The sequence below is a fragment of the Salvelinus namaycush genome, chromosome 3 (genome assembly GCF_016432855.1).
Source record: "Salvelinus namaycush isolate Seneca chromosome 3, SaNama_1.0, whole genome shotgun sequence".
Classification (NCBI taxonomy): Eukaryota; Metazoa; Chordata; class Actinopteri; order Salmoniformes; family Salmonidae; genus Salvelinus; species Salvelinus namaycush.
Genome location: NC_052309.1, coordinates 79,741,985 through 80,030,342, shown reverse-complemented (window position 1 = coordinate 80,030,342; position 288,358 = coordinate 79,741,985). Strand labels below are relative to the sequence as shown.

The following is a 288,358-nucleotide window of genomic DNA, read 5'->3' as shown; positions in this document are numbered from 1 at the left end:
CAAAGTAAACTTTCATGGTAAGCAAATCCGAAACTGGTGATGCAAGGGTTGAGTTAAACCCCTTGAGTATACAGTCGAGGCAGGTCTATTTACTGAGCAAGGAATGGGAGCGAGTTGGAGAGAGTGAAAAAGACTGTCCGAGACATAAACACAGAAACAGACACGTCAGAAGGATGCTACCCTATGCTGTTAACACTTGTTTGGTCAAGGATCAAGTTCCACAGGACTGGATTGTTTTCGGCTCAATGAACAGCAGTTTCTATGAAACAACAATGACAGAGTCTCAACACTGGAAGGGCCTTTTAGAGGCTTATCAACTGTCACCACACACACACACACACTAGGTTATCCAGCATTCCATATAAAATAGGCTAGATCTACTGCACAAGCTTCTTTCTGTCTACATAGATCAACATCTACAGATGTAGGATCTTAATTTGATCACCATGTTACAGGAGAACATTTTTAACTTGTGGTGTATTTGAGGTTTAAAGAGGCTTCTGAAGTTTGTAATTTCCACTTTGAAATGTCAGACTTGATTTTCCCTTTTGAAAAATGTATCAATCCCTACAAAAATGCCCATGAATTATAATCCACATAATAATTCCCATCTCCTGTTGCTGCAGGATTATTTTCCTACTGTAGCAAACTGGCTCAAATTAAGATCCTACACCAGTATAGACAGTGTGCCAATATGGATGATAATAAAAGAATAGGCCAGAGGAGTATTCTGCTTTTTACTGCCAAGAAGTTGTGGCTGCACTTTCCGTTTACATGACACTCTGCTATTTACCTGGTAATGACATGGTAATACCATCGCTAACTATTACTTGTTCCTGTTTGTTTGTTGCCTACTGCCTGCCAAAGCATCCCTGTCTTACCCGTAGATGCAGAGCAGTGATCTGTAAACGAGTGCACATATCCAGGAAGTGGGGCATACCACGAGCCTCCAGTATGATGTACACAGCCACCACTCGTCTCTGTGCTGCGTCCAATAGGTCCTGAAGGATCTGCAGGTCTGTAAGGTGGTCCATGACCACAGCTACTACCTGAGGATCACACATCGGAACGTTAGAGGAAGAACAGAGGGGGATGATATCTCTGAATCAAATCAAATTGTATTTGTCACATGCGCCGAATACAACAGGTGTAGACCTTACCGTGAAATGCTTACTTGCAAACCCTTAACCAACAATTCAGTTCAAGAAATAGAGATAAGAAAATATTTTCTAAATAAACTGAAGTGAGATTTTTTTTATAGTAATCTAAAAGTAACACAAAACAATTACAGAACAACAACAAAGCCATATACAGGGGGTGGATTTGAAGGACTCAAAGCAGGAGATTTGTGGTTCAATTGTTCGAGTAAGATTAGAATCTCACTAATTAACTGGAAAAACGAGTTGAGCCGAAATGTCAAGATTAATTTTCTTATGACAAATTTTCCACTTCAATCCAAACAGAAGTATGTCAAAATATTTGAGAGGCTTGAGAAGGTGACTGATAAATCTGCTTAATAATACCAGACTAGTTGATATTTACAAAGATCAAGCAAAAGTATAAATTCAATAAATAACCCCGACACCTCACACACACGTGCGCACACACGATCATATATACACACACACACACACAGACACACAACCACACACACACAGACACACAACCACACACACAGACACACAACCACACACACAGACACACAACCACACACACAGACACACAACCACGCAGTTATTGAAATGTAAATCCTATAATCCTTCAATGGCATTTGTTTAGGTAAAAACAGAGCTGGTTGTCTTTCAGGAGCACAGACTTTGCATGTGAAGAAATATGAGCACTGGTGCATTACTATGACCTAGTCCTGTACCACACTAGGATAGGGCAGTGTAATGCTCTCTGATGCTCTCTCTCATGCTGACAGTGGTAAAGGAGTGGTGATGACAAAGTATTGGACAGTGAAGGCCTTGTTATAGTAAGGCTAGAGTCACTTCCTGGCTCGTCCTTTATTTTCTTTTTTTTTGTATCTTTATTTTAACAGGCAGGTCAATTAAGAACAAATTCGTATTTACAATGACGGCCTGTCATGATTTCAGTTTGTTTAGTTCATTGACATACCTAGTCATATGCACACAGAACAGCTGGCCACGGGCTTGTCTTCCCTGTCAGTAGATCATTAACCTGTCTCAAGGAGTGAACAATGACCCCTCATTTGCATTGTTCTCAGTGAAATACCATCTTTTGGTATTTTTTCATTAGTCCACTGTTGAAACAGTCCCACAATATTGTGCATCATCATGATGATGTGGAAAATAACACTTTGCTTCTTGAAAGTTCAATATCTTCAAAACTTGACTGCTGACAAGCAAAACATTTTGGGACTGTGCCAACAGTGGACTAATGAAGAGCCAGACACCGGATATGGACAAGAATCAACTTTGCATGTACGAGGATAAAAAATATTAATATTGAGATTGCATGAATTGGAGATAAAATGTGAATGTAAAGTGATATGTATTATTCCATTGTTCCAGAGAAGTTAACTGTAACTTGGTCAAACACTCCAGTCTCTTATCTGGATTTGGGATACTTATACCCACAGTGTTTAAGCTCAAGTTTGCATGCTTATCTTCTTTCCCTATAGCCGTGTCCTCCCGTGCCAAGCTTAACCCCAGAGTTATGCGTGTTCTTCCTCCTGACATTTAGTCCCAGGCAGCATGACTGACAGGTTACCCAGCCATTTAGAGGGGGAGGGACTCTTGATTGAGTGAGTTGAATTACAGTGGATGTGGGAGGAGAAAGCCTCGTGTGGACGTGTTTTTAAACACTGACGTGAGGCTGGGGAAACGCTTTTGAATGACTTGTTACAGGTTCTGATGTGAAACTGTCTGACATTTAGAACTGTGAAATGTCTGGCCTTTCCAGCTCCTCCACATGTGGCTTCGCTTGTTACAACACCCCTATCTACTGCATGTGTTCCATCCAGTTAGAGATCTACTGTGAACATTCATTTCAAAACTTCTGTTAACTGTTGATAATTCCTTGTAGAACGTAATGACGTGATGAAGGGGAAAATGAAGATGATTGAGATTACCACATCAGTGTTCTATATCTATGATAATAACAGCATAACATAAATCAATAGTCAATAATCAACAATGGTCAATTATGTAATCGTTTCATTTCATAATAAAATCTAAATAGAAGTAGATGTTTTACATTGTTGCTAATCGCCTTGGTTCATTTTACAGTACGACTCCTCAAGTAAGACTCCTCAGATGAGCAAGGACCTGGCTGTCCTAAGCCTTAAGGACACACATCTCTTGTTGAATTCACATGACTGCCAAAGTCAAGGGGTGTGAATAATTTCTGAGGGCACTGTAGGTCAATGAAGAACAATTAGACACATTCCCCTTCTGTTTTACCTTTATTTAACTAGGCAAGTCAGTTAAGAACAAATTCTTATTTTCAATGACGGCCTAGGAACAGTGGGTTAACTGCCTTGTTCAGGGGCAGAACGACAGATTTTTACCTTGTGAGCTCGGGATTCGATCTAGCAACCTTTCGGTTACTGGTCCAATGCTCTAAGCACTAGGCAGGTAGCCAAGCAGGTAATAAAACCTCATGTCAAAAAAGGAGTTTGTTGTCACAAGGCCTATGTAGCGACTGTAGTAACTACACTGACACATTCAGATCTGATAAATAGGTCACTAGAACTGACACTAACTATTCTATGTAGTGTTGAGAAGTTTACATTAAATTAACAGTCAAGATGAAGAACACAAATGCATGATTCAGGGTCATGCTGACTCAGGATTCAAAGTAATTTGTAAACTGTTCTGAGCTACAAAGAATGAGGGAGAACAATGTGAGGGCCTCACTCAATAATTTAGGGCAAAGAAGAATTTATGTAAACTACGTTATTCACGTGTAATATGCCGTTATCAATTTATATTAGAACTGGAATTACCTTGTTAGATTCTTGAATGAGTCTCCTGACAACCTCTTTTATATGGGGCCCCTTGTTTTTGGGTGGGTGCGTGTGCACGGATACTCGCGTAACACCTTTATAAAAACTAGTGCTGCCTGGCCAGCCGATGTCAAGCGGCGGTACATCCGTGTCCGACATCTGAGGCCAGTATGTGGAGTGGACCCCCGAGTCTGCATTGGAGTCCTGAGCCTTTTCGTATTCGCCCTTCTCGGACTCACTATCCGAATCATATTCATCAAAAGTTTTTCGAATCCATTTAATCTCGCGGGCGGATAGAAAGTCTCTGACGTTGTCCTCTTTCAGTCGCATCTTGAACGCGCCATCACCGTTCTTCAATAGTTGCTCGAGCGCGGCTCGCTGCTCCTCGCAGTAGTAGAACTCTGCTTTGGATTCGGGTATCTTTTCGTTGACATGATCTTCGTCCATGCACAGAAGCTGAGACTCGGCCATAGCAGCGGTAACCGGAATTTTCCCAACCGTTAATTGTTCCTTCCCCCGCACTTCTCCGTAGCATACACCTTTACCTGTAGGTGTTGGGCGCGTACACAGGTGACGTTCAAGAGGTAGGGGGAGGAGTTCTAAACTGTTATAATCTAGTTCAAATGTCAAGTTTTATTGTCACGTGCACAAGAACAGTTAAATGTCTTTCTTGCAAACTCTTTCCCAACAATGCAGTAATCAATATAAGTAGTAGGCTTACTATAAAACAAGGAAAAATAATCACAAAATAGCAAAGACGGCAACCATACAGTACGGCGCCATCTTTGTGTGGTTGAGGTAATTCTTGCATGGAGAATGTGATTATTTTGAATTTTCATAAAGGCCAACCAAGAATTGAGTGGTGTCACGTAAAGCACATTGATACTGTAGTGTATAGGCTTGTAGGTTTAACATAGAACTCAATACAGATAAATTAGCCTACATGATGTTGTAATGTCTAGCCAACTAAAATGAAATGACTCAAAGCAAAAACTAAAACAGTTCAATTCCAAATGTATTTATCAGACCCTGTGCTTCGGATACTTTTATTGGATACTCTGGTTCTGTGACATACATTAAAAAAAAAACATTTGGTCACAGGTCAGCAGTGTTGGGGAAGCTACTCTGAAAATATACAGTACCAGTCAAAAGTTTGGACACACCTACTGTCACGTTCTGACCTTAGTTCCTGTGTTTTGTCTTTTGTTTTAGTTGGTCAGGGCGTGAGTTGGGTGGGTAATCTATGTTTTCTATTTCTGTGTTGGTTTTCTGTGTTTGGCCTGATATGGTTCTCAATCAGAGGCAGCTGTCAATCGTTGTCCCAGATTGGGAACCATATTTAGGTAGCCTGTTTTGTCTTTTGGTTTGTGGGCGTTTGTCTTCCGTGTCAGTGTTTGTCACCACACGGTACTGTTTCGTTTGTTCACATCGTTTATTGTGTTGTTAAGTGTTCTGAGTTTAAACCTGTTGAGGACAGAGGGCGCTGTTTTCACTTTGGGGGAAAATCGTGCCCAATTTAAACGGCCTCGTACTCAATTCTTGCTCGTACAATATGCATATTATTATTACTATTGGATAGAAAACACTCTCTAGTTTCTAAAACCGTTTGAATTATATCTGTGAGTTAAACAGAACTCCTTTTGCAGCAAACTTCCTGACAGGAAGTGGAAAATCTGAAATCGATGCACTGTTCTAGGGCCTGCCTATTAATGTCTTTGATATTTATTAGTATAGATGCACTTCATACGTCTTCCACTAGATGTCGACAGGCAGTGAGAGAAGAAATGGAGTGTGTAACTTGATCTGGGGTCGAATAATAGCTTTCGGCATGACGTGTCACCAGTTTCCTGTTTTCTGGAGAGCGCGTGAAGGGACCTGGATTTGCCTTCTGATAAGCTGTCGTTATGGACGACTAATATCTCCGGCTTTGATTTTATTTGATACATGTGACAATATCATCGTAAAGTATGTTTTTTCAATATAGTTTTATTAGATTATTGAAATTTATTCGGGACGTTAGGCGTGTTGCGTTGTGTGCCTTTGTTCAGGAAGGAGAGCTTAGCGCCACTTTGCTAGCTTTCCGTGCTAATTGACTGGAGAAGAGGACATTCTAAATCCAAACAACGATTGTTCCCGACAAAGGACCCCTTGTACAGCATTCTGATGAAAGATCATCAAAAGTAGGACCCATTTTATGATGCTATTTCATATATCTGTCGAACATGTTGTACTAGTCGTTTGCGCCCAGATTTTGGGTACTCTCTCGCTATACCTAAGTTGGATGTCGTAATGAAGTTATTTTTAGAATTCTAACACGGCGATTGCATTAAGAACTAGTGTATCTATCATTTCCTATACAACATGTATTTTCTAGTAACGTTTATGAATAGTTATTTGGTCAGAATAGTTGGAGTGTCATAAAAATATCCGCACATTCAGGGAAAAAGATCCTACGTTAGCACAATGTATAACCACTGATTTCAGCTCTAAATATGCACATTTTCGAACAAAACATAAGTGTATGTATAACCTGATGTTATAGGACTGTCATCTGATGAAGGTTTATGAAGGTTAGTGAAAATTAATATCTTTTGCTGGTTTATTCCCTATCGCTAACGTTCCTATTGCTATCGCTAACGTGCCTTGATGAATGAATGCGGTAGTGTGGTAGGCTATTGTAGTAAGCTAATATAATGCTATATTGTGTTTTCGCTGTAAAACACTTAAAAAATCGGAAATATTGGCTGGATTCACAAGATGTTTGTCTTTAATTTGCTGTACACCATGTATTTTTCAGAAATGTTTTATGATGAGTATTTAGGTATTTGACGTTGGTGTCTGTAATTACTCTGGCTGCTTCGGTTCTATTTCTGACGGTAGCTGTGATGGTAGCTGCAATGTGAAACTGATTTATACCTCAAATATGCACATTTTCACATTTTCACATTTCACATTTTCTGCATATTCACATTTCAGAGTGAATATGCACATTTTTCGAACAAAACATAGATTTATTGTATAACATGTTATAAGACCGTCATCTGATGAAGTTGTTTCTTGGTTAGTTTGGTTGGTTCTTGGTTAGTTAGGTTGGCTTTGTGCATGCTACCTGTGCTGTGAAAAATGTCTGTCCTTTTTTGTATTTGGTGGTGAGCTAACATAAATATATGTGGTGTTTTCGCTGTAAAACATTTTAAAAATCGGACATGTTGACTGGATTCACAAGATGTGTATCTTTCATTTGCTGTATTGGACTTGTTAATGTGTGAAAGTTAAATATTTCTAAAAAATATCTTTTGAATTTCGCGCTCTGCCTTTTCAGTGGAATGTGGGAGGAGTTCCGCTAGCGGAACGCCAGAGCCAGACAGGTTAATTAAAAACATCATCATGAACACTTACCACGCTGCGCTTTGGTCCTCCTGTCTTTCTCCCGAAGACGATCGTTACACCTACTCATTGCAGGGTTTTTATTTATTTTTACTAATTTCTACATTGTAGAATAAGAGTTAAGACATCAAAACTATGAAATAACACAAAGGGAATCATGTAGTAACCAAAAAAGTGTTAAACTAATAAAAATATATTTTATATTTGAGATTCTTCAAAGTAGCCACCCTTTGCCTTGATGACAGGTTTGCACACTTGGCATTCTCTCAACCAGCTTCATGAGGTAGTCACCTGTAATGCATTTCACTTAACAGGTGTCCCTTGTAAAAAGTTAATTTGTGGAATTTCTTTCCTTCTCAATGTGTTTGAGCCAATCAGTTTTGTTGTGACAAGGTAGGGGTGGTATACAGAAGATAGCCTTATTTGGTAAAAGACCAAGTCCATATTATGGCATGAACAGCTCAAATAAGCAAAGAGAAATGACAGTCCATCATTACTTTGACATGAAGGTCAGTCAATCCGGAAAATGTCAATAACTTTTAACATTTCAGAGTGAAGGAAAAGCAGCCAACAAGTGCTCAGTGTCACGACTTCCGCCGAAGTTGGTCCCTCTCCTTGTTCGGTCGGCGTTCGAAGTCACCGACCTTCTAGCCATCGCTGATCCTCTTTTCATTTTCCTTTGGTTTTGTCTTGTCTTCCATCACACCTGATTCCAATCCCATCATTACATGTTATGTATTTTACCCTCTGTTCCCCCTCATGTCCTTGTCGGTGATTGTTTATTGTAAGTGCTTGTGCACGTCTGTCCTGGTGTGCGTTGGGTTATGTACCCATTTATTTTATTATTCTGTTTTGTTAATAAACTGCGCTGTTGGAAACACAGTTATTTCTCTCCTGCGTCTGACTTCTCTGCCACCAGTTCGCACCCCTTACACTCAGCATATGTGGGAACTCCTTCAAGACTGTTGGAAAAGCATTCCAGGTGAAGCTGGTTGAGAGAATGCCAAGAGTGTGTAAAGCTGTCATCTAGGCAAAGGGTGGCTACTTTGAAGAATCTAAAATACTTTTGTTTGCATACTACGTGATTCCATATGTGTTATTTCATAGTTTTGATGTCTTCATTAATATTCTACATTCTATTCTTCATTCTATCATTCTAATATTCTTCATTCTATTCTATATTCTACGAAACTAGTAAAGATAAAGAAAAACCCTTGAATGAGTAGGTGTGTCCAAACTTTTGACTGGTACTGTAGGCTAGTTTACCAAGCCACCAATTACTTCACTCTGGAAGAAGTTAAGCTACACTAATGCTTCCCTTAAGGAAAATATAGTTTACTTAACTAAAGTTACTTTGAAACGTAGTTTACTACATCCAAACTTGTTTGTGAAAAATTATCATATGTAAATCTGAAATGTCATAGACTACAAATTGCAAGACTAAATTCAAATCTAGGTAGTCTTTTCAGTAGTTAATTCCTTTTTTTTGCAATGTAACGCTGTAGTAATTGGATTAGGCAAATCTGATGCTGAAAAAGAATGGAAACGATTGCCTACTTCACACATATTTTACTTTATTTGAAATAAAATTAGTGTGTATTTCCAGTAGCTACTACAACGTTAATGTCACGTTCTGACCATAGTTCTTGTGTGTTTTACTTGTTTTAGTGTTGGTCAGGACGTGAGCTGGGTGGGCATTCTATGTTGTGTGTCTAGTTTGTCTGTTTCTATGTTTGGCCTAATATGGTTCTCAATCAGAGGCAGGTGTTTTGTGTTGTCTCTGATTGGGAATCATATTTAGGTGGCTTGTTTTGTGTTGGGGTTTGTGGGTGGTTATTTCCTGTCTTTGTGTTCATTGCACCAGAGAGGACTGTTTCGGTTTGCCACGTTTGTTATTTTTGTATTTGTAAGTGTTCACTGTTTTCGTCTATTAAACATGTTGAGCACTGGCTACGCTGCGTGTTGGTCCGATCCCTGCTACACCTCCTCTTCACGAGAAGAGGAGGAAGGCTGCCATTACAGTTACATTGCAAAAAAAATTATAACTACTGAAAACACTACCTAGATTGAATTTAGTTCAACTACCACTGAGCTACTGCAAAATGTAGTTAAATTACTAGTTGAATTACATGTAGTTCACTATTACCCAACACTGCAGGTCAGGAATATAGTTCTCAGTGTCAGATCATTAGAGACATTTTTTGAAAATACTGTCCCAACTACATGTCATTTTGTCCTAAAAACATTTAAATTAAATACTGAAGAATTCCATGAATTCCTATGGAAGACTGCTTTTGAGGAGTGACAATATGGCTGACCGGTGGCTTCAAAGCATCTCATTGGCCAATACATAGCATCAGCAAGCCAGGGTTTATATACATCATTGTTTTAATTTAGACAGATGACAAGCATACCCAAACTGACATTGTAAATTTGGTAGTTCACTAACAAGACATAATTTGCTATGGAGACCTCACAATTAAAGGCAAGCACTACAAACAATACAAAAAGGTAGCAATACAAAAAGTGTAGTACCATACAGTAAATGTGTGGCAGCATAGCTCCCAGTTTTCAACCTCCAATGGATATCACACTGTAGTTGGGTTGTGGAAGTTCCCTTATAAACAGGGGCGGACTTTGTGATTTGGGTGGACAACATTTTGTTATGGGTTTTATAGTAAAGACATCATTTAACTGTAAAAAGAAATGACCTTTTAATGTGCCATTTTTGTTTAACCTGTAACCTTTATTTAACTAGGCAAGTCAGTTAAGAACAAATTCTTATTTACAATGACGGCCTACCAAAAGGCAAAAGGCCTCCTGTGGGGGCGGGGGCTGGGATTAAAATGAACACAACAAGTCATGATGTTTTCATCTGATTGTCAAACAATCACTTCTTAAAGTAGCATCCAAACAATTTCCTTCAATTTGCAAGTGACAAACTATCTCACTGGAGATTATCCGATTATCCACCGGACGTGCTACCTGTCCCAGACCTGCTGTTTTCAACTCTCTAGAGACCGCAGGAGCGATAGAGATACTCTTAATGATCGGCTATGAAAAGCCAACTGACATTTACTCCTGATTATTATTTGACCATGCTGGTCATTTATGAACATTTGAACATCTTGGCCATGTTCTGTTATAATCTCCACCCGGCACAGCCAGAAGAGGACTGGCCACCCCGCATAGCCTGGTTCCTCTCTAGGTTTCTTCCTAGGTTTTGGCCTTTCTAGGGAGTTTTTCCTAGTCGCCGTGCTTCTACACCTGCATTGCTTGCTGTTTGGGGTTTTAGGCTGGGTTTCTGTACAGCACTTCGAGATATTAGCTGATGTACGAAGGGCTATATAAAATAAACTTGATTTGATTTGATCCTAGTGATCCAAACAACGCCCCTCTGTCTTTCTATATGGTTCCAATGTATCTGATTCTGTCTGGCCAAACAGCGTATGACATGCCATACTCTGTTTGGCCAGATTGCATCAGATACATTGTCTACACATACATGTCTTTTGCCTCGATGACAATGTCAGTATTACAAGCAGCACTTGTCTTTTGACTAAAGAAATGCATTAACTTACAACATTTTTCTGTTAAATCTTCTTTCTTTCTTTTTATTTTCACTGGTTGCGTTAATTGCACATTTCTCTGCCCTGCTGTGCAAGCACCTCATTGATACAGCTTAATTACAATGGAAGTCAAATGTGAAGTCATATCGCGTGAAACAATGCATGGGAACTCTGTCAAGGTGGGATAGTCCATTATTATAAACCATTTGTGGGGTCTCATGCAGAGACATTATTGGGGGGAAAAAGAAGATTGCTAGTATTTTATTGTTATGCCCAGCTCACAAGGCACCTTGATGATGTCAGGCCTGAGGCAATTGCCTCTTCTGCCTAATGGTAAGTCCACCACTGCTTATAAATCAATGTCATTTAGGCATGTCAATTGTATCATGCTGAGCACCAGCTTTAAAATAAAAATAAATGTGTGAGCATATGTTATCAGAAATCATATGTGAACCAATTTCTTTTTAGTCCTACAGTTTGGGCTGCTGAAGTTTCTGTGTGTGACTCTTATCATCACAGTCCATATGATTGGAGAAGTCCAAAGAGCGACTTCTCTCTCTCTAAGCTTTCCTCATAATGGTGTGGTATAGTTGGCAGGGAACAGACCACTTTTACCCCGCAATCTTCCTTTCCACCACGATGGATCAGAGTGATCCAAAATGTCAATGACATCACCTGCACGGAAGCCTAGCTCGTCCCCTTCCTCCGCTGTGAAGTCGTACACTGCTTTCACCTGTATGACTGCCCTCTGGTACACACACACACACACACACACACACACACACACACACACACACACACACACACACACACACACACACACACACACACAAACCTGTGTTAGGTAATAGTTGGCCATAGGAACCAGTAATTTCAGAGGACATCAAGGATGAGCCCCCATTTACTGACTATAGTAGGCTTACTGTACCTGTGGATGAGGTATGGTTTCAGATGTCCATTGGGGGGCTGGGAGAGAGGTTAGGGGGGTGTTTCTACCAGGGGTGCCTATGGTGTGAGCCCTCTCCTCCATCCCAGGTCTCTTACTCTGGGGGAAGAGAGGAGAGAGGTTGAACTCAGGTCAGACTCTAACCTTTAAACCAACCTACAGTATGTTTCAGAATCACAGTAAAACATTACAAACCCAATGAAATCAAATAAAAGCAATGACATGGTTTTACATGACCATGGTACATAGCAGCTTCTGAAAAACCGACATGATTCAAAAGACTGCATTGTAGGTAGTGTAGGTTTGTACTTTGGGGTGAGTACTGTAGGGTGAGTGGTGTTTACCTGCTGACTGTGAGGAAGGTCTGAGGCCCTGCGGTGTGACGTGGCTGCAGTAGGGGCCCCATAGCTCCTCTCCTCAGGTAGACTCCCCCTCTTCAACTGACAACAGAAGGATGTGGACAGGAAAGGGTTAATAAAGGCCCAGTGCAGTCAACATGTCGTTTTTATATCATATTGTACAACAGCTGATGAAACTAACAAAAACATTTGATCAGTGTTATTTCCTGATAGTTGCTGGTTGAAAGTACAATCTACACAGGACCTTCTGTGTAGAGGTTTTATTTTCCATGGTGACATCACCATGCGGTACTTTGGTTAATAGACCAATACCATTGGTTAACTGACCATTCTGGTGCAATAGCACACTGATTTCAGTTCCTGTATCTGTGCTTGAGAGTATATAAGATACAGAAGAGTGGGAAGTCAAGAAAGGGAAGGAAGCCTTCACTAAAGAGTTGATTGAACTGAGATAATATACGGCTGAAATACCGGTTGGGGTGCGGATGGGCTCTGGTCATCCCGGCTACCGTCTCTGAGGTAGATGTCCCGTTGCTTGGAGATGGAGGTGTTCTTGTAGAAGTCCACCAGCTTGTTGAGGGAAGTGAACTTCTCTGACCAAAGGAAGTAGTGGCCTTTGCTGTCCTTCATCACTTTGAAATGCTGCACGTCAAACTCATGTCTGAGGGGAAAGTATGGTTTTATATATCAGTGAAGCATGTCACAACACAACATCTGGCCTCTTAGTCACATACAGTACAATGCAGGTTTAGGGTCAATTCCAATTCAATTCCAGTCAATTCAGGAATGTCAATGGTGTGCATACTGGGAGCGGAGTCAAGTGCAGGAGAGCAGAGAGTTGTGAACAGGCGGACACTTTATTGAGGCAGGAGAAACCAACAGACGGACGCCACTGCGTCGTCCAGCCAATGCAAAAATGCAAATGCGCAAACAGTCACAATAATATGGTATAAACACAATGACATACCTCGTGAAATAAAACACGGAATAAACGCATACCAGTAAAGTTCGTCAACATAGACACGTAACACAAAACAAACTCACACAAAGACATGAGGGTGAACAGAGAAATAAATACATGTAGTGTGATTGGGGAATGAAAACCAGGTGTGCAGGGAACAAGACAAAACAAATGGATAAATGAAAAATGGAGCGGCGATGGCTAGAAAGCCGGTGACGTCGACCGCCGAACGCCGCCCGAACAAGGAGAGGGCCGACTTCGGCTGAAGTCGTGACAAGGAAGTACACTGACATTCCAATTCCAATTATTTTCAATGAGGAAGATTTGGAATTTGAATTTGGTTTAGTGTCTGAATTAATTGGAATTGAAATGGAATTGACCCCAACCCTGGTTGACACTGCCTGGGACTATTTTTATATGAAATTTGTGTCGATTTGTGATAAGCATGCCCCTGTGAAGAAATTTAGAATCAGTGGAAGGGACCATCCCTGGTTTTCAGATAACTTGGCAGAATTCATTAGAAAGATAAATATTTATTGGGCTCAAGCTAGACATACAAGTGCTCCTGTTGACTGGGCCTCCTTCAGAGCGCTAAGAAACTAATACACAGGATTGATCAGGAAGTCCAAATCAGATTACTATTTAAATGCAGTCACAGAGAACCTAAACAACCCTACCAAGTTCTGGAAGCTAATCAAATCAGTGTCAGGTTCTAATGTATCCTCTGGCCTTCCTTTCCATTTAATGATGGATTCTAATGAAGTGAAGGATAAAGCCGATATTGTAGGGTTTTTTAACAAGCACTTCATATCTGCTGGTTCAGTTTTTGATAATGGTGGGGCCCAGGCCTCTAATGTAAGCTCTGTTACTGTCAACTATGATATAGGCCCTCATGTGAACCATTTGATCTTTGAGTCTGTTTCTTATACTGAGGTCTATAAAGCACTAAAGGCTATAGACACTAAAAAGTCTGCAGGTCCAGACAACCTGGACCCCTACCTCTTAAAGATAGCAGCTGGTATTATTACTGAACCTGTGGCTCACATTTTCAACTTGAGTCTCTTGACCAATTACATACCCAGCATTTGGAAATCAGCTCATGTCCTCCCGCTGCTAAAGGGAGGAGATCCCTCAGATGCTAAAAACTATCGTCCTATCTCTAAACTCCCTATCCTGGCCAAAGTCTATGAATCCCTAGTGAACTCACAGTTAAAAAAACGTGTTAATTGAAAGGAACATACTGAGCGGGGTTCAGTCTGGCTTTAGATCGGGGCACAGCACCACAACTGCAGCTATGGCAGTGGCAAACGACATCATTAATGGACTTGATAAAAAGCAACATTGTGCTGCTCTGTTTGTGGATTTATCAAAGGCCTTTGATTCAGTTGACCATGAATTGTTGCTAGCTAGATTCAGAAACATTGGTCTCAGTGAAGGGGCAGTAAATTGGTTTAGGAGCTATCTTTCTAACAGAACACAATGTGTATATACTGACAATCACAAGTCTAGCTTTCTTGAGATTAATAGAGGTGTGCCCCAGGGTTCCATTTTAGCTCCTGTGTTGTTCTCAATTGTTATTTATGATTTGGGAAATGGGATACAACCAGCAAAGTTACATCTATATGCAGATAATACAGTCATATATTCATGTGCTCCTTCTCTGGTTCAGGCTGTTGAAGAGCTCCAGACTGCTTTTCAGTCACTGCAGGCTTCCCTTTATGGTCTCAAACTGGTCTTGAATGTACAAAAAACTAAATTCATCACCTTTACCAGAGCTAGAACTCTGCCAGAGAATGTTAGCATTGTCACATCTGGTGGCTTATTCATTGAAAAAGTGTCATCCTACAAATACCTAGGTATTTGGTTGGATGACAAGTTGTCCTTTAAAGTTCATGAGGATAATCTTATGACAAAGCTTAAATTGAAATTGGGTTTTTATTTTCGTAATAAGGCTGGCTTCCCGCTTATAGCTAGAAAGAAGCTTGTTCAAGCCACTTTTCTCTCTGTCATTGATTATGGTGACTTGTTGTATATGCATGCAACCTCCTCCGTCTTACAGAGACTGGACTCTGTTTATCATGCATCCTTGCGCTTTATTACAAATGCCAAGTCACTCACCCACCATTGGTAGGTTGGACCTCACTTTATATGCGCAGAAAGATACATTTGTATGTGTTCATCTACAAAGCCCTTTTGGGTAAACTCCCTCTTTACCTCTGTAGTCTGGTCTCCTTCACCACCAGCAGTTACCATACCCGGTCTGCTAGGTGGTTGCTACTTAAAGTCCCGAGGACATTCACAGTATTAGGCAAGACTGCCTTCTCTTTTTGTGCACTAGATGCATGGAATAGTCTACAATCCATGTTTCATCTAGATATGTTAGTGTCACTGAATGAATTTAAAATCTTGATGGGAGACTTTTTTAGGCTGGATCATGTTGTTGTATTGTTGTATGTTTTAATTATGTAATGTATTGAATGTTGCTGCCTTCTTGGCCAGGTCTCCCTTGAAAAAGAGACTCTGGGTCTCAATGGGCTTATCCTGGTTAAATAAAGGTTAAATAAACAATGATAGGATGTGATGAGTTATGATTCAAACAATTTAATTGTGTTCTGTTCTATTCCATAAAACCAAAGTCAACTGTTTCTCTGGTGCAGTACTTTCATTGTCCCCTGCTGGCTTATGTTAGATATTGCAAGGAAAAGCTGTACCAGTATTATCAAGTATAGCCGACAGAAACGGAACTCTTCCCTGGCTCATAGACATTTCATGAGAAATGGAGGGAGATTGTGAAAATGTTCACAGATGAGTTTTGCAGGTTAACATGTTAGCACATTTGACAGAGTTCATGCTGTGTAAACTCTAACCCCCCTAGGTACTGTTTTGTGATCAGTGAGCTCCCTGTAATACCCTGGCCTGAGCCTACACCTACCCACCTGACAGAGATGGAGAATTCTCCAGGGGAGCTCTGACTGCCACGGATCAGGAATCCCCCCACCTCCCTAGACATCAGGAGCTCCTCAGCAGAGCTGCGGCTTGCCGTCTCCTTGAACCAGCTGGACAGAGAGAGATACAGTATACAGATGTGGCTATACTGTACTTACTGTAAGCATACAAACTCATGTTGTATGTGTGTGTTCAAATTCATTTTATGGATGAGAATGAGTAACTTTATTTCACCTTGGGGTTTGTCTCTCAATGTAGTTTTGGGGCACAAAGCCTTCCTGTCCATGCAGCTCTGCCTTAAACCACTCATCTTGACTACCTAGAATCTGATTAGGGAACAGAGATAAACAAAAACAACAGAGCTCACTGTTTAGGTTTAATATTACAGCAGAATACAACAGTAGAACTTTGTGTGTAGAATTTAGGAATTATATTAGTGGAATGTGTCTTTAAAGTCAAGTCCCACACTCAGTTGTACTACTGTCATTCTTTAGTCTTACTATGGCACGCTATTCTGAAATGTAATGTGTCTCCTCCCATTCTCTCTCAGGTCATACTCACTTTCAGGATGTCTCCCTTTCGGAAGCTCAGCTCATCCTCAGCCGTAGCATTAAACTCGTACTTTCCTCTGGCTTCCATGGCGAGAGGTGGAAGGGTCAAAGAGTTGGAATAGGGAGGCAGAAGGACTGCAGTCGGTCTATGGAATGAGATGAGTCAGGGAGAGTTGTGGGCTGGTAGTTTCAAAGTAAGCAAACTATACAGTGCAGTCAAAAATGTTATTTCCTGTGTTTTAGATATATTTCGACACTGAGGTTGGAATAATACTGTGAAATTGTGAAAATGATGCTAATGCCATTTTAGTGTACAGGCTGTTTAAAAAGACCACCTGAAATATCATCCTGTTTTGGTGGGATGGAGTTTTGGCAGTAAATTAGTTAATAGACCAATATGAAAGAGAGTTCCAAACTCCGTGCGGGACTGATTTCTTCATTCCGGCCGCACCCGCAGCTTTTGATACCGCACCCGCCCCCTCCCGCTGGCTCTCTGTCCGACTCCCACCCGCTACTGCAAGAACGTGTCCCGAACCCAACCGCAGTCCCGCAATGTTACTTCAGGAGTATGTGACGCAACTCACGTGACGCAACTCACTTGCCAGCCATGGTCCTAGCAATTGTGTGCCCTATATAGGCAATATCAAAATGAGCAAAAAATAACCTAAGATATCAGTTAAATTACCAGAGATTCTCACGTGGCCCATTATATTAGGCTATCGGTGTTACTGGGCTATATCAGCCAATAGGCTAGACGTTGTTTGAAGAGAGCAGAGTTGGAGAGAGAGCAGACACTTTCACTTTCTCTTGAGAAACGTTTTATAGCTTACCTTTTAGGACTGGGACAATTTTCAGACAGAGATAAAAAAAAAAAAAAAAGGTGATCAATATGTATTTCTAGGCAATGTAAACTATAGCCTAATCATATTTAGGAAGTTAATTTCATTGGAAAGATAACTGCCCCCTGCTTCTCCGCCCATGCGTAGTCTATAGTTTACTATTTTAATTGAGACTACACACACACCTGATCATAGCCACAGGAAGTATGGGTGCTGAGAGTGCTGCAGCACCCCCTAAAAAGAATAATTATAAAAAAATGCAAAAACAATGTTTTACTAGTCCTGTATGACAGACCGATATAGCTGTCTGTAGCATTTTCAAAAAAATATTCTCATCCCCAAAATTGTCTGTCTGATCGCCAGCTTCCACCTGCAGCATGAACAATTATAATCGCGCCTCAATGATCTCTGTCAGACCCGCAGCCTTCTACCTCTTTGCCAATAACAGCTATAGTTTTCAGTTTTCTCCTCCTTACTCAGACTACTCCCAGAGAGTCCTAGCTTACTTCTAGCTAAGAAGCTATTTTTGTTTCTTTTCTACCATTTTAATTTTAAAAAATCCCAGTAAGGTACTTCATTGTTAATCAGATATTATTTGATATTGAGATGAAAATGGCTGCATTAGACCTTTAAGTCCTTAGCTCCTATAAGCTCCTATAAGGAACATAGGCCTACAAATAACTGCACTGTTTAAACAGCTTACTGTATACTTGTATTTTAGGTCGACATTGCCAGTAACTTAACTCTGGTGGGGTAATTCTGCTGAGGTGGTGCAGTGGTGGTTTGCAAAATACAATTGTTACCAGCCTAGACTAGACTATGCTGTACATTCTGTAATCTGTGAATATTGCACCTGAGGCTGTAACAGCCATTGCATGGGGGAAATACATTCAGTGGGATAAAAAGTGGGGGAAAAAATTGAAATGGAGGAGATGACATAAGAGGAGTTGTGCAATAAGAACACAGATTTAGTTTCAAAACCCTTTGGTTCGGTTGTATCCTTCTGAACACAAGCCTAAGTATAACTTTAGATAAATATATCCCATTCCTAACTATGAAGTTTAGATATGGAAAATGAGAAATAAAGAAATGGGGAAACTGGAAAATAATTTTGAAATGGAAGCAAACCAGAGAAAAGTTGTCTGAGCCAGACACTTCCCCTTACCTTCTGTCACGAAGCTGAGGAGAGAACAATTCTTGTTTCGGTAGTTCGTAGCATTCACCATGTGTTAATGTTTACCTACGGGATACATAAACAGACATGAGCATGGAGGAACAGGCAGAAGAGCGAGGAGGAGGACAAACAACATCAGGAGCTGTCCATTTCCCCTTTCAATTAAGTAAAAAAAAAAACGTAATTTTTAGAGATTGAAATCTCATGATGGTAATTATCTTTGATGTTCAATTTGCTGCTCTCCCACGTGTGTGTGGTTGAAGGGGGGTCTGCAGTGCATGCTCCAAAATCACATACATTATCCATCCCCAGAACCATAGATACACATGATTACATACAATTTCATAAATCTATCCCAGCCCTACCTCTCTACCTATTCAGCCATCAGACACCGGAGGGAGCCAATAACAGCGCTGTAGTATCAGCTTCTATTGCTCACCACGGCTCCAATCCTGTACCCTGATTAAAACTCCTACTCTGCAGTAAAAGACCCCTTCTGTTCCCCCTCTCTGTCTTATTCAGAGCGGATATGAGTGAGGGTAGATAGATGATAATGAGAATCATTCACAGAGCTCTACTAAGCCGGATGGAAGGCCGCATAAACAACATGAGGACAACTGAAGATTCAATTCAATTACATGAAGAAAATCGTTTCAAACTATGTGCGTTTCGTCAGACCCAGATGTATCTCTTTCTCTCTTTTTCTTTACCAGACAGGAACTATTCATTAAACCAGAGGAGGAAACTCTCCTCTGTCTCTCTCTCTCTAAAGTCAACACAACATATTCACTTATTGACAGTAATAGCTCACATATCAGTTTAATAGAATTGTTTTATTTAAAGGTAACCTTTAACTAGGCAAGCCAGTTAAGAACAAATTCCTATTTACAATGACGGCCTACTCCGGACGACGCTGTGCCAATTTCACGCCGCCCTATGGGACTCCCAATCACTGTCAGATGTGATACAGCCTGGATTCAAACCAGGTACTATAGTGACACCTCTTGCACTGAGATGCAGTGCCTCAGACCGCTGTGCCACTCGGTAGCCCACATATGATAACAAGAGTCTTATTTCTTGGAGGTTTGGATGAACAAGGAGAAGGTCAAGGGATATCACCACACATTCCATTGACATAAACTCAACAAATAGTTTAATCTAAATGATTCCCACTTCAGTTGAACCATGTGTGTACACAGAAGTGCACTCAATCTGTGTTATCTAACTCCTTCGCTCCATAAAACCATGTGTGTACACAGAAGTGCACTCAATCTGTGTTATCTAACTCCTTCGCTCCATAAAACCATGTGTGTACACAGAAGTGCACTCAATCTGTGTTATCTAACTCCTTCGCTCCATAAAACCATGTGTGTACACAGAAGTGCACTCAATCTGTGTTATCTAACTCCTTCGCTCCATAAAACCATGTGCCGTAAACACAGTAAAACATGCATGCAGCCAAACAGGCACTTCAGTTTTAAATCACTTGCCTCACCGAATGGCTCTGTTTTACTAATGAATGGAACTAATGAAGTGAACCTCCTGTTTCCATTGCAGATTAGCCCTCATAAACATTATCAATATAACTCTTACTTTTGATTTTAGATAAAAACATATCCCAGCAGCTTGCTGAAAAGGCATGTACATAAACTGCATACATCCAACAAATCTCAAAATACTGTCAACTGCACTGACGAGAGAGATATAGTAAGGTAAGACACTACACTGACAAGAGAGATACAGTAAGGTAAGACACTACACTGACAAGAGAGATATAGTAAGGTAAGACACTACACTGACAAGAGAGATACAGTAAGGTAAGACACTACACTGACAAGAGAGATATAGTAAGGTAAGACACTACACTGACAAGAGAGATACAGTAAGGTAAAACACTACACTGACAAGAGAGATATAGTAAGGTAAGACACTACACTGACAAGAGAGATACAGTAAGGTAAAACACTACACTGACAAGAGAGATATAGTAAGGTAAGACACTACACTGACGAGAGAGATACAGTAAGATAAGACACTACGCTGACCACCACTAAACCCCTTACCCCACCCCACCCCAATGAGCATAAACCACTGATAAAATCTTTGTAAAAAACACTGGTCAAATACATCCCACAAACTACTTAATCATTCTGCTGTCAGGACAATTCTGCTATTAGACAGCCGTGAACACACACACACACACATACACACATACACACACACACACACACACACACACACACACACACACACACACACACACACACACACACACACACACACACACAGACAGAACCTCGTTGTCGTCACTCTAAAGCCCTCGAATGCAACTCTGGACCTCAAAGCCAGTTCCACTGCATTTGTTCATTGTTCCCCTCTAATTATGGACTGATTTAGACCTGGGACACCAGGTGTGTGTAATTAATTATCAGGAAGAACAGAAAACCAGCAGGCTACGGACCTCACAGGGTAAGAGTTGAGTGCTCTAGAGCAGGTATTTGTACGCGCAATGCCGTCGGGGGTACGCCAAATAAAAATGTGATACACATTTTTTTTAAATAATCATAATATTTGTTTTTCTTCACATTTTCAAACAGTCCATTTATATTTTCCAACGGGGCTATACATTTGGGTGAGTTTTTTTAATCACCTGAGTAGCCTTGTTTCACTGCCAAAAATAAAATGAAACCATCTAGTGTTCAGCGAAATAACAACACAATGTCAAATACAGGTAGCCTAGTCAAATAATGAACATCCAATCACATTAACTGTTACTCTCTCGCGGGAATTCCACTAACGGTCCGTATGTAGCCAAACGCAGCTGCTGCTCATGTTGGTATCTGTACTTATGGTGCAAAAGCCATGACAGGGAGACATAGTTGAGTGGTAACATGCATGCAAGCAGTTGCTCCAGATGCCACTTGGGTACACTGCAGCATCCACCGAGAGGCTCTTGCTGCCAAGGGAATGCCTGACAGCTTGAAAGACGTTTTGGACACTACAGTGAAAATGGTTAACTTTGTTAAAGCAAGGCCCCTGAACTCTTGTGTATTTTTTGCACTTAGCAATGATATGGGCAGCGACCATGTAACGCTTTTACAATATGCAGAAGTGCGCTGGTAATCAAGGGGCAAAGTATTGACACGTTTTTTTTAAATTGAGAGACGAGCTTAAAGTTTTCATTACTGACCATAATTTTCACTTGTCTGACCGCTTGCATGATGACGAGTTTCTCACATGACTGGCCTATCTGGGTGATGTTTTTTCTCGCCTGAATGATCTGAATCTAGGATTACAGGAACACTCTGCAACTATATTCAATGCGCGGGACAAAATTGAGGCTATGATTAAGAAGTTAGAGCTCTTCTCTGTCTGCATTAAGGACAACACAGGTCTTTCCATCATTGTAAGATTTTTTTGTGTGCAAATGAACTCAAGCTTACGGACAATGTCAAATGTGATATAGCGAAGCACCTGAGTGAGTTGGGTGCGCTATTGCAGGTACTGGATGACACAAACAACTGGATTCGTTATCCCTTTCATGCCCTGCCTCCAGTCCACTTACCGATATCTGAACAAGAGAGCCTCATCGAAATTGCAACAAGCGGTTCTGTGAAATTTTATTTAATCAGAAGCCACTGCCAGATTTCTGGATTGGGCTGCGCTCAGAGTATCCTGCCTTGGCAAATCACGCTGTTAAGACACTGATGCCCTTTGCAACCACGTACCTATGTGAGAGTGGATTCTCAGCCCTCACTAGCATGAAAACTAAATACAGGCACAGACTGTGTGTGGGAAATGATTTAACACTGAGACTCTCTCCAATACAACCCACCATTGCAGAGTTATGTGCATCCCAAGCACACCCTTCTCATTAACCTGTGGTGAGTTATTCACAATTTTCAATTAACAAATAAGGTTTTATAGGTAAGATGGTTAAATAAAGAGCAAAATTATTGATTATTATTATATTATGATTTGTTCCCAGGTCCTATAAGAGCTCTTTGTCACTTCCCACGAGCTGGATTGTGACAAAAACTCACACTCATTCTTATGTTTAATAAATGTATTGTATAGTGTGTGTGTGGCAGGCTTACAATGATGGCAAAAAAACAACATTGTAGAGTGCGCTGACCCTGGTGCTAGAGGGGGTACTGAAAGTTGAATGTTTGAAGGGGTACGGGACTATAAAAAGTTTGGGAATCACTGCTCTAGAGGATGGAAGTCTCAAACATGTAAAACTGTAACAAAACAGTAGCCAAGTCCCCTGGGAAGAGACAGTGCAGAGCAGAGGGGATCTACTCTAGTAACATGTCACCAGTGAGGTGAGCCAGGGGCATGTTGGCAGTGTGCCAACGTCCCTAGAGCTCCCCTGGTACAGTGACCTGGGTGAAGGGGATATTTGCAGTGGTTTCGACTCTCACTGCCCACATGAATTTTAGCTGGATTTTTTCTTAGCACTTTTGTGCCTCCTCAACAGCCCAGTAGGTTGTTATATAGTCTTGTGGGGCCAAATATTCCACCATTAGTCAAGGAAATAGGATTATGATGTCTTAAACAGATATCTTTATTAAATAACGGACATTGTAGAAGTGGTAAGATCTATTACGGAGTAGCGTGCATCATTTTCTTTGTTGGAAATGTTATAAATGGAAAGCTTTATAATTAAGGATTTACATTATGCAAAGCCTAACTAAGTGAAGGCACTAAACATTTCTCTACACTTCACAAATCAGAGATTAGTGAGGAATGTGCAGAATGTGTTTTTGAGAGTAACTATGACATCCAACTACCCAGCACTGAGGAGAACAGCACGAGACAATACTGTATATACATTTATAAATATCCATCCATTCTCAATTATGGGAAATCCAAATTCAACAAGTTCTATATATTTTAGTAAACAACAATTTACTGCCATGTAAAGCATTGAAAGATCCAGTGATACTGTACTGTTTGTAATCTATTTGACACACCATAGTAGCTCACACTATGTCAATTAGACTGACATGGCTAGCCTACTATGATTGAATCGAGGACCTTGTTTCAGCAAATAAACAACCCCCCAAAAATGTTAACTTATAAAGCTTGCTCAATAGTGCACCTGTCCTCTTCAGTGGCTTTCGATTTGAACTGAGTTTCATATCAAATGAAAACACATTATGAACATACTTCCTCATCACATAAATACAACTATTGTTGAACTTATCTCCTACTACTCATAAACTGCCACATCCCAGAGGAGAAGCTATTTGACCTTGTAGAGCACTGAGCACACAAACCAATGAGGAAAAAACGTTCACGCAAAAAGCTATTTCAAAATACCTTTCACATCACCATGGCATGGGCAGGGGGACTATATGTAAAGTTCGTTTTCAAATAATTTAACAATAATGAAAATGTTTCAACTGTTAGGTCAAAGATAATATCCTTGTTGTTATACATTTATAATAGCATTGCATAATATGCTAACAAGTTGTCTCATAGCCTACTTATGTGCTCCAGAACTATATTGCATATCCTTTTCACCAATGTCTGTGGACAACTGTTGGTTACTGGGGACAGTTATTGCTTGTATCAAACAGCTAGTTAAAGTACACTATGTGGCACTTCTTTCAATTGTCCGGTTAGTTGCCATAGATTCAGAATCTAAAAGATTTCCAACAACTTATAGGGAGAGAGAGACAGTTCTCTAACCACTAAAGAGCAACGATTCACAATTCAGATGAGAGGAAGCTGACTAATTATTATAATTAATTACATTACAGAAAAAGTGGAGTGGGTATGACTGTAACAGCTGTTCCTAAGATTAGAGAGAGAGACTTCGATGACTATAAACCAGTCGCTGAAGTTGAATGGATTGCTCTGCAAGCAGTGTCTTTCTTCAAGCCAGCATGACATTATAAGAGGTTTGGTCATTTTGGTGACATGATTTGGCTACCCATATAACGGTGGGTATATTACATTTACATTTACATTGATGGTTGCATCACGTATGTAAGAATAATCAAGCATTCTTCAAATGGGTAAACTATATATTGCAATATGATATTTACCTTTATCTCATGTAAAGAGCCACGCGTTGACAGTCACAAGAGGTCGGGAAATTTACGCAGCCAGCCAGGGCTTTGCCAACTAGATCATAATTTCAGTCAACATTTCGCAAGTTCGCATCAAAAGGAAAACGTCATATTCGTAAAATCATAAAGGTTAAATAAAACAAATCCGTTAAAGACTGTTTACTTCCGCGTCCTTTCATTGAAGTATAACAACGCTGAGACTTTCGAGTTCCCTCCCCAACACGCACAATAGCTGAATGTCCCACCGCGGAGATGAACCAGTTACTTGCACTTGGTCAGAGACCGCCTCTTTTCAAAAGGAACTTTTGGACTTTACCTCAAAAATGCTGATGAATAAAACAGATAATTTTCATAATGTGACAATAAATAATAAAGGCTTATGCACTTGGTTGGAGACCGCCCCTTTTCAAAAGGAACTTTTGGACTTTACCACAAACATTCTGAGGCAATGCATCTCAGTGCAAGAGGCGTCCCTACAGTCCCTGGTTCGAATCCAGGCTGTATCACACCCGGTCGTGATTGGGAAGTCCCATAGGGCGGCGCACAATTGGCCCAGCGTCGTCCTGGTTTGGCCGGGGTAGGCCGTCATTGTAAATAAGAATGTGTTCTTAACTGACTTGCCTAGTTAAATAAAGGTTAAATAAAATAAAAATACATTTAAATGAATAATGTGACAATATGTAATAAAGGCTTATTGCATGAGGTGAAACATTATGATAAACACACGCAAACACACACACAGAATATACTTTATTCCTGTGATCTTCCATGTGTCTTTCAGATAGGCAAATTAATGCTCCTTGGCATCATCTTGAACATGTCCAAATGTTTCACATTCTTTCGGATGGCATGCATGAAGATCTCATTGGAAATGGGCTTCCCACGATAAAACACTTGACACTCCTCAAACAAACTAAACTGAAGTTATCGAGCTCTATTTCAATAACCTACGATATTTCTATGACAGGTGTATAGGCTAATTCTTGTCTATATCAACACATATCAAAACATATCAATGTAGGCTTTCAAACCAATATAAGTTATATAATTCAGCTTGCATTATACAGTTAATGGAAACTGATGGCTTTGGAATTTAGTTATATAAAGTTATCTACAGTCCTCATATTTCTCTGTTTGGTGTGTTTTTTCTTGGCTATACATTCATAACACATGCTGCTGACCATCATTATAGAGAGCAAGCAGGGAGTTTACTCCATGCAAAGAGGCTGAGGGATATATAGTGTAGCTCTGCCACAGGTGGCAGGTGGTACCTTAATTGGGGAGGATGGGCTCTTAATAATGGCTGGAACGGAATAAATGGAATAGTATAAAACACATGCTTTCTGTCCTCCCCTTAGCAGCCTCTTGTGCAAGTCTTCACATGTTGCTAACTAAAGCTGCAGTCTGTGACAGGAAGTCAAACCCATAGAGATTACAGCGTGGTTTCGCTCTCTTTTTTTCTGGTTCAATATTATTTCTTGCTGACTCTAAAGCTTGGTCCACTTGATATTTTAGATGTAAATGACAAGTTATTTTTCACAGAGTAGAAATGACTATTCAAACTCCTCTTTTATTTTTTTCACACTAGTTGTAGTAAAGATGTAATAAAGATCACCAGATTACGTCAGCATCGTTGGCAATGAAATTCCACAAAACATTGTTCAGCTGTGACAGCAGCAGAGGAAGGAATGTGAATGGACAGCAGAGTAAACATGAAATTCAGTTGACATGGGGAAGTAATGTGTAAGCCCCCAGGGTTCAGTCTATAGCTGCACCTGCAGGCTCTCAGCTTAGCACGATTCAACCCTCAGAACCAGAGCAGCAACAGGGGAAAAGTTTTGGACTAAGTAGTATAGATGATCTTTCTCTTTCAAACATCTGGCTTGTACTGTAAGTTTATGATAAACTGCACAACCTCTTTTTATAGTGACTACGGTGTATTGCACTGGAAGTGTGAAAATCTATAGTGACAGCCTGCCATGTAACTGTAGTTTACAATTTACAGTTTGCAATGTTACAGTGCTTACGGCAGCACCTATTACAATGTCAACGCAACATAATGAAGTGTTAGAGAGAAAGAGGTGTGTCAGCATAATTTATTGCTAGGCAGGCAGGGTATAAAAGTCCTATTTTAATCGGACATATTTCTATTCACTTTTGCTAATGTTAAGAATATACCGGTAATCAAATGTGAAACAATACTCAACAACACAAATAGTTAATAAAAATAAACAACATAATCAAGGATTTAGTGTATATCAATGTCCTTCCAGGCCTACAGTAGATTTATGGAGAAGGGAATACTCTCCCATTTATTTACAGAGCTTTTGGTTTATATTTAAGCAATAAGGCCCGAGGGGGTGTTGTATATGGCCAATATACCACGGCTAAGGGCTGTTCTTAGGCACGACGCAATGCAGAGTGCCTGGATACAGTCCTTAGCTATGGTATATTGGCCATATACCACAAACCCCCGAGGTGCCTTATTGCTATTATAAACTGGTTACCAACGTAATTAGAGCAGTAAAAATAAATGTTTTGCCATACCCGTGATATACTACGGTTGTCAGCCAATCAGCATTCAGGGCTCGAACCACCCAGTTTATAATAAAAAAAATGTATCACTCTGCAGTAGCAACATAATTACACTCTGTTCCCTGCAGGTTCGTCCAAAGATTCTATGATGAGCAATATATCAATTATATGGGAAATGTAATTTTTTCTTCAAAAAACGTTTATTTTTGTACTGAAAATACATTTTCCTTCTTGAACAAAATCTACAGCCTTCTACGGAAATGCCAAACTCATTTTATGAAAAGGGAACAAAAAGGAACAAAAAAGGGAACAAAAAAATTATTTTAAATACGAGCATACTTTAAATGAATGCTTAGTTTGCTTTTACTATTTTAAAGCTTTTAAGGCCAAACAGTGTTGAGTCTATTGCAAAATTCCTATTAAAGCTGCCTCTTTGTAAGAACCTTCCATCATCACGCTCACATACTTTCAGTGGTGTGAAGTACTTAAGTAAAAATACTTTAATGTACTACTTAAGTGTTTTTTTTTTGTATCTTTACTTTTACTCAAGTATGCAATTGGGTACTCTTTCCATCACTGAATACTTTACATGAGTGGATATATCCTTTATGGATCATGACCCAAGAAAAGAGTAATTGAATATTTGACTGATTCATTATGAAAAAAGTTGCATATCAGTTATAAAGAAGAGGTGGTGGTTAGGGGGAGGTGAGCTCCCTGTCCAATGAGTCGGATTAATCATAATCAGTCAAATATTCAATAACGCTTTTCTTAGCTAGTGATCCATAAAGGATATATCCACCTACGTACAGTATGTGAGCGTGGAAGGTTGGAAGGTTCTTACAAGGAGGAAGATTTAATTGGGATTTTGCAATAGACTCAACACTGTTTGGCCTGAATCCCCAGCCTAACTATATCAGCAAACCAGCCAAACCTCCTCATCTACAGCTGCAGGTTCCACACTCACTCACATCCGTTTGTGACCAACCAGCGGCGTAGAGTGTGTGTTTGCACGCGTGCATGTGCATGTGTGATTGTGTGTGTGTGACACCAGTGTCAGACACTTTCTGGTCATGAAAATATTTTAGCCACTAGATGGAGCCCTTAGCATAGAGCAAGATTGCCAAGAAGAGCATCTGAGTTGATGCGGTACATGTACAGCAGAGGAGGCTGGTGGGCTGAGCTATAGGAGGACGGGCTCATTGTACTGGCTGGAATGGAATATTTGGAACAGGTCAAACATGTGGTTTACATATGTTTGATGTGTTTGATACTTTCCATATGGGTGCGCCCATCCAGAAAGATAGATGACTCCTCATGGATATAACCCATTTTAACATGGACATTGCCATTGAGGGCTTCCACCATTTTAAAGTAGTCAACTGGGTAGGAATTCCTATGAGTTGGGAGGAATCAGCCAATGAAGAAGAAGAAAATGTACTACTTTAAAATGGAGATAGCCTCAATTGAGCTGCCCATGCTGTCCCAGACGTTATAATGCCACAGATACAAAGATGTGTCCTATATCTAGCTCTATTCGTGCTCCTTTACTCAGTCCATCGCATTTTCAAATCCCTCCCCACAACTCTCCCATGCGCGAAATGAGCAATGACGTCAGGATAGTAACTCCAGCACAACTTTTCAAACAGGTTGCATTCTACCAGACAACCAGTAAGTGTTTTGTACTGAACTGTTGAGTGCGCCTAACGGGATAAGGAGAGATGGCTTGGAGCAGACAGGTCAAGATTCGCAAGGTGCTTCGAATAACAAATAGTCCAGTTAAGTATCTGAAATGGATCATTTATTAGAAGTAATTCACATTGGATGTATTTATTTATTTTTATAAGAGAAAAGCTTTTTAAAACTAGCGCTCGTATGGCTGTCCCGAACGTGGATACATTGTATCTGATTCTGACCAACTAACTTCTGTTCATGGAAACAATTCAGCAACAATTGTATCGAACGGATTACAGTCGATATTGTTGAGTTGGAAATTCGGAATATAACTGTAATTTGAAAGCGAGTGTATTTTGGAAGTTGCCTGATGTCTAATGCCATTGGACGAGAATAACTTTTCTCCACGTCGTGCTTCTTTACGAAAACCTGTCAGAAGTTAACAAACTGTCTGAACGGACAAATTCTTAGTTGGCTTCATCACCATGAGAAAGTGTGGATTCCAGTGTCAAATACCACGATGGACTGAGTATATTTGTCACAAATAGTTTATTTTGAGAATAGTGCCTTACCGTGCTTTATAGGGAGCACTTTGACATATAATATAGCCTACATCTGAACAAAGTCGTGATGATTTCGGAGGAACGAAGTAGTCATGTATCCAAGCAAGCCCTCAACTTTCCAGTGGGCCTATTGATCCGCTCCCCGAAGAAGAGCCTGGCAAAGCTGGGGAGGAAGCCAAGCAATGGATCCCTGCAGTAAGTTCTATTATTTATATCCAGTGTGTCTACTTTGTGGGGTATTTAAAATGGGGTACCCTTATTTTGCAGAATTGGATTTCAGTTTTGTTACATGCAGCTGCCTGGAATTTTGTATATTCAAATGGACTTATGGCCTTCAATAGAAATGTAATTTATTTGTAGAGAGGTGCCCGAAATACTGTCCTCTTATTAATTACCCATTCATTTGGTGTCCTCTCTTGAACTCTCACTTTCATTTACATCTTTGCCTTGCTCTCTCTGTTTCACTCTGTCACTATCTATGTCTCTGTCTCTTATTTCTCTCTCTCTCTCTCTCTCTCTCTCTCTCTCTCTCTCTCTCTCTCTCTCTCTCTCTCTCTCTCTCTCTCTCTCTCTCTCTGTCTCTCTCTGTCTCTCTCTCCATCTATCCATCCATTTCTCCCTCTCTCAGGTCCAACACCTCGGATGGCACCACCCATTCAGCAGAGAGTACAGGTGTGAGGCAGCCGGCCAAGAACAAAATCCGCCGCCACAACAACAAACTGTCGACGGTGTTCAACCGGAGCCCCCTCCTGCGGGGCGACAGTGGGCAGGGGCATGCCCCAGGTGGCAGGAGCATGGTGGGGGACCTGCAGGCTGCAGATGACCCTGCTGAGCTGTCCAGTCAGATGTCTGCCCCAGGTATCCTAAAGATCTTTGGCAGCGACATTTGCCAGGGAACCAACTACAAGAGCGTGCTGGCCACGACTCGCTCCAGTGCCAAGGAACTTGTCAAAGAGGCCCTGGAGAGGTGAGGGGTTAGGGATGCCCACTGGCATAATGTGATTTGTTAGCATTAGCTTCAGTGCAGACAGGCAAGCAGAAAGGGAACATTCCTCAAGGCTGAATGGCATAGACTGCAATACTGCTCATCCTAATATAGTGTGAACCATTGCAAATCACTTAAAGCTGGTGATATAGATATTTTACCCAAATGATCTCAAAGCCATTTTATTTCAGGAGGAATTAGATCTTATCATGGTATTCTGACTGAATCTCTTTTATCGTTGCTTAGATACTGTCTGGAGAAAGAGGATCCCAGTCGATATGTGCTGTGCGACGTGATTGGCCAGACAGGAGCAGACCACCAATGGAAGACAGAGTGCTTTCGGGTCGTGGGTGACCACGAGAAGCCCCTCATGCTGCAGTCGCATTGGAAACCCAAAGAAGGCTTCTCCAGACGCTTTGAGATCCAGAAGAGAGTGAGTGTAGAGGAACAGAGTGCTAAAGAGACCGACACCGTCACAGCAGGTATGTCAACCACACAGGTGCAGCTCAGTGACCCCCCTAACAACAACCTAAAGCCCAGGTAATCATTCTGTCTCTGTTGGGGTGGCATTGGATCTCCTATCTCTGTCACTAACTGTAGGGTAATAGAATCCATTGTCCAGCTTATCATGAGACAGAGCAGGGGAGATGGCAGGCAAGTGAGAGGTCAGAGAAAAACAAAAGCTGCAGTGAGGGGTAGACAAGGTCAGAGTGTCCCCTCTCTCTTATCTGGGATTGACAACAGGGTCCCAACAGCTCCCTCTGAAGCCCCCAGGGCAGGGGACTGGCTGTGGCTGGATAAGCTTTTTCCGCTGGGACCTGAATGTGTCCACCGCTCCACATGTTATTCTTTCCATCAGAGCTTGCCTCCTGCACACTGGACACTGTGTGGTCCTGTTGACTTTGGCGTGCATTTGTTGTGATTCTCAGTTTTTATCAAACCCCACATCTCCCTCCACTCTCTTTGCTCCACTCTGATTGGGGGAAGCTGGGGGAAGTTGCCCCCCCTGCAGGCCTGACCAGCCCCCCTGACACAGTGTGGCAGAACAATGTGGAAAAACGCCCACTTCCACAGCTGATAAGGCCTGGGAGCAGGAGCTGTTAGCTGGGTGTGAAGCTGAGCTCTCTGGACATTCCATGGTGCTTAATGGCTCCAAATGAGCTGAATAGTGTTTATGTTGCGGTACATCAGCCCAACAGCCAGGAACGCCTGTTGATATCAGATAGAGGACAACACCTCTCACTACCCCTCCAGATTTCCTCTCTCCTTCCCCTTCTATGTTTGCTTTGACTGAGAGCCAACTCAGTAAAACATTATGATATGGTGGTGTGTGATGGACTGGAATGATTTGATGGAAGAGCTCCACTAATAGTTTATTGAGTGTTTAGCATACTGTGAACTTTCCGTTTATGCATAGATGATGACGTTTATGTTACATTGACTATATCAGGACACAATCAATGATTTCGTAATAAACTATGAATACATGATTAATAATCACTTCTCTGCATCTAGTCTCATCCTCCCTCTCTCCCGTGCTCCTCTCTGCCCCAGGTATCAACGCCCAGGCTCGTAAGCTCCAGAAGGGCCGTTCGCGGGTCACCTCTCTGTTCATGGACGGCAGTAGTGAGGATGTGGAGGGCCTGGGGATGTGGAGGAGTCTCAGTGAGATGGACCTGTCTGCCATGAAGAAGGAGGCCGTGCAGGCCCAGCAGAAGGCCCAGCTCATCAGGGAGGACCCGGAGGCCGAGGCCGACAAGGAGGCCCTGCGTCTGGGCATGGAGAAGGAGGAGACGGAGAGCAGTGACGACAACACCACCCAGTACTCCATCCACCCGCCCTTTGACTTCCCCTACTTCCTGCTGCTGCAGGGATACAGCTACAGACAGGTAGGAAAACTGGAAAGTGAAGCTGTTGCCGCTGTTATACATTAAACCCAGATGCATTTGTTTGTCTATCGGATTATGGATTAATTTAAATGGTGAGTAACTTTAATGAAAGGATTGGCTTCAGTTTACACAGCTGAAGTCAATTTGTTAGATAAGAGTCAGTCTGTTCTTGAATAGTTAGGCTCAGAATAGGTTTGTATGGTTGGAGAATGCGTCCGGCTGCGACAGAGAGATGTCATGTTGAAAGCCTTCACAGAGGGCCTGGGCAGCCAGATAGCAGCAGCTGTATTTGGTTGAGCCTTTGTGGCTGGTCCATTGAAGACCTTTCAAGGTTCTCAAGTGTCTCTTGGCAGGGTGGCAGAAACACTGGGACGAAAGGCTTATCAGTGACACTGAGGCGTAAACAAGTATACTCCACTACACTATAGAGGCTCCCACTGAACCTCTTAGGTTAAGACCTGGGGTTAAAATCCCCAGAAACAGAGAGAGACAGTGAGAGAGAGGAGCAGAGAGCAGGGGGCTTTAGCTGCAGTGAGGATGCTATAACAGGGACAGCGAGAGACTGAGTCTTGCTGCTGGATTACTATGGGCTCAGAGTATTGGGCTCAGAGCCACGAGCTCAAGCAGAGTCGGAGTAAACCGGCATGTTGTGGACAGGTGATCCTCGTGTCCACACACTGAGTGGGCCAGCCTGGGTCATGTACTGGAGAGGCGGGACAAAGGAGCTGGCCCTGGCCCAGCAGTAGAGTTCCCACACTGGGATGTGTTGTCTCTCGTCAGGGCTCGTTGAATAGATAAGGAACACTGTGCTCACAATCACAGTTCAGCTCAGCCCTTCTGGCTCTGCAGTGGAGGTGGAGATAGGCCTGATTAAAGGTACATAGTATTAGAGAATAGAGCAGAAGGAACACTGTAATGTCTAAACAAACTCAGTGGATGGTCACATACACATGCCTAGCCTACACATTTGCACACAGGCTCGTGCATGCCAGAACAAACATGCACATTTAGGCACAAAAGCTGCACATTCAACAAAAAATTATAATATTCTTCTCAAAAATAAATTTCTGTGGGTGACAGATTTTTTTCTGCACTTTTATTCCTTTACAAAACATTCTGGATATTTCAATGCAAAACCAGAGTGAGAGTGGCAGGCTGTGGCCTAAGCAGAGAGCCAGAGGGCCAGAGGGCCAGAGGGCCAGAGAGCCAGAGGGCCAGAGAGCCAGAGGGCCAGAGAGCCAGAGGGCCAGAGAGCCAGAGGGCCAGAGGGCCAGAGAGCCAGAGGGCCAGAGAGCCAGAGGGCCAGAGAGCCAGAGGGCCAGAGAGCCAGAGGGCCAGAGAGCCAGAGAGCCAGAGGGCTAGAGGGCCAGAGAGCCAGGCCCATTCCTAGAAACAGGAAATGCTGCTGCTCTCTGTTGTTTGTTCCTCATTGTGGAGACTGCTGAGTGTGCAGAACACTGGGTGGGGTGTGCCAGATACTGGGGGAAGTACTGAGCCCGCCCCTGGTCTGGCCACTCGACAACAATAAGTCACTCATATATCAGTCCTATGGAATAGAAATGTTCCAGCTCCATAAATGAAATAGTTTTTTTCAGGCTTGACTAGTTATTTTCGAAAGTGTCTTTGTGTTTCCAGACCAGCTTTTCCTGAACTTAATCACCTGTGAACCATGAGAGCTGTAGTGGATTTGATTTCCTTGTAAGTGTTGTTGTTCAAGTGCAGGTCAGTGTAGTCACAATTCACATTGACTCACAGCTATTAACTCCCTTCCTAGACAGTTTGATCTATTCTGCCAGATATCATGTGCGGGGAAATAAATAAAGGTTGTTTTGAATATTGCTTTGAATAGTCCAGTTCAGTGCAGACTATCATATGGAGCCAGGGGCTCTAACCATTTAGTCAGTTAAGTGTATGTGCTCGCACGCACTGCTCAGTGGCTGATTGGCTTCCATGCTAGCTGGGATGATACAGTATCATGACCTGCCTGAAAGGCTCTGCATGGTCAATCCGATGTCTGAAGTGGCCGTACAGCATTTACTGCGATGCAGCCTCCGCAGACGTCAGGGCTTTCATACTTGATCTTAGCGGAGCAGAGCAGTGTTATAGTGAAGGAAGTTGTCAAGGAAGTGACTTTGTGTTTATACATGACGTACCGCCCCCACCTACCGTCAACAAATCATGTCAATGCGGAGCTATAAGGAGCCCTCCGCATTGTTACAGAATTTGAGAGGTGCGATGCGGTACGGAGCTTGATTTGGCTCTGCATGCCTCTGGAGGCTCCGCAATTGGAGCCTCCGACTACATTTTCAGATCAACCATAAATTGTCTTTAATAGTCTTGGAACGGATGACTGAGCGACGGGTGGTGTTAGAAGGTCATGACCTCCCCCACACTGATCCTCAACACAGGGTCCCCACAGAGGTGCTCAGCCCACTCCCGTACTCCCTGTTCACCCATGATTGCGTGGCCACACACTTCTCCAACTCAATCATCAAGTTTTCTGATGACACAACAGTGAAACCAGCAAACTGAAACCAGTACATTAATTAATGTAGCAGTCATTCTCATGGATTCTGCTAGTTGACCTTCCATTGCCCCTCCTCTACGCTGCAGGACTTTGTCATCTACCTGATGAGCGGCACCACCACCATCTTCGGCTGCTGCAGGGAGCACTGTAACGGAGAGGACGAGGAAAGGCTCAAGGTGGACATCCTCCTCTTTGCCCCGGACATTCTTCCCCAGCACTGCTGTGTCAGGCGCCTGGACTCTACCAACTCCTCCCCGGGTGACACCAAGCGGACTCTGACGCTGCTGAAGCCCCTCCACGGCGCCCCCGTCACCCAGAATGGTTTCCTCCTGAAGGAGGAGGTGGAGCTGACCCCTGGGGACCTGGTGGGTCTGGGCCAACACTACCTGTTCATGTTTAAGGACCCTACCGCCGCCCCAGGGGCCCCACAGACCCCTCTCTGGATGAAACAACTCTCTCCCGCCCATGACGGAGGAGTGGGAGTGTCATCCTCCTGTCAATCATGTGGCTCCGCCCTCCGCATGAAATGGCCTAGGGTCCAGAGGAAGTCGGCTCCTCCTCGGTGGAAGGACCCAGAGGGTGGAGAGGTATCGCTGAGCTATGAGTTGGAGCAGGAGGACAGGGTCCTGCAGGAGGTCCTGGTCATGGTGGACCCCAATGGGGACGAGGCCAAACTGACCCCTGCCTTCCTGCTGAGCCTGTCCATCCAACACTCAGCCACCACGTTCCAGCTGACACACTTCCGAAGGTTGCTGCTCCGCATAGCCAGTCAGATCCAGCTCACCATGTGGGTGAGTAAAACTATGCACCTCCACTATGCACAAAAACAATGCACTCTCTCCAGTCAAACGATTGACCTTTTATATCATCACGCCACAAATAAACCTTGAATCGTTATGAATTCAACATACTGTGTGTCTCAAGGGTACTGTAAAGAAAGAAATGTAATCAAAGGTGTCATCAGGATGGAATATCGTTTAGATAGGCTTGCTGCTGGTTTGAAATGAATGTTGTCTTTATCTCTGTCCTCTTGCAGGAGAAGACAAAGGAGCTTGCTGTGATCCAACCAGAAAGGTGAGTAGCAGCCTCTCCAACCTCAATCACTCAGCCTGCCCCAGAAATGCTAACAATGAACAGCAAAGATGACAACAGGGTGAAGAACAGTGGGAACCTGCTGCCTCTGACACTAACACCCCTTTCAACTTTAGTGTTTGCTATGAGTCATATACCGACTCTATGTAGAGCCAGGAGTCTTAGAATATGATGCTACTGCCTTCCACTACATTCCAACAACAATGCTACTTGAATTTCTGGGAGGGATGTGTAGTACACACATATAGCATTCTCTCATTGTCACATGTCCCAGTGACTTCTTTACAGAATAAGAAGCTGAGAAGGAGTCATGGTCTCTTGATGTTCATACTTCTCTATATGCCGCCCATTGAAGTGTATGAAGTCAAAATGATATCTCATGATGATTTAATGTTATGGGACATTATTGCAGGTCCACTGTATTCCAAACCTGTGCTTTGGCTGCCTGCTGAGAAAGGAGGAAGGATTTTTAAGAATGAATGTTTCATTTCATATTTCACTCAATTGCACATGGAAATCAAATGTAATGGTTTAAATTAGCATTCATTCCAAGGGATAGAGGCATGCTATAAAATATGAGTCACTCGCAAGCCACTTTTAGTGCCATTCACCCAGTATAGGGTATTTGTTGGCTGTTGGACTTAACTCAGACCTGTCTATATGTCTCCCCTTGCAGGAGCTTCAGTGATGTCCAGCAGGAGCCAGAGGATGTGCAGCTGCTGAGCATAGAGGAGCTGATCCCAGGCCTGCGGCCGCTGGTGCTGTGGATGGCCAACTCCATCGAGCTACTGCACTTCATCCAGCATGACGTTCCCCAGCTGCTGCCCTGGAGGCAGGAGGAAGAGGAGGAGGAGGGCTCAGAGCCGGAGTCAGAGATGTGGTCCACTAGGACTGCCAGTGAGGAGGCCATGACGGTCCTAGAGGAGGTCATCATGTTCACCTTCCAGCAGTCTGTCTATTACCTCACCAAGGTCAGTGCATAGTCACACATACTATAATCATACATTGTAGATGCCATTCCATTTGCTCCGTTCCAGCCATCATTAAGAGCCATCCTCCCCTCACCAGCCTCCACTGATACATTCACCAATAGATTACATGCATGCAACATGCACACACATAGACACGTGCCTCGCACACACAATTAGCACTCACACCGCACATGTACACAAATACAAACATGCTCCAGAAAACCTTGCACAGCCCAAATATAAAGCCATCTTTTGCCTGTGGACTACGAGAAGCAGAACTTGAGACCTTATGAACACCGTTCTCCGTTTGCAGGTAGCATGCCAGACAATAAGCCATGATAAGCCAGGGGAAACATGTACACGCTCTCTGGCTCTCTCAGTAAGGATAGGCGTGTCAGATAGTGTCGTCTTTTCCAGTGGAATAAAGGACTGCTTATCATCTTTTTAATATTCTGTAAATCCACTTCGAGGTTATTTCCAAAGTCTTTTGAAATGTTTATAGAGAGCAACAAAAGGTCTATCCTGTTCAACAGTGAGCCCCAGGAAGACACTCCCAGGCAGGGTTTACTGGAGTTTCCTATGTTTGGGCCCTATAACTAATTCCATGGCATTAACAGAGCACCATCACTGCCACAGTAACCCAGAGACCAGCAATAGACACCCAATAACACGGTCGACTGGAAACACCCATTACCATGGCGAAGGTGCCTGGCGATGACTGTTCCAGGATGGGAGGGAGCACCGGCATGGTTGGGAACAGGGAACAGGATTGTATGTGCTGCTGTTGTTTTGTATACTCCGAAACCACCTCTTCCTGTCCCTAGATTTCCGTTTCATGACAGAAACCATTGATAAAAGAAAGCTTACACATGCCTGTCAACTTTCCCTGATGACAGGTACATTTACATTTTTACATGGTGAGGGGAAGGGCATTTTTCCCCCCAATAGTTACAGGCTCTAGTTAGACAGCCACCGCTGGAGCTCAGGGGAAAGCAGGCTTTGTTTTGGTGGTGGTTGGATGTGCAGTAGTCAGGGAAGCAGTGTCTGTCTGTCTGTCTGTCTGTCTGTCTGTCTGTCTGTCTGTCTGTCTGTCTGTCTGTCTGTCTGTCTGTCTGTCTGTCTGTCTGTCTGTCTGTCTGTCTGTCTGTCTGTCTGTCTGTCTGTCTGTCTGTCTGTCTGTCTGTCTGTCCATGCAGGAAAAGGGGGGTATGGGTGCTCCCATCCAGAAAGATAGATGACTCCTCATAGATATAACCCATTTTAACATGGACATTGTCATTGAGGGCTTCCACCATTTTAAAGTAGTCAACTGGGTAGGGAGGAATCAGCCAATGAAGAAGAAGACAATGTGCTACTTTAAAATGGAGATAGCCTCAATCGAGCTGCCCATGCTGTCACCGACACTATAATGGCACAGATACAAAGATGAGTCCTATATCTAGGTCTATGGGTGCTCCTTTACTCAGTCCATCGCATTTTCAAATCCCTCCCGCCACCCGCCCATGCACGAAATGAGCAATGACGTCAGGGTAGTAACTCCAGCACAACTTTTCAAACACGTTGCATTCTACCAGACAACCACTAACTGTTGGGCACTGAACTGTTGTTGGGAAACAGGTTTTCCTGCTTGTTTTCCTGCTCTGCGAAAGCCTTCCTCTACCTTGACCAGTATGTGGGTCGTTCCACGAAGTGAGTGCCTTTTGCGTCCCTTTGCTATTTAAAGTGGAAATTGTACACAAATATTACATTAAATGAAGTTCCCTTTAATATTGAACACATGGAAAATCCAATAAATCTGATTTTTAATATGAATAAAGAATTCTGCATTTTGACATGTCCCTCTGTATATCCTCTGTGACTTCTAGGAAGATCTTAACCCACTTAACATCAACATTTATCAAAGTTTTCACCATCATTGTTGAACGCTTAGTTATATTTCCTGAAGAACATCAAATCAAATCAAATCAAATTGTATTGGTCACATACACATCTTTAGCAGATGTTATTGCGGGTGTAGCGAAATGCTTGTGTTTTTAGCTCCGACGGTGCAGTGATATCTAACAAGTAATATCTAACAATTTCACAACATATGCAACAATACACACAAATCTAACTAAAGGAATGGAATTAAGAATATATAAATATTTGGACGAGCAATGTCAGAGCAGCATAGACTAAAGATACAGTAGAATAGTATAGAATACAGTATATACTGTACATATGAGATGAGTAATGGAAGATATGTAAACATTATTAAAGTGACTAGTGTTCCAATTATTAGTGGCCAGTGATTTCAAGTCTATGTATATAGGCAGCAGCCTCTAGTGTGCTAGTGACTGCTATTTAACAGTCTGATGTCCTTGAGATAGAAGCTGTTTTTCAGTCTCTCGGTCCCAGCTTTGATGCACCTGTACTGACCTCGCCTTTTGGATGATAGCAGGGTGAACAGGCAGTGTCTCGGGTGGTTGTTGTCCTTGATGATCATTTTTTAAATGATCTTTTTGGCCTTCATGTGATTAGTGATTCATTTTAAGCATGCAAGTAGAAACCCCTCAGACTTCCAGTCATTACGCTAACGCTATTTAGCATTGGCTCGCGAAACTACCACAAACTTCCTTCGTTTTGGACACAGAGACATAAAAATGGTTTCCACAAGTTCATCTGACTCTAGGGGAGTAGATAAAGGGCCTCATTGCCAGTATCCTTTCAAGGTCAACCCTGTTACATGAACTGAACTCTCATTTAAAGATGGTGAAACTATTCCTTTTTCAAAGTGCAAATAAAAAGAAACTAACAGTCAAATCATAGTGTAAAAGCAGGTGAGCTGGTTGTAGTCTTTTTGGCAATTTGCTGGTGTTTTGTGGTGGAAAGCTGAGCAGGTCGAGCATAGACAGGCTAGATATGTCTTAAATATATATATATATTTAGTGAAGCTTGCATTCAATTGCCCCTCCCTGTTGCATGAAACAAGCTTCGATTCCCCATGTCACAAGGGGATTTATGGTCAACCCTGTTACGGTCAACCCTGTTACCTTATTTGGCACTTAATAGGCACTTACTATAGTCCATTTTTTATTTAACCTCTTGAGTTGGACTTTTTTTTTTAAAGAACATGTGCTGTTTATGACAGAATGCTAAAAGTAGGTGAAATATAAAAAAAATGTTTTTTTTCCAACAAGTTACACTACTCAAAAGACACCTAATTGGTGGAACAACCAACCATGAGACAAAACACTCCAGGAGAAGTTGTAGGAGAAGTTCATTCTCATGCCTATTACTCACTGGTATTACCATTCCATAGTAGTCAACAGCATGGGCTATTATCAGCTAGTTTATGATACTTGGCATTTATTTATTATGGGAATTATTTAGAGGCTGGAGCAGAGCGGGGTTGAGTCACTGGGAAACATTTGTGTTTCTGTCAGGAATGGCCAGTGGCACCAGTGTTATCAATGTGATTCCCAGGACTGTGTATGGTACACTGTTAAGAATGGTGAGTGTCAAGACTGGACAGTCTCAGGCCCCTGGCTATCAGGCACCTGGCTATCCCCCTTTGGAGGGGAAGTGTCTCTGTCCCTGTCTGGCTTTCTGTAACCCCTCCTCCTTGGGCTCTGACTGTTTTCTGATTGGCTCAGGGAGCTCAGGGTCAGTGGGCATAGCCCTGTTGACTAAGTCACTGATTCCACTGCAGTTTTACTGAATCTGTCAACAAATTTTTGCATGTTGATTAAGGTTGATTTTATAGAGAGTATGGCTGATCAGGTGAGAATCACTAACAAAACGCCCTTTTATAGAGCAATATATAATGTGAGTCCAGTATACTTTCTGTATTAGTGGTACTGGGTAAAGTAGCTGTGACTGTAAGGTTTTTTATCTCCCTCTCTCCTCAGAGAGGTGCTGTGCTAGACTATGGTACAGTGAGGTAAAGTCTTGTAGCTGTGACTAACACCTCTAGTATGCCTCTCTCTGTCCTCAGAGTATGTACTCGGCACTGCCAGGCCTGCTGGATGGGAACCCGTTCTCGGAGAGCGGGCAGCTGCGTGTGCCCAAGGGCGTGAGCGGCATCCTGGATGTCCTGAAGGAGGCACTGTCTCTGCTCAACGCCTTCCAGGTGCACTCTGACATCAGCTCGCAGCTCTGCGCCTACCTCTTCTTCTTCACCAACGCATCCCTCTTCAACGCACTCATGGAGAGAGGTGAGACCTCCAACATGCTCTGTTTCTCATCCATGGGGTTTTGTAGGATCAAGTCTTAATATCCTCAAAGTCCTATCACTAGTATCCTCATAAAATACATACGGTATGTTTTAATGGGATACTTTGGGATTTGGACTTTCCCCAGAGTAAGATTAACTTGTGGATACCATTTTCATGTTTCTGTGTCCACTATGAAGAAGGTTAGAGGTAGTTTCATGAGCCAATGCTAACTAGCGTTAGTGCAATAACTGGAAGTCTGTGGGTATCTGCTAGCATGCTGCATCTTATAGAAGTTTCATTCTACTCAATAGCTATGATCGAAATTACATGAGCATGTCTGAGTGGTGTTATGTTCTGCAGGCTCTGGAGGTGGGTTCTACCAGTGGTCTAGAGGGGTCCAGATCAGGGCCAACCTGGACCTGCTGATGGACTGGATACAGGGAATGGGCCTAGGGGACCTGGCTATGGACTTCTTCCAGAAGCTCTCTGCTGCTGTCAATCTGCTGGCAACGCCCAAGGAGAACCTACTACAGGTCAGAGGGCACTTCCTTTATTTTCACTTCCTGTTTTGGTTTGGTCTGCTGAGTCAGAGCACTAAATAACACTGTAGCCAAGATGTCCAAAGCAGTCTGAATATATAGTGTATCAAAATGGTATTTTACAGTGTATTAGGCTGTACATCACCAAGTGTCTCAGTTCATTATGGGTACACTAATCTCTGTTAACCCAAAAGTAAAATCATTATTCATTTGGTCAACTGTGTGATTTACTTCTGGGTCTATACGTGGTAGGAATTGTGAGTTCTGGCAGTTTGCAAAGTCTCCACCCTCGCAAAAAGAAGCTCTTATCCAAAGCCCCCTCCCCCTTCCTGATCTGTGTGGGCCACGCGTGAATCACTTGTACCCAAGCAGTTTAAGCTCCGCCTTCGTTCAACCCTGATACGTCCATATAACCAGTGACGAAAACCCAAAGACTGAAACTACTGCAGTTCGTTATCACAGGGATCCCATTCAGTCCCGGCAGATTCTTGGGTTTACATGCAGAATCTGGCCACGGGAGATTATTGGCATACCGAACATGCCTCGAGTGGGAAACCTTTGGGAAGTATTTAGGAAAATCTGGCAAAACATTGAAAACACTCATGAATCATCACTGAAACTCTGTTTCACTACATTTCATTGCTAACTAGGTTTGACTCTTAGAAATGCATGTTGTCTTTGATGGAGGTGATACTGTTGAAGTAGTTATAAGATAATAACATTGCGAGTATAGTTTGAATGGGCCATTGTGGGGTGAGAGATGTTGTTTGTTCACTGTCACACTAGTTGTGGGAAAAGGTGTGTGTACACAGGCTGTTGGTTTTATACCTCTATAGCACCTTACTAATCATTCCCCTGCCCTGGCCAGTTATCAGATCTGGAAAAATACTGCAGGCTTCAGGTACGGTAGTACGATACACACTTCTGATGTTATGAGAACAGTTAGACTCAGTATGGTCTTAACACTATCGGTGTGATGACAACATCCAGATGTAATGGTAAAGCAATGAAGCAATGGGGTGTTAATGACATTTTCGTCCACTATAGCAATTCTGAATGTATCCATTGTAGACCACAGGTGTTTTACAAGGTATGGAACAGATTGAAAATGTTAGAGCTGAAAGCTTATTTTCACTGACGGATGTCAGATGAGTGGAACTCACACGCACCACCACATGACATCATTAAAAAAGCCTGACAGAGCTGTGGGAGAGGGGAAAGAATGCTTGGAAACAATGGAATTTTTTTCCACCAAATTGTCCTCTACATCTCGTATTATGCAATGACTTCTCATCTATTGATGAAGAAAATACACATTTTGCCAAGATAGGCAGTCCTTGCACCAAGAACTTAGACAAATAGACATAATAATAATTCATAATTAGGTCGGTGCTTATATTATCCTGTTTCACACATGTACAAGTGTGTATTATATATGTGTGAATTGAAATGTGTTTTTTGCATATCCCAACACCCCCTGAGACATCCTCGGACAGTGGGGTCACGGCCAGGTTCACTGTATGTATGTTTAAATCCCACGTTGTTGATGCCTGTGGCTTTAAACTGTGTGCCACTGAGTAGTTAATCCTTCCTGAAGCATGCCATTCTCTCTGTAATCCATTGAAAGGAGGATCCTGTTTACTGGGGGGAAGTTGAGCCTTAACATATCTGGTGGTGGTTTAGTTAGTTAACACTGTGGGCTAGTTAGAGACATAAAGACAGAGACCACCATATAGAACAACCCAGCTAAGGGGCTTCCGTGTGGCGCAGCGGTCCAAGGCACTGCATCTCAGTGCAAGAGGCATCACTACAGTCCCTGGTTCGATTCCAGTCTGTATCACATCCGGCCGTGATTGGGAGTCCCATAGGGCGGCGCACAATTGGCCCAGCGTCATCCGGGTTTGGCCGGGGTAGGCCGTCAATGTAAATAAGAATTTGTTCTTAACTGTCTTGCCTAGTTAAATTACAAAATTTAACAAATAAGTGGAGAAACAAATGTTAAACACACACACATATCCTGTTTCTGGTCATGTTTATGACACCTATATGATAAGGGAGATAGGGAAAACCTGTTGCCAGTCTGTGTGTGACACAAGGCTGGCTTTAGCCCTGTCACCTTCAAAGAAAAGAGTGACCTCTGCCGTGACATGCCCACACAGGATGTCTCATCCTATGAATGTCCAGGGGCTGCAGGAAGGCTGTGGACACGTCAATGTTCTCCCGGGTTAGTACATGAGAGAATCACCTCCTACTCATCCCAATTACAGCACTGTTGTTGTTATGGATAGTTGTGGGTTTTATCTTAAAACCACAGTTTGCACAGCCCTAAAGCATCAAATTCAGTCTGAAAGTTGTATTTTCTCCTGCAGCTGCCCTCATATTTAATTTAGATCCAGAGTTTATAGTTTCTTGATCTGATTTTATTTTGATGGAACTCATTCACCAGGAATGGAGAAAGGAGCCTGCTGAGACTCAGTGCAACCAGACTGACAGTGTAGCATCACTCTTCAATCCACAGCCATAAGGGGCTAATACAGTATGAGATAACACCTGTTCTCAATATCTAACCAGAAGGCAGCCATGGTAACAGCCCCAAAACAGCTCCCCAGTAGTAGAACCAGTCTCCCCTCAGTCAAAGGCTGCCTCTCTCCTCTATTCGTGTGGACGGTTGCTAGGAGGCAGGTGGTTTTGTGTATGGATCACTCCCATGGCACGAGGTCAGATGTTGTGGTTGGTAAAACGGAGCACACACCCTTGTCATATTCTCAGTTTTCCATCTGGAGTTCTGGGCTCGAGGGAGTGAGGGACATAGTAAATGACCAGTTCTGGGCTCGAGGGATTGAGGGACATAGTAAATGACCAGTTCTGGGCTCGAGGGATTGAGGGACATGGTAAATGACCAGTTCTGGGCTCGAGGGATTGAGGGACATGGTAAATGACCAGTGATGTGGCATGGTTTTGTTATGGCTGAGCTCTCTCAGTCTCCAGTAATTACTGACGATACAAAGTTAGGAAGATTGTGTCATTGATGCCATAATGTTATGCCACTTATGACTGGGATACACCAAGTCAAATAGTAGATATAGAAAATATAGACTTAAAATAATGTAAAAAATAAGTCACTATTGCTTATAAACATTCCCTTAACTCCTCCTTCTGGCCAGCCTCTGTGCTGTCATGCGACAAAGAGGGTGTGCTCATTGGAGGAAATAAGGGATACAAGGCTGGGGTAAATATGGTCTGATATATTCCACACAATGCCTGTCAGCATACCAATAACACCTCTATGCCAATGATGTCATCTTGAAATAATTCACCTATTTCTTTCTGGTTAGTTACTGAGTCATTAAAACGCCTCAGCTCTCCAAGGTGTGTCTGAGTGAATGAGGAAATAGTTGAAGGTTAAGTCTCTTGTGTGTTTATTCCCACTAACCAGAGAGAGGTCAACTGAGAGGATAACAAACACCTGATTGTTCATAGTCATATAACATATACAGCAATCTAGACGCTGTAATTAGCACATCTTCTGATGACATCTGACGCTTGACGTTTATGACTCATCAATGTTTAGTCATATAGATGGAAAATGTGATATTCAGGAACATTGACTTCCACAATCAAGCATTTGAACATTTCTCCATTCTGTGTGTGTGTGTGTGTGTGTGTGTTGATTTTATTACTACAGACAGTGACAGAGGTTGGCATGACAAGTATTACTTACAGTCCTAGATTTATTTTCCTAATGAATTCATCACCACATAATCTGTCATTGGAATGACACAAATATACAATTACAGTACTTGGACAGATTTGTGGTTTGAAATATTTTTTACATGAATAGCTTTGTGTGGAAATAACCACACTGAGGAAATGCTACCCTGTCATTTTTAGTTTCACTAACAACAATGACATCAAACAGCTCTGCCAGCTCTTGCATTTAAATGATGCTATGTTTACTCTTTTGTGAAATATGCAATCATATTCCTTGTATCATGGTCCTTGTGCCTGTACATTGATATTCTTGTAACGTGTGAGTGTACATATGTGTGTGTGTATGTGTTTCAGGCATCATGGAGCTCTCTGAGGACTGAGTTCATGCCTCTGAACCCAGCCCAACTGCACCACATGCTGAGGGAGTATAACCCAGGCAGGGCCCGTCCTGCAGACTGGAACCCCTCGCCAGACGAGGCAGAGGCTGCCCTCAGGACCAGTGAGTAGAACACAGATACAGCAGAGTCACGGCGGGTAGCCAAACAGACACACAGACACGTTCACGTGTATAAACCATATTTTGAAACAAACACACGTGTTTCTTGGACACAAACAAATTCACATAGCCTATGTAGTCTGTACGCTTGTGTATACACACTCACTCTGCCAAGATTTAATCAGATCAGACTGTTGCCCATGCCCTGATAAGGTTACACGGAACCCAAACCGGCTGCGCGCGTGCACCATCGTGCATACATTTATTTTGTCCCCCTACACCAAACGTGATCATGACAGGTTACGGCAGGTTAAAATATCAACACAAACTCTGAACCAATTACATTAATTTGGGGACAGGTCGAAAATTAAACATTTATGGCAATTTAGCTAGTTAGCTTGCACTTGCTAGCTAATTTGTCCTATTTAGCTAGCTTGCTGTTGATAGCTAATTTGTCCTGGGATATAAACATTGAGTTGTTATTTTACCTGAAATGCACAAGGTCCTCTACTCCGACAATTAATCCACACATAAAATAGTCAACCGAATCGCTTCTAATCATCTCTCCTCCAAGGCTTTTTCATCTTTGAACTTATATGGTGATTGGCATCTAAACGTTCATAGTATTACCACGACGACCAGCAACACAGTTCGTCTTTCAATCACCGACGTGGGTATAACCAATGAGGAGATGGGATGTGGGTACCTGCTTCTACAAACCAATGAGGAGATGGGAGAGGCAGGACTTGCAGCATGATCTCCTTCAGAAATAGAAAGGACTATTTTAGCCCTTGGCAACGCAGACGCTCGTTGACGTGCGCGAGCAGTGTGGGTGCAATAATTGAATAACATAGATTTCTAAATTTATTTTGCAACACGACGCGAGCGGTGTAGTCAGGGTATTAGTAACTAGAGGCCTATTCCCTGTTGTGTCTGAGAGTGGCTGAGTGTGTTCCCCAGAGTAATCCTGTCTGCCTGTCCCAGTCTAACTCTAAATTGGAGCATGAGTACAGGGGGGAGGTTAGAGAGGAGAACCCTGTCCAGCCCAATCAGTCTCACCACAGAGTTAACTCTCAAATCCACCCCTCGCAATATAGGACCTGGCACCTGTCTCCCCTCTCTGTCCCCTGTCACCTCACCTCTTCTGTGTGAATGGCCCAACTCCCGCTGGCACCCCCTGGGGGGAACTTTATCTTGTCCTAGAGCCCATGACCGTCTTTCTTTAACTGGAGAATCTAAAGGATTAACCTACAAATCAGACGTAATTAAGTCAATGAAGTAAAAGGAAATAACAAGTATAAATAATGTAGTGTACACCGTGAGAAAGCTCTTCCAGAGCTTCTGTTGTAATCTTTTCTGAGTCACGTCTTCTGTCTTTAATGATGTCCTGTATTTCCCTCCTCCTCTAGCTGACATCCTGGAGAGTTTCGACAACCACCCTCCCCTTATCCTGCCTAGCAACACCTTCCACCTGGAGTTGGGTAAACCAATCACGGAGCCCGCTCTGTTTGAGAAGCTCGGCCATCTGCAGGACTTCATCCGTAGTCTCCCCACCAGTCAAACAACACAGCAGGTAACCACCTATCTGACCTTCTGACTCTGTGTACCCAGATTTTACAAATATACAATCTAATGAGAGGCCAGTGGTGCTCAGTAAATGAGACATTTTAACTTTGATGTTTTTCCATCTCTGTTTTATTGACTTCTCCCTCCCTTCAGGCACTCAGCGGAACAGCTACAGACGCCAAGTCTGCGACCTTGCGCTCCTCGCCCTCTGTCACAGTGGTGGTACCTGACCCAGTTCCCTGCCCCTCGCTCAGGGCAGAGGTGGACTTTTTGAGCCCTGCGGCGCCCCCTCAGGCCCGGGGGTCTCATAGTGACCTAAGCTGCTGCCTGGCAGAGGCAGTGCTGACCCACAAGCTGAAGAGTCTGGAGCTGCAGAACGCCCTACCTAGGAGTGACCAGGCTGACCTGGGATGCCACAAGAGCCTGGCTCTGGACCCCTCCTGCCTGCTGACGCCCCCCAACACCCCCCAGGGCATGGAGCTGTCTCAGTCTGAGCTGGAGGCAGACCTGCAGGAGGGAGCAGCACGGCAGCACAGGAAAGGTAACACAGAGGGCTATGGCATACAGTCGGGCTACATACAGAGCATCCAGTTACAATACAAACAACTCTGATTGATAGAAAAGAAGCATAAAAAGCCATGTGTCAGCTGAAGTGTGTTATTGACCAATCATAACAGAGGATTGATGATGCTGTAACAGTGGGGGGCACATACTGTACATAGTAATCCTAAAAGAAACTGATCCTGTCTAAATCACCTTGAATGAATTACGAAGACAAAGAATAACAGAGGATCCCTTCATGGCCTTTCCCTCCCTCTGCTGGTTTTGATTAAAGTGATGTAAAACTCCTGTCACAGCAAATACAGCCACCTCGGCTCACACTGTGGCTCATGTACCTAACCCCTGGAGTTAGGTCGCTAGTGCCTCCCTCGTAATATCAACCCACCAATGATTGGCAGGCTCCATTAAAGGAAGAATTAGTCTGCTTGACCCGGGAGACCCTGGTGCATATTTGTCCCCAGTGGCTCCAGGTTGACACAAGGTGCTTGATATGACAGGAGGAGGAGGAGGAAAGCCCTCATCCTCCCTTCATCTCTTCAACTCTATTGACTTTGGACAGAAACTACAGGTCATTGGAGGAATAAAGAGCTGTTCTGGCTGTGTAAAGGTCGTGTTCTCCCTGTAGGGTGGATTCCATGTTTAGAGGAAAGGCCATTTTCTCCTCAGGCCTATTGTTTTTTGAAGCTCTGCTCATGAGGTCATCTGTAGGAGTGGATGGGAAGGGAAAGTGACTGCTCTCTGGTTATGATTTATTCTGTGGTGGAGGAGTTGAGCTGAGAACGGGGAGGAAAGGACAAAACATCTTATTCCGTAACTGGGAGGGAAACTTCCAGGGTTAACTTCCAGGGATAACAATGGCGTCCCCCTCCCTAAAGCAGGTCAGCTTTCTCTAGCGATGTCTCAAACAATGTGTAAGATTCTAACACTTTTATATAAGTCCTATACCAGCCATACTCAACAGGCGGATCAAGTTCCTCTTGTTATGTCATTCACTGACAGACCTTAGAGAGCTTTTTATAACCTGTCAGAGATGTTCAGTGAATTACTACTAGCCCATGTTAGCTAGATGGGTAAATTAGACTAACCAGCTATCTAAATCTTGTAGTTATCATGGCTAGATTACGTGCCCAGGGGCCTCAACACCAGCGGCCCGCATTGATTTTGTTCAGTTACTCAGGTATCATATGAACACACAGAAATGTCCAAATGTGTAGAATATCAAGAAATTAGCTTTAAAACGTCAAAATGCGTAGAATTTCAGGAAATTAGGTTTAAACTGACAACATTTTCTCTCTGCCAGCAATATGGCTGTGTACAATTTAAACAGTTTGAGGTCGCATGGGTTGGGAGGTGGGAGTTTGTTACTATGCCGATTAATGACAATACCTATCCGGACCTTTGCCACCTAGGAAATGTGTGTGACCGCCGGACATTCTCAAATAGTAGTCTAGTGCGCCTGTCCTATTCAGTACATTGACCTTTTCTCAAGGGATACAATCGTTGAGTCAAACACCTAGCAAAGGAGAGTGAGTCTATAAATTTGATGCCACTTTATCTAAAACGTGAGAATCCTGAATGTTTCTGATTTCAGATACCACAGTCCCACATCATATCCAAACAACAGGTTAGATAATAAAAGCCCGTTAGTCCAGTAGAATCTAATAGCAGTCCATGGCCTTTCCTGTTGATTAACACCAGCTAGTTCCCTCATCTCTTAATCAGAGACAAACGCTCTGTGTAACATTTGATTGTGTGTAAGTGCTTACGGGATGCTTAAAGCTCCCTGACCCCCTGTGTGGTTGTGTGTAAATAGGGCTTTACTAAAGCTTCCATTTTGTTGATCATAATCAGAACTCATTACGATCAATGGCCCTTGTCTTTATACGGGCTCTATGGTTTAATAGTTTGTCATAAACCTAAGATATTGTTATGAAAATTATGTACTATTGAACATTACCCACTTTCACAAAAATATTCTCTAATCATGTCATATCCCTGGTTATGACATTGACTATAGCTTCCACCTTGTATTACTGTGCCCTCCCAGTCCCATAGAGTGCTCCTGCTCTCTGCTCAACCTCGGTGGTTTTGGGCGCTAACGGTAACTTACCGCTATTTTGGTAGCATTGCTAATCCTTTAATCTGTACCAAGAATTACAGAGAGGTGGTGATGTCAGGAGAGAAAAGATCCGTGGCTGACCCGTCATGGGAATTTACAGTTGGGTTGGTGCGTGGAATCCTAATCGGGACAGGCATTGTCCAGAGCAGGTCCTGCATGGGGGGCAGATGGGCTCGGGCTGGGGGAGACCAGGGGGAGACCAGGGGAGACCAGGGAAGAGCAGGGGAGAGCAGGGGAGACCAGGGGGAGAGCAGGGAAGAGCAGGGGGAGACCAGGGGAGAGCAGGGGTAGAGCAGGGAAGAGCAGGGGGAGACCAGGGGAGAGCAGGGGGAGACCAGGGGAGAGCAGGGGGAGGCCAGGGGAGACCAGGGGGAGACCAGGGGAGACTAGGGGAGAGCAGGGAAGAGCAGTGGGAGACCAGGGGGACACCAGGGGAGAGCAGGGGAAGAGCAGGGGAAGAGCAGGGGAGAGCAGGGGGAGACCAGGGGAGAGCAGGGGGAGACCAGGGGAGAGCAGGGGGAGAGCAGGGGAGACTAGGGGAGAGCAGGGAAGAGCAGTGGGAGACCAGGGGGAGACCAGGGGGACACCAGGGGAGAGCGGGGGGGGGTGAAAGTGTAGGGCATGCTGGTGGTACTGTTGCTGGTGGCTAGGTTGTTGTGACAGGATAAATACACCACAGACAGAGAGCACCGGACCAACCTGAGGAAGAGCTTTCCCAAGGCCCCAAAGCTTTAGAGCTTGTTCTCAGTGGGGTTCTGTATGGTTCTCATTACAATGTCTATGCATTTAGTGGACTCCCCACAGTTTTATAGCACTCAGACTTGACATGATTTTTATATGGAGTCCAAATGCAACATCTGTGTTCAATAACAGTGGTAGTTATATGTATGTTGAGGAGGTCAAACCAACTGCGTGTCCCTCTGGAGCAGCTCAGAGGAACCTCCAGTCTTTGATCCATATATATTCCTATTGGTAGAAATAATAATCCTTATAACACTAATGCCTCTGGACTTCAAAACAAGCCCAGTATTGTGAACTTCTCTTTCATATGACTAGACAGACAGACAGACAGACAGAGACCCCTAGAAGGTACTGTAGAGGGAAAACCAAAGGGGAACCAGACACTACTTTCATGTTTTCTCCTGAAGTCAACCCTGTCTCAAATTGCCACAGTGATATGATTTCTTTATCATTTCATTAAAAGGACCACAATAACAGGAAAAGTAGAACTTTAAACAGAGTTAAGGTGGGATTGGATACTGTGTCTAATGTGGGGTGTTCTTGTGTGTGTCTCCTCAGCAGGCAGCTGCCCAAGGGACTATTCTGAGAGAAGGAATGGGAATGTGGAGGAAGATAATGTGAAGGAAGAGGAGGAGAAAGAGAGGGATGAAGTGTTTACTGTGGAGCTACACAGAGGACCTCATGGTCTAGGCCTGGCACTGGTGGATGGAATGGTGGGTGAAATCCTTGTCTTTATTCCTCCACCTCCTTTGTTCATCTCCTTCACCCAAGTCTCATCTCCCTTTTTGTTTCTCTACCTCCCTTTCTTATTTTTCATCTCTCTGCATGGGGAAATCAATGAAACTTGAAAAAGCTCTATCATTCTGTCTGTGCCTGGTTGTACAAAGTGACAGCCTTGTCGATGCGAGGGGCGTGTGGCTCTTATTTGGTCATGTGATTTATGACATCCTAATATAAGCCCTTGCATGGCTGTTCAAACCTCATAGTCGCAGGTTAATTAGTTAAAGGTTACATATTTCCCATGGTTAACTGTGTTACATCATCATGCATCAAAATTAGGGAAATCTAGCTTTAAATGAATGATGAGTTGAACTGTGACGTAGATCTCAACTACAGATAGCAAGAAGAGTTATTGAGCCTATGTGGGACTTCGTGTGTGTGTGTGTGTGTGTGTGTGTGTGTGTGTGTGTGTGTGTGTGTGTGTGTGTGTGTGTGTGTGTGTGTGTGTGTGTGTGTGTGTGGTTATGGTATGTGGGTGAGAGCTTAAGCTTGGGTTTACTAACAGGTGTACAACATGTGGTAAATGTGTTGACCTCCTTTTGAAGTCAGCCATGAACCACATTGAGAACACTAAGGTAATTTATAAGAACCGGTAGACTCCTCTATTGCACAATAGGCAGCTGCAATGGTTATTATTACCCTCATTCCAATGTCTGCCTTTGGCTTCAAATTCTACTAAAGTGCTGTTTTCATCATTTAATTCATAACAGAAACGTGTCTGGTCTGTGAAACCCTCTACTTATGTATATATGCATGCAGGTGTACTGCTGTGGAGGATTCTATAACATGTGGTGCCCCCTGTAGGATAGAGATGAAACAGCGGAGATGTTCCTGTAATGATGCTATAGAGCAGGTACAGCATGTCCTCAGACCCAACCTCAACGCTTCCTGCATCCTCTTGTGTCCTGTGTAGAAAACACCTCTGAAGATGACTGGGATCTATATCAAGTCAGTGGTACCAGAGTCCCCAGCCGCCCAGTGCCAGAAGCTGAGGTTGGGAGATCGTATCCTGGCTGTGAACGGCATCAGTCTGGTGGGCATGGAATACCACATGTAAGTAGTGTAACATGGAGACTGGTCTTTACCACCCTGTGTTGATTAAGAAGTTGTAATACAGTACTGGATATTATTTAGGTAATAAGAGTTATAAAACACAACATAGAGTAGTGTCGTTCCCTCTGTAACACACCCTCTGATGTTCTCTCTCGTTCTCTCCGTCACAGTGGTAGAGAGCTCATTCAACACAACATAGAGTAGTGTCGTTCCCTCTGTAACACACCCTCTGATGTTCTCTCTCGTTCTCTCCGTCACAGTGGTAGAGAGCTCATTCGTTCATCTGGAGATGCCCTCAGATTGCTGGTGGCCAAAAACGAGTCCAAATCAATGGGGAAGAGCTCAGTGATCACGTGCTGAGTGGAAGGAAGGTTTCATTGGAGGCTTCCCCATGTGACCTTTGACCCTCAGAAGGGAGCTTAATCTTCTCTCTTTATCCAACTAAGGAGCTTAGTTGTCTGTCAGTACTTTACGAGACGTGTTCCTCAACCAAAGGATACAAGACACTTGACTGTTTATTTTGTTTTGGTGAATAATCACTCCTCACTGAGTATTTTAAATGAAGCTTTACTGTACATAGAATGAACAGGCGGACACTCAAAGGAGGATGAAACCACTAGACTGAATCCACTATTGCTCAAGTCTTCTCTGAAGCACCCTTTTTGAATGAATGCAAATTCAAACGCAAACACTACATGTGTATCAACAACATGGTCCAGACAGCTTTGCAGAAGTGTTTTCTGTTGCCCCCTTTTCTTGTCAGCATGTGAATAAATCTGCATGTTGAGCTGTCCTTCGTACCCAGAAAACACTGGGTTTGGGAGAGTAGAGAAGAACAGCGGTTAAGGCAGTTGTAGCGAGCAGGGTTGAGCTATTTGTGTCTTCAAGGCCACTATCTACTGACTACAAATGGATAGTGCACAGCATTCTGTCTGAAGATTGCTCAGCTTTACAAATGCCAAAACCCATAAGAACTTATGCAAATATCATTTTTTTATAGAACTGTAAATTATAATGTATTTTTGGAGTAAAAACAATTACTCATCCTTATGTTGTAGTGGCTGTATACTTTGGATATTTACTGAAGTGCTATTAGTGAAATACTTTCTGAAGCACTACAGTATAACGGAAGGTTGTCATGGACTCTATGGTTATCTATAAGGCATTTCAGTGGATCTCAGTGATAATCTAATATAGATTCCTGGAGGTATCAAAACCTCACTGCTAAACATCTCTGACTTTTCCCATGTGGTGACAGTGACACTCTAACTTATAACTGTTTATGAAATGTTTATAAACAAATTACTCTTTATGACAGTTTTAAGTCAACTATCTCTCTTAACAGTGTTAAGTCTTCAATTTTATTGATGACAAATAAGAGTATTCCATTTTTTTATACTTATATTGTCCAGTATTTTTGAACATATTAAATAAATGTTATTTAGATTTTAAAGCAAAATGAGAGCTCCAAAATTCCTGAGTTATTCCCCAATCCCTACATTGCCTTCTACCCATAGAGGTTGTTGCCTCACAGACGGTACAACCTGCATCCCCAGATGGTTGAACACTCTACGGCGTGGGACGTAACAAGGCCAAATAAAGCAACGGCACACTTTGGGGTGAATAAGGACTCCAGCTGTTGACCAAGTGCTTTTAAACAGGGGGAGATAGCAGGGAACCAAGGGTGTGTTTCACTCAGGGCAGACACGCTTTAGTGGGCCACCACAAGAGCCGCCATTTATAGTGCCCTTTGGTTTCCACTAGAGCAGCACTTTCCACTACACCACTCAATTTGATACACCCCAGGGTTCTCCACTGTGCCCCGAGGCCTATAGGAAAATTGTTGTTTGGCATTAAAAAGGCAATCTCACACTTTGCAGGTAAACACAAAACTATGTCAGAAGCTGCTAATTGTAAGGAGTGTTCTGCCCAAGTCATCCATTTTCTCCCCTGATATAACGCTGACATTAATGCACTTTTAATTATCAGATTTAATAATTAGCTAAACACAGCCAATTATCAACTGTAATTGCTTCATGGTGCTAGTCACACAAAAATAAATCTGTACATCAAAAAAGTGCTGATATTGTAAGTTACACAGCTGATACTATAAGATATACAGGTCACCTAGACAGGCCTTGATGCAAAGTAGTCCTCCCCAATCTGAGGTCGCTTAGAACCAAAGTAGTGGTCACAGTTGAGGATGGGGCAGTCAGTGAACTCCAGCCTGTAGTCATAGAACAGTGTTGCCTGTCTGGGTGAGTCCTCAGGGCCTCCAGTGAAGCCACACTGCCCCAGAGAGCTGTCTGGCGGTAGGAAGGACTCCTGGGAGGGAACTCTGGTTCTGAACACCTGCAGGCTGGTGGTCTGGATCTTAACCCGCTCCTCGATCACCCTGAACAGGCTGGACACCCTGGTGCTCCTGGGGAGCACCACCTCAAAGCTCCCTGGATGGGCTCCTCCATAGTCAAATGGTATAAGTCTGATACTCAGAAGAATGAACCTGGAACATGTTTGGAAATAGAATAGGTGGATGATAAATATACTGTCCCTTATGATCAGCTATGCTATTTTATACTCCTTACTGTGCAATACAAGGTCTTTATGAGATGTGTCCCAAAGTGATTTAACGCTGATCACAGAGTTACAAGGTCAGAAATAGCGTTGTCCTGAGAGGGTTGGTTGTCATGGTTAACCTCACAGACTGGCTGTTTTGGTATAGCAGCAATTTGTGGGCAGATCCTACATATTTACTGTTCATCAGTGCTGCTTGTTTGTTCCAATTGAACCACAAGAATTTGTGAAACAATTCATCTTGAGTACAAATTGTTGGCTTTTAGCTTTGCCTCATTTTACACAGGCGACTTTGAACCTCAGCGTAAACATAAATTGCTGACATGTATTTTCAATGGGAGTTAATTTTAAGTGGACCTGTCAGGGTGATGTACTGTAGCATGAGTATTTCTGTGTGTATAGATACTGTATGTCTGAGTGCTTGTTTGTGCAGTATGTACTGTATGTGAATGTCTTACCTGTTTGTCTCAGGAGGTGGTGAGCTCCACAATCCTAGCTGACAGTTAGGACTGGGCTGTAGCTTCTCTCTAGTGATCTCCAAACAGCAGGGAACAGCATTCTCTTCTCTCTCATCCTTACCCTCCACTCTTTCAAACAGAATGATAAAACATCAATAGAAACCAATAGAAACATGCTCAAACATCCACACTAGAATGTTTGAGAATGGCGTGTGTGTAGAATGGCGCCGGAGAGGATGGCTGACGATTTACGTGCTCCTAACCAACTGTTATTTTGTTAGATTCTTTGTGTTGTTTGTAACTTATTTTGTACATAATGTTGCTGCTACCGCCTCTTATGACCGAAAATAACTTCCGGACATCAGACCAGCGATTACTCACCACGAGCTGGTAGTAGCTTTTTCCTTTAACGAGTCCAACGTGAAGGACATACTGCTTTCCTGGGAACAGGCCCAAATCCCTGTCATTTGTGTGAAGAGAAGACGGAGAAAAAGGGGGCGGAGGTCGGGCTGCCTTCAGAGAATTCGTAGGTGAGCAAGTCAAACCCCACTGCCATCCGTTCTATTGGCAAACATGCAATCATTGGAAAATAAAATCGATGACCTACGAGCAAGATTAAACTACCAATGGGACATTAAAAACTGTAATATGTTATGTTTCACCGAGTCGTGCCTGAACGACGACATGAACATCATACAGCTGGCGGGTTTGACACTTTATCGGCAGAATAGAACAGCAGCCTCTGGTAAGAGAAGGGGTGGCGGTCCATGTATATTTGTAAACAACAGCTGGTGCACGATATCTAAGGAAGTCTCGAGGTTTTGTTTGCCTGAGGTAGAGTATCTCATGATAAGCTGTAGACCACACTATCTACCGAGAGAGTTTTCATCTGTATTTTTCATAGCTGTCTACATACCACCACAGACCGATACTGGCACTAAGACCACACGCAATGAGCTGTATACTGCCATAAGCAAACAGGAAAATGCTCATCCAGAGGCGGCGCTCCTAGTGGCCGGAGACTTTAATGCAGGGAAACTTAAATCCGTTTTACCAAATTTCCACCAGCATGTTAAATGTGCAACCAGAGGAAAAAAAAACTCTAGACCACCTGTACTCCACACACAGATGTGTACAAAGGTCTCCCTCGCCCTCCATTTGGCAAATCTGACCATAATTCTATCCTCCTGATTCCTGCTTACAAGCAAAAATTAAAGCAGGAAGCACCAATGACGCAGTCAATAAAAAAAGTGGTCAGATGAAGCAGATGCTAAGCTACAGGACTTGTTTGCTAGCACAGACTGGAATATGTTCCGGGATTCTTCCGATGACATTGAGGAGTACACCACATCAGTCACTGCCTTTATCAATAAGTGCATCGAGGACGTCGTCCCCACAGTGACTGTACGTACATACCCCAACCAGAAGCGATGGATTACAGGCAACATCCGCACTGAGCTAAAGGGTAGAGCTGCCACTTTCAAAGAGCGGGACTCTAACCCGGAAGCTTATGAGAAATCCCATTATGACCTCCAACGACACATCAAACAGGCAAAGTGTCAATACAGAACTAAGATCGAATCGTACAACACCGGCTCCGATGCTCGTCGGATGTGGCAGGGCTTGCAAACTATTACAGACTACAAAGAGAAGCAACAGCTGAGAGCTTCCCAGTAACACCAGCCTACCAGTCAAGCTAAATTACTTCTATGCTCGCTTCAAGGCAAGTAACAGTGAAACACGCATGAGAGCATCAGCTATACCGGATGACTGTGTGAGACCTTTAAGCAGGTCAACATTTACAAGGCCGCAGGGCCAGACATATTACCAGGACGTTTACTCCGAGCATGCGCTGACCAACTGGCAAGTGTCTTCACTGACATTTTCAACCTCTCCCTGTCTGAGTCTGTAACGTCAACATGTTTTAAGCAGACCCCCATAGTCCCTGTGCCAAAGAACACTAAGGTAACCTGCCTAAATGACTACCGACCCGTAGCACTCACGTCTGTAGCCATGAAGTGCTTTGAAAGGCTGGTCGTGGCTCACATCAACACCATTATCCCAGAAACTTTAGACCCACTCCAATTTGCATACCGCCCTAACAGATCCACAGACGATGCAATCTCTATTGCACTCCACACTGCCCATAGACAAAAGGAACACCTATGTGAGAATGCTATTCATTGACTACAGCTCAGAGTTCAACACCATAGTGCCCTCAAAGCTCATCACTAAGCTAAGGACCCTGGGACTAAACACCTCCCTCTGCAACTGGATCCTGGACTTCCTGACGGGCCGCCCCCAGGTGGTAAGGGTAGATAACAACACATCCTCCACTCTGATCCTCAACATGGGGACCCCTCAGGTGTGCGTGCTCAGTCCCCTCCTGTACTCCCGGTTCACTCATGACTGCACGGCCAGGCATGACTCCAACACCATCATTAAGTTTGCAGATGACACAACAGTGGTAGGCCTGATCACCAACAATGACGAGACAGCCTATAGGGAGGAGGTCAGAGACCTGGCCGTGTGGTGCCAGGACAACAACCTCTCCCTCAATGTGATCAAAACAAAGGAGATGATTGTGGACTACAGGAAAAGGAGGACTGGGCACGCCCCCATTCTCATCAACGGGGCTGTAATGGAGCAGGTTGAGAGCTTCAAGTTCCTTGGTGTCCACATCACCAACAAACTAACATGGTCCAAGCAGTCGTGAAGAGGGCACGACAAAACCTATTCCCCCTCAGGAGACTGAAAAGATTTGGCATGGGTCCTCAGATCCTCAAAAGGTTTTACAGATGCACCATCGAGAGCATCCTAATGGGTTGCATCACTGCCTGGTATGGCAACTGCTCAGACTCCGACCGCAAGGCACTACAGAGGGTAGTGTGTACGGTCCAGTACATCACTGAGGCCAAGCTTCCTGCCATCCAGGACCTCTGTACCAGGCGGTGTCAGAGGAAGGCCCTAAAAATTGTCAAAGACTCCAGCCACCCTAGTCATAGACTGTTCTCTCTGCTACCGCATGGCAGGCTGTACTGGACTGCCAAGTCTAGGTCCAAGAGGATTCTAAACAGCTTCTACCCCCAAGCCATAAGACTCCTGAACATCTAATCAAATGGCTACCCAGACTATTTGCATTGCCCTCCCCCCTTTTACACTGCTGCTACTCTCTGTTATTACGTATCTATGTATAGTCACTTTAATAACTCTACCTACATGTACATATTACCTCAATTACCCCGACTAACCGGTGCCCCCATACATTGACTATGTACCGGCACCCCTGTATATAGCCTCGCTATTGTTATTTTACTGCTGCTCTTTAATAATTTGTTACTTTTATTTAACTGCATTGTTGGTTAGGGCTTGTAAGTAAGCATTTCACTGTAATGACTATACCTGTTGTATTCGGCGCATGTGACAAATACAATTTGATTTGATTTGAATAGAATGCTGATTTTGCTGTACCTTACTCTCTGTAGTTAGTTGGTTGCTCATGTCCCTGTAATCAATCTGCCCATCGTTGCCTCTCCTCAGTAGCTGAGACAGCAGATCCAGCTGAAATTGCAGACATGGAATCCCAAAATCTGTCATACCTAAGGATGTGAGGGATTTTCAATTTGAACCATTTGCTTTTTATACCAGAGACAATCTACAGAAATTGTGGCTATTATACTGTATGTCCATTATAAAGTGCTAATCCCCTAGATAGTGATTCTTATACCAATGATGATGCTATCTCTCCAGTGAATCAGCCATTGAATGGCTCTATCCACAGAGGCATTAGCCAAGAGCTAAATAAAGGTTAAATAAATTTTTTATAAATAAATAAAAAAGAGGCCTGAATGTTGGATTTAAGGCTGACTGTGCTCCTTGGTTCTCCTTGGCTCCAACTTTCTGAAGGATTAATGTTTTCTTCTGAAGAAACTTACAGTAAACTCAATGTCTGGGGCCTGAAGGACAAAAGGAACATTGTTCTGTTTTTGTTTCCCAGGACGAGCTGTTATCTGTGGGGGGTGAGAGGGCCACTTACAAGCTCTCCAGGAAATGAACAAGTGGTTGCATTCTAAGCAGTCTGAATCAGAACACTGACCATAAGCACTTATATATCTTCAATAAAAGCCCACACAGTCAGTGGCATTCAGATAGGACTGACTCAGGAGTCTCATAAAACGGTTTGTAATCGCTTGCCACAGTGGTTTTCTTTATGTTACATTTAAAGGAGCTGAGAACATTTGACCTTACTTTTCAAGGGGTCTACAGTGGAAAGAATCATCGCAACATTTCCAAATGGAACTCACTGAAACATGCTAGAGTGAACTACTAGCATTGAAAAGAGTATTTGGACTTATTACGTTTGCAATCGCAACAAATAATCTGCTCAGACCCCAACCAAGGAGCATCAAAAGTCGTGCTATAAATTCTCAGACAACACAAAAATTCCTTGATGCCCTTCCAGACTCCTTCTGCCTACCCAAGGACGTCAGAGGACAAAAATCAGTTAACCACCTAACTGAGGAACTCAATTTAACCTTGCGCAATACCCTAGATGCAGTTGCACCCCTAAAAACTAAAAACATTTGTCATAAGAAACTAGCTCCCTGGTATACAGAAAATACCCGAGCTCTGAAGCAAGCTTCCAGAAAATTGGAATGGAAATGGCGCCACACCAAACTGGAAGTCTTCCGACTAGCTTGGAAAGACAGTACCGTGCAGTATCGAAGAGCCCTCACTGCTGCTCGATCATCCTATTTTTCCAACTTAATTGAGGAAAATAAGAACAATCCTAAATTTATTTTTGATACTGTCGCAAAGCTAACTAAAAAGCAGCATTCCCCAAGAGAGGATGGCTTTCACTTCAGCAGTGATAAATTCATGAACTTCTTTGAGGAAAAGATCATGATCATTAGAAAGCAAATTACGGACTCCTCTTTAAATCTGCGTATTCCTCCAAAGCTCAGCTGTCCTGAGTCTGCACAACTCTGCCAGGACCTAGGATCAAGAGAGACACTTAAGTGTTTTAGTACTATATCTCTTGACACAATGATGAAAATAATCATGGCATCTAAACCTTCAAGCTGCATACTGGACCCTATTCCAACTAAACTACTTAAAGAGTTGCTTCATATGCTTGGCCCTCCTATGTTGAACATAATAAACGTCTCTCTATCCACCGGATGTGTACCAAACTCACTAAAAGTGGCAGTAATAAAGCCTCTCTTGAAAAAGCCAAACCTTGACCCAGAAAAATATAAAAAAACTAAAAATCGGCCTATATCGAATCTTCCATTCCTCTCAAAAATTTTAGAAAAAGCTGTTGCGCAGCAACTCACTGCCTTCCTGAAGACAAACAATTTATACGAAATGCTTCAGTCTGGTTTTAGACCCCATCATAGCACAGACTGCACTTGTGAAGGTGGTAAATGACCTTTTAATGGCGTCAGACCGAGGCTCTGCATCTGTCCTCGTGCTACTAGACCTTAGTGCTGCCTTTGATACCATCGATCACCACATTCTTTTGGAGAGATTGGAAACCCAAATTGGTCTACACGGACAAGTTCTGGCCTGGTTTAGATCTTATCTGTCGGAAAGATATCAGTTTGTCTCTGTGAATGGTTTGTCCTCTGACAAATCAACTGTACATTTCGGTGTTCCTCAAGGTTCCGTTTTAGGACCACTATTGTTTTCACTATATATTTTACCTCTTGGGGATGTTATTCGAAAACATAATGTTAACTTTCACTGCTATGCGGATGACACACAGCTGTACATTTCAATGAAACATGGTGAAGCCCCAAAATTGCCCTCGCTAGAAGCCTGTGTTTCAGACATAAGGAAGTGGATGGCTGAAAACTTTCTACTTTTAAACTCGGACAAAACAGAGATGCTTGTTCTAGGTCCCAAGAAACAAAGATATCTTCTGTTAAATCTGACAATTAATCTTGATGGTTGTAAAGTCGTCTCAAATAAAACTGTGAAGGACCTCGGCGTTACTCTGGACCCTGATCTCTCTTTTGACGAACATATCAAGACTGTTTCAAGGACAGTTTTTTTCCATCTACGTAACATTGCAAAAATCTTAAATTTTCTGTCCAAAAATGATGCAGAAAAATTCATCCATGCTTTTGTTACTTCTAGGTTAGACTACTGCAATGCTCTACTTTCTGTCTACCCGGATAAAGCACTAAATAAACTTCAGTTAGTGCTAAATACGGCTGCTAGAATCCTGACTAGAACCAAAAAATTTGATCATATTACTCCAGTGCTAGCCTCCCTCCACTGGCTTCCTGTTAAGGCAAGGGCTGATTTCAAGGTTTTACTGTTAACCTACAAAGCGTTACATGGGCTTGCTCCTACCTATCTTTCCGAGTTGGTCCTGCCGTACATACCTACACGTACGCTACGGTCACAAGACGCAGGCCTCCTAATTGTCCCTAGAATTTCTAAGCAAACAGCTGGAGGCAGGGCTTTCTCCTATAGATCTCAATTTTCATGGAATGGTCTGCCTACCCATGTGAGAGACGCAGACTCGGTCTCAACCTTTAAGTCTTTATTGAAGACTCATCTCTTCAGTAGGCCCTATGATTGAGTGTAGTCTGGCCCAGGAGTGTGAAGGTGAACGGAAAGGCTCTGGAGCAACGAACCGCCCTTGCTCTCTGCCTGGCCGGTTCCCCTCTCTCCACTGGGATTCTCTGCCTCTAAACCTATTACAGGGGCTGAGTCACTGGCTTACTGGTGCTCTTTCATGCCGTCCCTAGGAGGGGTGCGTCACTTGAGTGGGTTGAGTCACTGACGTGATCTTCCTGTCTGGGTTGGCGCCCCCCCCTTGGGTTGTGCCGTAGCGGAGATCTTTGTGGGCTATACTCGGCCTTGTCTCAGGATGGTAAGTTGATGGTTGAAGATATCCCTCTAGTGGTGTGGGGCTGTGCCTTGGCAAAGTGGGTGGGGTTATATCCTTCCTGTTTGGCCCTGTCCGGGGGTATCATCGGATGGGGCCACAGTGTCTCCTGATCCCTCCTGTCTCAGCCTCCAGTATTTATGCTGCAGTAGTTTATGTGTCGGGGGGCTAGGGTCAGTTTGTTATATCTGGAGTACTTCTGTCTTATCCGGTGTCCTGTGTGAATTTAAGTATGATCTCTCTAATTTTCTCTTTCTCTCTTTCTTTCTCTCTCTCGGAGGACCTGAGCCCTAGGACCATGCCCCAGGACGACCTGACATGATGACTCCTTGCTGTCCCCAGTCCACCTGGCCGTGCTGCTGCTCCAGTTTCAACTGTTCTGCCTGCGGCTATGGAACCCTGACCTGTTCACCGGACGTGCTACCTGTCCCAGACCTGCTGTTTTCAACTCTCTAGAGACTGCAGGAGCGGTAGAGATACTCTTAATGATCGGCTATGAAAAGCCAACTGACATTTACTCCTGAGGTGCTGCACCCTCGACAACTACTGTGATTATTATTATTTGACCATGCTGGTCATTTATGAACATTTGAACATCTTGGCCATGTTCTGTTATAATCTCCACCCGGCACAGCCAGAAGAGGACTGGCCACCCCTCATAGCCTGGTTCCTCTCTAGGTTTCTTCCTAGGTTTTGGCCTTTCTAGGGAGTTTTTCCTAGCCACCGTGCTTCTACACCTGCATTGCTTGCTGTTTGGGGTTTTAGGCTGGGTTTCTGTACAGCACTTTGAGATATCAGCTGATGTACGAAGGGCTATATAAATACATTTGATTGTGAGGTAATCCTTTGACATACCTTAATTGCAGCCATGAGCCCCAGATGAAAGCTTTGAGATAGATTTTCCCGCCGATATTGTGTCATTTGGCTGGGAATGAGGGTGTAACAGACCAGAAGAGGGATGGATTACCCAGCTCAAAGTCCTCGGGGCCGATGGTACCAGTGCTGTCTGTATCACACAGGCTGAACAGCTCCACTGCCTGTTCCTGGTGCTCCTGGAGCCAGAGAGTCATGTGATCCAGAAACCGCTCATACTCCGTCTGGTCGGACCTAAAGGCCTGGCAGGTATTCTCTAAGGCGGCCTTACGGGATGAAACACAAAACCATTATCACAGTGCTATGTTGCACAACACTTTCAGGCTAGGTTCTCACAAGGTGCATTTGAGAGTCCTCACATTGCTACTATGTAATACGTATAAGGCTTCTGATGTACACTTTTGTTCAAAAGTTTTAGAACACCTACTCATTCAAGGGTTTTTCTTTATTTTTACTATTTTCTACATTGTAGAATAACAGTGAAGACATCAAAACTATGAAATAACACATAGGGAATCGTAATAACCAAAAAAGTGTTAAACAAATCAAAATATATTTTATATTTGATATTCTTCAAAGTAGCCACCCTTTTCCTTGATGACAGCTTTGCACACCCTTGGCATTCTCTCAACCAGCTTCATGAGGTAAAAGGGAAAGGGGGATACCTAGTCAGTTAGTCACCTGGAATGCATTTCAATTAACAGGTGTGCCTTCTTAAAAATTAACTTGTGGAATTTCTTTCCTTCTTAATGTGTTTGAGCCAATCAGTTGTTTTGTGACAAGGTAGGGGTGGTATACAGAAGATAGCCCTATTTGGTAAAAGACCAAGTCCATATTATGGCAAGAACAGCTCAAATAAGCAATGAGAAATGACAGTCCATCATTACTTTATGACATGAATATCAGTCAATATGGAACATTTCAAGAACTTTGAAAGTTTCTTCATGTGCTGTCATAAAAACCACCAAGCGCTATGATGAACCTGGCTCTCATGAGGACCGCCACAGGAATGGTAGACCCAGAGTTACCTCTGCTGCAGAGGATAAGTTCATTAGAGTTACCAGCCTCAGAAATTGCAGCCTAAATAAATGCTTCAGAGTTCAAGTAACAGACACATCTCAACATCAAAGAGACTTGCTTGGGGCAAGAAACACGAGCAATGGACATTAGACCGGTGGAAATTTGTCCTTTGGTCTGGAGTCCAAATTTGAGATTTTTGGTTCCAGCCGCCGTGTATTTCTTTATTTCCCATCCTAAAGCATGGAGGAGGAGGTGTTATGCTGTGGGGGTGCTTTGCTGGTGACATTGTCAGTGATTTATTTAGAATTCAAGGCACACTTAACCAGTATGGCTACCACAGATTTCTGCAGCGATACGCCATCCCATCTGGTTTGTGCTTAGTGGGCCTACCATTTGTTTTCAACAGGACAATGACCCAACACACCTCCAGGCTGTGTAAGGGCTATTTGACCAAGAAGGAGAGTGATGGAGTGCTGCATCAGATGACCTGGCCTCCACATTCCCCCGACCTCAACCAAATTGAGATGGTTTGGTTTGGGATGAGTCGGACCGCAGAGTAAAGGAAAGCAGCATATGTGCTCAGCATATGTGGAAACTTCTTCAAGACTGTTGGAAAAGCATCTCAGGTGAAGCTGGTTGAGAGAATGCCAAGAGTGTGCAACGCTGCTATTTTATATTTGAAGAATCTCAAATATAAAATATATTTGATTTGTTTAACACTTTTTTGGTTACTACATGATTCCATTAGTGTTATTTCATAGTTTTGATGTCTTCACTGTTATTCTACAATGTAGAAAATAGTACAAATAAAGAAAAACCCTTGAATGAGTAGGTGTTCTAAAACTTTTGACCGGTAGTGTATATTTTAGTATTATGTGTTGTACCATACCATGTTCTTCTTATCTTTGGTCAGTATAATAGCCCTCTTCTTTTTCTTCTCCTTCACTATGTCCTGGTTGATAGGTGTTCCAGGGTACGAGGCAGTACTGGGGTCTGTGTTTGGATCTGTGATGGCCTCAGTGCTGGTCTTCAGTGTCTCATTCTGGGCTCTGAAGACAAAGAGAAATGAGTTACGGTGGTTCCAAAATATGTTTATTTTTCCATTTCCTTTTAATAGTACAATGTTTGAGTCGTGATTTAACAAACCTTTTCATTTAGATACAGACTCGACATTGACCAAAATAGAATGGGAAATGAAGACTGATGTAATGGGAAATGAAGACTGACAAAGGGCAAACCAGGGTTTGCGATGTCTCATCCTTCCTCCCTATCTATAACAATGAGGGCAGGAAACAACATAGTGGTGACTAGTTAAACACCAAGCTCCAGAGTGTACTGGTTACTGCTCTCAGAGGTTTCCTTCCCTGAGAGAGAGAGCCCTTCCCTGAGAGAGCCCCCGCCCCAGACACAGGAAATTTCATCTGGAGACTGGGGAGCCCGGTGTAGAGCTCCTCAGGGGGGCATGTCAGCTCTGGGTCTGGGGTGCAGCTCACTGTAGACCTAACCCTCCCAGCAGATATCCAGATCAGGCCGGGGGCAGAGGGCACCTATGAGTCCCACAGACTGTGGCTGTGAGGGGGGTATGAGGGGTGCATGGGGTGGGGGTGGTGCTGGTGAGCAACAGAAGGTTGAAGATTAATAACTTTGAACTATATGAGTCAGCCCTGCAATGCAGTGTCCAGTCTGGAAACTGATCAAGAGTAAAGCACCAGCGGATGCCAACAGCAATACAGATGTTCATAGACTAAAAGATTGCCTGTTATACTGAATGGTCAGGCCCTAACATTTTTACCAGTCTTCCATTAAAACATTGCCTCATAACCTATAACCTATGAAACATTTTACAATCTGTAATATGTAATGCATAATGTCTAACATTATGTAATGATAAAAAGATAGTCTGAGATCATCAAAGTATCCAATTGTTTACATGTTTGCCCTTTCACAAACACCTGTCCTCTGAGAAAACTGAAACATATTCTTTGTGTTCGTTTCACAGGGGAGCCAAAGGATTACCCCTCCCTGGAGTTTCTCTCTGGATTGATGACTACCCCCCCCCCCCCCCTACATTTACTTAATCTGGTTAAGAGGAAGAAAAACATGACCTGTACTGATTACTGATAAAAGAGAAACATCAACACAAGAAAATCTACAAATGAAACAACTTAGGCCACCATGAAAAAGTCTTGTCTCAGTCATTCTGGTATGAAGGAAAAATGTCAGGGCACCAACACACAGCATCAGTAGTGAATTACATAACATATCTTCTTTTATTACCCAGACTGATATACCAGTATACCCTCAAATGTATCTGGTTTAAATATGATGGAAAAAATCTATAGAAACTCAAGCACACGATCATAGGAAAATTCTTCACATGCGTATCTGCCCTCTCATTGGCTAGAATGTTCCCACCTGATCTCACCTGCCTACCATCGTTGAGGACATGCATTTCCATTATTAGAGCGGCCCCTCGAATACCCCTTTTGCCCTAAGAACAGCCTCAATTTGTCGGGGCGTGGACTCTACAAGGTGTCGAAAACGTTCCACAGGGATGCTGGCCCATCTTGACTCCAATGCTTCACACAGTTGTGTCAAGTTGGCTGGATGTCCTTTGGGTGGTGGACCATTCTTGATACACACAGGAAACTGTTAAGTGCAAAAAACCCAGCAGCGTTGCAGTACTTGACACAAACTGATGCATCTGGCACCTACTACCATACCCGTTCAAAGACACTTAAATCTTTTGTCTTGCCTATTCACACTCTGAATGGCACACATACACAATCCATGTCTCAATTGTGTCAAGGCTTAAAAATTATTCTTTAACCTGTCTCCTCCCCTTCATCTACACTGATTGAAGTGAATTTAACAAGTGACATCAATAAGGGATCATAGCTTTCACCTGGTCAGTCCATGTCATGGAAAGATCAGCTGTTCTGTTTTGAATACTCAGTGTATAGCAACATATTGTGTTACAACGCCCCCTGTTGGAAGTAAAGTAGGACTACTGTGATTTTACTGTCGAAGTGTATTGTTACAATGTTGTCATGTGAAATTAAATGTGTCCATTGGTTTAGCATTGTTGACAATGCATAAAAACATATTTTTTTCTGAAGTGATGAACTTCGAATATTCCACCATATTTTCAATGCAGCTCCATTAATTATTTTAGGCTGGCGGTTGTGCCGTTGCCCGAGAAATATAACAGGTGTTTTCGAAGTTGTTCTTATAACAAAAGTCACAAGCTACTTACTTATTTTTACGTTTGGTGGCATCATGTTTTTTCGGCATAATTTCTTGCCTTATCCTACTTTTTGCTTGCTGGAAATCTTGCTAGGCACCATGTTGACACGTTGCCAAGGGAGGTGACAAGCATGACCATTTAAAGGTTATCTGCATAAAGCCAAAAAAGGAGTCGGAGTCTGTGTAAGTGATAGTAGGTGATAGTAGATTCACGAGTATATAGTTCATACATTTTTCATGGCTGCCTATAGTATACTTGTGCTATAATTTGTTGACTTGTTATGAACGTTAGTGAAACATATTTTATTTAAAGCCAGTGTTATTAACAATAGTCAAATAATAATGAACATTCGATCTTGTTCATATGGTTTATTCATCTCTTTACCACTAGATGCCAGCATTTTCATCAACTGCTAGTTACATTATAATGATCCTAAACTGTGATACCCTGTTCTTTATCCACAGGGCTGTTTTAAGAGACCATGTATTCTCTGTTTTATGTAATCACAGAATGACTGGCTCCTGCTAAGGCGTACAGCTGACATAAATAGGATCTTAGGGATTTTGTCATTCTTGGTGACAGGAGAAGTCCACAGATCCCTGCATGTTCATGAACATGAGACGAGACACATGGTCAGATTACTCCCTGGCGTCAACGCCCATTCTGAGCTAAGGTACTGTCAGCTGTAGCGGTGGAGGGCTCAAGCATAGCAGCAGCTCTGCCTCTGGTTCCATGTGAAGGGATTTAAGAAACAAGCTTCTCTATTCATGGCTGTATTCTTTTGTATGCAGGCTGCAGGACATTGTAGACACTGAAGGCAGGCTGCATCTGAGACACTGTGGCAGTGGGACTGAAGAAAAAACCATCTAAGGATTGAAGTGAGAGAAACATCCAATAGGGGCCAACAGATATGATACCATACATACATTGAGCTCCACAGGAAGTTGTTGAGGGGAGGACAACTCATAATAATGGCTGGAACGGAGCAAATGGAATGGCATCAAACACATGGAAACCATATTTGATACCATTCCACTAATTCCGCTCCAGCCATTACCACGAGTCCATCGTCCCAAATTAAGGTGCCACCAACCTGTGTTGAGCTCTCTTATCCACCTGACTTCAGCCTGAAACTCTTCAACCTCTAAAAGGTTATTTGGGAATAATCTATTTGGCAGAGGAGAGACACTGTGGAAACAGAACAGACCAAAGTACTAGACAGTGTTTGTTTTGTTAAGTGAAGTTCAATACTCGCCACCACTGTGGAACTAGTTGGTATTCCACCCCTACACTGTCTCTGTGTTCTGTTCTGCTGCTGTGTTCTGTTGGACTCCTCAGTGTAGCGTTACTTCCAGGCCAGCATGGGCTCAGTGGGTGTTCCTGTACACTGCGCTGCCCTGTGATGCCCTAGCACTGCCTACCGCTGCGTGGCTGGACTGAAGAGCAGGTTGGCGGGCAACTTCTCATTCCTCCACCTCCTCTTCCCAGCTGGTTGGCAGGCAACTTCTCATTCCTCCACCTCCTCATCCCAACTGGTTGGCAGGCAACTTCTCATTCCTCCACCTCCTCATCCCAACTGGCGGTGGGCACCTTATTACCAGACTCAGATGATGGAGCATCCACTTATCTCTGTCTGGGTTGCTCCTCACTGTTTCCAGGTCATCATCTTAGTCTAACTGTTAGTTCAGTTTTGGTTGTTTTGGTTAATTTATAATGACATTTATTGTCTGTAATAACCACTGAACCATAGCCGTCATTTTGATTTTGACACAAAGCCGTTTTGATTTGTGAGCAGCAGGGCAGTGCCAATTCACTTGCCAATAACACCCAGTGCCTCGCTGAGAACAGTGAACCTCAGCAGGTCATTGCTTTTGAACATCAGTCAAAAATAAAGTCAGCCAAAACTCTCTTGAACACAGCATGTCCAGGAGCCCTGACTATGCCACAAACCATAAATCAATTCATCATCAACTGTGGGGCCAACAGCAGTAGAAAACAAAGGGATATATCCGATGCCTATTTTCAGGGAGGCATCATTGAAGTTGATGTAACACAGCTTTAGAAAGAGAACATTACGCAGTGTCCTTGAGACTGGAGAATAAGCACAAGCAACCTCCCACAAGCCATTGCTATCCAGGATTATGACTAATCTTTCATTCCAAAATGTGCCTGACTAAAGACTATCTAGACTAACTCCCCTGCTAGACTATCCTTGGTCCATTATGTATTGTATGTAATTAATGCAAATATGATCCTCATGCAGTATAAATGTGCAATGTGTATCTGCAATATTGTTCAAGGGCATTGTTTTTGTATGTCAATTCTAGCCTGCAGTGCAGTACACAACAAACTCCAGACAAAAAGGGAAGTGCTTCTTTTGACAGTGAGACTAATTGCTGTATATCTTGTCCTGTGATGCATTATGACGCTGTGCTGTGTTTCTGAGTTCAGTCAGTCTCTTCTTAGTAAAGTTTCTCTGGCTGTCCTGATGGTGGCTGGTGACTGGCTGTGTCCTGATGGTGGCTGGTGACTGGCTGTGTCCTGGTGATGGCTGGTGACTGGCTGTGTCCTGGTGGTGGCTGGTGACTGGCTGTGTCCTGGTGGTGGCTGGTGACTGGCTGTGTCCTGGTGATGGCTGGTGACTGGCTGTGTCCTGGTGGTGGCTGGTGACTGGCTGTGTCCTGGTGATGGCTGGTGACTGGCTGTGTCCTGGTAATGGCTGGTGACTGGCTGTGTCCTGGTGATGCCTGGTGACAGGCTGTGTCCTGGTGGTGGCTGGTGACTGCCTGTGTCCTGGTGGTGGCTGGTGACTGGCTATGTCCTGGTGATCAAATCAAATCAAATGTATTTATATAGCCCTGTATAAATAAGTGCTGTACAGAAACCCAGCCTAAAACCCCAAACAGCAAGCAATGCAGGTGTAGAAGCACGGTGGCTAGGAAAAACTCCCAGTCTCACTGGCTGGTGACTGGCTGTGTCCTGGTGATGGCTGGTGACTGGCTGTGTCCTGGTGATGGCTGGTGACCTGCTGTGTCCTGGTGGTGGCTGGTGACTGGTTTGTTGTTGTACACTGAGTATATCAAACATTAAATACACCTTCCTTATATACCCACTTTTGCCCTCAGAACAGCCTCAGTTCATAAGGGCATAGCCTTTACCAGGAGGGATGCTGGCCCATGTTGACTCCATTGCTTCCCACAGTTGTGTCAAGTTGGCTGGATGCCGTTTGGGTGGTGGACCGTTCTTGATGCACACAGGAAACTGTTGAGGGTGAAAAATCCAGCAGCGTTGCAGTTCTTGACACAAACCGGCGTGCCTGGCACCTACTACCATACCCAGTTAAAAGGGACTGAAACCTTTGGTCTTTCCCATTCACCCTCTGAATGGCACACATACACAATCCATGTCTCAATTGTCTCAAGGCTTAAAAATCCTTCTTTAACCTGTCTCCCCCCTTCAGCTACACTGATTGAAGTGGATTCAACAAATTACATCAATAAGGGTTCATAGCTTTCACCTGGATTCACCTGGTCAGTCTATGTCATGAAAAGAGCAGGTGTTCTTAATGTTTTATATACTTCAACTACTGCAGCTTCACAGTGGGACTTGGCAGAGCAAAAAAGAAGATCAGAGAGAGGAGAGAGAGAGGAGGATTGGGAAGAGTGTGATGGACGGGTGGTGTGCTGCTCATGTCCTCTTCAGTTCAGTCACACACAGGCTGGCATGAAGATACACAATGCAAGTGGGTAGCACTCTCACATCCGAGGCCACCAGGGGCTATATCCCACTGAATCAAAAGGTGAGGATCTACTGTGGGGTTAAATAAATAAAATAAAAATAAAATAAAAATAACAGTCAGCTTTAATCCCTGTAGGGCCTATGAGACTGGTGGAAATCTATTTGTTCCTTTTCCAATCCTCAGATTACTACTGTGGTACTACCCAACAGCAAATATGCTGTCTGATCACTGAGAACAACTTGGCACTGTGTATTTTCAGTTATTTATAGACAAAGAAAAATGCCACATTTGCAAATACCAGTCCCATTATGATTACACAATACAAATATGGACCATGTACATAGATGTTTCATATGGATGACATCATCTGATCATTTAATGAGATTTTCAAAACTATAACTGCATTAAATCACAATCTTTTATCAATTTGATGCACTGTAGCTAACCCTTCAGCAGTGAATAGTCACAGAGAACAGCTCAGTCTAATGGACTCAGCGCTCATTCTCAGATTGATATAGGATCTAATCATGGGGCTATGGCATAACGAAGATCACTTTGAAAACCGCCCTCTGAAGTCAGTTCAAAGTGACATTTAATTTGCTGCATTCCCTCTGTGGATATAAATAAATAAGAGCTTGAAGAAAAAGGAGGAGCAGCTTTTAATCCTGTCGCTTTGATTCGGCAGGCAGCAGAGAGTGGAAGCAGGGTGGCATGGCGTGCTGGCCTGCAAGTGGAGGTGAGGACAGAGAGCATGGCTGAAAGCTAGGGAACACGAAGACCTCAGCCAGCTGCCCCGAGGGTGAGGACGGTCAGAGGGTTGGAGAGCCTCACTGCTAAAGGGATGAGACTGAACTACTTTGACTTTTACTGTGACTAGAGAGTGGCTCATCCCATCTGGTCTCCTGCATTAGGAGTAGTATTGTCTGTGTAGGGAGCTACTTGCAGACTGCTTCACCAATGCAGTGTGTGGTGTGGTTAGAACATACTGTATGAAGGACACTGTGCACAATGCAGTACATCACTTCAAATACACAAACCTCTACTTTGTTTAAATTGAGGCCATGTTTTGGATACCACACTATCCATGTATGTGCGTCATCATGTCAAAAAGCATTCAAATTCTGGTTTATATTTGGTTGCAGATGTGTCATAGTCAGTGCAATCCTTAGGTGAACCTGTCTATTATATATTCTGATTGGTTCATTGGTTCATTGAGGTGACTTTCTGACTCACTGACTTGTTCAGTTGCTCTGCTGGAGATGAGCTGAGAGCTCTTTATGTGTCATGTTTATTTGAAATCTTATTGGTTACATTTGGAGATGCAGGATTTCATGATATTTTGTACTCTGGCAGCAGCAGCCTGCAGACAGACTTGAATTTCACACTTGCTGAACATTTGCAACTGGTTATTTAGAGAGTACTTCAGCTGAGAAAATGTTACTGCCAAACTTCTATCTAGACAGCCAGTGTCATTTGCCTTGTGTCTTTGATGTGCATCATCGATGTACGTGTCGGCTGAAAGAGAACCATTCAGAATACATTCTGAATGGTTCTGGTCATTAAATCACTGTCACGTTTCTCCAAACAGCAAGAGTGAAAACCCAACGTTCAAGGCTGGTTTCCACTGAGATAATTAAAAACCTATTGTCTTTCTCCTCTCCCTGGCTCTGCAGCCACAGGAGGTCAGCCTGTGGCAGATACACATCAGCCTCTATTGAGTGGAATGAATTAGGAATAGCTGGACTGTGCAGTGGTGATACAGTCTCTCTCCCTCTTTAGTTCCTACCCCTGGCTGGCTCGAGCATCCATAATCCCCCTTTTCACAGGGAGGGGCGGTGGCTGGTGCTGCAGTTCCTTGATAATAAGACAATGTTAATATTCTGTGTGGTGAGCTATGCATCAGAGCGCCGGTCAGAGGATTGGAACGGCACGTCGTGGGAATACCCATGAGCGCAGCTGTGTCGGTTTGTCGGAGACATGCTGTATTTCTTAACACACACACGGGCACACGTCACACACACGTAACACACACATGCACTTGCAAAGATACATGCACATATACACAGCACAAAGACATGGCGTTGGATATAATAAATCCAAGGTGTTTTACAAATGCAATACTGTACAAACAAACTGAGTCATATTTTAATTCATAATATACCCTTGTTGTTGAGTCAGGAAGCTGTTGTGATTGGCTCCCATGATCCCAGAATACTACAATAACCTTAACTAATTAAAGGCATGTTTGCACGTCATGATCAGCTGCTGTTGTCGTCACAGTTCTATTCATAAAGACGAGACAGCAGCGGCCAGAGTGTCCAGGTCTACATCTTTCTCTCCTGGTGTGCACTTGCACGTGTCAGTGTAGTGTAGTGTCGGCTACACGTGAAGCTCTCCTCGGCCTCAGTGGGCAGCTAGCTGGCTGCTAACTCCACTGTTTCGAACACATATGCCACACGGCAGCTGTTCAACAACAGGAGAGCTCCAAAAAGCAGAAAGCTTTTTCACAACTGTGCTTTTATTCTACACACATTAGAGGTTTGGACAATAGAGCCCAGGTATGATCAATAGATTTGATTCTGCCTGAGAGGCTGACAGAAACCATTATAACAGGCCAGTTACATAATCCAGTGGATTTCCTGTGTTCCCATAACATACTGTACTGGGTGGGGTGCTTTAATCAAACATACCACAGCCCAGAACATTGTTGTTTTAGGCCCCGCTACAGTCACTGTTTGGTGGAAAAGAGCGGAAATGGGCGCCTCCAGAGGTTGGGGATTGTTACTGGTAATTTGTGACCCCATCAGATTTGGGGTGATCCCTGCGGTTCTATGGTTCAGTGGAAAAAGAGTGTTCTGATGTTGAACTCTATGATGGCAGGTTGCCAGTTAACCTCTCAACACTCTAATAATATTACACACGCACACAGACACACACACACACATACACACACACACACTACATACGCCCACACACACATAACATGCACATACATGCATACTGTCACGTTCCTGACCTGTTTTCTGTTGTTTGGTATGTGTTTATTGGTCAGGGCGTGAGTTTTGGGTGGGCAGTCTATGTTTTCTGTTTCTATGTTGGTTTTGGGTTGCCTGGTATGGCTCTCAATTAGAGGCAGGTGTTTGACGTTTCCTCTGATTGAGAGTCATATTAAGGTAGGTTGTTCTCACTGTTTGTTTGTGGGTGATTGTCTTCCGTGTCAGTACATGTTACCACACGGGACTGTTTCGGTTTGTCTGTTCCTGTTCGTGAGTTCTTCGTTTCATGTAAGTTCGTAAGTTTAGGTCTGTTTAGTTCGTTTTGTTATTTTGTATTTCTAAAGTGTTATTTCGTGTTTCGTCGTTTTGTCTAATAAATCATTATGTCAACATACCTCGCTGCGTGTTGGTCTGATCCATGCTCCTCCTCATCCGAGGAGGAGGAATATGACGACGATCGTTACACATACTGACACCACACACACATACACACACACACACACACACACATACACTTTCACACTCACCACATATGCTGATGCTACTGTCTATTATCTATCCTGTTGCCTAGTCACTTTACGCCTACCTGTATGTACATTACAAAGCTACCTCAATAACCTTTGTACCCCTGCACCTCGACTCTGTACTGGTACTCCCTGTATATAGCCATGTTATGTTCTACTCCCTGTATATAGCCGTGTTATGTTCTACTCCCTGTATATAGCCGCGTTGTGTTCTACTCCCTGTATATAGCCGCGTTGTGTTCTACTCCCTGTATATAGCCGCGTTGTGTTCTACTCCCTGTATATAGCCGCGTTGTGTTCTACTCCCTGTATATAGCCGCGTTGTGTTCTACTCCCTGTATATAGCCGCGTTGTGTTCTACTCCCTGTATATAGCCGCGTTGTGTTCTACTCCCTGTATATAGCCGCGTTGTGTTCTACTCCCTGTATATAGCCGCGTTGTGTTCTACTCCCTGTATATAGCCGCGTTGTGTTCTACTCCCTGTATATAGCCGCGTTGTGTTCTACTCCCTGTATATAGCCGCGTTGTGTTCTACTCCCTGTATATAGCCGCGTTGTGTTCTACTCCCTGTATATAGCCGCGTTGTGTTCTACTCCCTGTATATAGCCGCGTTGTGTTCTACTCCCTGTATATAGCCGCGTTGTGTTCTACTCCCTGTATATAGCCGCGTTGTGTTCTACTCCCTGTATATAGCCGCGTTGTGTTCTACTCCCTGTATATAGCCGCGTTTTTTTACTCATTATTTGTATTCGTTTTTCACTGTGTATTTATTCCTTGTGTCCCTATTTCAATTTTTTATAAAATGTTGTATCTTATCTTTAACTCTGCATTGTTATCAAAGGACCTGTAAGTAAACATTTTCCTGTTATTCTACACCTGTTGTCTACAAAGCATGTGACAAATAAAATGTGATTTGATTTTGACATAGTCGCATTTTGAAAACACTGCCAACACGCTGGCCCTGACTAATTCCCCTTGCCATGCAAACTCTCCATTTGAGAGGGCCTAATTACATAACCCCATCAATCTTCCTCTGCTCATTTCCAAAGCCCTGAAAGAGTAACACAGTGTTCAGAAAACACAACAACAGATTGGCATCAGCTCAGAGAAATGAGGCCTGGCTATCTCAGAGGAAATGGCTGTACAGAGCAGAGATGTAGGAGGAAGGGCAGTGTACACTAGGTCTGAGTGGTGTTGTTGTTTAGGAGGCAATGAGCGAGGGAGTGAGGGAGGTAGAGATTAGGACACTGGGCTGCAGCCCAGGGGGATGTCATGTCGGGTGTGGAGCACTCTGGGAGATTGCCACAGTAACCTTCAAAGAAGGGGCCCCAGCTGTTTGACGGCCTGGCTCTCTAATAAACCTAGTCAATGTCAGTCAGTCACACTGAATAACAACAGCCAGCGTCTGTCTGGCATGCAAATCAGTCCAAATGAAATGGAATGGATGAGAGGATATGGGATGCATCTCTATATCTAGGTTACATTTTCTCCCTGGTCCAAGTCTCATATCCTATGAGAATGTTTTTGTCTGTGAAGACAGCATTTGAGATCGCATGTGTGGATGAGTGTGAGCTGGTGTGAGATCGTGTGAGCTGGTGTGAGATCGTGTGAGCTGGTGTGAGATCGTGTGAGCTGGTGTGAGCTAGTGTGAGCTAGTGTGAGATCGTGTGAGCTAGTGTGAGCTAGTGTGAGATCGTGTGAGCTAGTGTGAGCTCGTGTGAGCTCGTGTGAGCTCGTGTGAGCTAGTGTGAGCTAGTGTGAGCTCGTGTGAGCTGGTGTGAGATGGTGTGAGATGGTGTGAGCTAGTGTGAGCTAGTGTGAGCTAGTGTGAGCTAGTGTGAGCTCGTGTGAGCTCGTGTGAGCTAGTGTGAGCTCGTGTGAGCTCGTGTGAGCTCGTGTGAGCTCGTGTGAGCTCGTGTGAGCTTGTGTGAGCTCGTGTGAGCTCGTGTGAGCAGGTGTGAGCTGGTGTGAGCAGGTGTGTGCTAGTGTGCCATTATGTGTTTGTGTGTGAGACATAGAAGGCTGGTGCTGGTGCCAAGGTTGTGCCACTGCTGCAGGTGTTCCTTTCTCTCTCTCTCTCTTTCTCTCTCTCTCTGTCTGTCTGTCTGTCTGTCTGTCTCTCTCTCTCGCCATTCAATTCAATTCGAAAGGCTTTGTTGGTATGGGAACATTTGTTTACATTGCAAAAGCAAGTGAAATAGATAATAAACAAAAGTGAAATAAACAATATAAAATGAACAGTATACATTACACTCACAAAAGTTCCAAAGGAATAGAGACATTTAAAATGTCGTATTATGGCTATAATATCTCTCTCTCTCTCTCTCTTTATCCCTCTCTGTCTCTCTCTCTTTATCCCTCTCTGTCTGTCTGTCTGTCTGTCTGTCTGTCTGTCTGTCTGTCTGTCTCTCTCTCTCTCTCTCTCTCGCCATTCAATTCAATTCGAAAGGCTTTGTTGGTATGGGAACATTTGTTTACATTGCAAAAGCAAGTGAAATAGATAATAAACAAAAGTGAAATAAACAATATAAAATGAACAGTATACATTACACTCACAAAAGTTCCAAAGGAATAGAGACATTTAAAATGTCGTATTATGGCTATAATATCTCTCTCTCTCTCTCTCAGTCTCTCTCGTTCCCTCTCTGTCTGTCTGTCTGTCTGTCTGTCTGTCTGTCTGTCTGTCTGTCTGTCTGTGTGCTCTGCTTTCTACAGCAGAACCCTGGGACCTCATTATTCCAGCTCCAGGGAAATTGATCAAACAATGCATTTAAACAGGGAGCCATGATAATCAGCCAACAGCCATCTAATTAACGGTGCTCAGGAAAACATGTATATTTCAGCAGCCGTCTGCCACAACATTGGAACATTTTCCACCAGAATTTTGAACCCAAGGCACATTTGTATGTTTTACAGCTCAATAAGTCAGTTGTTTGTGTTGCACAGAGGGACACAGAGAGGGTTTTAGTAAACTGTCATGATGAGGACCCGAGGAGAAAATGAGTCCTTTATACTAATCGATGGAGAGAACATTCAGACTGTCAACACAATCTGTTACTATTGTGTCATATAGTTTATTTCCATTCATCACATTTCATTTGCATGTTTATGTCATGAATGCTCTCTGATGTTCAGAGACCATTGTGCCACAATGGAAAGCAAATCCCCCTTCACCCACCCGACACACACACACACACACACACACACACACACACACACACACACACACACACACACACACACACACACACACACTCTCTCGCTCTCTCTCGTTCTCTCTCTCTATGTTATGACACAAATAATAATTCAAGCCCATGCCTCCAAATAAATCAATGTATGTTTTCTGTTGCTGACGTGTGCATGTCTAATGGGCCTGTTAACAACTGTCCCGCTATGCCAGACTGCCAGTTGGAGAAATCATCCCGTCTTTCACTTGAGGCAAACCCTGTTACCAGCAGAATACCAATCCACTGCTGTGACGCAGGTCTTGCGTCTGGACCCGCTCAGATGAGGATGAATCAGACCAAACCAAAATGTTCTGGAGGCAATCCGGTTAGAAGTGCAGCGGAAAGGGATTCTAATAAGCCACGTAGTGAGTAGCCTGTCCTCTGTGTCCATTTCTAAACGGATACTCATAGAAATATAACAAATTACTGCCGTTGCCTCTGGCACATGTTCTCCAGTACTCTGGTCACATTCACAGCCTGATTTAGTGCATTTGAAGAAAAAAATGTGAGTGGATGCAATTGCCTACCTGTCACAATAGTTTGAAATATGCATGCATTACTATCTACAAATGAACAGCACACCAATTCTCCACCCTCACATGCCAGCAATTTGCAATTTACTAATAATGGTAAATGCTGATTGTGAGAACGTGATTCAATGCAAAAACGGAAATTCTGAACTAGCCTATTCAGCAATGAAGTGGCCTACTCTCAGACTCTAGTCTCTGGCTCACTCCACATAGTCACAGCTTTACACTGGTTCAATGTAACGAATAACCACTGAGGATGGAAAGAGCTGCCAGGGCAGATCACGGTCAGCAGTACACTGTAATCTTTATGTGAGAATACTTTACTGCCTTGCCATGGTAGAATTCTGCTGTGACCGTGAATCAAACTCTCTGAGACATCTTCTCTGAGACCACCACTATAGGCTACTCTCACTCCACACTCATGATCACTTGCACGGTTGCCTCTGACATGGACCTGCTATGGGTCAACCTTGCTTGACCTGCCTGTCTGTGAATTTCAATTACATTTGTTATGTAAATAATATCCTTGACTCACTTTTTCATTCCTTGAGTAAGTTTGACAATCTAAATGCATGCCTTGTTCTGATTCAGAACTTGACAATGACAATTCAAATGCCATGCTTTGGCTACTCTTTGTCCCATGGGACATGGTGGTCTAGAATGTAATAGGCCTGCTTTCAGTACCATTTTGACTGCTGCACTAAAGCATCCATAATTGGCATAATTTCAAAAGCCTATGTCCAAACTCCTGACCTGTCAATCACTTGTTCACCTGTCCATATCCTGATGCAGAGTCACTTTTACCCTGCCTTCATGTACATATGTACCCACTCTCTGCACATTGATCTGGTACTGGTACTCCCTGTATGTAGCTCCATTCTCATGTATTTTAGTTAATTCCTCTTATGTTTCTATTTTCTATATTATTTTTTAACTCTGCATCGTTGGGAAGGGCTCATAAGCAAGCAATTCATGGTAAAGTCTACACCAGTTGAATTCAGCGCATGTGACAAATACAATTTGATTTGATTTTGACACCTGCCGATGCCAACACCTGTTCCACACACATTTATAGGCTATTTAAACGTCCTGGGTCAAATATTACTCAAATACATTACATTATATCTGCTCCACTCGTTTTTTACTTGTTGTTTATTCCCATTGCGCAAAGAGAGAGAATGTTGGGTATCTGTATGGAGACACAAGACCCCCTCCCATCCCTCCCTTATGTCGCTGCTCGTTCTGGTCTCGGATTGGACCGCCGCTGCGGAGGGCTGGCGTTAATGCAGCCTCGCTGCCTGGCGGTAGTTGTATCTAACAGCCGTAGGCCGACAGTGACAATAGGGCAAGTCAGGCTGACAGAGGTACTGACGAAGCAGACAGAAGCACCAGCAAGGTGATATTATTGTGCGCCGTTGTGCATATCGGCAACAAAGCGTTGAATCTGCACTATTCAGAGATACGATTTTGCACAGGAAATCAGACCAGTCCTGTGACGGTTTATCCTGCTATACAATTAAAGTTTCTGCTGAACGGAATGACAGCACCAGCTATTGCATGCAGCGCAATCTGAAAGGTAAGAGACATTGATAACAATGAATCATCATTGTTAGTTGTATCATAACAATTTCAATCAATTTATCAGTGCTTTTATTTGGATTGTATAGACCTGTTTATTGATTTTGCATAATGTTTCACACATTCGTTATTCCTGCTGGTCTGTTTTCATCCCGTAATGGCATGTTTACAAGCAAGTCGATGTGCTTTAAAATATGGTTTAGAATTAGCTAGGTGGTTTAAATTGTGTGCTTACATCTCTCAAAGGGTTATTTGTTGTGCATTATTGTCTTACTGTAACCTATTATTTAATACATCTACGGCATCGTAACATGTAGCCTGAGACCAGTATAGTAAACAGTAGGAGAAGGACAATGGGTATGATATTTGGCTTGATAGCATCATAGTGCAATAGCCTTCCAATGAATTGCAGTGATATTTATGTATAGTAATAAATATCTGTGTAGAAGGCCATTTGAAATATATATATGATGCACTCAAGTGCTACATATGTCATTGTAAACTGTTGTCTATTGGTATGGATGTTCCTATGCTCCTCTCCTCAGTGCCTTGTCTGTTCACACACACACACACACACACACACACACACACACTCACACTCACACTCACACTCACACACACACACACACACACACACACACACACACACACACACACACATTTACCTTTTACACAAATACTTTTTCTATTCTTTTAACACCTACAGTAAAGTTCCATATGAATCCTCCATGCTACTTGTAGACACAACATGTCATTGTTCTCATCAGACGCTGTCGATAATAGCGTCTATGCTTTGTCTGTGCTGGGACATGTGATCCAAAGACTTGTGTGTTTTGTGGTCACTTAGCCAGAGCATTCAGAGGATATATATTCTACCCTTTGCCTTTGTCAGCTTCATCTCACACTGGCCACACAGCAGTGTGAGATGGAGAAACAGCTATAGCATTCAGAGCATATGCAAACTATATTCTTTGTGAAGTGTCCCTCACTGACCATACTGTAGATGTAATGGGGATCATATTCAGATACTCAGCATTACCCAGAGCAGCAGGTTGGATGGCTTTCCTCTCAGACAGACAGTGACAGTGTTATGTAAGCAATGTGAGTGAAAACAGTTGACTTTGCTGTTGGTGGAGGTTGGAGAAACCCCTCTGGTGATTTTTAATGGTTTGTGAGAAACAACAGAAACCCATCCCTGTCTTACGATGCAAATTTCATTCTAGATGTACCGTTATATCATTCAAATTGTGAGCTTTGTGATTTGAGAGCTGCTGGTTTAGGGGCATTGTGGGTGTTGTCTTACTGGCACTCACCTGTTTGTATTTGACAATAATACACTAAGGGCATTAAGGTGCCAGTCTGTCTTACATTTCTCCTTGACTGTGAGAGGAAACAACAGTGGCACCCAGTTCACCTAGTCCTTGGGATATAGCCTATTTTACTAGTGGACAGACCCCAGGAGAAGGACTTCTGCACTGTTCTATCTTTTGGTCTAAATTGCTCACTGTTACAACACCAAATAAACCATGTTGACCCTTATTATTCATAAGTGTTATGAGTCATGACAACTAAAGCACCCTCCACACAGACTGACCTATTCTGCACATTAGTTTTGGTACTATACAAACACACAAAACTATATTCACATCCCCTAGCTGTTTGGAAATGTAGGACAATGTACTTTTTTGAGGATGGTAAAATGGGCTGTGTTAGATTTGTTCAAACATTTACAGCAAATAGAGGCGAATGACCCCCACTCCTCAGTTAAACAAAGAAAACAGTACATTGGCTGGATGTTCTGTTTGGGTTTAGGACATACTCCAACAGCCTGCCAACATGGTAAATGGCCCAGGTACTTGAACAATCTACCAGACAGCAGAACTCAAATTGCAATCTCACTGCATCAATGGCTTTCTGTCCAGTAAAGCTGTAGTAGGACTTCTCTAAGTAACTGTTATACCTTTGTTGGAATACCTACTACACTGAACAACAACACAGAGAACATGCTATGCACACACAATCAACTGTAGATGGATGCTGTGTTGCATCCATAGATGAATACATTTTACAACATCAAAGACCATGTCACAATTTCCATTTGAATCTAAATGGCTAAGTAAGACAAGGCAGTGAAAGTGTGTTACAGAGGACATGGGACACGTTTTATAAGAGTGCCAGACTCCTCATTTAATCATGGACTGGGCGGCAATCATCCACATCGTAACTGTGGGAGACAGGCAGTGCCATGAAGAATAAATCACAAAACTGTGATCCCATTTCAGTTCACAGCTCAGTCTCTTGATTTGTGTAGATTTGGACATGTTAATCAATCATTTACATTGTTGTTTTCCCTCTAGAAAATCGTACTTAATCACATCAAATCTTGCTAACAAAGCTTGAGATTCACAATTTACATTGCATATCTACAAATTAATCACTCCGGCTCATATTACAGTGATGGTAACATTTTGTAGGTGGATTATCTCTTTACTCCCAGATCTATTGATTAGACATTAGACATTATTATTAGGTGTAAATACTCAAGAATGGACCTTGGCAGGCAGCATTGATCAGCTGGCCAAGGCAGCTCTTGCTGTGCTGCTCTTTCTGTTGTGTGTGGGGTGTGTTTGTGTGTGGGGTGTGGTGGTGTGAGTGTAAATGTGTCTGCGTGCACGTGTGTGAGTGTGGAGAGCAGGAGACAGATGACCATTGCTCAGCACTTTGTGCGGGTTGTCACGTTTCCTACCTATAGTCACATAGCACCCAGACTGTAAGTCAATATTCCTGGCATCGCCAGCAATTAACTACAGCCTGCCTGCCTGCCCTCTATGAGCTGTGAGCTGCAGCAAGGCGACAAAAATGTCCTCAGTGTCCAGGCCTCTCACTGCACTGCCCAGCCCCTCCCCCATCTGCAGTACTACCCAGCCCCTCCCCCACCTGCAGTACTGCCCCTTGGGCCCTCCAGTCACCAATCCTCATCGACCACCTTTTCTCCAGTGTGTTATGCAAAGACCAGCGTCACATGGGGATCCAGAAGGAGGAGGGGTGGGGATGAGGGCTGTGACTCAAGGTACACCAGTCAAACTGTGCTCCGTCTGTGCTTTGAATACAGATGAGCTGAATCCCATTGAGGAGAGACATGGTACGGGGGTCACAGTGCTCTATCTGTGTGACAAACAGAGCTTGGTGCTCCCAGAGGTCCTCCTGGGAATAGCGGTGGCATGAATATTCCGGGGACGGGGACTGGGGGCAGGAAGCGGGGACGGGGAGCAGCGAGGGAGCGGGCCTGGTGGCTGCTGTGGGGCTGAGTCAGGGCTGCAGCAGAGGAGCAGAGCTTAATTACCACTGTTTGACTCTCCTTTCATCTCCAGGCTCTTTGATATGACACAAACCATGCAAAAGTGTGTGTGTGTGTGTGTGTGTGTGTGTGTGTGTGTGTGAGTGAGTGTCTGTGTGTTTGTGACGCTGGTTCATCTTCATATGTAGAAGAGAAACGGGACTGGGCTGCCTAGGCTGTTGTGTGTTTTAATAACCTTGTCAGTGGGATGCTGACTGGACTGCTGCTAGTAGTCATAGTACTGCTCTGATGGACAGCCAGCTGGCTCCCCTGTTGAAACAGCCCCCTCAGTGAATTGTCACACATGTACCATGCATAAACTCACAGAAAAATAAGTACACACACACACACACACACACACACACACACACACACACACACACACACACACACACACACACACACACACACACACACACACACACACACACACACTGTGGAGCCGTCCCTGAGGCATACACAGATGGACTATCCACAGGATGTCTCATTCAACACATTCTTATCTTCATTAATGAGAGATGGCACAATTCTGCTGTACCATCAGGGCCGTGAAGTTCATTCAGTCATTCAGATATTTGTCTGCCCTGGATGATGAAAGAAAGGATATTGCAAATGAGTGTTTCTTGGCTTGTCGTTACATGGTCTTGGATCAGACGGCCGACTGAAACAGATCTGCAATGAGCTGAGCTGACAAAATTTCACCGGCAGGCAAGATAATGAAAGTGCCTGTCAAGAATTAACCACTGTTGTCGCTGTGTCTCTCCTTTGCCATGCAAGTGAATGTTGAGTTGATGCTCTGAGTAATTTGAGGCTCAGACCTAGACTAAAGGTTTTATGGATCTCACAGAACTCTAACAGGAGACATTTTGAAACAAAGTTTTGGAGGGCACAGAAGAGTTACAGAAGAAGCATAGCCAAATGATCTGAATCCAGAGTGCGAGTGACTGATTAGTGAAGTGGAAAGGGAATTAGTTGTCTCTGTTCTTTCCTCTGCAGTGGTTGTGTGTTCCCCAGCACTGTTCTCTGGGTGGAAACAGAGGCCTGTGATCTCGGTCACTTGAAAGGGGCTTCACACAGCGGAAAGTAGATCTGTGTTTAACGCAGGATGCAATGGTTACATAAGAGCTTATTTGTCTCGGATACAAAACACTCAGTGTCTTTGATGTTGTCGATAAGCGAGGTGTGTGTCTCTCTGTGTGTAGAGAGAGGTGAGACACAAAAGCCATTGGGGTATCCACCATTTTCATTGTATAGGCTACGTGCCTATCTCTCTTTAACCTTGCATTCCTTCCTGCTCCTCCTGTTAACTTCTTTAGGAACAACAGCAGTCACCAGATCCCTGTGCTCCAGGCATCTCTCCCAGGCAGAATGAGCTCCTCTCCCCATGGGTCCCACGGGTCTGGGTCCCGCGCCTCCATCGACATCCTGGAGGAGCTGCAGCTCATTGCTGCCCAGAACCTGGAGAAGCTAGACATCAGCAAGTACTATGAGGTCATCAGAGAGCTGGGTAAGGGTACCTATGGGAAAGTGGACCTGGTCATCCACAAAATCAGAGGTGAGTTTGTCTCTGATGGAAGCTACCTGTGCCGTTAAGAATAACCAATGTGTTATATTCATGTCAGTTGGTCTATTCCAGACAGACCATCAACAGAGCGCAACAAAACAGAAACATTGCTTGCTGATGTGAAAACAACCAAATCATATTTTTTCAGGGGTTTTATATCAGTGTTTACAATCAGAACATTTAGATTCACTCCAGATTCCATCTAAAATGTATTTTTTTTTACATGTTTTCCACGGTCACAGTAATCTTACACATCTTTGAAGTATTTAGATCGCTCCACTCTTTAAAGAATTCATTTGTGGACCATAATTATAGTGAATGCGGCCTCCCTAGTTTCGGAATAGCAGTGAAGCACAAACCCCATCCAGATTGCTTATCAAAATGACCTATTTTAGCAAATCTTTTCAACCTTTGTGACATAAAATGCAAGACAAAATGTCAACCATTTGCTCAGTCCACTTTACAGTCTTGTTTAACCAACTCAAAAGTGTGTGGGGGGGAGCAAATGACCCTCCTACATCTAGGGGAATAATGACATACACAAGCCACCAAAGTGCACAGTTTGTCCTCAGCTCTTTTATAAAGCAGTGAAAGGACACACCATCTGGAACTATCCAAAACCACTATCACTGGGTTGTCATTAGACCTAAATCATGTACAAAAACACTTACATTACAACCGGCCGTGATTGGGAGTCCCACAGGCCGGCGCACAATTGGCCAAGTGTCGTCCGGGTGTGGCCGGGGTAGGCCGTCATTGTAAATAAGAATTTGTTCTTACCTGACTTGCCTAGTTAAATAAAGGTTAAAATAAAGTATTTACCCAGCTCTCGGATCCCACGCTGCCATCATATTACATTCTCCAATTCAAACATTTGACGCTATCAGCTCAGGACATAAATAATAAAAAGATTTCTTGCCGTCAGAGATGTGTTGAATAGTATTTATATGATGACTTCTAAATCATGTGTGTAATTGGGTTTTAGTGAGGCAGGCCAATTTGCTACCCTATCAAAGCTAAAGTGGAATTAGGGTGGCTGTAAATTTGGGTGTGAGTATAATCTCAGATTAGCATGATTACATTTACATTTAAGTCATTTAGCAGACGCTCTTATCCAGAGCGACTTACAAGTACATACATTCATATTTTTTTTTTTTTTTTTTGTACTGGCCCCCCGTGGGAATCGAACCCACAACCCTGGCGTTGCAAGCGCCATGCTCTACCAACTGAGCCACACGGGGCCCCATGATTCATAGGGGACACCAATCTTTATTTTACAGTTTGATGATAGCTTTGATAATGCTTACTCAATCCATCATACAGGTGGATATTAGCTTGAATGTAGAGCTGTAGTTCTGGAATAATTCATTGCATATCAGTCATCATGTGGGATTACCACAATTCAGCAAAAATGTATATTAGGAGATCAAATCATTTTGAAGCAAGCTATCAAAACAGTTCTTCACTTTCAAATCTGATTTAGTTAGAATTAATATTCACAATGTGTATGTGAGTGAATATCCATCTAAACCTCTTCAAAATGTACAGTATGTTCAATGAATATTTAGTGTTCACTTTTGTATACGACTATAGAGAGAAAATATTAGTTATCTTGTATTTGCAGTGCAAATATTTTCCCAATACAATTTTCTCTTGATTTTAGTAGTTCAACATTGCGTTTTTACCAACATTGCGTTTTTACCATATCAACGATCATATCATTTGGTGTAGTTTTAGTTAAATTTATTCACACAAAAAAAGACAAGTGAAAGACAAACAGTGACATTGAAAAAACAAGGTACAGTAAAGATGTGTGCAGGTGAGGTTAGAAACCCAAGAGGACTTTTATGAAAACCAAAAATATACAGTGCATTCGGAAAGTATACATGTTGTTATGTTACAGCCTTATTCTAAAATGGATTAAATAAATACAAATCCTCATCAATCTACACACAATACCCCATAATGACAATGAGAAAACAGTTTACATTTTTTGTGTGCAAATGTATTACAAATCAAAACAGAAATACCTTATTTCCATAAGTATTCAAGACTCTTTGCAATGAGACTTGAAATTGATCTCAGGTGCATCCTGTTACCATTGATCATCCTTGAGATGTTTCTACAACTTGATTGGAGTCCACCTACGGTAAAGTAAATGGATTGGAAATGATTTGGAAAGGCACACACCTGTCTATGTAAGGTCCCACAGTTGATAGTGCATGTCAGAGCAAAAACCAAGCCATGAGGTTGAAGGAATTGTATGTAGAGCTCCGAGACAGGATTGTGTCAAGGCACAGATCTGAGGAAGGGTACCAAAAAATGTCTGCATCATTGAAGGTCCCCAAGAACACAGGGGCCTCCATCATTCTTAAATGGAAGAAGTTTAGAAAGACCAAGACACTCCCTATAGCTGGCCACCCGGCCAAACTGAGAAATCGGGAGAGAAGGGCCTTGGTCAGGAAGGTGACCAAGAACCCAATGGTCACTCTGACAGAGCTCCAGTTCCTCTGTGGAGATGGGAGAACCTTCTAGAAGGACAACCATTTTCTGCAGCACTCCACCAATGGAAGCCACTAGATGGAAGCCACTCCTCAGTAAAAGGCACGTCAGCCTGCTTGGAGTTTGCCAAAAGGCACCCAAAGGACTCTCAGACCATGAGAAACAAGATTCTCTGGTCTGATGAAACCAAGATTGAACCCTTTGACCTGAATGCCAAGTGTCACGTCTGCATGCTCACTACTTTATGCTCTTACCAGAGCTGAGGTGGTGCTATTGGAGAAGCTTCTCTTTTCCCCTGAGCTCACAGAGCCACTGTGGCACCAGGGAGAGACAGACATTGATGCATTTCAATCTGGCAATTTTCTATCTCCTAGTCTTGACCTTGTCCCCTTCCCATATTTCCTCTGCTAATTTCTGTTTTCCTGTCATTCAGGGAAATAGGGTGTGGTCGGTAGAAGGTTCTGAGTAATTTCCTTCCAGATTGCTCTACGCTATTACTCCCAGACGACAGAATCCATGTCATGCGTCCTGTGTCTTTATGTTATACACTGCATATACCAAACATTAGGAACACCTTCCTAATATTGACTTGCCCCCCCCCCCCCCCCCCCCCCTCAGAACAGCCTCATTTCATTGGGGCATGGACTCTACAAGGTGTCGAAAGCGTTCCACAGAGATGCTGGCCCATGTTGACTCCAATGCTTCCCACAGTTGTGTCAAGTTGGCTGGATGTCCTTTGGGTGGTGGACCATTCTTGATACAGCCAGGAAACTGTTGATGGTGGAAAAACCCAGCAGCGTTGCAGTTCTTGACACAAACCGGTGCGTCTGGCACCTACTACCATACCCCATTCAAAGGCACTTAAATATTTTGTCTTGCCCATTCACCCTCTGAATGGCACACATACACAATCCATGTCTTCAATTGTCTCAAGACTTAAAAATCCTTCTTTAACCCGTCTCCTCCCCTTCATCTACACTGATTGAAGTGGATTTAACAAGTGACATCAGTAAGGGATCATAGCTTTCACCTGGTCAGTCTGACATGGAAAGGTGTTCTTAATGTTTTTATACTGAGTGTATATGAATCACAAGGATTTACAGACAGGCAAAGGAAAAGCAGCTCCCCCCTCCCAATCATTGGCTCTAATTTTATTAGTGTTGCACTTACTGGCTCTATTTCAGTACGTGTTTACTGCAACACTTTTGTATGTAATCACTTTCAATTTACTGCCAAATCCGCTGCATCAAAGCTGAAGTGCCCAGGCAGCCCCATTCCCTCTCTGTAGGTAAAGAGGATGGTGTCGTGACTAAACTATTCTGACAGAGGCTTTGGAATATTTATAAATCCCCCTCAGCGAAAAAAAGTGGTCTTGGATGAAATCCTGTAACCTCACTAAATTGAATTAATCCCAGACAGGTTTTGTAATTAATATCAGTTTAATTTATTTACAAGCCTAAATTTGGTGCAGCTAACTGTCTCATAGGACTCACAGAACATTTCTCATCCAGTACTGTACGTTATGTTCTAGGCACTAAGATGGCTCTGAAGTTCTTGAGGAAGAAAACAACCAAACTGAAGAGCTTCTTAAGGGAGTACAGCATCTCTCTCTACCTGTCTCCCTGCCCCTTTATCATCAACATGTTCGGCATTGCCTTTGAGACAGACGACTACTACGTCTTCGCTCAGGAGTATGCCCTGGCAGGAGACCTCTTCGACATCATTCCCCCTCAGGTGAGATGAACAGAGATGTATTCATCTGCTGTTACAATAGAAGGCGCTCAACATAATGTCTGAAATATGAATAACATAAAAGCTATTTTATTTCCAGCTGAAGGATAATGTATAGATTTGACATGATAAAGGTTCATGTGTAAAATGAATGTGAGATATTGGTGCTGTATATCTATTTTTAGAAAAAGCTCAGATAGCAACATAATCCAAGTCATTATCTAACCACCTGTCATCCATTGAAGACTATTTATAAAAATGTATTTTCTATAACTAATGTAATACCTGATAACCCCTAGTCAACATGCACAGTTGAGAGTTACATAAAATCCTTGGCTTATGGCCAAACACACATTCTCATGGACGGCTTAAATCTTTTACTTGCTGGTGGATTGTTTGACCTCAGTGTGTACTCGTCTCTGTTTAGGTGGGTCTTCCAGAGACGGTGGCTAAGCGTTGTGTCCACCAGGTGGCCATCGCCCTGGACTACCTGCACTGTAAGAAGCTAGTCCACCGGGACATCAAGCCTGAGAACATCCTTATCTTTGACAAAGAGTGCCGTAAGGTCAAGCTGTCAGACTTCGGTATGACGCGGCGTGCCGGCTCCCCAGTGAAGCGTGTCAGCGGAACCATCCCGTACACAGCACCGGAGTTGTGCGATGCCTCGCAGCACGAGGGCTTCTGCGTGGACTACAGCACTGACGTGTGGGCCTTCGGTGTCCTCCTCTTCTGCATGCTCACCGGCAACTTCCCCTGGGAGAAGGCCCTGCCGTCGGACGCCTTCTACCAGGAGTTTGTGCGCTGGCAGCGGCGCCGGACGGGCGCGGTGCCCTCTCAGTGGCGGCGCTTCACAGACGAGGGGCTGCGCATGTTCCGCAGGCTCCTGTCCATTGAGCAGGAGCGCCGCTGCTCCGTTAAGGAGGTTTTCAGCTACTTCAACCACCACTGGATGCTGGACAATGAGCCGGGTAGCAGCAGCGTTGCAGGAGGAGGGTCAGTGGGTAGTGGGCCCCAGGTGGAGCTCAGCTCGTCGTCATCTGAAGAGGATGTGCTGGTGGACAGGCTAAAGCAGCAGAGCCTGATAGAGCCCATGGGCGGACACTACTCCTCCACTGGCTCCCCCTCCTCCACCAGCAGCTACGAACGTGTCTCCCGTGACAACGGAGGGACCGGACGCATCTTGGTGGCCACGCCCATTGAAATCTGTGTGTAGAGATTGGCTATGGCACCCACATACACACACTGTATAAACACTAACATACGAAGGTCAAATAACAGAGAACGATCTTCCTGGTTAAAGGAAGAGGTGGGAGAACAGCCTGTTACTAGAAGTAACATAGTAAATGTACATCCTCGACACTGAAATTATTATGATATGTTACTTTTTGTATGGTTACATAAGACAGATGGTTACTTAAGGCAAAAACGAAAGTAGGGGGGTTGGTCGGGCATATAACTCGAATGTCTAGCAACCCAAAGGTTGCAAATTTGAATCTCATCATGGACAACTCTAGCAACTTTTCAACTACTTACTACTTTTTAGCTACTTACCATGTTAGCTAACCCTAACCCTAACCTTAACTCTTTTAGCTAACCCTGACCCCTAACCCTAATCCCCAGCATAGCTAACGTTAGCCAGCTAGCTAAAGTTAGCCACCTAGATAGAATTCGTAACATATAGTACGTTTAGCAAATTCGTAACATATTGTACGTTTAGAAAATTTGTAATATATCATACGAAATGGGTGATGGACATCCACAAATTATACATACCATACGAAACGAAACGTAGCATATCATGCTAAATGGAGTGTTACGGATTTATGTACAGAGTAATACGAAATGCTGTGAGACCAGGTTGGGGAGAAAGGAAGATGAGGAAAAATGATGGTTGGTGCTCGAAGGAGGTGGTTGTTTCACTATAGATTCTGACAAACATTCCTATTGACGATTATCTCTGAGGGAATGACAAAAGACAATCACAACCAGTACTGATTACTGAACATATTTGTGGGCATCTGCAGGCATTTATTGATGTATCGTACTGTAGCTATATTCAGACTAAAATGTACAACAAGATCGGACAGAGACAACAAACATGTGAAGGACAAAACAAGCTTTTACAGAATAGCAACATAATGTCCTAGTAAGTTGTATTGGAGCTCACCAGATCCTATCGTAAAGCAATATGTTCAAGCAACTTCTCTGCAAAAATGACTTCTCTGATAAATGGCTCATGGAATAATGGAAGAAATTAAACAATTTTGAATCTGCTGTAATTGCATCAGTAAAAGATAATTGGAGACTGTAAAGGTTGGCTGTCATTGTGACTTTTACCATAGTGCAATGTGAACCAATGGTACTATGGTGTGTTTGTATTGTATACCCTTATGTTCTGTGGGTATAAGAACTTTATGTAATGTAGTTTTTGTTAATATTATTTATTTGAGTCCTTGATTTCTGAACATATATTTTTGCTATTTATTTTATGAAGTAGCATTAGAGATTTGACTTTTTTGATAATTTACGTTTGCCAATGTTTTACTGCTAGTGCAATTTAAAAGCAGCCATTTTGAAAAGGGAAACTGCATTTGACCTTCCCCCATAGCAATGTCATATAATCCCATGGAACTGCTTTTCATCTCCTGTGAATGGATTATGTTGATGTTGGCCATTACTTCTTTAGCAGTAGCTATAGTGCATTATTATGTCAGTCAGAGTGTTTAGTTCACCTCCTCTTGTCTGCCTGCTAGGCCTGGTACACCATGACAGTAATGCAGTAATGGATAAGAACACCGATGCTGACTTTACGTGATAGCCTGCAGTATACATAACCATTAGAAGCTTAACGCTACTATGGTTTTACTTTAGTTTATTGACTGTTGTGTCATGGTGACATGAGGACGAAATGTCCATGTTTTATGTAAAGCATAAAGTGGTTTCATTTTGTTTTCTCAGGTATACTCTTTATAATGTATTATACCATATGGGTAAAAAAAAACTGTTATAAGACTATGATAGTATATGGCCAATACACACCATATACATCCTCTTTTGGGATTCATGTAAAAGCTCCAGCTGAACCTAAATGTTCTGTGGGCATGTCGTACCATAACTCATTTGTTATCTTTTAGCTTTTAACTGTAGGTGAAAGTGCAGAATCCTAAAAATGAATTTCCTTGACTGGTCTTTTATTTATATACATTAGTTTGGCAAATTTGTACATGCAGATGTCAGATGAAAGCATCAAAGGATGAATGGATGAATTTTTAAAAAATTGCATGGTTAATAAAGAAAACATTTGGGAAATCAGATCGTACAGTAATTGTGCAAGTGAAAAATATGTGCAAAAACCTTGTTGTATAGTGAAATTTTGCTGTGGCACAAATTTGCATAATTTGATATTGTTCTCAAAACAAAATCTAGGGCTGAAACAGCAAAAAAGAATTGTTCCATTGTATTTGACGTGCTATATTTGTATAGGCTTCCGTCACAAGATCACAGACGATGTAGTGGGACTATGGGGATACTACCTACATGTCCTCAAGTACGTTTGGGATGTGACTTGAATTATTTGTTTTATTTTATGTGACTTACCTTTAAAAGGGAAACATTTCAAAAGCTGGAAAACAGGATGGGATACTGGATATAATGTCCGCCATGGAACATCTGAAATACATGAGGCATTTGGGAGAAATGCACAATGGTTCATTTTAGAATAGACTCTACTCTCTCTGTGTGTTGTGTTTTTCAGAAATGTTTGCATGAATCAATATTGCTCTGGAGGAACGCTGTTGAAATAAATCTCTAGAGTGAAAAGTTGCAGTATTTATTTTTCTGCCACTGGAGAAAATACTTATTGTATGTAAACAGAGGCAAACACACTGGGCCCTATTTCCCCCTCTGCCGCACCCACCACCCCCTCAGAAACACACCAGACTGATCAGGAGAAAAATAAATTCAGCACTTTTTGTCTTTAAATAAACATCAATGCATTTTGAAAGCAGCAGTCCAGTTCTGTTGCCTCTCAGCTGCTGATATATTCTCTTGAGTAGATATTTCATAAATCTGTTATTTATGTGTTTTGTTATTAGTAATGTTATGGGATTTCCTTGTCTTTCTGTGCCGTGTAATTTTATCACGCTGCCGTGTTGTGGAGTTTGTCTGTAGAACATGCGCTGCTAGAACTCGTCTCTTATTCTGTCCATCCAATAGAACGCTGTCTTCCCTAAACTTTCCTCTCCTTTCATTCAAAATGAAATAAAGCAATCTGAAATTAAGCTTGAATCTGTTGTGTGGCTTTGAAGTGTGTGGTGCCTGTGAGGCTGCAGCATGGCTGGCTTGTGGCAACAGAAAGGAGATGTGCTACTAGACTAGATCACGGTGGAAATGACCACTCTGCATTTTGTTGAAAGTATAATTAATCTGGATGAATCATGGTTCTGGTGTTTATTTAAAAGGTATTTTAGAGAGCCCACTCAATGACGCCCCACTCAATTCTGAAACCACTGATGCATTGTTTCTGCTCAGTTGTGATGTACAGTAAAGTGATTCTATCCAAAACAGGGCTGGTCTGTATTATACAATCCCAGATGGGTTTTTGGCAAATGTGACCCAGGATTTCTAGTTAAACCACGTTAAACCCTCACTACTAACCAATAACTACTTGCCAAAGGCTTATGTAGTCTAATAATGTAGAGTGTAGTTCGGAGACTACTGGCCACAAAATGTTGATGAGCCAAGTAAAGCCCCCCCAGCCAAACCCTCCCCTAACCCACTTGTGCACCACCCTATGGGACTCCCGATCACGGCCGGTTGTGATACAGCCCGGGATCAAACCTGGGTCTGTAGTGACGCCTCTAGCACTGTGATGCAGTGCCTTAGACCGCTGCGGCACTCGGGAGGTCTGAAAAATATTTTATATTCTTTCTGGGGCCTACACTATGTATCACAATGATGAAGCGTGTGGAGATAATGAAAAGGGGTGAGTGAATAGGGTGAGCATCAGTGCTTGAGACAACCAGTACCAGGGCAGGCCTGTGGATCTGCTTGGATGCAGCACAGCAGGGGAACCAACAGCTCACCCTGGCCAAGGCAGTGCTGCTGCTGCTGCTGGAGTGGAAATCATCAGGACTGCATGTTCAGCATAGCAATTACCATAGAGCACTGCACTGCACACCTCACTGCCTCTCCACTCCACTGTCATGTTTACTGTCTCTACTGTAGCTGTGGCTAGCAGGGGGAGAGCGGCTGGGAGGATAACGGTTTGATACATCCTTAAATACTATCTGAATGTTACTTCTAATGAAAAGAATACAATGATGTTCAGTCTCCTTAGCTAATCATGCACACAGAGTGTAAGACCACAGAGATGACCTGTACAGATGTAGGATCTTAATTCAATCACCCTGTTGCAGGAAAACTTGTAGTGTATTCAAGGTTTAAAAAGGCTTCTGAAGTTTGTAATTTCCATTTTGAAATTTCAGACTTGATTTTGTGTATCAACACTGACAAAAATGTCCATTAGTTATAATCCACATAATAATTCCCATTTCCTGTTGCTGCAGGATTGTTTTCCTGCTGTAGCAAACTGGCTCAAATGAAGATTTGAGCGTGTGAACTCATTGCCAAGTAGAGAGAGGAATGGCTTACAGGTCTAGTGGAACTGTACATTTCATCTCCAAGTCCTGGAGGTTGGAAAACCTTGAGAGGTAAACATGCAGGAGGCTTTTCACATCCACAAGAGTATATTGTTGGGAGCAAGTCCTCTACATATAGACATCTCAAATCAAATCAAATCTAAAATCAAATCACAGTTTTGCAGATGTTATTGCAGATGCAGCAAAATACTTATGATTCTAGCTCCAACAGTGCAGCAATATCTGCCAATACCAATAGACACATAATCCAAAAATTAACAAAAAGAAAAAAGAGAACAAGAGAACAAGAAATTAAGACATATCACACAGAAAAATATGTTTGGCAAAAAATAGATAACTGGTGTGAAATGGACTCATATTATAAAAAATTATCAGACTCAAGCAATAAAATATAATCTCGCTCAAACTATAAAAAATAATCTCTATTAGGAAATGCTCCATGACAACATGAATAACTATTTTTCAAATAGTAGATTGAGTCATGGTTACACGACAATAACATATGAATGTCACGACTTCTTTCACTGAGGATACTAGGTCATTGAACCCAGGGGAGAGAAGAAGCCATCCCTCATGGTCCAACATGTATCACTCTGTGTCCAACACCGTCAACCTGATGCACTCCGTAATTATCCAGGTTATTTTTGGGCTTCAACAACACAAGCCAATCTGTAATAGTGTGGTGAAATATTGATTCTCTATTGCGTGCTGCCAAAATGACTTGACAAAGTACAGAGCTGTAACCTATGTCACGGTGATATACTGTGGGGGCACTTACATGATTTGCAAAAATGGTGTTTGATCTATACTGCCTGTCTGGTTGGTGGTGCATGTGTGCCTCAAATGTGTGACATCTGATTATGTAACAGAGCATTTGTGAGGGCAGATATTTTGGCAGAGATTAGAGTTATAATGATGTAATTTTGTGCTTTCACGTTTTGTGCATTAGGCATAGGGCATAGGCATGGGTGGACACAACCCCCCCCCCCCCCTCCCTGGAAAAAATCATTTTCGTTGTCTTTGTCGTTATGAATCCACTGCCCATCTTTAAATTCTCATCTATGCTTCAGAATCAAATAGTTGCTCGTCTTGATTGTTGACCAATGACCAATCAACGGTATCGGGTAGCGCATATCCAGGTAAGTGACCAGAATTTTTTTTTCTCATTTTGCCAGGCAAACATAGTAGGCCTACGTATATCATCCATATAAAATACAGTTTGCCAGAACAATAGGCTACCTGACGATTTGATTTATCATTTTCAATTTCTGACCCAAGTTTGGGTGGCTACTGTCTAAAGATAAGCAGCTCAACATGCCTTCAATATTATGGGATGAAGATGTAACATATTTTGGAAAACGTTATACAATATTTGTGAGGAAGAACAGGGCAACCCTGCTGCCAATGAGCACTCCGCAGGCAGGATGTACTCAAAAATGATGGCGCTGTGCGAATTTATTACGATATCTGTGAGGAAGAACAGGGGTACCCTGCTGCTAACGAGCACTCTGCAGGCAGGATGCACTCCAAAATGATGGCGCGGTGCAGACACAGCATGCTTTCCATCAGATCCTGCAACCTTCACTTATAGTATGCTACAAGCAGGCCGTATGATTGCTCTGGACTCCAGAGAAGTGACATGATATACCCCAAGTTGATATTGGCTGCTAACATGAATGCATTTCAGCTATAAATGCAGGTATAAAACGCAGTTCTGTAGTCTATATTGCGTTTTGAAAATGCTTCACTGTTTATGGCTGTAATGACAGGCTACATTTGTACAGCGACTGTGCGCACATGTTCGTGTGTACACACGTGCATGTGCTTGCATTGGGGTCGCAGGTTTTGTACCAGTCCTTAATCGGGGTCATGGGTCAAAAAGTTTGAAAACCACTGGGATACATGATAGTGACAACAAATGGAGTTGGGTTGGATATAGCCTAGTAATGGCAGGCTACAGTATTTCAAATGGAGTTGGGTTGGATATAGCCTAGTGATGGTAGGCTACAGTATTTCCTATCTTCTATGATGACTGGAATTGTGTTGGTCATTGTTAATAAGTGCAGCATTTATTCCAGTTCAAAATAGTTTAGCAAAATACTTTACTCATCAGATTGTGCTGCTTTCCTCTGTTCTTGTAATAATTGATGCGGGACATTTTTGGGGGGAGAGCCCCTTTTTTTCACTGACCCCAAATGGTCTGTGCATGGCCCTGTTGTGCATCCGTTATTTTGTGACCCTGGATGATGAGATTCTGAGTGACCTGCAATGGCATTGTGCTGCTGTGCTGCTGTGCTGAGCTGCTGAGATAGTGGGAGGGATTGATCGAATGAGCCTGTCAGAGTCCTGGGAGCTGAGATAACACTGCGCCCAGAGCTAAGGCTGCTGCATGCACGGCGAGAGAGAGAAAGAGTGAGTGAGAACGAGACGGAGAGAGCGGGAGAGAGAGGAGAGAGAAAGAGAGGGAGAGAGATGGAGAAAGAGAGTGAAAGAGTGAGAGAAGTGTGGGCCTTAGGCATAAACATTATAATGAGACAATTTAGCGTGACAGAGCTCTCCCTGTCTCTCTTAACTTAATCTCTAAGATAAACAAGCGATTATTTATCTTAGATACAGCTAAAACGCTCGTCCTAACAAAACACTTGCTACAGAGTTAAATGATAGCTCTCATAGGTCACTCCGTTCACTGAAATGGCCCAAAGTCAAACAAGGTTAGCAATTATGAGGCTGGCATTTTGCTGTGTTTACAATTTACACCTACGTTAAATACATTTTTCTTATACCCAGTTAACATTTGAAAAGGCTTTTATAGTGAGGTACTGTAGGAAAAATGTGAAATGTCATGGTATTTATGCAAGAAGCAATATTTCCACTGTCATAATGGCTGAAATACAACCCACATTATGTTGGATGATGCAAGTGTTTCATAATTGTCCAATGAGGCATAATACATGTTGGTATTTTCCACCAAACTCTTCAGCATCTGTCATCTTCAGACAGGCATCCAGCATCATCAGTCGCCTACAGGTGTAGGATCTTAATTTGATCTATATTGTCACAGGAAAATAATCTTGCCAAAAGTATGCTACATGAAAAGTGCTGCTGTTAATATACGTTAATACCTTCGGAAAAGTATTCAAACCTCTTGACTTTTTTCACATTTTGTTGCGTTACAGCTTTATTCTAAAATGTATAAAATTGTTTTTTCCCCTCAAAATCTACACACAATAGCCCATAATGACGAAGCAAAAAAATTGTATTGACATTTTTGCAAACGTATTAAAAGTGAAAATACTGAAATATCAAATTGACATAAGTATTCAGACCCTTTACTCAGTACTTTGTTGAAGAACCTTTGCCAGCGATTACAGCATTGAGTCTTTTTGGGTATGATGCTACAAGCTTGGCACACCCATATTTGGGGAGTTTCTCCCTTTTTTCTCTGCAGATCATCTCAAGCTCTGTCAGGTTGGATGGGGAGCTTTACTGCACAGCTATTTTCAGGTCTCCCCAGAGATGTTCGATTGGGTTCAAGTCCGGGCTCTGGCTTGGCCACTCAAGGACATTCAGAGAATTGTCCCCGAAGCCACCCCTGCATTGTCTTGGCTGTGTACTTAGGGTCATTGTCCTGTTGGAAGGTGAACCTTCGCCCCAGTCTGAGGTCCTGAGTGCTCTGGAGCAGGTTTTCATCAAGGATCTTTCTATACTTTGCTCCGTTCATCTTTCCCTCAATCCTGACTAGTCTCCCAGTCCCTGCCGCTGAAAAACATCCCCACACCGTTATGCTGCCACCACCATGCTTCACTGTAGGGATGGTGCCAGGTTTCCTCCAGACGTGACACTTGGCATTCAGGCCAAAGAGTTCAATCTTGGTTTCATCAGACCAGAGAATCTTGTTTCTCATGGTCTGAGAGACTTTAGGTGACTTTTGGCAAAATCCAAAAGCTCCAGGCTGTCATGTGCCTTTTACTGAGGAGTGGCTTCCATCTGGTGGCTTCCATTGGTGGAGTGCTACAGAAATGGTTGTCCTTCTGGAAGGTTCTCCCATCTCCACAGAGGAACTCTGGAGCTGACCAAGGCCCTTCTCCCCCGATTGCTCAGTTTGGCCGGGCGGCAGCTCTAGGACGAGTCTTGGTGGTTCCAAACTTCTTCCATTTAAGAATGATGGAGGCCACTGTGTTCTTGGGGAACATCAATGCTGCAGAAATGTTTTGGTACCCTTCCCCAGATCTGTGCCTCGACAGAATCCTGTCTAGGACCTCTATGGACAATTCCTTCGACCTCATGGCTTGGTTTTTGCTGACATGCACTGTCAACTGTGGGACCTTATATAGACAGGTGTGTACCTTTCCAAATCATGTCCAATCAATTGAATTTACCACAGGTGGACTCCAATCAAGTTGTAGCAACATCTCAATGATGATCAATGGAAACAGGATGCACCTGAGCCACATTTTGAGTCTTATAGCAAAGGGTCTGACTACTTATGTAAATAAGGTATTTCTGTTTTAATTTTTTTTAAATACATTTGCAAACATTTCTAAATAACAGTTTTTGCTTTGTCACTATGTGGTATTGTGTGTAGATTGCTGAGGATTTTTTCCAAATCCATTTAGAATAAGGCTGTAACAAAATGTGTAAAAAGTCAAGAGGTCTGAATACTTTCTGAAGGCACTGTGGGTTTTCAGTGAATTTATGTCAATCACAAAGTTCATCGGTACTTCCTGCAGTGCAGGAGCATTCTCAGCAACAAAAGTGCTAAAATTAAGATCCTACATCTGTATGCTAAAAGATCAAACTGTTAGCATATAGCATATAAAAGATCAAACTGTTAGCTTCTACACCTGCATTACTAGCTGTTTGGGGTTTTAGGCTGGGTTTCTGTACAGCACTTCGAGATATTAGCTGATGTACGAAGGGCTATATAAAATAAACTTGATTGATTGATTGATATGGAGCTGCCATTCCAAATGGCTGTCCATGTGTAAACCCTTGTAATGAAAGGCAGCTAAATATAGTCTCATCTTCCATGGGGAGGAAACACAACAGCTGTTTGAATATTCTCTGTGAAATTGGCTGCTTAAAATGCAGAGATTTGCTCAGTTAAACCCTCTTCCTGGAGACAAAGCCACAGCTCTCTCACATAGGAATGGGATGCCAGTCTATTTTAGCAGGTGGGAACACGGTTACATTGTGAGTTCAACAAGGTGAGATGTGCTCCGTGAGCACCACCCACCAGGTCAGGATGACACCCAGTTAAAAGTGAGGCAGACACGTGCAGTAAAACATTGAGAGCAGATTATTCCTGATAACAGAGGTAGAGGAATAGAAGAATAGGTCACAGAAGGCGTCTGAAGTTTGCAGAATAATTATTCATACAAGGAGAGGGTGAATGGTTCAACATGACCGTAGCAGTCTAGAATAGGGCAGTTATCTACAATTACTGTACTTACATAAAGAGAACATAAACAGCACGGATACATCCAGACTTCCCTTTGTTGTATGCAACACAAGTTCAACATATGTTCGAGCATTTTTATACAGAATATCTTAACCTAACCTGTCCCACTGAATCACGGCTACTAAATCATGGATACATCTAATAAAAGAGATGAATTATGATAAAAATGATCACATCTTAAAACAAGTGATGTACACAGGAATGTCAGCTTTTATTCAAACAGGTGACAAAAAGGCAACAGTTGCAAGCTGTTAGACAATTAATTCCATGTGTTAGCCATCTCTTCCTCACACATATGTAAGACTGGAACACCCATACATTTCCTTAATGACTGCATTAACAGAACCCAGTATAAAATCATAATCTCTGGAGCCAATGATATCAGGTCAAATTCAAAATCATTTCACACTGGGCACAGACGTCAATGCAACGTCTATTCCACAGTGGTTCAACGTAATTTTATTGAAATGACGTGGAAACAACGTTGATTCAACCAGTGTGTGCCCAGTGGGTTGAATGTACCAACCTTTGCAAACTTTGTGCAAAACAGACATTGTACCTTTTCCTCATTGAGCAGCACTACCACCATGTCAGCTGAACATTACATAAATAAATATGCACAACATGATTAAATCATAAATAGAAAATAAATATGTCTTTATGACTGAATTTAGATAGGCAGCCCAATTCTGATATTTTTATTTACTAAAATGGTCTTTTGACCAATCAGATCTGAAGCGAAAAGATCTGAAGTGATTGGTCAAAAGACCAATTAGTGGAAAAAATATCCGAATTGGGCTGCCTGTGTAAGCGCAGCCATAGAAGCCTTTCTGGAGATCCATCACTTCCTCTGTTGCCATTTAGTTCCGAATGATTACCAAAGCATTCCACCAGGATAATCTGAGATGCAAAAATCCTTATAGTAACATACAGAAATCTGAATTTCAAAGTAGCAACCTTGCAAAACAAGTCATATTATCAGGGGAGTGACTGGTTGGCCATTCAATCACTGTTAATTAGGATGAATACTGAACTCAACTATTGTCTTCTCAAGGTTCCTATTAAATAAAGGTTCCTATCAAATAAGGAAACAATAGCAAGTCTGTCACACATTGTGAACACAAAAACATGTCAATCGTCATTTCAGTATTAAAAGGTAAAAAGACCAAACATAGATATAAAACTTCAACAAAATAAAACAGAGGACCAAACAGTGATATTTTGGTCTTTCAACAAAGCAAACAGCACAACAAACCTGGCAACATAACTCTCAAGCTTCCACAGTGGAGACGGGCCAAAAAGACTACGGCCATCTGCAGGCAGACACACAATAAGAGCATTTGGCTTCATTGGTACAATCAATTCAGAATCATTAATAATACTAAAGTAACATGGACTCAATGTAAACATTCAAGAGATAAAAGAAAACATGAATAGAATGTTGCAGTTCTTCCACAGCCTCTTCTCTGGGGTGAAGGAGAGTATCTATCTGGTGGCTGCTGCCAATGAGGTTTAGCTGTCAGGGAAACACAAGGGAACAGTGACACTGTTATAGAATTGGACAAAAATAATCAGTTACTCAAGTGTACAGTACAGCTATAGAGTAGCTAGGGTCACACACTGAAATAGACATGGGTGTGAAAGTACATATTTTCTGCACCACATTCACTCATTTATCTCTTGCGAAGCCCGAGATTTTTTTTTTTTTACAACTGCAGAGCAAATCAAATCAGTTTTAACATGGTAGGCTATGCATGTTAACCCAGAAGCCCTTGCAGCAGATTGAGGATATTCTTTTAGCACAGTTGGCAAATCAGTGTCATTGCTTTTTCACACCTTGTTCTGCCAGGGTCCCAATCACTAGGTAGGTTCTCATGTTCCACACAGCTCATCTCACTGAGGGAAGGTCTACCTACACTCATCAACAGCAGAGTGACTGGCTGTACCTCTAAACCTTCCTGTTAGGATTCTTAAATGGAATTCAAACCTCTTTAAACTTCAAAGTAATTATCATGGCGTTTCTGCCATTTCTGTGCACATTCCCTGTCAAACTGACACTGTAGATTGTGTGTGTGTTCCTTAATCAACTAATAATCCAACTTGAATTTGGAATCCTCTAGAGCAGGGGTGGCAGGTTTGAATCCCCGAGCCAACTAGGTGAAAAATCTTTCGATGTTTTCCCCTTGAGCAAGGCACTTAACCTTAATTGCTCCTGTAAATCGCTATGGATAAGAACGTCTGCTAAATGACTAAAATGTAAATGTTTCCAAACTTTTTAGCTTTGCGATCCACCTTAAGTGTTTGAGCTGTGAAAAAACATACACAGACAGAACAAGTAAAAAATACAGTATAAAAATAAGTAAAAAATACAATCTTGGCAGTGGAGAGAAACATTTTATGCTTTGAAGCTAATTTCCAGCAATTCTACATATTTTGCCGTGAAGTTGAAATAAAATGTTGCTTTTCAAAGCAAATTTTCTTCTGCAATTGTATACATGTTGCAATGGAGCTGGGAGAAAATGTGGCAGATCTTAAGCACATTTCCTGCAATTCTACACATTTTGACAGATTAGTGCTGTATTCCTATGCTCAAACATTATAACAAAATCAATGGGGCCTGGTTGTCTAGCTCAAAGATTATTTGCTATTATTTACAAATATATAGGTCCATTATATTTTCTACATATTTTCTATTTGGTTTTAATAATTTAAATTCACACGAAGCATTTTTCTATCCCAAAAATGTATCATCAAAAAAAGTATGTTTTTTGGTAAAAATGCAATGGACAAAAAATGTAATCCCACGACCCACCTGGACCCCTGCCACAACCCACAAGTGGGTCCCGACCCAGTTTGGGAACAACGTGCTCCAGAGGATCATTAGCACGAACTTGTTTGAGTTTGATGTCACTTTGAACAATAGTGAAATCTTACCCTAAGTCCTGTTTTAAACATACTGTGGGTAAAGATGCTCAACTTATTTGTGGAGAAAACAATCAAATCAGCAGTCTTAGGGAAGCCTAGCTGTTCCAAACACTAAAACAAGCTCTAACACCATGCACAATCACAGATCTCTCACAGTCTGACTGATGAGCATCAATGACTAAATACCGTCCTATTTACAAATAAACCCGGAGCCCTTCCAAAGGACACACATCTATAGTTAGTACATTTTAAACCGTCTGGTCTCACATGATGAATGTAACATAGGGCATAGAAAAGGGCATAGAAAATCACATACCTTCCATGGTGTCCAATTCCTTCTCTCCTGTCATCTGTTGTCTGGCATGTTCACACCTCTGAATGATTTATTCTGGAAAGGACAAAAGTGAAATATTTCAGAAACACTGCGCTAATAGCCTAGATCTCAGATCAAAAAGTAATGATCTTTAGGCAACCCTATATTTTAAGGGTCCATAATAAACCATTTATAAGGCATTTACAAACTGTTTGCTCACCATTTATTAATCATTACACCTACATTTGTAAATGTTAGTAAGATAGCTATTCACAAATGTACATATATTTCCTTAAACATCCTGTGTTTTGTTATTTTACCAGGTACTGCTGGAATGACAATTGTTACATCTACCTTGTGCTTTGGACATCTCATGGAGAAGTTTTCCTCGTTAAGCACACAGCCTGCAAAGATAGATAGAAAATAAAACATTTAGTCAACACAATGTTTCTTCATTGACATAATTGTACATAGGCAGAGCAGGACAGCTTCCCACCTGACTGAGCTGCACAGCTGTAGTGGTACTTATTGGGGCACCCTTTCTGGAAGCAGCCCATGGTTGCACCTGCTGTGTGGCATGTTGAACACACCTGGAAAAGAAAGGAAATGTAAAAAAGCATGTTTGCATAAAGCTGTATTTGAGAGGCCAAGGACACAGTGAAGGAGTAAGGCATTGTGTTACCTAGTCACAAGCATAATGGTCCTCTGTCTATCTGAGCTGCTTCAGTTTGACCTTGTTTACATATTTTGATACAGTGAGGCAGACCGAACCTACATTTCAGGAATGTTAGGAAGACACCAATGCAATTTGATTTAGCATACACAGCAATATGATCCTATTTTCCGTTATGTTCTCATCTATGTCGCACTCGAGATACGCAAGCACAAATGCACATTATCTCAAACAAAGAGGTATCGTTGAATTTGACTCACTGTTTCTTGGGCGAACCTAACAGCCTCCTCCAAGCCGTAGAGCTTTCCTTTAACCAAGAAAACACCTGTGGACCATATGCCACAGTCCTCGTGGATCCAGCATTCATTGGTGTTGTGGGGCACCACAGGCAGACTCTGGCCGTCCATCACGGAGCCATTTGTTCGGAGCTTTTTGGCTGAAGGCAATGTGGAGCTTTCACTATCACTGACTGTGATGCAGCAGTCATCAACTACAGCCTCTACTCTAGGCACATTGCTCAGTTCATGTAACCCATTCTCCCCTACCTGACCACATAGGCCTATCTTACAATCTACAGACAGTTCACTGTACTTGTATTCTTCCCTCTGTGCCTGCTGTTTGCCTTGTTCCTCCAAAGCAGGTCCAGTTGGATAGTAAGGTCCGTGTAGGTCCCCTAGGCCCACAGCATTAGCAGACCCACCACACAGGCAGCACACCATTAGGGGCTGACACTTACTCTTTGAGCTGAGGCGACCCAGACGATAACAAGACGTCTTAGGAACGACACCAGATAAAGACACAGACCCAGTTGGTTGTTGTTGCTGTCCTTTGTTCCGCCTCACATCCTTCTCCTCCTGCTGATCGTTGATCACTGTACAAGCAGAGTACTCCCTCTGCTCCATGTGCACAAAAGGGCAAAAGTCCTCTGATTTACTGGCCCTTTTGTCCTGTTTGTAGTTTGCATATTTCAGCTTGATTTCTGCCTCTTCATGGGAAAACATGGAGGATGAGCCGGCTTGTTTGTGTTTCTCCCTCCTCCGTTTTGTTTTACTTGCTGCTGCTTTTCTACTACTTGAGGCCTGATTGGCTGGGCTTCTCTGGTGGGTTTTCTGCTTGGTTCCTGACCTTTTGCTCCTGGGTGAAGAGGGCTTTGTCCACTCCTGTTGGATGTCTTCCACATGTGTGGCCTTGGTCCTTGACTCTGTAGCAGGTGATGATCCTCTCTGTGGCCTTCTAGAGGAACGTAGGCTCTCAGAGGGGTCCTGTCGAACTGTCCGACGGTCCACATCAGAGTCATCAGATTCTACTACACACCTGTACAGGTAGACAGTTGGCTGTAACCAAGACTCATCCTCTGAACTAGATGACTTCTCTTTTGAGTCCATTGTGTCGCCAGAATGTTCCTTGGGTAATATTCTACTTGAGTTTTTGGTATGTATTTTTGAATGATGGCGAGTGACATTGTTGGTGAGTTTCTGAGCGCTGACCCCAGGCTGTATTGTTCTAGGATGTGGAGAAAGGCTTTTTTTTACAAAATTACTAGCTTCACCTGTCAGCCTTTTCTCATTTTGAACATCAACAGGTAAACTGTGAATCTTTTTCTTTTCATTGGTGATGGGAACTTCAATGACATCACTATCATCACTTGAGATATCCACAGGAGACCTGACATATTTCCCATACACAGCAGCTAATTCCGACAGGTTAAGAACAGGTTTTGCATTCACCGACATCTCCTCTGTGCTTTCAGATGAATCCTCTGAATATGTATTGTCAGGACTGGGGGAACTCCGTGTCTGGGGCAGTAGAAAACAACCTTTAGCTTCACCCAAAGAGACAGCGCCAGGGGACGGAGAATCCACTAAGGGACTAACAGATCCCCTGTCTAAATAGTCCTGAGGTGAGGGTGCTTCCTTAGAACTGGAAACAAGCAAAATGACATCAGAGTCACTCTGACTCTCGTCTCCCTCAATACTTTCAGAAATGGGGCTCTCTGCATTTAGGCTCTCTATAGGGTGTTGCTCGTACAACCCTGAGTCCCGTAAGCTTCTGTCCATACCATTATGTAAAAGGGGGGAGCGAACACAAGTCCTAGTCCCGTAGGAAAGTCTGACACCTGTGTCTGTTAGTGTTTTCTCAGAGAGGAGCTGCATGCAGGGCATGGACACATGGTCGTCAGTGATGCTGTGCCAGCTGGGCTTCTTCATCAGGTCCAGAACCTCTGTGGTCCTGGGATTCAGATGACTCTTCCCACATCTCTTTGAGAGATCCAAAGCCATAGGATGAGGGTCTTGAGACGACAGCTCCATAACCTTAAGACAAATACAGTCACAAAGACGGTTAAGCCCATAGGTTATTCAGTAGGCAAACTTCAAACCTAGCCTATATAGGCAGAATTTCAAAAGCAGCTTTTCTACATAATAGCTACAGATGTAGGATTTTAATTTGAGGCAGTTTGCTACAGCAGGAACATAATCATGAAGCAACAGGAAATGTGAATTATTAGCTATATGGATTATAATTAATGAACATGTTTTGTAGGGATTGATACATTTTTGATTAGGGCTAAATTACAAACTTTAGAAGCCTTTTAAAACCTTGAATACAATATTAAGTTTGTATTTCCTGCCGTGCAGGAAAATTCTCAGCAACAAAAGAGTGATCAAGTTAAGATCCTACATCTGTACTATTAATGCATCACTATAACAGCAATTTATCGTTAAACCAAGCATTAATATTATTATTGATGATTATTAATTTGCAACTCGTGACAGCAAATTCAGTCTACAAAATGTAAGGTCGCATTGCGTGATACAATTTCGAGATAGAATCAATTTCAGAAATATTATCTCTTTCTAACGTCGTTACTAGAGAAAAATGGGAGCTGCCCGTTCAACGTAGTACCGGTTACCTACCCTTCGTCGTTCCTTGCTGCAGGTGAGTGCACTGCTGACGGTAGCTGGCTAGTGGCTAGCTAGCTACTTGCATCCAGGCCTTTGTAAACAGTGTGTAAACAAAGCCGCAATATAACCACAGCTAACGTTAGCCAGCGACTGTGTTGACAACCCGACTTTAGCTAGCTAGCTGGAGTTAGCTCGCTATTCATCCATAATAACATGCGTTATAACAAACATGTTGCCGAGGACCCATTATATTGGAAAATAGTTGTAAATAAACTAACTATTTTACCTACCTTTTTGAAATTAATAAAGTAAGCTGAAGGGGTGCTACCTTTCCAAAAAGAGCATCTCGTAGTTTACTTGCATTGGTAAAGAATTCAGCTGGCAGCTGGTGGTAAACGGGCAATGCATTATGGGAGATGAGAGTTTTGTCAGTTTCATTTGATGTGGACATAAACAAATATTTTATTAATAATGATAAATGTATGAATTTCTATTCATGATAAAGATGTTATTTTTTTCGTTGTAAAATAAAATATAATACATTCATAGAATATGTTGTATATTTCCCTGTCCTCTGATGATTTGATTATGTGATGATTATTCAGTAGCAGACTGATAAAAGGTCACACAATTATTTAAAATAAATCCATTTAATTTATCATTAGATTACTTGACATGAATAAAGAACATCAAAATGTGTACTAGCAGGACCAAGATAAACGCCTCCAAATAAAACCACCCACTCACAAACAAATAATACTTTTACATTATAGACTCAGACGGTACATACATAATTTTTCATGTATTTCACAGGTAAGAAAAGCAAGCTTAATCTGAGTTCTCTTTAGAAATATCCCCGTTCAATAACTGGATTGGACATAGCAGTGTAATAATTCTACACATTTTACAAACGTCTTGAGATAAATGATAATCGTCAGGAAAACGTCTACAAAATGTCTAGCCTATCTACAAACGTAGACAGGCTAAATAGTAGTGTGCGTTTAGATACAATGATGTAAAAATACAGAATCCTCAAATAATGCGCTTTTAAAATTCTGTAATACAGAAACGGTAGATAGGACATAAAATGTTTGACAATATAACTTTGGATCTCTAAGTGCTAAATGGTGTAAACATGGATAGAACGATGAACAATCCATGTTGTGCGTTGTGTCTCTTTCTTCAGCTGCAGTTATCTTCCTTGACACTCTACGGAGAAAGAAACAGATCCAGCATCATGACTATTGTTTCAAAAGTGATTACTGTCAGGCCACATAAAGAATCACCAACAGCTTTTCTAATACTGGCATGGCATAGTATTTTTTTCGCTGACATTCCTACATTTCGCAGACATGCAGAAAATATAAGAACATTACACCATTCACTGAATTTGTAGAAGATTATTCACAAGGTGCAGCCATGCCCAAAATGTTGGCTACATTACCAGGACAGTCTGTTCTATTATTCAGTCTAACAGAACTAGGGAGTATATGATGGATGAAAGAAGGATTAAAACCATTAGTTGCCTCCAGTATAAGGATTAAAACCATTAGTTGCCTCCAGTATAAGGATTAAAACCATTAGTTGCCTCCAATATAAGGATTAAAACCATTAGTTGCCTCCAGTATAAGGATTAAAACCAACTAGTTGGCTCCAGTATTGAGAGGTCAAACCGCATGTATGAGGAAGAATAACGGACAACCACACCCCTAAGAGACACTGTAAAGGCCCATGAAAGGGCAAAACAGATGTTTCAGATATTTATTATATATGTGTACCCAAAGGATATCTCTATAGGGTTATGCTGCACCACTGTACAATATGACTTCTAATAAGAGTCTCTTTCTTTAACTTATGTAAGAAATGGACAGAACGTCAAGGGTTATTCAAAATCTAAAGGACTAACTGACATGCTACAGCAAACTGCACAGATGACAGTCAGAGGATTCAGATACATCCAATATTTTTAAGATACATAACAGAATGAGGTTATTCACAAATTGTCTGTATTACGCAATGAATGACATCTATACGATACCGACTAGTGATGCTGCCAAAATCAGAGGTGGGTGGGGAAACATCCAGCGAGACTTGGCTGTAATGCAGGTTTTGCCCTCAGAGTGGCAGCACACAACACCTTGTCGTTTTCACATCAGTGGTTCATCTCTGAATCCCTGAAGCTCGGGCCACCAGCATAATGTCATGTTTACCATTTTTATCTGTGTTCACTGCAGGTGAGAGCTCTCCTAGTGCTTTGTGGGCCAACCGCAGGTTCTCCCTGAGATGTCCCAGGTCTCTCTCTGCCTTGGCCCTCATGATGCTTAGCTCTGTGTAGATGTCCTTGTACGTCTCTGTTGCATACCTCTTATCCTGGGGGGAACAGGGATTAGGCTATAAACAGGCACTATTACCAGGTTAAATAGAGTATGACCCATGCTAATAAATGTACAGTAATACATGGTAATAGCAGGACAATAGTGTTGTGCATCTTATGTCTACTCGTCATACATTTATACAGACAAAGGCTATTGTTATTCTGCCAGTGTGTGCTGTGATCTCACCCTGTGGGCTGTCTGGAGTTCATCCTTGAGCGAGGTGATCTTCTGCTTGAGGCCCTGCACCTCTGACTCCTTCACACGCAGGGAGATCTAACAGTCAGACAGAATCACAGTTGATGCCTCAGACACAGGTACAACACCAGAGGACCAAGGTGCCATAGATCAGCACAGAATGTACAGCACATGAGTATGTCATATGTTTTAGAGGCTGTAAGTTGGTCATGTTGCTAAGGGTGATATCTAGTGGTGTTACCAGTCAAAGGCAGATACAGTTTACCTTTACATCAAACTTTACTTGACTGGACTAGATAAAGATTATATCCAACAAAATGTTGTTATACTTAAGCAACATAGCTATTGTGAATACTTACCTCCAGCTCATACACATCTCTCTCCTGACTAAGAGATAAGGCGTCCTGCTTGGCCAGAGAGCAAAGTCTGGTGATCTCTGCAGCTAGATGGCCACTCAGCTCCTGGAAAGACAACCACAGTCATCATTACTAACACCGCTACTTTGTATTTGATGACAAAGAAAGAATTGGGAAATACTAAGGGAAATGTAAGGGACCCTCAAGGTTTTGTTGCAGTGTTGTAACAGTCTGATATGAAGTTTATAAAAATATGCGTTATGCATTCTACTATGTGTGTTAAGACAGAGGACCCGGCAGCAGATTTAGTTGGCTTGGAGCAGAAACACTTGTGATGGTACATGGTCATAATGTGACTGACCTGGTTGCGAGTTCTGAGGTCCTGGTTCTCCTGCTGACACTGACACAGAGCCTGTCTCTCTGCCTCCAGGGCCTGGCCCAGGTCGGAGCTCTCCAGACACTTTAGAGAGTACTGCTGGGACAACACCTCCAGCTCCCTGTGACAGGAGGCCAGCCCCTCACTACACGCACACACACACACACACACACACACACACACACACACACACACACACACACACACACACACACACACACACACACACACACACACACACACACACACACACACACACACACACACACACACACACATACGCACAAAAAAAACACGATCCTGAGAGCTGAAAACCACGGCCAAGACTAGACACAAGGTGCACTGTGTGTTATACAGACAGACAGATACAGAGCCAAGGACAGGGAGTATGCAGATGTTTGTCAGCCAATCCAGTGTACTATCTGGCCATGTGCTTTCCTTGACGATTTACAACCACATAGATCAACAGGTAGTACATTTACCTGTGTTGCCTGCATATTTCTCCAAGATTCACGTCTCCTGCATTGTTGTTTTCATGGCATGCCCTCTCTATCTCTCTCTTGAGTTCGGCACGGTGAGCGTTCTTCATTGCTTCAATTGCTAATGCCACAATAAAAGGGGATATGTTCACTCCATTAGAGTGGCATGGGAATGTGAGCTTATCAATATTCTGAGAAACTCTGCCTTCACACATACTGTAAATATCCTAAAAACGTTTAACCTTTAAACATACACACACAACACACACACACACTGTCCCCCCTCACCTGTGATAGTAGCAGCCGTCTCCTCCTCCAGCAGTCTGTCTGTGTCTAACTGCAGGCGCTGCAGGTCCTGCTGGTGTCTGTGCTGCAGTTCCCCCACGATCCTCTGCTGGGACTCCTCCATGGTGACAAAGCCATGCTCATATGTGGCCTGCAGGGGCAAACACAGACGCAGTGGACTGTTAGGTGATTCATCCACAGATCCATTGTTATAATGGTCACTACTCTCTGGGGTTGGTTCATTACATCTTAATTCTAGTGAATTCAGGAACTACCAAAAATCCCATTGATGATTATCGACAATTGTTATTATGGGAGTTGTCCTACCTTTAGCTTTTCTATGTCCTCCTTATGTTTCAGCTGGAGAGATGCCATTCTCCCATCATGCTCTGCTTTCATGTTGGCCATGACAGACAGCTGCTCCTCCAAATCCTTCACACGACCTCTCAGTGATGATAACACAATCTCCAGCTCCTCCTCCCCCAGCGTGTTTGCTTCTTCATGGGGTTCAGTAGTGCTTCTCTCCTCTACATCCTTATCAGAATCAACTTCCTTGATTCCTTTCTCTACCTCATCTACCCTACTCTCTACCTCATCTACCCTACTCTCTACCTTTATCATTGGACTATCAATGCTGTTGGTCAGGAAGTCACCCTCCACCACTTCTGCACACCTTCTAACCCAGCACACTTCCTCTACTGCAGTCACTCCCTGGTTTGGGCTTTCCACCTCCATTTTACCTGCAGCATTCATTGCAGGCGTCTCTGTCTTCTGCTCACTTGCAGTGTCTAGTAGCTGTGTGGCTGTTTGCTGTGAGTCTATGTGTTCTCCCTGCCTCAGGGTGGTCAACCCTAATCCCACTGAGGAACTCCCCTGTCTCTCCAGGTCTGACCGTCTGGCCCTAAGCTGATGGTTTTCACTCAGCAGCCCAGCACATCTGCTGCACATCAAAGGAGAAGAAGCAATGAGCAGTCCCTGTTGAGTCTCTTGAAATTGGCTCTTGTGTAGAGTGTTAAGCCTACTGAGACGATAGGATGAGAAGGCTTCCATGGCGGTGCAGTGTATGGAAGCTAACCGGGGCTCATTTACATTGTGGAAATGACAAAGTCTTTGTGCCAGGGACTGGAGCTCGTCATTGGCCGAGGCTCTGACTGAGGAGGCGATTTGGTTGAGCAGGAAAATTCTCTCCTGTGTGATCTCTGTGAAATGTCGGCTTATGAAGTCATCGGTGTCATTATGCTGGTTGTACACATTCCATATCCTCTCATCATCATCTTCCTCTTTCATTTCTGAAACTGTTTCACCTGCTATGTTTCCAATGATGTCCAGGTCTCTCAAAGACCTGCATCCATTCATCCTGTCCAGGCCTCCAGTGTTTATGTTTAAATCTTTCTTATCATGAGAAAAAAGACTATGAGCTAGGAGGAGCGTTTGCTTTTCCACTACCATGTGTTCTAAAATCTGACTTAGAATCACATCTGTGAGTTTATCCTCATTGGACTGGGATGGGTTGACCTTCAAACTGTTCAACAGCCTTCCCCAAAACTCCTCCTCTAACTGAAGCTGCCTGACCACTGTCTTGTTCACCTCCACACACTTTCTATCTAATGGCATCTTTACCACATCCATATCTGACCTGTCAATCACCTGCACTACTCTCCCTAAGGTTCTGGACATCAACCTTATCCCTTCCACCACTTGCTGAACCCTTTCTTCACCTGAATCCAATATTACCTCCTCCTGCCATTTGGCTTCACTGCTACACCTTAATCCACTTTCTTTCTCCACCGTCCTTTCCTTCTCTACTTCCTCATTAAACCTTACGATGTCAGCCTCTGCCTCCATGGCTCTCTGGCTGTACAACCGCTCAGCCTCTCTGAGTTGTGTGTTGTGGGCCTGCAGCTCCCTGCAGGTCTGTTCTGTGTGCTGGAGCTGTCTCTCTAGTTCTAATTGCTTGGCCTCCATGGCCTGCAGACACTGTTGAAGGTGTTCCCGCTCCTTCTCTCCAAGGTGGTGTGTGTTGACATTCTCTTCCCCAGCTTCCTCCTCTTCATCATCATCCTCTTCTGCTGGGAAGCCCAGGTCTTTGAAAGTGTCCTCCCTGAGCTGCAGCTGTACCTCTGTCTCCGTTAGACGCTGGTCCATTGAGGCTAGTAGGGACTGAGCCTCCTGGAGCTGCTCATCTCTCCTGCGCAGCTCCTTCTCCAGGCCTTCCACTTTGGTCTGGCTGTGCTGCTCTGCCTCAGGGAGGAACTGAGGCCCACTGTACTGAGTGATAAGCTCTGCTTTCAGTCTCTCTATCTCTCTGTCTGCCTCTGTCAGCTGGTTGAGCATCTCCTGGTTGCGCTGGCTGAGGGCCTCGTTCTGGCTGCTGAGCAGCTCTACCTCCTGGGATAGTCTCCTCATCACGATGGCCTGGTCTGGGTCTACGTACTCCTCCTCCGTGGGCCTGGGTGTCTCACAGCATAGTATGTTGTCTATTCTCACGCTGTTGGCTCTTTCCTGAGTTTCCCCCATGCTCAGTGAATCTGGGCTCCATGCACAACTTTTTGTGTGCGATTCTGGAATCGATGTCTGTTGATGGCTTCCATTTTCAAACTGTGTCTGAGAGCTAGTTTCACTGCCCAAGTTAGGCCCTCTGTTCTCACTTCCATTCTGAGGCACAGAGTAAGATGAGAGTTCTGTGTCTGAGGTTGGTGACATGACAGGTGTGTTTACTGATATAGGGCAGTCAGGGAACAGATCCTCCAGCTCCTGGAGGTTTCCCTCGGTGTCATGCAGCCAGATGCTGGGTGGTGGTGATGGGTGAGTTCCAGGGGAGCTGTGCTTCTCCAGAGGGGCCGATGACAGGGACAGGCCAAGCTGCTCCTGGAGCTGCTCCTGTATGTCCTGTCTCTTCAGCTCCTGTTGCTGGAGGAGCTCTCTGGTCTCCCTGTACATGTCAGTCAGGCTTTTCAAAGAGGGAAGATCAGCTTCTGGGCAGATTGGGGCCTCAAGCTTACAGGAGGAGGCAAGACAATTGTCTATAATTAGGTAGTTATCATTGTTGCAAAGTGGAAGTATTATAGATGGAAATACAGAGCATATCCATACTATGTATAGGCCGATATTTATTTTGCCTTACCGGCAGGGAGGCATGATGCTGGCGTCCTAATGCAGTGCTCAACTGAGCCTCCAGCTCAAGCCTGCGATGGTCTGACTCTGCCAACTGGCCCTTCAACTCCTCTACCTTTAATCACAAGACACAGAGATAAAGTAAGTCCACCGGTAAGCCAACCAGCAGCAGAGAAAGCACCTCATAACGTTAACATTGTTCCTGTTAGGAATCATTTTGAGATACACAGACTCACCCTCCTGTGGTAGGTCTCCAGTAGAATCCCCATATCCTCTTTATCCTTGCCCTGGGACTCAGTGTACAATGGAACAGTCTTCTCCTGTCTAAAGGCAGTCCTTTCCACCTGCTGCCAGCACTGTTCAATCTCCCTCTGCACCCTCTGGTGAGTCCTGGGTGACCTGGGACTGATACCTCCTCTGTCACAGTCCATCTCCCAGCCCACAAGGGAGCCTAGCATGCTGTCATACCTCCTCCTCCTCTCCTCTCGCCTCCTCTTCCTCTCCAGGTCCCCTACCTCCATCCGAAGAGGCTCCTTTGTCTCCTTCTGCACCTCCTGCTCAGAGGCTAGCAGGGCCATAGGGCTGAACTCAGCCCAGTCAAAGGTCTTGGAGCGCCCTTCGCGTCTCCTCTCACGGATGCAGCTCTGTTTGGGCCCCTGGACTCTCTCTGTAGGGACCTCAGAGGAGGGGGAGGAGTCCTGGGTCACATCTGGCTTAGGGAGGGGCAGTGACTCTGATGGGCTGCAAGGGATGCGATGGACTGGCAAGCTGCTTTACAATCACAACAGAATAACACAAATACTTACTGATGGAGGAAACTAGGCATTCTGCCTAAACAAAGGCAGAGACCTTCCCATCACTACTATAGAATGGTGGTAGTCTACTAATGTATTACTATGTAGTAGTGAGACTGGTATTACAGACGCCATTTACCTGGCTACATCAGGAGCGTTAGATGGATGGACATTCTTCATGAGGGCCTGGATCCAGTTTCTCCGTATCCCTGCAGTCATGGCTGACAAAGTAAAGACACACTTCTGGGTCTGAGGGAAGACATTAGGAATATTACTTTGATTGAGTATAGGAGACTTACTGTATATATAAAATGGATCAACATTCATCTGTTGATTTACATTTTTGTAGGTATAGATTTAGTCTTACATGGATCTGAAAGCCGTAGTTCCTCTGGACCTGGTACTCTGAGACATTATGACACTTGGTCAAGTCAATCTCCCCCTCCAGATCTGAGTTCTAACAAGAGAAGATGACAAACATCAATTCATGACTCGGGATGAAAAAATAAAACCATGTTTCCCTGTCCTCACAAAATCACATATCTGTGTGTACTTCATTCAGTAAAAATGAAAATGCACATGAACTTGCCTCCTCTGCGAAGGAATCCTTGTAGTACCTCAGACTGTCAGCTGATAGCACAAACCAGTATTTCCTCCACTAGAGGGGAGCAGACAGACATTATAAGGGATAGTAGATGCAGAAACCTACATAACACATTTGAACTGTCAGGCTTCACCTTCATATCAAGGACCCACAGCACCTTAAACATCACTAAATGTACACGCACACATTCAGGATCCATGTGCCTTTGGGGTAGAAATGTGGGAAGGTGTTCAGTGACGAAAGTAAAAGACATTCTTGATCTGTCCATTCCTATACCTGATCCTCCTTATCCAGTTTCATCATCCACCCTTTCTTGAAGTTCAGCAAATCAGGCTGTAAGGAAGATAAGACAGTAAGTTAGTCAGGAGTTCAAAGAGGCACGGTCATACAGTTGTTTTCAGACACTTCAACATAAAAGTAAACTGCCGTCAATCCACTTGGGGCTTTCATTTATACTTGTTTAAATTATGAGAGCATCCCTGGGCTTCTCTTGTTAGAACTCAGATCTGGAGGGGGAGATTGACTTGACCAAGTGTCATAATGTCTCATAACTGTGACAGTTTTCTGACATGTTTTACAACTTGACCCCATGCTTTCAGTGCACAGAAATTCCAAAAGTAATAAGCACTCACAGTCATGACCGATTCCGAGGTCCTGCGGTCCAGTGACTTAGCTCTTCTCTGAGGAGGAGGGACGGTGAGTTGACCTGGGCTTAGATCTCCACACGACTGCAGTTTCTGGGTGCAACAACAGGACACTATCAGTTACTGAAGTAACAATGTAGAAGGTGTAAGATGGATTAGCGAATGTGATCATGTCCTGTATTACTGTAAGCTTGTTGCAAATAAAAAACAAGATTATGTTGTTTCCCTTCACTCTATCATGACTGAGACAGCTTGGACGTGTGCATTGTATCAAGCAGAGAACTCACAAGTCATGGCAGGTCTCTGGCAGGCAGTGTCGTGAGATGGAAGGCTTATTGTGGGACACAGCAGGAGAGAGGAAGTGCTCTCTATACAGGGGCTATTAAACCTTACTCACATTAAGAATGAGTTCCACTCTGGTGGCTGGGCTTGGCTGGGGAGTGTATGAAAAGACTTTGGAGGCTGTATTATCCCTGATGGCCCCTGGCATCCAGTCTCACAAGCCCAGGGATGTTAAAAGTCCCAAATCTCTGTCTTGACAAGATTCCCACATCCCTGAGTGTTACCTACCAAAGCTACCTCATATTGGGTTTCATCCTGGCTAACCAAATAGCTCTAAAAAACACATCAGAGAGTCCCTTTAAATCTAGATTAGCCACTAGAGACTAGAGACAGCGGCACCATATGAAACAAGATTATTTTGTCATTTACTTGAGCCCTCAAAAGCCTCATTCTTTTTACTCTTACGTAATAAAAAAAAAAGGAAAAACGACCACTTCAGTAAATCCAGAACATTCTTCGTCTGTGCCCAGCTATTTGCATAGAAAACTATCCAAGGACACATAACAGTAACATGAGGGAGAGAACACTCTGCTCCCGCCAGCAGTGTGAACTAGCCTCCTGCCTTCTCCAACAACACTGACCATTCTGGACAGTTGCTGTCTTCCAATGAAGTCCCTTTTCCCTAGGATAGGATATCTGGGGAATCTGAGCCTGGGGGACAGAGTGAACTGTGAACAGGCATTTGACCTCTCACTCTAATACCCCCCCCCCCCCCCCAAAAAAAAACTGCTGGAACTGGAGGAACATAAATGATCACATGGGATAATATGTTCCGTCGGGCAGGAACTTAAGAGAAAAATCCTACAGAGGGATTTAATCAGAGATTAACGTTAAACCTTTGACCCCATGGGATGGCCATACTGTGTATGATGTGTCTAGCTAAATCATATTACTGGGTTCAACAGTTCATACAGTATCTCATAATATAAACAGAAAGATATACAGTACACCAGCCGTAGTCTGTGAAAAATCAACTACAAGCGGCCAGTTGCACCTTAATTGAGGAGGACAGGCTCATAGTAATGCCTGGAACGGAATCGGTGGAATGGTATCGAACACATCAAACACATGTTTCCATGTGTTCAATACCATTCCATTTACTCCATTCCAGACATTATTATGAGACGTCCTCCCCTCAGCAGCCTCCTGTGACATCAACAGTATGTTTTCTAAATCTAGTACAATGTGCATACTGTGTACCAGTATGGACTGTACATGTGTTCTATACTGTAGTGTTAATCCTAAATGCTGGTCATGTATTTGTTGTTGTCAGGAGTAGACAGACTGATACTTATGCTTTAGTCACTACCTTAATCACAGGAGCCAGTCTGAGAACATGGTGACTGTCATTTCACAAACAGATGTGCACTTGACTCAGGAGATACTATACAGTGATAGTGCCTCCCAGCCTCAAACACATGACCAACAGCAGCTCCCTACAGATACAACAGGTCCCTCCAGATACAACAAGTCCCTACAGATACAACAGGTCCCTCCAGATACAACAGCTCCCTACAGATACAACAGGTCCCTACAGATACAACAGGTCCCTACAGATACAACAGGTTCCTACAGATACAACAGCTCCCTACAGATACAACAGGTCCCTACAGATACAACAGCTACTTACAGATATAACAGCTACTTACAGATATAACAGCTCCCTACAGATACAACAGGTCCCTACAGATACAACAGCTACTTACAGATATAACAGCTACTTACAGATATAACAGCTCCCTACAGATACAACAGCTACTTACAGATACAACAGCTACTTACAGATATAACAGCTACTTACAGATACAACAGCTCCCTACAGATACAACATCTACTTACAGATACAACAGCTCCCTACAGATACAACAGCTACTTACAGATACAACAGGTCCCTACAGATACAACAGCTACTTACAGATACAACAGCTCCCTACAGATACAACAGCTACTTACAGATACAACAGCTCCCTACAGATACAACAGCTCCCTACAGATACAACAGCTCCCTACAGATACAACAGCTACTTACAGATATAACAGCTACTTACAGATACAACAGCTACTTACAGATATAACAGCTACTTACAGATACAACAGCTCCCTACAGATACAACATCTACTTACAGATACAACAGCTCCCTACAGATACAACAGCTACTTACAGATATAACAGCTCCCTACAGATACAACAGCTATTTACAGATATAACAGCTACTTACAGATACAACAGCTACTTACAGATATAACAGCTACTTACAGATACAACAGCTCCCTACAGGTACAACATCTACTTACAGATACAACAGCTACTTACAGATACAACAGCTACTTACAGATACAACAGCTCCCTACAGATACAACAGCTACTTACAGATACAACAGCTCCATACAGATACAACAGGTCCCTACAGATACAACAGCTACTTACAGATACAACAGCTCCAAACAGATACAACAGGTCCCTACAGATACAACAGCTACTTACAGATACAACAGCTCCCTACAGATACAACAGCACCCTACAGATACAACAGGTCCCTACAGAAACAACAGCTCCCTACAGATACAACAGCACCCTACAGATACAACAGGTCCCTACAGATACAACAGGTCCCTACAGATACAACAGGTCCCTACAGATACAACAGGTCCCTACAGATACAACAGCTCCCTACAGATACAACAGCTCCCTACAGATACAACAGCTCCAAACAGATACAACAGGTCCCTACAGATACAACAGGTCCCTACAGAAACAACAGCTCCCTACAGATACAACAGCACCCTACAGATACAACAGCTCCAAACAGATACAACAGGTCCCTACAGATACAACAGCTCCCTACAGATACAACAGCACCCTACAGATACAACAGGTCCCTACAGATACAACAGCACCCTACAGATACAACAGCTCCCTACAGATACAACAGGTCCCTACAGATACAACAGCTCCCTACAGATACAACAGCACCCTACAGATACAACAGGTCTCTACAGATACAAGAGCACCCTGCAGATACAACAGGTCCCTACAGATACAACAGCACCCTACAGATACAACAGGTCCCTACAGATACAACAGCACCCTACAGATACAACAGCACCCTACAGATACAACAGGTCCCTACAGATACAACAGCTCCCTACAGATACAACAGCACCCTACAGATACAACAGGTCCCTACAGATACAACAGCTCCCTGCAGATACAACAGGTCCCTACAGATACAACAGGTCCCTACAGATACAACAGCACCCTACAGATACAACAGCTCCCTACAGATACAACAGGTCCCTACAGATACAACAGGTCCCTACAGATACAACAGCACCCTACAGATACAACAGCTCCCTACAGATACAACAGGTCCCTACAGATACAACAGCTCCCTACAGATACAACAGCACCCTACAGATACAACAGGTCTCTACAGATACAAGAGCACCCTGCAGATACAACAGGTCCCTACAGATACAACAGGTCCCTACAGATACAACAGGTCCCTACAGATACAACAGCACCCTACAGATACAACAGCACCCTACAGATACAACAGGTCCCTACAGATACAACAGCTCCCTACAGATACAACAGCACCCTACAGATACAACAGGTCCCTACAGATACAACAGCTCCCTGCAGATACAACAGGTCCCTACAGATACAACAGGTCCCTACAGATACAACAGCACCCTACAGATACAACAGCTCCCTACAGATACAACAGGTCCCTACAGATACAACGGCTCCCTACAGATACAACAGCTCCCTACAGATACAACAGGTCCCTACAGATACAACAGCTCCCTACAGATACAACAGCTCCCTACAGATACAACAGCACCCTACAGATACAACAGGTCCCTACAGATACAACAGGTCCCTACAGATACAACAGCTCCCTACAGATACAACAGGTCCCTACAGATACAACAGGTCCCTACAGATACAACAGCTCCCTACAGATACAACAGGTCCCTACAGATACAACAGCTCCCTACAGATACAACAGCTGGGTCATTGTACTGTAAGATACCATCACCGTTATGAGTTAGCAGAGGTTTGTCTGGGTCTTACAGGCAGATCCCTAATTACATAGTATCCATGTTTGGGTAAATGGAAAATGTGTCTAAGAGGAATGCCATTCTGAGATTACAACACACAGCATGAAGTGCAGACGGAGCCCCGTCAGAGCATTAAAACCAGTTTAGTTAGAGAACACAACACAGTCCTGAATTATTCACCTTCTTCTCCCTGTCTTACTCACACACACTAACACATGCCTCAACACGGCTGATGGGAGGATTGACTTAGCCATGCCAAACTCCTGCATTTCGGTATGGAACTAAACACACATATATTGACACACGTGGCACACACACACACCTGACAGTGTGGACACACGTGGCACACACACACACACACCTGACAGTATGGACACACGTGGCACACACACACACCTGACAGTGTGGACACACGTGGCACACACACACACCTGACAGTGTGGACACACGTGGCACACACACACACACCTGACAGTGTGGACACACGTGGCACACACACACACACCTGACAGTGTGGACACACGTGGCACACACACACACACACACCTGACAGTGTGGACACACGTGGCACACACACACCTGACAGTGTGGACACACGTGGCACACACACACACACACCTGACAGTGTGGAATGTAAGAGTAGCGCTTCATCCTTGTCCATGAGCCTTACACACCATGCAATCAGGCCAGAGCCGAAACGTTTGAGGTGACGTCTTTGCCTCTCCAACACCTGGTTTTATGAGTCATGTCCAAACAAGTCCAATGGAGAACTAGCGGGAACAGCTGTGCGGTGTACACGTACGTGTACATTACCTTAACAATGACAGACTCCATCAATGGTGTGTAAAATACCAATCTATATGTGTAGATGTGGAAACACTATTCACTGGACACTGTCCTAAAGGGGTGCTTGTCTTGGGCCTTCCTGGTGGGTAAAAAGTGTTGCTATTCTTAAAAGCTATGGTTACTCTTTGGATTATGAGGTGTGGTTCAAGTGATGGTGTTATAGTGGAGGAATGTGACAAGCCTTACCGGGAGTGGGAGGACTGACTGCAATGTGAAAACACTGTGACGGTGTGACTGATACCTCTCTCTGGTTGCTGCGAGCTTCACTCCTCCCCTTCCTGGATCCAGCCTGACCCAGGTCCTCTCCCACAGCACTCCTCCCAGCCTTCCCTGGCTCATTGTAGCAGCTGAAAAGCAGGAAAATCAAGCCTGTCATTCAACAAACAGCCATGGTGTCCTCCATGGCCCCTCACAGGTGGGCTGTGACATCACTTCCTGCAGGAAGAACTTCAGGATGACAGCTGAATAATGTCACCGCCACTTATTCTGTACCCCCAAGCTGGGCCTAGACTGAGGACACCCATGTCACCTACATCCATCTAGTGCTACTGTTGAATTTGAATTTCAAGTGACATCCTCACCTCCAGTGTCATGTTTTGTTTAGAAAGATAGCAGATATTACATAGATGGAATTCCCTAGAAGAATCAGATAGAGAGTTTGTATATACAGTATAACCACAAAAGCGAATACTATCTTTAATAAACTGTGGGTGTAGCATCTGTCCTGTTATAACAGGGATGGTAAATTCTTGTTGAGGCATGTATGTATCTGTATGAGTTGGCACAAACATAATACTGTGCCCTCAGTCAGTGTAATGTCTTGCCTTGACATTTCTCCTACTTTCGGATGACTGGCAGTTAGTGAGGAACTCAGAAGAATAATTCCTTCAAAATATCTAAATACACAATCCTTTAGGAATTTCGAGGCCTTATTCAGGGCAAGGATTCTGTCTGTCCTTAGAAGGCAATGAATGAAACACACAGACCAAGGAGGTATTCCCGTCACGTAGCCCAAATACTGTATATGCTGTTAGTTAGGGAACAAACTGGGAGCGCTTCTATAAGCTACATTTAAAAAACGTTACCTCCCTAATGGAAGAATATGGATATTTGATGTGCTGTTGAGCTGTGTGTAATGTGTGTACCATTTTATACAGAGAGAAACAGGGAGGCATCTGCTGTCCTTTAGTGCTAATTGCTAGCACATTTGGTCCTAGCTCATGCCAAACCCGTTTTATGCCTGTTAGCATTTTCATGACAACACACAACAAATACAAAACCAAGTAAATAAAATTGTAACTAATGTCCAAGAACATTGCGTTCATTATAGATCTCCCAATATCAGACACAACTGATAACATTTCTTCTCCATGATTCTCACCTTCTCTCTGCCCTGTTGTTCTTGTTGGCAGGTGGGTGGTCTCTGTATGGCGTAGACTCTGTGGGCTGGCTGTCGCTGCTGGTGTCAGTCCCCTCGCTAGCCACAGAGTCCAGGGAACTCACAGAGCTACTGATACAGGAGCCGTTGGAGAGCCGCAGACTACCGTCAAAGGTCAGGGGGTCACTGGAGGCTGAAGGGAGGTAGTGGGGATCATGACCTGAGGAGAGTTATTCAATAAACAGGGTTGTTTTCAGACTGTGACTGCACAGGTTAGGTCTATGTTTTGCATGATACTTTAGGTCATTGCTTTTGGACCGAAACACAAATAGCAGGACAGTGGCAAGAGTTTTATGAGAATCCTGTTCTGAAAAATCGAACTTCTAAGACTTGTTATATGAGGAATCTGGTCAGATAGTTAGTATAATGTCTCCCATCTAAGGAAGTGTCACGTTTGACCATAGTAGACATTCGAGGGACACCCCTACATAGTGTCACTACAAAGTTGCACCTAACAGACCACAGCTCATTAAAGAGATGCCTCCAGTTTGTTTTCCTTTTCATCTGCTCCCAGGCCATGGAAAAGCAGCTGTAAAATCTGTAATCTACAACAGCCTAATGAAGTCTCCTACAGGCACAGTCTGCACTACAGGAGTTGATCCTGCTCTCCGTTATAACCTAGGCCCAGACACACCAATGGCTGTGAATGTCTGACAGACTTGAAAGCCTGTCTGAGTGTGTGTGTAAATGTGTTGGCTGGTTTCTTTCCTCCACACCTGCAGGGGTCTCGTCCAGGCCCAGGGGATCAGAATCTGTCACAGTCCAGACAGGGGCCACATCTGGATCCCCACTGGGCTGCTCTCCCTGCCACGGGCTGGAGCGAGGGTCACCACTTTTCATGACTGAGAAACTGGGCTCAGTGGCAGCCATCTTTGCTGGGCTGGGCTCCTGATGAACACAATATGTTTTCATTATCATAATGTGTAAAGGCATAACACATCATTGACATATACAGTAGTTGACATATTTTTCTGCAATATTTTCAAACATGTATTTAGGCCACCGGTGACCAGGCATCTTGGTTACAATGTTATGAAAAGAAGAAGTTGTCACCTGGGAAGTAGTGGGTTCTACTTTACGTTTCTTCTTCTGATTCTGCTTATATGTCCGTGGGTAAACGACTAGTTGTTCACTCCAGCTGGTAAAAAGAAAACGACACGGACATGACAGGGATTGAAAATATTGTCCATCAAAGACAAGAATTTACAGAAAAGATAAATCAGGAGTGATATCATATCATACTGTAATATCAGAGAAGTTAAGTCAGGAGTGATATCATATCATAATGTAATATCAGAGAAGTTAAGTCAGGAGTGATATCATATCATACTGATATATCAGAGACGTTAAGTCAGGAGTGATATCATATCATACTGATATATCAAAGAAGTTAAGTCAGGAGTGATATCCTATCATAATGTAATATCAGAGAAGTTAAGTCAGGAGTGATATCATATCATAATGTAATATCAGAGAAGTTAAGTCAGGAGTGATATCCTATCATAATGTAATATCAGAGAAGTTAAGTCAGGAGTGATATCATATCATACTGATATATCAGAGAAGTTAAGTCAGGAGTGATATCATATCATACTGATATATCAGAGAAGTTAAGTCAGGAGTGATATCATATCATACTGTAATATCAGAGAAGTTAAGTCAGGAGTGATATCATATCATACTGATATATCAGAGAAGTTAAGTCAGGAGTGATATCATATCATACTGTAATATCAGAGAAGTTAAGTCAGGAGTGATATCATATCATACTGTAATATCAGAGAAGTTAAGTCAGGAGTGATATCATATCATACTGATATATCAGAGACGTTAAGTCAGGAGTGATATCATATCATACTGATATATCAAAGAAGTTAAGTCAGGAGTGATATCCTATCATAATGTAATATCAGAGAAGTTAAGTCAGGAGTGATATCATATCATACTGTAATATCAGAGAAGTTAAGTCAGGAGTGATATCATATCATAATGTAATATCAGAGAAGTTAAGTCAGGAGTGATATCATATCATACTGATATATCAGAGAAGTTAAGTCAGGAGTGATATCATATCATACTGTAATATCAGAGAAGTTAAGTCAGGAGTGATATCATATCATACTGATATATCAAAGAAGCATTACTGACCCATTGATGATCTCCTTGTTCTCCCCCCGGATAAAGAACTCCTGTTCAGGTGTGATGATGCACAAAGCGTTCCTCTGGCCTGTCTTAGGCTCTGCGTCAATCACCGCTGTACACAGATTCATGTTCACTGTTCCTTGTGGCAGAGTGCTTGTCTAAAGGAATGATACACAATGTCAATAATTTTGTCTGACTGGAAATTCTGGCAGAGATTATGATGCTAATCATGGTATATTTTGCACACCATCTAGAAAAAAAATATATATAAAGATATTTTGGAGTGTTAAAGGCCATCACGAACAAGACATTACCCGTTGCAACTCAGTTTTAATACAGGCTATATAGAGCGACATGAAAGAGGGCAGAGGAGGAGATTTCAGAAGGTCAGTGGGAGAGGGGGATGTGGCATTAGAGGACAGATTAATCCCAAATCATCTGCTCTGGTACTACACACGACATCTGGCTAAAAGATGCATAGTGAATCCTCTCATAAAACATTAAAACATACATCAGGACAATATACTGTAGTTAACCTCTACTAATGTTGGATGATCTGGTTTGCTTAGCTTTTTGGTGTGTGTGTGTGTGTGTGTGTGTGTGTGTGTGTGTGTGTGTGTGTGTGTGTGTGTGTGTGTTTGTGTGTGTGTGTGTGTGTGTGTGTGTGTGTGTGTGTGTGTGTGTGTGTGTGTGTGTGTTCAAATACAGAATCTCTTACCAACTCGTCCAGTGCAAAGCTCATGCTGCCATGTTCATACAGGATGAAGAATCGTCGCTGCCATTTCTGCCATTTAGAGATAGAGTTGTTATGGATAATGTTGCAATAATGCCTCAAATATTGAATAACTTGCAGGTCTATCAGAATATAAGCTAGTACTACTGATACATTTCTGTACAAGCATAGTCCAAGACTAGATAGTTATTTGTCATTCTCTTACCCTTGACCTCTGAATTGGATTGTCAAAGTCTGTCCCCTCAGCAGCCAAGCAGAGCCAGCCTCCATAGATGGGTTTGGCCTGTCAAGCATGGGAACACAAGGAGAAATGAGTTGGGTCTTGACCTGTGAAGGTTCTATCTAATGAAATCGTTTTCTATGCCATCCTATGGGTCTTGGCTTTTTCTGGCAGGGAGCATCAATACTCGTTGATTCATGTTTTGAATGTCAAAGGAATAACAATCCTATCTTTTTTAGGGAATGTCCTTTGTAGGATTAGCCAATGACCGTTCATGATTCAGTGTTCTTATAGTGATATGCTGCATTTACAAAATGTGTGAACAGATGAAGTGTGTCCGTGCAATAGGCCGTAAATAAGAGGCAGGGATAATCTTGTTGACATGGAAAAGAGAAGATAAACTGCTCTTTGTGCTCTTTTTGAGATGTCCCCAAAGACTGGAATGTTCTGACTCTCTGCCAGTTACTCAACTTGCTCAACTCTTTGTCAGAGAGTTTTGTTTCTTGTGTTATGAGTGCTTCTCAACATGAGATAATTCTTTCCTCAAAAATTCCAACAGACTTGGATATTTTATACTTAACCTTCACACCTGAGTCATATGCTTTAAAACAGGAGCTTACTTAGCTGAGGTTCATTGACCAATGGCTCTAAATTTACAAGGCACACAGAGACGAGCACAAAAGAATCAGATAGCAATGGTGTATATGTTTTCTAAAATATAATAACCTGTTGTGACCTATGGCATGCTGAGTGCTGATAGTTGGGCTGTCAACGGTCTCTTTACAACAGTGTGGGAAGTGTGTGGTGACAAATATTTGACTCGTGCATTGGGGCCATTCAGTTAAATTGCTTCATTTTCTACAACAGATAAATTAGGCTATTGCGTTATGTTCATTCAATTTCACAAATGAACGTGATACCTGACACAATATGAAGGAATATCTCTGTCTGATACAACATTGAGTGCATGCCCATCTGTCATCGGTGTCATCTACATTCAGAAGAGTAATAGCCAAAGTATTAAAACTAATAAAACATAAATATGTTTGTTCACTTACCTGGTCCTTGCCATGATCAGTTGGAAGATGCAGCTCCCGAGACTTGAAGCAGTTCTGACATTTACTTTTATAAAAAATGTTCGCTTGGAATTTATTACACGGATTCGCACTCTTATGTCCTGACATTTTGTCGCATATAGGCTACCACTATGTAAATCTGAAATGCTCCCCAATTCTCTCTTTGCGGTGCAGTTTATCCGATTCGAACATCTGTCAAATCCTGTGCGCTTTGAGCTCTCCCCGACCGGTCTAAATCTGGGATGTCCTAGGCAGCTGAGGAGTTGGCTATATAAATCCAACCTGGACTCATGGGTTGACGTAATATACCAAAGGAAAATCCGTGATGCTAAAATCAGTATGATACGTTACATTTGGTATGTATTCATTTGTGGATGTCCATCATCCATTTCGTATTATATGTTATGAATTACAGTTCGTATGATCTGTTACAATTCGTATGTTATCTTACAAATTCTAATCCGTACTATACGTTACGAATTGTTGTGGCTAACGTTAGCTAGGTGGCTAATGTTAGCTAGGCTATGTGTTAGGATTAGAGGTTACAGATGGGCAGTAGCTATGTTACAAGTATTTGAAATATGTATTTTAATTACTTCTGAGTATTTTGTCATTTGTATTACACTGGGTTGAACTACACTCCAATGTATTTTGTAATAAGATACTTTTGAGAGCTGTAAATTGTATTTTCAAAATACAAAATACTTTTCTATATAATGTTTTATAGTGGTTTACAATTTTGTTGCCCCCTTTCACCCTGCATTGGTATCGTAAGTCTCACGGCACTATGGTGTGATAAGAGCGTCTGCTAAATGAACTAAATATAAATGTATATGTAAAAATGGACAATTGAAAAGCATGCTAAGTATTATTCCAATGAGCTCCACCCCAAAACAAGGTACCTTATTATTACAAGGTAATAATACCCAGTGTGCTTTGCAGTTCATTTTGGTGTGTTCATTTTTACATGTTGGTCCTTTAGCAGACACTCTTATCCAGAGAGACTTCCAGTCATGGCATTCATCTAAGGAAGATAAACAACAACATTTCACAGTTATAGCATGTAAGAAGTTTCTTTAATGTTATTGCTATTCTGGGCCGGCTAATTGCAAATATATTTCTGTATTTTAAAATACAAAATACATGTATTTTAATTAAATACATTTCAAAATAGAAGTATTGTGTGGTTTAATTTGATACAATATTTATGGTATTTTGTGTAATTATATTTTGTAATTGTATTTTGTACATTTTGCCCATCCCTGGTTAAGATTAGGGTTAAGAGTTAGGTTAAAGGGTTAAGGTCAGGGTTAGGGAAAGGGTTTGTTAACATGCTAAGCAGTTGCAAAGGAGCTCAAAAGAAAAATTAGCTCAAATGCTTGTCCGTGATGAGATTCAAACATGCAACCTTTGGGTTGATACACATTTGTGTTATATATACTCTCCTTTCGTTTTTGCCTTAAGTAACCTTTTATCTTATGTCTTATTAATATATTATAATTTGAGTGTCCTGGATTTTCGTTTACTATGTTATGTCTAGTCTATGAGACCAGCCTGATAAAGCTCAATTTTGCTGCCTTCTACTGACAGATAGCTGAACTGATTATCAGTCTGGTGTGAGTTCACAGTATATTCACATTTCCTCACCTGATCTGATCTCACAAGATGCCCCTGTCCTGAAATTGACATCAGCCTTATTTCATAGCAACAATAATGCTATTATAGACTGACAGAGGATGCAGGCATTTATTCAAGGCATGGCAGTGGCAGGTTAGATGTGTACATTAAAATGCTTTCAGTTTTGGCACATTTAAAACCACATTTACAAAATAGTATTTATAATTCTTTTGAATCAATGAACTGCATTTATTTAGTTGAAAGCTGATTTCCAATGTACCCATAATGAAGCATACTGTTTTTGTTGTAATCGTATGTGATATACAGTACATAATAAAACACTCAAAGGTAGTCTAACTGTAATGATGAATGATATGAATTACTGTCATACAACGACAATGTTGGATCAACTCACGTCTGCAATTTTCATGATGCTTAAAAAACCTTTGGGTAAAAATAAATTAACCAATTTTCTTCCATACAATTGCGAAAGCATCAGATAACAAAAACACAGGATATACATTAGCTACATACATTATTTACAGAAATTAAAAGCACATCTTCTAAAATCTCCTCGTCCTTTCCTGTAGGATGACCAAATATTTCTTATTCAAAACACTATGCATAATGTCCATTTCTATTGCCAGTATGGTATTTTTGTGACCTTGTAATTTTTTGCTACAATCTAAATGACACAAATTCTTAATCCAGAGCACGAACACAAAACAATCTGCAAATTTCAAGGTTATGGGACTTTGTTGAAACAATTGTTTTGTTCACTCTTTGTAATTATTAGTGTTGAGAATGTTTTTATAACACAAGTTTTAGGTGTTTGAGTTTTAAACTTCAGTGTTCTACTTCCCTAGAGTGACATGAACCTGTGGAAAACATTTTTATGTCTCTACGTGCAGTTTGAAGGAAGTTGCTAACTAGCGTTAGCGCAATGACTAGAAGTCTATGGTACTTGGCTCATGAAACTACCTCTAACTTCCTTCATACTGGATGCAGAGATATAAACATGGTATTCACAAGTTCCTTCTGACTCTGGGGGGGTATACAATAACACTTCACTGTAAGTTACTTTTCAGAATCACACAGTGAAAGTATGATAGCTATCAAATATTGGTACATCTCGACTTAACAATTCTTTAAGTTAAGAGACAAAATAAGAAAACAGCTTGTGCTCAGAACAGAAATCTAAACATTTCACTTTTGTATCATCTCATTGACTCCAGAGTTAAGAAAGACAGCAACACTGGCTATGTTACAGTAGTCTGGTTTTAGATCTAAGTACACATGACATTCATACTACTTCTGCAAAGGGAATCCTACACAAATAGCATGGTTTTATTTATTTGTATACATTTCAGACTAAATTCATTCACTGCACACAGATATGTTTTGTTGGTGTAATATATCAGTTAGAGTATCTAAAAGACGCATGTAAAAATCTAGTATTTTTTCCCAAAAATCTGTACTACTGTAGTAAATGAGGATAGGGTTACAACGTACTAGCTGTGAATACTGGAGAGAGAACACACGATACTGAAGAGCTGAAACCAGGTTTGAGGAAGCAGGAAAGAGGAGGTCCCAGTTAATTCCATGTATTGCCTCCTGTTTCCCCTCTACCCTGAGAACTCCTGTCTGTGATACATGTCTGGATCATAGTATTTGGTGACCACCACTCTGTTGGCAAACTTGCGGCCAGTGAGGGCCTGCATGGCTTTCTGACAGTCTACAGCAGAAACGTACTCCACAAAGATCTGAAACAAAAAGAACCATCAACCTCATCAGAATCCAAATAGCAAATACATACATGTTACTTCAACAACAATTCATACTTCATGTGGTGTATTACACTTTTTTATTTTGTTCAGACCAATTACTTATGTTTAACAACAGGGAAGAGCAGTCTCATTCTGTATTGAATAACCTCAGTTCAACCTTTTACCTTGCCACAGCCAGGGACCTCCACTCCATGGACAGGCCGGGGAATCTCCATGGAGCGCACGCTGCCGTACTTGCAGCACTCCTCACTGATGTCCTCCAGGATCTCCTCGAAGTCCTCGTCATCCACCAGCTCCTCAGGCATCACCATGTTGAGCAGGCACAGCACCTCCGTGGGCAGCCCAGAGTTCTGAAGTCCCTGCAGCCCAGGCACCTGCAGCGTCACCGGGGTCTCGATGATGGCAGACTAGGTGGGAGGAAGGAAAACAGGCCAGACAGACTGCTGGTACTCACATTTGTTTCTTGCAATTCAAAATGCACAAGGAAACTGCGCTCACCGGATTGGCGTTTTTGGCCCCCACACTTGCTCTCTGGACGATGAGCTTTTTGTCACCCAGTTGCATGCCATTGAGCCCAGCCACCGCCTGACAAACATACACAGAAACTTTTCAAATATGGAATAGAACCTTAAAAACAAGATTGATTTGACACCAAAAAATGATAAACCATAACCATGAGAAAGCATAGCTTTTGCTCATCCGTACCTGATCAGTCGCACTGATGTCAACATATTCACAAAAGGCATAACCTTTGGATAGTGACGTGGCACTGTCCTTGACAAGGTTGAAAGCTTTGAGTGGTCCGAATGATGTCAAGAGCTCCTTCACCTGCATCAGAGATAAAGACAAGCAGAGGCATAAGCAGGGTAATATGAATCCATCACATATTCTACTGAATGAATTCTAAGCCTCCATTTAATAGTCATGAGGAGAGAAATCATACCAAGGTGAATGGCCTGGAGAAGTGCAATAAATGACATGGTCAAAGAAAACAAAATATTTGTATCTTGTATTAAAAAAATAAGAATAATTGTAGAACGTTTATCAGTTTCAGTGTGATGAGATTAAGATTGCTTAATTACGAAGCAAATCAATTGTTTGTTAATAATTTGTTAATAATTTGTATATGCATACAACGGCTGATGTTTTACAGACGAACTCTATTTAAGTATGACATATACTAAATCCACAATAATCCAGGGAAACTATATGAGATTTTTGAAAGAGCCCTGAATGACTGATTTTCTGTATGACAAAACATTAACAGGTACAGATAGACAGAACAGGATTAACAAACTTTGTGAAATGTATTTCATTTTATTCATATTTTACCAGAAATGCATTTACTTAACAATAATATAAAGTTATTAAACAGTAATAACACAAGTTGTGCTGAAAATTGAGCACTGACTATAAAATCCAACACTTATATTTGTTTACTACTTCACCTGAGCTATGAAAATTATGAACCCATCATCAAAGTAAACTGATTGGCTATCACTTCATCTACAAAATGCACTTGTTTCATGACAGTACATCATGTTAACAGTCTTCACTTTATTTTTAAGCCTGAGAACCACCCCAAAACCTAGCATTAATCGGGTATCTGTTTATTTTATCCCACCCCTAACTAATTTAGTCCTTAACGCGTTTCAAAAGAGTGATGGGAGAGAGAGAAAGAGTAGCCAGGAAGGGAACCTGCTGGCTAGGAGTGTATCCGTGGGAGGAACGGAATGTCTTACTTGCCTTGTGTTACATGTTGGCATGGCAGCAGTAGATCAGTACTACTGAACAAATTATGAGCGCAGACTTAACGATCTTACAGGCCCCTAGCTGGGAACAAAGTGGGGGAACAAAAATGAAAGAGCTGTGAGTATCAAAGCAGTAGCAGTGACTGCAAGAGTAAAAAAGAATAAGAAAATAAACACCAGGGTACAATCAGGGTACTGTTTAGAAAGAAATCAGGAGGAATGGAAAGTTAGAATCCAATTCATTTAGTGCACAACAACATTGCAGAACTATGCCGTTTCCCAATCTCTCTGGAACTTGGAGTGAAGATGTAGCACAGTCAGGGCTTCATATGTTTGGTGTGAGGAATCATGGAATACGGTTGTTGGCAACCATTTGACTTAACCAGGAATTTTACTCAAGCCTGCATATTGTGATATCTAGGACATGTTACCTCGCTGCATCTTATGAACTGGACTTTGCTTACCTTTGTCAAATAAGCATGGTTAAAATGAGAAATTAGCATACAGCTGAACAGTTACACTTTTCACTCACTGGAGTAGTGATAATCAAGCCTATTAACCCACCCATTCATATACTTATAGCTCCTGCTAGCAGGTGGTCACGCATTTATCCCATTCAAAAGTATGTTTTCATGGGACCATTAGTGACTATAAACTACTTATCTGATAGAGATACTATTGTTATCTCTGAAATCAAGTGAACAAGATTGAAACTGGGTTGATGATTATGCATAAATAATATGTGTAAATATTAATTCACAATTTAGTTCAGTCATGAAATCACTAGCTGAGTTTTTATTCAAACACATTAGAGCGATTCATGGAGTGAAAAATAATGTGTTCACATTAACTAATGCTAATGAATAATGCTAATGAAATGTAATCTCATGATTGCTAACAGAAGTGTAACAACAAACTGCATAAAAGGAGGAGTTACTGGCATCTTCACAAATATCAGACATAAATACTACATTCATATTTTGATTTCCATACAACACTGGCCAAATTGTAGACACAATGAAAACAGAACCTGAAAAAATATGAATTTTAAGAAAATTGTAATTCAATTGAAGGTCAATTATTCAATGTTTTTCAAACAGCAACTTCTCCTTTGGGTAAGGTGTACATTGTGCTTTGCACAAAAGCACTCTCACACCTGCAGGGTGTGACTGAAGCAAATGCTGTCAGTGCTGAATGGGTTAGTTCTTATAAGCATCTCTACACTACTAAACGCCTGCCATGGACTTAGGGTCAGGGAAAGAGCGTCAGCTACAGTTAAGTTCATACTGTCTACTTTAGGCCAAATGTTATTCCCATTGTTACTCCCTAGTATGTTTTATTCACGTGTGCCTATAAGCTTTATTTATCTCACTGTATCTCAACCAGTGGCGGCTGCTGAGGGGAGGACAGCTCATAATAATGGCCGGAAAGGAGCAAATGGAATGGCATCAAACACCTGGATACCATTCCACTGATTCCGCTCCAGTCATTACCACAAGCCCGTTCTCTCCAATTACGGTGCCACCAACCTCCTGTGGCCTCAGCATGGTTGTAAGTGTAAAGGACAAAGGTCACTTCTCCCCCACCCAACCAGAACAGAATACTGTAAGTCTGTCACTTCAGTGACCAGTTCAAGAAAGTAATACAAATGAGAAGGGTAAGGTATGCTTGTGTTGTCAATGTGAAATGACTGTTTGAGTGAAGTACCTGATCATCATTGAGATAGTTGGGTAGGCCTCCAATAAACAGTTTATGTGGGGAGTCTGGTACCACTGTGGACACGACGCCTACAGAGACAAAAACAACAATAAACACGTTCAACTGCAATATACCTGTACTGTAGCTGACATCTACTGGTGCTATGAATGTGAACTACATAACTAAGAAAGCATGTGGCCACTGTACAAACCTGGGACATGAAAAGCAGGTTGCTCTGAAATGCCAGGTAGGGGCCGGTAGTCATGTGGTCGTCTTATCTTCAACGACTGACCTTGGAAAATTATTCCATCGAAAGCCATGGCCTGTGTGGTCTCATCGACAGACCGGAACTGGAGAGGAAGATGCCAAACAGGGAGTTAGACAGTTTAAGTAAGTTATGCAAGGCAACTAATGTTACACACCAACATATACAGAAGAGAGAGGGCACAAGGCAACCTACCTCTAGGAATGCAAAGTTTTTATCCTGATTTATCTGCACAGCAAGCACAGGGATGCTAGAGGCTTGCGATAGGCCTGCAAGCCTCATTTGGGCATTGAAGAACTCTGTCATGGACTCCTAAAAACAGAAATAAATAAAGGAAAAAATAACAGCTGAAACCCATACAGTAACTGCAAAAATACCTTGAAATACGATGTTGTCACTTCAATGTGCAAGACAACGTAAGTCCTCTGGGAAGTTTACCTCTGTCACACCAAAGGGAATATTGCCAACATAGAGACGTCGAGCCTGCCTAGTCATCTGACTGCCAACTATGGGTACTTGGGTGGGTGTTACTGCCAACCCACTCGTGGCAGATGATGCCAGCAGGGCTATTGTGGGTATCTGCCCAGTCGCTGAAGGGAAAAGTAGAGAGTAAGAGAAACTTCACACAACCTTAGTAACTGGCACTGTTCTTGACAATGAATTCTTACATGTATGAATTTAACAGGAAATAAATAAAACAGGGGAACATTACAGTGGGATTTAGCCACTTAACAGGCAAAGAGAAGCTAACAGATACCTTGCATAGCTTTGTACTGCAATGGTGTGATGTGTTCAAAGCCAGGGGGAGGCACATCCCAGTATCTGCATGTCCTTTTCGTCCTTGTTCTTCGTGGAGAATAGCTGAGTAAACAGAATACATGTTGGCTCATTGTTGGCAAAGGTAACACTGAAAAGGCAATACCTTAGTATACCTGACATGCTGCTTTCTGTCATTGAGTGGCTCCAAGTACTGTACCAGGGGCTAAATACTCACCTGTGCTTCTTGTGATCCCGCGAGGTGCTCCTCTGCTCCCGGCTCTTCCTGTCTCTACTGCGGCTTCGCTTCTCTCGGCTCCGGTTGCCCCGGTCTTTGCTCCAGCTGCGATGTTTCTCACTGCGGCTCTGAAACCCACTGCCGCTCCTCTTCTTGCGTCTCTCCTTCTCTCTCTCTATGTAGGTGGGAAGAAAAAGGATGGAACATAAGCCAAGCTTTTGGTAGCTATATACAATCATGTTTCAGCATCATTCAGCACAATGGGTCACTATAATACACCTGACATACCTAACATGCAGAGAGGGGTTGTAATAAGCTAGTATGAACTCTTGAATAAACTTAATTTGATCGGAGTAAAATACACAGAAGCTGCTTCCAGCTATGTGAATAGATTTGACAGAAATGAGTTCATAACATTCCAGTGGGATGCTTATTATGGACCAAGATATAGCTAACCTACCTGCAAGCTGACCAAGCAAACGAAATTGATCAGTCAGTCTGGGATAGCTAGCTTGATTATCTTGGTAACTAGCTAGCTAACTATAGCTGGCTAGTGCAATAGATCAGTGAGTGCATCTAGATATCTGGTGCAGCTATAGTTAGCTAGTTAACTAACTATCAATTTAGCTAGGTAACGTTAGAAAAGCTAATTCACTCGAAATATAGCCATGCCATGTTTGCTAATCAATAAATTAAGTGGCTAATGGTTAAATTAGCTAGCTAGTCAAATAAGCTACATCTGCATACAGCAGGACTAGCTCTTCTAGCAAAGCTATCTAGCTAACTTGACAACTAGCCACATAACCACAGCATGCTAGTTAGCTAGCTAATGTTAGTTAGCTATCTAAAAGCTTCTAGATAGCTAGAACCATTGCAACACATCCAAAATTGAAGGCTGAAATAAAATGGGAAATCACCCTGTCGGTTCTCGCTCAGCTGTTTTTCGAATTCCTCAAAATCAGCCATGATTAATGCAATATTTTAAACCGATGATATTCTGTATCTGCCTTGACGGATCAGACTTGGCTGTCCAGAGTCCAGCTAGCTGTAATTGCACAGTACTGTAGTAGACGGCTCCATGGATTTTTCCACTCGTCCAGGCAAACTGCTTGCGCTACCCATTCCACAGAATGATAGAACATAGCTACACAGTAGCAACCCAGATGAGAGAGTAGTCAAACATTCCAAGAGTGTGCAGATCAGGGAATATCATAGAAACGACGCGCAAGGGGAGCGTTCAAGAGCAATCACACTTTGTACGTAGAGCAATCACACTTTGTAGAGTTTTAGTCAATCCTGTAATCGTAATCAATATGAGAAACTGAATGCCACGTGAGGATTAATTAGTAAAAAGATGAGAAGATAGCAACATGTTTTCTCTACAACACTTATAATAAAGTTTATTTGATACAGGTTGGAGATGGAGACATTGGGTCAACATTTGGCATGGAATAAGACAGCTCAAAGAAGCTGTGAAGCTGACAGAACAGTGCATGTGTGTGTATGCAGGGCTGGACTGCACATCTGGGGCCGATGTGCCATGAGACTTAGAGAAAATCTTGCAGTTTTAAAGCATTTTTTTTTTTACTATTCTATATATTTTGCCATGGCTAATGACATGTTAATTTGCTATCTGGGGGGCCCTCAACCGATGTGTTCATAATATGCTATCTGGGGGGCCCGACCTCCAGGTTGCTCTCAACGCCCCAAAATAAAACAATAATATTAACTTTTATTTTGGGGGGAGGGGAGGGTTGGAGTCCCCTGGAGGCCGGGGCCCCATGGCACGTGCCCTGCGTACCCGTTCGGTAACCTGGCCCTTTGTGTGTATGTGTCTGTCTTTCTGTCTGTCAGTCAGCCAATGACACCCGGCCAGGACAGTATTTGCACATTTTGTGTTGAGACACAGGGAAACTTGTTACTGTATAGTTCCATGTTCTGATTTCATTGTAGTTGTGTAGGGATGGCAGGATAACATCTATGATTACGGTCTTTTTTTTTTTTTCACATTGTGTCTTTATCGCATATGTTTCATTCATGTTATTCTTGGATCTATTAAGTTTATCTTGGAATTGTGCTGATGTTACCGTAAAGCTTTTGAAAATAATGTTGCTATAGTATTTTTTAGATCAGGGTATATTTGGAGCCTCCCTTTGGACAGACACACACTACAGTACATGGTAAACTGTGGCTTAAGTGCTATTACAACACCCAGTAGAACAAATACTGTGGACCAATCACACTTAAACTGTAATAGGACAAACTGGGATTGTCGTAGGTGGTTATTGCAAAGATATAGTAATCTGAGGAGAGAAAGTTACTGTAAAGTGACTGTATCTTATACTGCATGAATGAACTATGAAATGTTGAGTCACCTTGACTGTCTGACATATTCGGTATGCTTCACATTGACACTGTCCTAACTGAAGATGGGTTTCACTTTGTCCTTTGTGATAATTTGAGGTCATGTATCAAGGAGTATGTTTAGCTCCTTCTGATGAAACAACCAGACAGCATTTATTAGAGTGATAATAAGCTATATCTTTTAACTTGCTATGTCACTACAGTACATGGTCAATATCTGTCTCTTCTGTTTCTATTTCAGAGTTATAAGAGTAACTAAAGGCTTAAAGGCCCAGTGCATTCAAAAATGTGATTTTTCTGTGTTTTATATATATTTCCACACTATGAGGTTTGAATAATACTGTGAAATTGTGAACATGATGATAACGCCCTTTAAGTGTAAGAGCTGTTTGAAAAGACCACCTGAAAAATCAGCCTGTTTTGGTGGCATGGAGTTGTGGCCTGCCTGGTGACATCACCAGTTGGTAAATTAGTTAATAGACCAATAAGAAAGAGAGCTCCAACACTCTCAGCCAATAACAGCTAGTTTTAAAATTTCTCCTCCAAATCTGATCACTCCCAGACAGTCCTAGCTAAATTCTTATTTGATAAATTGCCCTTTTCTAAAAGCATTTTTTCTCTTATTTTTGACCATGTTAATTGAAAACAATCACAGTAACGTACTAATTGTTGCCCGGAAATTATTTGATATTGAGATCGAAACATCTGCATTGGAACTTTAACGGTTGTCTTTAACAGGGTCTTTTGGATACCAAAATCATGGACCTGGAATATCTGTTGGTATGAAATACATTTTTGAGAATGTTCAATATTCTCACTTTGATTATATAATCACCCATAGAATTTGAATTGAATTTTTATTCTATGTATCACTTCTCATCCATTAGTCAATCCATTGATTATTGATTCATTTCATCATATCATATAATGGACTGTAGACCAACGTGTATTTCTATAAGAATGCACTGCATACTTCTGAACAATACATTTACTGCCTGTATTTTTAATTCAAAACTATCCAGTTTTCTCACTAAACACTAAAACATGGCACTATATGCTACTCAAAATTATATTCCCATTGGTCTTTTCCAGAGTATGGACCCAGCTGCAATTCTGCTGGTGCCTGTTGTGGTGGTGGTAACAGCAGTGGTTATTTTCCTGCACAAGTCTGGTGCTCAAGTTCTTGTCCACAGCAACGGTACGCAACAAGGTGGTCGTGATAACAGACAGTCCTTAACAGGACTGGGAAAGGGTAAATCCTTTGTTTTGATTTTGAAAAACAAAGCTCAGATATGAATGAAGTGCACGTAGAAAACTGTTATTACATTGTTACTAAAACAGTATTCTATCTGTAAATGTATTAATCCAAACCTTTGCAGAATGTGAAAAGTTGTTTCACGAGGGAGGAGCTAGAGTCACCCTTTGCGGAAAAACTTGGGAAAAACTTGAAGGTTTTGCTGATAACCTGACTAGCGCTGCAGACCCTAAATTAGTAAGTATGTCATAACTCTTAAACCCAACAGAGCAATTATATGGTCTTTATATGCCTGATACAAAGTTTAGTTTTATTAGCATTTATATGAATATGCATAAATTGTAAAGTGATCATGAATATCCTAAAGATTAATAACCATATATTACGATAATTTGGTCCTGCATCATTGTGAAATCCTCTTTCCCTTTCCTAGACCTTCCCTCCTAAACTTGTGCTGGTGGATTTCGGTGACATGAACAGCATGCCAGATATGATCGCAGAGACGCTGGAGTGTTATGGCTGTGTGGATGTGCTCATTCTCAAAAGCAGCCTTAAAGTCAAGGCCCCAGTACAGAGCACATCACTGAAGATGGACAAGCTAGTTATGGACAATAACTACTTTGGCCCTATCACAGTGGCTAAGGGTACTATATCACAACAGAGCATAATTGAACTCAGTTAAAAGGAATTTGAGTTTGAGAGTTGTGTTACATTGGTCCCTTCTGCAGGTTTTCTGCCATCCATGATGTCGAGGAGGACTGGCCATGTGATTCTGGTCAACAGCATCCAGGGCAAGCTGGCTATGCCTTTCCATGCCACTTGTGAGTTCAGTCATTTTCATACCGACAGTAGGCCTACTTCTGAATGTAGTTTGACGAAGTTTGAATTAACAGGTATTCAGATGTACAGTATGACTTCCCTCAATAATGAAAACATTGTATGAGCGGGAGATCAGGGTCTGAATTTGAATTTCAGATGCTGCCTCTAAGCATGCGGTCCAAGCCTTCTTTGACTGTCTGCGCCTGAGGTCCAGGAGTATGGCATCTCTGTCAGCACTGTCAACCACACCTTCATCATCTCCCCTCCACCTGGGGAAAAGACCAAGAAGTCCATCTGGTCAAGTAAGCTGCTGTCTCAGTTGATGATCTTAAAACTGTGTGTTGTGTTGGTCTGACTACTCTAGCCAACCTTATTCCCCCCCCCCCCACAGTCTTCTCCAAACAGAAGGTTATGGGCATCACACCAGCAGAGGCTGCCAATGAGATCCTGAAGATTTTGAACAGCAAGAAGAGAGAGGTGGTCATGGCTCACTCCCTCCCCAAGATGGCCATCTATGCCAGATCCCTTTCCCCAAATGTATTTTTCGCTGTAATGGCTGCAGGACTGAATAATGCTGCAGGAGTGAATAATATTGCAGCTTTAGCAGACTCAGAGGAGCTGTAGTCAACATAGCATTGGATTGGCACTGGATTCTGGATACACACCACATAGAACTGGGGATAAGAGGATGTGTTGTGCCAACACTTATTACTGTCAAATATGGAGGACCAGCTGAGACCGGAATGAAAAGAGAAGAAGACAAAACGATTATTGAAATGTTAGAATGTTTTCAATGCTGAATGGACACAGGTGACTGAAAAATACGTTGGAAAAATGTTTACTTGGAAACTAAAATAACTTGGGTATCTCATAAGGTACACAACTTGCGTCAGAAGAACTGTCATATAGCAGAAATGAGGGAAACTGTTGTTTGTGTTATTGGGAACCGTATATTTGGCCTACTGAACCTAGAAATAAACCTTGTTTTGACCTCTGTCTCCTTGTCTTTACCTTTCATAATATATGTAACATTGGTAAAGAGACCACTTTGTAGCCTACAGATGGAATTGAAGACTCATATTTGTATTTTGTGACAGAAGTGGATGGTAATATAATTACAATCTCAACTCATTATAGTCATGAAGTAACTATTTTACGTTGGCTAGTGGGCATCAATGGAATTGCATTGGGAAAGACGGCGCACAGCCACGAGCGAGAACTGACTCTTGAACAAGAAAATCGATATGGCTTTACGAAAAAAAAAAATCGCGTCTATGCATTGAACAGCACACCTCATTCTGTAAAGGTTTTGAATACTCATATTGCCTTTAGTGTATTGAGTCCTAACACCGACTTGAGAGTAAAACATGACTGACACAACCTCTGCTTTTCTATCAACCTGGACGGCGAAGGTGAGCGTGAAACAGAGCAGGGATTGCCATTTACAACCAGGGGGTTATAGTAACTCGAGGCCGGTGTTCATGCATGGCCCACTTGGGAATGTTCAAAGTTAGGAACGCATGACTGTGGGGAATATAATATGTTACACGTATAAATAACATGTTACTCTCTTGGCACATCAGGATAGCGCGGTGCTGCGCTACAAATTTACGAGCAAGAAGGAGGTAGATCTACTGTCAACTTATGTACCCGAGTCTTTCAGGGGCAAAGGTGTTGCAGCTCTTCTGTCAAAGGTAAACTGTCATGACTATGGAATCCCATTTCCGCCACCCCCCAAAAATGTAAAGGCCCAGTGAAGTCAAAAACGTGTTTTACTGTGTTTAATATACACTGCTCAAAAAAATAAAGGGAACACTAAAATAACACATCCTAGATCTGAATGAATGAAATATTCTTATTAAATACTTTTTTCTTTACATAGTTGAATGTTCTGACAACAAAATCACACAAAAATTATCAATGGAAATCAAATTTATCAACCCATGGAGGTCTGGATTTGGAGTCACACTCAAAATTAAAGTGGAAAACCACACTACAGGCTGATCCAACTTTGATGTAATGTCCTTAAAACAAGTCAAAATGAGGCTCAGTAGTGTGTGTGGCCTCCACGTGCCTGTATGACCTCCCTACAACGCCTGGGCATGCTCCTGATGAGGTGGCGGATGGTCTCCTGAGGGATCTCCTCCCAGACCTGGACTAAAGCATCCGCCAACTCCTGGACAGTCTGTGGTGCAACGTGGCGTTGGTGGATGGAGCGAGACATGATGTCCCAGATGTGCTCAATTGGATTCAGGTCTGGGGAACGGGCGGGCCAGTCCATAGCATCAATGCCTTCCTCTTGCAGGAACTGCTGACACACTCCAGCCACATGAGGTCTAGCATTGTCTTGCATTAGGAGGAACCCAGGGCCAACCGCACCAGCATATGGTCTCACAAGGGGTCTGAGGATCTCATCTCGGTACCTAATGGCAGTCAGGCTACCTCTGGCGAGCACATGGAGGGCTGTGCGGCCCCCCAAAGAAATGCCACCCCACACCATGACTGACCCACCGCCAAACCGGTCATGCTGGAGGATGTTGCAGGCAGCAGAACGTTCTCCACGGCGTCTCCAGACTCTGTCACGTCTGTCACATGTGCTCAGTGTGAACCTGCTTTCATCTGTGAAGAGCACAGGGCGCCAGTGGCGAATTTGCCAATCTTGGTGTTCTCTGGCAAATGCCAAACGTCCTGCACGGTGTTGGGCTGTAAGCACAACCCCCACCTGTGGACGTCGGGCCCTCATACCACCCTCATGGAGTCTGTTTCTGACCATTTGAGCAGACACATGCACATTTGTGGCCTGCTGGAGGTCATTTTGCAGGGCTCTGGCAGTGCTCCTCCTGCTCCTCCTTTCACAAAGGCGGAGGTAGCGGTCCTGCTGCTGGGTTGTTGCCCTCCAACGGCCTCCTCCACGTCTCCTGATGTACTGGCCTGTCTCCTGGTAGCGCCTCCATGCTCTGGACACTACGCTGACAGCCACAGCAAACCTTCTTGCCACAGCTCGCATTGATGTGCACTCCTGGATGAGCTGCACTACCTGAGCCACTTGTGTGGGTTGTAGACTCCGTCTCATGCTACCACTAGAGTGAAAGCACCGCCAGCATTCAAAAGTGACCAAAACATCAGCCAGGAAGCATAGGAACTGAGAAGTGGTCTGTGGTCACCACCTGCAGAACCACTCCTTTATTGGGGGTGTCTTGCTAATTGCCTATAATTTCCACCTGTTGTCTATTCCATTTGCACAACAGCATGTGAAATTTATTGTCAATCAGTGTTGCTTCCTAAGTGGACAGTTTGATTTTACAGAAGTGTGATTGACTTGGAGTTACATTGTGTTGTTTAAGTGTTCCCTTTATTTTTTTGAGCAGTGTATATTTCCACACAGGTTTGAATAATACTGTGAAATTGTGAAAATTATGATAATGCCCTTGTAGTGTAAGAACAGTTTGAAATGTCATTCTGTTTTGGTGGGATGGAGTTTTGGCCTGCCTGGTGACATCAACAGGCGGTAAATTAGTTAATAGTCCAATTAAATATTGTTCCAAACTACTCTGCCAATAACAACTCATTTTCATGTTTTTCCGTCCCTACTCAGACCACTCCCAGACAGTCTGTTGTTCTGCCCCTGAACAAGGCAGTTAACCCAGTGTTCCTAGGCCGTCATTGTAAATAAGAATTTGTTCTTAACTGACTTGCCTAGTTAAATAAAGGTTAAATGTAAAATATATATATTTATATATATATACAGTGGGGAGAACAAGTATTTGATACACTGCAGGTTTTCCTACTTACAAAGCATGTAGAGGTCTGTAATTTTTATCATAGGTACACTTCAACTGTGAGAGACGGAATCTAAAACAAAAATCCAGAAAATCACATTGTATGATTTTTAAGTAATTAATTAGCATTTTATTGCATGACATAAGTATTTGATACATCAGAAAATGTATAAAATATTTGGTACAGAAACCTTTGTTTGCAATTACAGAGATCATACGTTTCCTGTAGTTCTTGACCAGGTTTGCACACACTGCAGCAGGGATTTTGGCCCACTCCTCCATACAGACCTTCTCCAGATCCTTCAGGTTTCGGGGTTGTTGCTGGGCAATACGGACTTTCAGCTCCCTCCAAAGATTTTCTATTGGGTTCAGGTCTGGAGACTGGCTAGGCCACTCCAGGACCTTGAGATGCTTCTTACGGAGCCACTCCTTAGTTGCCCTGGCTGTGTGTTTCGGGTCGTTGTCATGCTGGAAGACCCAGCCACGACCCATCTTCAATGCTCTTACTGAGGGAAGGAGGTTGTTGGCCAAGATCTCGCGATACATGGCCCCATCCATCCTCCCCTCAATACGGTGCAGTCGTCCTGCCCCCTTTGCAGAAAAGCATCCCCAAAGAATGATGTTTCCACCTCCATGCTTCACGGTTGGGATGGTGTTCTTGGGGTTGTACTCATCCTTCTTCTTCCTCCAAACACGGCGAGTGGAGTTTAGACCAAAAAGCTCTATTTTTGTCTCATCAGACCACATGACCTTCTCCCATTCCTCCTCTGGATCATCCAGATGGTCATTGGCAAACTTCAGACGGGCCTGGACATGCGCTGGCTTGAGCAGGGGGACCTTGCGTGCGCTGCAGGATTTTAATCCATGGCGGCGTAGTGTGTTACTAATGTTTTTCTTTGAGACTGTGATCCCAGCTCTCTTCAGGTCATTGACCAGGTCCTGCCATGTAGTTCTGGGCTGATCCCTCACCTTCCTCATGGTCATTGATGCCCCACGAGGTGAGATCTTGCATGGAGCCTCAGACCGAGGGTGATTGACCGTCATCTTCAACTTCTTCCATTTTCGAATAATTGCGCAAACAGTTGTTGCCTTCTCACCAAGCTGCTTGCCTATTGTCCTGTAGCCCATCCCAGCCTTGTGCAGGTCTACAATTTTATCCCTGATGTCCTTACACAGCTCTCTGGTCTTGGCCATTGTGGAGAGGTTGGAGTCTGTTTGATTGAGTGTGTGGACAGGTGTCTTTTATACAGGTAACGAGTTCAAACAGGTGCAGTTAATACAGGTAATGAGTGGAGAACAGGAGGGCTTCTTAAAGAAAAACTAACAGGTCTGTGAGAGCCGGAATTCTTACTGGTTGGTAGGCGATCAAATACTTATGTCATGCAATAAAATGCAAATTAATTACTTAAAAATCATACAATGTGATTTTCTGGATTTTTGTTTTAGATTCCGTCTCTCACAGTTGAAGTGTACCTATGATAAAAATGACAGACCTCTACATGCTTTGTAAGTAGGAAAACCTGCAAAATCGGCAGTGTATCAAATACTTGTTCTTCCCACTGTATACTCTATGCATGATTTACCATCTCTACATTTTAGATAGTATTGACTTTTTTATGTGATGGGAATTGGCTTCCATACATGACTCATGATGTCTGTGGTAACAATAAAATAGTTGCATGTTTGGTCCTATTTTTTAATTGCAATATTATTATTATTATTATTTGTTAATACATTTTAACCATTCTCTCCTCTATTCAGGCTGCCATGAATTTTCTGGTGGAAGAAAACCTCAAGGCCCATATATCTTGTTGGTATATTAAGAAATATGTTGAGGAAACCCCACTTCTTGGTTATAAGGATCTAATTATATTCTGAATAAGCTGCATCCTTGATGAATAGTGGTTGGAAAGAATGGTAATTATAAAAATACAAAATACTTAAAAATAATGTATTCAGTATATACAGTACTATTTAAAAGTTTGGACACAGCAACTCATTCAAGGGTTTTTCTTTATTTTTACTTATTCTCCATGGTAGAATAATAGTGAAGAGAATCAAAACTATGAAATAACACATATGGAATCATGTAGTAACCAAAAAAGTGTTAAACAAATCAAAATATATTTTAGATTCTTCAAGGTAGCCTTGATGACAGCTGACAGAAACTGACAGATGACAGAAACGGTAGTCCACCATTACTTTAAGACATAAAGGTCAGTCAATCCGGAAAATGACAAGAACTTTGAAAGTTGTACAGTCGCAAAAACCATCAAGCGCTATGATGAAACTGGCTCTCATGAGGACTGCCTCAGGAAAGGAAGACCCAGAGTTACCTCTGCTGCAGAAGATGAGTTCATTAGTTACCAGCCTCAGAAATTGCAGCCCAAAGAAATGCTTCAAGTAAAAGACACATCTCAACATCAACTGTTCAGAGGAGACTGCATGAATTAGGCCTTCATGGTCAAATTGCTGCAAAGAAACCACTACTAAAGGACACCAATAATAAGAAGAGACTTGCTTGGGCCTAGAAATACGAGCAATGGACATTAGACCGGTGGAAATCTGTCCTTTGGTCTGATGAGTCCAAATGTGAGATTTTTTGTTCCAACCGCCGTGTCTTTTTGCGACGCAGAGTACGGATGATCTCTGCATGTGTGGTTCCAACTGTGAAGCATGGAGGAGGAGGTGTGATGGTGTGGGGGTGCTTTGCTGGTGACACTGTCAGTAATTTATTTAGAATTCAAGGCACACATAGCCAGCATGGCTACCACAGCATTCTGCATCGATACGCCATCCCATCTGGTTTGCGCTTAGTGGGATTATCATTTGTTTTTAAACAGGACAATGATCCAACACACCTCCAGCCTGTGTAAGGGCTATTTGACCAAGAAGGAGAGTGATGGAGTGCTGCATCAGATGACCTGGCCTCCACAATCACCCGATCTCAAACAAATTGAAATGGTTTGGGATGAGTTGGACTGCAGAGTGAAGGAAAAGCTACCAACAAGTGCTGAGCATATGTGGGAACTCCTTCAAACGGTTGGAAATGCATTCCAGGTGAAGCTGGTTGAGAGAATGCCAAGAGTGTGCAAAGCTGTCATCAAGGCTACCTTGAAGAATCTAAAATCTAAAATATATTTTGATTTGTTTAACACTTTTTTGGTTACTACATGATTCCATATGTTTTATTTCATAGTTTTGATATCTTCACTAATAATCTACAATGTAAAAATACAAATAAAGAAAACCCTTGAATGAGTAGGTATGTCCAAACTTTTGACTGGTACTGTATGTATATATATATATATATATATATATATATATATATATATATATATATATATATATATATATATATATATATATATATATATCTTTTTTAATAATAAATTATAATAATACATATGGATTATCAGCCTGCTTTCAGTCTACCTTATTTTGCATTCTCTGACCATGCCTTTGAGAAATATTTATTCAGGAGTACGTTCAATGAGAGGCCAAAATAAGCAACCATGTTTGAGTCACTTCAAATGTAGCTTACTATTTCCATCAGAAAGGAAAAAGTATATTGATAGAAAGAATTCTTCTTTATAAAGTTGTCTGTTGTATTACTTGCTTGTTTAAATTATTTGTGAATAATCTCTTATGTTTGTTTGTACATTTTTCATTGATTGAACAATTGTCATTTCTATAATAGATTACATTGATATCAAACACCCTCTCCTTGTCATGCCTTCAGTAGAGAGCTACCCAGTCTAGTCCGGGTCTTCATAATTTAGTTTTTTGTTCTCAAGAAATATAACACCTGCAGAATAGAGGATAGACTTTATTGATTGAATCATCACAATTCAGGATTTGTACAGAATAAAAATAGGATAAAGAAACACGATGTTTTTTGCAAATCAGATGACAGTTTTTAATCTAGTCATAGATAGGGATCCTGTATTCATCTCTGAATACTCAAGAAGTAAAGAGTAATCTCCTTTAAAATATTATTATCTGGAAGTGACAGTGGGTTTAAGGGCTTTAGTTCTAATCAAGAGGATATTGCCTTTCAGGACAGCAGTATAGTGCTCAGACCTTATTACTCTACAATTACTACTGTACTAGGGGGATTTGGAAAGTAACCTTAACCTTTGGACCGGTTTAGGAGAGACAAAATACGGTTATTGTAATGGTACCGCACTGATGATACAAGAACGATGTTTGTTGAAAGAGCTGCTATTACTACAGTACGTTACAGACACTTTTTTAGTTCCAATTAATGTAAAATTTTGTATTAAATATTCATTGGACATGTTGAGGGCAGTTATATTGTGTGATAATAAGGAAAGATTATTGTGGGCCAGTGGTGACTAATTCATTTTCTGGGGGCGTTTTAAGCTTACATGATTGGGTATAGACCAAAGATCCTTGAAGAGCAATACACCTTTTGAAAATAACATGACATAACAATCTCTTAGTACTCAGCTCAGAGGTCAAGAGTCTTATCTGTGATTGCAGGATGGGGAGGCATACAAGGTAAACATTTCACATGTGGGGCCACATTAGCATACTATTGTGAACATGCCTCTGCATACATTTAAGAAGATCTCTATAGGTAATCTGCTGGATTCAGAGAATTGGATTGACATTCAGCACGTTGGAAGAGAAGAGGAGCGGGTTCTATAGAAACAGTTACCAATTACTATTATAGTAATTTCTCACAGTATACCTATTTATTTAAGAACATGTTTAGGAAAGTTTACCTTTACAAAGCACTAAGAACTAAAACAGAACCACAAGCCATGAAATAAATATTTGGAAGAAGTATTACAGCACAATGTTGATTTAACCTCACAACAGACCATTATGACTTGCCTTGGAGCAGCTGTGAGAAAGACCTGTCATTTCAGTTGCAGAAAAATATCTTCCTGTTAACTACAGAGAAGCAGCTCTGCTTCGTTATGAAGTAAGACATAGCACAAATATATTGATCACACTTACATGTCCCTTCAGAGTTTGAGTGAGTTACCATCTTTATTTCCTGAGACTAACAATTCAGCAGATGACACTTACCACTTAGCAGCAAACCTACAGTGGACAAATATCTCTATCACCCATCTAACTTGATTTGAGTGTCACAATAGTATTGCAGTGGTACAGTATAACATAAACTCAGCAAAAAAAGAAACGTCCTCTCACTGTCAACTGCGTTTATTTTCAACAAACTTAACATGTGTAAATATTTGTATGAAAATGACAAGATTCAACAACTGAGACATAAACTTAACAGGTTCCACAGACATGTAACTAACAGAAATTGAATAATGTGTCCCTGAACAAAAGGGTGGGTCAAAATCAAAAGTAACAGTCAGTATCTGGTGTGGCCATCAGCTGCATTAAGTACTGCAGTGCATCTCCTCCTCATGGACTGCACCAGATTTGCCAGTTCTTGCTGTGAGATGTTACCCCACTCTTCCACCAAGGCACCTGCAAGTTCCCGGACATTTCTGGGGGAATGGCCCTAGCCCTCACCCTCTGATCCAACAGGTCCCAGACGTGCTCAATGGGATTGAGATACGGGCTCTTCGCTGGCCATGGCAGAACACTGACATTCCTGTCTTGCAGGAAATCACGCACAGAGAAATATGGCTGGTGGCATTGTCATGCTGGAGGGTCATGTCAGGATGAGCCTGCAGGAAGGGTACCACATGAGGGAGGAGGATGTCTTCCCTGTAACGCACAGCGTTAAGATTGCCTGCAATGACAACAAGCTCAGTCCGATGGTGATGTGACACACTGCCCCAGACCATGATGGACTCTCCACCTCCAAATCGATCCCGCTCCAGAGTATAGGCCTCGGTGTAACACTCATTCCTTCGACGATAAACGTGAATCCTGTCTGGTCCAGCGACGGTGGGTTTGTGCCCATAGGCGACGTTGTTGCCGGTGATGTCTGGTGAGGACCTACCTTACGACAGGCCTACAAGCCCTCAGTCCAGCCTCTCTCAGCCTATTGCGGACAGTCTGAGCACTGATGGAGGGATTGTGCGTTCCTGGTGTAACTCGGACAGTTGTTGTTGACATCCTGTACCTGTCCCGCAGATGTGATGTTCGGATGTACCGATCCTGTGCAGGTGTTGTTACACGTGGTCTGCCACCGCGAAGATGATCAGCTGTCCGTCCTGTCTCCCTTAGGCGTCTCACAGTACGGACATTGCAATTTATTGCCCTGGCCAGCCACATCTGCAGTCCTCATGCCTCCTTGCAGCTTGCCTGAGGCACGTTCACGCAGATGAGCAGGGACCCTGGGCATCTTTTTTGGGGTGTTTTTCAGAGTCAGTAGAAAGACCTCTTTAGGCTCATGACTGGCTGGCAGCTCATGACTGGAGGGCGGCTCATGACTGGAGGGCGGCTCATGACTGGAGGGCGGCTCATGACTGGAGGGCGGCTCATGACTGGAGGGCGGCTCATGACTGGAGGGCGGCTCATGACTGGCGGGCGGCTCATGACTGGCGGGCGGCTCATGACTGTAGGGCGGCTCATGACTGGCGGGCGGCTCATGACTGGCGGGCGGCTCATGACTGGCGCGCGGCTCATGACTGGCGGGCGGCTCATGACTGGCGGGCGGCTCTGGCAGCTCCTGACTGGCAGGCGGCTCTTGCAGCTCCTGAATGGCTGGCGGCTCTGGCAGCTCCTGACTGGCTGGCGGCTCTGGCAGCTCCTGAATGGCTGGCGGCTCTGGCGGCTCCTGAATGGCTGGCGGCTCTGGCGGCTCCTGACTGGCTGGCGGCTCTGGCGGCTCCTGACTGGCTGGCGGCTCTGGCGGCTCCTGACTGACGGACGGCTCTAGCGGCTCCTGACTGACGGACGGCTCTAGCGGCTCCTGACTGACGGACGGCTCTAGCGGCTCCTGACTGACGGACGGCTCTAGCGGCTCCTGACTGACGGACGGCTCTAACGGCTCCTGACTGACGGACGGCTCTAACGCCTCGGGACAGACGGGCGGCTCTAATGGCTCGGGACAGACGGGCGGCTCTAACGGCTCGGGACAGACGGGCGGCTCTAACGGCTCGGGACAGACGGGCAGCTCAGATGGCACTGGGCAGACGGATGGCTCAGACGGCACTGGGCAGACGGATGGCTCAGATGGCGCTGGGCAGACGGATGGCTCAGACGGCGCTGGGCAGGCAGGCAGTGCAGACGGCGCTGGGCAGAGGAGCAGTGCAGACGGCGTTGGACAGACGGCCGACTCTGACCTGCTGAGGCGCACAGTAGGCCTGGTGCGTGGTACCGGCACCGGAGGTACTGGGTTGGAGACACGCACCATAGGAAGAGTGCGTGGAGGAGGAACAGAATTCTGGAGACGCACAGGAAGTCTGGTGCGTGGTGTAGGCACTGGTGGTACTGGACTGGGGCGGGAAGGTGGCGCCGGATATACCGGACCGTGAAGGCGTACAGGAGCTCTTAAGCACCGAGCCTGCCCAACCTTACCTGGTTTAATGCTCCCCGTAGCCAGGCCAGTGCGGCGAGGTGGAATAGCCCGCACTGGGCTGTGCTGGCGAACCGGGGACACCATACGTAAGGCTGGTGCCATGTATGCCGGCCCGAGGAGACGTACTGGAGGCCAGATACGTTGAGCCGGCTTCATGGCACCTGGCTCGATGCCCACTCTAGCCCGGCCGATACGTGGAGCTGGAATGTACCGCACCGGGCTAAGCACACGTACAGGAGACTCCGTGCGCTCTTCCGCACAACACAGTGTCTGCCCGTACTCTCGCTCTCCACGGTAAGCCCGGGAAGTTGGCGCAGGTCTCCTACCTGACTTCACCACACTCCCCTTTAGCCCCCCCCCTCCCCCCCCTCCCCCAAGACATTTTTGGGTGAGCCTCTCAGGCTTCCGTGCTAGCCGCGTACCTTCATAACGCCGGTTCCTCTCTCCGGTTGCCTCTGCTCTCCTAACTGCCTCCAGCTGTTCCCATGGGAGGCGATCCTTTCCAGCCAGGATCTCCTCCCATGTGTAGCAACCCTTGGCGTCCAAAACGTCCTCCCATGTCCATTTCTCCTTTCTCTGCTCCTGCTGCCGCTGCTTGTTACCCCGCTGCTTGGTCCTTGGTTGGTGGGTGGTTCCGCAACGGTTTTCCTCCTGGGATGAAGGAGAGGACCAAAACGCAGCGCGGCTAGTGTTCAACATGATTTAATAAAGAATATATTAGAACACTACAAACAACAAAACAAGAAATGTGAAAACCGAAACAGTCCTATCTGGTGCAGAACACAAAGACAGAAGACAACCACCCACAATCCCCAACACAAAACAAGCCACCTATATATGATTCTCAATCAGGGACAACGATTGACAGCTGCCTCTGATTGAGAACCATATTAGTGTAACGGTCGTCATAGTCGTTCTCCTCCTCAGACAAAAGAAAACAGGTCAGGAACGTGACAATTAGGCTGAACACAGAAACAGACAAACTAGACACACAACATAGAATGCCCACCCAGCTCACGTCCTGACCAACACTAAAACAAGCAAAACACATAAGCACTATGGTCAGGACGTGACAGACACAATAGTTTAAACAAAATATTTATTGTTACATTTGAAGCAAGGATCATGTGAGATAGGACAAGTTATTTTATTGTGTTGTTACAGTTTTCATAACTGTGAACTTAATTGCCTACCGTCTGTAAGCTGTTAGTGTCTTAACGACCGTTCCACAGGTGCATGTTCATTAATTGTTTATGGTTCATTGAACAAGCATGGGAAACTGTGTTAAAACCCTTTACAATAAAGATCTGTGAAGTTATTTGGATTTTTCTTTTTTTGCTGAGTTTATGACTGTTCACTGACAGAACTAACCATGTACACACACACACACACACACACACACACACACACACACACACACACACACACACACACACACACACACACACACACACACACACACACACACACACACACACACACACACACACACACACACACACACACACACATACGATCAGAGATGCTTGGGGCATGTGAGGCTGTGGAATGTAAGCCGTAGAAAGGTGAATTCAGTAGAGGGTAGCAGCAGCATCCTCACATCTTCACCCATCATTTCTCCACCCTATAATCCAATGTGGTCATTTTCCAGAACAAACAGGGATTTATCTTAGATAACAGACGCTTAGACATGTCTCTGCTTTCTAAAGTGATCTTTAATCCCTACGTATTTACAATGCACCGGGTCTTATTAAACAATAATCCCAGATGTGATGCAGAAACCAGGTCACCCTGCACTGCACAGCAGGTATCCCGCATGACCGTAACGCCTCGATCACACCGACAGCGTTATTGCATTTTGGTACACCAGAAGTACATTCATTTCCAGTGGAACGCTGCGTTTGCCTTGCAGCATTGCGTTGCAGAGGCATTGCAGTGCATTCTGTGTAGTGCATACGTTGGATTTATCGAATGTGTGCATCATACTGTGTGCGTAAACGGCTTGACAGAAATGGTAGCAGAAGGTGAATGTTGAACACACATATCCAGCTGATGCTGTGTATTTTAGGAAACCAGTGATGGACACAGTCTAATTTAGATGTTGATGAAAGCCTCTATTATTTTGCCAACCTTCAGATGTGAGTCTGGAAGAGAAAGACAGGGTCCCCGTATTGAAGCCACATCATTGGTGGCAATACCTTGTGCTTTCACAACAAACTGTTTGAATTCTCTCTTCAAATCAAATCAAATGTTATTTGTCACATGCGCCAAATGCAACAGGTGTAGACCTTACTGTGAAATACTTACTTACAAGCCCTTAACCAACAATTCAGTTTAAAAAATATATAATTAAGAAAATATTTACTAAATAAACTAAAGTAAAAAATTAATTTAAAAAATAACACAATAAAATAACTTGTCCTATCTCACATGATCCTTGCTTCAAATGTAACAATAAATGTTTTGTTTAAACTATTGTGTCTGTCACGTCCTGACCATAGTGCTTATGTGTTTTGCTTGTTTTAGTGTTGGTCAGGACGTGAGCTGGGTGGGCATTCTATGTTGTGTGTCTAGTTTGTCTGTTTCTGTGTTCAGCCTAATTGTCACGTTCCTGACCTGTTTTCTTTTGTCTTGTATTTATTTAGTTGGTCAGGGCGTGAGTTGGGTGGGTTTGTCTATGTGTGATTTTCTATGTTGGGATGTTTGTGTTCGGCCGGGTATGATTCTCAATCAGAGGCAGCTGTCAATCGTTGTCCCTGATTGAGAATCATACTTAGGCAGCCTGGGTTTCACGTGTGTGTTGTGGGTGTTTGTTTCCGTGTTTGTATTCGTGCCACACGGGACTGTTGTCGGTTGTATTCATTTTGTTATTTTGTTTCATGTTAGTGTTCAGTTTCGATTTAATAAATTATCATGAGCACTACCCACTCTGCGTGTTGGTCCGATCCATGCTCCTCCTCGTCTGAGGAGGAGAACGACTATGACGACCGTTACACTAATATGGTTCTCAATCAGAGGCAGCTGTCAATCGTTGTCCCTGATTGAGAATCATATATAGGTGGCTTGTTTTGTGTTGGGGATTGTGGGTGGTTGTCTTCTGTCTTTGTGTTCTGCACCAGATAGGACTGTTTCGGTTTTCACATTTCTTGTTTTGTTGTTTGTAGTGTTCTAATATATTCTTTATTAAATCATGTTGAACACTAGCCGCGCTGCGTTTTGGTCCTCTCCTTCATCCCAGGAGGAAAACCGTTAGTGTCACCACTGGGCAAAAACTGGTTGAATCAATGTTGTTTCCACATCATTTAAAAAAAATCTTTGTTTAAATGTGATGATGTTGAATAAATGTGGAAAACTGATTGGATTTGAAAAAAGACATCAACGTAAGGGAATGTAGTCACTTTTAACCTAAATCTAAAGACATGGTGACATTTTTTGTTGATTTCATGTTGAATTCACGTTAGTTGACAACTCTACCAAATTTAAATCAAAACTAGACGTTGAACTGAAGTCTGTGTACAGTGGGTTATTTTCACTGATATTTCCACAGCATATTATTTGATCCAATATGAATCTCTTGGTGCCTTCATTTATGCAAAGCTTGTTAAGGCTTCTCTCCACCTGAAGGCTTCTCTCCACGTGAAGGTTTCTCTCCACGTGAAGGCTTGTGAAGGCTTCTCTCCACCTGAAGGCTTCTCTCCACCTGAAGGCTTCTCTCCACGTGAAGGCTTCTCTCCACGTGAAGGCTTCTCTCCACGTGAAGGCTTCTCTCCACGTGAAGGCTTCTCTCCACGTGAAGGCTTCTCTCCACGTGAAGGCTTCTCTTCAGCCTCTTGTGTTTATTGTTTGTCATAGCTTTTCACTTATAAGGATGTGCATTGGATTTCTAGTAAACTACATCTGAGTTTGAATCAGAAATGGCATTATTTGATTATAATACCATGGATTGCTCTTTAAAGGTTCCACCAGAGTACACAGATCATATTAAATTGAGGGACATAAGTGGAGTTGGCTCCAATGTCAGATTGTACGGTGACCATTTCCTGGTAAACCGTGTAAGCTTACAATACACAGTTTCCTGTTCAGATGAGATTTCACAGTATCAGAAGTGACCCATATGACCCATAATGCAGTCGTTATTGGGCTGTCCTTCCATAAAAAAAGATGTTCACTATGATGCTGCTAAAAAAAGCAGAATCAGACAACAACAAAAACTCCCTGTATGACTTAATACCTCTGCCTGGAGATTATCCTGGTTGTATTACCAACGCTTCCTATTATGTAATGATGCCTATGTACAGGGCTTTCTGTCTGTGGATGCAAAGAACAATATTCAATCATTGCAATAATGTGTGTTAAGTCATGCAAGGAACCCCCCAAAAAATCTGCATGGTCAGCTGTTCCCATATATGCCTCAAAAAACTGTAATATGAATTACAAAAAAAAATCACTTTAACAAGTATCCTACTTTATTCACGCATAAATCAATATTTATTGACGAAATTGTCACCTGAAAATTATGTTAAAGCTGAAATGAGTTGGCTTGTGGGGTTATTTCCCTCCTGACCAACATAATACCATAGCCTGAGGAAGGAAAGCAAATTGCCTGCCTAATGCAAACATTGAGAAAGAAAGTTATCCTAAAGCTGATGTTACAGGATCATGGCTCAACAGTTTAAGTTTGAGCAGTGAAACCCGCCTTCTCTACCATCCCTCCAATCAAGGTAGAGTAGCACTGAAAGATGCGCACAGCATCTCTAGATGATGGTTAATATAGCAGTGTCAGATGAGCAAGAACATACTATACTAACTGTGTGTGGAAACATTACACCGTCGTTTATGTCCAACAAAATATTGTTATTATAGAAAGAAGGAACAATTTATTGCGATGAACAGTTTAGAGATCAACAACGTGTCAGTATGGGATGACAAGCGTATTTGGCACTTCGCTTGGAACAGCCGGTGCACCATGTTTTTGGGCATGGAATTATGATTATGTGCTTTTGCTTACAAGAATACCAGATGTACCGAAAGAAGAGATGTGTTGTTCATAGAATGGCCTCAATTTGTTTGTGGAAGAAGGTATGGCTGGTTCTCATCACATTCAACAAGACGTTCCGCGACTCCTGCATAAACTTCTCTTCGTGTTCTCCCTTGCTGTGGTTTGCGCGTCGCTGTTCTTCATTCTCTCCGGCTGCTGTGATTTTATTTTAGTGGATACTGCGAAACATTTGAAGCAAACCTCTCAACTTTTACCTTTGACTGAGCTGTTCCAAAGGAAGAATGCCTCATTTGAGAAGAGGGCTACAGATGTCGGTGTGCGCTCAGCATCCCCCGTCGGCAGCGCAGGTGCGACAGGTGCAGTTGCCGCGCAATCAGCCAATGTTGGTAAGGACTGGACCGCAGCAAGGAGACTACCCCAAGCAATCATCATAGGGGTGAAAAAGGGCGGAACACGAGCTCTTTTGGAATTCCTAAGACTTCATCCTGACATTCGAGCACTTGGCTCTGAACCCCACTTTTTCGACAGACATTACTCACGTGGTTTGAATTGGTACAGGTATGTACCTACCTACCTATCGATGATGATGATGATGAAGATTAGAATGATTATGAAGATTAGAATGATTAGAATGATAATGCTGAAACACACATTTGTGTTTGGTTGATATTTGTTTAATTATATTTGATTGACAGGAGGGTTTCATTGTTTGCGTTCTGATTATGTTAACAACTTGCAAAAAGTGTAGAATGATGCACATGCCTCCTTGGAATTGCTACTTGCTCATGGTCAGCCGTGTGTATTGCAAGTTAAAGGGGTTATTTAACGGCTGGGAGAATTTCTCTATGGGCTGTCCTACATTTACTTATTTTTATAAATTTATTTAACCTTTATTTAACTAGGCAAGTCAGTTAAGAACAAATTATTATTTACAATGACGGCCTAGCCCCATCAAACCCTAACCCGGATGACACTGGGCCAATTGTGCACCGCCCTATGGGACTCCCAATCACAGCCGGTTGTGATACAGCCTGGAATCGGACCAGAGTCTGTAGTGACACCTCTAGCACTGAGATGCAGTGCGTTAGACCGCTGCACCACTCGGGAGCCCTACATGGCCCATACATACACTCTGAAGAACAACTGTAAAATCAGTAACACAAATATTATGGAAAATGTTCTCTATGCCATTATTATTTTATCATTTTGACTGTTCTCCCAAAACAAATAAACGTACCAAACATTCCCCCAACTCCTGAACCTAACATCTGCTACATGATCACTCAATCAATCAAACTTTATTTATATAGCACATTTCTTACAACAAATGCATTTCTAGGTGCTTGAGCCAACAGTGCCCCACAATATGGACCTTGTTCTCTCCCTTGTTTGATGTCGTGTGGTGAGCGGTTATTTTTAGTTTTTTAAACAACTAATTGACTTGGTTCAATTATTTTAATTCCATTTTGTTCAGTTTTCTTCTGTGCGCTCAATGCGCTCATTGTATAGTTTCTCTAGAGGTACATCAGATCCAGCCTCAGCTGTGCGATGTTGTAAGGAGTTGTAGTTTCCAACAGGCCATTATTCTATTGTTTAGTGCGTAAAACTTGAGAATTAACTACAATGACCACCATCCCTTGCGCATCTACTTGTCCGGTCTTTGTTTCTTTTACGCCTGCTATGGAAGAGACAGAAGAATGTGCGTTCATGAGGTGCTATAGAGCAGCTGTTGCTTCACGAGGGTTTATCTCTGCCTGAAAATACTGTACATGATCTAAGTGATTGATATTTGACATTCAGCAGTCATAAAAGTATGCCTTATTTACTTTGAAGGACTACAAAATTGTGATTTTGTCAGACTACATAGACAGCAGCTCAATAGAGATGAGATGATGACTTAGAATTAAATAATAAAGGTATTAAATAAAACAAATGTAATATACACAACTACTGAAATATTTTATTAAAGTAATGTGAATAAATGATGGTTAATAAGGGATAAGCAGTAATGGACAGTCACTACCATCATGTGACTTTTATTGATTGTTTTATTCTGTCTTGTTACAGCATTCAGGCCACACAATGCATAGTGCATTTAATGTTTAAAAAAATTATTGAAACTTGAAATTGAAAACCGTGATTATTTTTTTATAATCGGACCGAACTGACCTCAAAAAGCACTAATCGTCAAAAAGCATTAATCGCTCAGCACGGTTGATGTCTAAAGTATCATACTGTCTTGTTCCCAAAATGGAAATATTCATCAAGCTGCTTGATCAAAGTATAGCACCACATTGTCTAATGAGAATATGCACTGGAGTATGCATTGTTTCTGCTGAGGGGGAAATAATCAAGGCTCTTTATTTAAACACTACCCATGGAATTGAACTCGATCTTGATAATGGTTAGATAACAGCTCCAAGGGAGAAAAGCTGAGTGCAAATGCCAAGCGAGTCAATGCAACACAAAAGCTACATATTCTGCCAGTGCCAAAATCTGTCTCCAGGGAAAATCAAAAGTGGGCTCACTAATGGACTTTGCTTGTATTTGTGTGCTCCCTCCCTCCTCCTTTCTCCCAGTCTCTCTTTCTTCCTTCCTTCCTTTCTTTCTCTCTTGTCCTTCATCTGGATTTCTATTCAGGCAGACAGCCGAGTGTGTCCTCTCTCTCTCCCTGGTAGCACATGCTCTTAAAAGGGGTGTGTACGAGTTTCAGTTCCCCTCAGCCCTCGTTTAGTTGAATGGGAGTGTATTAACATCCGGCAGGGAGGAAGAGCTGAGTGAGGCTGGAGAGCACACTGGGGAAAACTATATAACACCATGTCAATTATTAAGAACCAGCAGGCCTGTTGGCTTCATTGGCACAGGATGACATAGAGATCTGTGGGGAGTGAGCATGACCAGATAGGTCATGGTGTTAAGGGATGATTCAGTCCCTTTATTTGGCTGTAGGCCTCAATCAATAGTACCTTGGATTGGTTGATGGTTATTCAAAGAATTAACCCTCTCTTCGATCTAAAACAAATGGATTTGGTTATATTCTAATTTGGCTGTATTTTGTGTATTTGATATAAGATTGAACAGCCTCATTGTCCCTCTCAGGAACCTGATGCCCAAAGCTCTGGAGGGCCAGGTGGTCCTGGAGAAGACACCCAGGTACTTTGTGACGGCGGATAGCCCCGGCCGGATCCACGCCATGTCCCAGGAGGTCAAACTGATCGTGGTGGTGCGTGACCCTGTGACCCGCGCCATCTCTGACTACACCCAGATCATATCAAAGACTCTGGGCGTTCCCAGCTTCGAGACCCTGACGTTCCATAACGGGACGGAGGCGTTGAAGGTGGACTCCCTGTGGAGCCCCATCTGGATTGGCCTGTATGCTCTGCACCTGGAGAGGTGGCTGGCCCACTTCCCCTTGGAGCAGATCCACTTTGTCCATGGGGAGAGGCTGGTGAGCGACCCTGCAGGGGAGCTGGGCAGAGTCCAAGACTTTCTGGGCCTTCAGAGGATCATCACAGACAAACACTTCTACTTCAACAAGACAAAGGGTTTCCCCTGCCTGAAGAAGCCAGAGGGCAGCAGCAAGCCCCACTGCCTGGGCAGAACCAAGGGCAGGCCACATGCTGACATCCACCCTCAGGTCATCCTCAGGTTACGTCAGTTCTACCAGCCACACAACCTGCGCTTCTACCAGATGACAGGGCAGGACTTTGGCTGGTAGGATGGGAGCCTACAATGAGGTGGAAAAAAGATGGTATCATTGTTACCGTTCAAAACACAGGCTGCACGAAGAGGATACAGGACAAAGCTTGAATTGGTGTATTTTGTGACGGTCCTGATGTCATCTGGAGTAACTCAAGTCCTCATGCAACCTGTATCGGCAAACAAATCAAAACAGTCACACTTTATTTTGTGACAGTTAAACCGCAAGAAGTAACGTGAGTAATGCCATAGGCCTACTGTGTAACACCATGGACATACAGAGGAAAGTGACAGCGACATCCACGGTCGGAAAGCAAGTCCTCAGAACTCTAGTGTGAACTTACCCTTTACTCCACTAGATGGCAGTCCTTCACCAACAGAGGCTTAGACGGTATTGTCGAAGTACTGTAAACTACTTGGAAAAATGTGAATTTGTGGTCATGATCGTCATACACATTTTTTTCTGTAGTCAGATTGAGCAAGTATTACCATAAGAAATGACATGGCATCCCTTAATTTAAATCCAAGACAATTCAAGGCAGCTGCATGGGCAAATACTTGAAATATTTAGTAGAGTCCTGCATTGATCCATTCAGTCTGTAGTTGTTTGCAGTTGGTTTTCATTTAAATATTCCCTAGTTATGAGGGGCATTTAAACCCATTTCCTCAATATTACCACGAATCATAGACAGATTCACAGTCCGTATTGTCCTTAATTTCTGACAAAGTTTGTGTTCAATACATTTCCTGTGTATGTTTATGGGTGCTGCCTTTTTCTTCATTACATTCTGAAGCAAATATTAAGATCCAACTTTCTCTCAAACACAAACTTACATACAGCACATATAAACATAAGCACCATGTTGTAACCTACTGTACGTGTTGGAAATAGCCGTCTGTACACTAAGCATCATATGGCAACTAGACTTGGCTGATATTTGCAGCCCCATGCCGAATGTGGCAACAAAACTACTAACATAGCTTGTAAAAACAGCTTCACCATCTGCTCCAGAATAACAGTAATGATAAGAATAGTCATGGCCTTGGCTCTGGAAACATACAAGAGGAGGTTGAGGACAAGTGTTGTTTATTCAGTCAGCTCCATGTTCCTTTAGCCATAATATTAGTAATGATCTTCTCAATGGGATCCATTATGCCCTATATAGTCCAGTGAGTTTGGGATCCTGTATATGAGAGCCAATTTATGGTCATTTTAATGAAGAGGTCACCAAGCCTGGTCCTGTAAAGCCTTATAAATCTCGTAGGCCCTGTTCTGATACTGTGAAAATGTATCCTTTCTTCCTCCCCTTTGTGTTTTGAATTGGAACCTATCCAATCATGTTGGAGCAGTCATAACCTCAATGAAGGGAGGATGGAAGGTACATCCTAACAGGATTGGAATGGGGCCCTGCAGGCCCAGGGTTGGTGACCACTGTCTTAGCAGTAGGCCTCTCCCTGTGGTTCTGTCATGCTGTCCAGGCCCATTACATAGGCTGCTCCAGTGGAGGGTTTGTGCCCATTGACAGGGAGGTCCAGAGGCCCAGCATTTCCTTCTCCCCTTGCAGGCACAGCCGTCAGGTACATGTCCCACATCTGCTCTGGCAGGTCCATCTCCAGCAGCTTCTGCTTGATCCTCAGGTTCTTCTCAATGTTCCGCCGCTTGTACTTGAACTCTACGATGGTCTTGGTGTACCTGTTCAGTGCTGTCACCGCAGAAGCCATGCAGGTGGCGAAGGAGCCCCATGCTAAGCTGGGGAGGGGAAGAAGAAGTACAGAGGGTGTGATTAACCTCAGCATGCATGCTCTCTCCATCATGACCGTGCTACTATACATGGCCTCAGAATGCTAGCGTCGCTTAGAATTGCATTAGAGTATTAGAGTTTAATCAGAGACAACTCCTATTGTACAGCACCTAGTGTAACGGTAAGTGACCTAGTCAGTACATACATGTAGGACCAGCTGTAGTCCCAGGTCTTGGGCCTCCAGTCCTCCGGACCCATAGCCACAGCCAGCTGAAAGGCCGTGGTGAACATCATGTGGGCAACCATCCCCAAAAGGCCTGGATCCCGAGGGACACAACACAATACAAAACGCAAATAAAGTTGGTGAATGAAAACCTGAGATAATATATGAGACTATATTTTTTTTGTATAATGGTTGTACCTTTCAAAAGCACTGGTATAAGTACAGCAAAAAATTGTATCTGCAATTGATATTAGTAGCCACACGTGGCAGTATTGTACACGTTATGAATTGAGGGCTATCAGTTTGGATACCTTTCACTTATTTTAAAAACCTTGCATGAGGACAGGTATTAGTGTGAACAACATTGAGATCAGTCCATTAATTTTCACCATGATCATGCTTCCTTATTCACTGGATATTCAGTTTATAGTATTACTGGGGAAGCTGATAGGTTACATTAATACAGTTGCAGCCATTCCCCTTCATAACAATGACAGAAGAGAGAATGATGAAGAATCAAAGCCCACCACAGCACAGTGTTCCCTCTACTCTCTCTTTCTCTGCTGCCTCTTGGCCATCTCTCTGCCAACATTCTGCTCGTCTACAGCTGCTTTACTTGGGATTAACGCCCTAACAACAAGAGGAGGGGTCAGGGGAATGTGGGAGGGGAGGGGTGGGGGTACTCCTCTGGGTAGGCCTTGTCTTGGCCCAAAACCACTGCCCCATCTCCAATCCGATTAGTCCAGAAACCAGCAAATCCCCAGAGGCATTGGACACACAGACCATAGACCACTGCTCTACGTGCTATGTTAGCACTTAGCTAGGCTAGCTTCCCTACAACTCTACCTCCCTGAGCAAGGCTCCCATCCCACCCTGCTACTATTATTGCTCTGCTTTTCTGCTAACAAAATCATATTCATATTCACATTCATATTTGTTCCACAGACCCAAGGAGAGTTAACTGTAGGGATTCCACAAATTCTATAGTGCATAAACCACATTTTAAACGTGTATATTCCCTCCTACTTACCCCCACAATACAGTTTGACAGATGGATAGCAACACAATAACTATTATTGACAATACAGTGAGTGAATCTACATTAAAATGACTCCTGATTGACATACATTTTCTCAACATCATCTTCATTCCCCTCCTATCAGCTTTGGAAATGGTCTTTGAAAGGATGAAAACTTAGAGTAGATTCAGCAGTGTACTGAATATCGTATCTGTAAAATTGAAATAATCCATTTAGGATATGGACTAACCACGGTCACTCTGGCCGGCCTCTGCCTGCCTGGGATGGTTAGTGGGTTGCATGCATGGTATTAGATGATGTAATCCCCTTGGTGGGTAGTGTTACACACAGACACGCTGGCCTCTGCTCTACTGTGGAGCTGGGACTCCCAAAGCCTGTCTACTGTAGGCTCTCTATCCAATTTGACCAGCCCAGTGCCAGCCTTAGTGTGATAGCGTGGCATGGAGGTTGACATGGCCTTTGGTCATTGAGAAACAGAGCCAGGGGATGTCCACTCACTAGTGTGCCCCCTCTGTGAAGCTGACTTCATAGTTAAGGATGCAGGAAGATAATCAACTCCTCAATGGCTGGTGATCAGCTTTGAGTGACTGTATGAAAGTATTCTTTGATGACTTGTTCACTTGACAAATGGTGAACGTCACCTTTTTTAAAAATAAATATGACTGTGAACATCATTCCCAGGCACAGATGTGTTACCTGACAGGGCGGTGAACATGGCAGCAAAGGCGTTGAGCTTCAGCTTGTTCATGACGCTGAGGCAAGGACACAGCTCTAACCACATGAGTACACCACCCGTGAACAGCAGGATGAGGTAGAGACACTCAGCTGTGATGCACAGCCACAGGACCCCTGGGAATAGAAGGAAGAGAGGAGTCAGTCAGAGTGAGTACGACTGTCACCTATAGAATCCACTTCCCTCTACTAAATAATCCCACCTATAGGAAGGGAGACATCAACTCCACAGACCCAGACAGGAAGAGACCCCTGAGCTCTCTGTAGGCCTGCTCTGGTGGGACTTGGATAGAGACGACAGGTGCCACTGATAATAAGATGAAAGCTGCTTCTAATGTAAAACTACTACAACAGCTTAACTTTTGTTTTTAGACTGTTGTTTTGGATTTCCTATGGAAGCCGCGATTGCAGTCACAGTAGATTATGTTCCAGTAAAAGGCAAGAGTTGACGGACATTCCAAAAAAAGTTGCAGAGGAATAGTACACTTATTAAAAAAATGAAATAAAGTCTATACATACTACCAATAACTGAATGGGTAGTGGGGTAGTGTTGCGTTTACCCATTCAATTATTGGGAGCAGATATGACTGTCTTTATTTATTTTCACAGTAGATTATGAAAAATTGTTGATGCTTCATATAGATTTTGTTAAGAGATTGAAAAGGGGAAAACCTGCAAATGGCATCATCCTATAAAATCCCTGTCTTGATATATTTTTGATGACTGGACTTATATAAAGTTGTGGTCAAGAGGACAATATAGATTTATCAGGGCTTTACACTACTAGACTGAAAGATAATAGTTTTATAAATGGGTTTTACCTACCTTTTTCATGGTCAGGTGCAATGTCTTTAAAGTCTCTGCAGTTAAAACCTGGAAGCAGAGAAACATTCATTTAGTTCATGTTGCCTAGTCTTGTTCTTTTTCTTATCTTCTTACGTAAATTGTAGTTGTAGAAATACGTAATGCAATCCAAAAAATTTTTAAGCTTCTTTGTTATTTTCTATAGATTAAATATAAATGTGTTAGTATGCACAGAAGCATCAGCTAAATGGTTATGATCAGGATTTTCACCATCATGTTGTTTGACCGATTACTCCCCAAGATAAATCGCTTACCACTTTTAAAATCAGACCCTATCCATTATCTGATAGTGGTGTCTCCAGTCCTCATGTCTCCAGTCCTTTTTCTATCCCACTAAGCTGTTTGTTCTGTCACACCTCAGGACTGGCTACTGCTGACTCTCACAGCTGTTTGTTCTGTCACACCTCAGGACTGGCTACTGCTGACTCTCACAGCTGTTTGTTCCGTCACACCTCAGGACTGGCTACTGCTGACTCTCACAGCTGTTTGTTCTGTCACACCTCAGGACTGGCTACTGCTGACTCTCACAGCTGTTTGTTCTGTCACACCTCAGGACTGGCTACTGCTGACTCTCACAGCAATCATAGCAAATCAATGTTGGGTCACAGAGTTTCTGCAAGCATTCCAATTCTTGCACTCTTCTTGCACTCCATACTGTAAAACTCCTACTAAAACTGATGCATCGTTATAACGTCAGTCCATTTCAGTCAAGTCAACACAAGTAACCTGATACCAAATAGAACATTACTTTTTGCTTATTTTATCAAATCTCAAAGACTAAAAAAAGACCAAACAACATGATGATGTAATTATGTAAGTAAATAGTAGACTGTCAAATCATTTGCATCTTGATCTTATTTTAGTCTCTCCCAATGTACTTCCTCCTTCACTTCCTGTTGTAATGTACCCAAACCACATCAGGTTTAGAGAGCATGGTCACACAGGACCAGCTGCTGAGTGGCCAACATAGTCGCATGTTCTATTTCAACATTTCTGCAAGTTGTACATGAACGTTATTTACCATTCATGTCAGCAGCCTGCTCACAGGAGAAGAAGATGCCGGTGTGGAACTTCCTCATCAGGAACTTCTCTTCTCCCGACTCCCAGATGTACTGCACCAGCCGGCTGTCATTGATGTTACTGCTGTTGAAGCGAATGCAGTACGACTGCCTGGTCGTCACCGGCCCCGTGCAGAAAGGCTTGACCACCTTCCTGGTCCCCTCGCACCAGAAGCTAGTGGTCACTGCTGACAGGGCACACGTAAATGCTACAATGTTGAGGGTGAGCGCCAGGGACCCCCGCCGACTGCACTCTGTCCCCATGCTGGAGGCTGGGCAAAATGAAATGAAAAGGCAACTAATCCAGGCTTTCGATATGTCGCCGCCGTGTTTCGCCTCTCAAATATATCTCAAATCTTCATAATCTTGTGGCATTTGAGGTTCCTTGAGTGATGCTGTATGTACATCTCTCCTGTGGCTCTAAGGATGTGCTGCCTGCTACCTTTATTGAAGGATTCGTTCCCTTGCTTGCGCTCCCTTATACTCCAATCACTCCTTTTGTCTCTCCCTTGTTTATTTGAACTCTCTCTCTCTTTTCTCTTCTGCTTGCTGTGGTCTCTTTTTCTCCCATCTTTCTCCACCCACTCACCAATGCGTAATTTATTACACAGGACAAATTATATTCTAGACCTCCATTTTATTTTCGTATCTAAACCTAGGCGGTTTCTTTGAGCATAGTAATAAAAAAGATTAATTTGGGCTTACTCTTTAATCTGGAACAAGGCTCTCGCCAATGCCAACGTTGGACTGGACATGTTCTGGCATAGTTGGGCATTACTGATGCATGTTTTCACAAACTACAGTGAGTGTACAAAACATTAAGGACACCTGCTCTTTCCATGACATAGACTGACTAGGTGAATCCAGGAGAAAGCTATGATTCCTGATTGATGTCACTGGTTAAATCCACTTCAATCAGTGTAGATGAGGAGGAGGAGACAGGTTAAATAAGGATTGTAAATCCTTGAGACAATTGAGACATGGATTGTGCATGTGTGCCATTCAGAGGGTCAACGGGCAAGACAACATATTTAAGTGCCTTTGAAAGAGGTATGGTAGTAGATGCCAGGCGCACCGGTTTGACGGTGTCAAGAACTGCAACGTTGCTGTTTTTTTTAACGCTCAACAGTTTCTTGTTTGTATCAAGAATGGTCCACCGCCCAAAGGACATCCAGTCAACTTGACACAACTGTGGGATGCATTGGAGTCAACATGGGCCAGAATCCCTGTGGAACGCTTTCGACACCTTGTGGAGTCCATGCACCGACAAATTGATGCTGTTCTGAAGGCAAAAGGGGGTACAACTCAATATTAGTTTTGTACACTCAGTGTATAATTTCATCATACTGTACCTGCTATCATAAAGGTCAGATCAACTCAAAGTGTGACAGTGACTTTAGGTTGTGAAACACACATTATTGCATGAGGCTGCAGATCAAGCATCAACATGTGTGCATGCAAAGTCAATCTGTTCCTATTTGATAGCCTGGTGATTGGCTTATGCAGGATGTTACATGCAAATGTAGGCAAACTGCTTTGGGAAATAGGCTTAAGAGATGACAGATGTTGGGAGAAAGGACCCTGCATTTTCTTCAACTGATTTGTCTTGTCCATAACTACTCTCCACTAGGCCAATGAATACCAAGAGGGCAGCAAGTGCCACTTCCTTCACTGATCAGCAGTTGTGGCCTACCTATTGGAGTTCAGTGCATGGAGCTGACTTGAGTGACACAGAATGGACACCCGGTCACAGGTATCTAAAAATCTCCACTGTGTTGGTGAGGTGCAGTAATTCTTGACATGGAGCTAACATCCAACATCACTGAATGATTGTTTCTATTCAGAGAATTTGATACTGACATTTGTACTCAGCTTTCTGAGAGACCAAACGTTTCTGCACAGACAGTAAAAACAAAGGACCCAGAAGGATTGTTAGATCAGGGAATGAGGAATTAATTCCTCATGGCAGAAGTTATACAGTACACTGTGGAACTACCATGATAATGCTTAGTAATGATATTACATCTTATGTAATACCAAGCCTTAAATGTACTCTCTTGTGACTTAATGGGGCAGTGTCACTTAATAGATTCAACAGAAAACAGAGATGACAGAGATGACTCTGCAGAGTCAAGTGGTGGGGAAAACAGGGCAATAAACGGATGTGTAATCAATCAATATTTGACATAATACTGGACACCTCCCATTGGAAAGTAAGGCTAACCCAGTGAGCTGAGAGTATACGATTGCAGCACAACGATGTTTTGTCAGAAACTGTAAACATAATCCATATGTTGGTATATTGCCTTCCATGTGCTATTCGCCTTAAAAAGGCACAAATACCAAAACATTACTTTCAAGTGAGTGGAACCAGACCGAGGGTTTGAGACATTTTTCCTTGTATTCTTGTGGTCATCTTTCAATTCTGTAGTATGTTGAGGGTTGGGTAATATTTTCCCTTGGAAATACAGTCTACCCTTGATTATGGGGCCATTTTAGTTGATTTACAATATTATGTGCAACGATATGCTTATGACCCAATTACTTTGAGTCCATACTGTTTGAGGGGATTTTGATATATAATTTTGGACTGTACACTTGCCAAATGCCCAAAGTCCAGCTTCAGAGTAGTGCTGAAAAACATTCACCAACAACTGTCTACTTCCAATTCCTCCTATTCTTATATAACAACCAATAAAAAATGAACATGATTTCCCCTCTCAACTATACCTGTATTGTTTTTGTTTTTGGCCAGAATCCACAATTTACAGAATCAAAAATGACCAGCAGTAGATGAAACATGCAACCTTAAAACTCAAAGCTTACAAAGGTATTCCAGCAAAAATCAGGATTATCCTCAATCTGAATCCTTTCATGTTTGCCAGGCAAACTGAGCACCATTGATGGATGAGGACACTGACTTTGTTCAATCCCATGTAGATACACACTGCTCTGAACATGTCAGCACGCTCAGCTGTTGTCCAGGCTCCTGGATGTCATGAGAAACATGCATACACTGGGCTGTACATAAGCAAGCATACATAAAATAAGAATATATTTGGACCTGATATACTTGTGAGAGTTTAGATGCCAATGTAAGAAATGTTGATTTTGGCATCCTGATGGTACTGCAGGCTGCTATGTCCTGAGGCTCTACAGGCAACACCACTCAGTGTGTTGTTATGGATTTAGAGGTCCACTTCCTTCTTTTCCTGTAAATAGCCAGGAAGTTATTATAACTTCAACTCAACTTACACTATTATATCCTGAACATTATAAAGAGATGAACATTAGTAATGACTAAATCATCAATCTAATTTCCCACCAACACATTTTTTACAGTAGTATTTCTTAATGCTGCTTACATTTATTTGAGATACTGTGATTGGGTTAACTTGCCATCTGATTATGCAAGAGAAATTCCAGATTGAAGGCATAGGAGTGCTTTGACTGCTTAATCCATTCAAATGTTCAGTACATAAATATGAGTTAGGAATCCATCTGGCTCAGCAGTTATGATTTGCACAACTATGTTCGTGTCCCCTGTCTCACACTGCCATCACGTCAGACATAAGCTGGTTACACTAGCTTCATTCCCTCTATGACGTCAGTTGGTTTTTACTAGGTAACACATTAGATCAAGACCTAAGCTGATATGAGCTCTGCTGGGGCTGCCAAAACTAAAATTAGATGCAGTTAAATAGATAATAACACATTCACACACACCATCCCACCAAAATACCCTGAAAACCCTGAAAGTTATTTCGGTACGGTATAAAGTTATAAAGATATACGGTATAAAATTATAAAGATGCTGACATTAACATCAATACCATTTCCCCCATCGTGTCATAGATGATCAGACGTACAGTACTGCAAACGGGTTGCTTAGACTTCACTCTCTTGTAACAAGAGGGCAACGCAAATACCTTGAGCTGAGCTCAGCACACTGACATCTTAGCCTGGTACCTACACAACATACCACTAACACCATAACACACATAATGCTAATTGTCTCACTATCATTTACAGTTTTTATGCTGTTAATACCCTTGCCAGTCATAACAATTTACTTGAAGATGGTATTATAGGCATCCATATTATTGATCATTCAAATAATAATTCTGAATTTCAAATCAATTACTCCAGAGAACACGCTTCCACTGCTCCAGAGTCCAATGACGGCGAGCTTTACACCACTCCAGCCGACGCTTGGCACTGCGCATGGTGATCTTAGGCTTGTGTGCAACTGCTCGGCCATGGAAACCCATTTCATGAAGGTCCCGAAGAACAGTTCTTGTGTTGATGTTGCTTCCAGAGGCAGTTTGGAACTCGGTAGTGAGTGTTGCAACTGAGGACAGACGATTTATACGTTCTACGCGCTCCAGCACTCGGCGGTCCCATTCTGTGAGCCGTTGTTGCTCCTAGACGTTTCCACTTCACAATAACAGCACTTACAGTTGACCGGGGCAGCTCCTGCAGGGCAGACATTTGACAAACTGACTTGTTGGAAAGGTGGCATTCTATGACGGTGCCACAATGAAAGTCACAGAGCTCTTCAGTAAGGCCATTCTACTACCAATGTTTGTCTATGGAGATTGCATGGCGCTGTGCTCGACTTTATACACCTGTCAGCAATGGATGTGGCTGAAATAGCCCAATCAACAAATTTGAAAGGGTGTCCACATACTTTTGAGGATGTAGTGCATAGCAAAGTCTCCTTGTTTAAATCACTACCTTCTGTAACCAGTACTGAAATAAAAATGAAGACTTGCTTTACAACACTACGTAAAAAACTTGACATCTGTCAATGACATGGCAATGTTGACATGGTCTGAGCAGGGCCATCTAATATGGGTGTCAATATTGGCAAAGACTCTGTGGAAACATTAATCATTTTCAGGAATTTAATCTAAATTAGCCAACTTTTCTAATTATGCTGAGCATTAGCCAGTTCTAGTAGAGGAGTGTATGATGCTGTGACAGAGCTGTCAGAGTAAAGCCATCACTCTCACAGCACAGCACTAACTCAGCTCAATTCCTGAATTCATTCAGGTCCAATTACTAAAACAGCAGATGGCCCAGTAATCTGCCATAAGACTGTTACAATGGAGAGACAATTCATCTCATCTCCCTATGCTAGCTACAGGGACAGCCCCGAGCTGCTTCACAGACACGAATACCCTGCTCTACAGGTGGGCTGAAACTTGCACACCTTTCACCCTGCTCATTCACATATCTTGTTGACCACAAGCCAGGTAGCCGGCAGGTAGCCTAGTGGTTAGAGCGTTGGACTAGTAACCAAAAGGTTGCAAGATTGAATCCCCGAGCTGACAAGGTAAAAATCTGTCGTTCTGCCCCTGAACAAGGCAGTTAACCCACTGTTCCTAGGCCGTCATTGAAAATAAGAATTTGTTCTTAACTGACTTGCCTAGTTAAATAAAGGTAAAATAAAAATTAAGTCAGTGAACATCACTGTAGTGTCAACTACAATAGGTGAAATAGGATGGTAGTATCAGTATTTTTCAATGGAAATCATGTAACATCGTTATTTTGGCAACAATGGACATATTACATCCAGAAAGCTCAATCTAATCCTTGGCTAATCTTAAACTGTATCAACCTGTATTATGCAAAGCTTGATGTCATTGTGCCTGTATGATGCACACACTACTACCTCATTGGACCCTAGAAAATATGTCAACCTCGTATGACGTAGTTATCCTCTTTATCTTCAAGACAGCTTGTCTGGTATTTAAGTAGCGATGACCATAATCCTGTTCAGCACATTGTGAAGTGGTCAGGGTGAGAAGGAGAGTCAGACCAAGTCAGGAAGAAGCCAACAGGAGGTTTCCTCCAAGTCAGGTGAGAGACGTAGTACACGCAAAACAAGAAAAATAACAATATTATCCATTCACCATAGTGTTTCTTTGCAGCATGGGGAATTCTAAGAGTGGGGCACTGTCCAAGGAACTTCTGGAGGACCTGAAGTCCAATACTAAGTACAACGAGGCCGAGCTGTGTGTCTGGTACCAGTCCTTCCTCAAGGAATGCCCCACAGGCAGGATCACCAAGGAGCAATTTAGGGGCATCTATGCCAGCTTCTTCCCTAATGCAGACCCTACTGAGTACGCAAGGCATGTCTTTAGGAGCTTTGATACCAACGCAGATGGTCAACTGGACTTTAAGGAGTACATTGTGGCCCTGCACCTTACCTCCGGAGGCAAGACCCTGCAGAAGCTAGAGTGGGCCTTCGCCCTCTACGACGTGGATGGAAACGGAACCATCAGCAAAAATGAGATCCAAGAGATTGTTAAGGTACAAAAACAAACTATTTCTCTGCCTCTAGTGTGAAGAGACAGTGGTGGTGGTGGTAATTACTGAACCACTCAGTACACAGAATGGACATAAACAAAGATCTTAGTTACAACCAAAAAGTGCAACAAGATGAATCAAATTAAAAGCAGAACATATATTATTTCATACATTTGTGAAATGATTAGGTGAATTGTTTAATATTCTATGTATTCAGTCATCCCGTAAAAATATGATGGGAGAACAATCTTTATGTAGTCTGCATTTCATGAACTGTGCTATTATAGTACATGTGCTGAATTCAGTATTTAATCTACTTTTGAAAGTTACATGTTTTTCCTTATTGTTTGATTGCTTTACAGTCAATATTTAACATGATCCCTGAGGAAGACCAAAATGACCTGCCTGAAGATGAGAACACACCTGATAAGAGAGCAGACAAAGTCTGGGACTTTTTTGGAAAGAAAGAAGATGGTAATTTTGATTGTGAAGAATTTTCTAAATGTGATACGATGAGAACTTCTGGCATGAGTGACTTATGAGTTTTGCACAATTAGACACATTAAATAAACAACCATAATAATGTTGATTCAGTAATGACATTTTCTATGTTTCCTTTCCAGACAAGATTGCAGAGAGGGAATTCATTCAAGGAGTGATGGACAACAAGGACATCCTACGGTTGATTCAGTATGATGAGCCCCAGAAAATCAAGGACAAACTGAAGGAGAAGAAACAATAGCTTTCCGACAAAATCATTCTTTTGAATTCTATAAGACTGTTCAAAGCTTTACTGTTTACAAACCCAACTCTCCTGCCAGACCTGGGCTCTTTGTGCGCTAGACAACATTGGCATACACATTGAAGTACTGCACATTGTGGTGGATGACCTGTTTGTCTATGAGCCACCTGGACTTTTCTTCACACTCAAATAACTGTTCCGCGCTCTAGAATTATGGGTGTTCTTTTCTATTTCCTAATGAAATAATGGTTTCCAAGATTCTGTTGCCTGCTGCTGTGTTCACCTGCATTCATTAGTTTAATAAAGAGAAAGCCACCAGGAAAGGACCCACTGGGCACACACTGGTTGAATCAATGTTGTTTCCATGATATTTCAATGAAATTACGTCGAACCAACATAGAATTGACATCTGTGCCCAGTGGGGAGCTCCTTATGACGGGAATTAGGCTGAAGTTAACACTCCCTGTCTTACTATCAATCCTATTAGTATGTGAAGGTCAGTTTAGAAACATCCTGACAGAGGTTTCTTATTAAGGTAATCATGTCTATAGAATGTGTCTGATAATGTGCTTAGCAGGACTGAAACCTCATACAATGTACAGTATTCAACTGGTAGAACAAAGGAAAAGGAGTCTTTTTCTTGAATATTGTTGACATTTTGTTGATGCTGTCAGAGACTGCTGGAAACGATATCATAAAAAACGCTGTGAAAAATGACATTATAAAGGGGTTCTAAAAAACGTTTTAAAACATAAATATATATATACTGCTTTGAGTGAACATGCAGATTGGTCACTTCAGGTAGCTATGCTTTCAAAGGGATTTAAGTAGAGAAAATTAGTAAATGTGATATGTAATATTCAATTTTTGTTGAAAGATTCAATGCATTCTAAAAAGAGTAATAGAGATGTGCTTTCACAAATTGTCTGCCTGGTCCTGAGGGAATGAGACTTCTTTCTTGTTTGCATTTTTATTTCCCTTCAATAAGCGTGTATCTAAGTATTGTTGTCCATTAGTTTACTCCAATTAGGGGAGGGGTGGTAGGGTTAGGGGAAAATAATAAAGAAGAAAAATATATATATTGGATATGATGCAAACAATTACATTGATAGAAAACCACAATCTATCTGCAATATTAAAGATGATCTAGACTGAGGAGCAGCCCGCTCCATACATTACACACGTCAAATAATGAATTACAGAACATGTGCTTTAACTCCAATCATATGTCATCTTGGCACTGAACTTGTCCAAGCTGTAAGGTCAGAAACACAGGGCTTGACTCGTTCTCTCTCTAAAGCCTGATTTGGCTCCCAGTAATGCATGGTCGGGTTTCATGTCAATATTCCCCCACCTGGCCTATCTCCCTGGATCTCCCTGGCCAATCCACAGACAGTCAGAGGGGAGGGGATTGACTGTAAAAGCCGGAGGCAAAAGGCTGAATTTCATCTGCTTATTGGGATGAATCCAATTCATTTATACATGTCCCAGAACTTGAAGTAAGCCAAACTGTATGTAAGCCAGTATATGATAATGAAACAAAACCCTTTTAAGTCTTGTCAAATCGTATTTCAAAGGAAACAATTTATTGTAGACACAGCATTCTACAGTATATTGTCTGGACAAAGGTCACCAATGATTTGACATTTCTTTAAAGATTGGAAACATTTGAATTGATGTACATGAGAAATGGAAATCAGTTAACAAAAGGCAATTAAATCAACATTAACATTACTACAAAATGACTGGTGAAGTTAAGTACATTAACTTCTAATGTAAGAACTTTACCATAACACATATAACATTGACACATACTGTAGCAGGATAACTTATACAATAAGTACAACATTTCAATCTGTATTCGTTTGGGATAGAATAATGCAAATCATTTCAGTGGTATTTTCATATTTTCTCACCTAGAAACAATGTGGATAAGGCATGTATATAGTGAATAGATGTTTTCTCTGTATGCATGTCTTGGCATAGTGAATGTATTATCCACATTAGAATATGAAAGGAATGATAGTTTGAGGAGATGGTCCATAAACACAATAAATCCCTGCTTTGTTACACTTCCAGAATAACTAACAGACGGCAAAATACAGACTGAGACAGACTGACAGACAGACACACAAACATGCAGTATTTTATATTATGTACACTTGTTTAGGTGGATATGTTGGCTAAAGGCTATGCTAGTATCTGTTAATAGCATACTGTATGAAATGTATGGACGAGTACAGGTTCCAGTGCAAGTAACACTGACCACTTTTTCTGATGATCTTTGCGAGTCATTAAAATGTGACTTGGAGAGTCCAACTGGGCACTCCTTTTGAATATACAAAGTCTATTTAGGATAAATGCAACATAGCAATTCCCAACTCTAAGCAATGGTTGACTCACAAAGTACCCGTGCAAAATAAATGAATGATTTTAGAATCTGTTGACTATTATCCTGTTATAATTCATTGACAAACAACAAGGTACAAACATTTAGTTGACCGAAAGTGCAAGGCCACTTAAACAGTTAACAGCAAAATACATCTAGCTTGTATCTACAAATATACACCGATGCAGAATAGAATATATCAAGAACATTCCAGGTACTGTTTATAACCTTGAGGCACTAAAAGGTGTTCATTGTAACATGGATCGTCGTCATCGTCTCACCACTGATCCAAAATAGACTCAGGCCTATGTTCCAATCTGCCACACGAGGTGACTTGTGACCAACATGCTGTTTCACAATCCATCTTACCCTATTCAACTTTGAGAGAGGTTGTTGTACATAAATTCATGTTCATAACAAACCTTAATAAGTTGATTCACCCCTGTTCATTGAGTGCAGTAACTTGGAGTATATACTTTCTGTAAACACATCCCATATACATTGTACTACAGTGCCAAGACAGCCATCATATTTCACATATTTCACAAATATGCACTTAACCATATACAGTAAATGTAAGATATTTTCCCAAAACATGCATATCTTGACAGGTAAAATGAATGGGCGTAAATATGAAAATATATCATATTTAATCTAGGATATCACATAATGTTTCATATTCCAGTATCTAAAATAAAGTGAAATGTTAATAATTAGTTGTTCAGTTTATATGCCAAAATTCTAAGGTTTTACAATGCATCCAATCTATTCCTCAAATACATAAAAATGTATCCTTCTTAATAGTGTAAACTTCTAATTTTACAACAGATAAAAAACAAAATGATTGTTTAAGCTTGTTTAGTGGCATTCATTATACAGAGTAAAACCATCAAACATTGTATTACTGTAACATGCTGGTATCTGGACTATTGATCTGTCTCTTGTTTTTCCATTGTCGGTTCAAAAGCACTGCATTGGGAATGCTACCTTTTCTCCAGTTATCACTGTGATAACATTGTGCTATTCTGATGTCATCATAGACAGAATGTACAGGCCTCACCTTATCCTGAACATACATGCACCTGCACCTGTAGCTGTAGTTGGAATGTTCTGTGAGAGGCCTGGGATTCTGACAGTATGGAGGTGGAGGTGTTGCCTCTGGCTGCTTGAGGTACGTCAGTGTAATTGACTATATGTCCATGTCCACAGGGCGGAGCTCCCCGGTCTTGTGCTCCTGCACCCACAGCTCTCGGTCTTTGGCTGGGTCCACACTCTGAAGCAGCTGATCCACTGGCTCCACCGTCTGCCAACCCACACACACACACACACACACACACACACACACACACACACACACACACACACACACACACACACACACACACACACACACACACACACACACACACACACACACACACACACACACACACACGGGGGCTCATATGGACCTTCATCACACATGAAGCCAACACTGACACATCTCATAGACAATGTAAATGCTTAGAGAACTCATAGATGCTCATTTAGAACACAGTACAATGAGGGGAGAGACAGACACTTCTATCCATAGTGGACAGGGTTAAGCGTACTGTTTCTGGAGACACATCAAGCTGCCTTTTGCTAATACAACTGGAGGCAAAGAAGTGTGCCAGCAGGTATCAGCTGAGCTTGTTATAGTGGCCCTCTAAAGGACAACCTCCTTATTAGGCTGATCAGTAGTGTGTGCCACCTGTAATTGGCCTTCACCGTCACCCAAAGTGGCACTACCCTTGGTACAGGACCCTAAACGTCTCGTTAGATCTGCAGGTGTTAGAACCTCCTAAATGAGGAGAGCATCTGGGTTCATTCTCCCTGTTCAAGTATGGCCCAGTGAAGCAGCCAGCAGGGGGTGATAACAGCTGGTGAAGGGGTGACAGAGGTATGGTGATCGAGTTTGGAGGCAGTGAAATCCTTTTAACTGTTTGGCCAGCATTTTCACAACAAACATGCTTGCCAAAACGTTGATCTGAGTACATTGCACAAATCCTTTGTATTGGGATACTTGATCTAGAATTGTTTACTAAAAGGATCTGCTTTAAAAAATCAACATACACCACACTCCAAATGCCCTATTTCACTGATGACCATTCTGTTTTACTGTAGCCCTATGCTCTCCAGAAGGTAATCATCACACAAAGTGCAACCTATGTTGTATATTTCATTCTTTAACATAACAGTTCAAACTGCTCATCAATTAACTAGGCTGACCATGGCCAGTCTGGTCTTACAGACTAGACGTAGCATAGTAAATGTAAATACGGGACACTCAAATCAGTATGATATGTTACGTTTGGCATGGTTACATAAGACAGGGGTTACGGGTATAACGCGAACGTCTAGCATTCCAAAGTGTGCGTACTCGATTCTCATCACAGACAACATTAGCATTTTAGCTCATTAGCAACTACTTACTACTTTTTAGATAGTTTGAAACGACTTAGCACAGGGGTCTCCAGCAGATCGATCTCACAGCCCACCTATGAGTAGCTCGCCAACAATTCTGAAAGTACATGCATTTTTCACGTTCCACCGCAAACTGACATATCTCACAAGTATCAGAGACCGCAAGCTCCCAGCTACAATCTAATCAACGCAACATTGACATTATCCCACCATTGGTTAGCCACTATTCGCATAAAAAGCCAAACCTAACACGATATCTGCCAATTAATTTCTTACCTGGCAGAAGTACTGTATATCATGAGTAAGTATATCATTTGTGTCTATTATTTGCAAACTTTACCATTAAATAAGCATCAGTAGTACAGAACCATTGCTAGACCGGCACATTAGATGGCACATTGCTCACTCTCTAGATGCACAATTAAAGGGCCAGATGCACAATAAAGGGGAATTATACTCAAAAATCTAAATGTGTTAGTTTTCTTCCAGACCAAAAAAAATAAGGTATTGTGTTGTGATTTAAGCATTGGCATGGACTCAGAACATCCAATGTCGTTGTTTCTCTATGAACAAGTGTCATTTTGAAAGTGGGAAAATATAAAACAATTTGGGTTTTATAGAGCCCCCCCCTAGATTTGTTTATTGACCATTTTTTTAAACAGGTATATTGACAGAAAATATAATGCACTACTTTCTCCTGTACACTAAGATCCCAGGGAAGAGTTGGAGGGGAGAGGAGAAGAGAAGAATGTGACTATTTTAAAGCTAGAAAAAAATGAGTAGCTCGTGACAAGTTTCATTTTTAAGAAGTAGCTCTCATGTCAGAAAAGGTTGGAGACCCCTGACGTAGCATGTAAGCTAAACCTTCCCCTAACCCTAATCTAACCCTTAAACTAACTCCTAAAACTAACCTTAACCCAACTTTAACCCCTAACGCCTAGCCACCTAGCTAACATTATAATTTATCATTCTTAACATATCATACGTTTGGCAAATTTGTAACATATTGTACAAATTGCAATTCATCACATATTATACAAATTGTAATTCGTAACATATCATACGAAATGAATGATGGACATCTACAAATTAACACATACCATAGGAAATGTAACATATCATGCTAATTGGGGTGTCCCAGATGTACTTTTACTATGTTACGTCTAGGTCTGTTACGGTGACCATATTCTACGCTTGAGTCCAGGTTGTTATGACTGACAGATTGGTTGTCTGACTCCAGCAAACAGCCACATGTTCTGTCAGGCTGACTCAAGGGAACCGCCACTTGTACTGTAAGTGAAATGGACACATGGCTCACACTTTGGTTGAACATGTCAGTTTCATGTCGCAGCGTTGTGTACTGGCGTAAATTTTGTCGTATCATCTCCACCCTCTCAACCTCAAGTCTCTCCAGCTCCTGAAGAACAGAGGGAAATACATAGACAAGGAATCAACCTCACTGTCAAAACAAAGATAACGATGAACATGATCAGCTTTTATTGTTTGTTATCAACAATGAGACTATGAAGAGTTAGTTCAATTGTATTACCAGGCTTGTGGTGACCATCTCCTCAAACCACTTGGACTGGGCCCGGTTGTACAGGTCCACATTGTGCATGAGGTCATCACCTGTAGAGAACAGATTCAGTGGTCATTCAACACAGTGTATTTGACAAGGAGGTAATACTCAACAAATCATCATTAATTTGCTGGTATACCTGTGCAGTTAAATAGAGGTAGTTAAAGATGAAGGACTACCGGCTTGAAGTATTTACTACATTAAATGTAGGCCCTAAATTAACTTATGCATGAGGAAAGGTGTGCATGAACTCAGTCCCTATGTCTCCAGCAAAGGGCACTCAGTAACCATGCCTGTTGCAGTGTGGGACATCTCTATCGATGCAACGCAATGCAGAGGCTAACCTCCGATGCTAACCTCCGATGCTAAGTCTATAAAAGCTTGGTTCAATAGGGTTGAAGAAAAGTGCAAAGCAAATGTGACCTAGAAACGTTCTTCTACATTTCAGTTCAATCTATTAGACATATATTACAAAAACCTATTGTAGAAAGGGTGTAATAAACAACCTAAAACAAAACTACAGAGGAAGTTATTTTACAATCCGACCTCTCCAGTAATAGCACATCTCAATCTATATGGAAATGAGGCCAGGGTTTGTAATGACATTTGCCAATGTAAAAAGTGAAAGACACAAGGCAGACGTCATCTAAAGCGTGCCTAACGGGATCTATTGATTAGAGCTGTGAACTGAGACTAATGATCTGAGTGGGAGAGAGAATGAACAAGATGCCGGCTTTTATTTATGTATTTTTTCATGCTGGCTTTTTCCTCTAAAGTGTGTGCATAGATATGTACGGAAAAAGCAATCACGATCTTGGCACCAGAACTATTTGTTCCATCATACTATCTGGAATACAGAGTAATGGGAGCTCCAGGCATTGTACCTCATGTTATCTGAATTACGCATATTCACTATGATTCCACATTCAAATATAAATGCAAAGCAAGACGTGTTTGTCTCCTAAGCACATGATAATGCAATGTTTTTGAGATCCACAGTACAACACAAAACACTGGAAAATATACTTGCAATAACAGATGGTTTTAAGTATAAATGAAGAGACATTGCTCAATATTTTAACTACGCTAATTGCTTGGTATCATTACATTACTATAGGCTGCTGTTGGCAGTGAGCTTAAGTGTTGTCGGCCTCCTGTCTGAGCTAACAAACCCCATCCATGTCTGACTGAACGCCCCCACATTCCCTATCTGACTGCAGCACAGCCTCACCTCACCCCCTCTGCCTCCTGCTGGGGAAAACATAGTCTTCTCAGGCAACACAGTCTGGGAATCCACCCCAAGTCTGAACCCTGAGCGTGTGAAACATATCTGCACTGTCCGCACCCCTGTCTCTGCTCCATTTACACAACAGGCCCGGCCATGTGATCCATGTTGCCAGATCTGACTGTTTGGGATGCCTGGCTGGCCCGGATGGGACAAGTCCTCCATTGATACCCTTGTTCACTGCGACCAAAAGATTAGCCCTGGGGATCGTGGGTAATGGTCCTCTCCCAGCCGACTTATTATCCCACCACAAAAATAGATCATTTAACTTATTTCCATGTTGAAATACTACTGGCTCTCTTTTGCAATGTTTTCTGGTGTTGTGCCAGGGGGTGCTTCCCTCAACAGAGTTCTCACTCTGTCGGCTACGCCTCTTGCTGCTGATGAAAACACCACCACAACTTTACACAATGGCAGCACAACATCACAAGGGTAGGCAATTTGCGTGCAATGCAAGAGTGGCCTCAAAAGGGGCTTACGCAACATAAAAGCCGCTGCTCAGCGATACAGGGCTGATTTATCAAGAAACACAGCTGTGGGTGAATTGAACGGCTCAGATTTGAAAGGAGAGAGGCAATTTGTCGCCTTTAGAAGTACACTGTGGTAAGTTAATAAAAAGCACACCTGAGAATGCAGCATGCTTTGGGTGCATGTTCTCTCCTCTTTGCGGGTAGAATCGGCACCGCTATGGTGGTGTTTCATGGAACTGTGACGTGCGTCTGCTCTACATATGATGCAATGTGTGTTTAACCCCTGACCTGCTTGTGTGGATTTCCGCCGGGCCTTCTTGATGTCTTCCTCGTGTTTGTTCATGTGCTTGATGTCCAGCTGCTGGGTCTTCACCTCCAGATCTTTCTGCCGGTCTGCCAGGGCTTTACGGGCCTACCGCACCCCAAGCAGCAGTGTGAATACAGAAACAATATGAGTAATTTCATGCTAATCCTCAGATCTACTGAACCTACAGCTATTACCACAGTCATTGCAGCCCTTTCATGTCGGCAACCTATTTCCCCACTCAAATCCCGGCCTCATCCCATAATCTATTCTTATTTCACATCACAGGATCTTCCTTCATCTCGTCTGTTGAGGAAATTCTCCAATGTCATGATGTAACACTGTTGGAAATGTAAACACAGCACTTGGCAGGCACGAACCGTAAACCCACAAAATCTCCTGTGTTTAATGGATGCCAACTAAAATAAAACGAACAGGACGTTATGATTGTATGAAGTCAATCGATTGATTAATCTAGTCTATATGATTACCATGGGGAGAAAGATAGGGAACAAAAAGCAACAGGTTTTTCCTGAGCAAAAAAACAGTTCATCTTATAATACGTTGAATGGTTTCAATAGTCCAACAGAATAATTGTCACGTTCCTGACCTGTTTTCTGTTGTTTTGTATGTGTTTAGTTGGTCAGGGCGTGAGTTGGGGTGGGTATTCTATGTTGTGTGTCTAGTTCGTCTGTTTCTATGTTCAGCCTGATATGGTTCTCAATCAGAGACAGCTGTCAATCGTTGTCCCTGATTGAGAATCATATATAGGTGGCTTGTTTTGTGTTGGGGATTGTGGGTGGTTGTTTCCTGTCTCTGTGTTTATGTTCTGCACCAGATAGGACTGTCTCGGCTTTCACGTTTGTTGTTTTGTAATGTTTGTTAATGTTCATCGTTTATTGTTTAATTAAACATGTTGAACACTAACTGCGCTGCATTTTGGTCCTCTCCTTCATCCCAGGAAGAAAGCCGTTACAGAACCACCCACCAACAAAGGACCAAGCAGCGTGGCTACGGGCAGCGACAGCAGCGACAGCAGGAGCAGAGAAAGGAGAAATGGACATGGGAAGACGTTTTGGACGGCAAGGGTTGCTACACATGGGAGGAGATCCTGGCTGGAAGGGATCGCCTCCCATGGGAACAGCTGGAGGCAGTTAGGAGAGCAGAGGCATCCGGAGAGAGGAACCGGAGTTATGAAGGTACGCGGCTAGCACGGAAACCCGAGAGGAAATCTCCAAAATGTCTTGGGGGGGGGGGGGGCTAAAGGGTAGTGTGGCGAAGGCAGGTAGGAAACCTGCGCCCACTTCCCATGCTTACCGTGGAGAGCGGGAGTACGGGCAGACACCGTGTTATGCGGAAGAGCGCACGGTGTCTCCTGTACGTGTGCATAGCCCGGTGCGGGTTATTCCACCTCCCCGTACTGGGCGGGCTAGATTGAGCATTGAGCCAAGTGCCATGAAGCCGGCTCTACATATCTGGCCTCCAGTACGTCTCCTTGGGCCGGTGTACATGGCACCAGCCTTACGCATGGTGTCCCCGGTTCGCCTACACAGCCCAGTGCGGGTTATTCCACCTCCCCGCATTGGGCGGGCTACGGGGAGCATACAACCAGGTAAGGTTGGGCAGGCTCAGTGCTCAAGGGATCCAGTACGCCTGCACGGTCCGGTATATCCGGCGCCACCTTCCCGCCCCAGCCCAGTACCATCAGTGCCTACACCACACACCAGGCTTCCTGTGCGTCTCCAGAGCCCTGTTCCTCCTCCACGCACTCTCCCTGTGGTGCGTGTCTCCAGCCCAGTACCTCCAGTTCCGGCACCACGCACCAAGCCTCCTGTGCGTCTCCAGAGCCCTGTACGCACTGTGCCTTCTCCCCGCACTTGCCCTGAGGTGCGTGCCCTCAGCCCGGTACCACCAGTGCCGGTACCACGCACCAGGCCTATAGTGCGCATCGAGAGTCCAGTGTGCCCTGTTCCTGCTCCCCGCACTAGCCTTGAGGGGCGTGTCTCCAGTCCGGTACCATCAGTTCCGGCACCACGCACCAGGCCTACTGTGCGCCTCAGCAGGTCAGAGTCGGCCGTCTGCCCAACGCCGCATGCACTGCTCGTCTGTCCAGCGCCGTCTGAGCTGCCTGCCTGCCCAGCGCCGTCTGAACTGCCTGCCTGCCCAGCGCCGTCTGAACTGCCTGCACTGCTCGTCTGCTCAACGCCGCCTGCACTGCTCGTCTGTCCAGCGCCGTCTGAGCTGCCTGCCTGCCCAGCGCCGTCTGAACTGCCTGCACTGCTCGTCTGCTCAACGCCGCCTGCACTGCTCGTCTGCCCAGCGCCGTCTGAGCTGCCTGCACTGCCTGCCTGCCCAGCACCATCTGAGCCACCCGTCTGCCCAGCGCCGTCTGAGCCATCCGTCTGCCCAGCGCCGTCTGAGCCATCCGTCTGCCCAGCGCCATCTGAGCCATCCGTCTGCCCAGCGCCGTCTGAGCCATCTGTCTGCCTAGCGCCATCTGAGCCATCCGTCTGCCACGAGCCATTAGAGCCGCCCGTCTGTCCCGAGCCATTAGAGCCGTCCGTCAGTCAGGAGCCGCTAGAGCCGTCCGTCAGTCAGGAGCTGCCAGAGCCGCCAGCCAGTCAGGAGCTGCCAGAGCCGCCAGCCAGTCAGGAGCTACCAGAGCCGCCAACCAGTCAGGAGCTGCCAGAGACGCCAGCCAGTCAGGAGCTGCCAGAGACGCCAGCCAGTCAGGAGCTGCCAGAGACGCCAGCCAGTCAGGAGCTGCCAGAGACGCCAGCCAGTCAGGAGCTGCCAGAGACGCCAGCCAGTCAGGAGCTGCCAGAGCCGCCAGACAGTCAGGAGCTGCCAGAGCCGCCAGACAGTCAGGAGCTGCCAGAGCCGCCAGACAGTCATGAGCTGCCCTACAGTCATGAGCTGCCCTCCAGTCATGAGCTGCCCTCCAGTCATGAGCTGCCCTCCAGTCATGAGCTGCCCTCCAGTCATGAGCTGCCACTCAGTCCGGAGCTGCCACCCAGTCCGGAGCTGCCACCCAGTCCGGAGCTGCCACCCAGTCCGGAGCTGCCACTCAGTCCGGAGCTGCCACTCAGTCCGGAGCTGCCACTCAGTCCGGAGCTGCCACTCAGTCCGGAGCTGCCATTAGTCCAGAGTTGTCCCTCTGTCCTAAGCTACCTCTCTGTCCGGAGCGATTTCTCTGTCCTGAGCTACCTCTCTGTCCTGAGCTACCTCTCTGTCCTGAGCTACCTCTCTGTCCTGAGCTACCTCTCGGTCCTGAGCTACCTCTCGGTCCTGAGTTGTCTCCTCTATTTAGGAGGGGCCTTGGTGAAGGTTCCTGGACCATGGTCGGGGGCGAGGGTCGCCACTCAAAGGACGCTAAGGAGGGGGACAAAGACAGTGGTGGAGTGGTGTCCTCGTCCACCGCCGGAGCCGCCACCGCGGACAGATGCCCACCCAGACCCTCCCCTTGAGTTTTAGGGGTGCGCCCGGAGTTCGCACCTTGAGGGGGGGGGTTCTGTCACGTTCCTGACCTGTTTTCTGTTGTTTTGTATGTGTTTAGTTGGTCAGGGCGTGAGTTGGGGTGGGTATTCTATGTTGTGTGTCTAGTTCGTCTGTTTCTATGTTCAGCCTGATATGGTTCTCAATCAGAGACAGCTGTCAATCGTTGTCCCTGATTGAGAATCATATATAGGTGGCTTGTTTTGTGTTGGGGATTGTGGGTGGTTGTTTCCTGTCTCTGTGTTTATGTTCTGCACCAGATAGGACTGTCTCGGCTTTCACGTTTGTTGTTTTGTAATGTTTGTTAACTTTTTATGGCTGCAGGGGCAGTATTGAGTAGCTCTGATTAAAGGTGCCCATTTCAAACGGCCTCGTACTCAATTCTTGCTCGTACAATATGCATATTATTATTATTATTGGATAGAAAACACTCTCTAGTTTCTATAACCGTTGGAATTATGTCTCTGAGTGAAACAGAACTCATTCTACAGCACTTTTCCTGACAGGGAGTGAGATTTCAGAAATCTTGGCCCCTGGTCCCAGGTCAGTTTTAAGGTCCCTGTAAATGCTATGAGGATACAAACACTGCCTACGCCTTCCTCTAGATGTCAGTAAGAGGTGACAATTTGAATGGAGTCGATTGCGCAATCAGGGCCTGTATAAAAGAGCACAAGGCGGAAGTAGCTTTCTTTTTTTCCTGCGCCTGACGCACGATGGACGTCGGACTGGCTCTCTTTCCAAGCTTTGGTTTAGCCACTTCTAAATCGCCGGTCATGTTTTTACTCGTTATAGGTGTTAAAAACATCATAAGGTAGTTAATTTAAACCGTTTTATAGCAATTTATATCCGTTTAGTGCGATTGAGGCATTTCTTTGTGATGCACTTTGAACGGCTGGGCACGTTTCCAGTACATGCCGAACGTTAGTGGCCATTTCGACAGGGCAAGAGGACATCTTTCGACCAAAAGACGATTAGACCGGAGAAAGGATACATTGCCCAAGATTCTGATGGAAGATCAGCGCATAGTAAGAAATATTTAAGATGATAAATCGTTGTTCTGTAGAAAAATGTTAAACGCATATTCCGCCATTTTTTTTGGTATAGCTTCGCTTGGCGAACCCTGTATTGCACAGTAAGGATAATTTTAGAAATGTAATTCAGCGATTGCATTAAGAACTAATTTGTCTTTCGATAGCTGTCCAACTTATATTTTTTTAGTCAAGTTTATGAATAGTTATTCATTAGACAAGATCACTGTCAAAGATGGCGCCCGACATTTTCAGGCCAGTTTTGCTACTATTCTCATTGTATAACCACGGTTTTTTGTGGCTAAATATGCACATTTTCGAACAAACTCTATATGTATGTTGTAATATGATGTTACAGGAGTGTCATCGGAAGAATTCTGAGAAGGTTAGTGAAAAAATTAATATATTTTGGCGATGATAACGTTATCGCTCTCTTTGGCTTGACTCAATGCTCGGGTAACGTTTGCACATGTGGTATGCTAATATAACGATTTATTGTGTTTTCGCTGTAAAACACTTAGAAAATCTGAAATGTTGTCTGAATTCACAAGATCTGTGTCTTTCCATTGCTATGCGCTGTGTATTTTTAAGAAATGTTTTATGATGAGTAAATTGGTAATACACGTTGCTCTCTGTAGTAATTCTAGTCGCTTTGGTGAGATTTGTGATGGTGGCTGCAATGGCAAACTATGATTTATACCTGAAATATGCACATTTTTCTAACAAAACCTATGCTATACAATAAATATGTTATCAGACTGGCATCTGATGAAGTTTTTTCTTGGTTAGTGGCTATTTATATCTTTATTTGGTCGAATTTGTGATAGCACCTGATGGAGTAAGAAACTGATGGAGTTAGAAAAGTGGTGTCTTTTGCTAACGTGGTTAGCTAATAGATTTACATATTTTGTCTTCCCTGTAAAACATTTTAAAAATCGGACATGTTGGCTTGATTCACAAGATGTGTACCTTTCATATGCTGTATTAGACTTGTTAATGTGTGAAAGTTAAATATTTAAAAAAAATATTTTTTTGAATTTCGCGCCCTGCACTTTGAGCTGGATGTTGTCATAGGTGTACCGACCTCGGGCTTGCAGCCATAAGAAGTTAATGTTCATCGTTTATTGTTTAATTAAACATGTTGAACACTAACTGCGCTGCATTTTGGTCCTCTCCTTCATCCCAGGAAGAAAGCCGTTACAATAATGCTGTGGTGTAGTCAGATCATCCCTAAACCACTTTTTCTGACATAAATTTTGGATCATTTAAAGCTTCTCTGGGAAAACCTGAATTGTAGGACAAGGGTTATAGGATGCTTTGGTTTAGAATGGTCCATACCTTCTCCACGCCTGCATAGCGGCTGGCCAGCTGCTTCCTGAGGTCTATGATGTGGTGATCGTACTTCTTCAACTCCTTCTTGAAGTTGTCTCTGAAGGTCAGCAGGGGCTTCTCCACCTCACACTGGAGCTGAAGAGGTACATTTATTACAGTTATATTTGATATGTAATAATGTGTAACTACACTGTGACTACATTGTACCTGTCTATCTAACTACTATATAAATACACTGATTTAGAGTCCTGGTAGGCCTATACAGGATATATGTGACCTAGCTGCATAAAGCATGGATACAAATAGTCATGAAAAGTGCACTTAGGCCACTATAGGATTTCTCACTCTTCCACACGTTACCTAACCCCATCCCATCAGCCGTGGTGTCTCCGAGCTCAGAGGAGAGGGGATCATGGCGTGCTGCATGTCCGCAGCCTGGGGCTCATCAGAAGACACCACTAATTAGTCAGACAATGGAGGCTATGTAAAGCTTCAAGGCGACTTCTGCTTTATTTGAAGCATTCTTAAGACCCAGTAGAGTTTTTTCTTCACTGGTAATTGTTGCTGTAAGCCCCTCCCCCTCTTTTTTCTTTGCCCATGTCAGACCAGAGTGAGGTAAACAAACACCCCAGGATGTGGTCATAGAGACCTTGGATTGACCAAAGGAACACATAAAGAAACTGACTGCCAACTAAGCCTTCTCTAAGGGCTCCATAGCTCATAGAAAATACATCTTATAATGTTATTGAAGGTATGAGTGAAGCATGGATGTTGTCCACTTCCGTCAGTTCACATGGAGATTTTAAAGTTTTCTTGGTCTTGTTACAGTACATGCAATCTATAACATCCACAGTATCTTCTAGCAAGACAGTAGGCTACCTTGTTGGAGAACTTGAGGTGGACTTCAGCCTCGTCATGACAACTCCTCTTCAGCTGGGCCCAAGCTTCCCCAAGGGTTCTGGAATGGGATCAAACAAGAGACATCAACCAAACTGGATAGAATGGATGGGAAAACACCCAAGCAGCAAACAGGTATATGGTGAAGAATATAGAACGAATAGAAATCTATTCTGTTAACTCACTCACCCTTCCTCCTGAGCAGCCAAGGGGCTCTGGGAGAGCTTGGAGAGGTTCTTAGAGTATTCATCTTCAATCTTTATCCTGCAACAGACAAAGACAGCCATGGGGCTCTAAAGTATGGGACTCCAGGGAAGACCAATAGAGGATATATATTTTTTAAAGCTGACAGGGTTTTAGAGGAGCATTGGGGCATGGAGACACTGTCCTCCAGTATATCACCGACACCCAAAGACATACAGCACTGTGGCCACTATGATGTTCAAAGGCAGAAGCCTATTATTCTGTGCTGAGAAGATATCAAACAATATCTTGTAACAACAGCCTGGATATGAGTTAATGCACTTTCCTGTGGAAAGGCCAGAGATGGGAATGATGTGAGGCTATTTACTCATGGCCACCCTGAGGGCGACTCAGAAAGGCCAGCCATATTTCTGTGACATTCAATTATCCCACAAATACCCATTACCCATCCACATCTGAGTAAACCTGTCCTCTACGGGAGGTCACGAAGGCCATTCCAAAGAAATGGATATGGCCAGAATCTGACATCAGGTCAGCTGTCTCACTGAACCAATGAAGAAAGGTTAGCCCTGAATTGGAATGTTGGAGAATGGGGCCTTTAAATGAATTGTGTCAATACAGTCAGGGGAAAAAGTGAAAGTCCACTTAATTCTCGTCTATTGAGTCAATGGGAACTTTTGTTGTGGGCGCAAAATGGGGCCTCTTGCTATGCTGAAGCCTATGAAAGCATATGTTTAGGATGTCCACTTTATGTATGTCTACAACTTAACGTTATAAACCTAGTACGGTACAACACATTTATCTGAATTCAAATGTGCATGGGGATGATATACCTGGGGCGGCAGCTAACCTGGCGGTCAAGAGTGTTGGGCCAGTCCCTAAGTCGATGTAGTGGGTGCGTGTTGGTGGCAGGGAAGTCAGGCGCAGGAGAATCGAACTTGGTATAAACGGAGTCGTTTAATCAGTGCTTCACAAAACTCCAAAACCAAAATGACAAAATAATAAAAAGTGGGTACCACACCCGTCGCGCACCAACACATAATTACACAAACATACAATCAAACAATCTCCGACAAGGACCAGAGGGAAAACAGAGGGTTAAATACACAACATGTAATTGATGGGATTGAAACCAGGTGTGAAGGAAGACAAGACAAAACCAATGGAAAATGAAAAATGGATCAGTGATGGCTAGAAGGTCGGTGACGTCGACCGCCGAACACCACACAAACAAGGAGAGGGACCGACTTCGGCGGAAGTCGTGACAGTCGACTAGGTGAAAAATCTGTCGATGTGCCCTTGAGCACCTGCAAGTCGCTCTGGAGAAGAGCGTCTGCTAAATAAATACAATGTAAATTTATGAATAGATACTATAGAGTGGAGCCAGGTTGTCAAGGACAAAATAACCCATGCTCTACAAAACATAATGATAATGACAAGAGAACCCTGTTTCACCCTGATAAGACACGACAAACAGTCCAAATTAGATTACGATAAAAAAAGATACGATGAAGAGAATCAATAACATTTCCCAACACACAAAATACACAGTACCACTGACCCCTTCCAAGCTGACTATGTTGTGTTACCTCTCCCGGACAAACTCAGCCATCTCTTTCTGCATCTGTTTGCCCTTGAGCTGTTTCTGCAGCAGAACCTCAAAGCCGCCCACAGAGGGGGTCCCCTGGGGGTCCTTCTTGTCAGTCTGAGGGAGAGGATCAATCACACACACAGACCAATACAGCCACAGACTTCATTTCATGGAGAAAATGACATTGTTTACGTTGAGTGTGTGTGAGTGGTGAGGGGTGGTTGGGGAGTGTGTGTGTGTGTGTGGATGAGTGTGGATGAGTGTATGAGTCAGAGAACTACAAATGTATGTGTCAAGTAGTGTATGCACATGTGGGTGTGTTCGTCATTTGCGTGTGAGTTATGAGTGTGTGTGTGTGTCTAAGGGTTGAACAAGGAGCAGCACATCCCACTATGTGTAACAGGATGTGGATACGACAGGGAGTGATGTGGTAGCCCCACGTGAACCAGAGATGACAGATTCCTTTCACACAATGGGCTTGAGCTTTGGCTGAGTGGAGCACATTATGCCACAGAAATACAGACAGCCACTGAGAACATGACTCAGTGGAACAAGAACAACCATCCAAATCACAGTTCAGTGAAAAGAGGCTTCTGTTACAATTATGTTTGTAGACACATGAGTTGGCGTTAATATGACAGACAAAATCTACCCTATTGGATTCAAAGTCATATGTAACAGGGCTGAGATTCCTATAAACATAGGAAGTAGGGATCTTATTCTATGAGCTGGATAGTGGTTTAGAGATGTCAGGCGCTATCTTACCCAGAAGTAGTCACAGTAGCTCCACTCATTGGGCTTCAGTAGCTGCTGCTCTGGCTGATCTGGCGTCACACTGGGCAGCGGGAAGGTGACACAGTTGATCTGAATTCAAAAAAATTATGAGACGATTTCAAGAGAGTGAGAGACAAGTGAGAGAGGTTTCTGTGAGACATCAGAGGGAGAGGAAGAAGGAAAGGAGGAGGAGGAGGATAAGAGACTAATTGCCTTCAACTCTCAGGAATGAATGTGGGAGAAACGCTATGGTTAGAGCAGACATCAAAGGTGTCATTTGTGGGAGATGTGCATAGAAGCTTCTCATTTGGAGACGGGGCATGGAGGCTCGGTTTGTGTCTGTCATGAGGACGGGAGTAAAGGTCAGGAATGAGTAAATACTCTCAGGGGGTGTTGGTCATCGAGATGGTGACCCAGAGAACCCTCGGAGGTGGAGAGGGAGGGGAGAAATGGAGGGGGACAGATGGAGGGGAGAGGGACAGAGAAAGAGGGAGAGAAAAGAGAGGGGGGAGAAAGAGAGAGCACAAACCGTCCAGTCCTGGCCTTACGATCCTTACACTTATTTGTGATAAACTAAAACAACATCATAACGTAGAGAAAGACCTACAATCAGTGATACAGAGGAAACAACCAACAACAACCCAAACCACTGTAGAGCGGAGTCACAACTAAACACACCCAGCACTCAGACTGAATACACACTCTGGTCCACAGCGTCTTCAATTATGTAATGTTCACCATCTGTAACCTCTCCCTGCTGGCACAACAACATGTCCTCTATCTATGCCATACTGCCAATGACATCCCAGCAGACTACATGGACATCCAGACATGCTGAATCTCAGATGCACAAATATGTATTACATGTTCACTGCTTGTCTAAAGCACACGACAAGGAAAAAACACACTGTGCACATTTCTACTAGCTGATTACCATATTTGCTTATGTAACTATGACATTGTTTGAAACTTTGTGTTGCAAATCATTGAGCCTATTGGGAGTTGAAACTATTTAGAATTAGGGAGAGATTTAGAGAAGTTCCTGAGAAACAACAGTCAAACAATGGAAGCAAGCCCTAAAAGCTATTCTGTAATAAATATTAACATGAGCTCCATTCTTTCCTGAAGGCAACCAGCCGTCTGCAGAGATCTTCAACTCCTGCTTGAAAGCAGTTCTATCAATGACCCCTGAACATCCAATATGTACACACTAACACCCACATACGGACAGGCAAGAGAAAGGAGGTGCATCAATCAGACACGCACGCACGCACGCACGCACGCACGTACGCACGCACGCACGCACGCACGCACGCACGCACGCACGCACGCACGCACGCACGCACGCACGCACGCACGCACGCACGTCTGCCCAACGCCGTCTGAACTGCCCGTCTGCCCAACGCCGTCTGAACTGCATTAAAGAAGATGTATTTTTCACGCGCTGCGCCTTGGTCCTCTCTTTCTCAAGAAGACGATCGTGACAAAATAACCCATGTTTAAATACATAAAACACAGAATATAACCCATGCTTAAAGACATAAAACACAGAAAATAACCCATGCTTAAAGACATAAAACACAGAATATAACCCATGCTTAAAGACATAAAACACAGAAAATAACCCATGCTTAAAGACATAAAACACAGAATATAACCCATGCTTAAAGACATAAAACACAGAATATAACCCATGCTTAAAGACATAAAACACAGAAAATAACCCATGCTTAAAGACATAAAGCACAGAAAATAACCCATGTTTAAATACATAAAACACAGAAAATAACCCATGCTTAAAGGCATAAAACACAGAATATAACCCATGCTTAAAGACATAAAACACAGAAAATAACCCATGCTTAAAGACATAAACACAGAAAATAACCCATGCTTAAAGACATAAAACACAGAAAATAACCCATGCTTAAAGACATAAAACAAAGAATATAACACATGCTTAAAGACATAAAACACAGAAAATAACCCATGCTTAAAGACATAAACACAGAATATAACCCATGCTTAAAGACATAAAACACAGAAAATAACCCATGCTTAAAGACAGAAAACACAGAAAATAACCCATGCTTAAAGACATAAAGCACAGAAAATAACCCATGTTTAAATACATAAAGCACAGAAAATAACCCATGCTTAAAGACATAAAACACAGAATATAACCCATGCTTAAAGACATAAAACACAGAAAATAACCCATGCTTAAAGACATAAAACACAGAAAATAACCCATGCTTAAAGACATAAACACAGAAAATAACCCATGCTTAAAGACATAAAACACAGAATATAACCCATGCTTAAAGACATAAAACACAGAATATAACCCATGCTTAAAGACATAAAACACTGAAAATAACCCATGCTTAAAGACATAAAACACAGAAAATAACCCATGCTTAAAGACATAAAACACAGAAAATAACCCATGCTTAAAGACATAAAACACAGAATATAACCCATGTTTAAATACATAAAACACAGAAAATAACCCATGCTTAAAGACATAAAACACAGAAAATAACCCATGCTTAAAGACATAAACACAGAAAATAACCCATGCCTAAAGACATAAAACACAGAATATAACCCATGCTTAAAGACATAAAACACAGAATATAACCCATGCTTAAAGACATAAAACACTGAAAATAACCCATGCTTAAAGACATAAAACACAGAATATAACCCATGCTTAAAGAAATAAAACACAGAAAATAACCCATGCTTAAAGACATAAAACACAGAATATAACCGATGCTTAAAGACATAAAACACAGAAAATTACCCATGCTTAAAGACATAAAACACAGAATATAACCGATGCTTAAAGACATAAAACACAGAATATAACCCATGCTTAAAGACATAAAACACAGAATATAACCCATGCTTAAAGACATAAAACACAGAAAATAACCCATGCTTAAAGACATAAAACACAGAAAATAACCCATGCTTAAAGATAAAAACACAGAATATAACCCATGCTTAAAGACATAAAACACAGAAAATAACCCATGCTTAAAGACATAAAACACAGAATATAACCGATGCTTAAAGACATAAAACACAGAATATAACACATGCTTAAAGATAAAAACACAGAAAATAACCCATGCTTAAAGACATAAAACACAGAATATAACCCATGCTTAAAGACATAAAACACAGAATATAACCGATGCTTAAAGACATAAAACACAGAAAATTACCCATGCTTAAAGACATAAAACACAGAATATAACCGATGCTTAAAGACATAAAACACAGAAAATAACCCATGCTTAAAGACATAAAACACAGAATATAACCCATGCTTAAAGACATAAAACACAGAATATAACCCATGCTTAAAGACATAAAACACAGAATATAACCGATGCTTAAAGACATAAAACACAGAAAATTACCCATGCTTAAAGACATAAAACACAGAATATAACCGATGCTTAAAGACATAAAACACAGAATATAACCCATGCTTAAAGACATAAAACACAGAATATAACCCATGCTTAAAGACATCCAACACAGAAAATAACCTATGCTTAAAGATATACACAGGGTGTCAACGCATAAATCTCTTGCCACCTTACCTAACACTATCAGAAAATAACTCTTCCCCCGGCATGTACGCGCGCACGCACATTAAAGACATACAACACAGAAAATAACCTATGCTTAAAGACATAAACACAGAAAATAACCCATGCTTAAAGACATAAAACACAGAATATAACCCATGCTTAAAGACATAAAACACAGAATATAACCCATGCTTAAAGACATAAAACACTGAAAATAACCCATGCTTAAAGACATAAAACACAGAAAATAACCCATGCTTAAAGACATAAAACACAGAAAATAACCCATGCTTAAAGACATAAAACACAGAATATAACCCATGTTTAAATACATAAAACACAGAAAATAACCCATGCTTAAAGACATAAAACACAGAAAATAACCCATGCTTAAAGACATAAACACAGAAAATAACCCATGCCTAAAGACATAAAACACAGAATATAACCCATGCTTAAAGACATAAAACACAGAATATAACCCATGCTTAAAGACATAAAACACTGAAAATAACCCATGCTTAAAGACATAAAACACAGAATATAACCCATGCTTAAAGAAATAAAACACAGAAAATAACCCATGCTTAAAGACATAAAACACAGAATATAACCGATGCTTAAAGACATAAAACACAGAAAATTACCCATGCTTAAAGACATAAAACACAGAATATAACCGATGCTTAAAGACATAAAACACAGAATATAACCCATGCTTAAAGACATAAAACACAGAATATAACCCATGCTTAAAGACATAAAACACAGAAAATAACCCATGCTTAAAGACATAAAACACAGAAAATAACCCATGCTTAAAGATAAAAACACAGAATATAACCCATGCTTAAAGACATAAAACACAGAAAATAACCCATGCTTAAAGACATAAAACACAGAAAATTACCCATGCTTAAAGACATAAAACACAGAATATAACCGATGCTTAAAGACATAAAACACAGAAAATAACCCATGCTTAAAGACATAAAACACAGAATATAACCCATGCTTAAAGACATAAAACACAGAATATAACCCATGCTTAAAGACATAAAACACAGAATATAACCGATGCTTAAAGACATAAAACACAGAAAATTACCCATGCTTAAAGACATAAAACACAGAATATAACCGATGCTTAAAGACATAAAACACAGAATATAACCCATGCTTAAAGACATAAAACACAGAATATAACCCATGCTTAAAGACATCCAACACAGAAAATAACCTATGCTTAAAGATATACACAGGGTGTCAACGCATAAATCTCTTGCCACCTTACCTAACACTATCAGAAAATAACTCTTCCCCCGGCATGTACGCGCGCACGCACATTAAAGACATACAACACAGAAAATAACCTATGCTTAAAGATATACACAGGGTGTCAACACATAAATCTCTTGCCACCTTACCTAACACTATCAGAAAATAACTCTTCGCCCGGCATGTACGCGCGCACACACACACACACACACACACACACACACACACACACACACACACACACACACACACACACACACACACACACACACACACACACACACACACACACACACACACACACACACAGACTGTAGGGTACTCAGCCACTGTTGCTAAGCGACAAATTACTTTTGCTGTAAAGGCACAATCTCCCATAATAACAAAAGATTCCAAGACCTCCTCCACTATTTTCAGAATGGTGTGGCTTCCTCCAACTCTGTGTTCACTCATTAATTTAATGAGTGATTATTGTGCGACCGCTTTGGTAAAAACATTTTCTAATAATAATAATCAAAATAACCCATCTGACTCTTCCAAACGACACAAGATGACACCCTTACAAGCTGTTACTCTTTCTTCTTAACAACAAGTCAAACAACACCTGAGTATGTTTAATGAGATGGAAAACATGGCTGGCTATTCAGATGATTCAGCCCTGTGCATCTTTCTTCCATCACACTCAGGACCAGCCTTATAATACGTAGGAGACAAGGTAACAACAAGGTTACGGGTCTACTGGTCTCAAATCAGTGGAGGCTGGTGTCACTTTAAATGGGAGGATCGGCTCATTAAAATGGATTAAAACACATTAAACACACTGTTCCATTCACTCCATTCCAGTCATTAGTATGAGCCATCCTCCCTTCACCAGCCTCCACTGTCTCTAATGGAGGGGCCATGGTCCATCCCATATGGGATCTGAGACATGCTCCAGTGGTGGACATTAAAGTCGTTCATCTGTCCATGACAGCTGGAATACAGGTCGTGTGACGCAACATGCATCATGGGACAACAGTAAAACACCCTCCTGGACTGACATCATGATGAACGCCATACTCAGCATCCACGACTACAACCTCCCATTATTCCATCATTACACGACACCACTTCTTCTACGCAATGAATGAGTCCCTGAACAAAGCAATGAATATCAATTATCACAGACCAATTACCCATTCATGCGATTTCTCTTTACACCGCAAAGTATAAAACTGCATCATAATGGAATGAATGTAGCCGAATCTAGTGGTCTCCTTTTCTGAGATATTCAGTGCTTGATCATTCATATTTCTACAGAAGACACGACATCATGGTTAAATGTTGATGTGTACAGACCATCATGGCTTATGTAGGATTGGATAGTACACTGAGAATTGGGGTGCACAACAGCACCTCAATCCTTTGTCAACAATGCCATCAATCAAGCCCTGTCAAAACAAAGCTCACCTGTAGAAAAAGATCTACATTAAAAAAAAAAAATGTTTTCTATTTTTCCACAATATCAATTCAATTCGTTTTCTGAATGGCTCCAGTGTTTCCCATGGCAGTGTTTTCCATTTCAGCACCATTAATCAGCGTGCTATTGCTTTTGTAACCATGGAAACTGTCCTTGCTGCATCTCTCTGTGCAGGTTGGTGGGGCTTCACAATAGGCAGACTGACAGCTCCCGTGGCTGGAGCAGGTCAGCGAGCCCACCGAGCAGAACCAACACTGGGCACACACAGAACTGTCTGTCAGCCCAGCACTCACCATCTCCTCCTACATTCCTCATTATAGGTTACATAACCACGAGGTCCAGTGTCAGAACAACTTGAACACTCTGAGGGATGTTTTACATAAATCTGGTTACATGTGGTCCACACAAATCCCTAATTTGCTAGAAATGAGTTTATATATTTCTGAGTATAATGAGTTTAATGAATGCTAGTTATGGATACGTGGGAGTAGGAATTCAAGCTGCTTGTGTGATGTAAATGTTTTCATTAGCTGTTGTTGATGGAGAGTAGAACATAATTGTAATCATGGCTGTAATGTGGAAGTGTTGATGTTGTGTTTTGGTGAATGCAGTCCTGGGTGAACTGCATTGTCCTGCAGCTATGTGGGGTACATTGGGGTTGGGAGGGATGCAGCATTACACTCATAGAATATATTTCTATGTCTTCTAGAGAAGAAGACTCAGAGGGCTCGTCAGACTAAATATAGCCAGAGATGTCAACTGTCAGCTGCAAAGGTCTTGTGCTTTTCAAGAAAATCAAAGCCCATCATACATTTAAAGAGTATGATAAAAACATGACTTTGCTGCATGGGATACCTATTCTTACTCAAAGTCTGCGGCAGCTTCTGTGAACTGAGAGAAATCTGAAACTCTTCATTGCTTGAGGACGCATCTCCTGTGTGTAAATGCAGCTTGTGCAAGCCTCAGTCCCAAATCCACAAGACTGATAGAAGGGAGTAGACACAGTACAGTCCATGAGAAAAAGATTAGCAGTTGACCTGTGGAAACCCCACTAATTAAGACTGATGTTCTATCCAATAGGCTGTTTGGTGTGGTGGCAGTGTTCCTGCACTGTGGGTTCCCCCATTACTCCAGAGATCTGCAGCCAAACACAGAGACTACACTGCTACACGGACACACTGTAGCATAGTGGGTAGATGCAGTACATTTTAACGTTGGCAGATGGTCGAATGAAATACACAAAAATCTAGCCTATTGTCAGGTAAAACATTGTTATCTTCTTTCTTCTGTTCAATTATCTCAAAAGAGAATAATCCTAGCTAAAAATAAACATTCTGTCACATCTGCTGTTTCTCCCTGGTGTAATGGTGCATAGGGTCTGTATCCTAAACACAGTCTGATGCTGCTGCTGCTCTGAGAGAGAAAGGAAACAACAGAGATAGACAGAGAGAGAGAGAGAAAAAGAGAGAGATAGAGAGAGAGAACAACACAGAGAGAAAGAGAGAGTGAGGGAGACACAGAGAGAGATGGGTAGTGAGATGGAGAGGTTCTGGGTTTGGAGCTCCAGGGTACTCACTGTTATCTTGGTCTCCTTGATCTCCTTGTTCTGCCTCTTGGCTGGTGAATTGTTCCCCGGGTTCTGTTGGGAGAGACAGGAGGCATCGTCAACGTCAAAGCTCTCCTCGGTGTCAAAGCTGGCCGCCTCCATCATCACACAACACCTCTTCTCCTCCTGCTCCTCTCTCTGCTCCTCACGGGGAAACCTTGCTCCTGCAACTGAGGCTGCCTCTCACAGCCTGCTGCCTGCCTGACGTGGTGAGTCGAGTGGAGACGCGTCACGGGGGTGGGGGGGTGAGTAGGGGGCTGGGGAGAATGGAGGGGGAGGTGTGGAGTGGAGGGAGGGGGTGGAGGCGGTTGGTTGTAGTCCTAGCAGCGTGACGAGGCTAGCCTCCGGTTAAACTGCTGTCACCCGAGTCTGGAGGTTGACGGCAGGGGGAGGATGCAGCGAGGAGCCCTGTCTCCCTACTGTCTATACTGAAAACTAGTGAGACAATACATGGATGGAGCCAGCGGAAGAGAGCGAGAGAGTGCTTTAGCAATGTAAACATATGTTCCCCATGCCAATAAAGCCCCCTTGAATTCAGTTGAGAGATGAAAGACTGAAGGAGAGGTGGGGATTTATTTGCACATTCGATCACCATGCCTCCCTCTTCCCTCTTCAGAGAGATAGAAAGAAAGAGACAGAGAGAGAGAGGGAGTGTGTGTGTGTGAGAGAGAGAGAGAGAGGGTTTTGAATGAGGGAGGAGAGGATAAAGAGAGAGGAGAGGGGGCAGGGTCTGAGGGAAATGGCTTAGTAATGATAACTAGAAGGCTAATTATTATTAAGAGGCAAGTTGGAGGAAAAGAGGAGGAGGAAGAAAAACACAACCAATGAACAGCCTCTCTGGCCCCACATGTGTGTTTATGAGCTTCAGAGCTTGTGTGTGTGTGTGTGTGTGTGTGTGTGTGTGTGTGTGTGTGTGTGTGTGTGTGTGTGTGTGTGTGTGTGTGTGTGTGTGTGTGTGTGTGTGTGTGTGTGTGTGTGTGTGTGTGTGTGTGTGTGTGTGTGAGTCTCGCACGCACGCACGCACTCACACACACACACACACACACACACACACACACACTGTCAGACAGTATTGTATGCACATACACATCTCCCTAAACCACATAGTCTCGCACGTACGCACGATGTGGTTCAGGGAGATGTGTATGTGCATACAATACTGTCTGACAGTGTGGGTGTATGTTAGCGTAATGACAATTCAGAGCGGTGTGGGTACAGGATGTCTGATAATAGTGTGTGGGTACAGGATGTCTGATAATAGTGTGTGGGTACAGGATTTCTGATAATAGTGTGTGGGTACAGGATGTCTGATGATAGTGTGTGGGTACAGGATGTCTGATGATAGTGTGTGGGTACAGGATTTCTGATAATAGTGTGTGGGTACAGGATGTCTGATGATAGTGTGTGGGTACAGGATGTCTGATAATAGTGTGTGGGTACAGGATGTCTGATAATAGTGTGTGGGTACAGGATGTCTGATAATAGTGTGTGGGTACAGGATTTCTGATAATAGTGTGTGGGTACAGGATGTCTGATGATAGTGTGTGGGTACAGGATGTCTGATGATAGTGTGTGGGTACAGGATGTCTGATGATAGTGTGTGGGTACAGGATTTCTGATAATAGTGTGTGGGTACAGGATGTCTGATGATAGTGTGTGGGTACAGGATGTCTGATAATAGTGTGTGGGTACAGGATGTCTGATAATAGTGTGTGGGTACAGGATGTCTGATAATAGTGTGTGGGTACAGGATTTCTGATAATAGTGTGTGGGTACAGGATGTCTGATGATAGTGTGTGGGTACAGGATGTCTGATAATAGTGTGTGGGTACAGGATGTCTGATAATAGTGTGTGGGTACAGGATGTCTGATAATAGTGTGTGGGTACAGGATTTCTGATAATAGTGTGTGGGTACAGGATGTCTGATGATAGTGTGTGGGTACAGGATGTCTGATGATAGTGTGTGGGTACAGGATGTCTGATGATAGTGTGTGGGTACAGGATTTCTGATAATAGTGTGTGGGTACAGGATGTCTGATGATAGTGTGTGGGTACAGGATGTCTGATAATAGTGTGTGGGTACAGGATGTCTGATAATAGTGTGTGGGTACAGGATGTCTGATAATAGTGTGTGGGTACAGGATTTCTGATAATAGTGTGTGGGTACAGGATGTCTGATAATAGTGTGTGGGTACAGGATGTCTGATAATAGTGTGTGGGTACAGGATGTCTGATAATAGTGTGTGGGTACAGGATGTCTGATAATAGTGTGTGGGTACAGGATGTCTGATAATAGTGTGTGGGTACAGGATGTCTGATGATAGTGTGTGGGTACAGGATGTCTGATGATAGTGTGTGGGTACAGGATGTCTGATGATAGTGTGTGGGTACAGGATGTCTGATAATAGTGTGTGGGTACAGGATGTCTGATAATAGTGTGTGGGTACAGGATGTCTGATAATAGTGTGTGGGTACAGGATGTCTGATAATAGTGTGTGGGTACAGGATGTCTGATGATAGTGTGTGGGTACAGGATGTCTGATGATAGTGTGTGGGTACAGGATGTCTGATAATAGTGTGTGGGTACAGGATGTCTGATAATAGTGTGTGAGTACAGGATGTCTAATAATAGTGTGTGGGTACAGGATGTCTGATAATAGTGTGTGGGTACAGGATGTCTGATAATAGTGTGTGGGTACAGGATGTCTGATAATAGTGTGTGGGTACAGGATGTCTGATAATAGTGTGTGGGTACAGGATGTCTGATGATAGTGTGTGGGTACAGGATGTCTGATTATAGTGTGTGGGTACAGGATGTCTGATAATAGTGTGTGGGTACAGGATGTCTGATAATAGTGTGTGGGTACAGGATGTCTGATGATAGTGTGTGGGTACAGGATGTCTGATGATAGTGTGTGGGTACAGGATGTCTGATGATAGTGTGTGGGTACAGGATGTCTGATTATAGTGTGTGGGTACAGGATGTCTGATAATAGTGTGTGGGTACAGGATGTCTGATAATAGTGTGTGGGTACAGGATGTCTGATAATAGTGTGTGGGTACAGGATGTCTGGTAATAGTGTGTGGGTACAGGATGTCTGATAATAGTGTGTGGGTACAGGATGTCTGATAATAGTGTGTGGGTACAGGATGTCGGATAATAGTGTGTGGGCACAGGATGTCTGATAATAGTGTGTGGGTACAGGATGTCTGATAATAGTGTGTGGGTACAGGATGTCTGATTATAGTGTGTGGGTACAGGATGTCTGATAATAGTGTGTGGGTACAGGATGTCTGATGATAGTGTGTGAGTACAGGATGTCTGATAATAGTGTGTGGGTACAGGATGTCTGATGATAGTGTGTGGGTGTTTGTGGAAGTGTGTTTGGCAGGTGTGTTTGTGGAGGGCTGATGCATCTTTGGATGTTTTTCAGGGGTGGGGGTTCAGAGGTTGGATGAGAGGAAGAATTGATGTACACATGTGTGAGTGCATTGTATGTGAGTGCGGAGGGAGCCGAAGGGTGTGTGTGTGTGTGTTTACCAACGCGCGTGTGTTGGTGTTATCTGTGTGGGCAGGGCTGCAGCCACACTTATCCTCTCTTTCTCTCTCTCTCTCTCTCTCTCTCTCTCGCTCTCCTTCTCTCCCTCTCCCGTTCTACTATCTCCCTCTCTCTCGCTCTTTCTCTAATGATGGCGTTCCACCAGAGGTTTGCAGCGAAAAGCAGAGCTGCCACCGTACGTACACGTGATCGCCCCAAGGACACCACCCCACTGTGCCCTTCTCTCCACCCCTGCTTATTACAACACCCCCCTGCAGAGGCCCACACAACAACACAGTCAGCTATAGTAACCCAGTGAAAGCCTCATGCTTCGCATCGACGCACTCTCACCTTCCTCCTCCGAAACATGGCGCCGTTGACCAGCACCTACCAATGTGTCCGGGCTGCTCGGAGCGCGGCGATCCAGCCAGCGGACTTTCCCAGAAACCCAGGACGCCCAGTTCTCCCAGTGTGAGCTATAAAGATTATTTTGCTGGTGTCCTTTCAAAAGCTGACAACAAACCCTGCGGCGTGGTCCAAATCTCAGCTGCCCATATGGCCCAAATCTGTCCATCTATTCTCCCGTTAGCTGATGACGGGGTACTCACTAACGGTGAGTAATTAGTCACGTGGGTTGACGTGTAACACTTCTTGGCCCACGTTTATAGCTGCTCAAAGCAGGACTGGGGAGGAACATAGAGGACCATTTTTGTCCAGAAGAATGTTTGATGCGTGCGATGGATTTCAAGCATACCATATCAAGAATAAACAGTGAATTATTGCATTAAAATAGTAAAAATGTTAATTAGTTTGCCTGCAACATGTTATAGGTGTTACAGGAACCATTATTGAGTTTGAGCTGCTTAATGTTGATGTGAAATCAATATCAGACAACTATTTCACTCTGATCAATACATTGAGCTGATTGCAATGTTCCAACCGTAATAGACTTAACGGGTTGGACAAAATATAGGTTTATCAGGTGAAGACCCTTTTAAAAAGGGTATTGCAGACTGCAGTGCTGAGTTGAAAGTCTCACCTGTTTGTCCATAGTGGCTCTCCGTAAGGGCACGCCAGGGGGGTCCGTGGGATGCATAGCACTTCCTGTGGTGTAACGTGTTCCATTGACTACAGGGGAAAATATCAGAAATGTCATTGAGATGATTGACAGATTAAACCTGCTCATTACTGAATCAGTTCAGAACGATAAACAGATGGGGGAATATACAACTCCTTCATGTGAAGGACTGGGTATCAATCCATTATAGTGAAAAGGTCAGGTTGTGCTTATGTCTTAAAGTGACATCTTAATGTTATGGAGTCGTTTGCATCCTAACAGTAGGGAATAATACATCCCCATTCATCATCCAGACAGGAAGCAGTTTGCACTCCCTTATATCCCTTCATCCCAGCTCCAGTCCATCTCACTGGGCTACAGCTCAGTACACAGCATATCTCATAGGTGTTTTTATCTTCTTCTCCCTCTGGCCCATAAGAAAACAATGGCCTTCAAATAATGCCAACAGCCTAAAGGAGATGTTCCTGTGTGTCTGTATGTGTGTGTGTGTGTCTGGGTTTGTGTGTGTGTGTGTCACAGCCCTGCATATGTCTACGGTAATGTCCCTACTCACATCCTACAGGGTTCTAATGGTTCCTCATCAGCCGTGATTCATGGCCTGTCGCTGCATATCAAGGCAGCCCATCTCAAAATGAGCTAGAGTAGTTATTACAGTTGAAGTCGGAAGTTTACATACACCTTAGCCAAATACATTTAAACTCAGTTTTTCACAATTCCTGACATGTAATCCTAGTAAATATTCCCTGTCTTAGGTCAGTTAGGATCACCACTTTATTTTAAGAATGTGAAATGTCAGAATAATAGTAGAGAGAATGATTTATTTCAGCTTTTATTCACATTCCCAACGGGTCAGAAGTTTACATACACTCAATTAGTATTTGGTAGCATTGCCTTTAAATTGTTTAACTTGGGTTAAACGTTTCAGGTAGCCTTCCACAAGCTTCCCACAATAGGTTGGGTGAATTTTGGCCCATTCCTCCTGACAGAGCTGGTGTACCTGAGTCAGGTTTGTAGGCATCCTTGCTCACACACGCTTTTTCAGTTCTGCCCATACATTTTCTATGGGATTGAGGTCAGGGCTTTGTGATGGCCACTAAAATACCTTGACTTTGTTGTACTGTTCTATTTTTGTTTCATCAGACCACAGGACATTTCTCCAAAAAGTATGATCTTTGTCCCCATGTGCAGTTGCAAACCGTAGTCTGGCTTTTTTATGGCGGTTTTGGAGCAGTGGCTTCTTCCTTGCTGAGTGGCCTTTCAGGTTATGTCGATATAGGACTCGATTTCCTGTGGATATAGATACTTTTGTACCTGTTTCCTCCAGCATCTTCACAAGGTCCTTTGCTGATGTTCTGGGATTGACTTGCACTTTTCGCACCAAAGTACGTTCATCTCTAGGAGACAGAACGCATCTCCTTCCTGAGCGGTATGACGGCTTCGTGGTCCCATGGTGTTTATACTTATATACTATTGTTTGTACAGATGAACGTGGTACCTTCAGGCGTTTGGAAATTGCTCCCAAGGATGAACCAGACTTGTGGAGGTCCACAATTTTTTTGGCTTCTTTTGATTTCTTTTGATTTTCCCATGATGTCAAGCAAAGAGGCACTGAGTTTGAAGGTAGGCCTTGAAATACATCCACAGGTACACCTCCAATTGACTCAAATGATGTCAATTAGCCCATCAAAAGCTTCTAAAGCCATGACATAATTTTCTGGAATTTTCCAAGCTGTTTAAAGGCACAGTCAACTTAGTGTATGTAAACTTCTCACCTACTGGAATTGTGAGGCAGTGAATTAGAAATGAAACAATCTGTCTGTAAACAATCGTTGGAAAAATGACTTGTGTCATGCACAAAGTAAATGTCCTAACCGAGTTGCCAAAACTATAGTTTGTTAACAAGAAATTTGTGGAGTGGTTGAAAAATGAGTTTTAATGACTCCAACCTAAGTGTATGTAAACTTCTGACTTCAACTGTACATCAGCATGACTCCTGAAGGAAGCTGAGCACCACAGCCATGTAAAGACACAACATAATGACTCCTGAGGGAGGCTGAGCACCACATCCATGTAAAGACACAACATAATGACTCCTGAGGGAGGCTGAGCACCACAGCCATGTAAAGACACGGCATAACGACCCCTGAGGGAGGCTGAGCACCCCAGCCATGTAAAGACACGGCATAATGACCCCTGAGGGAGGCTGAGCACCACAGCCATGTAAAGACACAGCATAATGACCCCTGAGGGAGGCTGAGCACCACAGCATGTAAAGACATGACATAATGACCCCTGAGGGAGGCTGAGCACCACAGCCATGTAAAGACACGACATAATGACCCCTGAGGGAGGCTGAGCACCACAGCCATGTAAAGACACGGCATAATGACCCCTGAGGGAGGCTGAGCACCACAGCCATGTAAAGACACGGCATAATGACCCCTGAGGGAGGCTGAGCACCACAGCCATGTAAAGACATGACATAATGACCCCTGAGGGAGGCTGAGCACCACAGCCATGTAAAGACACGGCATAATGACCCCTGAGGGAGGCTGAGCACCACAGCCATGTAAAGACATGACATAATGACCCCTGAGGGAGGCTGAGCACCACAGCCATGTAAAGACACGACATAATGACCCCTGAGGGAGGCTGAGCACCACAGCCATGTAAAGACACGGCATAATGACCCCTGAGGGAGGCTGAGCACCACAGCCATGTAAAGACACGTTATAATGACCCCTGAGGGAGGCTGAGCACCACAGCCATGTAAAGACATGACATAATGACCCAGCTCTACTTCACACATAATGGAGCGGAGACCAGGCGAATAGGGATCAGAGGGGGATACTCTGTTAGAGAGACATATACAGAAATATATATCAAGGGATCAAGCTATTTTACGAGGTCTCAGAACAACAGTGTGCTGAAATGGAATGGTATGAAGTCTCACTAGGTGGGTATCTGCGGTATCATCAACAGAATGCTCTGCTACAGATAGGGAGCCCATGGCGGTGCAGTCATACTTATTCTAGAGCCCATGGCTGACTCCATGAATGCTTTGCATTATCCAAGCAGACTGAGTTATGGACTCAGATACAGGCAGTGTACTCTGAGCCCACCTCCTGTTCAACACTATTTCACCCTCTCTAACCTTACCCCCAATCTGCCCAATCCCTAACTTCCTGGGGCTCGTCTCCAGTGCCGGGCCGGGCATCCGGAGCCCAGGGAGGATCCGGGCTGGACTAGCCAGGCAGAGAGATCCTTCAACCTGGGCTCCATTACTGCCCGCGCCCCTTCTGGGAGGATTAGCCTTGTCTGGTCTGACAAATCCCTACAGCTGGCTGTTCTCTCCCTGGTTGTTCTCCCAGTGTGTGGAGAGAACATGCCAGCAGTGGAATACCATCTACTGGCCTGGGATGGTGTTCCTCAGACATACAGTAAGGAGAGGCAGAACCTGAAATGCCCCTAAATAAGCCAACAAGGGTTCCAGCTAGCTCGGTCAGGTTAGATTGCTAAGGCTTCAGTTGTACAGCTACTACACAGTGAAGAAGAGGAATTGCTATATCGATGCAAGCAACACTTTTGACACTTATTTAACTCAATAGATATGGTAGATTTAAATCAGAAGAGGCTTGATGTTACCTTCTGGTAATGAGTTCCGTTGTGCCGGTGGTCTCACTGGGGTTCCATAAGTAGCGGAGGGCCGTTCCCATGTTGTTTCTGGAAGGACACATAAATGGTTAAAGCCAAATGAGGAGTAAGGCACAATGGACACACAGTTCCACAGTTTCCCTGAACGCTGAATGAAACTCCAAAGAACACAGGTGGAGAGCACAACCATTCAGAAATGTTCATGAAGTATTGTAGAGGACATGGTCACACAGGACTATAGCGGGCGACTACAGTGTTCTGATAATCAGTGTTCTCTTTTAGTTGAGAACAGAGAAACAAGAAGAGAATACTTGAAATGAAAAGTATTGAAATGAATGATTCATTTGCAGAAAAAACTATTGAGATTCTTGACATTCTCTCAGAATGTTCCCGGCATCAAAGAAACATCATTACAGTTAGTGGAGCAAGAAGTCCTTTGTTATCTGGACAGTGTTAGAGATGCTTTCTGACTATCAATCAGGCAGAGACACTGTATATACAATGATCTGATAACATCGGTACATTACAGGCTCTTGAGTAATAAAAGTGTTCGATTTGCTTGAAAATACAACTGAGTGCCCTTTAAAAATAGCATCTCTAATCAGTGTAATTCAAAAACACATTCTAATCATTATGCAGTTAAATTAAAGTCCATAATAGAATTCAGTATAATAATGAGTGTTACAGCATATGGTTTTATAAAATAGCCCCTGGGTCTTTATCTCTACTACAGTGTGTGGTGTGCCAAGGTGCAGTGTTCTGCCAGAGTGTTGGAGCTGCCGTGGGTGAAGCCTGGCTTTGTCCTGTGGGAAACAGTCTTTTTCTCTGGCTCCTATCCCATTGAGGGACACACACGCACGCACACACACACACACAGCTCTGTCTGTGTAGTGCAGAATCATACCACCAAATGAAAAGGGTCCGATAAGCATCTCAATGAAAGGTTGGCTGCCTATTAGCCCTGGTATTAAACAAGCAGGTATTTCTTCTGTCTAGTTAACAGGGGTTGTTTAAATGTCATTACACAGGACGGCTTTGTGGAACACATGGGTTGAGCTGCTGAGGTACCTGCAGCAGTGGCTGCCATCACCACACATTTGGGCTAATCAGATGAAAGTGGAGATGTTAAGCCCTCCTTCAGATGAATGGGCTGGAGAGATGTTGATGATGGGGAATGGTAATGAGCTCTCTGAGACGGCAGCATTTCACAGCAGAATTGGAAACTATGGTTACGAAACAAAACACTGACAAATGGAACTGATGGTTTCTGATTTAAAAAGATGTGAACCTACACACTGGAGAAGGCTGTTAAGGCAAACATCTGTGAACGCTAACCTGACGCAGTAAAAAAATAAAAAAAAATAAAAAAATGAGGTAAGTGTCACGCCCTGACCTCAGAGAGCCTTTTAATTTCTCTATTTGGTTAGGTCAGGGTGTGATTTGGGTGGGCATTCTAGTTTTTCTATTTCTTTGTTGGCCGGGTATGGTTCCCAATCAGTGGCAGCTGTCTATCGTTGTCTCTGATTGGGGATCATACTTAGGCAGCCTTTTTTCCACCTTTAGTTTGTGGGATCTTGTTTGTGTGTAGTTGCGTTCTGCACTGCATTTCATGTAGCTCACGGTCGGTTGTAGTTAATTTTTTTGTGTTCATCAAATAAAATGATGTACGCTTACCACCTTGGTCTGATTCTTCCATCAACGAACATGACAGTAAGCTTTATGCGTGTGGACGCATCACACTTTTTTTGCTCGTGAAATTATGAAATATGTATTGGTTCCAGCATAATCGGGCAGATTATATAGCTACAGTAATAATGCAGATATATACATTATATATACATAGTCAGAGGGGTATTGTAGAAATCTATGGTGCTGGCAGAAGGTGAATCACAGCCAATAGGAGTGGAGGATCTGACAGATTTCTTCCACCCTCCTCATAATATTGATCCTCCTCTCACATGAGTGAGCATGTCAGTAGGGTTGTGGTGGAGCTGTGTGCCTGGCTTACCTTTGCTGCCGGTGTTGACGTAGTACCTGCATCCCTCGGGTGACATGTAACATCTCCAGCCTTGGGGAAGAGGGACACTCTTAGTCTCATCCCCCGCTGCAGGGCTGGTGGCCGCTGGCTTCTGTCACAAACATACCACTCGTTTCACTACCAGATAATTCATACTCCTGAAGTTCTGACTTGTTGCACCCTCGACAACTACTGTGATTATTATTTGGCCATGCTGGTCATTTATGAACATTTGAACATCTTGGTCATGTTCTGTTATAATCTCCACCCGGCACAGCCAGAAGAGGACTGGCCACCCCTCATAGCCTGGTTCCTCTCTAGGTTTCTTCCTAGGTTTTGGCCTTTCTAGGGAGTTTTTCCTAGCCACCGTGCTTCTACACCATCATTGCTTGCTGTTTGGGGTTTTAGGCTGGGTTTCTGTACAGCACTTTGAGATATCAGCTGATGTAAGAAGGGCTATATAAATACATGTGATTTGAGAAGCTGGGACTGTTTCCCAGTCTTGCTCATGAGTAAAAATATGAACTATTCATTGAGAAATGTTGATTTTGTTCTGTTTTTTTACTGTAATTGATTTGCGCACTTGATTAATATACATAATATTCCATACTACGTATCTGCATATCAAGGAGGGGTTGCATCAGCCTCTAATGTTCCCAATTAGCAGTGTCTGCTAATTTCTACCCAGTTACAGTACAAAGTACTCCCACATTTCTAAAGCAGGCTGATTGCAGGCGCAGACACAGCTGTGTATGAAAGATCTGTTTTAATTAGGAACAATGTCATAATTAATATAATAATTCATTCAGGAAATATTGAACTGTGGCAAGGAATGGGAAAGCTTGTTTGATTGTAGGAAGGGTGTTATTTTCTTTGAACCCTTCATGTGGTTGTTGGTAAACTGAGAAGACCCCACTGCTGAAAGAGACAAAAGAAAGCCCCATTGCACTCTGCAAACCGCCACCTAAACAAGCCTAATGGAACAAAATTAGAGCTCTTTGACAACACAGATCAGCTTTATGTTTATCGATGAGCAAAGGAAGCAAACAAAGAAAAGAACACCCTCCCTACATTAAACATGGGCAGGTTTGAAAATGCTGTGGCTTTTCTGCCTCTGGTACTGGGGGCCTTGAACGTGTGCAAGACATCATGAAATCAGCAGATTACCAAGGTGTTCTGGAGTGCCATGTTCAACCCAGTGTCCTAAAACTGTGTCTCTGTCAGTGGTGTAAAGTACTTAAGTAAAAATATTTTAAAGTACTATTTAAGTCGTTTTTTAGGGTATCTGTACTTTACTATTTATATTTTCGACAACTTTTACTTCACTACATTCCTGAAGAAAATGATGTACTTTTTACTCCATACATTTTCCCTGACAAAGTACTCATTACATTTTGAATGCTGAGCAGGACAGAAAACGGTCCAATTCACACACTTATCAAGAGAACATCCGTGGTCATCTCTACTGCCTCTGATCTGGCGGACTCAGTAAACACAAATGCTATGTTTGTAAAGGATGTCTGAGTGAAGTGTGACCCTTGCTATCCGTAAATAAAAAAAACAAGAAAATTGTGTCGTATGGTTTGTTTTAAATTATTCATACTTTTGATACTTAAGTATATTTAAAACCAAATACTTTTAGACTTTTACTCAAGTAGTATTTTACTGGGGGACTTTCACTTCTACTTTTTTTTATTAAGGTATCTTCACTTTTACTCCAGTATGAGAATTGGGTACTTTTTCCTCCACTGGTGTCTGTTGAAGGTTGTGGGTCTTCCAGCAGAACAACAACCCAAACACAAAGCACCCAGGAATGGTTCAAGAATAAACACTGGACTCCTGCAGTGGACAGCAATGAGTCCAGATCTCCCATCATAAACCTATGGTGAGATCAGAAAACAGCAGTTGGTGAAAGGCATCACTCAAACATTGAAAAATTTGATCAGTTTGCAGCTGAAAAATGGGCCATATTGCCATGTGCAGCAACCCCATTGATGATTACAATAAGTGTTTTTTTGCAGTTATGTTCGCCAAAGGCTGTTTAACCAAGTATTAGCTCCTGGGTGCCATTTAGTTTGTCCATGCCATTTGTTGAAATTTTCTCAAATAACATTGTAAACTTAAGTTTACCCCCAAAAATTGGTTCTGCAATGTTGACAATCCAATAAAAAAATGGTTCAGTGAAATGCTGACTTACAATAGTGCAAAAAAGGTGTTAGGTGAACAATAGGTAAGTAAAGAAATAAAACAACAGTAAAAAGAAAGGCTATAAAAGTAGCGAGGCTACATACAGACACTGGTTAGTCAGGCTGATTGAGGTAGTATGTACATGTAGATATGGTTAAAGTGACTATGCATATATGATGAACAGAGAGTAGCAGTAGCGTAAAAGAAGGGTTGGCGGGTGGCGGGACACAATGCAGATAGCCCGGTTAGCCAATGTGCGGGAGCACTGGTTGGTCGGCCCAATTGAGGTGTACATGAATGTATAGTTAAAGTGACTATGCATATATGATAAACAGAGTAGCAGCAGCGTAAAAAGAGGGTTTGGGGAGGGTTTGGGGGGGGCACACAATGAAAATAGTCTGGGTAGCCATTTGATTACCTGTTCAGGAGTCTTATGGCTTGGGCGTAAAAACTGTTGAGAAGCCTGTTTGTCCTAGACTTGGCACTCCGGTACTGCTTGCCATGCGGTAGTAGAGAGAACAGTCTATGACTGGGGTGGCTGGGGTCTTTGACAATTTTTAGGGTCTTCCTCTGACACCGCCTGGTGTAGAGGTCCTGGATGGCAGGCAGCTTAGCCCCAGTGTTGTACTGGGCCGTACGCACTACCCTCTGTAGTGCCTTGCGGTCAGAGGCCGAGCAATTGCCGTCCCAGGCAGTGATGCAACCAGTCAGGATGCTCTCGATGTTGCAGCTGTAGAACCTTTTGAGGATCTCAGGACCCATGCCAAATCTTTTTAGTTTCCGATAGGCTTTGTCGTGCCCTCTTCACGACTGTCTTGGTGTGTTTGGACCATTCTAGTTTGTTGTTGATGTGGACACCGAGGAACTTGAAGCTCTCAACCTGCTCCACTACAGCCCCGTCGATGAGAATGGGGGCATGCTCGGTCCTCCTTTTCCTGTAGTCCACAATCATCTCCTTAGTCTTGGCTACGTTGAGGGATAGGTTGTTATTCTGGCACCACACGGCCAGGTCTCTGACCTCCTCCCTATAGGCTGTCTCGTCGTTGTCTGTGATCAGGCCTAGCACTGTTGTGTCGTCTGCAAACTTAATGGTGTTGGAGTCGTGCCTGGCCATGCAGTCATGGGTGAACAGGGAGTACAGGATGGGACTGAGCACGCACCCCTGTGGAGCTCCAGTGTTGAGGATCAGCGTGGCAGATGTATTGCTACCTACCCTCACCACCTGGGGGCGGCCCGTCAGGAAGTCCAGGATCCAGTTGCAGAGGGAGGTGTTTAGTCCCAGGATCCTTATCTTAGTGATGAGCTTTGAGGGTACTATGGTGTTGAACGCCGAGCTGTAGTCAATGAATAGCATTCTTACATAAGCAAACAACATCCATTCCGATGTGCTGTTATTTTTTAGAAGCTATTCTTTTCGGCTCACAGTGCTTTCTTCAGGGCTTTCACAGTGCCTTCCCTTGGTTGGAGGGTGTTATTCACAATGATTCACTATCTGGATAAATAACAATAACAGCTTCTTGGACCTTATCAGCAGTTCCCAGAAGGCTCATACACACCCATACAGCTCCTGGTCACATTGCGACTGCAGAATTTACTTCAGTGTACTTTATAAGGCAAAAGTCCTCTTTAATCTACAGGGATGGCCTGACCGACGATTCATTGTCATTAGCAACAGTGTGTTGCCCAGTCAAAGCTGTCTGCTGTATCTGACAGAGGGCCTGCTGAACTCTGCCTGTACCACTTCTAACATGGTGACTGGCTGCTAGTCACGACCCTACCCCAGATCCACTGAGGAATGTGGGGACAGAGGGGGAGGAGAGGGGGAAAGGGAGGAGAGGAAGGGAAGGATATTAATGGAATGATAAAGCAGAGAGATCCTTCTGATATCTACACTCGTTTGAAGTACAAGATAAAAGGGATTCCTTTCTGTCTCTCTTTCTGATATAAAGCACTGGGCTTGCAGTGAGCAGTTTGCAGTGAGTACAATACAAAGCGCCTCGTCTTCATTGACGAGCCATGCTGTGCTGCAGGAAACTGTCCTCAGTCATTTATCATGAGCTCATAAAATGCATTATCCTTCCTCATGCTCCCAATAAGGACATACTGTATGTGATTACACTATGTCAGACAAATCATGAACATACTGTATCACCAAGGAGCACAATGTCCATTAGCTTAACATAAATCAGACTTTATACAAGTATAATGGCCACTACTAACCCTGACCTAATGCATCTTAGGCAGCATACCATCCTCTGAACCATGGAATAGCAGTGAACTGGTACTTTTTGCCGTAGACATGAATCGTTAACTAATTAATCCTCCCAGAGAGATGTAAATGATAGATTCTTATCTTGAGATTTGTATCATATGTGATTTATCTCACTTTCCTGAGCTGTAGCGATTTCACGTCCCCTGGCAAAAAACTGTTGAATAAAGCGGAACGGCGTCCAAGCTTTCAAAGAATTTAAAAGGACAAAATCCTCTGGATATCTCCTGCCAAATCCCACAATCCTCTGGGGTGATGCTCCCACTGCAACCCCTGGGAGGAGGCTCTTTATAGAGTATACTCCCCTCCAGTATCCTCAGTTCCCATTGAATACCAACAAAGCAACAGGACAGGCCCTCTCCCACCACTACAGAGGAGAGTCTGGGCTCTTGCTGTTAGCATGCCCTTCTGTGGCTTCATTGGTATGACTGGGAATGAATGAGAGCATTAACCCCACTTTGTGCTACCTGCAATAGGGAGATTATTATAGTGCAGCACCTGAAGCTGGTTAGAGACAGGGGTACTAAAGGAAGAGCCTGGCCTAGTGTTAAATCCTCACCGCTGACTGATTTTCTCTACACTCGGCTCTGCATGTCAATGTATCTCTCTGCCTATTGTATCCATCCTACTTAGGGCCTATCTCTCTCACTCAGTGGTGTGGCCCGGTGGGCAAAGCCCTCTCACTGTCACTCCAGGAAGTCTTGGTGGTGCACCGAGTGCCCTGTAACAGTTTTAAACTCCAAATTGCTTTCAACAGCAAATGACCATTCGCTAAGCTCCGGCCCAGAATTTCGCAGTGCGACAACTGTCGAGTCCGACACATTGGACAAGCTCACTTTCCAATTGCATGAAAGCCAGTGAGGGCTATGGCAAAAACTGAGTTATTAAAAAAAAAATGAAATAGCTTAATAATTGAACAGTGCAAAGGGAGTATTGTGATTCCTGAAGTGCAGAGTCTGTTGATGGAGTATTTTTCGAATCTGAAATTATACTTTTGTTACATTGTATAACTTGTTTTCAAAAAAATTATGTTAGCTAGCTAAGTTAGCAATGTTATGAATACAACTCTCATCTGCTGTCGAGATCACGATACGATTTGAGAGCACTAGTTAGTTCCAGAAGTGGTTATAGCTTTGACTGCATGCTGAGTGAATTCAGCGCCACTCAGTGGTTAGCTACACTACAAACATTACCAGGTTCCCTTGAAGCAATTGTAATGACAGTCCACCACAACATAACCAAGAGTTAGTAAGGCGTAGTCTGTGTAAGGCGTAGTCTGTGTTTAACCCACTGAGGTAGGGTTTCATTTCATTATATATTCTAAACAGTTTGAGATCATTTTGAGAGGATTTCGCCAGTGGTTGAATGGGGAATTGGGCTTCTTGGGAAAATGTTGCCCGAGGTTGCAACAGTAACCAAAGGGGGCAGGGCTTAGCGAAAGGTAATTGGGAAATGTTCCAGAGAACGAGAGTGGGAGGAATAGATGAAATCACACTGCAAATGTTGTACTTGTGCTAGCTTTGAGTCATCAGTCAATCGAGTTGTCATTGTATGACCCTTTGTTTAGAATGTCTACATACTGAGGTGATTTCAAAAACACTGCATCTGCATTGATTCAACCTGCTACCTCAGGCTCTGCTATGCACATAATATCTTCCATTCTGTCCAATCAAATCAATTAAAATGAAGGCACTGTGGTGCTTGTTGTCAGTCACCCACATTTGTGTACATGTTAAATAATATATTGCAACAAAATGTTGCATTCAAGTTCAGTAAGGTAAGTGACTCTTAATCTGAAACACTCACAAAACAGTAGACTAAATGTAATTCGTTTTTACATGATTTTCTCTGTGGCTCCAGGGCATGTACAGTACTAACTGTACTGTAAGTTTCAGGAATTATGAGAAAAGTCTTGTAAAACAACATACCGTAACTCCACACATGATAATGATAAAAAGGGGCGAACATGGACAAATCAGTGAGCCTTGTTTCTTACACAGGCTAATGAATGTGACAATAAACAATCCAGACTTCATTTAACAGGTTCTGTTTTTTTCTTTCAAGGGAACAGAGCCTTCCTGAAGACACAGAAGAAGAGGGAATTTGACTGAGCTAGGAGAGCAGGGTGGCTGAGGGACAGAGGGACATTTAAAACCAACAGTGAAGATCAAAGTGTTTTGGCAGGCCCCCCCACAGGGCACACATTGTGCTGCAGAAGAAGCGAGATATGAGAGCTATATCTGGACAGAGACAGACAGACCATGTCTAAGCAGAATAAAAATCCACCAAACTCAAAAGGATGAGAAATAAAATACAACTACATCCGACACAAAGGCTTGAACAGAGCCAATGAATCTCCTGTACCCATTCTGTCTGACTACCACAATTGTTGCAACAGTGTTCCATTGAAGAAACTCATAAATGTCAAAAAATGTAACACCGCACATAAAGTACTGTCAAAAATGTCACTGATAACAGAGACGGATAATAATAGCATTAAAAACAAAGCCTTACCATGTTGGGCTGAGACTACGTCGTAAGGAAGCAAACAGCCAAATGAGAGAAGTGTCCGTTAACTAGTCACAGTGAACATTGAGTGGGACAAGGCTCTTTTAGAACCAGGAGGAGGAAACATTAGTCACACATATGGGTTCTCATTACTGGCCAGAGTGACCCGGCACCCCGGGTCAAAGCTAAGACATGGAAGGAATGGACAGACACTAAACATCTTTCTACTCCGCCTCTTTTCTTTATTTACAAGACAAAGAATAAAACGGTCCAGGAAGAACCATCTTGTGGTATGAGACGTTTTCTATGAGTCTTTGTTAGTGTCCAGCAGATGTAAGGGTCTGGAAGCCTGTTCCCAGATGCATCCAGGGCCCTGCTCCATGGCAGGCCACACAATGGCCAACACTGTGAGACAGAGCTGTGAGGCACTCGCAGGCAACAAGGCCCGTTTGTGTTGGTCCGTCCCTCCATTTCTTATAAATCAAATTGACCCTGTGTGAAGTGTGTTCGAGCTGCCACACTCCCCTCTGATACTGACTGATTGTGACTGACTATCTCTAAGATGGCATGCAGCAGGCCAGGCTACATCATCTGGCAGCTGGCTAGACAGAGATCTAAATGAAAAAGCGATAAGAACCAAAGAAGACAGCAGACACATTTTCAATCTTTAGAAACCCAACTTTCAAGCAGAGTCGTCCTGTTCAACATCAAGTTCATTTACAGCCAGGATGTCTGACATGTCCTTAAGAGCTCATCAAGGCCATGGGGGACTATTTGTGTGGAATATGTTTATATGGCCTATTTATTTTGTCCTCATTATCACTCGGCTTATTGCAAATCAGAACAAAGGCTTACATTACCTATAAGACACAGAACTCATACTCAGCATTAAGCCTGTTACAGTAGTATATCTTGTACGCAATGTGCACTATAGGGACGGCTTCATGATGAGATTCTTGAGATGTTGATGATTGACAACATATGATAATGTCTGAAACGAACACGTTGTCCTCCTGCGTTTTGAATATGAGTTAGAAGAACACATAAGCTCACACTAAACGTTTCATAAATGAGGACACAGTGTTTCTTGTTGACTGAACTTGTTGATAAGTGGCAAAGCACCGTTTATTAGCTCCAGAGCATACTTCAATGGAGTGTTTCATGTTTTCAAACAATCTTCACTGAAGGAGCAGCAAGAATTCAATGTTGGTTCTCTCGTCTGATATGAGGGGTATAAAACACAAACATACGCCTACAGCAGCTGTGGAGTATCTGTATCTGATCAGTTAATGAGTGGATCAGACTGATCAGTTAATGGAGTTAATGAGTTGATCAGACTGATCAGTTAATGAGTTCATGAGTTGATCAGACTGATCAGTTAATGAGTTCATGAGTTGATCAGCCTGCAGAGCATAATAGTCCCTTTTCAGATTGCTCAACTTTCAAATACACTTCATATACTGTACCTTTGATCTCACTATTGTAAAGTGTACTGTATATACATATATACATCACTTGCGTGTGTGTGTGTGTGTGCATGCATGCGTGTGCGGAGAAGGCCTTCTAGTCAGGCAGGCCCTATTACTGTACATTTTGAAAAGAAAGACGACAGGTTTGAAAGGCTTGCTTATTGTCATCGACATCTTGTACTAGAAAAGCTTTTCACATCAGAATGTGATTGATGTGGCTAGTTAAGAACAAGGAGTTGCTTAAGCTCAGTAAGTAAGCACCCTCTTGTGGAAGATAACGGTGAAACTAGCAGTGTGATGCTTTCACTCATACAGAATGAAAAGGAATAGCCTTTAGAATATTTGATTTGACAATTTAAAATCCATAAAATGTTACACCAAGCAACAGATACATAAATAAACACAGTATCTGACATCTCAATACATGATCTGTAATTCTTCAAATTGAATTACGTTTGTCACCGCAAAGCACAATATTCAGTGTCCAACAACTTGAACTACAATGTCTTATTTGATCGTTCTCAGTTTATGTATGTATTCATTAATTTGTTATCCCATACATTCATTGTGTAAGGACACCTTGTGTGTGAATATTAAGTTCAAAGCCCTTGCAGACTAGGCTATCCTGCTGTCCATGACATATCAAATGTTCAATCAAAGTGAAATACAAATCCTGCTTCGTTAATTTCTAGTTGGCATACACTTGGATGTCACTATGTGAGTACACTGTCCTATCGCTCACCTTGCTGTGACATTGCACTCTACAGTCACATGGTATAATAACATTCTGATGAAGCCTTGTCTTAAAGGGATACTTCGGGACTTTCCCAGAGTGAGATGAACTTGTGGATACCATATTTATGTCTCTGCGTGCAGTTTGAATGAAGTTGCTAACAAGCACAAATGCAAACTAGCGTTAGCTCAATGACTAGCAGTCTATGAATATCTGCTAGCATGCTAGTCTGATATGGAATATTTAGTAGATGCCTTCTCTGATGCCTTTTTGCTGTCAATAAACTGCCCCTCTGGGATAGCACTGGTATTCAGAATTCTGTATCTGTTGGGGAAACAGTCCACATTTATCCTTGAGCTCATGTTTGTTGAATCGTTTTTCTTATAGGTAACAGAGATCGATGAAGGATTTGCCTCTGCTTGAAGTCAGTATATATAATCCTGCTTGGGAACCCCTTCCTGCAGATCCTGATACCCTCCAGCACCCTCCAGCACACCGGTACAGCACAGCTGATGCAAAACGAGGTAGTGTTCCATGGCCCCTACATGGAAAGGCAGAATTCTGTCAGGTCAGGCAGCCTTGAGAGCAAACAACCCACATTACATGTTTCAAACCTTTACATACCTGGTGTTTTGGTCTCGTTTGGGATGATCCATCTCACAAAATGGGGATGTTTGGACCTCAGGTTAGACATGAGTGTCACGTTCGTCATATTGAGGAGACCAAGGCGCAGCGTGATATGAATACATTCTTCTTTAAATAAAGGAAGAATACTGAACAAACTAACAAAAACGACCGTGAAGCTAAATAGACCGAGTGCTGACATGCAACTCCACATAGACAACTACCCACAAAACCTAAATGGAAAATGGCAACCTAAATAGGATCCCCAATCAGAGACAACGATAAACAGCTGCCTCTGATTGGGAACCAATTCAGGCCACCATAAACCTACATTACCTAGACATACAAAATCCCCATAGATAACCAAAAACCCTAGACAAGACAAAACACACATACCCACCCTCGTCACACCCTGACCTGACCAAAATAATACAGAAAATATAGAAAACGAAGGTCAGGGCGTGACAATGAGATTGTTGAGATTTCCCTGAGGGAAGGTTATGAAATGATAAAAAATAATGAACAAGCAAAACAATGCTCACTGAATTGTGCATGGAAATGTTCTGAAGTCTACATACGATCATTAGATGGGTATACGTGTTCATAGGAGTAGGGGGAAACAGTTTTACCCTGAAAAGTGCAGAGACAGTCTGGAAAGAGGACCCATAATGCTGATGTAAACTCACCATTAACTAAGACAAAAGTTGCAAGCAACTGAGACAATAGTTTCAGGGCAGCTTTCGGTACAGTTGTCCACAGTGTCATTCAGCGGGTCCTTGTTCTTCTCCAGCCAGCCACCGATGTTGTAGTCCACACTGTCAGCGTAGTGCACCAGGGTGAAGTGGGCCTCTGCCTTGGCTTTGGCAGGCTTGAGCTTCTGGAAGTAGCTGTTCTTCCCAAGATGCTGGTCGTAGAGTTTGTTCTTGAAGGAGCAGTCTGTTGCCTTTGGAAACATGCATTCTTCTTCAAGGATGGAGAAAATACCCATTGGCTGTGGAAGATTTAGTGTAACGGGTTTAGAAGAACCAAGGTATAGAAGTTCATTGTTTTGATCATGTCTGTCTACTAAATTTAAATATTTTGCTTGTGAATTACTGTCAATAAACAGATGTTTTTCAACTCTGTCCTGTTGATCCTAACTTATTGAATCCATTAACAGTTAGACTGTAAAGAGTGACTTAAAGGAAGCCTGAAAATGTCACAATACCTTCTCAATAAGCTCAATGCAGGCAGCCAAGTCCATACCAAAGTCAATGAACTCCCAGTCTATTCCTTCCTTCTTGTTCCAACAAAAACATGTGGTGATTGAAAAACTATTGCAGTTTCTCATTAGTGAAGTTGATGCAGAGCTGTTCCAGGCTGTTCATCTGCATGGTTTACAAAATATAATTAAATAACATACAATCAATTATTATGTTGTTGTAAATGTGTTTCAAATGAGGAGTCCACTCATACCTCAAAGATCTCAAAGCCTGCTATGTCCAGAATGCCAATAAAATGCTGTCTGGGCAATTTGGTGTCTAGCTGCTGGTTTATTCTGGTCACCATCCACAAGAACAGTTTATCATACACTGCCTTAGACAGGGCACCCATGGAGTTATTCACCTGCAAATGAGACAAAACACATTTCAGGACCATTAAAATTTGTGAGAGTTGGGCGAGGGTCACTCATGTCTGTACACACTTTAATGTAGTTGTCATACCTGTTGAACTGTCTGTCCTTTGGTGACATATTCATTCCCGACCTTCACTCTGGGATAGCACACAGCCTTCAGTAAATCAGCAGAGTTTAGGCCCATGAGGTAGGCGACTTTGTCAACCACTATTGGATACATGAGACAAAAAATATGAGTGGATTCTGGCTGTGGATAAGTGAAGATTTAATTAGAATGTCTAAATAAGTCAAAATCAAAGACTGCTGACCCTCAGTGCCATCAGGCTTTGCCTGTTCCTCACACTGCTTCTGCTTGAACTTCCTGTTCCCATGATGCATCACAGCACCAGTCAGTTTGTAGATCCCAAGTTTCTCCTCTGCATTGAAGCCTAGGATATCAATGGCACTTTATTGGGACAGATATTGGAGCTCAGTCAAACACATATAAACATTTAATCAGTCCCTAAGACAATCTTATACAGTACAGTTGAGGGCTTTCTATTATGTTATCAATGCAGTTATCTTCCAAGCTGTGTGGGTAATATAAAGATATGCGATATAAGGTACAGGTGGACTCACATCTGTGGCCATGAGCTCTTCTGTGTCATTGATACTTTGCACCGTTATTTCCCCCTGACTGATGAAAGGGTAGTCATATGGGTTGGTGGTGATGAGCAGCATCACTGGTGAACATGATAGAGAAGGTGATTATTTACCATTGGGGGTTATATTGGTGTTGGAGGCTGAACTCACAGTACAGCACATTTTCCAGATTGCATATTGCAGCCCTCTTTTATATGCAAAACATTTAAAGAGGCAATCTGTAGTTCAAACAACAACAAAGTGGTCAACCTACCACTGTTTTTGGTAAACAGTTGAGGGATGGGGCTGGGGAAATATAACCACTCTCAAATTCATAGACAGAGCTATGGATGTGAGGACTGACTCGGCTATACAGTTTTTATTTACAATTATATTGTTTTACTCCATTGGTCATAAACAATCCTATATTTTGGGTTCAGATGGGGTACGACAGTTGACCTAAGCTCATGAGGCATTTATTCTTCAAGAATCAATGGGTATATATCATTAATTTAAAAGTACACAAATGGATGTAGCAATCGCAGATTGCCCCCTTAAAGTAACCAATAACCTTGCAGTCCAAAACTACAATTACTGTGTATGGCTTTACATACCTGCTAGCATTACTCAACTTACCAATTAACTCAGGCTTCTTATTGGACATGATCTGGTAGAAGATGTGATAACTCCTTTCTGCTTGGAGCTGAAACGTTACCCTGGATTTTTCCAATAGGTCTAAAGAAGGAAATCATAGAAATCAAAGGACATCTTGTTCCAATCCACAGCAATGACCTTGTATTTGCAAAGAAAATAGGCAAGCAAACTCACAAGTCTCAATATCAGCTGAGGACAGCTTCCCCTTTGTTCCAAAGTGGATGCGGAGGAATTTTCCCTGTATGTTTTCCAAATATTAAATTGTTTTTAAAACGTCACATTTCAGCTAAGGTGACTGGTTTATGAATGCATGCCTGGCTATATGTTAACCCTATATGCTCATAATGCATGTTGATCAAACCCACTCACAAAGCGAGAGGAGTTGTCGTTCCTCACTGTCTTGGCATTCCCAAAAGCCTCCAGCAGAGGGTTGGCCTGGATGATTTGATCCTCCAGGGTTTCCTTTGAGAATAAAAGTGTTGGTAAGTATGAGTAAATCCACTTTACAGAAAATACAATAGAAATTACTTTTGCAACAGAAAATGCAATAGAGGGAACTATATACATCTTATGTTAATGTAGCATGAGCATGGATAGAACCTGATGTTTTCCATTGATTTCCTTCTTATCACTTCCTCCAGCCATTGCGATTGTGGCAAAATACTGGATGACACGCTTTTTGTTTACAGTCTTCCCTGCACCAGATTCTCCACTGTCAAAATCAAGATTGAACAACACAATTGAGAGTAATAATGTAAACTTTCCTAATAAATACAGTTCTTTACAGAGACAGACAATTAGTAACAGCATGTGCAACAGTACATACGTGATAAGGATGGACTGGTTTTCACGATCTGTTGAAAGATAAAATCAGTGGTGGAAAAACTACCCCATTTTCATACTTGAGTAAAAGTAAAGATACCTTAACAGAAAATGACTCAAGTAAAAGTGAAAGTCACTCAGTAAAATCTACTTGAGTAAAAGTCCAAAAGTATTTTGTTTTTTAAATATACTTAAGTATTAAAAGTAAATGTATTTGCTCAAATATACTTAAGTATCAAAAGTAAAAGTATAAATCATTTCAAATTCCTTATATCAAGAAAACCAGACGGCACAATTTTCTTGTTTTAAAAATTTATGGATAACCAGAAATCATTTACAAACAAAGCATTTGTGTTTAGTGAGTCCACCAGATCAGATGCAGTAGGGATGACCAGGGATTTTCTCTTTAAGTACGTGAATTATACAATTTTCCTGTCCTGCTAAGCATTCAGAATGTAAGTACTTTTGGGTGTCAGGGAAAATGTATGGAATAGAAAGTACATTATTTTCTTTAGGAATGTAGTGGAGTAAAAGTAAAAGTTGTCAAAAATAGAGATAGTAAAGTCAAGTACACCCCAAAAAACTACTTAAGTAGTACTTTCAAGTATTTTTATTTAAGTACTTTACACCACTGGATAAAATTGCCTGTTAAGTATACTGTAATATCTTGCTGCCACAATATGATACATCACGAAATGAAGATTATACCTGTTAGCATAAACTGCTAGGCATTATCAGAGATGGAGAAAATGTGGGGTGGGACCTCCTGGCGCTTCTTGCCCCGATAGCCAGCCACCACCTCTGGGTTGTGGACCGGGAGCCGCTTATAGGGGTTCACAGTCACACAGAACAGCCCAGAGTAGGTCTGTAATAGGGGAACAACTCACGTTATGTCATTTATGACGTTATCTGATTGAACCCATGAAACTAGTTGGTAGATGTTTTATTGACAATGCAATTAAAATACGTATGTATGACTGAGTTGAAATGTAATCTGATCTGTGTCTGCTTACATAGATCATCCAGGCAGCGTAGCGCTCCTTGAGGTTGAACAGCACGGCTGGCTCATGGAGATGGGTCAACATGGCCATGTCCTCGATCTTGTCAAATTTAGGAGGGTTCATGGGGCTGATGTCATCCGGATTCACTGTGACAACCTGCAACATGATCAAATAAAGGAGAGGGCAGTTAGGGGAGGCAAGTTTCCATACAAATAACGAACCAGTTGCATTCTAGAATAACAACTGGATGAAACTGCATCGAAATCATTCCACGGTGGCATAATTAACTTTTTATTTAGCATGCAAAAAGGCTTAGAAATTACATGTACTCTGAATATCAGTCACTCTCACATAGTAAGTAAAATATATCATGCTTTCCCACTGGGCAAAACTGGTTGAATGTTGTTTCCACGTCATTTCAACAACAAAAAATGTATGCGATGACGTTTAATCAATGTGGAAAACTGATTGGATTTGAAAAAAGTCATCAACGTAAGTGAATATTGTATTTTTTTAACCCAACTTGTAACCATGGTGGAATGTTTTGTTGACTTCACTTTGAATTCACGTTAGCTGACAACTCAACCAAATGTAAATGAAAACTAGACGTTAAACTGACGTCTGTGCCCAGTGGGTTAGAACATAGTTATATGGTCAGATGTTCTAGAACATTTGATATGTACTCACCCTCCCATCCTCAGTCTCCACTATGACCTTGGAGATGTCTTGGCTCTTGATTTTGCCTTTCACATACTCCACCTTTAGATCTGCCACAAAGCAGGCCGTTTTGGCATCAAATGGCTTGACCTGTGCAGCAGTCCTCTCCCGCTCCGGCTTGCGGAGGTACGAGGCAGCCACCCCAAATACTTCCATCTCAGCATCACTCATTTTCTAAAGTTGTGTAGTAAGGAGACAATTGATTATACATCATATGCTTCATATTGATCTGTTGGTCATGGATTAAACTATAAAAACAAATAATTGCAGAAATTCTCTATATTCCTTGAGAAGATCCAATAAACATCAAAGGCCTAATTATATGATTTGGTCTATTCTTACCTGAGTGTTGCAGTTACAAAATCTATGATCACAGTAGGACAACCCCTGGAGTTCCAGAAACGTGACAAAGACTGTATGGATGCTCTCTCTCTATGGATGCAACCTCTACTTTTGTTAAATGTTTGCTGTCTCAACAGTACGCCAAAGACATAACTCCAATGCCCTGCTGTCATCGCACTAACAATATTGTTTATAAGGGATGGCTTGGTTTTTTCTATTTGCTTGACAGCTTCTCTATATTTGGATAAAAATCTAATCTGGCTCATACGCCACCGTGGAAAAGTAAAGTATGTCCATTTTGTATTTTCAACTGTCTATCTATAGCTGTATTGTGTCACATTTAAATGTTTTCATTTGTAACCCTGCAGCCTGCCCATTAAAAAGCAATGATGGCTAAGGATGGCAGCTTAGAGGGCTTTGGGTCCGGACACAACATTCCTCATTTTCTGGGATCAGGGAAGAATAGGTCTGTTAGGGCATTGCTCAGATTCTGGCATTGGGCGACTGGGATCACGGTCATTTAGGGGTCACTGGGAGGGCATGGCCCGATACGGGCTGGGGTTGACAGGTGGCAGTTAGCACGTTCCAGACAGACAGAGACATGTCCGTCTGCTGTGTATTCCATTGTCATTCAAAGACCTGAGACAAAGAGATGTTATCAAAAACCTTTTCAGTTCTGCTTTCAAGACTATTGACCTAATGCTAAACTGAGGTAATGTTGCTCTATGAGATTGGATTGAGTCACAGTGACCAATACACAAATGTGCAATAAAAATAAAACATACTGACACAGCACATTTGACACAGTAATTCTGAACAAAAAATATCTACTAAACTGAATACCAGAGGCCTTTGTCGGCTCTATAATGAAGCACGCTGAAGCAATACAAGACTTCTAACAATACAAACATCTAAGCTGCATCCAATTGTGATGTCATATGTAGTAAAACGCTTTACAGACGACCTGAATACATCTCATACAAAAGCAGCCCATGCCTCATCATGGATTCAAACAAATCCAGGCCTCCGTTTATGCATGGCCGAGAGAGCATTCCAAACAACAGGGGTAACAATGAATCTGAAAAAGCCCTCCAGATCCATACAAAATCCTGAGTGGATTTATATTAATGTTCCTCAGTTGCCTATGTCAATATAGGATAAGTATGTGTTTCAAGTGTACCATATGTCACACACATGTGATGCCTGTGCTGATAGAGGGCTTTGGTAGGGCCATATAATGTTTTGTTGAATAAGTAATCTATTTCATCTGTACGGGTGGCATTTCAAGAATGCAATGACAAACAATACAATGCATTCACAGTGCTGTAGATGCTTTCAATTGGTTTATGTTACGTTTATTCCTGCGTGTGGCAGTGTGCAAGAACAATTCTAAATTCTATGAAATAAATATTTTACTGATTCAAATGAAAACTTATTTTGAAAACAAAATGGACTGATATACTGTGGTACATTTTGAGCACAACATTATCTCTGGCCCAGGGTGTTAGTGCGCATTAGTAAAGGAACGGTCACTAACGCCCTGGACCAGAGCTAGCACAACATATAGGATTATGCCATCCCATTTAGAGACACTAGATCAGGGGTGTCAAACTCATTCCATGGAGGGCCAAGGCTTTTGGTATTTCCTTTCAATTAAGACCTAGACAACCAGGTATGGGGACATACTTACTAATTAGTGACCTTAATTCATTGATCAAGTACAAGGAAAGAGTGAAAAGCCACAGACACCCGGCCCTCCGTGGAATGAGTTTGGCACCTGTGGACTAGATAGATGCTGCCTCATCACCAGGTAGTTTAGTTTAGACTGTTTGTCTGATATCATGCACTCCTTTGGACAAGCTCCTAACCACGCGTCAGTTAGAATGTAAACTGACTAGCATAGAAGTGCTGTGGTCATAATCATGACCCTCCACAGCTCCCTCTAAAACTCATGTGATGTCACATGCAGATGACAATAGATCGCCAACACCTGCATTCTTTCTTTCAAATTCTTTTATATCTATTGGTTAACTCAGCTGCGCACAATGCTAAACAATTTCTTTATAGACTTACACTCCATGCATGATCCTATTCTACCCTATAAACATGTTACAAAGAACATTTATCTGTAAAACGTCAAATGAATGTGTGAACTTTACATTTACATTTACATTTTTAGTCATTTAGCAGACGCTCTTATCCAGAGCGACTTACAGTAGAGTGCATACATTTTATTACATTTTACATTTTTACATATTACATATTACATTTTACATACTGAGACAAGGATATCCCTACCGGCCAAACCCTCCCTAACCCGGAAGACGCTATGCCAATTGTGCGTCGCCCCACGGACCTCCCGGTTGCGGCCAGCTGCGACAGAGCCTGGGCGCGAACCCAGCCCAGCCTGGGCGCGAACCCAGAGACTCTGGTGGCGCAGCTAGCACTGCGGTGCAGTGCCCTAGACCACTGCGCCACCCGGGAGGTACGGGTGGCGCAGGGAGGTACGGGTGAACTGTCTCCAAGGAAAGAGTCAGTAGAGTTGTACGGTGTGTGGGCCATTCATTTTCATAAACTATGACACAAACTGACACTGTATCAAAGCCAACCTAATTGGTGTTGATTTAATATCCCATAAATGTCATTTGAAGGGCTGGCAACAGTTGTGGGTATAATTTGTCATGGGCAGGCAGTAGGCACGCTACCACTGGCTAGACCAGGGTAGGACTTATGCTGACCTCCACGTTACAGTAGAGTATGTACATTGACTGTGTCAAGGACACTGCGAGATTGTGGGAATTTGAAGTCACAGTGCGAACGAGAGAAGTAGTAAGGAGACAATCCCCGTCGGCTGGTTCTGTCCGAGGCAGACTGATGCCTGCCCCTGGTGGAAAATAGATCTGAGGACGGGTGTATCTGCCTTAGATTAGAGGGTCAACGGACAGGAGACCGCAAAATAAAGCTGCTGATAACCACTTGTAGTCTGAAAGAACACCCAGTTTTAGGGGGACTGTCTCAGACAAGACATCCACAGGGACAGACACTGACCGTATCATCAAACTCAACTCTCCAGGGCAACAGTGTACATTGAATAAGGCACAAGGGACTCCTGTCCAATTTTGCAAAGAGACAGCCATTTACTGTAGGTGGGACACAACAAATCAAGATATGGAATGGTTCAGTGGGTCAATTCATGAGCATACAATATAAAATTCTCATAAAGGATGATTTGATACTTTGACAGCTGAAAGGTGATCTTATCTCATCTAGAAGAGTATTTCTTCCCAGTCATCACAAACCACCAACCAGCCAGCCAGGAAAGAGTGGAGTGCTTTGCCGAAGAGTGCTGAAAAACTGCTGTGCTCTCTCTAGTTCAGGTTACCAAGGGGGAACTCAACAGGTTCTTGCCTAAAATACGGTCATCAGCTGCGTATTCAGTTTGCAAGAATATTGAGAAATAACTTGTATGTATTATAAAACACAAATATATTATGAATGTGTGTGTGTAAATTCATCGAAAATGATATGTTACTATAAGCCAATCATGCATCTATGGCTATAACCAGAAATAGAGGCTCCGGTGATTACCATTTATTTGCAGAACAATGGGCACAGTCAAGACACTGGCCTGGCTGCCATATCAATAGCAACATGATTGACAGTACTCTACTCTTGACAACTCATACAAACAACCTTAAACTCTAGGACTAGGAACTAGGAACAGTTCTAGACTAGGAACAGGCTAGTCTACAATATGGTTGCACAAAGTGAAGCCCTGATAACCTTCATGGTAGCCTATGACTACATGGGCAGTAAATAAATACATTTAAAAAAAATCAGACAGACATAAATTATTGTAAGTTCAAGTTTAATAAATTAAACATTACTTTGGAAATTCAGTTGAAATATGACTGATTTATGAATAGTACAAATCGAGTAACCAAAGAGTTATTACAGTGCATAAATGTTTCTGGTGTCACAGACGAGTCCAGGTATTGGGCCAGACTTAACAGCAAGGCTAAAAAGGAGAATTAGTGTAAAGGAAGTAAAGCCGAACTGTAACAGCACAAAGACAACTATTCATGTATTTTTCCATTGGGAGTGTCCAAGGGTAAACACTGGAAACCTTTAGTTCTTCAGTATTGATTTCCAGGGAATACTTTCCCCCTCCATTTTATGGTAGTTACATTTGTTGAGGTACTTAAAATCAAGTATTTCTGTTTGGCTCTCACATTTCACATCAATTTAAATAATGGGCAAAGCAGAAAAAATAAACACTTAAGTGTTGTCAACACCCATTTGCAAACAATCACTTTAAATCATCTTAAACTTAAATATGATATTAGAGACCATGTTAAATGGTGAACCACAACAAGGGAATGGTAAGTCGTAGACATCTGAATTCAATGAAAAGCTGTAATGTAGATAAATATTCCATGTCATTGACATAACATGGCAGCGTTCAGTCCTGCTGGGCCAGAGGGCCAGAGGCTGCTGGGCCAGAGGCTGCTGACAGTCTCTGGAGGCTGTGAGAGAGGCACACAAGAGGTGTTCCCAGACACAGACAGTGCACTTGACCAGTTCACCTTCATCTCACCTCTTAATTCCCCTTCTTGTACTTCCTCATGTGTGATGCAATGGAAGAGGAGATCTCAGCGCTCCTCTTGTTCTGTCCAAAATACTCCTTGAACTCTCCGTCCGGACCAACCAGGTACATGATGATTGTGTGATCGACCTGCAATCAAGATTAAAGGAGGTTTCATTTAGATATCAATTCAGCTGGGAAAAGTTGGAATATCTACTTTACTATGAACAAATGAGAGTTCTGAATAAGGGCAGGATCAGACGATGAACTCACAATGTAGTCGTTGTCTTCATCCTTTGGTCCCTGGCTGTAGTAGACTCTGTAGGCTCGAGAGACCTGGTCAATTTGGGCCATTGTCCCAGTCAGGCCAATGAGCTTAGGGGAGAACTCTGGGGATAGAGGACAGAGGGGGAATGTTATTCTTCCACCAATGTGAGTCTAAGTCCCCCTTTTACCTTAACATGGAAGCTAAAGTAGTTAACCTCTCTGGGATAGGGGGCAGTATATTCACGTCCGGATGAAAAGCGTGCCCAAAGCAAACTGCATGCTACTCAGGCCCAGAAGCTAGGATATGGATATTATTAGTATATTTGGATAGAAAACACTCTGAAGTTTCTAAAACTGTTTGAATGATGTCTGTGAGTATAACATAACTTATTTGGCAGGCGAAACCCCGAGGACAAACCAACCAGGGGGGAAAAATTGAGGTCACTCTCTTTTCAATTACTTTTCAATGGGAATCTAGATTTCTAAGGCACTTGTTTGCAGTTCCTATCGCTTCCACTGGATGTCAACAGTCTTTAGAAATTGGTTGATGTTTTTCCTTTGAGAAATTAAGAAGTAGCCCTGTTCAGAACGAGGGTCGAGTGAAGTGTGCTGTTTGTTAGAGGCGCGTGACCTGAAAGCTCGCTCCACTTTGTTTTTATCCGCTATTGAACGCAGTTTATCCAGTCTTAAATTTTATCGATTATTTACGTTAAAAATACCTAAAATTGTATTAGGAAAGTTGTTTGAAATGTTTGGACAAAGATTACAGGTAACTTATGAGATATTTTGTAGTCATGTTGCGCGAGTTGGAACCGGTGTTTTTCTGGATCAAACGCGCCAAATAAATGTACATTTTGGAGATATAACGACGGAATCGAACAAAAGGACCATTTGTGATGTTTATGGGACATATTGGAGTGCCAACAAAAGAAGAACTTCAAATGTAAGGCATGAATTATATCGTTATTTCTGAGTTTTGTGTCGCGCCTGGCGGGATGAAATATGATTGTCTGTGTTTGTTTGATGGGGTGCTATCCTTAGATAATAGTATGGTTTGCTTTCGCCGTGAAGCTTTTTTTGAAATCTGACACAGCGGCTGGATTAACAAGAAGTTTATCTTTAATCCTATGTATAACACTTGTATCTTTCATCAATGTTTATGATTATTTCTGTAATTTGATTTGGCTCTCTGCAATTTCACCGGATGTTATTTGAGACAATGCATTACTGAACATAACGCGCCAATTTAAACTGAGGTTTTTGGACATAGAGGGACTTTATTGAACAAAACGAACATTTATTGTGTAACATGGAGTCCTAGGAGTGCCACCAGATGAAGATCAAAGGTTAGTGATTAATTTAATCGCTATTTCTGACTTTTGTGAGCCCTCTCCTTGGCTGGAAAATGTCTATGGTGTTTCGTAGCTAGGCGCTGTCCTAACATAATCGCATGGTGTGCTTTCGCCGTAAAGCCTTTTTGAAATCGGACACTGTGGTTGGATTAACAAGAAGTTTATCTTTAAAATGGTGTATAATACTTGTATGTTTGAGGAATTTTAATTATGAGATTTCTGTTGTTTGAATTTGGCGCCCTGCAATTTCACTGGCTGTTGTCTAGCGTCCCACAAATCCCAGAGAGGTTAATGGCTTGTTCTCTTTACCTTTCACATATGTTCCCATGGCCTCAGGTGTGTCCCTGTCAGGATCAATGGTGATGAGAATGGGGGTCAGGTTTGGAAGAGACTGTATCCTGTCTGGGAAACATGGAAAGACGATGTTGATCACAACAAATCTTCTGTACATCCCAGGGTTGTAGCATTAACATTATGCCTTGTGAAAACATGATATGAGTGACTGACTGGCTACTCACTCAACCATCTAATTGCCATGACATTAATAAATAATATGATGCATCATAAGAGACGTTTATAATAAAACACTTTACCTATTTCATCCACCACCTCAATCATTTTCTCGATTTCATCAGGACAGATGTCAGGGCAGTGTGTAAACCCAAAGTAGATAAGGACCCACTGGCTGAGGAAATCCTCACTTTTACAGGGTTTATTATTCTGATCCACAAGAGAGAATGGACCCCCAAGTGCTGGTTTCCCCATTGACTTTGTCCGTTCTCTTTCAATCACTGCAGTGCATGTGTAAAAAAGACAACATAATGTCAAACAGATTGTTACCAACATGTACAGAAACTGACGATTAACTCCAGGAGAACTTCAGTTCGGAACATAAATTAATGTGTGTAAATCCACTGTTGGATGTAGCCTACTGCATGATGGTGAGTACGCCAAGAGGTGAAATGTCCTTACATTCTTCTTTTTCCTTTTTGAAATATTTCATTCCGGCAAGGAGAACACCCCCAAACGCAAATGTTATTGCTAATGATTTCCAAGTCACTGGCTGCAGAGGATAGATGAATGGAGACAGGCAAAGCAACAAGGTTAAAAACAAAGCAAAAGGCACGGTGCTTTATTTGATCCATAGACATTACTACCAGGTTTTATCAGGTGCCCAGCCACAGTTGTTTACATATCACTCAGAAATTAATTGATATGTTTACATACCCCTGTCTTTTTGGTTTTATCACCAGAAGGGGGCGGTGGAGGTAAAGACGAGAATGATCTTGAGTCGTAAAAAGACAACCACTGTGATGTCCGGCACGTCCAACTCCCGCATAGATTTACCTGTGCAGTGCATGAATACACACAATATGTTAACATGATGGATAAGTACAAGGATATCTGTCTTCAAGCTGTTAGTCATTCCGCGCGTCAAACCGTGAACACATTTGATCCTAGTCTGAGTGTTGTGAGCCATGTATGACCTACCAGCCCGTGGACTGTCCGTGGTGAGAGATCTGTGTACGGAGAGCCAGTCCTTCTCGATAAAGCGCGTGTAAAGCTGCATATTGTGCTCACGCTTTGGTGCGAAATCATACGATTTAACAATCGACAACTCAAAGTCTGATACGATATTAGGCCCACTGCCATGATGTTGAGCTAGTTTGTCAAGATCTCTATGCGGAAGTGGTGGCAGAATTTTACACAACGTGAATCATGAAAGTAAAAACGCATTCAAATTCCTGATCTTGGATCAGTATACCTTTTACAACGATTCTCATTGACCGAGTGGCTCGCAATATCAACTTTCTAAGCTGACCCTGGACCTGCCTGCGAACACAGTTATTCCTGTCAGAACCGGAAATTACGCACCTGAGTCCTTTTTTTGTACTGTGTTCTCTGGGCGCTACTGGCGTCTAGCTATTGTAAAACACAGTACAGACAATTAACTTTTCATTGGCAGTAGCCTACTTCTGCTGCCAACTTTAACAGTTAGGAGCACCAAACACAAAATTTGTTTGATTTAAATTGATATAGATATAGCCTACAATACTTTTAAAGCATATATCCTGTAGCTATCGAGGCGCAGTTGTGCTAAATAATAATAGCTAATTATTTGGAGCCTTGAGTAGGCTACAGTACATGCATTTCTTTCAATTTCGATTTCTGATGCAAAAATCATTTTAAAAAGCAATTTATATTTCTTATTCAATTGCTTTATTTTACTGGGATTACACCAGATATCACCACAAGTGCGATGGGTTGCCTATAACAAAAATGTTTTGAAAGAGAAATGTATGATTCCAGTAAAAAAATAAAAATGTATCAATCATATACATTCTAATTTATGACATTGTCACTTATTTAGATGTATGGTTTAGCAGGGGTGTTTTTTACATGCGTCTTTTTAAACAATGCATTCATGATTTCCATACTGCGTCTGTAGCTAGGTCATATCCTCTTGTAAATGTCCCAACCCGCAGATATGTTGCTCACTCATCACTTGTTGACACGGGAGAAGCCAGACAAGTATCAACATGAGACCAGATAATTCCCTGGGGATAGAGAGAAACAGGTGTGACCAACAATAATTATTGAACACAATGCTCATCTAAACAGAAAAATATTTTGACTGTGAGACTATACCTTCCCTCCTCTTGCTGGAAGATATTTGTGATGCGCTCTTTATACAGTCCATCCCATCATGGAAAAAACAGCAGTCGAAATAAGTACATGAAGTTTAGCAATTCTCCTCCAAAGTAGCGTCTCTGAAAAACAGTCTCTCAAGCATTTAAACATTCAGGGTGCAGTGCAGGCTCATGCATAAATATTTCTAGCTTTAACTACACTCATGATATAGCTACAAGATACTAAACAGTCAATGGCCTTTTTCACTGGCCAAAAATGTTAAAATGGAAATGTTATTTAATAGGTAAAATAGGCAAAGGTCATTGATGGATCTCTATTCATCCATAATGCCCACATACCTGTTACATGTGGTTTAATGGCAATCAATAAACACAGATTTGCTGGAATAGCATAGGCAACCTGGAAATAGAAAAGTTGTGTATGTGGATTACTGTAAATAAAATAAATAAAAAAGCACTAAAATTATAGTAATTCATTAAGAACATTAAACGACTAAAAAAAGCGTGATCCTACCACCCATAACACTGCATCCGGATCGTTAATCTATGCCAATAAAAAAGACAAAGGATAAGACATGGGATTTACTCATTTGACCCAAATATTCATAGACAGACACACACCATGTTCACTCATTAAATTACTCTGCTAAATGCATGAGTTCAACAGAAGCAGATATGCCTACAGCTAACACCAAATACAGTAGGCTATAGACACAAAGTATCTCAAACAATGTAACCAAATAAGGGAATCACTTGCCTCACATAACTTGCTAGAGCAAAGAACAATGACATGCATATATATACATTGCAAACTCTCCAAATGATCAGAGAAAAGTTCGTTTTTGTGCACCTAACTTCACTAGGTTCGTTCATTGTCACTGTCTATAACTACAGAACCAGTTTCTCGTAATCAGCAATTCGACAGAAAATGTTCCTCCTGGACTTTGAACCATACACTTTGCGTTGAATTCGTATCCGTAATTGTTTTAGAGTGAGGTTTGGGGTATGAAGTTTCGACAAGTGAACATTTATAGGCACGATTGCAAAGTCGCCAAGACTCGTTGTTTTCTATCTTTATTTTCCTGAAAACTGCTTTCTGAATATATATGAATAAGGAAAACGATTAAAAGTTACATATGTGTTACTGTTACAATAAATACTGATTTGGCTACTTTAAAATAAAAACAATTCTGGACAGTATTCATACTTTAATGTGCGTAAACTGACATTTTACTGTTAACTGTATGGTCGTTCATAGCCTAATAGAATTAGACTAGAAATCGCCCCTGCCCACTGATACACGGTCAGATATTTGTCTTCCCCATAGTGCTTTAGGTTAACGCTGGCGGTATGGTTATCTGAGCCTAGATCTGTGTTCCTCGAACTCTGTCCACAAACACAGCAGCGTCGCGTTGGAAGCTGTGGGTGTTCACGTTCGCAAGTGACATTTGGTCAGCTGACTGAGTCTCGACCAAAGAAGAAAGAGGAAGCGAGACACCCCACTCGCTGTTTTTGTCTGTTTTTTTCTGGTTCATTTAAACTAAGTAGACCAGACCAAGCTGCTATTGCATTGGTGTCTATGGGAGACACACCCAGTTAAGTAAGCCGGAACTGACACATTTTCAATGGTAAAATGCCTGACTAAATAGTCTTTATTTATCGACCATCTTTGGTCTCGACTCTATGTGGAAAATGGTTACTGGACTGTCAAACACTGTCCCGATTTCTTACTGTTTGTTGGTGGTTACAGTCTTGTTCGGTAGCGCTCTCTACATCCACCAAGCACATTTGAGTCGAAGAAGTCTAGCCAGTTAGATTATTCTCCAGTCTTGTTTTGTAAGGGCGAAGTTGCTCTCTGCATTGCAGCCTAGTGCTGCTGATGGAATTCAAACACACAATGGCGACTCCCAGCCCCAATAACTCAACAACATCTACCAGCCACAACAGCAATAACGCAGGATCTACAGGCTCACATCACCATCAATCCCAGTCGCAACATATAACAACAATGAGCAGTATGCAAGGTAAGGATTGTAAAATACCAGCTTGTTAACTAGATCTTTTTTTTGTGAGGGGTGTTAACGGGAGTAACCGAATGACTATGCTAACGAACTAGCTACCTATATTGGCAAGCTACCTATCTACTTACTAACATAACTTTCCTCAGTTGTATTCACACACTATTACTAGTTTGTTAGTTAGCTAGCTTGGTGTCTACAGTTGACATTAGCTAGCTACTGTCAAAATCAATTGCCCTCACACCCAAAACATTGTCTTCTAATCAAATAATGGGTTCTGAAAATGTGTTTTGTTAGAAATAAGTAACAACAAAAACAACGTTAGCTAACCACATAGCGTACGTTAACTAGTGAATAGTTGGTAAGTAAGTTAACTCGCTTGCTAGGTAACGTTAACTAAGGTGGCTAACAAGCGGCATTACTAGCTAGCCTAAATAACGTTAGCTAGCTAGAATATAAGAAGGCCTGTCATGATTGATCTGGATGTGGTCATGTGTTGTTGCTTACTGTCTTTCAATGTCAGGTTACCTCTAACTAGCTAACTACAATATGTTGCAGTTCTAAAAATAACAAGATCATGTTGGGATGTTTTTTTGGGGAAATTCATTGTATCTACTAACATGCTACTGTAGCAGTTACCATATAATTCCAGTCATTGCACTAACGCTAGTTAGCATTAGCTCGCGAATCTACCTCAACTACTGGATGCAGAGACAAAAATGTTTGATCTGACTCTTGTGAAGTAGATAAAGGGCTTTATTACTAAAATCCCGAAGTATCCTAGGCCAAGCAGTTATTGTTAGCTCGGTGAAACTTGTGCATGAGAATCTCTTATATTTCAAATAACGTTAACTTACATCCACCAGGAGAAATCTGTTAAATGTCCACCCAATGCATAATTAGCTAGCTATGTTTTTACGAACTATACATTTTTTGACTTACAGAATCCAACACGTGCTGGAGATGTCAGAGTGAAACAGGTAGCTAACGTTACTGTCAATATTACACATGTTATAAAGATTATATATATATATATATATACATTTTTTGTTGATGCTTTAACAATAACTGTCGTAGCTCGTTAGTTCCTTTTGGATTTGGTTCTATACTTTTGCATGCCGTTCTGAATCTGATATTTAACAGGTAGTAAATGAAAGAAACATATGTTATGGTCCACTTCTGTCAGTGTCAAAGTATTGAAACTACATTTCTGTGATATTTTTCTTCCCTTTCCTTAATGCTACTAACTTCCCATAACCCTCCTGACTTGATGCTGATCAATGGTGAGCTGCCCCAAGAATAGTTTCTTCAATTATTATTGTCTCTCCCTGCAAGGATCATTTTGTGGATGCATTTCATTTTCTATCTCACACCCCTCCATTTTTTAAAATCATTTGTAGGTTGTTATTTTTATAGGTCTACCCCAATTAGCTCCACTGAATCTGCCTGAGCTAATCCTCAATCATACCAAAGTTATCTTGGTTGTTTCTGGCTATATGTGTGTGTAGATTAATCCCCCCCCCCCCCAGCAATACATTTTTCTGTGTGGTGGAATGCTCAGCATAAACGTTTACCAGTTCACTGATGTGAGGCCAAGTTATAAAAGTTCGGTAGTTCACTCAGCAGAAAATAATTTGAGTATGTCACGAGTCCATAGCCACACTTGTTTACAGGGACATTTCAAAGTGCAGTGTTACATTTTACAGTAAAAAAAACAAAAACAGAACACGGTCTTCCAGATTTTGAATAATAAATATGTTTTTAACTCTTCAGTTATTGGTTGGTTTCTTTTGGAAACGTGCATACAACATGAATACAATAGGGTCTGGGAAATGTACCATCCATAGCATAGAGAAGACAAGTGCAAGAGAGGTAAGCCTATGTTTTTAGTAGGCCTTCCTTAGCAACAGTACCTATTCAGCCAGTTGTCTCTGTTCAAATTGTATAATTTGGGGGGCTTACGCAAAGGAGCTTTTACTGCTTCAAACTAAGTACATTTGTGATTATTAACTCTAACATGCAACATTGATAACAAGGCTGCTGCCATTTCAGCTGGTAACATCTGATAAGTACCCTAATTATTTAGTTAAGTATTGCATGTAGGTTAGGCCCAGATAAAATATTTCCAGTCAGGATTTCTTCAATTGGGCTAGTTGGTCATGTTTTAGTGTGTGTAGTAGTTGTTGTCCACACTTGGTATCAAACTGTGATTCATAGACCTTTCCAGTAATGAAGCCTCATTTAGCAAAATCAAGTTGGTTTGAGATACTTCAAATAGTTGTCAGTCAAGGTGGTGCCGGGTGTTAGGAAACAGTGCTGCATCGTTCCCTGGTCTAAACTGAAGCTGAGAAGAACAGTGTTTGTTTTCACCACGTTTCCTAATAGAAGTTGATTGTTTTTTTGTTTATCGGTCAAACAGTACCCTAAATACAGGTGAAATATGAAAAAGAAATGTTCTCTTCTCACCTCCTAGGGTTTCAGATAAACCTGTCTGGAGCTCCCACAAGTAAGCCAAACCTCTTTTGCTACAGTACCAACAGTTCTCAACCCTTTGCTTCCGCCTGATGGTCTGGTATGGGGGAGACTGTCCTCTTTTCTCAACTAATCCAAGTGAAGAGTTGTTGGGGTCTAGTAGGCTTGTGCCGGTTTTGATAGTTAAGGCTAATAGTTGAGGCTAAACATTGATTATCCTAGAGTTAGAGTGCAGCTTATGTTGGTCTGTGATTTAAGACATTAGGTCATAATATTTTACTGATGCAAATGAATGAAAGGCTTGTCCAACTGTGAGTCTTATTGATTTAACTTTTCTGTAGTTTAAAAAAAATAACAACAGTTGGTGTTAACCATCCTGTATGTTTTTACCTTACTATTAGTTATCACCAAACAATTTAGTTTCATAATGTTCATTTACCAAGACGTTCCAATCCATATTCTGATCATCCATCATCGGCACAAGCCTAGGGCTAAGAGCTTCCATTAGCATTGGTGTATATACATTCACACTTTGGCTTTCAACTGGTCTTTACCACTGTTTGGTTCGGCCTGAACTGATAACCTTCTACACAAAATAGCACTGTGTTGGAAATGTATTTTATCTTGACAGAAGTGTAGTCCTTTTGCTTGTATTTATTAATTAGGTGTGTTTTTAATAAACATTTGTAATGGAAGCTCTACCTTTTTAGTTTTAGCACTTTTAGTCAGCTTGTTACTAACAAGCAAAACTAGCTAGTAATGCTTGGGGTTTTGTCACATTGTTTTTCAAACCAGTTTGCAGCTGTTTTGTTTTTGAACACGTAAGTGATTTTTGGCATGAGCTGTACTTAAACAAACACTTGCCTGTTGAGACATGGAGACACTAGTGTAATTTCCAATGCCGTGTGCCATTTTATTGGAATTTGAGTACATACATTCTTGTGGTGTTTTGGGTGGAGAGAACAGAATGCTTCCTTCATTTCAAGGTGAACTCAAAACAGTTTTACTTGGGAAGCTCCTTCTCCTCTGGCAAGATTTTCTAGTCTGCAGTGTAGGCTATTTTACTCTTATGTGTGGTTATGAGCCAAAAGTCACATTTTGTATTTTCAAAGATGCAGTTCTGTCAGATCAATGCTTTTGTTGAGTTAGAATCTCATTACACAATGTCATGTTTCACAGTCTCTGGGGGGTAGCCTAAATTATTTATTTTTTTAAATGTAAAAATCAAGAAAGAAATGGTCTGTTTTTAATTTAAATTCTCACCTATTCCCTCATTATTGTTTAAATTACCAGGCAAAACCTACTAAAACATGGTAGGTGAGTGTTGGATTGTAGCTAAGCCTCCATCCTGAATAGCCATGGTATGGGATGTGATCTAGTACTAGGCTATGGTTTAGAGCAGGTGTCTACTGAGAAGTGTATGCCTCTGCATCAACTTCAGTGAACTGGTCAAAGTATATACCTACCATCTGCAATGAGTCCACTGGTACAACCAGGACATGTCTTGTAAAAATTCCTCCAGGGGGTTTCTGTTTCTGGCCACGGAGGCTATAGCATACACATATATAGCATACACATATTTGATTGAGAACCTGTGATTAGACCTACTCATGATTCATTTTAATTTGGTCAAGACCTGTTTTGTTGACTATCCCATATAGTTCAGTATCAGCCAAAATCACCATCTATAGAAGAAATCTATGTTCTCACAGAGAAATATAGAGGGAGGCCTTTGGTAAGAAGCTGGTCATTACTCTTACATCCATCGTCCCTAGATGTGGATTGCATGACTTCAGTAAATTTACTTGAATACTCTTGTTAAATTTACCTCTCCATTGCTTTACTGGTCTCTCATTCTGTGGTATGGTAACTGTTTGTTTTCATGTTGTTTTTGAGTGTGTAAGTGTTGTTTTCTGGTCCTTGGCTCTACCCCTGCCATAGATGTCTTGTGTGCAATCTCACAAACTCTGCCTCTTCCCTATCAGGTAAACGCAAAGCACTGAAGTTAAATTTTGCCAATCCCCCGATTAAACCAACGACCAGATTCACTCTGAATACAGCAGGACCCCCATTCCAGAACCCCCACATGTAAGTTGACCTCAACTTTGCAATGGATGTGGTTTTCTGAAGATGTACATGGAGTGGAATTTGCATTAGCCACAATGCAAACTCATGCATAATGAATTGTTATATGACTCTGCACTCTAGTCTACAGTCTGCTGAGACTCTTCATCTCCAAAGCCACACATTGTCAATGTAACATTCAGTACTGTATAGGTACCCAGGCAATCTGTCACAATAAAGACAGGCTAAGTGAGGTTGGAATGATTAGCAGTTGTTGTATTTCTATCTCCACCTGCTCATGGAAAACAGACAGTAACTGAATGTAGCCTCAAGTACCTGTTTGGGCAATACCATTGTAGTGAATGTGAATAAGCCCTGTGTCTTTGCTGTGTAATTAGATCATAACATGAGCCTGCTAAGTTACCCTGGACAAGCAAATTACTGATGCTGGATAATGCAAACTGAACAAACAGATGCCAACTAACTATCCTTTTTCAGGTGCAGTATCATATATATATATATATATATACGCAACATGTAAAGTGTTGGTCTCATGTTTCATGAGCTGAAATAAAAGATTCCAGAAATGTTCCACACGCACAAAAAGCTTATTTCTCTCAGATTCTGTGCACAAATTTGTTTACATCCCTGTTAATGAGCACTTTATCCTTTGTCGAGATAATCCATCCACCTGACAGGTGTGGCAAATCAAAAAGCTGATTAAACGTTATGAGCATTACACAGGTGAACCTTGTGCTGTGGACAATAAAAGGTCACTCTAAAATGTGCAGTTTTGTCACAACACAATGTCACAGATGTCAAGTTTTGAGGCAGCATGCAATTGGCATGCTGACTGCAGGAATGTCCACCAGCGCTGTTGCCAGAGAATTTAATGTTATTTCTCTACCATAAGCCACCTCCAACGGCATTTAAAAAAAAAAAAACATTGGCAGTACATCCAAACGGTCTCACAACCGCAGACCACGTGTAACCACGCAAGCCCAGGACATCCACATTCGTCTTCTTCGCCTGCGGGATCGGCTGGGGGCCTATGCCCACCCATAGCTGTACCCCTGCCCAGTTATAGGAAATCCGTAGAATAGGGCCTAATTTATATAAACTGACTGATTTCCTTAAATGAACTATAACACAGCAACATCTTTGAAATTGTTTCATGTTGCATTAACATTTTTGTTCAGTATATGATTGAGGTGAAATTAACTCAACTAACAAAGATTGTGTTTCTTATCGGTCTCCCACCCATTTCTGTGGCCAGAGAGAGGCTGCGTACGCATAGTATCGAGTCGTCAGGGAGGTTGAAGACCGCTGGTGGCGATTGTGACTTCACGGCTGAGGACCTCAAGGACCTGGGGGAGATTGGGCGGGGCGCTTACGGCTCTGTCAACAAGATGGTGCACAAGCCCAGCAACCAGATAATGGCTGTCAAGGTGACTGCCCCTTACTGACCTCTTATTGACTAAACTACAGGAAGTGTTCAGGGCAAGATTTATGCCTGCTCATCAGTCTTAGCCTATATTGTGAAATGAACACTCAGTAATCATCATAATCACCAAAGTGTAACTGACTCCCATTGCAGGATATGGTAACATGTTGCTCATGGTAAGGGGAGGAAGGCTTGTAATAGTGGCTGGAACAGAGTGAATGGAATGGCCTCAAACACATGGAAACCATGTGTTTGATGTTGATACCTTTCCACTAATTCCACTCCAGCCATTTACCACGTGCCCGTCCTCACCAATTACGGTGCCACCAACATCCTGTGACTTCCAACCATGGTCACAATTGAAAGCAACATGCATCTGATTACAATGTTTGTCTCCCACAGAGGATTAGGTCAACGGTTGATGAGAAGGAACAGAAGCAGCTGCTAATGGACCTGGATGTGGTCATGAGGAGTAGTGACTGTCTCTACATAGTTCAGTTTTACGGGGCTCTTTTCAGAGAGGTGACCATGCGAGATTTTCACTTCTTTGTTTTGTTGATTGACACAATGCATTTCCTATATAGAGAAATCAATCAATCGTTCTGTGTAGTTAGCAATAAGCAGTGTATTGTCTTCACGCGGTAATGTTATGTCTTATGATTCTTTTCTTTGTCAGGGGGACTGTTGGATATGTATGGAACTTATGTCTACCTCCTTCGACAAATTCTACAAATATGTATATTGTGCTTTAGATGATGTGATTCCAGAGGAAATATTAGGCAAAATAACATTAGCTGTAAGTTTTCATGCATTTTCTCCTGACATAATTTACACTGATTCATTTGACAGAAAGGGTACATATTTCTCTATGTTAATTTAGTTGCTATGTGTTTTCATTACAGACTGTGAAAGCACTTAACCACTTAAAAGAATACTTGAAAATAATTCACAGAGGTAAGACGACTCCAAAATGGAGACCTTGTTCTTTATTTCCTCATTTGAGATGTTTATTGCCGTTATTACCTCACAATGCTCTATTTACTGTACCACAACATAAGTGGCACTTCCTTTACCCAGGACTCTTAGCCTAACTTTGTCATCTCTTCTATATGTTTCTCCTCTCAGACATCAAGCCATCCAACATCCTCCTGGACAGGAATGGCAACATTAAGCTTTGTGATTTTGGCATCAGTGGGCAGCTGGTGGACTCCATTGCCAAAACCAGAGATGCAGGGTGCAGACCGTACATGGCAGTAAGTGATATATGGGGATTTCGGTGCAATATGTCATTAATTGCTGAAAGGCAAGATGTACAACTAAGGCTATATCTAAGAATACATTTCACTTTCACACGATCCAGTACATAATAAGAATTCAACTGTTTTGGTACTTAGTGACTTGGTAGTGATCGTCAGTTGTAAGGAGACTGTAGTGTTGTTGTTTTTGAGGGGAGGCAGGTAGTTAAGATTGTTGGGCCAGTAATCGAAAGGTCGCTGGTTCGAATCTCTGAGCCGGCAAGGTGGAAAAAGCTGCCGTTCTGCCCTTTAGCAAGGCAGTTAACCCCTAACAACAACTGCTCCCCGGGCGCTGATGAAGTGGATGCCAATTTAAGGCAGCCCCCTACACCTCTCTGATTCCCCTTTCCTTATTGTTGATGGCAGCGTTGGTAATTATATTATGGTCGCTACTGATATCTGTTCTTGCTGATGCTTGTTGTCTTGTTCCTGTTTTGGACGAGCTGCAGAGTAATCTCATGCAGTCTGTGTGTATGTGACATGGTTGAAGTCGTCCAAACTGCTGGCAGTGCAGTTGAATGAGCTCATCGTGTCGTCATCACAGGGTTTATTTTCTGCCGGTGGTATTGCTGATGGGAGAAGGGAGCCCCGGCACCTCCAGTTTCCATTCTAAATTTGGCATCTCCCTATCAGGACGTAGGGCACACCTCTGCCACGCGTCTACCAGAAGGCCAAGGAAGGGCTGGGTTACTTCATTCATGTATGTCAGAATTAAGCTGTTTGGGTTGGTGCTCTCAGCTGTGAGCTCACAGTGCAGGAATCCAACCCACATGACTCCAGTTTCCTTTTTCAAATATAAAAATTGCAGACCTGCCAGGTGCTTCTTGGCCACCCCATTGCTAATTGCTTTAGCACCATTTGTCTCTGTTTGGTCTAGATATTAGAGAGGGATTGATTTCACTTCAATGGAATATTCTGTACTACACTACAATTAAGTAGGTTAGATTTGGTTCATGGTATTTGGTTCAGGTGACAGTCTAGCTCTGTTCCTCTCTGGTTGTTATGATTTAGTTCATTTAGCTGGCAAGTGGCCACATGTCTGAAATGTTTATGTTGGAATATGCTCACTAATACTTTTGCACACTGTAGTGTCAGGTTAATGTTGCTACTACCATTATGTACCAAAGCATTCTTAAATCAACAGTTCAGTCATTTTAATTAGGAAATACTTTTTGTATTTGAAAGCAATTACACATCTAAATTAAATGTGCACCGATGTTGTTTTGAGTTGATAATATACAGTGTACAAAACATTAGGAACACCTTCCTAATATTGAGTTGCATCCCCTTTTGCCCTCAGAACAGCCTCAATTCGTCAGGGCATGGACTCTACAAGGTGCCGAAAGTGTTCCACATGTATGGTGGGCTGGCCCATGTTGACTCCAATGCTTCCTACAGTTGTCAAGCTGGATGACCTTTGGGTGGTGGACCATTCTTGATACACACAGGAAACTGTTGCGCGTGGAAAAACCCAGCAGCGTTGCAATTCTTGACAAACCGGTGCGCCTGCCAACTACTACCATACTCTGTTCAAAGGCACTTACATATTTTGCCTTGCCCATTCACCCTCTGAATGGCACACATACACCAACCATGTCTCGCTTGTCTCAAGGCTAAAACATCCTTTAACCCGTCTCCTCCCCTTCATATATACTGATTGAAGTGGATTTAACAAGTGACATCAATAAGGGATCATAGCTTTCACCTGTTCAGTCTGTCATGGAAAGAGCAGGTGTTCTTAATGTTTTATACACAGTGTAGTAGGTCTGAGTAGTTGTGTTTTGAGTTCATAACAAGTCTGAGTAGCTGTGTCCTAGGTGAGAGCTGGGCAGCCAGATCTTTTTCAGTCTTGGCAGAGTTGAGCTCGTGCTGTAGCCACTATGCCATAAAACACATCAGTGCTGCGGTCAGAGAATTCTGTCCAACTGCTGTGAATGGGTGACGTCTTCTATTTCTGATGAATGAATGAATGAATGAATGAGCCAGAGGAGAAGAGGTGCTCCCTCCACTCAGCAGCACGGCTGGTAGAAGTCTGCTTCTGATGACCTTGGCACTGTTTGGAACCACTGCATTCTTTTTATATGTGTGAAGGTGAGGTCATACGTGAAGTAGCTGGCTGAGGTGGTTATTATGAAAGGCATGTAGAACCAGGCAATGAGGACATGGACAGGGTTTTCCGTAGGGCTGTCCCAGACTAAAAATTCATCTTGGTCGACCAAGAGTAGTCTTTCGATCATTCTATTGGTCTAAAATGTTTACATTTTATATTTTTTTTATATACACACCCTATGTGTTTTAAAATGAACTATGTGTATTGAGCTTGTCTGGTACTTTAAGCACAGTTTGATTTTAAATAATTAACACACACACACGACTCGAGGGAGCCAGTGATCAAGATCGTCTACCCCCCGCTGGCTTTCCTGGATTCTGCGTTATGCTCCTGAAGTATCCGGTAATAGGCTACACCAGGGGTCGACATACTTTTCCATTTGGAGTGCCATTTTATTTTACAATTTCTACCGATCTGCATGCCAGTTATGATTTTCATATGCTCATTTTTGTGAAACAGTTTGATTTAATTTATAATGTTTTTGTATCTCAATCTCTTTGTCATGTGGTGAATCTAAATTCTATCTAAATGAAAACAATACTACAAATATAAAATAACTTCTATTGCCAACGATGTAAGAATAGTCTACATAAAGCCAACAAATAAAAACATTGCAGCCTTCAGGTAAACAATATCCTGATTTAAAAATAAATATCCTTTAAATCACATTGGTTACGCGTGGCCTGTGCAACAAACTTGAAACGTTTCAACAGTCCTACCCGAAGCTTGCGCTAGCCAACTTGCAACATTGTATCAAATATTCTGGGCCCTCAGAGTTTCCCACGACAGGGACATACACAGCTGTAGGTTACTTGTGCAAGGGAAAATAAGTAATCCGGTATTTTATGATGTTTCCACTGGATCCGAGCATTACATTGTTTCCTTTCATGCCAAGTGGTTATCGGAAGGGAGAGCGCTGGATTTATGTTCTAATACGTTGAGTAATCCATTTTCAATGGATTCTAAAAACAGACTTAGTTTACTTGCAGTTTGAGGTCAAGAAAAAATTCCTTTGAGAAGCTCTACAGCTCATTAGTGATGGTGGGTTAAGAGAATCAGAAATACTATCAGACATCTCAAATGGGCACATTTTATAGGCCTACATTTGCCCGCAGTCCAAGTAACCTAGGCCTACTTCTATATGCGTAATCGGGTGTGCTCCAAACAAACAAAAAAAATAATAAATTGACAACTCTTAAATGACAGGAAATAAACCAACTCGTTTCTTACACGTGTAGCATAGGTGGTGAGCTCCGCAAATGTGTCCACTCTGACAATGGGAATGGTAAACGACTAATAATATATTGAATGCATTAACAGAAATTACCGTAAACAAACATTGTAGATTAGACATTATGCGAATTAATGGTAAATGTTGGCTACTACTGGTGATTATATGTAATGAGGAATTGATATACACTAATAATTAGGGCAAACAGTAAACACAATGAAGTTATGAAACAATGAACGCGCAAGAGCGCATTCTCGAGAGACGTGCCTTGTGCATCTTTGTAAAGATTATGAATATACTGATAAGGTTAAAAAAAGATTTTCCGCCGAGTTGGACCTTTCTTCCTCTGTGATCTTAGCCACACTCCCCTTTTTCTAGGAACGTGGCATCCCAGAGTCCTCCTCAATGGATTAGTCCACTCAGAGTAGCGCAAATCACAGGTGTGCCATAAAATAAATATTTACGACTGCTCGACTAAAAACATCTCAGTTGACCAACAGCCTATCGACTAAACAATCGACCAGTTGACTAAATGTGGGCAGCCCTTGGGTGTATGTTGTATTCTGTTGAATAGACAGAATTGAGTGCCTATGATAATTAATGCACTCAATAATACAGTCCTCACCATATGTATTTGGACAGTGAATCTATTCAAGACAAAGGAGATGATTGTGGACTACAGGGAAAAAGAGGACTGCGCACACCCCCATTCTCATTGCCGGGGCTGCAGTGGAGCAGGTTGAGAGCTTCAAGTTCCTTGGTGTCTACATCACCAACAAACTAACATGGTCCAAGCACACCAAGACAGTCGTGAAGAGGGTACGACCAAACCTATTCCCCCGCAGGAGACTGAAAAGTTTTGGCATGGGTCCTCAGATCCTCAAAAGGTTCTACAGCTGCACCATTGAGAGCATCCTGACTGATTGCATCACTGCCTGGTTTGGCAACTGCCCGGCCTCCGACCGCAAGGCACTACAGATGGTAGTGTGAACGGCCCAGTACATCACTGAGGCCAAGCTTCCTGCCATCCAGGACCTCTGTACCAGGCAGTGTCAGAGGAAGGCCCTAAAAATTGTCAAAGACTCCAGCCACTCTAGTCATAGACTGTTCTCTATGCTACCGCACGGCAAGCGGTACCAGAGCGCCAAGTCTAGGTCCAAGAGGCTTCTAAACAGCTTCTACCCCCAAGCCATAAGACAAGAACACCTAATCAAATGGCTACCCAGACTATTTGCATTGCCCCTCTCCCCATCTTTTACACTGCTGCTACTCTCTTATCATCTATGCATAGTCACTTTAATAACTTTACCCACATGTACATATTACCTCAACTGGTACCCCCTTGTACAGTGGGGCAAAAAAGTAATTAGTCAGCCACCAATTGTGCAAGTTCTCCCACTTAAAAAGATGAGAGAGGCCTGTAATTTTCATCATAGGTACACTTCAACTATGACAGACAAAATGAGGGAAAACGTTTTCTGTAAGTCTTCACAAGGTTTTCACACACTGTTGCTGGTATTTTGGCCCATTCCTCCATGCAGATCTCCTCTAGAGCAGTGATGTTTTGGGGCTGTTGCTTGGCAACACGGACTTTCAACTCCCTCCAAAGATTTTCTATGGGGTTGAGATCTGGAGGCTGGCTAGGCCACTCCAGGACCTTGAAATGCTTCTTACGAAGCCACTCCTTCGTTGCCCGGGCGGTGTGTTTGGGATCATTGTCATGCTGAAAGACCCAGCCACGTTTCATCTTCAATGCCCTTGCTGATGGAAGGAGGTTTTCACTCAAAATCTCACGATACATGGCCCCATTCATTCTTTCCTTTACACGGATCAGTCGTCCTGGTCCCTTTGCAGAAAAACAGCCCCAAAGCATGATGTTTCCACCCCCATGCTTCACAGTAGGTATGGTGTTATTTGGATGCAACTCAGCATTCTTTGTCCTCCAAACACGACGAGTTGAGTTTTTACCAAAAAGTTATATTTTGGTTTCATCTGACCATATGACATTCTCCCAATCTTCTTCTGGATCATCCAAATGCTTTCTAGCAAACTTCAGACGGGCCTGGACATGTACTGGCTTAAGCAGGGGGACACGTCTGGCACTGCAGGATTTGAGTCCCTGGCGGCGTAGTGTGTTACTGATGGTAGGCTTTGTTACTTTGGTCCCAGCTCTCTGCAGGTCATTCACTAGGTCCCCCCGTGTGGTTCTGAGATGTTTGCTCACCGTTCTTGTGATCATTTTGACCCCACGGGGTGAGATCTTGCGTGGAGCCCCAGATCAAGGGAGATTATCAGTGGTCTTGTATGTCTTCCATTTCCTAATAATTGCTCCCACAGTTGATTTCTTCAAACCAAGCTGCTTACCTATTGCAGATTCAGTCTTCCCAGCCTGGTGCAGGTCTACAATTTTGTTTCTGGTGTCCTTTGACAGCTCTTTGGTCTTGGCCATAGTGGAGTTTGGAGTGTGACTGTTTGAGGTTGTGGACAGGTGTCTTTTATACTGATAACAAGTTCAAACGGGTGCCATTAATACAGGTAACGAGTGGAGGACAGAGGAGCCTCTTAAAGAAGAAGTTACAGGTCTGTGAGAGCCAGAAATCTTGCTTGTTTGTAGGTGACCAAATACTTATTTTCCACCATAATTTGCATAATTTTCCTCATTTTGTCTGTCATAGTTGAAGTGTACCTATGATGAAAATTACAGGCCTCTCATCTTTTTAAGTGGGAGAACTTGCACAATTGGTGGCTGACTAAAAGTATTTGTCTCTGTCTTAAGGATCCTAAATAATGCCATAGATTCCGTTTTTGAGAAATAGTTAACTTGAAGGGCAAAAAAAGGAAGCCTGACGTCAGATGTGAACCTGGTATTCCAACTGATCATAGGCTACTAAATCCAGCGATTTACCGTTGCGCCACTGAATTTTTATGAAAACAATGGAGAAAAAAATCTTGATAATCACATGCAGATGCCACTAATGTACGTTGTGAACAGATAATGACGCTCTGTTTAATGAGCCATTTTTCGGTGAAAGCACCGACGCCTTTCCCATCACTACTATTCACCATTCGCTTACAATTGAACAAGACCTGGCCTAAAAGTTCAAACGCACCCAAAACAAACTACAAATGCATCCAAAAAGCAAACGCGTTTATAGAGTTACAAGCTTGATACAGTTGTGTGAGAAATTATATGGAACCAAAAACGAACCTTCAGATTACTGTGAATTTGTCCAAATACTTGTGATTTCTTAAAATGGGGGAACTAGATACATAAAGTGCTTTAATTTGAAAAGGATAAAACAGACCCTCAAATATATGGTGTTATTTTTATACCATTGTTTCAGTCATCACATGATTATCCAAAATACTGGAGTATAGAGCCAAAATAAGATGAGCTTCACTGTCCAAATGCATATGGTGAGGACTGTATACACACTTGTCTCACAAGTCTCTGTTTAGATTTTTTTCCCCCCAAGTTGTCTAATTTTGACATTTATTTTAATGTTTGTTCTTCATTTTAGTTTTTCTCTTTAAAGGCCCATCTATGATATCACTATGATGAATTGTAACATGTTTTCCATGTCTCTTCCACAGCCTGAGAGGATAGACCCAAGTGCCTCCAGACAAGGCTATGACGTCCGGTCAGACGTATGGAGTTTGGGGATAACACTGGTGGGTCATCAACCCTCTTGTCCACATTGTCTTTAACATTCAAAGAGCTATTTGAAGATACACTGAATGTTAAATCCACAAAACAAGATACAATATTACAAAAACACAAAGAATAATATACTAACTGTAGACTCACCATGTTGTCTTTGTGGGTTGTTTTTTTTTACAGTACGAGCTGGCGACTGGGCGGTTTCCCTATCCAAAGTGGAACAGTGTGTTTGACCAGTTGACACAGGTGGTGAAGGGAGAACCTCCACAGCTTACCAACTCAGAAGACAGGCAGTTCTCCCCCAAATTCATCAACTTTGTCAATCTGTGGTAAAGGACAAAGATACAACTTCTGCTGGCACTGCTTCAATGTTATATTCACGATGATATAGTATAAGTTGAAGTACATTGAATCACTGCAGAGCAATATTGTCAATGTAAACTACTGCATACTTTCGCAGTATTCACCCACAAATAATAAAAGATGTGAAATTCATAAGGTAATCTTCTGCATGAGACATCCTCTGGATTTGATTTCCCCCTGGTGGCCAAAACATGTAATGTCTGTTTTAAGTCTTGAGGAGACCCATGATGTGGTTTATTGCAGAGAAGAATTTTTATTATTTATTCCCTTTTCCCACTTTAGCCTTACAAAGGATGAGTCAAAAAGGCCAAAGTACAAAGAGCTTCTGGTAAGTATGTACGTCTCGTGTGGCTCAGTTGGTAGAGCATGACACTTACAGTTCAAGGTTTGATTCCCACAGTACCGGAGGGGGTGGGTGTATGAAAATGTATGCATACGGGTGTCTGCTAAATTACTAAATATGAATTAATGTAATTGTATTACATGCAGAGATACTTATCGCCCGTACATATTATTACATGTTATAACATGTTTCTGTGTCCGTTCAATACAGAAACATGCTTTCATTCTGATGTATGAGGAGCGCTCGGTGGATGTTGCCAGTTACGTCTGCAGAATCCTGGATCAGATGCCTACTTCTCCCAGCTCCCCCATGTACGTTGACTGACTGTAGAACAAGTAATAACGGAAGCCTGGAACAACAACAACAACAACAAAACAATGACCTAAAGAGTTGCTTCATCCCATACTGCAGTGTTAAACTAAGACAGGAAATGTACAAACTAAAACACCACGTGTACTAAGACTGGTGATCAGTCACGTCTGTATGATATCAACATTCTCACACTTTTCTCTATCCTACACACACACTTACATGTAAGTACAACTAGTAACTGAATGAATATACCATGGTCTTGGTTCATCTCGATGTGAGACCATCTCTAATGTGGATACAGTACAGTGATTTAACATCTGGAAATGTATTTATAGTGTTTAATCACTTGTGGAATATATGATTTGGAGATACTGGAATCATGCTCTTTGAATCTTCCCACCTCTTCCATGTATGTGACTTTAAGAATTGTGGTTGGTATCTTAAATGAAACCTTGCTTCTTATGTGTAAAGCAATTTAAAACGTAACAGCATTGATGGACAGGATCATGTGGCCTCCATCCAATGTTGTGAGGGTGCTGCCGTCACTGTGCAATGGACTTTGTGCTGATATATAAATAGAGAAATAATTGTGCTTTGCAGAGTAACTAAATGTCTCTCATCTATTTGAGCTCAGGTTAATCCATTGATGTAAGAAGGCAAGCAACCACACAAACAAACACACTCACTGGCTCTCTCAGCCATGGCATATGCAACACTCTCTCTTTAAAAGCTAAGCTGTATGTATGTATGTATGGTGCTGTTGATCTGTAATTACTCATAATGCCATCTTGTATCCCTGTATATAGCCACACATGTATCTGTAATGAAATTGCCTACTGTTCTGGATGTTGCAACCATTCTAATGGACCTGACCGGCCCCTAATTATTTCAGCTGATATGCCAGTATTTGTTTCTTAAATGCATGGCACCTGAACTGTTTTCAGACTGTGATTGATTGACTCCTATAATATTCACAATGTACACAGAATCTAGAGGTTTAGTACACAGTGTAGTTCACATCTTTTTAGATTACCAGATATAATTGAAACTTAGTTGACTGCTGGTAAAATACTGGTACAGTAGTAAACTATTAAATTGGCTGGATATCATTGCATACATTTAAATGTTTGCAGTTTTACTGTAGAACATTCAAATGAGAATATCTTGCTGGGCAGAATGTGTAAAATATTTAATGACCTGAGAATATTAAAATGAGCTTATGAAATTTAAGGATGATGTATCAATTTATTTTATCTTTCATCTGACTGTGAAAATATGAGTGTACATTTTTAGCTTGGTGTCACAGAAAAATGTACGAACTATCCAACAAATAAAACCTGTACAGGGATTTTCTTTACTGGTCTTCATACAGAGTAACTCTGGCAAGTGGCAATGGAGCATTTGAAACACATGAAGTAAGACCTTTTTTACTAGTTTTCGCTTTTGTAATGAATTATTTAGTCCATTCCTTTTGGTCAGGATAATTGCTGCACAATAAAGGAAAGCAATGGCCTGTAAGTCTGAAAGCACAATATGAAGAAAAATGTAATATAAAAAAGATTGATATTCAAAGAAATAGCAATGACAATATCTCATTAAAAACTTATTTCAGGGGTCAAGGGGTACAAGCTAGCAGGATAAATGGTAAAATAAGACAAATGGCTCACAATGGTGTCCCTCTTTTTTAACAAGCCAGTGTGAAGAGTCTGTATCCCTATAAATACAATGCCAAATTCATGATATTAATAAACATTTACATTTGTATATTGTCTTTCAAATTCATAGCATATATATAAATATATGACTATCCAAATATAAATGTTTATTTTTAACATCATGAATTTGCCATACAATTTATCAGTCTACCTGGCCTGCTACATATGAGGCTATTGATAAGCTCTGTTATATTACTGAAGAGAACGTTGTCAGATATTAGCTTTTATCAAAAATACTCCAGTTTATTTATTGGTTGTTTTATTGCTATATTGCAAATCAATGCAAAAGAACAGTGAGACCTCCCACATTTATTAATACTCTATTAATACTCTGGCGCCTCCCTGGATTTTGTGCTAATCGCTCTACAACAAAGCTTTCTTAGTGTCCAACAAACATTCTCTACCCTTAACCTTGTTCTGAACACCTCCAAAACAAAGGTCATGTGGTTTGGTAAGAAGAATGCCCCTCCCCACAGGTGTGATTACTACCTCAAGAGTTTAGAGCTTGAGGTAGTCACCTCATACAAGTACTTGGGAGTATGACTAGACGGTACACGGTCCTTCTCTCAGCACATATCAAAGCTGCAGGCTAAAGTTAAATCTAGACTTGGTTTCCTCTATCGTAATCGCTCCTCTTTCACCCCAGCTGCCAAACTAACCCTGATTCAGATGACCATCGTACCCATGCCAGATTACGGAGACATCATTTATAGATCGGCAGGTAAGGGTGCTCTCGAGCGGCTAGATGTTCTTTACCATTTTGCCATCAGATTTCAATCAATCAAATTTATTTATAAAGCCCTTCTTACGTCAGCTGATGTCACAAAGTGCTATACAGAAACCCAGCCTAAAACCCCAAACAGCAAGCAATGCAGGTGTAGAAGCACGGTGCCTAGGAAAAACTCCCTAGAAAGGTCAGAACCTAGAAAGAAACCTAGAGAGGAACCAGGCTATGAGGGGTGGCCAGTCCTCTTCTGGCTGTGCCGGGTGGAGATTATAACAGTACATGGCCAAGATGTTCAAATGTTCATAGATGACCAGCAGGGTCAGATAATAATAATCACAGTGGTTGTAGAGGGTGCAACAGGTAAGCAGCTCAGGAGTAAATGTCAGTTGGCTTTTCATAGCCGATCATTCAGAGTATCTCTACCACACCTGCTGTCTCTAGAGAGTTTAAAACAGCAGGTCTGGGACAAGGTAGCACGTCCGGTGAACAGGTCAGGATTCCATAGCCGCAGGCAGAACAGTTGAAACTGGAGCAGCAGCACGACCAGGTGGACTGGGGACAGCAAGGAGTCATCAGGCCAGGTAGTCCTGAGGCATGGTCCTGGGCTCAGGTCCTCAGAGAGAAAGAGAGCGAGAGAGAGCATACTTAAATTCACACAGAACACCGGATAAGACAGGAGAAATACTCCAGATATAACATACTGACCCTTGCCCCCCAACACAAACTTTTGCTTCATAAATAGTGGAGGCTGCCACCAATGCTCCTTATAGGACACATCACTGCACTATATACTCCTCTGTAAACTGGTCATCTCTGTATACCCATCGCAAGACACCGAGGTAAAGATAGTTTCAAGTTTGATATTCAACGAATATTCACGCTTTCAAACCTCAATAGCTTTCAAACCACATGAGCCACAGACTCCAAATAAGTGTCATGATGTTGGAAAAATTGCACACAACATTGCACAGGTCTCATTTTCACGATTTAGGCATTAATTTGCTTTCCAAAGCTAATAAACATGTGGAAATGTGAGCAGCGTCTTGTATTCCTAGTTGAATTAGTTAGGGAGCGTGAACAAAGTAGAAACTTTTTTTACATTCAAAATTCAATAGCTCCTTGGTCATGTGACATACTTACTTCAAACACGGTTCAGAATGTCCACTGACTACTCTTCTATATTGCACACCCTTTAGTTTGTCCATTTTCATCTCACAAGATTTTACATGAATTTTTCCAAATGTAAAGTTTCAATAGCTCCTAGGTCGTGTGACCTAGTGACTTCAAACAAGGTTCAGAATGTCCACTGAGTGGGCCTACATATTACACACCCTTTAGTTTGTCCATTTTCATCTCACACGTTTCTACATTAATTTTTCAAAATGTAGAATTTCAATAGCTCCTTGGTCATGTGACCTAGTGACTTTAAACAAGGTTCAGAATGTCCACTCAGTGGGCCTACACATTGCACACCCTTTAGTTTGTCCATTTTTTATCTCACATGGTTTTCCATGAATTTTTCAAAATGTAGAATTTCAATAGCTCCTTGGTCATGTGACCTAGTGACTTCAAACAAGGTTCAGAATGTCCACTCAGTAGGCCTACACATTGCACACTCTGATGTTTGTCTACTTTCATCTCATGCTATTAGACTTAAATCTGTAAGCTTTGCAGGCCTTCATTTTACATGGGTGTTTAAAAAAAACTTTTAAGTCAACAAATGTTCCATCCTCTCAATAACTATCTTTCACATGGACACTGAAAAGATCTGCAAATGGCTGTATGTGGAATGGATCAAGGACAGGAGAGGTGTTCAAACAGAAGTGCTTAAAGGAAGGCGCACAGGTAGGCCTCATGAAAAACAGTGTTTCATATGCTCTTTTTAATCACAGTAATAGGCAGTGATTTGTCAGTCACAGTGAGCTTGATAATGTGAAAGAATCCTTTTTATAGCATCACTTTCATATACTGTACATTAAGACAAATCCTTCTACGTTGAGTATTAGAACGCAGTTTATATAACCTGATAATGACTTGATATTTGAGTGCATTCACAACAAGCCACCTGCAGACAACTTACAAAATGCAATAGTGCATTTGAGGGTTCGTTTTTCTAATGAAAATAGTTATTTGATGCATGGCCTACTATTTCTAACTGGGAAAATAAATTCCTACGTCTTTTGTGAGTAAAATCCTTTTTCCAAAATTGATTTAGGTACATTTTTGTGAAGAGGTATGAGGGTTGTGATATGGGTCATTTAATAGTAACATCTAAGGGATCAATACATTTCTATATTGCTTCCCCAGTATCTGCATGAACCATCAGGCCCAGTGTTTTTGGTTGACCCTGCTGGACAGAAAGAGAAGGAGGAATCGGAACACGCTGCATTCAAATTCAGATCTTAGTTATTCCATTGTACTGGATCTAATACATATTAGCATTTTACATACATTCATAAGTGTAATACTTTTTTATGACATACTGTAAAAAACTCTCTTGGCTGCTGGCTCTGTCACTTTCAGACATGCGCAGAGCAGACTTGAACCACAGGGGTTCTCTGTAAAGAGAGAGTAATCCAAAAGGCACAGACACACCCCTTGACTTTCAATTGGCACCGTTGACCTGTATGTATTCTCTCCTGATTGGCTCTGTGGTGCACAGTCTGGCAGTCTGACTAAAGTGCCAGAGGTATGAGGAGAGACATCCTCCTTTGTATTTATGGGAACAAATATTTCCTAACACTTTGGATCCTATTCTTGGAAAGTTAGAAGACAAAAAGCATCAATGCAAAAAAAAATGTATTACTAATTACTGTCCATGAGTAACCTCAACCTTGTGGGTCTATGGGTGTTTGGGCCAATGAAGTGCCAACTCAATTCTACCACTGACTAGTCTCTCATGCCCCTATGGACGGGGGCACAGGGCAATAGTTCTTAATCTAAACCAGCCCTTTTTTACTGGAGTACACTAACCCCTAATTGGGGCTCTTTTCTTGACACACAGTAGCAGTTTACCAGATAAGAAGTCAAGAAGAACAAAAAGTAGAATGTTGTAAGGGTGTATTACATCCTGTGCTGGCCCCATTGTCATATCCATTCTGGATTCTGAGTGGTAAAATCATAGCTAAAAAATGCCTTTATATATGTGTACACATTTTCCGCCAAGACAGAACTGCCAAAGGGGGTGGAGTTGCAATCTACTGCAGAGACAGCCTGCAGAGTTCTGTGCCCAAACAGTTCGAGCTTCTACTTTTAAAAATCCACCTTTCCAGAAATATGTCTCTCACTGTGGCCGCTTGTTACAGACCCCCCTCAGCCCCCAGCTGTGCCCTGGACACCATATGTGAATTAATTACCCCCCATTTATCTTCAGAGTTTGAAATGTTAGGTGACCTAAACTGGGACATGCTTAACACCTCGGCCGTCCTACAATCTAAGCTAGATGCCCTCAATCTCACCCAAATTATCATGGAACCTACCAGGTACAACCCCAAATCCGTAAACTCGGGCACCCTCATAGATATCATCCTGATCAACACGTCCTCTAAATACACCTCTGCTGTCTTCAACCAGGATCTCAGCGATCACTGCCTCATTGCCTGCGTCAGTAATGGGTACGCGGTCAAACGACCACCCCTCATCACAGTCAAACGCTCCCTAAAACACTTCAGCGAGCAGGCCTTTCTAATCGACCTGGCCCGGGTATCCTGACCTCATTCCGTCAGTAGAGGATGCCTGGTTGTTCTTTAAAAGTGCTTTCCTCACCATCTAAATAAGCATGCCCCATTCAAAAAATGTAGAACCAGGAACAGATATAGCCCTTGGTTCACTCCAGACCTGACTGCCCTTGACCAGCACAAAAACATCCTGTGGCGTACTGCATTAGCATCGAATAGCCCCTGCGATATGCAACTTTTCAGGGAAGTTAGGAACCAATATACACAGGCAATTAGGAAAGCTAAGGCTAGCTTTTTCAAACAGAAAGTTACATCCTGTAGCACAAACTCCAAAAAGTTCTGGGACACTGTAAAGTCCATGGAGAATAAGAGCACCTCCTCCCAGCTGCCCACTGCACCGAGGCTAGGAAACACTGTCACTAGCCTGTTCAACCTCTCTTTCTTATCGTCTGAGATCCCCAAAGATTGGAAAGCTGCCGCGGTCATGCCCCTCTTCAAAAGGGGAGACACTCTAGACCCAAACTGTTACAGACCTATATCTATCCTACCCTGCCTTTCTAAGGTCTTCGAAAGCCAAGTTAACAAACAGATCACCGACCATTTCGAATCCCACGTACCTTCTCCGCTATGCAATCTGGTTTCCAAGCTGGTCATTCGTGCACCTCAGCCACGCTCAAGGTCTTAAACGATATCATAATCGCCATCGACAAAAGACAATACTGTGCAGCCCTATCCATCGACCTGGCCAAGGCTTTCGACTCTGTCAATAACAGCATTCTTATCGGCAGACTGAACAGCCTTGGTTTCTCAAATGACTGTCTCGCCTGGTTCACCAACTACTTCTCAGATAGAGTTCAGTGTGTCAAATGGGAGGCCCTGTTGTCCGGACCTCTGGCAGTCTCTATGGGGATGCCACAGGGTTCAATTCTCGGGCCGACTCTCTTCTCTGTATACATCAATGATATAGCTCTTGCGGCTGGTGATTCTCTGATCCACCTCTACGCAAACGACACCATTGTGTATACTTCTGGGCCTTCTTTGGACACTGTGATCGCTGCCTGCATCTGCCCACCCGCATAGCATCACTACTCTGGACGGTTCTGACTTAGAATATGTGGACAACTACAAATACCTAGGTGTCTGATTAGACTGTAAACTCTCCTTCCAGACTCATATTAAGCATCTCCAATCCAAAATTAAATCTAGAATCGGATTCCTATTTCGCAACAAGGCATCCTTCACTCATGCTGCCAAACATACCCTCGTAAAACTGACGATCCTTGACTTTGTCGATGTCATTTACAAAATAGCCTCCAACACTCTACTCAGCAAATTGGATGCAGTCTATCACAGTGTCATCCGTTTCGTCAACAAAGCCCCATATACTACCCACCACTGCGACCTGTATGCTCTCGTTGGCTGGCCTTCGCTTCATATTCGTCGCCAAACCCACTGGCTCCAGGTCATCTATAAGTCCTTGCTAGGTAAAGCCCTGCCTTATCTCAGCTCACTGGTCACCATAGCAGCACCCACCCATAGCACGCGCTCCAGCAGGGGTATATTTCACTGGTCACCCCCAAAGCCAATTCCTCCTTTTGCCTCCTTTCCTTCCAGTTCTCTGCTGCCAATGACTGGAACAAATTGCAAAAATCACTGAAGCTGGAGACTCATGTCTCCCTCACTATGTTTAAGCATCAGCTGTCAGAGCAGCTTACAGATCATTGCACCTGTACGTAGCCCATCTGTAAATAGCACATCCAACTACCTCATCCCCATAATGTTATTTATTTTATTTATATATATATATATATATTTTCCCCCTTGCACCACAGTATCTCTACTTGCACATTCATCTTCTGCACATCTCACTCCAGTGTTTATTTGCGAAATTGTAATTATTTCGCCACTACGGCCTATTTATTGCCTTACCTCCCTAATCTTAATTTGGACACACTGTATATAGACTTTTGTATTGTGTTATTGACTGTACATTTGTTTATTCCATGTGTAACTCTGTGTTGTTGTTTGTGTCACACTGCTTTGCTTTATCTTGGCCAGGTCGCAGTTGTAAATGAGAACTTGTTCTCAACTGGCGTACCTGGTTGAATAAAGGTGAATAAAAAAATACAAAAATACTGTGTGTCTTATGTCTTATGTCCGTCCTACATGTAGTGTTGGTACATGGAATATTCCTCAACTGCATATATCATAAATTGCTATTGCAAATAAAGTATTATGTTCAACAACTGACATTTTCAGATATTATTTTGACAAATGCACTTTGGTGCTTACAATTCGTTCTCTATTGTCATAGATTTGGTGGGCACTGTCATCTGTGATCTTTGTGATATGACTTTCTTTAAGCACGTACTGATGAAACTGTCACTTAATATTTTTTTCTTAAAGTCTACAAACGCTCTACAGTCGTGACCAAACGTTTTGAGAATGACACAAATATTAATTTTCACAAAGTCTGCTGCCTCAGTGTCTTTAGATATTTTGTCAGATGTTACTATGGAATACTGAAGTATAATTACAAGCATTTCATAAGTGTCAAAGGCTTTTATTGACAATTACATGAAGTTGATGCAAAGAGTCAATATTTGCAGTGTTGACCCTTCTTTTTCAAGACCTCTGCAATCCGCCCTGGCATGCTATCAATTAACTTCTGGGCCACGTCCTGACTGATGGCAGCCCATTCTTGCATAATCAATGCTTGGAGTTTGTCAGAATTTGTGGGTTTTTGTTTGTCCACCAGCCTTTTGAGGATTGACCACAAATTCTCAATGGGATTAAGGTCTGGGGAGTTTCCTGGCCATGGACCCAAAATATTGATGTTTTGTTCCCCAAGCCACTTAGTTATCACTTTTGCCTTATGGCAAGGTGCTCCATCATGCTGGAAAATACATTGTTCGTCACCAAACCGTTCCTGGATGTTTGGAAGAAGTTGCTCTCGGAGGATGTGTTGGTACCATTCTTTATTCATGGCTGTGTTCTCAGGAAAAATTGTGAGTGAGCCCACTCCCTTGGCTGAGAAGCAACCCCACACATGAATGGTCTCAGGATGCTTTACTGTTGGCATGACACAGGACTGATGGTAGCACTCACCTTGTCTTCTCCGGACAAGCTTTTTTTCCGGATGACCCAAACAATCGGAAAGGGGATTCATCAGAGAAAATGACAGTACCCCGGTCCTCAGCAGTCCAATCCCTGTACCTTTTGCAGAATATCAGTCTGTCCCTGATGTTTTTCCTGGAGAGAAGTGGCTTCTTTGCTGCCCTTCTTGACACCAGGCCATCCTCCAAAAGTCTTCGCCTCACTGTGCGTGCAGATGCACTTACACCTGCCTGCTGCCATTCCTGAGCAAGCTCTGTACTGGTGGTGCCCCGATCCCGCAGCTGAATCAACTTTAGGAGACGGCCCTGGCGCTTGCTGGACTTTCTTGGGCGCCCTGAAGCCTTCTTCACAACAATTGAACCACTCTCCTTGAAGTTCTTGATGATCCGATAAATGGTTGATTTAGGTGCAATCTTACTGGCAGCAATATCCTTGCCTGTGAAGCCCTTTTTGTGCAAAGCATTGATGATGGCACGTGTTCCCTTGCAGGTAACCATGATTGACAGAGGAAAAACAATGATTCCAAGCACCAAAATCATTTTGAAGCTTCCAGTCTGTTATTCGAACTCAATCAGCATGACAGAGTGATCTCCAGCCTTGTCCTCGTCAACACTCACACCTGTGTTAACGAGAGAATCACTGACATGATGTCAGCTGGTCCTTTTGTGGCAGGGCTGAAATGCAGTGGAAATGTTTTTTGGGGATTCAGTTCATTTGCATGGCAAAGAGGGACTTTGCAAGTAATTGCAGTTCATCTGATCACTCTTCATAACATTCTGGAGTATATGCAAATTGTCATCATTCAAACTGAGGCAGCAGACTTTGTGAAAATTTATATTTGTGTCATTCTCAAAACTTTTGGCCACAACCGTACATTTATTCACTCTGTGATAGAGTTGGATCCTATATGCTACTTTTATTGTCCTGTAAATGGTTCAGTGCCTATAATTTAGGCTGTGTGTAGAATGGGGCATAAAGGAAATTACCTCTACTAATAAATTACTACTAGATTATAGTGATAAGGAAAACAGTATACAAATTTGGCTTGTGTATTCATTTGCCTATAACTAATCATAATTCCATTATTTTTACATAAAAAAGAGAATACTTTAAAATGAGAAGATCCTGCCATGGAAAAGACGACTGGGCGGACATAAAGTGTAAAGGAGGGGAAATAACTCACACCATGCAGCAGGACACCTTCAGCTGTTGGGTCTTTATAATGCAGGTTTGATAGTTATATTTTCAATAATGAATGGTTAGCTGTTATGTGACAATTAGGTAAAAAATTATATTTTATTTTTTGGTGTAGATGGCCAAGGAAGTTGCACAGAACTTCCCCAACATCGCCTCCCAAATTGATATGGAACCTTCAAAAACACATGGAGCAACTGCGAAAAGAAATGGCTGAGGATATACTAAAAATGTCTGGTATGTAATGACATTTAATTCAAAGTAAATGTAAATTCTTTATTTTTATGTAGTTGTGTGGGACAGCCATATATCAGTTCATGCCTATGATTTCAGAGTTCAACAAAGCCAACAACTGCTTCATGTGTGCCACTGATAAAGAACCTGGATGTGGCCCAAAGACTGACTGGGTTAGTAACTTTATTTAACATGTTTATAATCTTTAGACAACAGTGACGGCATGTAAGACAATTTATGATATAACACAATGGATGGCTAATTCGTCATTCTGCATTGATATTTGATATTATTTATAACGTGTTACACTTTGTTTTGTTTTGATTGAATGTTTTGCATGCCAACTGAGGTTCCATGTGCTGTGCCTAGGAATGAAGACAAAAGAGTTCAACAGAGTAAAGAACACAAACTGGAAGTGCAGTCTTTGTTGTTGAAAATGTATGCTATACCCCATCCACACTGAAGAGGCTCTGACATGTACATCAACCAGGGATAAAGAGAAAGTTAACACGGTGAAATGTTTCATACTTAATTGAAGTTAAGTGTCTGTTGACATGTTGGAAAAGATGAAAGGTCTACAATTTGTTTAATTTGTCAATATTACATTTTTATTCATTGATTTACTGGCCACCATTACTGTGGTTACATGTTCAGTATATGTATTGACCAGCAAACCCACTGCAGCCTACCTCACTAGCTCACTCTCCATCCCTGCTTTGGACAATTAATAGCATGACTCTCGTACTTTGCCCTTTTCCTTTATGGTTGATATTAACGACGAAAGGAGATATTATCTGTCTCTCTCCTATTGTGTACCACTGTTAAATACTGTGGAAAAATTAAAAAACAAGGAAATAAGTACTTAGAACCACCAACTATTGTAGATAAATAATAAAGAAAAGGGTAATCACAACACTGTACTGAACCCCCTAATTGTCAAACTACTATTCATGTACAACAATATAGAAGACCCATGACTAGAGGTTATGCAATATGGGTGTATATCCACTGCACGCTTCTTAGGTGTGTAATTGACATGACCAAGGAGCTATTGCAAATTTGAAACTATGAAAAATGTACGTTACACCGCGTGATTTTACAGTACACAAACAAGAGTGTGCAATATAGAAGGGTAGTCAGCGGACATTAGGTCACATGACCAAGGAGCTATTGAAATTCTACATTTGGAAAAAATCATGTAAACCATGTGAGATGAAAATGGACAAACTAAAGGGTGTGCAATGTGTAGGCCCACTGAGTGGACATTCTGAATCTTGTTTGAAGTCACTAGGTCACATGACCAAGGAGCTATTGAAATTCTACATTTGGAAACATTTGTGTAAAACCATGTTAGATAAAAATGGACAAACTAAACGGTGTGCAATATAGAAGGGTAGTCAGTGGACATTCTGAACCTTGTTTAAAGTCACTAGGTCACATGACCAAGGAGCTATTGAAATTCTACATTTTGAAAAAATCATGTAAAATCTTGTGAGATAAAAAAAATTGACAAACTAAAGGGTGTGCAATGTGTAGGGCCACTGAGTGGACATTCTGAACCTTGTTTGAAGTCGCTAGGTCACATGACCAAGGAGCTATTGAAATTCTACATTTGGAAAAATTTGTGTAAAACCATGTGAGATAAAAATGGACAAACTAAAGGGTGTGCAATGTGCGCGTCTATGCCATCGGGTTAGCTACAACCAGTTTTGAAAGTGTTTGGAGTAATGGTTAAAGAGTTATTGAAATTTGAAAAATGTGATTTGTCACTATGTTGACGGTCTCTAACTGCTGTTGGTGGACGTAAGGAAAACTACAGGCGAATATCCAACCTGAAACTGTCTTTATCTCGGTTCGCAAGACCCACTGGTTGATGCGTATTTATAAAAAACTGTCTTTGGCCTCACTCCCCACTATCTGAGATATCTACTGCAGCCCTCATCCTCCACATACACACAACACCCGTTCTGCCAGTCACATTCTGTTAAAGGTCCCCAAAGCACATTCATCCATGGGTTGCTCGTCTTTTCAGTTCGCTGCAGCTAACTTAGCGACTGGAACGAACTGCAACAAACACTCAAACTGGACAGTTTTATCTAAACCTCTTAATTCAAAGACTCAATCATGGACACTCGTACTGACAGTTGTGGCTGCTTTGCGTGATTTATTGTTGTCTCTACCTTCTTGCCCTTTGTGCTGTTGTCTGTGCCCAAAAATGGTTGTACCATGTTTTGTGCTGCTACCATGCTGTGTTGTCAAGCGTTGCTGCCTTGCTATGTTGTTGTTTAAGGTCTCTCTTTATGTAGTGTTGTGATGTGTGTTTTGTCCTATATTTATTTTTTAAATGTTTAATCCCAGCCTCCGTCCCCGCAGGAGGCCTTTAGGTAGCCGTCATTGTAAATACGGATTTGTTCTTAACTGGCTTGTCTAGTTAAAGGTTAAATAAATACAAAATAAACACACCAATGATCGAGAGTGTGATGAATACGTCATCAATCTACGCCGGAAGAAACACAGTTGAGCGTCAAATCACATGTCTCAACCGCTGAAGTCCTGACTGAATGTTTATATTTCAATGATATGTGGGCTGATAGGTAAAATTATATTTTCAGAAAGATTATGCAAGGATTATCGATAAGTTTGCTGTCTTGTACGACGAGCAGAACTGACTTCCATTAAACCGAATGTTTAGTATGACTAAAGTGTCTCTACACTGTAAATCTATTGCATGGCTATTTGTGAGACACACATCTACGGGTCGCCTACAAAGCTTCGCATGCAGTGAACATCGTTTTCCCCGGACTATTTTCCCGTTTCTGCGGACAATGTCTACGAACACAACAGACAACCAACATCGGGGATCAAAGAAACCCAGAGCACCCAAAGAAACATTGCGACATGTGAAGTCTAGAGAACAGAGGAAACGTGGAGTGGATGTGCATGGACCAGCCACTGTCTACGCGCAGGTCGTCGGGGCAGGGAGCCGAGATAATGGCGCATCACTTTATGTCTTCTCTGAGTTCAATAGGTAACTTAACCAGAGAACATGAGTGTCTGACAATTTGTTGTAACATTGCCAAATATATTTGTATTGTGGGTATCAGAAAGGCACTTGGCTGCAGCATATTTGTTTACCCTTTTTCCTCTGTGGAAGGTACCTATTCAACTGTGGTGAGGGAACACAGAGGCTGATGCAAGAGCACAAGTAAGTTGAATTGCCTCCTGTCAATGCCTCCTGTCAAATCCATAATTCAGTCTCGGCTCAATAAATCTCAATGTTCCTCTTGTCAGGTTAAAAGCTGCTCGCTTGGACAATATTTTCCTCACTAGAATGAGCTGGGAGAATGTTGGTGGTCTATCAGGTAAGTTGCTTGTTATTCTAGCCACTTGACATCAAGTCAGTTATCTGTCAACCTGGAAACACCTGTGCATAGATAATAGACAGATCAAAGCTTATTGCATGATTAGCCTATGTCTCTGTGTACTGTCATGTGAAAAAGTAAGTACACCCCATGGAAAGTGGTCTTTTTGTTGTTTTTACATATTTGTGCACATATATTTGAGCTAAATTCCAACCACATTCATTGATAAAGGTAACCCAATTTAACAAATCACAAAAAAATAATGTTTGGCTGCAATGCCAAATGCCATGTTTGGCTAAAACAAAACAATGCCTTTGAACAGAAGAACCTCATACCAACTGTAAAGCATGGAGGTGGTGGCATTATAGTTTGGGGCTGCTTTGCTACCTCAGGGCCTGGCCAGTTTGCCATTATTGAGTCAACCATGAATTCAATATTGTACCAGAAAATTATTGAGGAGAATGTGAGGCCATCTGTCAAAAAGCTGAAACTAAGCTGAACATGGATATTGTAACAGGACAATGATGCAAAACTACAACAGAATGGCTAAAAAATAAGAAATTGAGGGTATGGAATGGCCGAGTCAAAACCCAGATCTCAATTGTGTCAAGAAACAGTGGGGGGACTTGAAGCGGGCTGTACATGCAAAACAAGCCCTCATACATGACACAATTGAAGCAGTACTGTAAAGAGGAGTATGCAAAAATTCCTCCCAGTGGATGTAAGACATAGACAGTTGCAAGAAACGGCTACATGAAGATATTTCAGCCAAAGGGGGCAACACCAGCTATTGAAGCTAGGAGTGTACTTATGTTTCCTGCACTATGGAATTGCATTTCTGTCTATTTAAAAAATATATATTTTATGAATAAATGATTGCAAAGTATAATCTTTCGGTGTCATTTGTTAAATTAGGTTACCTTTATCTGTCAGTAGTGTTGAAGTGAAGATTACATAGCCATCTGTCCAAATATGTACAAAAAAAGACCACTTTCCAGGGGGTGTACTTACTTTTTCACATGAGTGTAGATAGACATAGGTCAAAGCTTATTGCATGCTGAGCCTATGTCTCCGCGTATGTCCTTAGGTGTGATAAACTGTGTACTCTCTGGTTTAGGGATGATATTAACACTGAAAGACACTGGTGTCCCTGAGGTTGTACTCTCTGGACCACCACAACTGGTGAGTGGACATTGTAGCAGTATAAAAGATTGTCTGTAATGAGTCAACTGTTTTTCTGGTATCCTGAGTCTAATATGTCATTGCATCCTCTTGATCTAGGAGAAATATGTGAATGCCATCAGAGTATTTTCTGGACCACTGGAAGAAATCAAGCTAGCGGTTCGACCATACACTGAGAAACAATACACAGATGACACGATGACAGTTAGTCAAATACCAATATTTGGTGAGTACTAGAAATCACCGTTGTCATTTTTTTTAGCATTGTGTAATTTACTGTTACTCATACTCTTTATCTTAAAGCATATTAAGTTTATGACGGGTAAAATAGTGAATATTTGTGTTCTCATCCTGAAGAGTTGGTAGTTGACACTCTCTTAACCCCAATTATACCAGCCCAGATCAGAGAGGATGGGCCAAAGTGCTCCCCTAACTCAGGGAGGAGCAGCCCCTCCAGTAGTCCCCAGAGGAGGGAGCTGTGGAGGCCGGAAGACTCTGAGGACACCAGCACAGACAGCAGGAAGGAGAGAGCAACCAGCCCAGGTAAGACTAGGAGCTTGTGGGCTCGGAAGCCCAGGCTGCGCATGCTCTGACTGTTAGAAAGCATTGGGACGTTCTCAGGAAGATGATAAAAAGAGGTGAAGTACGGTGGAGTCTAGATGGAAACTAGGGACGTTTATCAAACCAATCAAGTATTTTGCAAGGATGGAGCTCCAAACAGGTTGTGTTTCAGAAAATGTTTCTGACTTGCAAAAAGCTAGGTAGCATAAGATACAAAACAGGCTGCTAAAACTTTGTACGACACAGTAGGAAAAGAGATATTGACGAACAAAACAAGGAAAAACAAAAAAGAAACACAAGGAAATGCCTCTCCTGAAGGAAAATATAATTTATACTCCGAGCCAATCAAATGCAAGTGTTAACCCAGGCAGTGCTCCCATTCAAACGCAAAATTCAATACTAAACTTCTCCAGACTTCTAATAGTCAAGTCAACGGGAAGAGATTGGGAAGGATACGAGACTAAAGGAGCATGCGGTGCTATCAGAGGCATCAGTGCCCTAGTTCAAGGATGTTGAGCTCCAAAGGGCACCAATTCTCACATTGCATTTTCGTCTCAGGTGGAAAAGCAAGAGCAACAAGGGATCCGTCTTTAGTTGTGGCATTCGTTTGTAAGGTAAGAAACACAATCTCATTGTCTCAGTGACATACTGAATTATTGCATTTTGATGCAATTTATGTCAAATTTTCTCTTTGACTTGCAGCTTCATCCTAAGAAGGGGAACTTCTTGGTTGCTCAAGCAAAAAACCTTGGATTACCAGTGTAAGTTGTTTTTTTCAATACAAATTCAGTTTTTCCTGCTCAACAAACTTGAGCCGATAATGACTTTTTTGATGTACTTTCTCCACAGAGGCACTGCAGCTATTGGTCCTCTCATTGCAGCTCTGAAGGATGGGAAAAGTGTTACCTACGAAGGAAGAGAGGTATTTCAATTATATTTGGTTGATTGTTAGGGCTCTGTAATTTTGGATTAGCTATTGTAAATGTTAGATCCATTTCGTCCTGTTGTCTGATGATATCCTGATGGTTGTCCTACAGATCCATCCTGAGGAGGTGTGCACTCCCACTGATCCAGGACCAGCTTTCATTGTTGTGGAGTGTCCCTCTGAGGAGTTTGTTCAACCAATCTGCATCCATCAGCAGCTGAGCAGGTAATGGCCTGAGTGAAGTTGGCCAAATGTGTCAAAGGCTGCTTATGCATCCTGCGTCATTACTCCTTAGGCCTTCTTTAGGAGATTGTAGTTAAGTTCTGAGTTATTTGTCTCATCTGCAGATACCAACGTGGAGGAACAGAGGACCCTGCTGCCTTAGTAGTCCACATGAGCCCTGAGTCTGTGCTGAAAACAGATGAATACAAGCAATGGATGGAAAGGTACAAAATCAGCCATATATAATACTCAATTTCAGACTGTTTCCATATTCTGAAATTCACTTGTCTCTCTGTAGTCTGTTGGTCTTTCTACATGTTTAATGTTTTTGTATTTTAGGTTTCCATCAACCACGGAGCACCTGATCCTGAATGAGCAAGTTTGCACTGTTCACAACGTCAGGAGCCACAAGATTCAAACTCAGCTCAATCTGATTCATCCAGAGATATTTCCAGAGCTCCAGCACTATAAAACAGGGGTAAGTTGTGAAGTGCTAGAACTTTAATTATTCACCATTGTAACCTGCTGTTACACAGAGATAAGCGTGTTCATTTGGAAGCCTTTTGTAGCTTGCGTTGTATTGTGCTAATCGCTTTCTACTCTTGTTTTTGTAAAAACCTCTGTTGTTGATCTTCAAGGAGACCCAGGCTGCCCTGCATGTCCCCAATGTCAGAGCCGAGTGTCTTCTGAAGTTCCAGCTCAGACCCAAGATTGAATGGCAAAGGTGAGTATGTCCTTCAGGCCACAATTTACCAGACATTAGTCTCCACTTATGAAGGACTGCTTTGTCAAAGAAAATCATTTCAGATGAAACACTACTTTCAAGTGTGGCTTACTATTTCTTCTATGATCTTATAGATGCCAACACTGTCAAAGTCAAATGAGAGCGTCGCTGCCCCTCAGCACTATGTGATGAGTGGTGTGTGCTCTCTACTGTTTCTTATTCATCAGAGATGCCATCCCCACTTGTGACACTGAAGAGTTTGTGAAAGAGGCTGCGGAGGCCCCTAACTTCCTTCAAGAAGTGGAGGAGTGCAAGCGGTTCCGTGCGACTGATGCTGCAGTGCTGTCTGGTGAGCCCTGCTCTGATACAGGTCAGGCTAGAAGCCCAAGGGGAGATGTTACATTGCTCAGTCCAAAGCTCCATCAATCCCTCTTTACTCCTCTTGAATGGAGTTGCAAACATTTCATTCTGGCCATTTAAGAAAGTAACAGAGTTTAGTTTCTTGTAGTCCTTTTGTCTGATAGAATATCATACTTTTACGTCTGAAATTTCAGTGGCATAGCAACATTTTGTGTTGTATCGTATGACAATGTGTTTCTTGCAGGGCGGGCAGAAAAATACCCAGAGGTGGTCTTTTTAGGAACTGGATCGGCTCTTCCTATGAAGATCAGGAACGTTAGTGGCAACTTGGTCAACATCAGGTAATGGCCCTCAGACTCATATTACTTTAAAAAATCCTTAAAGATATGTCTGTGAGGTAGCCAGTATAAATGTCTGTCTCTCTCTGTGTTTATGCTATATCCCATCTCCTTCAGTGCCACTCAGTCAGTGCTGCTGGACTGTGGAGAGGGCACCTTTGGCCAGCTGTGCCGACACTATGGGGACCGTGTGGACGAGACACTGGCAAAGATCTCAACCGTCTTCATCTCTCACATGCACGCGGACCATCACACAGTAAGGATTATTTTTCCTATAAATATTTGTTTATTACAGAGTTATAGCATATATTCTGGCATAAAGTCATTTCAAATCATTTTTAAAGAATATTACTTTATTTTGCAGGGATTGTTGAGTTTGCTGTTTCAAAGAGAGAGAGCCTTGGTCAGTAAAGAGTTTCCCTTTTTCACATTTTAAGATGAGTCCTGTTTAATTCATGCAAAATGGAACACTTTAATGAATGTATGTCCTTATCTCTTTACCGTTCAGGCAACTCTTGGGAAAGCCTTCAGCCCCATCTATCTGATAGCCCCTGTCCAGATGATGACCTGGCTCAACCAGTACCATGACCACTGTGAGGAGATCCTCAGCCATGTCAAGTATGTCAGGAAAGACACGTCTTACTCTGTTGAATTGATGCTTTCAAACCTGATGATATGATGTCCATCGTCTCTAATATTGATGTATTCTTGACTATGTTTCAGCATTGTCCCTAGCAAAGTCATGTGTGAGGGGGCTGAGGTGTCCACGTTCAAAACCAAGGCATTCATCCAAGCACTGCTGAAGAAATCTGATTTAGCAAAGGTATGTGGAGACTTGAACAGGCTGCTTCGTGGTTCAATAAGACTCATAACACTCTTGTTAGGTTCAACAACTTTATTGAGGCTATCGTCAAAGCTTAAATACATATATTCTGTTTCTCTCATAGTTCCAGACTTGTCCGGTGCGTCACTGTAAGAATGCCTTTGCCTGCAGCATCACTCATCAGTCTGGCTGGCAGCTGGTCTTCTCTGGGGACACAATGCCCTGCGATGCCCTCGCACATATGGGTCAGTACCAACAGTTCTCGACCCCAATTGTGATTTTTGTACAGATCCCAGAATTTGTGTGATGTGAAAAGATTTACACACTCTCTATGAACCACACTTGTGACGTCCGGATCAAATGGTAAATACTCACCAATGCCATTTGATTTGCCGTTACGTGAATTCCACAGAGCCATACTCAAATTCTGGACCCAGAGTGTATCCTGTAACTTCTACACAGTTGCTGGTGGTATGATATACATATAGATCACCGTTAATGGACTAGACATCTACAGTAGCCAGTCTGATCTGAACCTATCATCCATGCTCTATGCTGTCTGGCATCATTTACCAGATATTGCTTAATGCTATCTATCGGTTCCAAAGTTCGCTATGAATCACAAGGTCTCCCACATAGTTCCTGTGGGATCCCACTTCATTGTCTCTTTTTAAATTGTTCGACTGGATGTGATCCAGCTGAAGACTCCCAGAGAGAGCCTGGCTATATCCCATGCCTGTTCATTATAGAGGCATGGGTGTGCCAGACAAGCAGGGCTGGCTGATGGTTTATTACACAGAGCTGTGTGATTGATTTCCTCTGGGAGAGGAAGAGAGGCTGGAAGTGCTGTGCCATGCAGCAGTCGTGTGATTCATGTTTGTCATTGTGTTTTCAAAGGAAAGAATGCAACTTTACTTATTCATGAAGCCACATTGGAAGATGGATTGGAGGACGAGGCTGTGGAGAAGAGACATAGGTTAGTAGATGGATCTAGTATGGTGCTTCTCTTCAGAGGTGTCCTTCGTTATTCTATTAGAAAACTATCTTTCTTGGGCTGGATTCAATCAATATCGCGGAAGATCCGCCTAAAAACATTTCCGATTGAGTCGACATATGCAGTGTTTACCGTGAATGCAGTCTCCACAAACGAGAAGACATTGCCTTTGAATTTCAATCGAGCCACAATGCATATCTTTCCCGTGATACTTCTGTGATACTGATTGAGTCCAGCCCTAAGTGTGAAAATATGACATGCATTGAAGGAGGTAAACAGAAGTAGACTAGTGCCATTTTTCAGCTGACAAAGAAACTCAAGGAGCTTTTGAGAAGTCAGTCATTTTTAGAGGGCATTGTAACTGGCTGCATTCTTCTCTGAGATTGCCATTGATTTTTGGAACTGTATTGGAGGTAATGAAGGCACTTCTGCCTTCCAGCTGGAATTTCAGTGACTTTGGTTAAAGAGCTCCATCTCGCATTGAAAACAACTTGAAAGTCATTGAGTTGAACTGAACAAACTGTATAGCTTACCATGGGGTTAAGTCTGGTAATTACTGTTAGAATAGTAGCAGAGTAGCATCATGCTTCTCTGCTTGCCTCCCAAAATGACAGTACCACCTCCCAGGCCATCGGCATTGGCATGAAGATGAATGCTGAGTTCATCATGCTGAACCACTTCAGCCAGCGCTATGCCAAGATCCCCCTCTTCAGTGAGGACTTCAACGACAGAGTGGGAATATCTTTTGACCACATGAGGGTAAGTGAGTGGTGAATGGTGTACTTTAGTCCACTTGTTATGCATAGCAACATTGAAATGTTTATGTGGGTTCTGCACATCTGAAATGTACTTTTCCACTGGATATGTGTAGCCTCAGAATGAATTAGGACCATGATTCATTACAGACAATGCCCCTAGTCCAGGTAGAATACTCTGGGACAACTTCAGTTTAAATCTAGAGGTACCATTTTAAGGTAACGTTCAGAATGTGTTAGACTCCCATCAGAGATACATCTCCAGCCGCCTCCGAGGAGGCTGGGTATGTTGAAAGACCTCCTCTGAGTGATCTCTCTTCCCTGTCTCTCCTCAGATTCGGTTTGGAGACTTTAGAATCCTCCCCAGACTCATCCCGCCCCTCAAAGCCCTGTTTGCCGAGGAGATCGGAGAGATGGAGGAGAGGAGAGGGAGGAGGGAACTTAAACAGATGAAAGGAGTCATTGCTGAAAGCAACGAAGAGCAGAGGACACCCAATGAAGGCGAGACGGGCAAAGGTGCCAAACGAGAGCCAGAGGAACCAACACAGGACGTGGGAAGTAAGAGACTCAAAACAAACTAAGACCCTGACCATAGCTTTGGGTTACACCAGAGATTAGTGGAAATCAAATGACTGTTATTTTACTGAGTTTGCTTTATTTACATTTATTTTTATGAGAAACTTGCATGAGGGATGCTCTGTAAAATAAGAGATTTCATTTGGCTGGACTGGCTGCCTTCATCGCTTGTGAATAAAGAATTTCTGTTTTTCCTGTCATTACCATTGCTGTGTATATAAAACATGTAATTAACATAGTCTTTGATTTTGCATTTAAAAAGTAAAGCGATGTCAATCAAGCTCCATGGTATTGGCCTGTTGTTTTCTAGCAACATATTGTGAACAACTCATATATCCTTTATGTCTTATTAAACTACACCCTTAAAAGTTGCATCTGAACAAATGAATTTAGTGAAGTTGTCACACATGGATGAGTCGTATTACATTGGACTGATAGTCATACATAATAGTCATACAGCACCATGGTCACTCGTTGCTTAACAGTTATTGGCAAAGGTTGAGGTTGCATTTCATCATAGATGATGGTCTAGGAGTGCTGTGTGATGGTATGAATATCATATAAAGCTTCACGGACCAGATTAACTGTTTTTTTCCTTTTTGTAAATCATTTATATGAAATACAAAATGTGCTATTGTTCTAGCCCTGAAACATGAATAATTCAACAGTGATATCTGTCAAAAACACTCCTGATCTTTCAGTGAGACAAGACCCCCTAAAGCACTGCCAGCAGCATGCTCTCTCTGTGTGACAACTCTGTTTTGATGTAATATTTATTGCAGTAATCAGAATAAAGTTAGGACACCTTATATACCAATTAATGGGGCTACTGCAACTTTACTGACAGGTGGAGTTTGCAGCTGACAGTTCACTCTAAATGGATCCCTATCAGAGGAGGCTGGTGGAAGGAGCTATAGGAGGACGGGGTCATTGTAATGGCTGGAATGGAATGGTGTCAAACACATCAAATATATGGAAACCACATGAAAACACATTTGACTCCATCCCAAAAATGTCATTCCAGCCATTATAATGAGCCTGTCCTCCTATAGCTCCTCCACCTGTTGCCTCTGATCCCTACAGTATGTACAAAGAATGATGGATAACTGAGTCCCTGTATCACAGCTCTTTGTCTATACCAGAGAGCACAGTAGCCTATAGTGTGATGCGGTACTGTCCCTCCACATGGGGGCTGTATCGAGCTGTCATTGTTTTATTATTCTATAGATGGGCCAGCAATGACCTTCGGAAGCTGTCTGAGAGAGGAAGGGCCACAGCCTCACCACCTTCCATTTCAAAGACCGTTTACTGGCCAGTCTCTCAAATGACATGAAGTGTTGACTGTAATCCACTCTAGATGAGATCGTTTGCCTACACTAAATGCATCAACTAAATCAAATCAAATTTTATTAGTCACATGCGCCTAATACAACAGGTGTAGACCTTACAGTGAAATGCTTACTTACAAGCCCCTAACCAACAGTGCAGTTAAAAAAAATATGGATAAGAGATAAAAGTAACAAGTAATTAAAGAGCAGCAGTAAAAAAATAACAATATATACAGGGGGGTGGCGGTACATAGTCAATGTGCGGGGGCACCAGTTAGTTGAGGTAGTATGTACATGTAGGTAGAGTTAATTAAAGTGACTATGCATAGATGACAACAGAGAGTGGCAGTGGTGTGGAGAGGGGAGGGGGGGGGGGAATGTGAATAGTCTGGGTAGCCATTTGACAAGATGTTCAGGAGTCTTATGGCTTGCGGGTATAAGCTGTTTAGAAGCCTCTTGGACCTAGACTTGGTGCTCCGGTACCGCTTGCCGTGTGGTAGCAGAGAGAACAGTCTATGACTAGGGTGGCTGGAGTCTTTGACAATTTTTAGGGCCTTCCTCTGATACCGCCTGGTATAAAGGTCCTGGATGACAGGGAGCTTGGCCCCAGTGATGTACTGGGCCATTCGCACTACCCTCTGTAGTGCCTTGCGGTCGGAGGCCGAGCAGTTGCCATACCAGGCAGTGATGCAACCAGTCAGGATGCTCTCAATGGTGCAGCTGTAGAACCTTTAGAGGACCTGAGGACCCATACCAAATGTTTTCAGTCTCCTGAGGGGGAATAGGTTTTGTTGTGCCCGCTTCACGACTGCCATGGTGTGTTTGGACCGTGTTAGTTTGTTGGTGATGTGGACACCGAGGAACTTGAAGCTCTCAACCTGCTCCACTGCAGCCCCGTCGATGAGAATGGTGCCGTGCTCGGTCCTCTTTTTCCTGTAGTCCACAATCATCTCCTTTGTCTTGATCACGTTGAGGGAGAGGTTGTTATCCTGGCACCACACGGCCAGGTGTCTGACCTCTCTATAGCCTATCTCGTTGTTGTCGGTGATCAGGCCTACCACTGTTGTGTCATAAGCAAATTTAATGATGGTGTTGGAGTCGTGCCTGGCCGTGCAGTCATGAGTGAGTGAGGAATGTATATGCTCTCTTGGAGCAGCAGGTAGCTTAGTGATTAGAGCGTTTGGCCAGTAATTGAAAGGTTGCTGGATCGAATCCTGAGCTGACAAGGTAAAAATATGTCGTTCTGCCCCTGAACAAGGCAGTCCCATAAGTCTTACCTCGTCAGCTCAGCCAATGTATCCCGGTAGGCTGTCATTGTAAATAAGAATTTGTTCTTAACTGACTAGGTTCAAATAAAATTCCTGTTTTCTGTTAGACTTGCCTGTCTGATAACTATTGTAAACAGTAGTGTAATGCTGGAGTTTTCTGTCCCAGCTCTTTGGTGTGAATATGTTCACAGAATTGACTGAGGTTGAATTTGCATTGGTTTACTAAAACCCCTACAGAGAACAGCTGAGGCCAGTCGTGATCCTCTGTCCAGTGCTGGCCACTTTGTCTGCATGTCCCTTGGGTAACATTTGCATTTCAATTGGGTATTGATATTTCCACATTGATCATTCTCCACCTAGAGGACTAGATCCAGCATTAGGTGGTTATCTCAGACTTGTTGTTGTGTTGCCATTTGAAGGGCCAGTGATAATTCATGATGTTGGAACTGCCCAAAGTCTGTTATCTTACTTTCCTTTCAGATGATTGTTATCATTTTTTGGTGTAACTAGGCAAGTCAGTGACAGTCTAGGAATGACGGTCTAGGAACAGTGGGTTAACTGCCTTGTTCAGGGGCAGAACAACAGATTTTTACCTTGTCAGCTCAGGATTCGATCTAGCAATCTTTCGGTTACTGGCCCAACGCTCTAACCACTAGGCTACCTGCCACCCCATGATGCATTATGTGGCATGACTCAGAGTAGTGTCTCCCCATATGATTTGTTTAAACGAAACTAGAAAACTGAGGTATCATATATACTCTGGGAGTAAGAGTTTAGTCAATATCTCTGTGTTATAATTTTGAGCTCATTTCACGTATTGTATTTCTGAGTCTGTCTGGAGAGGTATAATACTATGAGACTAAGATTACACAATGACATCTTTACTCTCGTTCCCAAAATACGAGTCGATATGAGATTTCCTAACCTGTGCTTCAGTGAAGTAGCAAAATTGTCTTGCGGCGAATCTCACACAATACCAATATGACTTGCAAGTCATTGCAGCTTAATGTCTGCTCCAATCCTGCAGTGGCATCGTGAGAGAGAGTGATGTAGAGTCATTATTTCCATTTACCACTTGAGGGAGCGGTAACCATGAAAATCTACTCAACACAAGGTAATGGCACATATAGGCTCAGGGAATTCACCCATGAGAGGGGTCAATCATCAATGGCACATAATTACAAAACACTCCTAAATTCATGAATAGCAGACATGATGCAGTGGTGAGCCACAATAGTCTGTCATTCGGGTTCCATAAAGGTAGTATTTACATTTGAGCAGACACTTCTATCAAGACAGACTTACAGGAGCAATTAGGGTAAAGCACCTTGCTCAAGGGCACATTTTTCACCTAGTCAGCTCTGGGATTCAAACCAGCAACCTTTTGGTTACTGGCCCAACACTCTTAACTGCTTGGCTACCTGCCACCCTATCTCTGTAATGCAAGTCTTTACTGAATAAGAAGTATGTATACATTTTGTCTCATGTTTTCAAGGAGGCTATTTCAGGCCGTCGGTCTTATCCCCCTATGACACAGCTCCAGTATAGTGTGTCTGTGTGTGTTACCCAAGTGAGACATGACAAGTTCTACCTGGAGAGAGAACTGAAATTGGAGCTTTGGAGTTCTGAGGCTTACTGTAGCCTACATCTCACAGGAAACAGAGGATACTTAGCCGTGTGCAATATGTCATGTCAGAGGCACACAATTGTTGGAATACTGCAGACCTGTTCCAACACAACCTGCTATCAGATGGATTTCCATCAGAATATTAGCTGGGCCTTGAATGACTAATAAGCAGGTTCTAGATGAAAATCTGGGGGACTTCTGTGTCTGTTAATTGTACTCCCAATACGTTTCTATCAGGTTGTCCTTGAGCATTTTGTGAAACAGCAACAAAAAAGGCATTTCTGAATGGGTAAGGGTGTGGCATACATATCAAGAAGACTCCTTCCTTTTGTAGATAAGACAAGTGCTTTAACTCTCAGTTGAACGTAACATGAGTGTTTTTCTGGGCTTAGTGGGCTCAACGGACAGGTGATTATCGTATTTTCTGGAGTGTGAAGCAGTCTGTTGAAGAGTCAATGCTTCCAGGCCCAGTGCATTAGGGCCCATTCTAGTGACAATGGCCCAATCTATCTGGGAGCACCTAAATCACAAGCAGTGGGGCAGAGAGTAGGCTAAATCTCTCTCTCACAGCTTTTGTTGTGACTAGAATTCGTCAGACAGAAAGTGGCCGTGAAGATGTACTGGATCTGCAGTCAACATTCGCATTCATTGCACGTATATTTAAAACACCGATAGTATGAAGCTTCCGTTTTAATTGTATCATTAATTTGCTAGTCTGGTTGTTTCTGTCTGTACATTGAGTTTTTTTTAGCGTGACAAAGCCCCCTAGTGGGCCAATTTGGCTTTGGTATTGACCCTCACCATACAAGTAGTTTTAGCTTTCTCTGAGAAGCATGTTATTTCTTTGGCAGATGTGCTGTGTTTGCCTTTCTTTTTCATAGTGGTTATTTGTGGATATGGTTTAGGCCCTCAAGGGATTATTTCTAAATGAAGTCTAATAGAGGAAAGAAGCTTCTCCATCATCTCTGCATTCAACTATCTTGTCTGGAGACTTTATCTACCCAACATAGCCATAGATAAAAGAGAATGTCATTCAAATATAACATCGTCAAACAGGGAGCCACTTCATTGTTAATGTTTGTCATTTATTTTTGTCTGGGAGGGGAGACGGCAGACGTAAACAGAACGGGGCAGGAGGGCAGCCTCCAATCAGATACACCTCTGCAGACTTGAATGTCGCCTCAGTCCAAAGTCAATTATGCAGCCTGCTCTGCTCTCTTCACATTTTCTGCCTGGCTGCTGATTCAAAGAGGGGCACTATTCTCTGCCAGAAGGAATCAAAGTGTGAGATAATCTGAGGGGACTTCTGTGAAATTCGATGACTGAAGAGGGACCGGGACTTTAAGCCACTCCAATTGGAGGTTACGGTTCTGGCCAACTCATCACAGCTCACCTGGACAGGTCAGTAATTGTGGGCAGACGGCCATCCCTGGCGACTCGCCTGAGACCCCCCACATGACTGCCACTCAGCCGTCACCTCATATCGAGCTCTTCATCTCCACTCCTCATCATCTGTCATCCATCTATTACCCTCCATCCTACTCCTCAATCCTAACGCCTGAGGAAGATCCAACCTGGACCTATCTAGAACCCTCCCCTGCAAGGAAGAAAGAGAGAGGGGGAGGCTGTGAAATTGAGATCAGAGTTCCAAGCCAGATCTTTGATAACTTTGCAACACGGTGAAAATAGATTTTTAGACCTTTTAATGCTACACAAAGAAAAGACAAGAGAAAGTAGGTGTGTATAAGGGGTCTCTGCATGACAGAGGGCATTAGTATTCCACGTAGCAGGGCCAGGGTCGGCCTGTCTTCCCGACGACGAAGCTGCATTAACAGACTGGCTGTAGGAGAAACCTCAGGAGACATGAACAACACTGGTGTTACCTGGCCCTGCATGTGAATGAAGTTGGATTCTCCCCACGCAGCCACGAACGACAGGGTGCTCTTACATTCACCAGCAGTAACCCAACAAAAAGCACCTGCCGCATAAATGCAAAACACAGGAGATTAGAGGGGCAGGATGGGATTGGGGATGTGCTGGCTTGACAAAGTTTCAGATTTAGAGAGCACATTTGCATAAAATGACTGACTGCCATAGAAGGTTTAGGTGGATGGACTGTAGCATTGATTTCTTATTCAAACCCAAGACTGTTGGGAATATATGATGAAAGAATGGCCAGCAGCCAACAGTGAGAGCAGAAAAGTGAATAATTTCATGGTACCTAGTACACGTTGTACGACCCCTTTTTGCCCAAGGTCCATTACAGTAGGTAGTGATGGAGGATGTATTTCTATCAATGTACACTTACGTAGTATTCTAAACAAGTCATTAAAATCATGCCCTTAATTTACTTATTAAATCCCTTTGCCAAAATACCACTTTATTTGAGCTTTATGATTTAGAAGATCAGAGAGATCAGATGAGACCCCTTACGTTTTTTTTATAGAAAAATTCTGACCGTGTGTGGCTGAATTCTCTCTCCCTCTCTCCTACTTCCCTGTTTCTCTCTCCCTTTCTCCTCCTTCCCTCTTTCTCTCCCCCTCTCTCCTCCTTCCCTGTTTCTCTCTCCCTCTCTCCTACTTCCCTGTTTCTCTCTCCCTTTCTCCTCCTTCCCTCTTTCTCTCTCCCTCTCTTCTCCTTCCCTCTTTCTCTCTCCCTCTCTCCTACTTCCCTGTTTCTCTCTCCCTTTCTCCTCCTTCCCTCTTTCTCTCTCCCTCTCTCCTACTTCCCTCTTTCTCTCTCCACCTTCCACTTCTTTCTCTGTCAACATTGTTTCAAAATTCAAAGCAGAAGACGCCTAATTTGAATGATCTTGCAAGGGGCCCTAATACTTTTTTGCAAATCCTTTGCGTTTAACGAAAAACGCTGTGCATTGAGTGGAAAGCTTTTAATACTGCTCTGACGTTGACTTGCTTTCTCAGTATTTGAGTGATCCCTAAAGCAGCAGCATATCACTCTGTCCCTAATGACATTGCCATGGACTTCAGTTTTAGCATGGTGAATAACCACTCTTTAATATCCTATTTTCAAAATGTCCTGCTAAAGTTTCAATGTGCCCTTCAAAAGTAAACTTTCTCTCTGTTCAGTAATAATAGCAGTCAGTCCAGTTTTACATCAATATTTGAGTGTCTTTTTGGAAGATGGTATAGTTCGTTGTTGACACTGTAGTGTAGGTAGGGCTCTCTTGCTGTTGATAATCCTGATAATACTTTCACACCGCAACTGCGATTGTGATGCATTTCTCATGCCTACCTTATGGTAAGCTAGACTTATACCTGGCAACCATCCACCCAGCTCCTTCGGGCCGTGAGAGGGTGTCCGCCCTCGTCTTGTGCCTCACTGGGAAACCCCTGGAGTGGGTCAACGCCGTGTGGAGAGAGGGAGATGCGGCGTTGGACCAGTTTGAGGAGTTAACCCTCTTCCATCTGAGGCAGGGGACGAGGAGCGCCCAGGAGTTCGCCCTGGAGTTTAGGACCCTAGCTGCCGGCGCGGGATGGAACAACAGGGCCCTGATCGACCATTATCGCTGCAGTCTGCGCAAGGACGTCCGTCGGGAGTTGGCCTGCAGAGACACCACCCTCACATTCGACCAGTTGGTGGACCTGTCCATCCGGCTGGATAACCTGCTGGCTACCCGCGGACGTTCAGATCGGGGTCTGTTGGTTCCATCCCCCCGCACCCCCTCTCCGATACCCATGGAGCTGGGAGGGGCGGTGCGCAGGGAAACCGGAGGGGGTTCCAGCTCGTGCACCATCTGTGGCCGCAGGGGTCACACTGCCGGTCGGTGCCGGGTTGGTTCCTCTGGGTATCGAGGCAGCAGGCAGGGCGCTCTGGCGTCACCCCAGGTGAGCCGGCACCATTCTCACCCAGAGCCCTCTGTTGCACATATGTTTTTGTATGTCACTTTTCCTGAGTTTTCCCCGCATTCCCAGCATAAGGCGCTCGTCGATTCAGGTGCGGCTGGGAATTTTATAGATAGATCGTTCGCCCATAGTTTAGGGATCCCCATTGTTCCCGTGGCTGTGCCCTTCCCTGTTCACGCCTTAGATAGTCGACCATTAGGATCAGGGTTCATTAGGGAGGCCACCGCTCCTCTGGGTATGGTGACGCAGGGGGGTCACAAGGAGAGAATTAGTCTCTTCCTCATTGACTCTCCTTCATTTCCCGTGGTGCTAGGCCTACCCTGGTTAGCTTGTCATAACCCCACTGTTTCTTGGCAACGGAGGGCTCTCACGGGGTGGTCGCGAGAGTGCACAGGGAGGTGTTTAGGGGTTTCCGTTGGTGCTACCACAGTGGAAAGTCCAGACCAGGTCTCCACCGTGCGCATTCCCCCAGAATATGCCGATTTGGCTCTCGCCTTCTCTAAGAAGAAGGCGACTCAATTACCACCCCGTCGACAGGGGGATTGTGCGATAAATCTCCTGGTAGATGCCGCACTTCCCAGTTGTCACGTGTATCCTCTGTCACAAGCGGAGACGGTGGCTATGGAGACATATGTCTCTGAATCCCTGCGTCAGGGGTACATTCGGTCCTCCACATCACCCGCCTCCTCGAGTTTCTTTTTTGTGAAAAAGAAGGATGGAGGTCTGCGCCCGTGTATTGACTATCAGGGTCTAAATCAGATAACCGTGAGGTACAGTTACCCGCTACCTCTCATCGCCACAGCGATTGAGTCAATGCACGGGGCGCGCTTCTTCCCCAAACTAGATCTCAGGAGCGCTTACAACCTGGTGCTTATCCGGGAGGGAGACAAGTGGAAGACGGCATTCAGTACCACCTCAGGGCATCATGAGTACCTCGTCATGCCGTACGCGTTGATGAATGCTCCATCAGTCTTTCAAGCCTTTGTAGACGAGATTTTCAGGGACCTGCACGGGCAGGGTGTAGTGGTGTATATTGATGACATTCTGATATACTCCGCTACACGCGCCGAGCATGTGTCCCTGGTGCGCAGGGTGCTTGGACGATTGTTGGAACATGACCTGTACGTCAAGGCTGAGAAGTGCCTGTTCTTCCAGCAGTGGTGTGGTGGACGACTGGTTCAGGAGCGCGGAGGAGACATTTGAAGCTGCCTGTGTTCACCTTCAGCGGGCCGTGCTGCGCCAAAAAAAGAACGCAGACCGTCACCGCAGTGAGGGTCTGGCTCTCGACGCGAAACCTGCCCCTCCGCCTGCCCTGCCGGAAGCTGGGTCCGCAGTTTGTGGGGCCATTTAAAGTCCTGAGGAGAGCGAACAAGGTTTGTTATAGGTTACAGCTTACCCCCGATTACCGTATTAACCCCTCGTTCCATGTGTCCGTCTCCTTCCTAGGGTACCGCATTTCCACCTCGGGGGTGGAGATGGAGAGTGACTGCATTGTAGCCATGCGTAATTGGCCGACTCCCACCACGGTAAAGTGCGGTGGATTTTCTTACTGATTCCCCCCCCCACAGGGTAACACCGTGATCCTGGTCGTTGTGGATCAGTTCTCTAAGTCCTGTCGTCTCCTCCCTTTGCCCGGTCTCCCTACGGCCCTACAGACTGCGGAGGCCTTGTGCATGTCTTCCGGCACTACGGGGTGCCTGAGGATATAGTGTCTGATCGAGGTCCCCAATTCACGTCTAGGGTCTTGGAAGGCGTTCATGGAACGTCTGGGGGTCTCGATCAGCCTTACTTCGGGGTTATACCCCGAGAGTAATGGGCAGCTGGAGAGAGTAAACAAGGATGTGGGCAGGTTTCTGTGGTCTTATTGCCAGGACCGGCCGGGGGAGTGGGCGGCGTTCGTGCCCTGGGCCGAGATGGCACAGAACTCGCTTCGCCACTCCTCCACCAACCTCTCTCCCTTCCAGTGCGTACTGGGGTACCAGCCGGTTCTGGCGCCTTGGCATCAGAGTCAGACCGAGGCTCCTGTGGTGGACGACTGGTTCAGGAGCGCGGAGGAGACATTTGAAGCTGCCTGTGTTCACCTTCAGCGGGCCGTGCTGCGCCAAAAAAAGAACGCAGACCGTCACCGCAGTGAGGGTCTGGCTCTCGACGCGAAACCTGCCCCTCCGCCTGCCCTGCCGGAAGCTGGGTCCGCAGTTTGTGGGGCCATTTAAAGTCCTGAGGAGAGCGAACAAGGTTTGTTATAGGTTACAGCTTACCCCCGATTACCGTATTAACCCCTCGTTCCATGTGTCTCTCCTCAGGCCGGTGGTGGCTGGCCTGCTCCAGGAGTCTGAGGTGCGGGAGGTTCCTCCTCCCCCTCTGGACATCGAGGGGGCCCTGGCGTACTCCGTTCGCTCCATACTGGATTCGAGGCGTCAGGCGAGGGGCCTTCAGTATCTCGTGGAGTGGAAGGGGTACGGTCCGGAGGAGAGGTGCTGGGTTCCGATCGAGGACGTGTTGGACCCTTCAATGCTGCAGGAGTTCCACCATCTTCGTCCGGATCGCCCTGCGCCTCGCCCTCCGGGTCGTCCTTGAGGCCGGTGTCGGCGTGCTACTGGAGCCGCGCGTCAAGGGGGGGTACTGTCACGACTTCCGCGAAGTTGGTTCCTCTCCTTGTTCAGGCGGCGTTCGGCGTCGCCGGTCTTCTAGCCATCATCGATCCACTTTTCATTTTCCATTTGTTTTGTCTTGTCTTCCCACACACCTGGTTTCAATTCCATCATTACATGTTGTGTATTTAACCCTCTGTTCCCCCCCATGTCCTTGTCCGGAATTGTTTATTGTAAGTGCACGTTTATCTGGTGTGCAACGGGTTTTGTACCCATTGATTGTTTGTTCTGATTCCGGTGGGTTTTATTATTAAACTGCTCCGTTGTAAACAGTTTTTGCTCTCCTGCGCCTGACTTCTCTGCAGCCAGTACGCACCCCTTACAGTAAGAGAGGTGTAGTGAGGTAATATCTGATATGTGTATATTATATACACACCTCACATGCGACCCATAATAAGACTATGCACTTAGCCTATTATATGTATTTATCTGACTCCATAAAGAGGATTTAGAAATATGCACAAAACTATAGTTGAGTTACAGTAATAGGCAATCAAGAAAGGTCTAAGAATTTTCTTTCAAAGGCAAATAGATTGATTTAACATTATAAAATGAATTATTACATTGTACAAGGCATACGCTTAAGTTACAAAGCATTAACAAGCATTACAAGACATTATCTAGGCATGAAGATCCTAGAGTAAGCCAAGCATGAACTTAACAGGCCTACTCAAGCCGAAGGCCTGGGTAGCTTACAAGAGAAGCATACATACAATCTTAGTCCATGGGCAGGATATAGGATAAGAGGCAGAATAAATGCATTTAATTCCATTTATAACATTTGAAGGTGTGACTCTTTCAAACCGAAACCAACCACCATTGATCAATTAAACGATACCAAGTTACAGTAACCTGATCACCCAGGCCCAATCTCCACAGGATGTCACAGCATCTAAAGGCTTGTGTGTGGGATGAGACAGTGGAGATAAGGCAGAATTGCTAAAGACTATAAAACCCTTTGCATAGACCAGTTAGAGTTCAGCCTGTCCAGATACAAGTTACCACAGAGATCATACATCCATATAGATAGCATCAGAGTTATCCTAAGGGGACACGTTTTAGATAGATACCAGAAATGGAAGCAATAGCATCACTAACATACATTTAAATAATCAGTCCTTTGGTTACTGTAACAGAGAGATACATTTTGGCACTACAGAGCGGGAAAGGCTGACTAGTCCTTGGGCATTGTCTTTTTTGTTTTGTTGGGCCATTTGCCATGCGGCCGGAGGTGACAGACAGCATATAAATTAGGGACGCGTCTACAGAGGCACTTAACAGAAATTGATGGTCTATGTTCTTGCATAGTTTATTGATTCATTATGACATGAGTAATGGGCAGTAACTTATGGCAGAACATATTACAGTCTCATCTGGGATCTGTTGCTACAGTATCATGGATATCATTACCTTTTTGGGTTACACTGAAACCGTTGTCAACTTATGATTCATTGCTTTATGTGTCTTCCAGCCTCCAAGACAGTGTAATAAGCTACTCGCATATTCGCATATTGCACCCATGACCTGGGAGAGCCTTGTGTTTTTTGACTACATGCTGTGAAAACACCTCGTTATCTATCTTCCCTCTTCATACCAGCAGATCAAGACCAGCCTCGCCAGTGAAGAACTGTGTATCAATTATTTAACAGTAAATTGCCTGTCTTGCAAAGTTGTTTTAAAAACAACTTGTTGGGCTAAAATAAAATGAAAAATTCCCAGGACCACAAATTCAAATTCCATCTAGACACTGTTTCCCTAGAGCACACAAAAAACTATACATACCTCGGCCTAAACATCAGCGCCACAGGTAACTTCCACAAAGCTGTGAACAATCTGAGAGACAAGGCAAGAAGGGCCTTCTATGCCATCAAAAGGAACATAACATATGACTTACCAATTAGGATCTGGCTAAAAATACTTGAATCAGTTAAATAACCCATTGCCCTTTATGGTTGTGAGGTCTGGGGTCCGCTCACCAATCAAGAATTCACAAAATGGGACAAACACCAAATTGAGACTCTGCATGCAGAATTCTGCAAAAAATATCCTCTGTGTACAACGTAAAAAACAAATAATGCATGCAGAGCAGAATTAGGCCGAGACCCGCTGATGATCAAAATCCAGAAAAGAGCTGTTAAATTCTACAACCACCTAAAAGGAAGCAATTCACAAACCTTCCTTAACAAAGCCATCACCTACAGAGAAATAAACCTGGAGAAGAGCCCCCTAAGCAAGCTAGTCCTGGGGCTCTTCACAGACACAAACAGACCCCACAGAGCCACAGGATAGCAACACAATTAGACCAACCAAATCATGAGAAAACAGAAAAAACAGAGAAAACTAGAATGCTATTTGGCCCTAAACAGAGAGAATACAGTGGCAGAATACCTGACCACTGTGACTGACCCAAAATTAAGGAAATCTTTGACTATGTACAGACTCAGTGAGCATAGCCTTGCTATTGAGAAAGGCAGCCTGAAGGCAGACCTGGCTCTCAAGAGAAGACAGGCTATGTGCACACTGCCCACAAAATGAGGTGTAAACTGAGCTGCACTTCCTAACCTCCTGCCAAATGTATGACCATATTAGAGACACATATTTCCCTCAGATTACAGAGACCCACAAATAATTTGAAAACAATCTATTGGGTGAAATACCACAGTGTGCAATCACAGCAGCAAGATGTGTGACTTGCAACCAGTGAAGAACAAACATCATTGTAAATACAACCTATATGTATGTTTATTTATTTTGCCTTTTGTACTCTAACTGTTTGCACATCATTACAACACTGTATATAGACATAATATGACATTTGAAACATCTTTATTCTTTTGGAACTTTTGTAAATGTAATGTTTACTGTACATTGTTTATTGTTTATTTCACTTTTGTTTGATCTATTTCACTTGCTTTGGCAATGTAAACATATGTTTCCCATGCCAATAAGGCCCTTAAATTGATATTAAAATATAATATTGAGGGAGATAGAGAGAGGAGGGGGAGACTCGTAGAAGTTGTGTGGCCAACACTCAATGCTATTGAACTATTGAATTAGAGATTTACCACACACTGAGTGTCCGGATGTGTGCTGCATAGAATCTATTGAGAGATAGCTAATTTCTGTTCAGAAAAAGGAAAGCATGATTCTATCAGTTTAATCTCAAAAGGAGAAAGAGGCATACATAGAAAACGCCTTACAATGCATTCTGTGTTAAGACCAGTGGTTCATTTGTATCACCTTGTGGAAGGGTGATCTGATTCCAGATGCAGTAGCAGTACTCATCTGAAGACACGTCTGGGGGAGTTTATCTGAAAAACAGTTCAGGACGGGACAGATTCAGTAGAACAACTGGCAGTCTTTAGGAGTTACATTATCTCTGCTTAAAGTGTATGTACATGTACTATTTGCGTGTGATACAGTTATGTGTGTGTTTGTGTCAGATGTGGGTCCAATAGGGTTACCTTAGAATACACAGAACTCCAGCTAAAATAGCATAAGATGTAGCAGGCTGCTGGTGTTAGCATGCTGAACTCCCACTGGTGGTTGTGGGACAGACAGCTACACTCTTAGATAAAGGTGCTATCTAGAACCCTTTGAAGAACCCTTTTTGGTTCCAGGTAGAACCCTTTTGGGTCAAGGTTCTACCAAAAAAGGGTTCTTCAAAGGGTTCTAGATAGCACCTTTTTTTCTAAGAGTGTAAAAAAAAAGGTTACATCCAGCAGATCAAACAAATGTCTCCTATCTCTTCTTCGGCACAATTACCACAGGTGGTCCGGCACTACAGATCTCATTGTGTCAGATCTCAGCACTTAGAGCTCACTAGACTTCCGCTTGCACGTATCCCTCCCCTGCTTTGATTTCCCTGTGGGCCCACATGTAGCCCTAACACATGCGTGGGCCTCTGAGGCTGTTCAAGTTGACACAGCTGTCCTTGCTCTTGTCTTCACACACTGTCTACCTGGAACTGCGAAGAGGAAACTGTCATACTTCATTATGGTATTACTTAGGCCTGCAAGTTTTGACGTATTGTTACCCAGCTAACACATGTTTCCATTTACATTACATTTACATTTAAGTCATTTAGCAGACGCTCTTATCCAGAGCGACTTACAAATTTCAAGCAAAAGCTTTTCCTCAAGCAAAAATATGAGTTTGTTTGGTTCAGATGAATCAAGATGAATTGGTGTTACACAAAGATGAGGAAATGAACAGGTATATTCGTTGTGATATAAATTCAGGGTTGGGTAGGTTACTTTCTAAATGTAATCTGTTACAGTTACTAGTTACCTGTCAAAAATTGAAATATGTAATGTAACTTTTGGATTACCCAAACTCAGTAATGTAATTGGATAACTTTCAGTTACTTTTCAATTACTTTCCCCCTAAGAAGCATTCGAAGAAGACAAAAGGATCAAACACATTTGGTGTGTCATCATAGTGGTCTCTGACTTGTGGTCAAGACTTGCTCAGGTGGAATAAACTTGCGCCTCTTTTCAATTGAATGTCATTGAGAACAGAAAGGTTTCATAGTGTCTTTTTGTTGTTGTTGCAAACATCCTTTTTGAATTTAAATGTAATCCAATAAGTAATCATGTAGTTTTTCAAAGGTATCTGAAATCTGATTACAATCCAGGCTGTAACACAACCGGCCGTGATTGGGAGTCCCATAGGGCGGCGCACAACTGGCCCAGCGTCGTCCTGGTTTGGCCGGTGTAGGCCATCATTGTAAATAAGAATTTGTTCTTAACTGACTTGCCTAGTTAAATAAAGGTTCAATAAAAAAAAAAGTAAAACAATATTTTTGCTGGTGATGTAAAGAAAAACAAAAAGGTAATCAGATTACATGTAACTCTTTACAGGTAATCAGTTACTCCTCAACCGTGGATATAATACTGTATGATACATTGCCAAAATGTGTTGCTACATTGCCCATGCACATTTTCCCCTTAATGGTAAATGCCAGAATGAGTGGGAGCCAATCACACAATGGTGTGGCATCTGTCCAGAGATAGTGTGAAGAGATAAGCTTGCTCCTGAGGAAGGAAGATAGCCAGAGGTAGACAAAGATGGATCTGTCTTATATACCCAAACACTGGCATCATGTGAAAGGTTGATTTAAGAGGTTCTGGGATAATTAAGCCTGAATTCAGTGCCTTCCACTTCCAGAATTCTTTCATTTGTAAACTTAACAGACACAAACACCCACAAACATTCTGAGCCAAATCTCTGTTCCACCCTCAAGGTGGCCATGTGATGAACAGCATGTTTTAATTGTGATGAAGAAGGAATGCACCTGTCCGTTTATAGTTGACAAGCTGCTTGGTCATGAAAATCAAGGCAATGTAGCTACCATTGTCTTACGTCAGATGGCGTCACTACTTTTCGACGCTTGTCCCTGCAGGCGGAATCAACGCGCTATCTGACGTAATACAATGCCTAGCTACAACATTAAATCAAATCAAATTGTATTTGTCACATGCGCTGAATACAACAGGTGAAACACCTACCTACAGTCCTAGTGGCGCAGCGGTCTAAGGCACT

General features: G+C 42.6%; 14 protein-coding genes, 2 long non-coding RNA genes and 2 pseudogenes across 22 annotated transcripts in view; 9 read left to right on the top strand and 9 right to left on the bottom strand.

Annotated features, from left to right (window-relative positions):
* LOC120044060 (protein FAM83F-like) overlaps nt 1-4,441 on the bottom strand; it is a 5,985-nt gene extending 1,544 nt beyond the window's left edge. Inside the window, exons 1-2 of the mRNA XM_038988649.1 lie at nt 3,971-4,441; nt 882-1,049 (exon numbers count right to left, since the gene is read on the bottom strand). Of these exons, the coding sequence (XP_038844577.1) occupies nt 882-1,049; nt 3,971-4,441 (639 nt within the window). The remainder of the gene's footprint in view (nt 1-881; nt 1,050-3,970) is intronic.
* Nucleotides 4,442-10,637: 6,196 nt separating this feature from the next.
* Nucleotides 10,638-25,003, bottom strand: LOC120044643 (growth factor receptor-bound protein 2-like). 2 transcript variants are annotated; one of them, XM_038989315.1, is made up of 9 exons: nt 24,759-25,003; nt 18,694-18,768; nt 16,700-16,835; nt 16,373-16,464; nt 16,129-16,248; nt 12,703-12,892; nt 12,217-12,312; nt 11,855-11,971; nt 10,638-11,674 (listed from the first exon to the last, which is right to left on the bottom strand). In XM_038989315.1, the coding sequence occupies exons 3-9, from the start codon at nt 16,775-16,777 to the stop codon at nt 11,498-11,500; spliced, it is 870 nt and encodes a 289-aa protein (XP_038845243.1). In that variant the 5' UTR covers nt 16,778-16,835; nt 18,694-18,768; nt 24,759-25,003; the 3' UTR covers nt 10,638-11,497. The 2 variants fall into 2 exon arrangements, with proteins under 2 accessions (XP_038845243.1, XP_038845244.1); XM_038989316.1 differs by lacking the exon at nt 18,694-18,768.
* A 4,008-nt stretch (nt 25,004-29,011) lies between these two features.
* LOC120040056 (ras-associating and dilute domain-containing protein-like) lies at nt 29,012-54,239 on the top strand. The gene is made up of 15 exons (XM_038985344.1): nt 29,012-29,749; nt 30,183-30,521; nt 30,786-31,021; nt 32,094-32,428; nt 35,042-35,746; nt 35,992-36,029; nt 36,724-37,018; nt 40,995-41,214; nt 41,575-41,747; nt 45,819-45,963; nt 47,370-47,533; nt 47,680-48,067; nt 51,506-51,660; nt 52,641-52,780; nt 53,041-54,239. Exons 1-15 carry the CDS (start codon nt 29,622-29,624, stop codon nt 53,138-53,140), a joined length of 3,561 nt encoding a protein of 1,186 aa, XP_038841272.1. The 5' UTR covers nt 29,012-29,621; the 3' UTR covers nt 53,141-54,239.
* Nucleotides 54,240-80,204: 25,965 nt separating this feature from the next.
* Nucleotides 80,205-91,139, top strand: LOC120044642 (serine/threonine-protein kinase SBK1-like). The gene is made up of 4 exons (XM_038989314.1): nt 80,205-80,445; nt 85,101-85,339; nt 89,382-89,584; nt 90,009-91,139. The coding sequence occupies exons 2-4, from the start codon at nt 85,153-85,155 to the stop codon at nt 90,792-90,794; spliced, it is 1,176 nt and encodes a 391-aa protein (XP_038845242.1). The 5' UTR covers nt 80,205-80,445; nt 85,101-85,152; the 3' UTR covers nt 90,795-91,139.
* Nucleotides 91,140-100,911: 9,772 nt separating this feature from the next.
* On the bottom strand, nt 100,912-107,906 carry LOC120040040 (uncharacterized protein CG5098-like). The gene is made up of 6 exons (XM_038985343.1): nt 107,807-107,906; nt 104,874-106,925; nt 104,437-104,530; nt 104,295-104,344; nt 103,944-104,015; nt 100,912-102,218 (listed from the first exon to the last, which is right to left on the bottom strand). The coding sequence occupies exons 2-5, from the start codon at nt 106,920-106,922 to the stop codon at nt 103,974-103,976; spliced, it is 2,235 nt and encodes a 744-aa protein (XP_038841271.1). The 5' UTR covers nt 106,923-106,925; nt 107,807-107,906; the 3' UTR covers nt 100,912-102,218; nt 103,944-103,973.
* Nucleotides 107,907-108,232: 326 nt separating this feature from the next.
* Nucleotides 108,233-127,711, bottom strand: LOC120044058. The gene is made up of 23 exons (XM_038988647.1): nt 127,586-127,711; nt 126,513-126,590; nt 126,293-126,358; nt 125,581-125,732; nt 124,486-124,570; nt 124,149-124,320; nt 123,376-123,565; nt 122,236-122,341; nt 116,727-116,831; nt 116,371-116,427; nt 116,080-116,148; nt 115,858-115,947; nt 115,630-115,739; nt 114,933-115,437; nt 114,707-114,811; nt 111,910-114,579; nt 111,586-111,733; nt 111,301-111,418; nt 110,804-110,963; nt 110,446-110,547; nt 110,078-110,164; nt 109,727-109,886; nt 108,233-108,725 (listed from the first exon to the last, which is right to left on the bottom strand). Exons 1-23 carry the CDS (start codon nt 127,709-127,711, stop codon nt 108,709-108,711), a joined length of 5,478 nt encoding a protein of 1,825 aa, XP_038844575.1. The 3' UTR covers nt 108,233-108,708.
* A 1,630-nt stretch (nt 127,712-129,341) lies between these two features.
* Nucleotides 129,342-136,798, bottom strand: LOC120040024 (splicing factor U2AF 65 kDa subunit-like). Its single transcript, XM_038985342.1, has 11 exons — nt 136,633-136,798; nt 135,716-135,890; nt 135,479-135,582; nt 135,160-135,311; nt 134,917-135,033; nt 134,668-134,806; nt 134,466-134,545; nt 131,713-131,835; nt 131,506-131,592; nt 131,172-131,414; nt 129,342-130,983 (listed from the first exon to the last, which is right to left on the bottom strand). The coding sequence occupies exons 1-11, from the start codon at nt 136,679-136,681 to the stop codon at nt 130,846-130,848; spliced, it is 1,407 nt and encodes a 468-aa protein (XP_038841270.1). The 5' UTR covers nt 136,682-136,798; the 3' UTR covers nt 129,342-130,845.
* Nucleotides 136,799-139,174: 2,376 nt separating this feature from the next.
* Nucleotides 139,175-140,993, top strand: LOC120044641 (annotated as a pseudogene).
* Nucleotides 140,994-141,437: 444 nt separating this feature from the next.
* LOC120044754 lies at nt 141,438-145,777 on the top strand. Its single transcript, XR_005476579.1, has 3 exons — nt 141,438-141,565; nt 141,737-141,847; nt 145,694-145,777. It is a non-coding gene; the product is annotated as an uncharacterized LOC120044754 (long non-coding RNA).
* A 10,716-nt stretch (nt 145,778-156,493) lies between these two features.
* Nucleotides 156,494-160,129, top strand: LOC120044057 (heparan sulfate glucosamine 3-O-sulfotransferase 3A1-like). Its single transcript, XM_038988646.1, has 2 exons — nt 156,494-156,969; nt 159,511-160,129. Exons 1-2 carry the CDS (start codon nt 156,494-156,496, stop codon nt 160,127-160,129), a joined length of 1,095 nt encoding a protein of 364 aa, XP_038844574.1.
* Nucleotides 160,130-161,547: 1,418 nt separating this feature from the next.
* Nucleotides 161,548-166,032, bottom strand: LOC120044056 (germ cell-specific gene 1-like protein). Its single transcript, XM_038988645.1, has 5 exons — nt 165,732-166,032; nt 164,672-164,719; nt 163,811-163,963; nt 162,058-162,169; nt 161,548-161,860 (listed from the first exon to the last, which is right to left on the bottom strand). Exons 1-5 carry the CDS (start codon nt 166,030-166,032, stop codon nt 161,548-161,550), a joined length of 927 nt encoding a protein of 308 aa, XP_038844573.1.
* Nucleotides 166,033-171,705: 5,673 nt separating this feature from the next.
* LOC120044640 (recoverin-like) lies at nt 171,706-172,825 on the top strand. The gene is made up of 3 exons (XM_038989313.1): nt 171,706-172,086; nt 172,446-172,557; nt 172,707-172,825. Exons 1-3 carry the CDS (start codon nt 171,706-171,708, stop codon nt 172,823-172,825), a joined length of 612 nt encoding a protein of 203 aa, XP_038845241.1.
* A 1,570-nt stretch (nt 172,826-174,395) lies between these two features.
* Nucleotides 174,396-198,674, bottom strand: LOC120044055 (growth arrest-specific protein 7-like). The gene is made up of 10 exons (XM_038988644.1): nt 198,543-198,674; nt 190,610-190,714; nt 189,843-189,958; nt 188,239-188,313; nt 188,032-188,110; nt 187,159-187,287; nt 181,282-181,405; nt 179,209-179,288; nt 178,978-179,076; nt 174,396-176,517 (listed from the first exon to the last, which is right to left on the bottom strand). The coding sequence occupies exons 1-10, from the start codon at nt 198,672-198,674 to the stop codon at nt 176,404-176,406; spliced, it is 1,053 nt and encodes a 350-aa protein (XP_038844572.1). The 3' UTR covers nt 174,396-176,403.
* Nucleotides 198,675-198,676: 2 nt separating this feature from the next.
* On the bottom strand, nt 198,677-224,252 carry LOC120044054 (annotated as a pseudogene).
* Nucleotides 224,253-228,280: 4,028 nt separating this feature from the next.
* LOC120039994 (protein SCO1 homolog, mitochondrial-like) lies at nt 228,281-233,824 on the bottom strand. 4 transcript variants are annotated; one of them, XM_038985326.1, is made up of 10 exons: nt 233,793-233,824; nt 233,618-233,678; nt 233,277-233,398; nt 233,066-233,185; nt 231,855-231,974; nt 231,600-231,690; nt 231,221-231,418; nt 230,937-231,029; nt 229,282-229,397; nt 228,281-229,158 (listed from the first exon to the last, which is right to left on the bottom strand). In XM_038985326.1, exons 6-10 carry the CDS (start codon nt 231,628-231,630, stop codon nt 229,024-229,026), a joined length of 573 nt encoding a protein of 190 aa, XP_038841254.1. In that variant the 5' UTR covers nt 231,631-231,690; nt 231,855-231,974; nt 233,066-233,185; nt 233,277-233,398; nt 233,618-233,678; nt 233,793-233,824; the 3' UTR covers nt 228,281-229,023. The 4 variants fall into 4 exon arrangements, with proteins under 4 accessions (XP_038841254.1, XP_038841263.1, XP_038841259.1 ...); XM_038985335.1 differs by having other exon boundaries at nt 233,277-233,313; XM_038985331.1 differs by lacking the exon at nt 233,793-233,824 and having other exon boundaries at nt 233,277-233,396.
* Nucleotides 233,825-234,929: 1,105 nt separating this feature from the next.
* Nucleotides 234,930-251,939, top strand: LOC120039974 (dual specificity mitogen-activated protein kinase kinase 4-like). 3 transcript variants are annotated; one of them, XM_038985296.1, is made up of 13 exons: nt 234,930-235,302; nt 236,241-236,276; nt 237,770-237,802; nt 239,754-239,856; nt 241,109-241,280; nt 241,679-241,798; nt 241,953-242,072; nt 242,179-242,230; nt 242,402-242,529; nt 249,507-249,584; nt 249,754-249,902; nt 250,219-250,264; nt 250,490-251,939. In XM_038985296.1, the coding sequence occupies exons 1-13, from the start codon at nt 235,158-235,160 to the stop codon at nt 250,601-250,603; spliced, it is 1,296 nt and encodes a 431-aa protein (XP_038841224.1). In that variant the 5' UTR covers nt 234,930-235,157; the 3' UTR covers nt 250,604-251,939. The 3 variants fall into 3 exon arrangements, with proteins under 3 accessions (XP_038841224.1, XP_038841228.1, XP_038841237.1); XM_038985300.1 differs by lacking the exon at nt 237,770-237,802; XM_038985309.1 differs by lacking the exons at nt 236,241-236,276; nt 237,770-237,802.
* A 9,170-nt stretch (nt 251,940-261,109) lies between these two features.
* Nucleotides 261,110-261,747, top strand: LOC120044639. The gene is made up of 3 exons (XR_005476574.1): nt 261,110-261,258; nt 261,355-261,428; nt 261,625-261,747. It is a non-coding gene; the product is annotated as an uncharacterized LOC120044639 (long non-coding RNA).
* Nucleotides 261,748-263,791: 2,044 nt separating this feature from the next.
* LOC120044638 (zinc phosphodiesterase ELAC protein 2-like) lies at nt 263,792-272,358 on the top strand. Its single transcript, XM_038989311.1, has 23 exons — nt 263,792-264,283; nt 264,410-264,460; nt 264,547-264,617; nt 265,735-265,799; nt 265,899-266,025; nt 266,196-266,342; nt 266,919-266,974; nt 267,063-267,121; nt 267,210-267,282; nt 267,398-267,510; nt 267,633-267,731; nt 267,847-267,985; nt 268,146-268,231; nt 268,459-268,580; nt 268,836-268,932; nt 269,047-269,185; nt 269,294-269,332; nt 269,438-269,547; nt 269,653-269,752; nt 269,877-269,997; nt 270,650-270,728; nt 271,361-271,505; nt 271,837-272,358. The coding sequence occupies exons 1-23, from the start codon at nt 263,940-263,942 to the stop codon at nt 272,080-272,082; spliced, it is 2,628 nt and encodes an 875-aa protein (XP_038845239.1). The 5' UTR covers nt 263,792-263,939; the 3' UTR covers nt 272,083-272,358.
* The last annotated feature ends 16,000 nt before the right edge of the window (nt 272,359-288,358 follow it).

Excerpts from the sequence above, each read along its gene's own strand:
- LOC120044638 (XM_038989311.1), top strand. The coding sequence starts at position 263,940 with ATGTTTAGTATGACTAAAGTGTCTCTACACTGTAAATCTATTGCATGG. Across the intron at positions 264,461-264,546 it reads AGGCTGATGCAAGAGCACAA|GTTAAAAGCTGCTCGCTTGG; the intron begins GTAAGTTGAATT and ends TCCTCTTGTCAG. Across the intron at positions 264,618-265,734 it reads GAATGTTGGTGGTCTATCAG|GGATGATATTAACACTGAAA; the intron begins GTAAGTTGCTTG and ends TCTCTGGTTTAG.
- LOC120044058 (XM_038988647.1), bottom strand. The coding sequence starts at position 127,711 with ATGTCAGGACATAAGAGTGCGAATCCGTGTAATAAATTCCAAGCGAAC. Across the intron at positions 115,438-115,629 it reads AACGCTCCTGATGTAGCCAG|CCCATCAGAGTCACTGCCCC; the intron begins GTAAATGGCGTC and ends CATCCCTTGCAG. Across the intron at positions 114,580-114,706 it reads AGCATCATGCCTCCCTGCCG|CTTGAGGCCCCAATCTGCCC; the intron begins GTAAGGCAAAAT and ends TCCTCCTGTAAG.
- LOC120044055 (XM_038988644.1), bottom strand. The coding sequence starts at position 198,674 with ATGGAGGCGGCCAGCTTTGACACCGAGGAGAGCTTTGACGTTGACGAT. Across the intron at positions 188,111-188,238 it reads TTGGCTGCTCAGGAGGAAGG|AACCCTTGGGGAAGCTTGGG; the intron begins GTGAGTGAGTTA and ends ATCCCATTCCAG. Across the intron at positions 187,288-188,031 it reads ACCTCAAGTTCTCCAACAAG|CTCCAGTGTGAGGTGGAGAA; the intron begins GTAGCCTACTGT and ends GTACCTCTTCAG.
- LOC120040040 (XM_038985343.1), bottom strand. The coding sequence starts at position 106,922 with ATGGAGCTGTCGTCTCAAGACCCTCATCCTATGGCTTTGGATCTCTCA. Across the intron at positions 104,531-104,873 it reads TTAGGTTCGCCCAAGAAACA|GTGTGTTCAACATGCCACAC; the intron begins GTGAGTCAAATT and ends TTTCTTTTCCAG. Across the intron at positions 104,016-104,294 it reads TGAGATGTCCAAAGCACAAG|AATAAATCATTCAGAGGTGT; the intron begins GTAGATGTAACA and ends TGTCCTTTCCAG.
- LOC120044643 (XM_038989315.1), bottom strand. The coding sequence starts at position 16,777 with ATGGAAGCCAGAGGAAAGTACGAGTTTAATGCTACGGCTGAGGATGAG. Across the intron at positions 12,313-12,702 it reads GCCCATCCGCACCCCAACCG|TTGAAGAGGGGGAGTCTACC; the intron begins GTATTTCAGCCG and ends TTCTGTTGTCAG. Across the intron at positions 11,675-11,854 it reads AAACCATACCTCATCCACAG|AGGGCAGTCATACAGGTGAA; the intron begins GTACAGTAAGCC and ends TGTGTGTACCAG.
- LOC120044056 (XM_038988645.1), bottom strand. The coding sequence starts at position 166,032 with ATGGGGACAGAGTGCAGTCGGCGGGGGTCCCTGGCGCTCACCCTCAAC. Across the intron at positions 164,720-165,731 it reads GCAGGCTGCTGACATGAATG|GTTTTAACTGCAGAGACTTT; the intron begins GTAAATAACGTT and ends CTCTGCTTCCAG. Across the intron at positions 163,964-164,671 it reads TGCACCTGACCATGAAAAAG|GGGTCCTGTGGCTGTGCATC; the intron begins GTAGGTAAAACC and ends TTCTATTCCCAG.
- LOC120039994 (XM_038985320.1), bottom strand. The coding sequence starts at position 232,280 with ATGGCAGTGGGCCTAATATCGTATCAGACTTTGAGTTGTCGATTGTTA. Across the intron at positions 231,419-231,599 it reads CAAAAAGGAAAAAGAAGAAT|TGATTGAAAGAGAACGGACA; the intron begins GTAAGGACATTT and ends CATGCACTGCAG. Across the intron at positions 229,398-230,936 it reads CATGGGAACATATGTGAAAG|AGTTCTCCCCTAAGCTCATT; the intron begins GTAAAGAGAACA and ends CTCTATCCCCAG.
- LOC120044640 (XM_038989313.1), top strand. The coding sequence starts at position 171,706 with ATGGGGAATTCTAAGAGTGGGGCACTGTCCAAGGAACTTCTGGAGGAC. Across the intron at positions 172,087-172,445 it reads AGATCCAAGAGATTGTTAAG|TCAATATTTAACATGATCCC; the intron begins GTACAAAAACAA and ends ATTGCTTTACAG. Across the intron at positions 172,558-172,706 it reads TTTTGGAAAGAAAGAAGATG|ACAAGATTGCAGAGAGGGAA; the intron begins GTAATTTTGATT and ends TTTCCTTTCCAG.
- LOC120039974 (XM_038985296.1), top strand. The coding sequence starts at position 235,158 with ATGGAATTCAAACACACAATGGCGACTCCCAGCCCCAATAACTCAACA. Across the intron at positions 236,277-237,769 it reads GAGATGTCAGAGTGAAACAG|GGTTTCAGATAAACCTGTCT; the intron begins GTAGCTAACGTT and ends CTCACCTCCTAG. Across the intron at positions 241,281-241,678 it reads ACCAGATAATGGCTGTCAAG|AGGATTAGGTCAACGGTTGA; the intron begins GTGACTGCCCCT and ends TGTCTCCCACAG.
- LOC120044057 (XM_038988646.1), top strand. The coding sequence starts at position 156,494 with ATGGCTGGTTCTCATCACATTCAACAAGACGTTCCGCGACTCCTGCAT. Across the intron at positions 156,970-159,510 it reads CGTGGTTTGAATTGGTACAG|GAACCTGATGCCCAAAGCTC; the intron begins GTATGTACCTAC and ends TGTCCCTCTCAG.
- LOC120040024 (XM_038985342.1), bottom strand. The coding sequence starts at position 136,681 with ATGGCTGATTTTGAGGAATTCGAAAAACAGCTGAGCGAGAACCGACAG. Across the intron at positions 131,836-134,465 it reads ACTATCTCAATGATGATCAG|GTGAAGGAGCTCTTGACATC; the intron begins GTACTTCACTCA and ends TCTCTGATGCAG. Across the intron at positions 131,593-131,712 it reads ACATCAGTGCGACTGATCAG|GCGGTGGCTGGGCTCAATGG; the intron begins GTACGGATGAGC and ends TATGTTTGTCAG.
- LOC120044642 (XM_038989314.1), top strand. The coding sequence starts at position 85,153 with ATGAGCTCCTCTCCCCATGGGTCCCACGGGTCTGGGTCCCGCGCCTCC. Across the intron at positions 85,340-89,381 it reads GGTCATCCACAAAATCAGAG|GCACTAAGATGGCTCTGAAG; the intron begins GTGAGTTTGTCT and ends GTTATGTTCTAG. Across the intron at positions 89,585-90,008 it reads TCGACATCATTCCCCCTCAG|GTGGGTCTTCCAGAGACGGT; the intron begins GTGAGATGAACA and ends GTCTCTGTTTAG.
- LOC120040056 (XM_038985344.1), top strand. The coding sequence starts at position 29,622 with ATGATTTCGGAGGAACGAAGTAGTCATGTATCCAAGCAAGCCCTCAAC. Across the intron at positions 30,522-30,785 it reads GTCAAAGAGGCCCTGGAGAG|ATACTGTCTGGAGAAAGAGG; the intron begins GTGAGGGGTTAG and ends ATCGTTGCTTAG. Across the intron at positions 51,661-52,640 it reads TGGCACTGGTGGATGGAATG|AAAACACCTCTGAAGATGAC; the intron begins GTGGGTGAAATC and ends TGTCCTGTGTAG.